The following is a 218,753-nucleotide window of genomic DNA, read 5'->3' on the forward strand; positions in this document are numbered from 1 at the left end:
ACAAGGTTTTTGACAGTCGGACAAACAGAGAAACAAAGTGATCCTACATTATGTAAATTGGTGGGGTTGGTGGGAGAAAGGAGGGGAAAGGGGAGGGGCCATTCATGCCAGCTGCATCAGGACTTATGCAGGATCAGCAGCGACGACTTAAAATGTGTGCCAGACTGGGATTGTAACTCGGGATCTTCTGTTTAGTCACTGCACCACCTGCACACAGTGTTTATCGCAATTGCACGGACTTCCTCGGCACGCCTCTCGGCCCATCTCATTCCCACCTAACGCCACCTGTGTGCAGTCCCAGCCCATATCCTCCATGCCTGTTACTTTGAGATTCCCACAGGAGATCGGACGTAATTTTGCATCCCCACTGAAAGTAGTAGAGTCAATGCGTATCGAGGCAATATCACCAGTTAATTCTTTTCTCATTCGAATATAACAGGTTTTAGTGTTCTGTACCTCAATCGGTAAAAAGGGAACCCAATAGGGTCAACTGTATGAATACGTGGTGTCCGTTTATTGGACATGTCCGAAAGAACAGACACTCCGTGTTCATATAGTTGATCCTATAAGGGTTCTGTTTTTACCGACTGAGGTAAAGGACCATAAAACGTGTTTATTTTCGAATGGAAAAATAATTAAATGATCATTTTGTGCCGAAGCAGCAAATGTATATGTCACAAGCGGCGAAATTTGCACCCACTATCTGAAGTTTTGAGAACTTTGAGTGTCGGTGCGACTCTCTGGCAACGCGCCCTTTCTTCTGCTTACAGAAAACCAGCAATGAGCGATCGCTACAGCCTCATCCCTGCGACGCGGGAGCAAATGAAGACCATCAGGAAAAAACTGGGGACAGACGAAGAGGACATCAAGAGGACCATATCGTCTGTACGAGACTGGCTCAGGATGCAGCCGCATCTGCCCGACGAGATAGGTCAGTCAGCTTTGTGACCATTCTACTGTACTCTTCTAAGATCCCCAGAGTATAATTCTGAGTTAAGATTTGATTGCTTAAACTATTATACCGCTCTTCAATTTTGAACATATCGTCTCCAAACATTGCTGTTACAATAGTGTGGTGACTGGGCTTATATGAACGGGATCTGTCGTACGAGACTGCTACAGCAATTTTTACTAAGTATAGCACAGAGTAATGACAAGTTATAGAGGCACGGGTTTTTCGGCCAAATACCAGATGGGTTGTTGATGGGACATTGAGGAAGCCAGTTGGGAACATTCTGGGGCAGATTTTCAGTTCTAGAATTTACCTTGCAAACAAGAAAATCCTCTGGGGAACCTTGTGACAGACTCGAATGCTCCACTCGCGCGTGGGGTTTCGATAAACGGAGTATAGCCCAATGTCGGGATGGTTTCCAGCACTAACACTGCATGCGTGCTGATCCTAAGCGTTAGCGGTTTCTCCATGACATCAAGCAGTTGTAAATTTAGAAGCGAAGTGCTCTTTCTGAAGACAGTAATAAGCATAGAAGAGTAAATAAGAGGTGAAACTGCAGCTCCTGCAGTAAATGTCGTCTCTGAGGCAGAAGCCACTGTAAATACGACTGCAGTGCAAAATGACTGTAAGAACGAATGTCGTTTTTTGAAACTGGTGTGGACGGCGGGAAAATAAACGAACGGATGTTGAGATCATATACCTCTGATGTTTTTGTTAAACTTGTTAAGATGTTCCAGAAATTCAACTATTCGTTCCTTTTCTTTATTGGTTTCATCTGCCTGTCCCATATGGGGAGGTGGCAGGGGATAGGGGGCTGTCAGTGATATTGTCAATCGGCTCTTCAGCCAAATGGATATGTAGTACTCACAAAGACGAAAATGAAATAAATTTAAGATGACACAGTTTGAAACGCCCTGCCAAACCCGCAGGACGGGACAGGTAGTTGGAATTGTGGAAAGGGGCCAAAATGAGCGACTGTCAGTTACACTCAAACACATATAACTTTATTTCTTTGACCAAACGTTACAGTACAAATTCTTGAACTTGGTTATCGGCTGAATACGCCTCCGTATCTTCTGCCTTAAGGGCACAACCACTTTAATTTAAAAGGAACGGCTAAAAGCCATTAACTCAACATTCAGACGCCAAAAAGAATATTTAGAAGTCAGAAGGCCACACGTTAAATCACTTCTATAATTTGACTGATGGCCCAAAACTCCAAGACTTAAAAAGGAACAACCTTAATTTAAAGACGGCTGAAGGCCGATGATTTAAGATTCAAGTTTAAAATTAAATAAAAACAACACAAGGCAGAAGGCCTTATCTTCAATTAGGCTGAAGGCTCCAAACAGTCTGATGCTCGAAAGACAAGGGTCCTTAATTTAAAATCAGCTGAAAGCCCCAAGACTTAAAATTCAAGGTAATATAAATTTAGACAACAAAGCCTTACCTTAAATTAGGCTGAAGGCCCCTATCAATCTAACACTTGACAACCAAGGAACTTTAATTTTAAAGTGGCTGAAGGCCCATGACTTAAAATGCAACTAAAATAATTTTTAGTAGGTAGAAGGCCCAAGGCTTTATCTTTAAACAATATTTTAATCAGGCTGAAGGCCCAAACAATCTAACACTTGAAAAGCAAGGAACTTTAATTTTTAAGTGGCTGAAGGCCCATGACTTAAAACACCACTAAAAACCATCGGCTATGAGCCATACAAATACACACAACAGACCATAAGAAAAGGAAGTGCAGCTAACGGCGCTCAGAAGTTTCGGGGGTCGACCAGCGCTTGAAATACTAACATTCACTTAGGTGAGACAGAGAGCCGGCCCAACCATTCTCGATCCAACGACAACCCAACCAACAGGCAGTGAACGGACCCACTGACAAGGTATCTTGCGACCCACTCGACCAGCGCACAACTGGGAGTTCAATGCAAAGCGTAAAAGGCATGGACGCCCACAACCAAGCGTACATTAAGCTGTTGAACTACACACCATGCTGGACAGCGACAACACGGTGAGGAAAGGACACTGCCTAAATTTACGTCAACGGCCAGGTCAGGTAACGGGAACATTAATGGGCACAAGGCAGAAAATTCCGCTGGTGCGCTATGCACTATGGCTCTGAGCACTATGGGACTTAACATCTGTGGTCATCAGTCCCCTAGAACTTAGAACTACTTAAACCTAACCAACGTAAGGATGTCACACACATCCATGCCCGAGGCAGGATTCGAACCTGCGACCGTAGCAGTCGCGTGGTTCCGGACTGAAGCGCGTAGAACCGCTCGGCCACCGCGGCCGGCCCGCTGGTGCACTTCGATTGCAAATAACCAAATACAGTTACACTGACAACTGGAACACGCACATTGTTGCTTATGGGAATGTCCCAACAGCCAACAACGAGAAAGAAACGGCACAATCTGAACAGTCTTGACTTGCTGGTAAATTAAATCCAAATTCAACTTTACTGTCCTGGGTCGGTGAGCCACGGACCTCCTAACAATGGGAAGAGCGCCACACACTCTGACACTGCATTGAGACCGCCAGCGGGCCCGGCCAAACCACGCCCCGCGGAGATTTCCTCGCTGCTCCACACCAACCGACCGAATGCCACACATCAGCACGGAGACAGCACTAAAATAACTGAGCAGTGACATCACAAGCTACATTCAGTTTCACAAACACTTGCACGAAGGACTAGGCAATACTAACGGCAGCGAGTATGCAATAACAAGGACGAATCACGAGTCGGCACATGCAGGCAACCCATAAGCGATCGCCGGCCAACATACACGTGGTCCGACAAGACGACCGACCGACGACCAGCCGAGGTGTTCCGCACTCAAGTGAGATGCATCGGCAACCGTCGCGCGAGTCATGGCTGTCCGGACCTCACTTCGGCCGCGCCCCGACTGAACTTCTGCCGCGTCCTAAGTCAAACTCTGCCAGGTCCGAACTGCACTCCTGGCGCCTTCCAACTCACTGGCAGATCCGAACTAACTACCGAACACAGGACAACCGAGAAGTAATAGCAGTCAGCAAAGATAATACGCCACGGCTTATATCGATAAGCGCCGCTGCTGCCGCTCACGGGCAGGCAAGGCGGCAACTCAGTGACGCCAGTAATTGACATTAACATAACGACGTGGTAGTACGGTAAAAACAGGGTGACAAATGATATATGGCACGAACACGAGCCACGCACGGCTCACAGTTAAAAGTGATTTTAAAATTTGTTAAGAATGAAAGATAAAACAAAAGAATGGCAATGCATTTAGTGGTGTCCACCGCCATTAGACCTCCGCTCCATTACGCGCTGTCGAGAACCGCATCGTTGGCCGCCACTTCCCAATGCGCGGTCCGCAGGCCGCCGTCGTGCGCGCTCTCTTCAAGCCACAGCAGGTTGCCGACCAGAACACACAGCGACTGGCCGCCGAGAATGTACACTCTTTGACATAAAACTTGACCGGCGGCCGATCGCGACATGGGACAATAAAACTGGCCAACTCGCTAATTCTCTAAGTCCGCTCATCTGCACAATCTGGCAACACTGCAGACTGCGGCACTTCCTGGAGGAAAACTTGTCCCATGATGGAGAAACTATAGGCTGATTGCACCTGTGGTCTAGCGGTAGCGTGCGTTGTTTCTGTTCATAATGTCAGTGGATCGAGAGCAGCTGGCATAATATATTTTTATAGCCTCTTCTGCCTGAATACTGAACACGTGAATGTAATAGTAGCGCAGATTCAATCTATTTCGCTTTCTGACACACCGATATCAAAATTTTGTCCAGTAACCATTTTGCGGCAGATTTCCTGCAGACTGTCCTCCTCTGGACGCCGTAATCGGCAAAGCTCCGGGATCCACTTGCTGGCTACCGGCAGTGGCCGTGGCGACAGCTGCGGCGTTGCACTCCCCCGTTCTTTATCGAAAGCGCCTGCTACCGCTCATCGCTTCTGATGATTTAAAACGCTTTATTATTAAATGTTGCTCCACAGATAATTTCTACGATTTCCATTCACACTCAAAAGAACGGAGACAGACGCCGTGATTAGTGAACGGGTATTATATTACATTAATCGGTGAGAGCGGAGTATGGCCCGAAATTAAGTTTATAGACTGGGACGAAATTAAACCACGTCATTACATTCGATCAATTAATAACTGCTTCATACCTCGTTTCTTTTCCTTTCAAAGTCAATTATTTGTGCAACTTTTGGCCAATATTCGGATGTTTTCGTCAAGCCAGAGTGAGCGTCTGTGGTGTAAAGTGTATTACAGTCTTGTTTCATTCCTTATGGTAAGTCTATGTGATAAATTGTGTGAATACCTTGCAACGCATGCTCTGTAGCAGTGCAGGAACACTGCACATTTGGTGTTCCATATATGGTTTCATGAACTATTTAACGTTGATCGGAAGTGATATATGACGAACAAAGCTCAAATTCGTATCGTTGACAGTCAATTTGAATCTTTTCAGGAACCATTTTACAGTGAAGCATCTTGGCATTCGGAAAGCAGACATCCATGATATTAACATAATTTACTAAGTTGAAATTGCACGAAGATTGATGTGTAAAGGCATTGTTCAGATTTCGTATAAGGAATTTTTACTAGCAGTTTGCAACTCCATTAATTAAAATTTAAAAGTTGTACTCAGCAGCTTTCATCGAGATTGGAACTGCAATCTCATATAGCCCAAGCATCGCAGCACACAAGGGAACCATTTTTTTTTTTTTTTTTCCCCCACTGAGCTAACGACACACTGCCGGCAACAAGCCCACGATAGTCATTGCGATATTGCCTGAGCCTCAAAACGCAACCTTAAACCCACAAACAGGTGTTATGTATGTGAAGAACGCCGTTCTTGGAGTCCAGAAATTAAATACACTTTATAGGTGTCTCATCTTACAGTGAATTATATCGTATGAGTCTTCGATGTGGAAAACGAATGTCAAGTGAATTTAGCGAAGTAATGCCGGGCTACACCCGGAAGTAAATGCTCTATCACAGTGTTGACAAATACTTGCTACGACGGTGCCAATTCTCGCCTCTCTTACGAGGCAGCTGTTCAGCGAAATGCTTGCCGTGATTCTCCGATACGGTTCTTCAGAGGGGAGACGCGCGTGCACGTTCGGTTTTCCTGCGGCGTTCTCCCCTGACAGTTTCTGACGTCGCCTTGTGGGCTATGTATACATTTGAGGCTTTCAATCATCATTAATCCAGAATGATACACGCTTCACCCTCCGGCGTGGAAGAAGGCTGTTGACGCTGACATATCATTTCAACGTTGGGAAAGCAAAACGGATGGTTCAGTGTTCCTCATTCAGCGTAAAGCATGTGAGATAATTATCCGTAACGTTCGTAATCACCTCAAAATTCAATCGAAGTAAAAATACATCGGAAGCGTATTTGAACGGAATATAATGTAAGATATTAAACGCTTTGCTCCTCGATGTCGAATGTATCCACGTGCAATCTTTTGCAGCAACATATAGAATGTCATGATTACCACGACAATGAAGAAATATGTTGGTAGGGATGGAAGCAAGAAGAGACTCAGTCAACAAATATTCGATTCCTCATGGCATTCATTTCATTTGACACGTAAGAAGAGGTAAAACGGGATATTACTTTCGTTAACGCGAAAGATATACCAGACATATGGATAACGAGAAAGTATGCGTCTTCATACGTTTCCTCCTTGAAATCTGTATGCTCTATTATATACTAAGTAGCTTGATTATTGTGTCCGTAATGTTACGCTCTTGTTTGGCCCTTAAAGATGAACAGGTTCCAAATGCGTGTCTCTGCATGAAAGTAGTTGTTTGAACCCTTCCTGTATTGTTTGTGTTTTTTGCTTGGAATTCATGAAGCAGACCACTGTGCCTTCTCCCCTCGAGGGTTAGGTCTCAAAACTAAACCGTTTTTTATCCAATGGCATAATTTATTCAGACAACATCAGCACAAGACTATCAAACAAAGTCATCCATTTACAGTTGCAACACTCTAACCAGCAGCTGACCGAAGGGTAATCCACGGTCATGGTCCGAAATTAGCAGCTCTCTGCTACTGTGGCAAAGTCCGTACTACATTTTCGATTCCGCAGCACCTGTTTATCTGGTAACGCTGTGTTAAAACAACAGGAATAGTTGCAGAGTTGTGCCAGCATATCTGTCCTCCATTGTCAACTTTATGTATCTCTTTTCTCCTGTAGCGTTGATCACGAGAAGTAGAAGTAAATGAGTGTATTCTGCATAACGTAACATTCAGTATTCCCTTCTTTCATAGCCACTCTTCATGTGCATCGATAGCAAATAGGGATGTGAAAACTCTTGCGAGTGAGAGAATGACAATAATAATCGTAACAAGAACAAGCAAATGATGAATGAAGTTTATTGCAATGCAGAACGAGAATGGCTGTGAAAATAAAAATCTATAAAAATAGGTTGATCATTGAGTTGGCACAATGCAAAATCTTCTTAGCATTTTGTTACTGAATTTAGTTCTGGATGTTTGCAGAAAAAAAGGAAAAGTCGGTATTTCTCGCTAGTGTAATATAATGTGAACCTTAGAACACGACTCAAGCAGGTCTCCAAGTAGCTACCAAGGCAGTGCTGCAGTCTGTTCCCTGACACTGCTCTGATGACGGTTAATGCAGATAGTTCCGATTATGAAATACAAAACGTATTGCAGGTTACTTGTTAGGATCGTAACATTAAATTTGCGATGTAGATGGCACATGAACGTGACGACTATCCAGATTACTTATCAATATAAAAAGACAATATTAATTGAATGGAGCAGGATTAATCAACATGAATTTTGAAATTGGGTTACTGACCGCACAGGTGCTAAACGTCGTCAAGAGTATACCAAGTCCCAATCGCACTAACAGTATGAAGCTCGCGGCTTTCACATTGCTATCTGCACCCTACTCCAGAGAGCCCTCGGAGGAGCTGCACTAAGTTCCCGATGTAATGGAAGACCTTCAAACCGATAACAGATCACATATTGAAAAATACAAGCGAATTCTCTTGCAGCTTAAGCTTATTGTAACTAATCTAAAATGATTGGAGAGCAACATTGTCCTATTCAAAAAAAGTAAAATGTTACACACTGTTGACGTCAAACGGACATTATATACGTCCCGTCTTGTGTCCTACTCATCTATAATATCCGGTGTACTATCAAAATGATTATATATAATGGATGCTAATGTAATGCATCGATACCAGATGGTGGGTTCACAACACTATTGATGCGAAAATAAAAAATCAGTTCGCAAAAGCGCAGCTGTACTTTTTCGTACGTTTTCACCTCCAGATCTACCACAGATAATGTATACTGACAAACTTAGTCATTGTCCCTGTAGTTTTTTCCCTCTTGTTTCAGACCAAGTTGATTAAAAAAAGTACAAATTCGTGACTCTTACAGATGCTTCGAATCTGTTCAGCAATTTTGTCAGTAATATTGATGTGACTTAAGATCAGTTAGGTCTACGATCATGGCAACCTCTGCGAACATGTTAGGACACACTTACATGTGACAGGTATCACCTGATTTAAAATTTACTGAAAGGAATTGATACATCGTTTGCAGCAAACCTGGAACAGCTTTCGGAGGCAACTACCATTTTATAAAGTCACTACAACTACGCTGCCAAGGAATTCCAGCATAAACACTCTCATTGCCACAATCGCGGCTGCAGTATATAACTGATAAACTCGCAAAATGAAAGATGAGACAAGGGGTAGCTTCTGCATGAAATGACCTTGTATTCACAAAATATTCAGAATATTTCATAGAGAAGACAAGAAAACGTCAGGCGAATTTAGCAGAATAAATCTGTCCCACAGCTGCAAATCATTGTTATGCCTACAGGATTGCCAAGTGATGCCTACAACGTTGCAGTCAGGACCACGCTGACAGCAAGAAGAACGTGTTTTCGTAGCCTGAATATTTCATGATAGGATCCAGACATCCAATCTGTCGCGAGAGATCCTGCTCTCCAAATTTTTGGCCATGTGCCTACAATTTAGTAATAACCCTCTGATGGCTATTCCCATTGATGTGATTCGGATGACGAGAAAGCCCTGCTATGTGTTATCTATATGTTTACTGAAAGCAAGCGACATTACATAATAGCAGGAAGCCTGTCATATACTTTCAGATAATGTTTCCTGAACCTCAGACATATATCATTTTAGCATCCTTACCCCATCAAAAAGGATTTCTTGTTATTGCATTTGACATACAAGTTACAACTGAAGGCCTCAGGTGTCTTGCTTCCCACATAGCAAACAATGGTTACCACTCTCACTGTCGCATGTCATACCCTAATTCCTTCAGCATCATCTGGTTTAGTTTCGACTACAGTTCGTTATCCTTAGAAATATGTCCATATTTCAAAAAGTATAAGTATCATCTCTATGTAATGTTCACTGCGGGGTTACTCAAGAAGCTTTTCGAATAGAAGCGAAAATCGCTTAGCGGATGAGAACTTTATTTCGTGGTACACCTCAGAACGAAAGAAACAAAATAACAGGAAGAGCAGCAGGCTCTTCATACTGAGCGTGGGCACTGTCAACGCAGCGCCCTTAATTTGGCCATATTCCTCCGAATTTACTTCCCGATAACCCAAAGGCGCTGTCACTACAAAAATATCAGCATATTCACACAGGAATTACTATCCACATGTAATTGCTAGAATACCTTGCTACGTCAGGTATCAGGTATGTGTTATCAGACGCTCGATCTGAGCTGTTAATTTTTATTGAATCAACCTGCTGTGTTAAGGAAATTGATCAGAGTAACTGAATGAGTTTATTATTTTGGTATAATGTATGAAAACCCACTTTTCCCACTTATCGTATCCTAAATATACGTCGACTGGGTTGAGAGGACGGCCGGCGAGGCCGTGCGGTTCTAGGCGCTTCAGTCTGGAACCGCGTGACCGCTACGGTCGCAGGTTCGAATCCTGCCTCGGGCATGGATGTGTGTGATGTCCTTAGGTTAGTTAGGTGTAAGTAGTTCTAGGTTCTAGGGGACTGGTGACCTGAGAAGTTACGTCCCATAGTGCTCAGAGCCATTTGAACTATTTGTGAGTGCTCGGAACCATTAGTTTATAAGTAGGAATGTGTTGATTTACCATAATTTTTTAGTAATGGTCAATTTCAATTCATGATTTTGGTTAGTTTGTATCAAAATCTGATCTGGAAGTGCAGGAACATATTAACTCGTGGCTTCAACTAATCGAGCTGCCACGAGAAATTCATGGTAGAAAGTAATGTTCTTAATTTTGATCTGAAAAAATTAATTTTCAAAGAAGCCATTTGTAGCTTGCATGTGTTTCAGTTTGTATTTTGACGGGTTTCTGAAATTCATGGATGAAGGAAAGGTTGCTAATTTAATATGAAAGAATAAGAAGTCACGTTTTGTGAAATGAGTCAGTAGAAATTTACGTGTGAAGCTGATTTTTAGAACAACAGGATTTGAAAGATACGTGGGAATGAGTGAGACCGGTTTCCTGAATTAAATAAAGGGGAACCAGCATAACAGTAATTCGTGTAGCCATGCTATGCAATCTATACACGAACTGTAAGTATTGTGAAAAGTTCTGTGTGTGTATTTATGTATCTTTTGGAAGGGAGGTTTTGGATGGTATATTATTTAATGGTCTCGAGATATTATTAGGAAATCAGTCTAAGTAACTTGTGGAGGTTTTTTTTTTTTTCAGTTGGAATAACGTGCCGCGCACGAATATGAGCGGAACGTAAATTTCAGAATCGCGACCGCGCGAACTTTCCAACCACGCGAGACTTAGTTAACATCGAGGCACATCGATAAGTGAGAGGTGTTTTTGGGATGAGACAGTGATTGAAGAAGTTACAGAATTTTTCTAGAACTAGTCCGCGTTGAGATACGATCATTGCTTTGTCCAATGGTAATAAGAGTGATAGTGTGTGGCTGTGACATTATGAATCAAGCATTGTGGGCTATCCTTCGTTCCTTCCCGTAGGTGAGACAATGGTTATCTTCGTAAGAAACCATAGGAAGTAGAAATATCTTTATATGAGCTGTTACAAGATCATCTGTTAGGGAATTTAATCCTGTATGTTACTGGTAATACCGTTATTATGTTTTGAGAGATGAAAGTAAGACAGAATGAAACAAAATAGATTGTAGAACGGAGGAGGAGTTGTTATGCAGGTCCAGTTACGATTCCGGTTACTTACGCTTTTTCTTTAAACACCGTCAGGTGATTAACAGTGTACCAAATTTGGGGTTAATACTACAAAATCAAACATTTATCCGTTGTGCATACATTTGTTTATTTATTTCCTTGAGTAAAGAATTTAATTAGTAGTTGCTATGTGGAAGAATCACGCAGTGACACATTTAATGAGAATACACAGGGACCATTTAGCTTTAGTAGGTTTCCGGAACACTTTAGGACCACGCAACTGGTTTGACCTTTATTTTTCTTTCAGTACCCTACCCATCCTCCCTCGTTTTCTATAATTGCTCGAAGGCGTCTGGGAAGTGATAAGGCTAAATTCCTCGAGAGGTTGAGATGATCGTTGATCTCCCACCATGTATTCTCTATATTTTCCCACAGAGTTTCCGAATTCCTTGACCCAGGTGGTAACGACCTCGTAACCTCCGCCCACATATTTTCAACGGGGTTGAGGTCTGGTGATTTTGGCACGAAAGGAAGAAGTTTTATTCTCTGCTGATCTTGGAACCAGTTCTGGACTGCTAGGCTATTATGAATCGGGCTATGATCCTGTAAAGAAATGATCATCCATTAATTTCGAAATTCAGTACTTCTAATACTATGAATACTTAATTTCCATACTGTGAAAAAATTCGACAACTGCAATGGCTGTGTAGTCTAAGCTACAGGTCTATAAATCATTCGGAGGATTCCACAGTCCAAAATACTTTGCTGATAGCTGTTGACAAAAACCTATGCTGACAAGGGGAGGGTGCTGGGACGGAGATCAGGATACAGAGCGAATGGTAATACAGTTTAAGGCGCCAGTTATAACACACAGGTAGGCCTTCTTTCGGAATATGGTTCAAATGGCTCTGAGCACTATGGGACTTAATATCTGAGGTCATCAGTCCCCTAGAACTTAGAACTACTTAAACCTAACGAACCTAAGGACACCACACACATCCATGCCCGAGGCAGGATTCGAACCTGCGACCGTAGCAGTCGCGCGGTTCCAGACTGAAGCGCCTAGAACCGCGAGACCACTCCTATGCTTTGGTAATGATGAGGTCGAGTGTAGGTTGTTCAATACAGTGCAGCAGTCTGTTGAACTGATAGACTCGTTGCATGGTTGTAAAGCTAATCTGCTTCGCTTATTCAAAACGATTGATTGCCTTCACTATAGAATTCTTTCTTCTGTACATCCACTGTCAAAGATATATAGAAGAAAAAAATCTGTTTTATAGTGAGATATTCTCTACGGACTTTACACGTGCTCGTTCGCTCAATGTGTTGCATTTACGGAAGGCGGCCGTGGCCGCTGACGTCACCTGTTCACACCTCGTGCCAACGCGGCCCCGCGCTCGGAGTAAACGCCTGCAGTTGAGGTAAATGGCTGATTTCAGAAATGTTAATAAAATAATCTTCCCTTCATATTAGTGAAAACTAAATATCACTACGAGTACGTATCTTTATGTAATGCTCATTGCTCAAGAACAATTCGTGTATGCAACGTTGCTGTTATGACTAAGATCAAGAAATCTGCAAATCGTAACCCAATTCATATATTTGCATGCACCTACGGAATATTAAACATGAAAACAGTTTGTTTCTTTGTCATATAATTTTTAATCAAGGCAATGCGGGCAGTTGCCAGCTGATATCAAAACTGAATGTAAAGGATGAATAATGAAAAAGATATACAAGAAACAAATCTCGAACCCATGAACAACTGTGTACTATCCTGGAAACGTGCTGATCCGGCTATCACACAATTTCAAAGGATGAGAAAACCATCCTGTCCACTTTTCGGGGACGATATTTCCTGACAGAAAGCACACTAGGGTGAGCGGCTTTAGGTTGAGACACAAGGAACCTCAAACTACGTCACCAGTACGTTCACTCTCCGATTCCTAGCCCCGTCACCACGCACTTCCAATGTCAAAGTGGCTGGCAGAAACCAGCGCGAACGACCTGGGATTTGGTGATACAGGCCTCGTCTCTCCTGTTTGACAGATGTGTTATCATTCACCCATGCCAGGAGGTGAGGAAATGCACTTACGAAGACGTTGAACACATTTTAATTTTACATGTGGACTTTACTGCGCAGTTATATTCTAAGTTACGAGAAGTGACCTGGAGAAAAAGAGTGTATACCTTGGGGGAAATGTTATAGATCATGACTGTAATGTTAGTAAAGTACTGTAAAGTATATTTTATCTCATGCTTAACTTTAAGAGAAAAATCAGTCAAGGCAGTCAACAGTGAAAAGTACAGCATGCCTCCAAGAAACGTACGAATATCGTACTATTTTAATAAATGGAAATATAGATCGGTTTATTGGGGCAGGCCAATTCGGGAACAAAGTAAGAACAACCAAATCAGTTACAGGTTCGTATGTGCTGCTAGTTAAAAGAGAAGAAATGGACCGATAAAGAAATAATGCCTTCATTGATTTAGGAATGGTTCGAAATGGAAGGTATAATTTTACTATTATAAAAAACTGGCCTGGATTGAGTTGATTAGCTCAATAATCAATACAAATGGAATAAAATGGGAATATGACGTCTGGAAATGAGTAAGCGAGGACGTCCTTTGTCTACATATCTGCTTCGAATATAGGGTATTAAAAACAAGAAATCCATATTTCGAGAGCTGATAGGATGGACAGAAATAAGACAAACATATTCAGTAAACAAGAGCAATGAGTCTGAAATGATTATCTTAAGAGCAATGAGCACTTCCTCACCTTTACCACTGTGAAAAACATCTGTCTTTCTACTTAAAACACTTTTCTTGTACAGAAGAAGTGCGTGTAGCTCTTACGATATGCAGTTTGTCTTGTTTTAGTCCATACTACCGACTCGCAAAGTATGGAAAACCACTTTCCTTAACACCGTGTATATATATTACAGAAGCAATACAAACAACGGAACAGTTAACATTAAAAGTTAAATTCAATTGTGAAAAGATACGCTGCATCACATTTGTTAACAATTTCCTAATCATTCCAGATTTAGAAACAAAATGAACAACATTTTGCAGGTATTACCCGAAAATCGAGAAGATAATAACACTGGAATGTAAGAACAACCACCAATGGTAATGGCAATGAGAAAAAGTAATAAACATAGGAACACAGCAATAAAAACTGATGGCATTAAAAGTATAGCACTTCAGCCACGCCAGGACCAGAATGAGAGAGAAATAGATGCTTAACAAAAGTAAAGCGAATAAAAGTGCTAGCAAACCATTTATGTTTACGAATAATATTCTTTCAAGTAAACATACAAGTGATAGAAACATAGAAACACACTGCAAAATGGACGATGTGGAGTACTCTTTTCTTTGGAAGTGAAAGACTGAATCTGAAAAAATAAAGTATAATCCGCCTACAGGTAACAGGATACTGAATGTTGTGGAAAATGACCAAAACAAGGTAGACGGAGATAGAAACGAATCGCAGAGTCGTGTAAGAAGTAACTGTGGAGAGAAGCCTAAGAAGAGAAAAGGTAAGTAGGAAAATTTATGTATATCAGTTTTTTATACACGGCGTCTTCCTTACACATACAATTATCGAACGAGGCACTAAGAAAGAGACTAAGATGATGCCCGGGAAAGCTATATTTCACGGCCATCAATATCAAAGCAAGGTGGAGATATCAAAATTATACGTCGGACAAAGTAGATTAGTCGCTTCGATAAGAAGTAGAGCCTATCAAAGTAATGAATAAATCGTAGGAGAAACCGGAAATACTCTTAATTGTTCCACACGTCCACTGTTCACACCTGCAGAAGATATATTTCACCGCCTGGGTACAGCATTTCAGCACTCGGCTTCATAATGGCATTCAGTATGTTAATGTAGGCCTCTCCGTTGAGAATTCCTTCTATTCTCCAGAGAGGACCTGCCCCATGAGCCGAAATATAGCCCCATACAGCTACAGAAAACCGTCCACTTCTTTGTCTTTCGTTAATATACATTGGCTGGAAGCGTTGTCCTCGTGGGCGGTATACCTAACGCAAAAAACATTTGCGTGTTAATGCAAATATTCACAAATTCAGGGGTTACAATTACTTATCAGATGAGGGATGAACTACTAAAATCATGATATAGGGAACTGTTTATATTTATTATTTTGTGCTTACTACAAATGTAATGTCACTAACAGCATAAACTAATAACTTTATAGAGAAAATTTCGTGTCTCACCTGAACAGGGGCGTCGCTACAGGAAGAAAACATTTTTTCATCTGAAAAGATGACTCTGCTCCAGTCAAAGTCGATATGTTGTGCGGCAAAAGCCATGCGGTCAATCCTCTGATAGTCGGTCAATGACTGCTTTACAGCAGCTCTCCGACAATATAATCCGGCGTCTTTCAGTCTCCTCGCAACAGTCTTTCCGCTGCCGGGAAACTGAGATAGCTCTTTCAGGCCACGGCAACTGAGGAATGGATTAGCACGTATATTCTCCAAAACACGATGATCATCTGCTGCAGTAGACACACGGCGCCGGCCACTTCCTCTTTTCCGCCCTATATAGCCCCTTTCCTGGTAGTCTTTCCACCAGCGTCTAGCTGTTCTTGCCGGTACTCCACACTTTTCTCCAGCTTCTGATGCCGAGTAGTTGCCATGCTCAATCAGTGCAACCACGCGCACCCTACTCTCTCGATTCCACTGCGACTGCATTGCGACTGTCGCCCTTGTGACGTTACCATGCGTTTTATAGAGAGAACCATTTACAATTCAGTGGAGAAACAACGACTGACAAAATAAAAGAATATCTTTTTTCAGTTATCTGACACACAAAAATATAAACTTCGTTAAAATGCTTTGTCGTTTCTTTCTTAACAGTGATTCTTGACAATCATTAGGCAAAATATTAAACGATGCTGTTGTTCATTTAAGTCAGCCCACAAATAAGCAATGAAAGATAAATTAAGGTTTCTGTCCCACTTATAATATCCATGTAATCTATTTGACTTATTACTTGAGTAACATGTTGAAAAAACACTGCGCCCTCTTGACACTGCCACTCGCAGCATGTGACGTCATGAGCAGTGGGCCCAGACACGTGGTGTTTGTGTTGACGAAACAGGAACGCTGCTGCAGCCACCGTGGTGTGAAAATAGCAGTCGGTCTTGACCATGATCACATCACTCGACTACCCAGAAACTGACTCCCATTCTCAAATCCAACGAAACTAGTGAAATCTGCGTTACGCGACTTTTCATCATGACAAAAACACCCTTCCCATACGCTACCAGACTCGAAAGCATTCAGTAAATGAATTTTTCGAAATATATATAAATCACTTCTGTATCTTGTGACGTAAAACATGGGCATTGATACTGCCCACAGTGCTGCTGCCAGCAGGCCCTTCTTCAGAAGTGGTCTTTTGTATTTTCGAATCGCTGCTCAATTTGATGCTCTAAAGCAAGCCAGAGCTTTATGGGTGTCTAACTTACGGTGTGACTAACACACGATATAACGCTTTGGGAATTATCTGAGGCCGGAAACAATGAAAAAATGTGCGTCATCAAGGAATGGGCTGAAATTAAAATCAGTGATGGTCGCAAGCGAAACGTTACCTAACGTGACCAGGTATTCTATCAATTACACGTCGGAAGGAGCTCCCATATGAGTACACTGATGCTTTTGTATCAAGATCACATTTTGTTCTATCAGGAACTAAATTCGATTGAAACTGGTCCAACTTCACGGCACTACATCAAACCCTCCGGACGCTCGCTATGGTCAACTTGCTCCTCTTAATATTATTTTGTTTCACTCGGTCTGGAGTGTGCTGCAAATTGAAAGGCTCGTTCAGCGGTTCTGAGCACTTTTATAAGCACAATTTTTTGATTGCATCACGGTAAACATTGCATGTAGATGTTATTTCTCTTTCCTTGATGTATAGCCTTTAATAAAAGGGTAATGAGCAGCAGTAAAATTACGTAAGGCTATGCAGAATGTATTAGGTCAGGAAATGAGACGGTGGTAGTCGTAGGCGTGGTTTCCCATGTGGGCAGCAAAATAACTGCTGCGCAGAAGTAAGAAGGATATGAAATGTTGTCTGGAAATAGAAACAATAGCTTTATTGAAAAATAAAATCTGCTACATCCAAAAATGAATTCAAATATCAAGGCGTATACTCCGAAAGTATTTCTCTCCGTTTCTGCTGTTATTTGATGATGTAGGTAAGCACGAACAGTGGTAATACATGGGCTTTAACCATGATACGAGTCACAGACGTGGGAATATTAATCAAAGGGTTAACAATTAGGTTTTCTGCTCTTTTTAGACATGTAGGCATACCGCCATACCTGTCATTCGGACTGCAATGCATCCGCATCCGTTCGTGAAGAATTCCTGCTAAGGAAACGGAATCTTCTTGCCACTAACGTAGTCAAGGACTCACAACGTCGTACACCTTTGTTGGCAACTGTGTTAGTATGAGAATGATTTGCGGTTGTGGGGCTACATTGTATCTGCTACATCCATTTAATATTTTCTTGTCATCTCGATCAAATATTGTCAATAATTATCACAGAAGGAGTGGTTTTGAGTTAGGAAACGTATTTCAGTTCAAAATGGTCGCTTCATGCGAAAGGTGGTCGTACTCTTCATGTTTCACGTTGGGAGCTGTATACGTCAGCTACGATTATGGTAAGGGCAGTATTTACTACTGTGCGAACAAGGCACTGCTGCAGTAAAGTGCTCAAATTGTGTAACCATAGCTGCTTTTTTTTTCATTAGTTCCAGTTGTTCTGCAGAAGCTTGATCTTATCAATTCCTTCCGCTAGTGCTCTTTTTTAAGTTCTAATGACTAAAGGACCAAACTGCTAGGGTCAACAGTCCCTAGACGTAGAAACTACTTACACTAACTTTAACTTATTCGAAGGACAACACACACATTCATGCCCGGGGGAGGACCCGAACCTCCGGCAGAAGCGGCCGTGAAATCTGTGACACGTCGCACTCGACCGCGCGGCCACACCGCGCGGCAACTACTATTCTAAAGGTCAAAACTGAGAGACTATTCTTAGCCCTCCGTATCGTATGTGTTTCGAAAACCCCTCAGGATTTGCGACAGTAGTATTCCTCATCATCTCGGTGTCAAACAAGACGGTAACAGTCACTGAAGCAATACACGAGGTTATTATTGATGTGCCCGCAGCTCGTGGTCGTGCGGTAGCGTTCTCGCTACCCGCGCCCGGGTTCCCGGGTTCGATTCCCGGCGGGGTCAGGGATTTTCTCTGCCTCGTGATGGCTGGGTGTTGTGTGATGTCCTTAGGTTAGTTAGGTTTAAGTAGTTCTAAGTTCTAGGGGACTGATGACCTTAGAAGTTAAGTCCCATAGTGCTCAGAGCCATTTGAACCATTTGAACTATTTAACACAAAATGACATTAAAAATTTAAGTTATTCACAAGCAGCTAGTTGAGAATATGTATTAACATTAAATGACACGACGAACCGTCTTGTTCTGCATTTGGATTCAAACCCAGCTCATGCAGACTAAGCAAAGATTTCGTGACTGACGGACACTAACAGTCATTCCTGATTAAGCATACAGAGAGTGATATACCTCGATTTTAGACAGTATCAGTTAGCAAATATCAACTTTAAATTGCATAACGCAAACATTTTTAACAGACACGAATTTCTACCCAGCATCTATTGTCCCTGTTAACGAACGACGAGACATGTTAAATATTGCTTCTTCACAAGTAACTTACTTGAAATGCCGTGAGGTAAAGCTGTGTGTTGGACACGGATTCGAACCCGGAACCTAATCGGATTGCTATCGAAGCACAGTCAAATGTGACATATCGGAATTTTGCGGCAGTAGCTAGATGTTTTAACTGAAATGACGAGACGAAACATTAATTTTTTCCTTCCCAGGACTCCAACCCGGCACCTATCGCTGTTATATTCTAGAGAAAACGAACGTTAAATATAGGTTTGTTGCACCAGCAGTGACATGTGAGCATGTTTGAATTGAAATAATATGACGAAGAGTTCAGCGATCACTGGGAATAGAGCCCCACACATATCGTTGTTGACTACACACAAAGAGAAGTCAGCTACCGAATTTTTCTCCACCAGCTGCTCAGAATAGCATCTTGAACTTACAGTCATCTCGCAAATAGTTCTGTGTCTCACTGGGAGTTAAAAACGTCAGATATCGTTAGTGTTGACAGCGAATGAAAATACATTAAAAATCAAAATTATTATCCACCAGCAGATAGGTGTTCTCATGATAGAGCTTGATAATACATAATTAAATCTTTAGTGCCGGCCAGGATTCGATCCCATTCACACGTAATATGTGAAGGTGTTGAGGAATCAGCAGTTTTGGACAAACAACAAATTGTAGCCGAGCTGTATTGCCACGAAGGGATCAAATTCCGCGTTAAGGGCGGTCTGAGTTGCATTCCCAGTTCAGAACCAATTTTATCGACATACAGAAGCTCAAATAAAAGATGGAATAAGTGTCCTGTGACCATACATAGCGTTTGTGTCGTCACTTGAAATAAATAACTAGTATAAGAAAGGTTACTGGTGATAGAGTTTCTACATGTCGCCACTCCAGACTTTATTGTGGTTCAACCTACCGTCTACTTGGTAAAGAAGGAATATCATCTTTAATGTGAATTTTCAGACCACGCAGCCATTATATCTCCTTCACTTGGTGTAGCCAGGAGAGAATGGAATCTGTCTCTCCCTATCTAAAATCATTGACAGAAGTGGGAATCGAACCCAGACCATAGGTATAACAACCTACCATCCATCCAACAGACCACGAAATCCCCTTCTCTGCGAGTCATTTTTCTATCGTAACGCAGTTGCGCCACACTGGATGAGAATTCTGACACACAGGCTCCATGTAGTAATTTGCAGCATGTTCAGTAAATTCATTTACCTGGTTGACGGAATCACCATGAACTAGCTGCCTCGGCTACCCAGTGCATACGTTCGACTATTTTGTAATCACAGAAATAAAATCACGTAACTGCCACCTACACACAACTGCCAACAGTGTAGGATGCAGAAGTTTAAATAGGAAGTGTTCCTTTCCACTTGAGCTATTCTATTGCGCTATTTGTTACTAGAAAACGTCGCTCAGTCCAAAAGAAAAGCTGTAACTGTTTGTCTCTCAGAAGTCAAGACCTGGCCATATGCATAATCTCACAGTGCTGTGGAATCAAAAAGTTCTGGAGGAATAGTTGCCGAGCTCTGGAGCTGTTGTAGCTACGTGTCAGCTTGTAGCATAGATAAGATGTCGCGAGTTCGAATACATTCAGTGCCACATTTAATAAAACGCAATTCTGCTCTCTGCTGAAGTTATCAATCTAATGGAACTTTGAACTTAATTCCCTTCACTTCTCAACCCAAAGTAGTCGCATGTGGAAAAAGGACTAACTACTGTGACATTTTGTTCTGTTCAGGTTTAATAGACAGCAGGCAGCAGATGCATCTCGAAGATGTGTAGGGAGAGCGCATCGTGCCATAATATGTCAGAAAAGTATTTTCTACGTTAGCTGTCGTGTGGTAGTGATATTTTATTCTTCTTCAAACTTTGACAGCTTTAACTCAGAACAAGTTTTCTACATGCATGTAATCAATAAACTGCATGTGCATTGTCAGACTGTCGTAGGTAACATCAGAGAATTCGCATATATCGTTGATGATTAATTTCTCTCTCATGTTTACTATTGTTTTAACAACACTAAAGGAAACCTTACGAAAATTGTGCACTGTATTATAAGAAATGAAATAAAACTAACCATGATAACCTTACGACGAAAGTATCTGTACACAAGCATGCCTCTATCGACACGAATTAGTAAAATACTACTCACTTAGATTTTGATTGGGTCTGTGTTTAATTGGTATGCTGTGTCATACTCAAGAGGTATGCAAATGTGGCATTTCATAAATATAGTTATGTATTCCTAGAAACCCAAAATTCGCTTGTCAGCAGTGGAAAGAGGCGTTACCTGTTGTGCAGCATTGTAAGTTTTTCAACATTGCACTATGAGCTGAAAGCGTTTTCTTGCGATTTCCTTATTGATGTTTGATCTGACTGCTTGTAGCTCTTTCACAGAAGGGATAAAAACGTTACAGTCAGTGAGACTGGAACTGCGAACCGTAACAGACGCTGTTTCACAGGTCAGCACGTTACCACAGAGCTGGCGAGGAGGTATGGCTCTCAGCTTCCTATTTCGAGGGCAATAGTAACTAGAACTCGTAAACCGCTATTTAAAGGTCGAGATCAGTTGCGATTTCCACCTTCAACGACTTTCCTGGGCTGAAAACCGTAAATTTTCAATCATTTGTTACCCTTCAAGCGATAATAACTCAGATTATTCAATGGAAATGACAGGTAAAATCAAGTGAACTTTGAGGCTTAATTCCGTACACACCAGGAAGTAACTCGTCGATCACAGAGCTGCCAAACATACGTTGCCTTGTTGCTAAATCTCAGTTACAGTACCAGCAGGAAGAAGACGAACCGATGTGATCCTACAGCGGTCTGGGAAGTGACCATAGCTGGTGTCTCCAAGTCGCGGCTGCTACGGCCTGGAATACGTAATGCGTCTGATTCGCTTTCTGTAACTAGGTTTAGGGCCTGGAGCGTAGTTACTAATAATACTCAGAACTGACTGCAAACTGAGCATCATAACTCAGTAACTCTCATTGTTGTTTTTATATTTCTTTCGTAAGTGTACTCAAAACTAAGATAGTCATTCACAGGCGTTTTCGTGCCTCGCCGATAGTCGAGCACAACAAACAAATAAAAAAAAAAAGAATGTGTGTGTGTGTGTGTGAGAGAGAGAGAGAGAGAGAGAGAGAGAGAGAGAGAGAGAGAGAGAGAGAGAGGGGGGGGGGGGGGAAATAAAAATCATGGTATTTAAAGAAATTTTTCATTAAAATGACACGTTCCACATCATTACGAAATGTCGTATTCATGATCTATTGAACAAGAGGTAATCTAATGTAATCTAATCTAATCTAATCTAATCACATCATATTGATGATTGGCCATGAAGAGTCATGAATTACCGAAAGTTTTGCCAATACCAGTAACCAAATCTAAACTTGAAAATAAAAGACGACAATTTTTGTAATAAACCGTGACTCCTATCAAGACCCTTTCGTCCCTGTTATCTAACCACGAAAGATGTCTGATATACCTCCATTCTGAAGTAACAAAGTGTGCATGCATTTAAAGATGAAGTGCATGATGTGAAGTTCTGTGACGGAGATACGAACCCAACACGTAATCCGATTGTTAACTAAGAAAAATCAAATGTTACGTATCGGCTTTTCTTACGAGCCGCTAGGTGTCTGAATCTAAAATAAGGATACAAACTTTTGTGCCTAAGCGACAATCGAACTGCACACCTATCGTGCATCCACGAATATAGCGTAAGTATCAGTTGCTTACTCATGAACAGTAAGATGTGTGCGTGTTTGACCAGAAATAACGACACCTGTTGCGATTGTTGGCAACACATGAACAGACATTGAAATTGCGCGTTAATTTTCACTAGCAGGTCGGTGTGCACTTGATAAAGCTAGAAATGAAATTATGAATATTTTTGTACTGGATCAGGTTTCAGACCCACATACTTACCTTTGGAGACCTAGAGGAGATTGCAGTCTTGGGAAAAGGAACGAAATGACTGAACTATACTGTTCCGAGAGATTCAGATCCTCGAAAGAGGAGATACGAATTCGAATCACAGTCCAGCACCAAATTTTTAAACGTCTCTAGTTCAATCAAGAACAAGTAAAATAAGAGCCCTGTCCCTTTAAATGGCTATCGGTTCATTAAATTAAATAAAATTTGCTAATGTAAGTAAGCTTACTGGCGACTGTATTTCTGTTTACCATGATTTCCGCTGTGTCATTTCCCAACGTAAACCGGCTCTGCCCAGTCGGTAATGAAGGAACGTGATGTTTAATGCGGATTCTGGATTATAACGTCTTTCTCTTGAGGTTACCAGAGGTAAAATAAATATGTTTGTGCCTCTTAAAAGTAAATGCCTGAACCCACTCATTGCACCTGTGATAGCTCGTTCCACCAGACCATTGTGGTCACATTACCCAGCCCCAGGAGTGTGCTGTAACGGATGATGTGCTTAGCTTACAAAATTAGTCACGGTGGAAAAAATGCGAGTCTATTAAATGGTCAAGTAGAAGCAAGCTTCTGACGCAGAGATTATGCTATTCTCATGTCAGCAGGATGTAAAGACTCTTCTAGGCATCATAGGCTGGATGTGAAGCCATTTTGATTTTTCACAAATTCAGCAAATTTCGTAGTTCTAGAAAATCCACTGTGAAGTGTGAAGTTGCCGGATAATTCGATTATTACTGTTATTATTAATATCATTTTATTCATACCGCTGCTGGAACACGACCGTAGTCTTGAGGTAAAACGCGAGACCAGCTAATATGACGTCTGGCGACCGAAAGCACATATCGACAAAATTTTTATCGCCCCTTTCCTCTCGGTGCTGAAGCTATGAGTGTAATACAAGCGAATCTACAATATCATATTAGCTGGTCTCGCGTTTTACCTCACGACTACGGTCGTAGTCAAGAGTAATGTACTAAGACTGGAGTCAAGACTTCCTCTGGGAAGTGCCGCAGTCTACATGTTGCCAGATCGAGCATATTGCCAGACATAGAATTCTGAGAGGAGCATGACTGTATTGTCCACCTTACGTGAACGACTCGGCGGTCAATTTTTTGGTCTGAGACTGTATCTACAACACATATTGTACGCTTAAGACCCAGAAGAATTTAAAACAAAATGTATTTTTTAAGAGAGCAACGTTAACCATACCGTTCGAAGTATTCATAGTATTGTATACGTCTGTGTAAACGCCTTCCAATGACCACTCAAGAAAGACAAGGATACACAGTCTAGCTTCAATATTATAAATACGCCTCAGTTTGTGGATGGACTCAGACTTAGGTTGATAATAATTTTGAAAATTTAGCAGCCCTGTACCCATTGGTTTTCAACCAATGGTTCCCACAGCTACAGGGATACTACTTGTGATACCTCTTAGACAGAATACTTAAGCAGTGTTATCAGACGAAAAGATCAACCTGACACAAACTGTGGGAAGTTTGTTTTACAACTTTCGTACCTGGATATTCAGCTTTTTCCTATTTGACATATCTGTGAACGTTGCTGCTTAAGACAATTTAAGCAGAAACTAAATTCCCTCAGCTTCGACAATGTTTAAAGAAATCGTCTTATCGGCACTAAATCGTGGTTTGTGAATTGTTTACCGGCCGTACTCTTCCGTATTTTGCCGGTTGGAAGGCGAAAGCTTACTGACAAATTTCACACAGAAATTACTGTTACAGTGTAGTTATGGAGCCAAATGAGTGAATTGCGTATTTTCCGGTGAGAAAGAGCACTGGCAAACAGTCTTCGCTACATTAGGTTATTTAAACTGGTGTCACTCTGAGCTAGACTTTATGGTCAGCGACTAAGTGTAAGGTCAACGTTTCGGATGCGAGTTTGCGACTGCGAAATACTTTCCTACATTATAGAAGCGAATATTAAATTTGAACTAATATTGCGAAAATTTTGTACTTGGACAGCTTAGAATGAAAATACTTCTGTTTATTGCAAAGGGAAACAATAGATTTTCTAAAACACTGTCTGTCATACACTACTTGAAACAGGTCATGTCGACCACATCATGTGGAAGAACTAACAGCAACGTATATCGGAAGGCAGTAAGATCACTTGCCTTTTGGTTTGTCAGTACTCGATAGCCATTTCTAGGCGAAAGTAAATGAAGAAAGGCAGTGCGATTTTGTTACCACGTAACGTCTTCGTCAATTACTTTAGTTTCAATGTAATCTACGACTAATTGCTGGTGTTTGATATTAACATGAAAAGGATTCCGTAGACAGGGAAAGAAACTGTTCATGGGAAACTACTTCTATAGTGACCAAAAGGCATTAAATGATGTTCAAGCACTTGAGTTCCAGCAGCGGTATAATTAAAATGATATTAATAACAACAGTAATAATCGAATTATCCGGCAACTTCACACTTCACAGTGGATTTTCGCGAACTAAGAAATTTGCTGAATTTGTGAAAAATCAAAATGGCTTCACATCCTGCCTATGATGCCTAGAAGAGTCTTTACATCCTGCTGACTTGAGAATAGCATAATCTCTGTGTCAGAGGCTTGCTTCTACTTGACCATTTAATAGACTCGCATTTTTTCCACCGTGACTAATTTTGTAAGCTAAGCACATCATCCGTTACAGCACACTCCTGGGGCTGGGTAATGTGACCACAATGGTCTGGTGGAACGAGCTATCACAGGTGCAATGAGTGGGTTCAGGCATTTACTTTTAAGAGGCACAAACATATTTATTTTACCTCTGGTAACCTCAAGAGAAAGACGTTATAATCCAGAATCCGCATTAAACATCACGTTCCTTCATTACCGACTGGGCAGAGCCGGTTTACGTTGGGAAATGACACAGCGGAAATCATGGTAAACAGAAATACAGTCGCCAGTAAGCTTACTTACATTAGCAAATTTTATTTAATTTAATGAACCGATAGCCATTTAAAGGGACAGGGCTCTTATTTTACTTGTACTTGATTGAACTAGAGACGTTTAAAAATTTGGTGCTGGACTGTGATTCGAATTCGTATCTCCTCTTTCGAGGATCTGAATCTCTCGGAACAGTATAGTTCAGTCATTTCGTTCCTTTTCCCAAGACTGCAATCTTCTCTAGGTCTCCAAAGGTAAGTATGTGGGTCTGAAACCTGATCCAGTACAAAAATATTCATAATTTCATTTCTAGCTTTATCAAGTGCACACCGACCTGCTAGTGAAAATTAACGCGCAATTTCAATGTCTGTTCATGTGTTGCCAACAATCGCAACAGGTGTCGTTATTTCTGGTCAAACACGCACACATCTTACTGTTCATGAGTAAGCAACTGATACTTACGCTATATTCGTGGATGCACGATAGGTGTGCAGTTCGATTGTCGCTTAGGCACAAAAGTTTGTATCCTTATTTTAGATTCAGACACCTAGCGGCTCGTAAGAAAAGCCGATACGTAACATTTGATTTTTCTTAGTTAACAATCGGATTACGTGTTGGGTTCGTATCTCCGTCACAGAACTTCACATCATGCACTTCATCTTTAAATGCATGCACACTTTGTTACTTCAGAATGGAGGTATACCAGACATCTTTCGTGGTTAGATAACAGGGACGAAAGGGTCTTGATAGGAGTCACGGTTTATTACAAAAATTGTCGTCTTTTATTTTCAAGTTTAGATTTGGTTACTGGTATTGGCAAAACTTTCGGTAATTCATGACTCTTCATGGCTAATCATCAATATGATGTGATTAGATTAGATTAGATTACATTAGATTACCTCTTGTTCAATAGATCATGAATACGACATTTCGTAATGATGTGGAACGTGTCATTTTAATGAAAAAGTTCTTTAAATAGCATGATTCAATTTCTTTACAACAATTTTTTACACTCTCTCTCATTGCTTTTTATTTCCCTCCCTCTCTCTCTCTCTCTCTCTCTCTCTCTCTCTCTCTCTCTCTCTCTCTCTCTCCCACACACACACACACGCACACACAAACACACACACACACACATTCTTTTTTTTATTATTTGTTTGTTGTGCTCGACTATCGGCGAGGCACGAAAACGCCTGTGAATGACTTTCTCAGTTTTGAGTACACTTACGAAAGAAATATAAAAACAACAATGAGAGTTACTGATTTATGATGCTCAGTTTGCAGTCAGTTCTGAGTATTATTAGTAACTACGCTCCAGGCCCTAAACCTAGTTACAGAAAGCGAATCAGACGCATTACGTATTCCAGGCCGTAGCAGCCGCGACTTGGAGACACCAGCTATGGTCACTTCCCAGACCGCTGTGGGATCACATCGGTTCGTCTTCTTCCTGCTGGTAGTGTAACTGAGATTTGGCAACAAGGCAACGTATGTTTGGCAACTCTGTGATCGACGAGTTACTTCCTGGTGTGCACGGAATTAAGCCTCAAAGTTCACTTGATTTTACCTGTCATTTCCATTGAATAATCTGAGTTATTATCGCTTGAAGGGTAACAAAAGATTGAAAATTTACGGTTTTCAGCCCAGGAAAGTCGTTGCAGGTGGAAATCGCAACTAATCTCGACCTTTAAATAGCGGTTTACGAGTTCTAGTTACTATTGCCCTCGAAATAGGAAGCTGAGAGCCATACCTCCTCGCCAGCTCTGTGGTAACGTGCTGACCTGTGAAACAGCGTCTGTTACGGTTCGCAGTTCCAGTCTCACTGACTGTAACGTTTTTATCCCTTCTGTGAAAGAGCTACAAGCAGTCAGATCAAACATCAATAAGGAAATCGCAAGAAAACGCTTTCAGCTCATAGTGCAATGTTGAAAAACTTACAATGCTGCACAACAGGTAACGCCTCTTTCCGCTGCTGACAAGCGAATTTTGGGTTTCTAGGAATACGTAACTATATTTATGAAATGCCACATTTGCATACCTCTTGAGTATGACACAGCATACCAATTAAACACAGACCCAATCAAAATCTAAGTGAGTAGTATTTTACTAATTCGTGTCGATAGAGGCATGCTTGTGTACAGATACTTTCGTCGTAAGGTTATCATGGTTAGTTTTATTTCATTTCTTATAATACGGTGCACAATTTTCGTAAGGTTTCCTTTAGTGTTGTTAAAACAATAGTAAACATGAGAGAGAAATTAATCATCAACGATATATGCGAATTCTCTGATGTTACCTACGACAGTCTGACAATGCACATGCAGTTTATTGATTACATGCATGTAGAAAACTTGTTCTGAGTTAAAGCTGTCAAAGTTTGAAGAAGAATAAAATATCACTACCACACGACAGCTAATGTAGAAAATACTTTTCTGACATATTATGGCACGATGCGCTCTCCCTACACATCTTCGAGATGCATCTGCTGCCTGCTGTCTATTAAACCTGAACAGAACAAAATGTCACAGTAGTTAGTCCTTTTTCCACATGCGACTACTTTGGGTTGAGAAGTGAAGGGAATTAAGTTCAAAGTTCCATTAGATTGATAACTTCAGCAGAGAGCAGAATTGCGTTTTATTAAATGTGGCACTGAATGTATTCGAACTCGCGACATCTTATCTATGCTACAAGCTGACACGTAGCTACAACAGCTCCAGAGCTCGGCAACTATTCCTCCAGAACTTTTTGATTCCACAGCACTGTGAGATTATGCATATGGCCAGGTCTTGACTTCTGAGAGACAAACAGTTACAGCTTTTCTTTTGGACTGAGCGACGTTTTCTAGTAACAAATAGCGCAATAGAATAGCTCAAGTGGAAAGGAACACTTCCTATTTAAACTTCTGCATCCTACACTGTTGACAGTTGTGTGTAGGTGGCAGTTACGTGATTTTATTTCTGTGATTACAAAATAGTCGAATGTATGCACTGGGTAGCCGAGGCAGCTAGTTCATGGTGATTCGGTCAACCAGGTAAATGAATTTACTGAACATGCTGCAAATTACTACAGGGAGCCTGTGTGTCAGAGTTCTCATCCAGTGTGGCGCAACTGCGTTACGATAGAAAAATGACTCGCAGAGAAGGGGATTTCGTGGTCTGTTGGACGGATGGTAGGTTGTTATACCTATGGTCTGGGTTCGATTCCCACTTCTGTCAATGATTTTAGATAGGGAGAGACAGATTCCATTCTCTCCTGGCTACACCAAGTGAAGGAGATATAATGGCTGCGTGGTCTGAAAATTCACATTAAAGATGATATTCCTTCTTTACCAAGTAGACGGTAGGTTGAACCACAATAAAGTCTGGAGTGGCGACATGTAGAAACTCTATCACCAGTAACCTTTCTTATACTAGTTATTTATTTCAAGTGACGACACAAACGCTATGTATGGTCACAGGACACTTATTCCATCTTTTATTTGAGCTTCTGTATGTCGATAAAATTGGTTCTGAACTGGGAATGCAACTCAGACCGCCCTTAACGCGGAATTTGATCCCTTCGTGGCAATACAGCTCGGCTACAATTTGTTGTTTGTCCAAAACTGCTGATTCCTCAACACCTTCACATATTACGCGTGAATGGGATCGAATACTGGCCCGGCACTAAAGATTTAATTATGTATTATCAAGCTCTATCATGAGAACACCTATCTGCTGGTGGATAATAATTTTGATTTTTAATGTATTTTCATTCGCTGTCAACACTAACGATATCTGACGTTTTTAACTCCCAGTGAGACACAGAACTATTTGCGAGATGACTGTAAGTTCAAGATGCTATTCTGAGCAGCTGGTGGAGAAAAATTCGGTAGCTGACTTCTCTTTGTGTGTAGTCAACAACGATATGTGTGGGGCTCTATTCCCAGTGAGCGCTGAACTCTTCGTCATATTATTTCAGTTCAAACATGCTCACATGTCACTGCTGGTGCAACAAACCCATATTTAACGTTCGTTTTCTCTAGAATATAACAGCGATAGGTGCCGGGTTGGAGTCCTGGGAAGGAAAAAATTAATGTTTCGTCTCGTCATTTCAGTTAAAACATCTAGCTACTGCCGCAAAATTCCGATATGTCACATTTGACTGTGCTTCGATAGCAATCCGATTAGGTTCCGGGTTCGAATCCGTGTCCAACACACAGCTTTACCTCACGGCATTTCAAGTAAGTTACTTGTGAAGAAGCAATATTTAACATGTCTCGTCGTTCGTTAACAGGGACAATAGATGCTGGGTAGAAATTCGTGTCTGTTAAAAATGTTTGCTTTATGCAATTTAAAGTTGATATTTGCTAAGGAAACGTATGAAGACGCAGACTTCCTCGTTATCAATATGTGCGGCATGTCTTTCGTGTTAACGAAAGTAAATTCCCGCTTTACCTCTTCTTACGTGTCAAATGAAATGTATGCCATGAGGAATGGAATATTTGTTGACTGCGTCCTTTCTTGCTTCCATCCTCACCAACATATTTCTTCATTCTCGTGGTAATCATGACATTCTATGTGTATGCTGCAAAAGATTGCAAGTGGACAAATTCGACATCGAGGTGCAAAGCGTTTGGTATCTTACATTATATTCAATTCGAATAAGCTTCCGGTGTATTTTTACTTCGTTTGTATTTTTAGATGATTATGAACGTTACGGAAATTTATCTCACATGCTTTATGTTGAATGAGAAACAGTGAATGATCCGTTTTGCTTTCCCTACGTTGAAATGATATAATGTCGGCGTCAACAGCCTTCTTCCACGCCGGAAGCTGAAACTTGTATCATTCTGGATTAATGATAATTGAGTGTCTCATATGTATCCATAGCCCACAAGGCGACGTCAGAAACCATCAGGGGAGAACGCCGCATAAAAACCAAACGTGCGCGCGCGTCTCCACTCTGAAGAACCGTATCGGAGAATCACGGCAAGCATTTCGCTGAAGAGCTGCCTCGTCAGAGAGCCGAGAAATGGCAGCATCGTAGCAAGTATTTGTCAACACTCTGATAGTGCATTTACTTCCGGGTGTAGGTCGGCGTTACCTCGCTAAATTCACTTGACATTCGTTTCCCACATCGAAGACTCGTACGATATAATCCACTGCAAGATGACACAATTAGAAAGTATATTTAATTTCTGGACTCCAAGAACGGCGTTCTTCACATAAGTAACACCTGTTTGTGTGTGCATTCGGGAGGACGACGGTGCAATCCCGCACCCGGCCATCCTGATTTAGGTTTTCAATGATTTCCCTAAATCGCTTCAGGCAAATGCCGGGATGGTTCCTTAGGAAGGCCGATTTCCTTCCCCATCCTTCCCTAATCCGAGCTTGTGCTCCGTCTCTAATGACATCGTTGTCGACGGGACGTTAAAACAGTAATCTCCACCTCCTCTGTGTGTTTAAGGTTGCGTTTTGAGGCTCAGGCAACATCGCAGTGACTATAGTCCGCCTCTGGCCGCCAGTGTGTCGTTAGTTCAGAGGTTCCCTTGTGCTTTGCAGTGCTTGTACTATAAGACATAGCAGTTCGAATCACGGTAGAAGCCGCTGACTACAACCTTTTACTTTCCATTTTAATTAATGGAGTTGCAAACTGCTAGTAAAAATTTCTTATGCGAAATCTGAAGAATGCCTTTAAACATGAACCTTCGTCCGATTTCGACTTAGTAAATTAAGTTAATATCATGGACTTCTGCTTTGCAAATTCCAAGGTGGTTCACTGTAAAATAGGTCCTGAAAAGATTCAAACCGACTTTCAACGATATAAATTTGAGCTTTGTTCGTCATATAGGTCTAACATGTCAGAAGGTTGTTTATGAAGCGCACATTTTCATTAATATAGTTCCCTTCTTCTAAATTTTTGCAATAGCATTTAACTGTAGACGTTTTCTAACACCGGCGTTAGCAATTCCTTTCCGTTCTCTGAAACCTTCAAAACGACAAATTTTTCTGGTTTAAATCTGATGACCTTAACTATCACTTCCGATCAACAATAAATACTTCATGAACCCATACATGGAACTCCAAATGTGCAGTGTTCCTGCACTGCTACAGAGCATGCATTGTAAGGTATTCACACAGTTTATCGCATAGACTTACCATAAGAAATGAAACAAGATCTGTAATACACTTTACACCACAGACGCTCACTCTGGCTTGACGAAAACATCCAAACATTGACCAAAAGTTGCACAAATAATTGAGTTTGAAAGGAAAAGAAACGAGGTATGAAGCATTTATAAATTCATCGAATGTAGTGAGGTGATTTAATTTCGTCCCAGTCTATAAAATTAATTTCGGGCCATACTCAGCTCTTGCCGATTAATGTAATATAATACCCGCCTACTAATCAGGGCGTCTGTCTCCGTTGCTTTTGAGCGTGAATGGAAATCGTAGAAATTTTCTGTGGAGCAACATTTAATAATAAAGCGTTTTAAATCATCAAAAGCGATGAGCGGTAGCAGGCGCTTTCGATAAAGAACGGGGGAGTGCAGCGCCGCTGCTGTCGCCACGGCCGCTGCCAGTAGCCAGCAAATGGATCCCGGAGCTTTGCCGATTACGGCGTCCAGAGGAGGACAGTCTGCAGGAAATCTGCCGCAAAATGGTTACTGGACAAAATTTTGATATCGGTGTGTCAGAAAGCGAAATAGATTGAATCTGCGCTACTATTACATTCACGTGTTCAGTATTCAGGCAGAAGAGGCTATAAAAATATTTTATGCCAGCTGCTCTCCATCCACTGACATTATGAACAGAAACAACGCACGCTACCGCTAGACCACAGGTGCAATCAGCCTATAGTTTCTCCATCATGGGACAAGTTTTCCTCCAGGAAGTGCCGCAGTCTGCAGTGTTGCCAGATTGTGCAGATGAGCGGACTTAGAGAATTAGCGAGTTGGCCAGTTTTATTGTCCCATGTCGCGATCGGCGCGGACTTAGCCTCTGAAGCGGCCGGCCGCCGGTCAAGTTTTATGTCAAAGAGTGTACAGCGACCCCAGCCGCCGACTCTATTAGCTACGGAGCCTTATTTAACGCCACCACCGACGTCTACAAGGCAGTTCTCATCGTGCTACGTTCTGTCCACAACTCGGAATAGCAACGCTGCGGTGGCTGTTTCGTCTCTCGGAATGGTGTACCTGCTGCTCATGTTGACTTGGCTGCTCTCTGAACTTAGAAACTGGTTGCCATAATGAAACTTGGTCTTCCACGTTCACTGGGCTTGCTGGTCCTTCACATTTGATGTTTTTCTCTGTGCGCCATTGAAGTTTCGAACGTACTGGCAAATAGCAGAGCCGTAGTACAGTGTCAAAATGGCGTCTACATACGACTCACTCTACAAGCGGTGTGCAGATATTCTAATTCTTGCGTGCAGAAAAAGTACCGTCGTGAACATCCACAAACGTTTGTGTCCAGTGTATGGCGATGCTGCAGTTGATAGGAGTACAGTTAGGTGATGACTAAAGAAAGTTACAGCGCCAGGAAATGCAGAAACAGAGCTCCATGATCAGCCACGTTTGGGACGTCCTGTCACAGCCACTGCTCCAGGCATGCTGAATCGAGCGGATACCACTGTTCGTACCGACCGGCACATCACAACTTGACAATTGGCACCACAGCTGCCGGTCAGCATTGGAGGCGCGTCAGCAAAGATCGAGACTCTCGGATATTCATAGAGGTGCTCACCCTACAGTCCAGACTTTGCAGCTTTGGACTTCCATCTCAGTGGGTCGCTTAATTCTTTCAGGGGCAGTGGTTATCAATGTTAACCACACATTTTTTTACCCTTTGAAGGGCAAGAATTTTTTTAAAAATGAAAACACGTGATTTGTCAAAAATATAAAACTTCTTAACAAACAAAACAATTTATTTAATTACAGTTTTACAATATTTTGCTTACTTTTTTAGTTACAGTCAATTAAATTGTGGTTACCTCTGCTAACCATCACCTATTTATTTGCTGAGAATTTTTGAGAGGTTAAATTTTGAACAGTTTTCTTAGGAGATTATTTACACAAACAACTCAAAAGTACATCATTATTGAGAATGAAATGTTTGAAAGCAAGTTTTGCCTTTTCGTAGACAAAGAGGCACATTACATGAAGAACACATCCACACTGTTCTAACAGGAACAGCATGTGTGATGCATACTGCACATCTTCTTGATGTGGCCTGTTTTGGCTGATGTGCACTACCTTCCAGTTTTGATTTGTTTATCCACGTGTGGTTTATGTTTAAGGAGAGTTACGCTCTTCCCTTTTTGACTTAGGCCACTGCGATTGGCAATTGCCTTGGCAAGCAGTCCCTCGTACCCTTTCCTTCGGAAGTCTTTATTCGTGAATTGTTCCATTTCAATTTCTTTCTGTATGATAAACGCATTCACTACACATATATCAATAAAGTGGAAAAAAGCCTATGCCACCATTGTTTACTTTTGCGCTCACAACCATAGTCTCCTTTTAGACGATCAAAATTGTCGACAAAATTCATGCTCCTGTTACAGTCACTCAATACACGGGCACATGCCACTACAGTAGCTGATCCATCTATTTTCTTACGATTTACACTTTTGGTGTCACTAGGATCATGCATAGTAGAGATCAAATTCACAGCTCCATCCACTTGTAAAATGCTACACCATGATTGCTGACTTTGTTGTCAAAGCCCCCTCGTTTCATATTTTTATCTTCCTTCAGTTTTGGGAGGAATTTACGTGTAGGGTTCACAGTTCCAACTGCAAATGTTTTCTGGACTTTTAGTAGGACAAAAATTATCCATGAAAACAATATGACTCTTGCCATGAAGATCTTCACATAAATCTGTTACTACCCGTGCACCCAGTACCAGTTCAGACTTCTCTGTAGCTGATCTTCCAGTACAAACTTGGAACTTCAAATTATATGCAGATTTATCACACAGCATCCATATTTTATAGCCTCTTTTCACAGGATTGTCCCTCATGTATTGCTTTATTCAGCTTCTGCCTTTAAATTTCACCATTGATTCATCAATTGCTACTTTTTGATGAGGCTGATAGCACTGTGAAAACCTTTTATTTAACATTTCACCATTTTAAAAAGCTTTTCAAAATTGGCCTGTCCCCTTTTAGGCATCGTAGAGTTGTCATTTGAATGGTTGTGACTGAGGAGAAAACTGAATCGTTTTACAGTCATCAAGTCACATATTCAGGGCTATTACAAATGATTGAAGCGATTTCATAAATTCACTGTAGCTCCATTCATTGACATATGGTCACGACACACTACAGATACGTAGAAAAACTCATAAAGTTTTGTTCGGCTGAAGCCGCACTTCAGGTTTCTGCCGCCAGAGCGCTCGAGAGCGCAGTGAGACAAAATGGCGACAGGAGCCGAGAAAGCGAATGTCGTGCTTGAAATTCACTCACATCAGTCAGTCATAACAGTGCAACGACACTTAAGGACGAAGTTCGACAAAGATCCACCAACTGCTAACTCCATTCGGCGATGGTATGCGCAGTTTAAAGCTTCTGGATGCCTCTGTAAGGGGAAATCAACGGGTCGGCCTGCAGTGAGCGAAGAAACGGTTGTACGCGTGCGGGCAAGTTTCACGCGTAGCCCGCGAAAGTCGACGAATAAAGCAAGCAGGGAGCTAAACGTACCACAGCCGACGGTTTGGAAAATCTTACGGAAAAGGCTAAAGCAGAAGCCTTACCGTTTACAATTGCTACAAGCCCTGACACCCGATGACAAAGTCAAACGCTTTGAATTTTCGGCGCGGTTGCAACAGCTCATGGAAGAGGATGCGTTCAGTGCGAAACTTCTTTTCAGTGATGAAGCAACATTTTTTCTTAATGGTGAAGTGAACAGACACAATGTGCGAATCCGGGCGGTAGAGAATCCTCACGCATTCGTGCAGCAAATTCGCAATTCACCAAAAGTTAACGTGTTTTGTGCAATCTCACGGTTGAAAGTTTACGGCCCCTTTTTCTTCTGCAAAAAAAAAAACGTTACAGGACACGTTTATCTGGACAGGCTGGAAAATTGGCTCATGCCACAACTGGAGACCGACAGCGCGGACTTCATCTTTCAACAGGATGGTGCCCCACCGCACTTCCATCATGATGTTCGGCATTTCTTAAACAGGAGATTGGAAAACCGATGGATCGGTCGTGGTGGAGATCATGATCAGCAATTCATGTCATGGCCTCCACGCTCTCCCGACTCTGTGGGGTTATGTGAAAGATTCAGTGTTTAAACCTCCTCTACCGAGAAACGTGCCAGAACTGCGAGCTCGCATCAACGATGCTTTCGAACTCATTGATGGGGACATGCTGCGCCGAGTGTGGGAGGAACTTGACTATCGGCTTGATGTCTGCCGAATCACTAAAGGGGCACATATCGAACATTTGTGAATGCCTAAAAAAACTTTTTGAGTTTTTGTATGTGTGTGCAAAGCATTGTGAAAATATCTCAAATAATAAAGTTATTGTAGAGCTGTGAAATCGCTTCAATCATATATGACTCATTTAAATCTGGAGATGAAGACCAATAATCTCGATAACTTCGTAATTTTTTGACACTCAGAAATAAATTGATGCCTCAGAAAACCCTTATCTCATCTTCAGTAGTGGGGATGAAAGGCTTTCGTTTTTGCGTGGCGCACAGATTGGTGTGAAATGTAATATGTTTTACCATTTCTTCCAAGTTTGTTCTGATTTCCACAATGTCACCTTTCTGCCTGTTTGTCTTATAGATTTCTACATGGGGCGTTGGCCTGGCTTACCTTGCTCATTGCTCGCTGCAGAAGAATTTGAGACAATGCTACATTTTTCCATAATACATTTACACTGTGTGACAGCGGTGTGTAGAACTGAAATGTGGAACCACTGTACGTCTAGAGTGAAAGAAACTGGAAGTACCTGAAGTGCGCTGGTATCGAAGAAAGTCATAAACGAAGTGAAGCAGTTAAGTATGAAATGAATAAATACTAAATCGAATAAGTGTTGTATTCAGCTAATGTTCTTGGCGTCAGACATACATGTGACAGCAAGAGAGCTCATTACCACCGAAAGTTCTTGTTATTTTTGGCTTGCTTATTAGCAGCTGCTGTTCAGCTTCGTTACACTGAGGCGACAAAAGCTATTAGATTGCGATATGCACGTATGAAGACGGCGGTAGTATCGCGTACACAAAGTATAAAACGGTAGTGCGTTGGCGAAGCCGTCAATTGTGCTCATGTGATTCATGGGAAAAGGTTTCCGACCGCACGACTGGAGTTAGCAAACTTTGAAAGCGGAATGGTAGTTGGAACTACACTACTGGAAATTGAAATAAGAACACCGTGAATTCATTGTCCCAGGAAGGGGAAACTTTATTGACACATTCCTGGGGTCAGATACATCACATGATCACACTGACAGAACCTCAGGCACATAGACACAGGCAACAGAGCATGCACAATGTCGGCACTAGTACAGTGTATATCCACCTTTCGCAGCAATGCAGGCTGCTATTCTCCCATGGAGACGATCGTAGAGATGCTGGATGTAGTCCTGTGGAACGGCTTGCCATGCCATTTCCACCTGGCGCCTCAGTTGGACCAGCGTTCGTGCTGGACGTGCAGACCGCGTGAGACGACGCTTCATCCAGTCCCAAACATGCTCAATGGGGGACAGATCCGGAGATCTTGCTGGCCAGGGTAGTTGACTTACACCTTCTAGAGCACGTTGGGTGGCACGGGATACATGCGGACGTGCATTGTCCTGTTGGAACAGCAAGTTCCCTTGCCAGTCTAGGAATGGTAGAACGATGGGTTCGATGACGGTTTGGATGTACCGTGCACTATTCAGTGTCCCCTCGACGATCACCAGTGGTGTACGTCCAGTGTAGGAGATCGCTCCCCACACCATGATGCCGGGTGTTGGCCCTGTGTGCCTCGGTCGTATGCAGTCCTGATTGTGGCGCTCACCTGCACGGCGCCAAACACGCATACGACCATCATTGGCACCAAGGCAGAAGCGACTCTCATCGCTGAAGACGACACGTCTCCATTCGTCCCTCCATTCACGCCTGTCGCGACACCACTGGAGGTGGGCTGCACGATGTTGGGGCGTGAGCGGAAGACGGCCTAACGGTGTGCGGGACCGTAGCCCAGCTTCATGGAGACGGTTGCGAATGGTCCTCGCCGATACCCCAGGACCAACAGTGTCCCTAATTTGCTGGGAAGTGGCGGTGCGGCCCCTACGGCACTGCGTAGGATCCTACGGTCTTGGCGTGCATCCGTGCATCGCTGCGGTTCGGTCCCAGGTCGACGGGCACGTGCACCTTCCGCCGACCACTGGCGACAACATCGATGTACTGTGGAGACCTCACGCCCCACGTGTTGAGCAATTCGGCGGTACGTCCACCCGGCCTCCCGCATGCCCACTATACGCCCTCGCTCAAAGTCCGTCAACTGCACATACGGTTCACGTCCACGCTGTCGCGGCATGCTACCAGTGTTAAAGACTGCGATGGAGCTCCGATGCCACGGCAAACTGCCTGACACTGACGGCGGCGGTGCACAAATGCTGCGCAGCTAGCGCCATTCGACGGCCAACACCGCGGTTCCTGGTGTGTCCGCTGTGCCGTGCGTGTGATCATTGCTTGTACAGCCCTCTAGCAGTGTCCGGAGCAAGTATGGTGGGTCTGACACATCGGTGTCAATGTGTTCTTTTTTCCATTTCCAGGAGTGTAGATGCATGGGACATTCCACTTCGGAAATCGTTAGGGAATTCAGTATTCCGAGATCCACGGTGTCAAGAGTGTGGCCGAAAATACCAAATTTCAGTCAAATACTTCTCGGACGGACAACTCAGTGGCCGGCGGTCTTTACTTAACGACTGAGAACAGTGGCGTTTGCGTAGAGTCATGAGTATTAACAGAGAAGTAACACTGAGTGATATAATCGCAGAAATGAATGAGGAACGTACGAGGAACGTATCTGTTAGGATAATGTAGCGAACGTTGTCGTTAATGGTCCGTGGCAACAGACGATCGACCCTGGTGCCTTTCCTCACTGTACGACATCACCTGCAGCGCCTCTCCTGAACTCGTGAATATGTCAGTTGCACCCTATACGAGCGAAAAACCGTGTCGTGGTCAGATGAGTGCCGATTTCAGTTAGAAAGAGCTGATGGTAGGGTTCGAGTCTGGTGCAGACCACACGAAAACATGGTCCCTTGCTGTCAACAAGACAATGTGCAAGCTGATGATTGATGGTGTGGACTGTGTTTCCTTGGAGTGGACTGTGTCGTCTGGTCTGTCTCAACCAATCATTGACTGTAAATTGTTGTGTTTGGTTATCAGCACACCATTTTCAGCCATTCATGGACTTCTCGCACCCCAACGACGGTGGAATTTATATGGATGACAATCCGCCTTGTCATCGGGCCACAACTGTTCGTGGTTGGTTTGAAGAACTTTCTGGACAGTTCGAGCGAATAGTTTGGCCATCCATGGGACATTTATGGGACACAATCGAGATTTTCGTCCCTGCACAGAATCCACCCCTGTTAACACTTACGCTATTACAGAGGGCTCTAGAAGCAGCGTGGCTCAGTACTCCTGCAGGGGACTTACAACTACCTGTTGAGTCCATGCCAGGTCGAGTCGCCGCACTACGCTGGGAAAAAGGAGCTCCGACACGATATTAGGAGGTATCGTATGACCTTCGTCACCTCAGTGTACATTTAGCCAATATCTATGGCCAAATCATGATTAGCAACGATTTGCAGTAATTTATTTGTAGAAGCTTTGTAATACGTAAATTTAGTATGGAGATTGTGCATTCACTGTTCACTTGCTCTGATCTGTCTCGAACTCTGTCCTAGTCCTGAATTTAGTGAACGAGAACTATGATAATGTGTAGAAAGTGCAGTTTGGATTTTCTTGTTGGTGCCTGTAGTTGAGTCCGACGCTGTCTTGATATGAGCCGTGTGCCAGCTTATATCCGCATTTGATGAACGGATGTGCACTTGGAAACTGTGTGATGTAAGACGGAAGCATGAAATAGGTATCATTGCCCTATGCGCCTTCTGTTGCATCCTATCCTTAACTCAAATGCTCCTGAGTACTAGCCAGCTCGTCACTCTTCCATGTATAGCCATGTTCCTTATCTTCTGGACGATACAGCAATAACTGAGGACGGAAGACTATGTAAGACACTAACCAAGAGATGGCACTTGTTAGTGGAGTGTCCAGGAACAGTTAACAGTCGCTGAATGGAGAAGTAGAAGATCAGAATTAGTAGAGACAGACAAACTGTAGAGCACAAGCTCAATAAAGTAATGCGATAGAAGTGAAAAAATTAGCAAACGATAGGAAAAGATGGAGTACAGCAACAAACCAAGTGAAACATTGAAAACTTAATTACAATCCACCTTCAATTTATAGCTGTTGTTTTTGTGATTACTGAGAAATTCTGTGTAATAACGCACGTGTACATTTGTTACAGAAGACGAACGCATCGAGCGGATGTACATAAACTGAAAGTGCAGCATAGAGAGGGTTAAGAAAGGATTGGACGCCTACTTCTCGCTTAAGACCAGGCATCCAGAGATGATGATGAACCGTGACCCAAGGGGACCCGACGTTGTGAACACCATTGAGCACGTGTAAGTACCTATGAAACCCATCATAAAGTTGTGTGTCCTCTTTTCAAATACTGAACACTCTTTTGCAACTAAATCTAAAGGTGAGGAATAAAACTGCAAATGTGTGAGCGAGTGTAGCAGGATATCATTCTGTACTACTTGTACGCCGAAGAAAAAGAAACAGTTTTTTCTTTTCTGAAGAATTCAGCGAAATCTAATCAGTTGTGGCCTCATCATAGAGATTCAATGCCGAACCCAATATGCCACGGCTCAGAGATACGCAAGTAATTTTTAACGTTGAAAGCTGCCGAATTATGACTCTCTGTAGTACTTAAATGAAACTAATTTTCCTGTAATTTTAGAAAGAAAATTATAAGCATATTTCGAGAAAATAACATGTGTGGAACTTGATCAATTAGTGACACGATAACAGTGACGCAAATTACTGACATTCCATCTGGAGAAAAGGTCTGCCGATACAGTTCTTATGGTTATTTTCATGAGTGCCATGTCAAGTGCTCAACATTTTGATCTTGGTCACTGCTACATTCAATTCCTGGCAGACAAAACTGCACACTGAACTTCATCTGCACTTATCACGTCATAGGCCTTCCTGATACGGTATTTCTTGGGTTGAGAATTCCTCAGTGTTTTCTTTGATACCTGAATTTAGACAGAAGGGTGGAATCGACTGACTGAGTATGAGTTACCAGTACAACATTTATACATTTCTTGGTAAAATGGATAAATATAATCACACAGCCAAAGATTTGACTTGACCAGATTAACTGGATACAAACACCAGGTTCACAAACGCAATGTCTCAAATCTTAAATATTAATAAGGCAAGAAATTGTTAATAAAGACCCACATTAAATAAAATTTAAATGAATTTTAGCAAAATAATTAGGGCCTCTTCAGAACAATCAATTACACTCACTGGAGTCATAAACAGAATATTTCCAAAGTGAAATTTTAACAACAGAAACAAATTATTAATGGGAGATTCAGATTGAATAAAATTTAAATTAATTTACATCGTAACTGAAACAGCCTAAGAAAACGAATAGGTCCAAGGAAACTTCAGAGATACATTCAGTCTAAAAGATCAAATTCCACCATAAATACTTTAACAATTAAGAACACTATTTTCCCTTTTACAGGAAAACGGACGTTTGTCGTTTGAAAACTGCCATAAACATACACCTTCTCGTACGACCCTCAGTCACATTCGCACATAAATGGCGCAAGAAAGTACCACAGAAACTAACCTGAAACATTTCCTAAACAAACAGAAAGCAACTATCTATTATTCCATCGAAGACACAAGTTAACCATGGTAGACACGACCATTTTAAAACATCGTTACAAGGTCTAGAAAACCGACTGTTCGACTGTTGGCATACAGTCGGTAGGAAACCTGTATCCTACACAGCAAACACAATACACTGTGGGCAGCGACTTCACATCATCAGTTTCTAACCTCTTCTAGGGACGCACTGTCTGTGGGTGGTTGTCAGAAAATGTGGTTTTAGTAAATACCAGATTACGGTACGGTACATGTTAGTGTATAATGCTGCATGGCACAGACAGCTATATACACGTCACGGACATAGTATAAATCCGTATGTCAGATACCCAAGGAACCTCAACACATTCCAGCCAGTATCCGTAAGCCACAGGTTCCAGCGACTCAAGTCTGTTCATCTCAGTAGGCCCACAATAGATGCCGTCCGTGCTGGCGATCTCACACAGACACGCCCCCTCTCGACTTGCGCCAGACTTCTACTGGTGGCCCACCAGCACCGTCAACACTCATGGCGTCTCTCACAGGCCACTCTGTCAGTCTTCTGCACCGACAGATGAACGCCTCCTCCGCCAGACACTCACGCCACGCTAGCCTTGGCGAACAAGGTCGTCGGATATCATCACAATTAATGAAATTTGCAGCATTGTGGACAATGCCCTCAAACCAGCTCGGGATTTTGACGATCTAACGCACCAATTGAACAGAATTTGGCACAACACCCCTCAAGAGGACATCCACCCACTCTGTCAATCACTTCCAAGACGAATAACTGCTTGCATAAGGCCCAGAGATGGAGCAATACCTTACCCACTTGCTCAATTTGTCAAACTCTCCCTCTTGAATAAATCATCCAAATTTTCTGAAGATGTAATCATTCGTTTTGTCCGTATATGTACACCACATGTACCGATTTCCGTCCCGTTTTGATCATTCTTTTGTGGTGTATCCCTTTATTTTATTCTATTTTCGTCTTGAAATGAATTTCTCTTCAAAAGTCATCGTGCCTCATTAACCACTGAGCTGAATTTTTTAGAAACATCTTCCACTGTAAATAGTTCTTTTTTACAGTTTTGAAAAGGTGATTTAGTAATCATGTACTTGACGAAATAACACCATTTTTACACACAAATATGTAACAAGAAATAATTATTAACAAGCATTTAGGGAAGGCGTCGTCTGCATTATTGTAATGTCACCATGTAAATATGCAACAAATTATTTAAAGCAATAGTTCTCACAAAACACAAAAATCGCCCTTCTTTTCACTTAAATGGCTTCATATCATTTATATAATCCACAGTTTTTTTTGCTTATTTGGTAAATATAACAACCATGATTATAGGTATTTTATATTCCAGTTGTAATGTGACCTAGTAACATCCTTTCTAACACTAATGATCCCATCAGTACAGCCCACCACATTTTAACTATGTGCATCCATGCATTTAAAATGTAAAACAGATTTTGGCGTTTTTCATCCGCTATTAACATTTTATAGTCAGCAATCACATTATATTTAGTACTTCATACAAACAATTCTTATAATTTTTCTTATACAAAGATTATGTTGACCATCACGAAGTTGTCAACCAAAATTCAAATACTACCAGTAGTTCAGCCCCACTGCCTACACTTCATGAAAATCATCAGCGTAACCACAGACCACATTATTCTACATCAACATGTAGCCAAATTTCACATTAGTCATTTCCCAGGATCATGTACAGTATACCATCACAAAAAAATACAATACATTACAGAAGAGAGTACAAATAGTCCCTGATACATCATCAACCTGTCATCATCACATAAAACGCAGAAGTACAGATTAGTTCACAAAACCTCATCTTAATATAAGCGTCACATATTCGCGATAAGCGTCACATAAATCCATAAATACACCCCATATAGAAGAATGCTCTAATGTATTCTACATACCTCATTCATGGTAACATATCATGTATTTTGAGCCAAGAAATATATTTTACGTCGTAACTGATCTTTCAAACACATTATTTAACTTTTAGTTTGCATAATTTGTTTATTATTTTCGTTTTAACAAATACCATTCCCCACTGAACCTTTCTCTCACAACGATATCATAACAGTGATGAAGCTGACAAAGCTTGTAAAAATCTAACATTTCCATTTTCGTAGACGTTTTGTTTTGCTAACACCAGCTGACTATAAACACATAAAACAGTCCTACTTCCCCTTATGTAAAAATCCCAATTTATTTTTCATAATGCATGAAAGATACCCGAAATGGTAGTAATTTAAATCTATTTATCCACAACTAATACAACATAGCATACCATAGTTTAAGTAATCCAATAAAGAAATTATTTTCTTATTTCCACTTTTGGTTCACATAAATATGTTAACACTTCAGATACAGCGAAAAGTTTCAAAAAGATAAATAATAATGTATCACATGTAAGAGGTTTCCCAGCAGAAACAGTAACAAATGTTATATGTTCCAGTCCTCAAATGGTTTGTCGTTTCCGTTTAATTAGTTGGAAATGTGAGATCATAAGAAGGCTACATAACTACATTATTGTCTCTTACGATAGTAAAAGGAAGACAGATTGACAAAAAAATGGTTCAAATGGCTCTGAGCACTATGGGACTCAACATCTTAGGTCGTAAGTCCCCTAGAACTTAGAACTACTTAAACCTAACTAACCTAAGGACATCACACACACCCATGCCCGAGGTAGGATTCGAACCTGCGACCGTAGCAGTCCCGCGGTTCCCGACTGCAGCGCCAGAACCGCTAGACCACCGCGGCCGGCGACAGATTGACAGTAGGAATAATTCTGCAAGGATCAAATGATGGGTAGGAAAAAAATGCAGTATATAAAGCTGAAATTATTGAAGTAATACAGCAAGAAAATTTAAGCCTTGGACCTGTTACATACATATCATGAATAAGGTTTGTGATCTTCTGGGAATATTACTGCTACAATTCCTCAACGTTTGTCTCTTTGTCTCCATCTAATTCAGGTTTTGTTTCCGTTTCAATCAGAAGCCCCAGTTTCACCACCTCTGTGCTCACTGCAAGCACAACATGCAGCCAAGAAAAATGTCTAAACTGTCTCTGAGCTGAATTTTTTGTTAAAGGGTAATAAAGCACGTACTAGCAACACTGACCTATCCACATTCAAGTTTGCAACTTTGTTGACCCATCACTGAAGCTAACATTTTCATGGGAATCTCTCACAGATAAAATTTTATTATTGAAATTCTTGAGTAACGTGAAAGTACAGTTATGTATATCATACACTCTTTTTCAATAAGTACGTCTGCTATGATTTCACATCTGCTGTCGAATACTGTTTTCCTAAAACTTCTATAAGCAGATACTGCAGCTTTTCTACTTTGTGAAAAGGGTAGGTCAGTGTTTGGTAGGGCTGTGTTAACACTAGATTCTTGCATAAGATCACTACTGCTTTCTATAACTGAATGTTCTCCTTTAACAACTAGGCTGATTTTGCTGTTAGTAACATTTACTCTGTTATCCAGTAACTTGATTGCTTATTTGTTCATTGTTTATCTTCATGATAGATTCTACGTCTCCTATTCTTGAAACTAAATTATCATCATTGAATTTTATTTCCGACCTCAATAGGTCATTGCTACATTTCATTTGGTCACTATTATATTTCATACCTATCTGCGTATCTCCCTGTTTTCCTAAGATGTCTTAGTTCAGCACACTGATCAGGTTTTCTATCAGCTTACACATCTTTTGAAATGTAAAAAATTAGCTGACACACCTCTATAACCCCTCCCTCCCCCCTGCTTTACTTTCTACTTCATTATTGTTGTTCATTTTAGATATATCTAAAAGCACAATACGCCACAAAATACCAAGATTAAGGTTTTTGGAGTACTTAGCTTCTCTCTTCCTCTGAATTCACATGTTAAAATAATGTGATTGTTCCTATACCTTCACTTACTCATGGTGTTTGTATGAGTAGTTGTTATTCTCTGAACAAAGTGCCCACCATAGCCTTTTCCTCTGCAATCTTTCTTATTGACTTAACATGTGGATTTTTTGTAGTACTGTTATGAAAAAATTACATTATCTATTGAGCAAAAAAGTCTATAAATCCTGGCTTCAGCACCCACCTGAAAAGATTTTCCTTAATTCTCAACATCTCAGATATTTATTTTTAATGGTATTTCTTATATGTAACCCACTTCATACGCAATGTTTTTAGACAAAGTTCAAGAGAGGAAGCTTGACAAAAACTGTTAATTATTCACTTAATTTGCCAATAGCATCAGTGACAGTCTTAATACAATCAATTTGGCCCTAGGTTGTTGAAATGATACAGCAGAAGGTTAATGACATGTTTTTAGATTATGATGTTTTATTTTCACTTAAAATTAATCAATACACAGTCACATACACTGTTTAAAATCAAAAGGCAATTATAAACTCTGAATGCACATAAAAGTTATGAACAGATCCACTGCCCTTCTCACCACAACAAGTCAAAAGATCTTCACATCATGTTCACTCTCACTTATGTGTAACGAGGCAAACGCAATCTGCACCAAGCAAGAATAGTATATATCTCGATGATAGTTCTGGAAGTTTCCAGAAAGATCTACAGTTCAAATTACTATCCACATAACTTTCGTTTTTCAGTTTTATAATATTTCTAGTTTAAAGCTTATATTAGCCAAATGTAAATTCTTTTAGAGATTACTATGTAAAAACAGTATTGTATAAATCGAGTAAATATTACCAGAGCTATTCCCATTATGTTTAGTTGATACCTTATCATGTACTGATTGTATATCAGTATTAATCTAAATATATACAGTTGTCTTGAATGACTTCATATGACTTTCCAAAATATGAACGAGTGTTAATATTTTCTTTTAAATGCTGTTAGTAGCATTTATTGGAAAACTAATTTTTATGGTACAATATTGTACCATAAGGAACTATAGTATATAAATGGAAAAATACGTAAGTGGCAAAGATTTGCCTGAGTACTAGAAAACGTCATAAACAGAACAGAGGACAGAGGACATTCTCGGTTAACATTAACACCACTTTTGATGAACATCCTCCCACTCTCCTATATAATACAGTGCAACTATTGCCGCTGATGTCTGAAAAACCACCGGAGGATGTGAAACAACCACTGTTACAGTAATTTCGGAATGCTATTTGATATGCCGAATCCGATGTTTCACTTCTCAAAACGGAACAATTCAGATTCTAATGCCGTCTGACAGTGACTAGAGAAACAGAAAGTCAAAGGTGATGGTCATATTGCTACAAACGTTCATCACGATTGCCTTCAGCAGCAGTTCTTTTCATAATTCCTGAAGGTACTTTGTTATTTAGTCAAAATATATTAAAAAACCTTGGTATAAGCATATACGTTGGATCGTGAAGCGTGATCCATGTTTCATAATCTATAAACAGCCAGCAAAGCTTCCGTTTGCGTCCTCCCCTGTCCGACAGGCTATTTATGTAATTGACGAACACGAAACTTCTATGGGACATTTCTGGTATCACCTTTATCTATGATGAACTGTGGCTGTCCATAACAACGTACTGGTCTCTACCACTTAAAAAATCTTCGAGACAGTTGCATGTTTATATATGTATTAGGTATTCTAGGAACAATACATAGCGTCAATAAAATCTTCTCGGTTCACAAGTCGCATCACTTAATAAGCAGAACACCGTGGCGGTCGTGGCAGTCAGTGATCTTGACTACTAATGATGACAGAGACAGCTATCGAAAGGTAGAGTGTTTTATTCGAAGTGATGTGGCTTGCAAGCCAAGAATATTTTGTTGAAGCATGCCACCACAAAAGACTCTAAGGACAAACATATAGTGTGGTGCAGTGTCGAATGTTTTCCGGAAATCTAGGAATGTAAAATTTGCAAGTTGGACTCTTCTGTGGCTTGCACGATATAAATTGGCCTTCTAAATTCTTTCCGATTTATGGGTTTCTTTTTAGGGAACTCTATGAATATGAGCTTATAATACGCAACATTAGATCTGGGTTAAGGATGTTGGTCCACAATTTTGTGCATCTGCTCTTTTGTTCATCTGATACAAAGTGAAACCAACGACAAAATTTCGGAGTTTGTTCAGGGATATTTTCTGAGTGGTTCGGTATAAGGGACCCACGGTATTGGTAAAAAGTAATAATGTAATTACGAGTTATTAGGTTTGTTATCGCAGTTATCATTGTTTTTGTGAAAATATCTTCACAAGAGTTAAAAAGCTGTAACATGCCAACAGCAAAACATACAACATTATGTACTGAGTAATGCAACAACCGTCAGATCATTGTGTCGCTCTTCCATTGCATTCAGTTAAACATACACACCCAGCTCTTCATCAGCTATCACTAAAATGTACAACCAACACTGCCAGTAAAATAAACTCTGGACAGAGCCGACCAGTACTGGATGTAACATCACCCTGAGGGGGAAGAGTGAAGTGGACATTACTATTGCCAGTAGTAAAATACCGAAAGTGAACGGAATGAGTTTATATTCAAAAAAGACGCAGATCACGTACTGCTGACATTTGCGCTCTTTTCTAGTTATTTTCAGTGCAGTGCAGGCACAAAGATAAATGGGGGTGAGAAATCAAACGAAGTGCAATTACTCTCTAACGAGCCACCGGAGATCAAGAATTTCTTATGCCTCAGTACTCCAAAAATATCTCTAAGCAACCTCAAGAATTTGTCGTTGGCTTTCGGGAACCACTTTGTACAGGGCGTGGCAAATAAAGGTGACCCACAGAACAGAGTTCTAGAGTAGTAAGAAACACAGCAGAGAAAAGGAAATACAATACTAACCTGACTATAGTAGGTGTTGAAACTGACCACCATTCATCGCTTGGCCCTTTTGGGTCCTGATCAGCAATTTGCTGAAGGCGGATCGAAGCTGGATTGTTGGAACTGCTGCAGTCTCATCCGAAATATTCCGCTGCAGTTCTTGAAGACAATGAGGGTTGTTGCGATAAATCTTAGACTTGAGGGCTCCCCACACACAGTAATCGCACACTGACAGATCTGGTGCCCTGGGTGGACAGCTAGGGCCGCGACCAGACACTCCTCTGGTAATAACTCTGTCAGGCGTCACGATTGTGTAAACGTGCTCCGTGGTTGGTCCGGCTGTACGGGCAGTTGCTCCAGTCTGTTGGAAGATACGGTCGATCTTTTCCACCTCCGTTAATGCTGCCAAAAATTCACGGCCAATCGTATCGACTCGTCTGGGACACTTTCATTTGCCCCACCCTGAATAAATGAATGCATAAAGTGACTGAGTGTTCCTCCCACCTCTTCTGTTTTCATGCGGTTTGCTAAGTTTCCTTTGCTTTTCCTCCGATGTTTGTGATCTGCGTTCTCCAAAATTTAGCATCTTTTCATCAGTGAAAATGTTTTTATCACAATCTCAGCAAACTCAACTACGACAGTACAAAAATCGAGTAACAGTACGCATTCACAACGTCAAAACGCGACGGGAGGTACAATAAAACACTAATATTTGTGATTGATCATGATATTTATTGCAATTTCACGCGGTATTTCGCAAGAGTGCGCGTTAGAAATGTGTGAGCGCGTCGTTGACTGTCGGATACGCGAGGTACTCAGGTAAAGTGCTTGTTTAAGGCACCTAACTGTAAGTTTTGTTTCCAGTGCAGACAGTAGGTTACGTACAACTGGTGTTCCTCTGAGATTTTGAGAATAATCTCTCGCTGTTGTGTTTACAATGTGCCGACAGCAAGCTGGTGACGATGCCTCGCCTCACGGAGCAGCTCTACCGGGTGCACATCTTCGGAGACGCCGACCCGGACCCCGTGTGGGTCTCGTGGCCAAATTACGGAAAAATCGTCTCCATAAACCTCGACATGATGTTATTCAATGACTACTCGCTCGGAGACATCGTCATCGTGGAACTGAAGAACCTGACTGCTGGACACGCCCTCCGGACCGATATCAATATCATACGCGCTATTGAATTTGGCTACAAGGTAGGTTCTTTCAAAATGTTGTTCCACACACAATGTACACACGTCTGAAATATTACATTCCTTGGAATATATACTACTCAAGTAAAACTTTGTCTGTACGTGTAATTTGCCCATAAGAAGGCTAGAAGAGCAGCGTTACCCTACACAATTCTGTATCAGTTGCTAGCATTTCCTCGTATCAAAATTACAGCTGTGGACATATGCTGGAATTTGAGACAGGAATTTCTCCCAGATTTCCTTCTCTGGCGTGCACATAAATGAGAATTACAGAATAATCATGTAGATGTAGATATAGATAACTTTGTATTAAACATTCTTGGTTTCCTTGAGGCAGCAGACCTGAGTAATATCTTAAGCTTTTTGACGATTATAGTAATTGGCTAACTTTATATTTGAACAACTTGTAAAGTGCAAATGTTCATGTGAGTCGGCTACATACCAGGGTAACAACGTCACAATCATCTTCAATACACTATATCATCAAGATGACAGCGGTGGGAAATACAAAAAAGAAAGCTAATGGAAATGACCGAGTTGTTTTAATAGGATATTCGAATACAATTCACTCGCAAAAATTTCCAAAACTCGAAATTAGTTCACATGTTTCAGCAACCATTATGTCGCCATGCTCAAAAGTCTAAGTTATATTCTAAAATATGTAAGGATATTGACACAATTGCAATATTTCCATGTGAGAAATGCAATAGCTTAACCTAATTTTGCTTAAATTGGCGTTATTTGATTATTTATCAGATATATGTGAAGATATTGACTATAGTGGTGTAACTTGGCATTTCTGATCTAATTCATAGATCAACCAGCAATTGTGAATGTTCAGTTTTCGACCCTTGTACCATACTTAATGTAACACACTAGAGACTGTCAAATCAATTATTTCTGCATTTGAATTGTTCTATAAGACATAAAGTTCACCAGTACTACACTGTTCCACCGTCTAAAAATACGTAACTATCACCAGAATAGTGAAAAAGGGTGTACATTAAAAAAAAATTAGCAGTACGACAGTATTTCCATATCAAAATGTAGGACCCATGCACCTAGAGTTCCATACAGACTTAATTATGTAGACAGATAGTTTATTCATCAGGGCATGCAGCTTTACTGTATGGTTAAATGATGATGGCGTGCTCTTGGGTAAAATATTCCGGAGGTAAAATAGTCCCCCATGCAGATCTCCAGGCGGGGACTACTCAAGAGGACGTCGTTATCAGGAGAAAGAAAACTGGCGTTCTACGGATCGGAGCGTGGAATATCAGATCCCTTAATCGGGCAGGTAGGTTAGAAAATTTAAAAAGGGAAATGGATAGGTTAAAGTTAGATATAGTGGGAATTTGTGAAGTTCGGTGGCAGGAGGAATAAGACTTTTGGTCAGGTGAATAAAGATTATAAATACAATATCAAATAGGGGTAATGCAGGAGAAGGTTTAATAAAGAATAAAAAAATAGGAGTGTGAGTAAGCTACTACAAACAGCATAGTGAAGGCATTATTGTCGTCAAGATAGATACGAAATAGTCATGGGTGACTGGAATTCGAGAATAGGAAAAGGGAGAGAAGGAAACATAGTAGGTGAATATGGATTGGGGGAAAGAAATGAAAGAGGAAGCCGTCTGGTAGAATTTTGCACAGAGCCGAACTTAATCATAGTGAACACTTGGTTCAAGAATCATAAAAGAAGGTTGTATACGTGGAAGAATCCTGGAAATACTAGAAGGTATCTGAGATTATATAATGGTAAGACAGAGATTTAGGATCCAGGTGTTAATTCGTAAGACATTTCCAGCGGCAGATGTGGACTCTGACCACAATCTATTGGTTATGAACTGTAGATTAAAACGGAAGAAACTGCAAAAAGGTGGGATTTTAAGGAGATGGGACCTGGATAAACTGACTAAACCAGAGGTTGTAGAGAGTTTCAGGGAGAGCACAAGGGAACAATTGAAAGAAATGGGGGGAAAAATACAGTAGAAGAAGAATGGGTAGCACTGAGGGATGAAGTAGTGAAGGCAGCAGAGGATCAAGTAGGTAAAAACACGAGGGCTAGTAGAAATCCTTGGGTAACAGAATATATATTGAATTTAATTGATGAAAGGGGAAAATATAAAAATGCAGTAAATGAAGCAGGTAAAAAGGAATACAAACGTCTCAAAACTGAGATCGACAGGAAGTGCAAAATGGCTTAGCATGGATGGCTAGAGGACAAATGTAAGGATGTTGAGGCTTATCTCACTAGGGGTAAAATAGATACTGCCTACAGGAAAATTTAAGAGACCTTTCGAGAACAGAGCACCAGTTGTCTGAATATCAAGAGCTCAGATGGAAACCCTGTTCTAAACAAAGAAGGGAAAGTAGAAAGGTGGAAGGAGTATATAGAAGCTCTATACAAGGGCGACGTGCTTGAGGACAATATTCTGGAAATGGAAGAGAATGTAGATGAGGATGAAATGGGAAATACAATACTGCGTGAAGAGTTTGACAGAGCACTGAAAGACCTGAGTCGAAACAAGGCCCCGGGAGTAGACAACATTCCATTAGAACTACTGACGGCCTTGGGAGAACCAGTCCTGACAAAACTCTACCATCTGGTGAGCAAGATGTATGAGACAGGCGAAATACCCTCAGACTTCAAGAAGAATATAATGATTCCAATCCCAAAGACAGCAGGTGTTGACAGATGTGAAAGTCACCGAACAATCAGTTTAATAAGCCACAGCTGCAAAATACTAACGCGAATTCTTTACAGACCAATGGAAAAACTAGTAGATGCCAACGCTGGGGAAGGTCAGTTTGGATTCCGTAGAAATATTGGAACACGTGAGGCAATACTGACCCTACGACTTAGCTTAGAAGAAAGATTAAGGAAAGGCAGACCTACGTTTATAGCATTTGTAGACTTAGAGAAAGCTTTCGACAATGTTGACTGGAAAACTCTCTTTCAAATTCTAAAGGTGACAGGGCTAAAATACAGGGAGCGAAAGGCTATTTACAATTTGTACAGAAACCAGATGGCAGTTATAAGAGTCGAGGGGCATGAAAGGGGAGCAGTGGTTAGGAAGGGAGTGACACAGGGGTTTAGCCTCTCCCCGATGTTATTCAATCTGTGTATTGAGCAAGCAGTAAAGGAAATAAAAGAAAAGTTCGGAGTAGGTATTAAAATCCATGGAGAAGAAATAAAAACTTTGAGGTTCGCCGTTGACATTGATTTTCTGTCAGAGACAGCAAAGGACTTGGAAGAGCAGTTGAACGGAATGGACAGAGTCTTGAGAGGAGGGTATAAGATGAACATCAACAAAATCAAAACGAGGATAATGGAATGTAGTCGAATTAAGTCGGGTGATGCTGAGGGAATTAGATTAGGAAATGAGACACTTCAAGTAGTAAAGGAGTTTTGCTATTTGGGGAGCAAAATAACTGATGATGGTCGAAGTAGAGAGGATATAAAATGTAGACTGGCAATGGCAAGGAAAGCGTTTCTGAAGAAGAGAAATTTGTTAGCATCGAGTATAGATGTGTCAGAAAGTCGTTTCTGAAAGTATTTGTATGTAGTGTAGCCATGTATTGAAGTGAAACATGGACGATAAATAGTTTGTACAAGAAGAGAATAGAAGCTTTCGAAATGTGGTGCTGAAGATTAGATGGGTAGATCACGTAACTAATGAGGAGGTATTGAATAGAATTGGGGAGAAGAGGAATTTGTGGCACAACTTGACAAGAAGAAGGGACCGGTTGGTAGGACATGTTTTGAGGCATCAAGGGATCACAAATTTAGCATTGGAGGGCAGCGTGGAGGGTAAAAATCGTAGAGGGAGACCAAGAGATGAATACACTAAGCAGATTCAGAAGGATGTAGGTTGCAGTAAGTACTGGGAGATGAAGAAGCTTGCACAGGATAGAGTAGCATGGAGAGCTGCATCAAACCAGTCTCAAGACTGAAGACCACAACAACAACAGAATCGAGATTATCGACAATTTTTGCCTGTTATCCATATCGATACAGACGAGATAAATGTCTACCTATTTCCGACAAAAGGGGTCTTAACGAAAGGACAGATACAGTCGGACAACAAATGACAAAAATATATTTTTCCGTGTGATATAATTACTAATTAACAATTTACGGATTTATTTCTTTACTCCTACTACCAAACCTTAGTTCTTGCAAAATTTCATGTTCAACAGGAAATACATTCTTGGTTATGATGAGTGCATTTGCGAGTCTAAAATATGTAACATAAATGGTCGTATCTTTTGAATGCATTGACTCAGAACTTTGCATTACACCGCCAAGGGTCTACAGATCTCAGTATGAGAAATAAATCTCAATGTGACATGTCAGTCTGTTACTGATAAAAAAAGGGCTCTTAACAGACGGAAGGACAGGCATAACAACTGACAAAATATTTTTCCGTATGTTAGAATTATAAATTAACAATTTTCGGATTTTTTCCTTTATTTGTACTGTGGAACCTTGCTTTTCCCCAAATTTCATTATTCTACCCAACAGAGAAGTACACCATAGGTTTTAATGTGTGAGTTTGTATCAAAACATATGGCGTATATGGCATATCTTTGATCGCAGTAACTTAGGTAATACCGTGATATGTAGCAAATTTCAACTTGATACATCTACCCATTCCTGAGGGAACAGGTTTTTAACAGACAGACAGATGAAAAATTGATCCTATAAGGGATCTGTTTTAACTGATAGTTAGGAAGCCTAAAAATATGTGAGCTTCATCCCAACTACACAAATAAATGCTGTTCATCTGTCTCTCTCTCTCTCTCTCTGTCTCTCTCTCTCTCTCTCTGTCTCTGTCTCTGTCTCTCACACATACACAAGCACACACGCATTATTAATTCAAAGTCATCCACAGAAAAAAGATATTCCAAGCGTTACAAAGTCATTCAAACACACACACACACATATGCTTACACACAAATATCCATCAAAACTGACGCCTGAGTCATAATTGTGAGCTCTCACATTAATTGTTCCGTGCTATTTTCTTATTTAAAATGTTACAAAACACATAAGAATAAAAATAACATCATAAGCAAGTAGCTGACACTCCACTTTTAGACCTAAATGAGGCAGTGTACTGGAATAAACGTGACAAAATCTGTAACTTAAAGAAACAAATGCTAGCTAAAATACTATGTAAATTACACTAGCCAGAAACAAATAGGCAGTCTGAATTACTGCCAGCTACTGGTCTGAATTACTGCCAGCTACTGGAAGAAAGCAATTAATGTGATCCTAGGCCTATATGAATAAAAATAAACCTGACCAACCGTGATAGCAGGGAGGGGTGGGGCGGGGGGAGGGGGGGGGGGGAGGAATAAGATAATAACATACACACAGTACATGTCAAGTATTTAAATGCCGCTTTCAAATTTCAAGTGTCCATCAGGCATGCTAATATTGCTTATTGTTATGTTGGTCTAGGCACACTGAAGATTATGTACAAAAACAAACTTTTGAGGAAAGCAGTAACATTTATCGACTGTCAAGGCTCTTTAAAACGACATCTTCATAATCAGCCACTAGATACTATGCAAAGTTAATCATACTACACCGAATGCAAATTTTAATTTATTTGCTACAATATGAACAGTGATCAAATTTTATATAAAAATGGTGGTGTATGGGGTACTCTATTACAGTTTAGCTGTAATAGGACCAATATTTTACATTTTTGCTGAAACGCATCGATGTATAGGGCTGTTTGTTATAATTCTGCTGTAACATTATGACATATGGGGCAGTATTTTTATTAAGTTTCTTTTGTTACTTGTCTTTGAGAAAATGAGTAGTTGACCCTAAGTAGCTAACGCCGCTAGCAGCGGATGCCCCAAGTTTGTAACACCTCATTTGCTGATACCCCCAGTAACTGGCACGACTGACACCTACTGCAGTTACTGGCATTAGAATACTGTTTTGCAGTCCACTAGCTAACACTAACTACACATGCACACTGTCACCCACTGGTGTTGCAATACAATTTTAACATCATTGCTGTTCTAACCTGTAAACCGATGATAATTGCCTCACGTGTAAACTGACTGTCAATACCCCACCCTATAAACTGATAATTATAGCCCCCTCTCGTAGATTGACAACATACAGGGTAATTAGCTATAATTTTGCTATGACGTGGCGAGGTATGGGGTGATTGGTTGTATTTTTGTTATAAGATGCTTCTATGTTTTACACTTTTGCTGAAACATGTTGATGTATGGACAAATTTTTTACAGTTTTCTTGTAAAATGCTGTGAAGTAACATTGTGATGCATGAGGCAGTTTGTTACACTTTTGCTGTAACATGGGGCTATTTCCTACACTTTTGCTGTAACATAGCGAATTTTGTTGCATTTATGTGATAACAAGGGGCAATTTGTTACAATTTTGAGATAACATAGTGACGTTAGGGGCAAGTGGCATGAAGTTCAGCAGCAGAAAATGACAAAGGTTTTGTACTGATAGATAAAGTCAGTATTCTAGCAAGTAGACACTATAATGTTTAGCTGAGTCTCATATCGGTTGGAGCTGAAATAATACGACTTTTTGACAGTATAACTACTGTGTCTCAGAGCAATAGCACAATTTCTTAACAAGGCGATTCAGTCTCCAACTATTGACGCTGCTACTGAAGTTGAAGTCTGTAATGGTACTTGAATTACGTAACCGTTACGGTACCTCACCTCAACCTCTCGATACCAGCAATATTCTACAGTGTTTCTGTAAAATAGTTAACATATTTCAGTGACAACATTCAGATTTGATTTCATTAATGTAGAGGTACTTCGATACATCGATATGTATATATTGCAATGATATTATTCTTATGTGTTTTCTTTCTTTTGTCACTATGATCTTTGACGTACTTGTAACTCTGATTTTTGGGCGCGTAAGCGGTTATTAAAGAGACAAGCTTTGGTCGTCATGTTAAAAAGACGCAAATTGTAGTCAGTTTATGAAATGTGAACTTTAACAGTGAGGAAGATATTTTCAAGTATGTTTTATATTGTGAAGTGATATTTCGGAACGAGTTACGTGATATTGCAACAAAAGTAATAAAAAAGAAGTGTAACTTAAATTCGGAGGGCTGATTAGTTTTTTTACATCACCATTGTCCTAACTTTCAAAAGTTTAATCTTCAAGAATGGTTTATGAAACACATCTATAAAACTTTTGAATATCGCAGAATAACACCTAGGCTTCTTTTCATCCGAGCTTGGACTCATCACTACCTAGATTTTCGACGATTGAGCCATGAGTTCACAGCGAGACCAGCGTGGGAAACACGAAAAGATGAGTGCGTAGTTTATCCATTATTTGAAGAAATGACTTTATTAAGTGTGCTCCAATGACACCTGCCACGTAATATAACTTTGTTGTTGCCCGAAAGTGCAATATTTAGCAGCGTGAGCAACACTACAATCATAATTAATTTTTGACATTTCTTGTGGTAGGATTGTTAGAAGTCTTACTTAAAGAAATGAACTACCACTACAGAAAAACTATGATCTTAATCTATGGGTCTGGATCCATCCTAGGTTGCAGATTGAACCTCGGTTGGGTAAAATGACAGTAATGTGAAACATCTTTTCTGCTCTGATGCACTAGCAACCAGGGCTTCCAACAGCTCCACCTTCACAGAATTTTTTGTTACTGGTATGGACAATCACCATTTGACGTATTAACAAAAGCATTTGCTAGAGGTAAACATTCTGATCATATTGCCATGTTAAATACATTTTAAGCATGGGAAGATGAATGGATGCATGGTGCACTATCACAAACTGCTTCTTGTGAGCTTAAGATAGCGTCAGTACAAACGTCAGAGGAATAGCATTATTTAGTTTAGTAACTCCAGTCAACAAGTGCACCAGTGTGACTATGTGTGTCCTGTAATGTTAAACAACAAATTTTTATATATTCAGTTTTGATAAATTTAAGACTGAATTAAGCTCGTTGACTAACCGCTAAGTTGTATCAGTAGTGCTAAGAAGCTGTTTCTGTTTTGGTAAGTAATACAGACAACTTGTATGTAGAAGTATTTAATTTTTAGGGTCCACTGTGCTTTCAAAATATGGTAGGGATATCGAACTTTGGTCATCATTAGCTGTTGCCTAACCTCTAAGTTTTGCCGATAGCACAAATATTCGAGCCGTGTGTTTTTTGTCTTAATGTTACAGAACAATTACGTTATGAACTAGCGCCATGTGTACGAGATTTCGATCATCCACCTCCGTTTTATTCCACCTCTTCCCATGTTTCTGACTCGCACCAGCAGTGTCTTTAGTTATGTTTGCATCTTGAATTCCGAGCGTTATGATCGTATAATTGTGTGTCACGGTAATATGCAGTTTAAGTGTTACAGTTGCTTTACAGCTTTATGCTTAAATATTTAATCGACGTACTGTGTCGAGCAGAACACCACTGACGCTTTATTCAAACGTTACATGATATATTTTCCTACTCGTCTGAATGAACTTACATTTTTCTGCATTTAGAGCAAGCTACCACACGTCACACCAACTACAAAATCTACCCAAGTCATCTTGTGTCTTCCAACAGTTACTTAAAGACGACACCGTGCCGTATATCAGAGCGTCACCAGCAAACAGCCAGAAATTGCTGTTTATCAGCTCATTTGTGTATATAAAGATTAAGTGGGTTTCCATCAGACTTCCCTGGGGCACTCCTGACGATAACCTTGTCTCTGATAAACACTCGTCATCGAGGACAACATACTGGGTACATTTACTTACGAAGTTTTAGAGCCAGTCACGTAACTGTGAGCCTGAGCCACATGCTGGGAACTTCGTTTACAGCATGCAGTGATGCACCCTGTTAAACGCTTTCCGGAAATCCGGGAATATGAAATCTATCTGTTGCCCTCCATCCCTGATTTTTAGGATATCACATGAGAAAAGGGCAAGTTGAGTTTTGCGTGAACTACGCTTTCCAAATCCATGCTGATTTGTGAGCAATAGTTTGTCTCCCTATAGGGAACTCTTCTGTAACCGAGAAACTTAGTACACCTGAACTCAGAATATGTTCAAGAGCTCTGCAACAAACAGATGTTAAGGATACAGGTCTGTAATTATGTGGGTCCGTTCCTTTACCCGTTTTGTATACGGGAGTCACCTGCAATTTTTCCCATTTGCTTGGGACTTTGCAAAGAGCGAGAGACTTGCGATAAATGGAAACCAAGTAAAGGATCAGTGCTGCGACATACTTCCTTTAAAACCGAACTAGAATTCCTTACAGATGGCGACTTGTTTGTTTACAACTCTTTCTTTTGCTTCTCTACGCCAGGGACGTCTATTACTACTATTACGTCATTCATACTGGAGTCTGTAGGACAGTCAAACAACGGTATGTTTGTACGATCCCCCCCTCATGAGTGGTTTCTTAAACGTGAAATTTAAAACTTCAACTTTCCTCTTACTGTCTTCTGTTGTCACACTTCCTACTAAAATGTGCCTGTCATCACCTGCTCGTTCTTCTTTGAACCGGGAGTGCAACAGCCTCCTCAGAATTCTCCAGCTTTTATTTTCAAGTCATGGTAGGCCTTTTCCAACCTTAATCCACTTATTAGGCACATAGTTCTCCAGAGCACGATTTACATTCCGTTTAAGCTTGGCCCATAATGACCATTTTGGAAGTAATTGGAGTCTTGTCTAAGTGGGATGCTAACAATTGCTTATCTACTCTTTCTGGCATAAATCGCTCCTAGCGTTCTTGTTGGATTAGAAACTTTAGTAACCATCGTTATGAAGATGACATCAAAGTAATTGATTCTTGTCTCTGTAATAATACTGTCGATAAGGGCAGGCCTCTTTGTAGCTATAAGGTCTAAAATACACTCCTGGAAATTGAAATAAGAACACCGTGAATTCATTGTCCCAGGAAGGGGAAACTTTATTGACACATTCCTGGGGTCAGATACATCACATGATCACACTGACAGAACCAGAGGCACATAGACACAGGCAACAGAGCATGCACAATGTCGGCACTAGTACAGTGTATATCCACCTTTCGCAGCAATGCAGGCTGCTATTCTCCCATGGAGACGATCGTAGAGATGCTGGATGTAGTCCTGTGGAACGGCTTGCCATGCCATTTCCACCTGGCGCCTCAGCTGGACCAGCGTTTGTGCTGGACGTGCAGACCGCGTGAGACGATGCTTCATCCAGTCCCAAACATGCTCAATGGGGGACAGATCCAGAGATCTTGCTGGCCAGGGTAGTTGACTTAGACCTTCTAGAGCACGTTGGGTGGCACGGGATACATGCGGACGTGCATTGTCCTGTTGGAACAGCAAGTTCCCTTGCCGGTCTGGGAATGGTAGAACGATGGGTTCGATGACGGTTTGGATGTACCGTGCACTATTCAGTGTCCCCTCGACGATCACCAGTGGTGTACGGCCAGTGTAGGAGATCGCTCCCCACACCGTGATGCCGGGTGTTGGCCCTGTGTGCCTCGGTCGTATGCAGTCCTGATTGTGGCGCTCACCTGCACGGCGCCAAACACGCATACGACCATCATTGGCACCAAGGCAGAAACGACTCTCATTGCTGAAGACGACACGTCTCCATTCGTCCCTCCATTCACGCCTGTCGCGACACCACTGGAGGCGGGCTGCACGATGTTGGGGCGTGAGCGGAAGACGGCCTAACGGTGTGCGGGACCGTAGCCCAGCTTCATGGAGACGGTTGCGAATGGTCCTCGCCGATACCCCAGGAGCAACAGTGTCCTTAATTTGCTGGGAAGTGGCGGTGCGGTCCCCTACGGCACTGCGTAGGATCCTACGGTCTTGGCGTGCATCCGTGCGTCGCTGCGGTCCGGTCCCAGGTCGACGGCCACGTGCACCTTCCGCCGACCACTGGCGACAACATCGATGTACTGTGGAGACCTCACGCCCCACGTGTTGAGCAATTCGGCGGTACGTCCACCCGGCCTCCCGCATGCCCACTATACGCCCTCGCTCAAAGTCCGTCAGCTGCACATACGGTTCACGTCCACGCTGTCGCGGCATGCTACCAGTGTTAAAGACTGCGATGGAGCTCCGTATGCCACGGCAAACTGGCTGACACTGACGGCGGCGGTGCACAAATGCTGCGCAGCTAGCGCCATTCGGCGGCCAACACCGCGGTTCCTGGTGTGTCCGCTGTGCCGTGCGTGTGATCATTGCTTGTACAGCCCTCTCGCAGTGTCCGGAGCAAGTATGGTGGGTCTGACACACCGGTGTCAATGTGTTCTTTTTTCCATTTCCAGGAGTGTATTTCCATTGCATGTGGACTGTACAACTAGTTGCTCAAGACAGTTTCCGGAAAATTTGTTCAAATGTACTTCACAAAACTGTCTCCCTGCACCATCTGCAATGAATCCATAGACATCAGAAACTATACATTGTAAGTAGGCTGTTTAGGTTTTTTTATTGGTAACGCCACCTCTGTATGAAAATCACTGGCTGTGCTGTGTGCAGTCTGTGGCTGCTTTGCATTGTTGTAATACTCGCCATTGTAGTGTTAGGCAGCTGGCTGTGAACAGCGCGTAGCGTTGCGCAGTTGGAGGTGAGCCGCCAGCAGTGGTGGATGTGGGGAGAGAGATGGCGGAGTTTTGAAATTTGTCATGAACTGCTATATTTATATATGATGATATCAAGGTAAATACATTGTTTGTTCTCTATTAATATCTTTCATTTGCTAACTATCCCTATCAGTAGTTAGTGCCTTCCATAGTTTGAATCTTTTATTTAGTTGGCAGTAGTGGCGCTCGCTGTATTGCAGTAGCTTGAGCAGCGAAGATTTTTGTGAGGTAAGTGATTTGTGAAAGGTATAGTTTAATGTTAGTCAGGGCCATTCTTTTGTAGGGAATTTTGAAAGTCAGATTGCGTTGCGCTAACAAAATATTGTGTGTCAGTTTAAGGACAGTCTTGTATAATTGTTCAAAGGGGACGTTTCATATGTCGACCCTTAGCCGAGGATACCTCACTGGAATCTTCTGATTTTTCTTGTAGTTTGTGTAATTAGTGTAGATTTTGTTTATTACTAGCGCGTAACTGTAGAGAGAATCTCCTTTGTAGTTGCAGTCTTTCATTGTTGTACAGTAAAACAGGTGTGGCATGCATGTAGATTTGCACCAAGTATTTCGCAGCTGCAATTAACTAGATATTATTTTCAGTGCTATGTTAATGTGTTCCCCTATTTTTGCTCTTCAAATTGTGTTCTTCTGTGTTGTCGTGTGAAATACTGTGACAATAATGGCGTGTGAAAAACGTAACACTAGGCTCCAAAGTAAACTGAGAAATAATAGTGACGACAAGCGTGGCTTATCAGCACCACTGTGTAGTGAATTAACAGACGTTCCAAGTAGTAATTTGGTAACTGTGCATAGGGAAATGGAGCGGGCGGTAAATAATGGTGTAGACAGTGAAACAGGTAGTGAACAGGGAAGCATTATCGATCGATCGGTCGGCAACAGCTCGCCTCAGGAATCCGAAATGACAGGACACAATTTTACAAATACTGTAGATTCAGGTTTTGCGTCCTCACCGTTTTCTCAAATAAGTCAAGACACATTTTCAGCTTGTCAAAATGTGAATGTTGCCGGTGCAAATGCACTGCCGAAAAGAGTAGAGGAACAGATTCCAGACACTAATGCATTGTTATTACAACTAATGCAACAAATGGAACAAAATCAGAGACAAACACAGCAAAAGCTGCAAAAGGTAGACACAATGGAACAAAATCTTAAAAAGTTAGACACAATGGAACAAAACCTTCAAAAGTTAGACTCATTGGAGCAAACTATTGAACAAACACGTGAGGATTTAACTACTGAGTTACATAACATTGAATCGAAATGTCAAAAAGTCTGTAATGACGTAAAAACACAAATTTGTGAGCATTTTCAACCTATTTTTTCGCGGCATGAAAATGCATTACAGAATCACGAAGCAGCCATAAAATAACTGCAAGCCATTGTTCATGAAAATCATGAGACCTTGTGGGCTAAAATTGACTCAGTTGCATCTACCGATTCGGTTACGCAACTTGCAATAACTCAGGAAAACTTAAAGGACACAGTAGATTCGATTTCAACACAAATGGACACTCTGAAACTTGGTTCAGAAAAACACACTGAGGAAATGTGTTCACTATCGGAGAAAGTAGCCGAACTTTCGGATCAGGTCACTAACTTATCTACAAAGGTAGATGATGATCTGAATGACACAACACCTGTAGCCTTCACGGACACTGAAGAGTATGAACAAATTAGAAAATTCAAACAAAATCAAAATCAAATCAATACACAGTACAAAAGAGAAATCTGGGAAGTGCAAGATCAGTTGGCACAAGTAGTACAAGAATTACGTATTTCAGAGGATACTCGCGCCCCAATACGGGAAGAGGGACACAGAAATACGGAACAGCCACAAAATAATAACACAGGGCATTTCGGAAGTTATGAAAGAAATTGGCAATCTGCACCGAATTTTGATATGGAACCGCCGACACGACGTAACAATGACCGATATGCGACTCGCCGACATGATGATTTTGACTATAAGCTGTTCATTACTACACGTAAATTCAAAACATTTAAGAATTCTGGCAACGACATTCATCCGCAAGCATGGCTCCATCAATTCTCTCATTGTTTTCCTCCCAACTGGTCGTTAGAACACAGATTGGAATTTATGTGTGGCTACTTGGAGAATGAACCAGCTGTGAGAATGCGATCGGTAATTCACGATTGCCACAGTGAAGGAGAGTTTTACCATGCCTTCCTCTCAGCATATTGGTCTCAAGCCACACAAGACCGAGTAAAACATAGCATCATAATGATGAAACGTTTCGAACAATCTGAATTTTCCAGTCTTATGAAATATTTTGAAGACATGTTGCATAAGAATCAATATCTTTCAAACCCATACAGCCCCTCAGAACTCATCCGCATTTGCTTAATCAAACTGCCTGAACATTTACGACATATTATTTTAGCAGGACGTTGCAAAGACGACATTGAAGCTTTTCAGGGACTGTTACAAGAATTAGAAATTGACACAGACAGTCGCGGGATGCGAAAACAGGAAAACAATCACTACAGGTCACATCCGTCACAATTCCGTGACGACAGAAATAATAACTGGACCCGACAAGCCTATTCTTACAACGTAAATCGTGACCAAAACAGACACCACCCGTATGACTACCGTTGGCAGAGCAGTAATAATTACAGGGAAAGATCACCTCTCCGCGGTAATGACTATCACAGAGACTATTAGAGAAACAGGCAATATGGGAACCAAAATAATTATTATCAAGGGAGACAGAATAACTTCAGATGCAACGGTCCAGCGCGCAGTTACGATTCAGGGAGAAATTCTCCACCACTTAACCGACAAGAATGAAACTACAGGAACTACCGACATGACGACAGACGATATATTCGTAACGACAGACCTGAATTGCATCAGAACTGGCGGGATTCAAACAGGGCAGGGCCCTCTCGTCACGGTGGATTTGTAGAAGTTAGGTCTCCAAATCCCAATAACGGCGCTCGCCAACAAAGAGACAGACAATGACTCGCACAGCAGGCAGCCGCGTGTGCCCGCTGGCTCCGAGAAAAATAACATAAGACGCTAGCCTGGAGAAAAATTTTAGCATTCTTTACCGATGTATACAACATGATAATTGCTTTGAAGTTGAAACTCTGTGCACTAGGAAGAGTAAAGGTTTACACCACATTTCACATGTAAAACCGTTTATTGAAAGATAATCTGCTTTTTAACTTAGTCTTTGCCATAAAATTTTTCGCTTCACATTACTAATATGCATTGTCAGACTTAGAATCTGTCAACATACAACAATGTTTGAAGTTAAATATCCAATCAAGAACCAAGAGAACTTACTTAAACAGAAATGACGAATGCATTGTTATAGTGACCAGACGTCACAGTGTTATTGTGTGTGTACATTCTTGCTTGTTAGTTGCACGATTATGGAACGACTATAAGGCTTACATACTTAGAACATTTACCAGTACTGCTAATGAGATTTTAATGCAACATTTTGGTTTACTTGAAAATATATTCTGGATTTAAAGTACTTTCAGTGAGATACCAGATGGCACAGTGGTTAGTTTATGTGACAGCTACACGATTTTATCACGACGCTACTAATGAGTGACAATTTACAATGTTGCTTTTGCAGTGTTTCTGTTTTATATCTGCACAGTTTTTCTGAATTCTTCCGGAAAGTAAAACATGTTTTAGTAGTAACTTTTGTGGTACAGCATCAATGAGATTGTCTTTCCGTAGCACAACAATACGTTACAGCACAGTACTTTCTTCATCACGGCAATAAGCGTAATAACTAAGATATCTATACATAAAGCATTTCACTTTTGTTTATCGTGAGGTAAGTACGTTGACTTCTGCAGAACTTGGCTTTCGGAGGACGATAAGTACGACACTTCCACAGAATTATCTTATAGCAAGACGCACATTTAGCGTTACAGGACACGCATTTGAGAGATTTTGTACTTAAGCCATTTATTTTTCAAGATTTTTGAATTACAAAGAAAGTTTTCCGTGATATATTTCATTCTATTGCTGTAATCTGTAACACCTGAGGGTATAATTACATTAATCCTCAGGGGGGTATACGCCTACTTTGTGTACCATGTGTTTGGCAACCACAAGGAACCCTAGCTAATATGGTATTTGCTTATACAACTTTACACATCGGTACCATATTTCTCTAGCACACAAATTACACAGCTATCTGATCATTTAACTGAGAGATAAACATGTTTTTTACTACATCAGTGACAGATGTTTACGCAATTACACAGTTGGATACTTCACACTTATGAAATTGTATTTTGTCTGTACTTTGTGAAATGCTCATATTTTTTCGGAACCATTGTGATACTATGAGAGCTTTGAATGATGTATTTGGTATGGATTCATGATTTTTAAAGTACGTTTGAGGCAGATGACACTTTTGACATGAGCAGAGAATTTTTTTAATTATTGGAGGAAGCTACGACGATTTTGAGATTTGACTGAGGTGTTATGATGTTATTTTTACGACGACGATGTGTATTATGTTGCTGAGGTATGTTTACGATTAATAGGCTGAGGCTATATAAGTTATTTGATTATGCTTCATATTTATAATGACGAAATATTGACGAGTGTCGATGGATACGTATATGTGTAATAAGGTAAGGAGTAATGAATAGTGGGTAGGGACTCTTGACTTGTGAAAAAGGATGTTGGAAACCAAGAATCGTACTTTAAGAGTTATGAAATGTGTGTAAATGCGTGAATGTATCACAATGCCGGCGAAAATTTTTTGGACAACGTTATATTCATAGGATTTTCTTTCTACAGATTTGCAACGCTAATTCTTGACCTGTGAAATATTTTTATGTGAGACTGTCACTGTAGCGGAAACTGGTGTCGTAAATATTTCCGTAAGAAAGTTAAGTGACCACCTGCACGTAATGCGCCGTGGGCACGCAGCTGTGTCAAACACCTGGAGAACAAGCCATTAGGGCGTGCCTTTCCGGAAGCACAGGTAGAAAAAAAAAGAAAATGACAGGCCTTTATCCTCGCCATTGGCATTCCTTTAGAGAAAATATTGCAAATGCGACACCCTCATTACTTCCATTAACCTTGCTATTGACATTCCTTTGTAGAAAGCATCGCAAATATTACACGCTCATTACCTGAAAACATATGATTACTCGTACTTTGTGCTAATTACTGCAATGCTTATGAATTGATGGGAAATATTCGTACATCTGCACACCTGATTATGACAAGTGTCTTTCTATGAGAGTTGAGAGCTACTGACTTACGAAATGCCACATGACTATTGAATGATATTTTTATGCTTTGCTTTTCGTAGTTGCTTATTTCACTTGATATCTGGTTTCCAGCTGTGTTGCAGCATTGCTTTTATAAAATAAAATGCATTTGCTAATGTGAACACTTTCTGTCAACAGATCTATTAAATAATTATTTTATGATCCACATTCTTTAAAAAAGGAGCACTTGGAAAGGAAAGAACAATAAGAAGGAACTAGTAACAGTAACACATAATTTTCTTTTCAAGTACATGGTAATATTTTTTTTACAATAAGTTGTTGTGGTGCACCACTTTAATTACATAGATATTAAGATGTAAATATACATTTCCCTTATCTGCATTGTTGTTTTTACTGTAATATTTTTTCTGCTTGAGCTTTGTCATGTATAGATATAAGTTTTATATTTTTTATATTTTTTATATTTGCTGCTGCTGTTTGCCAGGCAAAGTGCTACTGAATTTTAAATTGTGTTACTCTGTTAAGCTAATTTTACTACTGACTTATTTTTCTTGCTACTGTACATTGGCTCATGTTAGTTGTAATGTTGCATTGCTTGGTAATTTATATTTACTGTAGCTTGCTTTGCAATTTTTCATTTTTTTTTTTGCATTGCTGTTTGTGTTAATTTGTTATGTGCTGCTGCATTGCCTCGTCCCTTAGTTTAGTATCTGAGCTCAGTAGATTTAAGTTAGCTTAAGAGGAGACCATATAAGAAACTAACTATTATAAATTTATAAGAAATGCATTGAGAAGCTATCAGAAAATGGTCTGGCAAAATAAAAAGGATACTGTACAGTGGAGAAAAACTATTATTGACAGAGGATGTGAACAGAATACAGAAAGCAGAGAGAAAAACTATTTTTGACAGAGGATGTGAACGAAATACAGAAGGCAGGCTTAGATAGGACTTTTGGGAATAATGATGAATGAAGGGAGATCTCCAAGAAGCAAAGAAAGTTTTGTTTGCAAAATACTGCAATGAAACAAACCCTGTCCTTTCCTTTTGTGTTATCCCACTATGTGTTTGGGTACCCTTGTGTATATATGTTCTTCCTGTCTTTATATGTTTATCTCATCAGATTTTTGTTGTAGAATTTTTCTCATACTCAGCTACATGAACTATGATGAGGAATACTGTTATCCTCAAATATAATTTGCGTTAATAATATGTTATTTACTTTGTAAAGATGTTAGACATTATTAATTCTGTTTTGTTTTAATGCTCATGTGTAAAGTTGATGTTTCAAAAGTTATTCTGATCTTTTATGTATTTACTTATGTCATAATTCCTGTAACATTGATGTATATGTTTATTTCTATTCTTTTGTAAAGCCCCTATTACTACAAACGTTATCTGTATTATCATGTTTTTAATGATGTGTTTTGTACCTTTGTTATTGTATTCTTATGTTATAAAATTGTAATTGTCACCAGTTCATGATATTATTAACTTGTTAGTGTAACAACTATAACGGCTTCTGACATCAAATGTAACAATTGTGTTACTAAATGTGACACTTCTGTCACTCAATGTAACTGTGTTTTCTCTTTTGATGCTGTCAATTGTCACGGTGAGCATTCTAAAGCATTCTGTCAGGGTGAAAATATTAAATAAATTAACTTTTCTCTCTTACAACATGTGGGCAGGGTGGGTTCTCCCTTGGCTCGGGTATGAGGTCGAATGAAACATCATTCTTACATAAGTTAACTTTTATTGAAAGTTTCGTACAACTGTATCTTACTGGGACGTTCTGGTTCGGAGAGCGGCAGCCGTGTCGTTTGCGTAGCCTTCTGCTGCGACAGCGGCGGCGGCGGCGGCGTCTGATTACGCGTAGCGGTGTGTATCTCGTGTCGCCGTCTCGCCCAGCTGACCGGAGACGCGCAGCGCGAGGTGGCCCGTTTAATTATTGCGAGCGACGTCGTGCATCGGATGGTGATACCTTGAATGTGGCGTCCCAGTGTTTCTCTTCTCTAAGCGGCCGCGTGTGTTGTGCGTCGACCAGCGGAGCGGCGCGGCGGTGGAAGGCCAGTTTCCCGAACTCGAACCACGGACTCCCGCTTGCCAGTCTTCGGCTGTCAGGTCTTCATCCCAGCTCACAGGTAACTACTGATGTGAGGCCGTCTCCTTCCCGTCCTCACGAGTCACCCAGGTATGTAAAAACCAGACTTCTAATACCTTTTAACTTCTGTCTTCTGGCGCCGCGGCTGCTGCTTGCTATTCCATTACAGCGGCGGACTTGGTGCGTCTGTGCATGATGCAGTCTCTTCTTGCATGACGGTCTTCAGCACCGAAACTGACTGAAAACTACTGCTACTCTTCTTTTCTTCCTTCGTCTCTCGTCTTCGTCTCCGTCTGTCTTCATCTGTCTTCCTCTCGGGCCCACCGCGTCTCGCGTATCTATTCACTTCAGTTCACTGGGGGTGAACGACTTCACGGCCATTGCCTCTTCTGTCACGTTGAAAAGCTTCTCGAAGAATCTTCTTGACCTCGGTCATTGGCTCTTGGAATGCAGGCGGGGGCCTCTGATCGCATGTGACGACTGAGAAACACGTGAGCCGGTCATTGCTTCTTCCGTCACGTTGAAAGGCTTCTCGAAGAATCTTCTTAACGTCGGTCATTGGCTCTTGGAATGTAGGCGAGGGCCTTTGCTCATGCGACAACTTAGAAACACGTGAGCCGGTCGGGCGATGCCCTGACGGCTGAATCGACAGCGCCCGCTTATGTGGAACTCGCTGACTCCACGGTCATTGTTTCTTCTGTTCTGCCCGCTGAATGCCAGTATGTAACTCTCTAAACTAAACCAAGTTTTCCATTTATATTCTAATTTCTTAGTTCACTTTGATTTCACTAATTTATTTACTTAATTAACACTCAACATTCCTCCACCCTTCGGAGAAATTCGCCCTCGAATTTACCACTCAACATTCCTCCACTCTTCACACGGAAAAAGCACAAGCACTGAAAACTCTCGACTTAGAAGATTGCACACGCTTCACATTAAGTATGTGGAAAATACTTTATCACTTTACAAAAGCACTGTACGGTCATGAATCACATAGTTCTTACATAAATGGTTGTAATAAGTGTAACAAATCTTGATGACAATGAATAAACTAAAAACAGATTTTGCACTTAGAAAATTACATAGCAACAGCTGTTTAATCTACCCTATACTAATGCAAGAATATCTATTCTACAGTATTGTTTATTTTAACAAGAGACTGTTTAATAAAGAATGAAGTACAATAAACAAAATTAATACACTAATGCTCAAAAGTAACTGCTGAAGTACACCAGTTAAGAGTGTTGTATCCAGTTTACAGGGATTTGATGAAGTGGTATATTATTATTTGGCTTATTTTGTCGTCTTAAATAACAGGAAACTGTACAAAGCAGAAACACCAACACAAAGGTTCCAGATATACCCGTTCCTAGCATTATAATTTTAGTTTTGTGTTCACCTTTTAATTTTAAGACATGTTGCATCATAACATTGGCATCAATTTTGCCTTGCTGTGAGTTTATGAACATATCTAATGACTTCAGAAGGGAACTGTCAAGGGAGTAATTGAGGTAGGATAGGGTTTATGTAGGAAATGCTTGCATGGCGTTTTCTGAAAAAAGCAAACAACATGGTTATGAACCTACCAACCTAGTAAAAACAAAAACAAAGAAAAGAAGGAATACATTGTTAACTACAAGATCTACATGTTTCTACGTTCAACTTTTCTTTCTTAAAAAATAAACCATTATAATTTATTAATTATTTACATTTGTATACTGTCCACAGTCTACTGAGATTCCACTAGGACATTCGCACTCTTGGTCGAAGATTGTATGGTGCCATGTCTGTATGTTGTGCTGGCGTGGCCACTCTTTTTCCTTGTCGGGTACTTCCTCCACCCTTCGGAAAAGCAGACACTATTGTTGAAGGAATTACATCTGGAGCGCCCTTAAAAGGTTTTAAACGACTTGCATGGACAATGGTAGTTCGGGTGGGCAGTTGTAATTTAACGTTGACTGGTGACGTGATCTCAATAATTTGATAAGGACCTCTGTAGTTTGTTACAAATTTCTTCGTTTTTCCTTTCGCTATGTAAGGAGTTGAAAGCATAACCCACTGACCGATTTTGTAATTTGGATATTTAGCTTGGGTATTACCTAATCTTTCCTGTCGTTCCAAAGCCTTTGTATTAGATTTTTGAACCTTTTTCCATACATCCTTCATCATTCGACTGAAATCTCTTACTGTTTCTCCGACTTTTCCGTTTTTCTGCCTGATTACATCAAAAGGGGACGGCATTTTTTTCCCATAGACCACTTCATAAGGTGACATGCCAGTTGCTTCATGCGTTTTGGCGTTGTATACCGACACGATTATTGGTAAATACGTATCCCAATTAGAATGTTGTTCGTTAATATAATAACTAAGCATCTTGCCAATTGTCCGATGAACTCTTTCTGTGCGCCCGTTGCACTGAGGGTGTAACGGAGTTGTGCGTAATTTGCGTATTTTTAGTAAGTGGCATAGCTGTTTCATTAATTCAGACATAAAATTAAATCCCTGATCTGTGATAATAGCTTCAGGTACTCCAAATTTAAGTATCCAGTTGTTAACTAAAGCTTGGGCAACTGTATTTGCTTGCTGATCTGGGAGACTCACCATAGCTAGATAGCGTGAAAAGTGATCGATAATTGTAAGGACATACTTATTACCAGCAGGTGTTTTATGAAATGGCCCGTAGAGATCGACTCCGCAGATTTGAAATGGACATGAAGCCTCGGAGAGCCTCTGGAAGGGTATTTTTGAACGAGAAAGTTCAGCTCGTTGTGCGCACGCAATGCAATTACGAACGTACTGCGCAACATCCTGCTTTCTGGTTTGCCACCAAAATCGTTCTGCTACTCGTCTTTCGGTTGTCCGCTGTCCACCGTGTCCTGCAAGGATATGATCGTGGGCCTCTGCCATTATTTCTTGTCTAAGGTGTTGGGGAACAACAATTCGCGGTCCAAGTTTTGTTTTACGGCATAATACACCATCTTCAAAGCAAAATTGTTTTTGAGTTGCGTATTTTTTACATTCTGTATCCTCATCTTGTGCCTTTCTCCAGTCCTCAGTATCTCGGCCTGTTGCTTCCAAAAGTGCTATTTTCCGACTTAGGCAATCTGCATTCGTGTGTTTTTTGCCTGGTTTATGGATAACTTCGAAATCCATTTCGGAAAGACATAGGGCCCAACGGGTAAGACGACTAGATGGATCCTTTAATCCAAGCAACCATTTTAAAGCTGCGTGGTCTGTAATGACCTTGAATTTTCTACCATACAAGTAGCACTTAAAGTATTTGATACCATAAATAACACTTAACAATTCTTTCTCCGTTGTGGAATAATTTCTTTCTGCCGTTGTTAGTTGTCTCGAAGCATAGGCTATAGGGTGTTCCGTGCCATTAATATTCTGACTCAAAACAACTCCTACAGAATGACCACTTGCGTCACAGGATAAAATAAATTCTTTATTATAATCTGGATAGGCTAATACAGGACTGTGTGTTAACTTATCTTTAAGGGTTTGAAATGCAGATTCACAATCTTCAGACCAATGAAATTTTGCACCCTTTTTCAATAATTGGGTTAAGGGTCGGGCAATTTCAGCAAAATTTTGAACATATTTTCGGTAATACGATGCGAGACCAATGAAACTTTGTACCTCCTTAACGCGTTGTGGTGTTGGGAAGTCCTTAACTGCCGAAATTAATCGGGGATCTGTTTTAATTCCTTTTTCACTAATGACATGCCCTAGGTATGTAACCTCTGTCAATGCAAAACTACATTTTTCCATATTTAATGTTAATTTAGCTTTTCTAAGTCTCTGAAAAACATTACGCAGACGCACAGCATGTTCATTAATGTCTCTGGAGAATACAATAATATCGTCTAGATATACACAACATTGCTGAGTTTTGAGTCCTCGCAATACTCCATCGAGTAGTCTTTGAAAAGTTGCTGGTGCATTTTTCAAACCGAAAGGCATTCTTTTAAATTGCCAGTGGCCTCCAGGGGTAGAAAACGCTGTTTTATGCCTATCTTCAGGAGCAACTTCCAATTGATGATATCCACTACGTAGATCGATTGTTGAAAAGTATTTACTGTTACCCAAACTGTCAATGATATCTGTAATGTTTGGAAGAGGATAAACATCTGAGATAGTTTGTTTGTTAAGGTGTCTGTAGTCACAACAAAATCTGTATCGTTTCGTACCGTCGGGAGACTTCTTTGGAATAATTACAATATTTGAATTATAAGGCGAATCCATCTTTTAGATGCTGTTCTATAAATTCATCCAGTACTGGCTGTAAGTGATGCGCAACTCTATAAGGCTTCCTATAAACTGGGGGGCTATTTCCTGTTGGGATCCTATGCTGTGTGATGTCTGTTGCTGGCAATGCACCTTCTGCATTAAATAAATCTTGGAACTCAACTAAAACTGCTTCTATCGTGTCTCTATCCTTTCCTTTCAAATGCTCAATTTTCTGGCGCAATGCGGTTTTATAGGCGTCTGGTTTCTGACCATCATTAATATCTGACCAAATGAAATCTTCTTCTTCAAAAGTACTGACTGTAGCTACTAATATTCCCTTATGCAACTCTTTGTCCTCCACTCCGAAATTGTCAATATGTACCGGTACTTTTCTTTCTCCCTCAACGTCTTGAACCCGTACAACACTCCTACGTACAAAACAATGTGATACATCTAATTCCTCATTTTCCTCTAAAGGCTCTATTAGACACACTGTATCTGTAGGTACTTCGTGGTCAACGGTCATCCAGAGAAGTTTTCCTGAGCCAGATGGTATCTGATCCCGCGAATCAACCTTCAAGGACGTTGCACGCAGTATAGCTGATTTCGCCTTCCGGTTGGGGAAATCTTGCGGCAGAGGGCCCTTTGCAGCGGTGTCACCTAGCTGAAACACTATTCCGCTAAGTTCTACAGTTTGCTGTCTGAGGTCGATTTTAGCGTGATGTTTATTCAGGAAATCCAACCCTAGGATCGCGTCGTACCCGTCAGTTACCTTTGTTACCACTTCTACATCTTCCTGAAATTGTACACCGTGAATATAGAAAATCAGTGATGTACATCCTAATGACTTCACTGTACCTCCTCCTACTCCACTCAATCTATACCTTGGAGGGTCATATTTCTTTTCTCCAATACATTTATTACTTACTATTGATACGTTTGCGCCTGTATCCACCAGTATCCTTGCCTCTTTATCCTGTATGGTAGCAGATAACCAGCATTCCGCCTTCACATTCGCCTTAATGGCATGAAATTTTATTGGGAACGCCTGGCGGCGGCTCCGACATTCCCGTTTGAGTTTAACTGATTTCTATTTCCAAAAACTTTCTTAGACCTGCATTCCTTGAATGTGTGACCTATTCTTTGACAATTAGTGCATTGAGGTTGTCTGCAGTTTTTTGCTATATGTCCGTGTCGATCGCACCTAAAACATCGTACTCCTGCTGAAAATATATTTCTCTTCTCCTTGTATCTGGTGGCAATGTCAATTTCTTCAAAAGCTGTCGCCACAGATACAGCTTCTGCTAAATTTTTAGGAAACTCTGCCCTGACACGACGGGACGTTTCAGGAGGTAACGCACGTAAAAATGTATCCAGAGCTCTATCTTCTGCCTCTTGTAAAATAACTTTATTTGCTTCATCACTAGTTGTCAACTGATAGGTGTTAATATTAACTTTCCTAATCCTATCTACAAAACTTTCTAACGACTCGTTTTGCCTCTGAGTGATAGTGTTTAACTGTTCCCTATAAAATCTACAGCTGTTCTGTTTTTGAAAACGTTTAAGCAATCCTTTCTTCAATTCCTCAAATGTTGGAGCCTTCCGTAATTCTTCATGGTATAAGACGTGTGCTTTAGCCTCTCCTGTCAATCTTAACTTTGTCATTTGTAAGAGCTGTTCATCTGACCATGATCCTAACTTTGCAGCTGCTACTAAATCATCAAAAAAGGCTGTTATGTCCTCGCCAGGTTTACCTGAAAAAGGAGTTACTAAGGCTGCTGCTGAGGAATCTAGGGTGGGAGGGATTGAACTGGTTTGCCTAACACCACACAACTGCTTAAATAATGCATTATTATCATTTTTAAGCTGTGCTATTTGATTAACTAAGCTCTGCATAGCTTCCGCAGTAGAAACCGCTTGTGGTGCTGACTCTGACTTTGTACGATCTCGTGTCATCATTTTACAAACTATTAGTTACACAATCTTACAACCTGAATTAAAAAGATGTTTAAATATTTTCGACAAACTCTTAAAATCATGAGAGAAAATTCACTTCTAAATAAAGAAAATATTAGGACTGTTCTGCAAACCTCTATCCTTTCACACATTAAACAATACTAACTGGGGACCTTTAGTGACTGTTATTCACACCTCATATTGAGCCAAGGGTTTTTTCTCTGACACCAATTGTAACAACTATAACGGCTTCTGACATCAAATGTAACAATTGTGTTACTAAATGTGACACTTCTGTCACTCAATGTAACTGTGTTTTCTCTTTTGATGCTGTCAATTGTCAGGGTGAGCATTCTAAAGCATTCTGTCAGGGTGAAAATATTAAATAAATTAACTTTTCTCTCTTACAACATGTGGGCAGGGTGGGTTCTCCCTTGGCTCGGGTATGAGGTCGAATGAAACATCATTCTTACATAAGTTAACTTTTATTGAAAGTTTCGTACAACTGTATCTTACTGGGACGTTCTGGTTCGGAGAGCGGCAGCCGTGTCGTTTGCGTAGCCTTCTGCTGCGACAGCGGCGGCGGCGGCGTGTATCTCGTGTCGCCGTCTCGCCCAGCTGACCGGAGACGCGCAGCGCGAGGTGGCCCGTTTAATTATTGCGAGCGACGTCGTGCATCGGATGGTGATACCTTGAATGTGGCGTCCCAGTGTTTCTCTTCTCTAAGCGGCCGCGTGTGTTGTGCGTCGACCAGCGGAGCGGCGCGGCGGTGGAAGGCCAGTGTCCCGAACTCGAACCACGGACTCCCGCTTGCCAGTCTTCGGCTGTCAGGTCTTCATCCCAGCTCACAGGTAACTACTGATGTGAGGCCGTCTCCTTCCCGTCCTCACGAGTCACCCAGGTATGTAAAAACCAGACTTCTAATACCTTTTAACTTCTGTCTTCTGGCGCCGCGGCTGCTGCTTGCTATTCCATTACAGCGGCGGACTTGGTGCGTCTGTGCATGATGCAGTCTCTTCTTGCATGACGGCCTTCAGCACCGAAACTGACTGAAAACTACTGCTACTCTTCTTTTCTTCCTTCGTCTCTCGTCTTCGTCTCCGTCTGTCTTCATCTGTCTTCCTCTCGGGCCCACCGCGTCTCGCGTATTTATTCACTTCAGTTCACTGGGGGTGAACGACTTCACGGCCATTGCCTCTTCTGTCACGTTGAAAAGCTTCTCGAAGAATCTTCTTGACCTCGGTCATTGGCTCTTGGAATGTAGGCGGGGGCCTCTGATCGCATGTGACGACTGAGAAACACGTGAGCCGGTCATTGCTTCTTCCGTCACGTTGAAAGGCTTCTCGAAGAATCTTCTTAACGTCGGTCATTGGCTCTTGGAATGTAGGCGAGGGCCTTTGCTCATGCGACAACTTAGAAACACGTGAGCCGGTCGGGCGATGCCCTGACGGCTGAATCGACAGCGCCCGCTTATGTGGAACTCGCTGACTCCACGGTCATTGTTTCTTCTGTTCTGCCCGCTGAATGCCAGTATGTAACTCTCTAAACTAAACCAAGTTTTCCATTTATATTCTAATTTCTTAGTTCACTTTGATTTCACTAATTTATTTACTTAATTAATTTCACTGCACACGTTTCTGTTGGTCATAGTATATGGAAAATATGTGAGAAGTAGGGACTGATAGTGTTTGCACGTGTGTTAATGATTCAGCAAGGGACTGGATAACAGCATTGCTGGTTCTAAGGACAATTTCAAAAACTTTGTGAGTGCACAAGTGGTGGTTTATGGACTTGCTATATTATCCGCAAGACTCTTCAACGGTGATTGTGCACCTGCACAGTCACAACAGATGGCGGCTGGCTATCTCTCCAAGGACTACAGTGGGTCTGCATCTTTGATGACCCACCAGTACCATTATCTGTACAAGGACTACAGTGGGTCTGCATCTATGATGACCCACCATGCCATTATTTCTACAAGGACTGCAGTGGGTCTGCACCTCTGGTGGCCCACCAATACCGTAATCTCTACCAGGACTACAGTGGGTCTGTTCTGTGATGACCTACCTACCAATACTCTTCAAAATTTCGACTGACTCTGCTGTGGGTTTGCTCTGTTGTGGCCCATTACCTGTCTGCATGTCGAGAGTCAGCACTGTCTTTCCATTGGAAGGACAACACTACTTCTTCAAGACTGCATGGAAATCCACTACTTCCGTGTGCATTTTCTTTTACTGCTCAGACTTTGAGAAAAACACTGCTATTCTCCTGTTATGTACGATTAGGACTGTCTTTATGGACTGTGAGACAATTTTAGCTTTTGACCAACATTGTATCAATAAGTGTGTGCATTTGATTTCTTTGTTATTGTAATTATGAAAAAATTTTTCAAATCTGTATTGGCCACTGCCCAATCCAATTTGTAAAATTTTTTGTGGGGAGCATGGGGGCTATGTAAGTAGGCTGTTTAGGTTTTTTTATTGGTAACGCCACCTCTGTATGAAAATCACTGGCTGTGCTGTGTGCAGTCTGTGGCTGCTTTGCATTGTTGTAATACTCGCCATTGTAGTGTTAGGCAGCTGGCTGTGAACAGCGCGTAGCGTTGCGCAGTTGGAGGTGAGCCGCCAGCAGTGGTGGATGTGGGGAGAGAGATGGCGGAGTTTTGAAATTTGTCATGAACTGCTATATTTATATATGATGATATCAAGGTAAATACATTGTTTGTTCTCTATTAATATCTTTCATTTGCTAACTATCCCTATCAGTAGTTAGTGCCTTCCATAGTTTGAATCTTTTATTTAGCTGGCAGTAGTGGCGCTCGCTGTATTGCAGTAGCTTGAGCAGCGAAGATTTTTGTGAGGTAAGTGATTTGTGAAAGGTATAGTTTAATGTTAGTCAGGGCCATTCTTTTGTAGGGAATTTTGAAAGTCAGATTGCGTTGCGCTAACAAAATATTGTGTGTCAGTTTAAGGACAGTCTTGTATAATTGTTCAAAGGGGACGTTTCAACATGGTAGTACAAAGTCGCTTCGTACTAATTTACATGACCTGGATATTCACGCTCTATGCCGGACGGGTTGGCCGAGCGGTTCTAGGCGCTTCAGTATGGAACCGCGCGACCGCTACGGCCGCAGGTTCGAATCCTACCTCGGGCATCGGTGTGTGTGATGTCCTTAGGTTAGTTAGGTTTAAGTGGTTCTAGGGGACTGATGACCTCAGATATTAAGTCCCACAGTGCTCAGAGCCATTTTTTTACGCTCTATTGAGCGCGGACTTCCTTTGACTCCCTCTGAAACTGATACGGCGGAGGCGGGTGGCCAGTAATAACATTCGATAATTAACGTAAGTTCACATAGGCATGATACTCGCGTCCAGACAATTTCGTACAGAGTCAATATCGACCTTCATAACCACATTTCGGCTAGCTGCAATTAACGCTCTCTCGCCTATGGTGTCTAATCTGTCTCTTCTATATACATTCCATGCTGCGCTAAATATTTCGGAGTTCAGTACATGGGATTTCAGTCACCTCTCTGTTCTGAGAACAAGTTGAGCGTGACAACTTCCCTGGAGGGCAGTTAATTTTGGAACTTTTTACGAATACTTCTACTCTGTACTGTTAAAATTGTGACCGTCTAAGGGTCTTTACACTGTATGAGGCCGTATTTACCTCTCTGCACATTGACTGGCGGGTGTTCGTTACAGGATTTCAAACTCCTGCCGAGCGTAAAAAAAAAAAAAAAAAAAAAAAAAAAACATGGTCACAGTAGTGCATCTATGCTCTATCGAGCGGTGTCCTGCAGTTCTCCACCCTTTAACACAAGTCTAAAAATCTACTCACAAGAGCGTCACAAAATTGGTGGAACCTTCGGTTGAGACCTTTCACTTGGCTCAAACCACAGGACCCCGATCGACTGTGGGAACAATGCTTGCACCTGACACACAGGCCCAGCACTCTTCATCACTTTTACCAGACACCTGTAGGAACTGAAGATGGCGTCATGACCCAAGCGACAGGCGCCATTGCTGACGACATGAGCCACGACCTGCAGCCCTGATGGCCGCAGGCAGCGCCTCCTCCAAGTCTCATTGTCAGACGAGGCTCTCAGACGGACATACCGAGCATACACTGGACTTCTTTCCAGCCCTCAACGCTACTTGCCTAAGGGGCTCCATCTACATCTACATCCATACTCAGCAAGCCACCTGACGGTGTGTGGCGGAGGGTACCTTGAGTACCTCTATCGGTTCTCCCTTCTATTCCAGTCTCTTATTGTTCGTGGAAAGAAGGATTGTCGGTATGCTTCTGTGTGGACTCTAATCTCTCTGATTTTGTCCTCATGGTCTCTTCGCGAGATATACGTAGGAGGGAGCAATATACTGCTTGACTCTTCAGTGAAGGTATGTTCTCGAAACTTTAACAAAAGCCCGTACCGAGCTACTGAGCGTCTCTCCTGCGGAGTCTTCCACTGGAGTTTATCTATCATCTTCGTAACGCTTTCGCGATTACTAAATGATCCCGTAACGAAGCGCGCTGCTCTCCGTTGGATCTTCTGTATCTCTTCTATCAACCCTATCTGCTACGGATCCCACACTGCTGAGCAGTATTCAAGCAGTGGGCGAACAAGCGTACTGAAACCTACTTCCTTTGTTTTCGGATTTCATTTCCTTAGGATCCTTCCAATGAATCTCAGTCTGGCATCTGCTTTACCAACGATCAACTTTATATGATCATTCCATTTTAAATCACTCCTAATGCGTACTCCCGGATAATTTATGGAATTAACTGCTTCCAGTTACTGACCTGCTACTTTGTAGCTAAATGATAAGGGATCTATCTTTCTATGTATTCGCAGCACATTACACTTGTCTACATTGAGATTCAATTGTCATTCCCTGCACCATGCGTCAATTCGCTGCAGATCCTCCTGCATTTCAGCACAATTTTCCATTGTTACAACCTCTCGATACACCACAGCATCATCTGCAAAAAGCCTCAGTGAACTTCCGATGTCATCCACAAGGTCATTTATGTATATTGTGAATAGCAACGGTCCTACGACACTCCCCTGCAGCACACCTGAAATCACTCTTACTTCGGAAGACTTCTCTCCATTGAGAACGACATGCTGCGTTCTGTTATCTAGGAACTCTTCAATGCAATCACGCTATTGGTCTGAGAGTCCATATGCTCTTACTTTGTTCACTAAACGACTGTGGGGAACTGTATCGAACGCCTTGCGGAAGTCAAGGAACACGGCACCTACCTGGGAACCCGTGTCTATGGCCCTCTGAGTATCATGGACGAATAGCGCGAGCTGAGTTTCACACGACCGTCTTTTTTGAAACCCATGCTGATTCCTACAGAGTAGATTTCTAGTCTCCATAACGCGCCTAACACTGGCGCTTTCGATAGCTGGCAAAACGCTCCTCCTGTGTGGCTACTTGAACCCTGTTAAAGGGTGCAACGACTAGGCCAGACGACCAGCCTCCTCACTGACTCTCCTTAATAAAATTATGCTCGCACATTACGTTTGTCACTGGCTATGTTGTGTATTTTAGATCCCATATTTTGCAGCATTTCATTTAATAGTTATAATATTATGTTTAGCAGTTTGCATTTAACGGAGGCCTTGCCACTATAGGTTGCAACTGGTAATGCTGCTGCCGTCCCCAAAACCTTGCTTCTGTACATAGCCTCCAGCACGCCTACTCCAAATGAAGTTAACATGTCTCATGGACAGCTTAAACACGAAAATTACGTTGTGACACTTGACGTGGACATTGTTTGTGTTGTTGTAATCTTTATCCTCCCCAGCATGGTTTGTCTTCAAGTTTCTTTCGCACAGCATACATTAACTGCATTCTTCCCGTAGCTTCAGTACATGTAATTCAGACTGTCATTTGTTTGTGTGCTTGCCTACTTTGTTTAGTATTGGAGCCAACAGTTTGTTCTGGTACGCTGCCGTGTGTAGGCCTGAAAATAGAATTTAAGCTACCTGCTTGGGACGTTATTTTTAGCCAAAGTCTTCAGTAGCAATTTAAATGTGGAATTAGAATGGGAAGAACTTAATGTGAGAAAAATGTCGAATCAAAATAACTTTGAGCTATCTAAATTTCCAGTTGTCATTTTATTTGAGCAACCAGTTTCAGCGCTACATTACGCCGTCTTCAGGCTCACTGACCGACGTGTAGGAAGACTCCTTCCTCTGGTCCAGTCATAGTAGGGGCCAGCATTTAGTGGTTGGTATCCGTAGATATTCGACACAGTGAACACTTCGACCATCACCTGCCGACAGAGATCGCTCAGGCTGCCTGAAGATGGCGTATCGTAGCGCCGAAACCGGTTGCACAAGTAAAATAACGAGTGGAAATTTAGACGGCTGAAAGGTGTTTTGTTTTGAAATTTTTTATTGAACAACCAAGGTTCCGCAACCATCTGTATAAAGATAGACTTACAGAGACTTAATCTGTGATCCATAGATTTGTTTTAGGTGTCAGTCAGTTTCGACAAATATGTGTGTGTGTATGTGTGTGTGTGCGTTTGTGGGTGGGTGGGTATGGGTGGGTGGATCATTGGATGGGCAAATAAGTTTCTGAAACTTGACATGAAAGTTACATTTTTGTGCTGCCGGCTTATCTTTGTGAACATTTTAGACTTTGAATTAAAACTGACATTTGACAAATATTATTTATTTTTTAGAACAATTTATATGTGAAACTATTTAATTTGATGGTCACATTTTTTCATTACGTATCTCTTCATGTGACTGATGAGGTTAAAATATTTATGGAGTTTACGATGGATGTATCGTAATGATTTGATCTGTTGCACTGATCACAAGACTAGCACATTAGCAGCTCCTTGTAAACGTTATGAGGCGTAAAAGAGATAGATTGCTGTGGTCATTCAGGAGGCAACAGGGAGTCATACTGTAGCCACATTATAATAATGACGAGCTCTAACCTGGATATGAAGGAGTCGATGTATGTCTGTATTGCTGCTGGCCCTGTGAACGTATCTTATAACTGAAAGTGACTACCAGCAATAGTTCAAAAACAGAGTAGTGACTGTATTAGTAAATGTCAACATGGAAGGATAGATATGGTTATTGTACTTCTCAATGGATACTCACATCTGAAGTTTTGACACATAATTGCATATTATGGTCGCATTCCAATTGGTGCTGCAGTTTTCACTGGTGGAGAGTGTGTTACTTCGATAAACCTTTCAGACATCCTCCACCTGACTTTGCATTTTTAAACGATAGCATTAATTTGTTACATGCTGTAGTCTTTTCCTAAAAAGTCAGAAGCTACTCCGGTAAATTTTTCCAAACGTGGAAACGTGTTCCAAGGTACAACATAGTCATGTACCTAGAACATACATTTGATTGGAATTTCAAAGCACTGCTATCGACAAAATCTTGTCAGTACTGTTTTACTAGTCTATGCGTTACTTTATTACTCATAATCAGTAATAATCGGTAAGTTAAACCAAATTAAGCGGAGATCTTATCAAAAACTAATTATCAGTTGAAGCGATTTCGAAGCAGAAGCTGCTGGAAACTAACACAAACTTCAATTTTCAAGATAGGAAAATAGTTAAGACGTCAAAGAAACCCCATGCATTTACTTGTATAGCGTGTTCCATGGTAAGAAAAACCGTCTTCTGTTTGAAGCTACAAGGTGACGCAGAATCAGCGACGTATGGCTTCAATTTACATATGTTATATAAATAGTTCTAAAAATATATTGTATTTTACTCACTGTAGAGTAGCATACATGAAGAATTAACTACATATTCGAAATAACCTAAAAACACTATACAGCACTCGTAGAACACGAAATATTTACAAATGCTGCACAGTACACAACCGTATGTCTAACAACAAAAACTGGAAAATGACAGGAACTTCTTATGGTCTTCTCATGTGCACTCCTTCATATAATTCAGTCGCTTCACCAAAGTACTTACCACAGCACATTGTGTGTTCCTGTACACACTATCGTCCAGGTACAACACTCTCCCATAATGTGCACAAGCGAACCTCCAATGTGGCTCAGAACTTCTGACTGTTGGAGTTAAACCTTGACAGACCTTTCGGTTGACATAGGTAACTGTCGCTCATGCTCACCTCCATCGTGCTATTTGCATATGATCCGAAATAATAGGTGTTTCTATCATTTATTAAACTGAATTTGACATATAAAGACAGTGAACTATGTCTGCTTTCCAGTAGAAAAACATTATTTAATGCTAAGTAGAAAGTTTGTGTTTCTGCTACTTCGTCAACAAAGGCAATAATCGCTAAAATTACAGCAACTTAGCTGGAAACTTCGTCCAGGAGCTCACTCACAATAGGAATATCAAACGCAGCACTTACGATATATAATGGAATATTTTTTTCTCGATTCCGTTTTAATTGCTTTTTTTAATTATGCACCATTACATGTTTCTGTTCTAGCCATTACCAGAACTACATTAAAGTCACATGCCCACAGTATGGTTATACATATGAATTTGAGGAGACAAAGTGTATCAACAGTTATTTAAGTGGGTGTGATGATGGTTTAAGACGAAACCAGTTAATGTATAGAATTTGAAATAAATAAGAAAGTAAAAAGTTAACAAGATAGAAAAATTACACAACTGGTAACAGTGATTGTGGACTTTTCTAATGACTTCATGTCATTATATACACGTAAAGTACACATGTGAAGTGTATACTGAGATGCCCTAAAATGAAAAAACACACCAAGACTAACACTAGGGCCTACCAGGTGTGACCACAGATATGTGAGTAGCCCAAAGACTTTTTAAGTAGTAGAACCCAGTATGTTGCCCTCGAAGGCGAGAGTTCATCAGAGACGAGAGTTTCGTCTGTATTGCCACAGGGAAGTGTGATACGACTGCTATTGTTCCCTGTGTACATAAATGATTTGACGGACTGAGTGGGCAGCAATGTGCTGGTGTTTGCTGATGATGCCGTGGTGTACGGTAGGGTGTTGAAACTGAGTGACTATAGGAAGATGCAAGACGCCCTAGACAGGATTTCCAGTTGGTATGATGAATGGCAGCTAGCCCTAAATGTGGAAAAACGTAAGTTAATGCGAATGAGTACGAAGATAAAACCTGTAATGTTCGGATACAAAGTTACCAGTGCCGTGCTTGACAGTGTAAAACCGTTTAAATATCTGGGCTTAACGTTGCTAAGCGATATGAGGTGGGACATGCATTTGGGAACTGTGGTAGGGAAGCCGAATGGTCGACTTCGATTTACTGGGAGAATTTTAGGAAAGAGTGGTTCATCTGTAAAGGAGACCGCATATAGGACGCTGGTGTGACCTATTCCTGAGTACAGCTCGAGTGTTTCGGATCCATACCAGGTCGAACTGAAGGAAGACATCGAAGCAATTCAGAGACAGGCGGCTAGATTTGTTACCGGTAGGTTCGAACAACACGAAAGTGTTATCGGAGATGCTTCGGGAATACAAATGGGAATTACTGGAGGGAAGGCGACAGTCTTTTCGAGAAACTCTATCGAAAAAGTATAGAGAACCGGCATTTGAAGCTGACTGCCGAACGATTCTACTGCCGCCAACAAACATTGCACGTAAGGACCAAGAAGGTATGAAACCATAAATTAGGTATCATACGGAGGCAATTAGACAATCGTTTTTCCCTCGCTCTATTTGCTAGTGGAACAGGAAAAAATGTGACAAGTAGTGACACAGAGTACCATCCGCTACACACGGTACGGTGGCTTGCGAAGTATCTATGCAGATGTAGATTAGCTATTTCGGCATAGATTATAGCTACACCTAGCCCCAAGCCTATTTCGCAATAGCACATACCACTTACACACTGACATTTATTCAACTATAAGAACAAAAAACGTAAATTAGTTACAAAATACGAAGTGTATACACTTTATTCAACATGTAAACGTCACTACAATTATTCTGATTTAGGTTATTACATCAATGGCGAGGATGTGGGGCAGACGAATAGCGAAATTATGCAAGACAGGCTGTAGTATCGGAACATCGATGCTGTCTCTGACCTCTTGAATGGCTGTTTTCAGCAATAGTTTTGGAGTTATTGCTGTGCACCTTGTCTTTAATATAGTCCCAAAAAAGGAGGGCATGTGTTCAGATCCGAAGAATATGGCGGCCAATAGAAGCCCATGCCAGTGGCCTCTGGGTACCCCAGAACCAGAACGCAGTCCCCAAAGTGCTCCTCCAAAATATCAAACACTCCTATTTCGAAGGGGTCTAGCTTCGTCTTGCATGAACCACATCATATCAAAATCAGGGCCACTTTGAATAATGGCGTGAAATCGTCTTCCCAGACTTTCACGTACCGTTTGATAGTCCCCGTGCCATCAAGGACCATCACTCGGATTATTCCGTGACTGGACATTGCGTACCAGACAGTCACTGGTTGAGGGTGAAGAGACTACTCGATCGCGAAATTCAGATTCTCCGTCCCCCAAATGTGCCAATTTTGCCTATTGACGAACCCATCCAAATGAAAGTGGACCTCGTAGCTAAACCAAACCATACATGTGCATACTAATTCCCATCATGCCCCATGCCCATCCTTGCAGTTTGAACGTCCCAACACAAACTGTTCAGAAGTTATGACGCTTTTATTTCACATAGTTCAATAATCGTCACCCTGCGTGTATCTTAATAATTGTTTATAATAGTACAAAGACATAACAGTTCAGTGAAGATATATTGCAAAACATCCACAAGTTTTACAGCAACTGTAAAGTCTGTTGGCTGGAATAGTTGAAACAGATCGTTGTGAATTGTCCTAAGATTTATACTTGCGTTACTGCAGTTTTTACTGTTTCATTTACATTTATCCCTTGTATCTTAACATCTGTCAAATGTGAGTGAACATGCAGCGTACTGCAGTATTCAACAACATTGACTTAACTTGGGTACCTGATTGCCTGCCAGAGTGGCCGAGCGGTTAAAGGCGCTACAGTCTGGAACCGCACGACCGCTACGGTCGCAGGTTCGTATCCTGCCTCGGGCATGGATGGATGTGATGTCCTTAGGTTAGTTAGGTTTAAGTAGTTCTAAGTTCTAGGGGACTTATGACCACAGCAGTTGAGTTCCATAGTGCTCAGAGCCATTTGAACCATTTTGGGTACCTGATTGTGCTTCTCTTTTCCAGACTGCCTATTGCCGGAGTTTGAAAGCACTGCATTTGGTAAATGCTGACAAAGTAATTGATTTTACAATGAAAATTTTGAGCTCAGCTCTCTCCAAAAAGTTGCAGAAGAGGGTAAGAAAAAATTCGTTACTCGACTTTTCATTTTGTTATATAGTGCTCTTACTCCTATAAATCAGTGAAAATCATATAATAGGTGTAGGATATTTCTGTAGGTTCTGGCTCTCTTCCCATTTTCTAGCTCACTCATTCGTTGCGTCTGTTCGTTCACTATAAAATGGAAACTTACCCATAACCTACAGAAATATCCTTCAATAATCCACTTTTCATGTCTAACTCAGTTAATTTTATCTAAATTACTTAGAAAAATTAATAAAAATGAATATTTTTTCGTACCAAGTTCACCAGTTTTCAAAATAATTAATTTTTACATACAAGAGGTTAATGTAGGAAAATAAAATATAATACTTTTCTATAAAAGGTGAACATTAGGAAATAATTAGGAAATAATAAGAAATTAAGGCCTATATTTGATACTGCTAGACTTCTTTCGGCCAGAAATGTCCTTTTTGTCATTGCTAGTCTGCTTTTAATGTCATCTTCGCTTCGCCCATCACTAGTTATTTTACTGCCTAGGTAGCAGAATTCCTTAACTTCATCTTCTTTGTGACCATCAATCCCGATGTTAAGTTTCTCACTGCTCTCATTTCTTCTACTTCTCATCACTTTCGTCTTCTTTCGATTTGCTCTCAGTCCATATTCTTTACTCATTAGATTGTTCATTCAATTCAGCAGGTCATGTAATTCTTCTTCACTTTCACTTACTATAGCAACGTTATCAACGAATCGTATCATTGATGTCCTTCCACCTTGGATTTTAATTTCATCCCTGAACCTTTCTTTTATTTCCGTCATTGCTTCTTCGATGTACAGATTGAAGAGTACGGGCAAAGTATACATCCCTGTCTTACACACTTTTTAATCAGAGCACTTCGTTCTTGGTCGTCCACTCTTATTATTCCGTCTTGGCTGTTGTACATATTTTATATTACCCGTATCTCTCTGTAGCTTACTCCTATTTTTCTCAGAATTTCGAACATCTTACACGGTTTTACATTGTCGAACGCTTTTTCCAGCTCGACAAATCCTATGAGCGTGTCATGATTTTTCTTTAGTCTTGCTTACATTATCAACCGCAACGCCAGAATTGCCTCTCTCGTGCCCTTTACCTTTTCTAAGGCCAAACTTATCTTCGTCTAACACGTCGTCAATTTCCTCTTCCAATATTCTGTATATTATTTTTGTCAGCAACTTGGATTCATAAGCTGTCAAGCTGATTGTGCGATAGTTCTCGCACTTGCCAGCTTTTGCATTCTTCGGAACTGTGTGGATAATATTTTTCCGAAAGTCAGATGGTTTATCGCCAGACTCATACATTCTACACTCCAACCTGATTAGACGTCTTGTTGTGACTTCCCACAATGATTGTAGAAATTCTGATGTATCAGTAATGTTATCTACCCTTCCGCCGTATTAATCGTGAGTCCTCCAAAGCTATTTTAAATTCTGATTCAAACACTGGATCCCCTATCTGTTCTAAATCGTCTCCCGTTTCTTCTTCTATCACATCAGACATATCTTGCCCCCTCATAGAGGCTTTCAATGTATTCTTTCGACCTATCCGGTCTCTCCTCTGCATTTAATAGTGGAATTCCCGTCCCACTCTTAATGTTATCACTCTTGCTTTTAATGTCACCGACGGTTGTTTTGACTTTCCTGTATGCTGAGTCCGCCATTCCGACAATCACTTGTTTTTCTATTGCTTCACATTTATCATGTAGTCATTTAGTCTTAGCTTCCCTGCACTTCCTATTTATTTCATTCCTCAGCGACTTGTATTTCTGAATTCATGAGTTTCCCAGAACATATTTGTACTTCCTCCTTTCATCGATCAACTGAAGTATTTCTTCTGTCACCCATGATTTCTTCACAGTTACCTTCTTTGTACCTATGTTTTCCTTCCCGACTTCCGTGATGGCCCTTTTTAGAGATGTCCATTCCTCTTCAACTGTACTGACTACCGAGGTGTTCCTTACTGTTGTATCTATATGCTTAGAGAACTTTAAGCTATCTCGTCATCCCATAGTACTTCTGTATCCCACTTATTTGCGTATTCATTCTTCCTGACTAATGACTTAAACTTCAGCCTACACTTCATCGCTACTACATTGTGATCTGAGTCTATTCTGCTTCTGGGTACGCCTTACAATCCAGTATCGGACCCCGGAATCTCTGTCTGACCATGATGTAATATAACTGAAATCTTCCTGTATCACCCGGCCTTTTCCAAGTAAAGTTCCTCCTCTTGTGATTCCTGAACAGAATATTCACTACTACCAGCTGAAAATGATTACACTCTATTAGTCTTTCTCTTCTCTCATTCCTTGCCCCAAGCCCATATTCTTCTACTCCTTCCCCTACAGCTGCATTCCAGTCCCCCATGACTATTAGATTTTCATCTTGCTTTACTTACTGTGACACCCTTTCAATAACCTCCTATACTTTCTCTATCTCTTCATCTTCACCTTGCGACGTCGGCGTGTATACCTGAAGTATCATTGTCGATACTGGTTTGCTGTCGATTCTGATAACCCTATCACTAAACTGTTCACAGCAACACACCCTCAACCCTACCTTTCTGGTCATAACGAATCCTTCTCCCGTTACACCATTTTCTGCAGCTATTGATATTACCCTACACTATCTGACCAGGATCCTTGTGTTCGTTCCATTCCGCTTCACTGACACCTAGTACTAATTAATGTGGAAACGACGCATCGTATGGAATTTTTTCTTAACGATTCTCAGCACAAGCTAGATTGCAGCACCTTTACCTTTTTTTCAGACAGTTTCTCACTACCCTGAATACAGTTAAGCAGTCATTTTCGTTCCGATTGTCAATGGAATAGGAAGAAAACGCTAACGCGTAGTACGGTGGGAAGGACCTTCTGATGTGCACTCCACAGAATTGTGCAAAGTATGGACGTTGATATAAATGTAAGTACAGGATGGGGGTTTCGTCACTAGACCATGTAACAGGAAATGTTGCCCTGCTTCAGACACACGTCCATCTGTCAGGATGAAAGACGCTGTTTGACCACGTGGCAAAGGAATATCTGCCGGATGAACTAGGAGGCACAGCCGGTCCTATCGACAAACTTGCCCGTAAGTATGCGCCGACATGCAAATACACACTTTTTCACACTCGTTTCACAAACGTTTTATAAATGGGGATAAACTGATACAGCTATGCTACTTTTAGAGCTCTTATATAATGATCGATACATTTGTCGTCTTTGGTTGTAATTTTTTGTTCAGCAGGAGGAAGATGCATCGAAATGAACATGTCTCAGTGCATGCATAACTCGACATCTCTCGTATTTTTTGAGTTTGTACTATATTTACGCCTAAATAATTCCTTTACGGTTTGTCACGTCTGAAATAACGGCCGTGTTGAAATACTTTATGTGTATTTTAAGGGTTTTAATAGATCTAATGTTAACAGTCATAGCTTAATTATGTTTTAACCATTTTTATAAGCGTGGGTTTATCTTCCAATGGTATGCTCGTTACAACCCTACTCCTATAAATAGAATGTGCTTTTTGTCATGGATAACAAGTGACTTTATTCATTTGAGTGTTCTTGCGAAAACTACACTCTGCTTTAAAAATGTGTGTATATAATTTCTTGTTCTTCTCCTAACACAATTCTGCAATGCAAGTGTTAAACTTCTCAACTGCAGAACTTGCTTAGACCACCTCGTCAAACTTACATCACTTCGTATCAGAAGATCGTAGTAATACCATAAACAAAGTACCTAATATCACCATCATACCTCACCAAACGGCATGCTTCAGCAAAAGATGCGTCTTTGACAGTCTCGTAATGTGTTATGGTTGTGTACTTACGCAGACGCCGCCATGAAGGTAAAAACAGAAGTGAGATGGCGCTATTGACTTACGCTGTACGTTGTTTTGGAGCCAAAGTGGGCGGGACCTGCCGCCATCTTCGCTAGCCAAAAACATTGGCAAACCGCTGTTTGCAATTACTCTGTCGTGTGTACGCATCAGCAGTTTCAAACGGTAAAAATTACAGTGCTTACAATAATAATATAATGTCAAGAAGGTAATTCGGAACGTTTTTCTCCTAATGAACACGTATTTGCTCTAGTAATACAACACATATGGCTATGTTACTGGAGCTTGTTTTTTGTTGAAATATTTCGAATTTCCGAGAAGAGAAGGAAGTGATGTCAAAAGCATATTTTCGTAATCGACTTAATTCCACGTTTGCTGTATTTGTATCGATAGTAAATGAACCTGGAACCCCGAAATTAGGACTTGTTTTTTAACTGGTACTGCTTCTTGTTCGTTAATTTTCGGCCTTAAACTCGTACGCACTGCAGTTTTAATGTTCACGTTTGCGAAAAAACTTACCAACGTGTTCTTTGCTATACCGTTAATGTGTGCGATAAGGAAAGAGGCTAGGCATGCTGTAGTATCCTGTACATATCAGAAAAGAGAATGATTAAGAAATGTCAAAGAAACAGAACTGCATAGAAGTATACCTCCACGCAGCAGTACTCCAAAAGAGGACTGACAAGTATAGTATAGGTAGTCCCGTTAGTAGATCTGTTGTATCTTCTAACTGTTCCTTGATCCGCCTTCCCCATATTATTTTCTAAGTGTGATTTCCAGTTTAACTTGCTCGTAATTATAATTAGTTGTAGTAGTCGTAGTAGCTTTATTCATCTGTAGATCTCTTTTTACAAGGATATAGGACATGTCAAAGTATTTACAAGTTTAGATCAATTTAAAATAAGCTAATTTGTATACACATATATTTACAGATTTCTAGTTAGACATCTTCATTAGATTTACTCCTGGTATACAATACTTTTTTCTACAAATAACTTATTAAAATAATGTAATGCCACACCGTTCACTCATATCTCACTATCAGTGACTGCACACACTACACACACATTGTTTCATAGCACTTCACTCATTTCACACACACACACACACACACACACACACACACACACACACACACACACACAGATTGGTGATCTCTGGGCTATTTTCTGTACAACTTCCCATTTGCTATCCTGAAAAACTAAGTCAGCATCCGACCATAATGAATGAGATGTTGAGTTCAGAAAGAGGAAGAGGTTTTAGAATTGTGCTATGCATACCTTGGGGGTAAGTATTTCTAGAAAGGAAAAAAAACATTAAGTGAAGGTGTTGTGTGGAATTCTGGATGTTTTATAACAATTATTATTATTATTATTATTATTATTATTATTTGCACAACATTTTTACCGAACCCCTACTCTCTTTTATCTAAGAATCCTTCAATGTATAAAATGTGTTGCATAACGGGTACTTTTTAGCCGCCTTTTAAATAAGTGTATTTTAGCAATTTCTTTAATCTCTTTTTGGTAATTTATTGTACAGTTTTATTCCTTGGTAGAAAATGCTGTTTTGAGTTTTATGTGTATTTTTTCTTGGTAAATGTAAGTTGAGTCCATCTCTTGCTGCATGATTATGGACAGAGCTGTTTGTGCAGTAATTACCAATGTTATTTTTTATGTGTATAACTGACTGGTAAATGTATTCACATGGAGCAGTTAAAATCCCCAGTGTTTTGAACAGATCTTTATAATGAGCTCAACTAGTATTTTTGGTTATTATTGTTATGGCTGTTTTCTGGAGTTTGAAAATTGTGTTGATGTTTTGTGCGTTTTTCCCCCAAAAAGAATGCCATAGCTAAGAATTGAGTGTGCATATGAATAATGCATAACTAAAAGACACTGAATGTTACACACTGACGATAGGATTCTAAGGTCATAACAAGCTGATGACATTCTGTTTGCAAGTACCTTTGTATGTTCACATCACATCAACTGAGAATCAATATTCGTTCCTAGAAATTTTTTATTTGTTACACAGTCTATAGATGTGCCCTCTATATTTAATACAACATTGACATTTTTCCTCTTCAAACTGAAATCATGGCTTTTTTTATGTTCAATGTCACTTTATTGCTTATTGACCAATCATAAACTTCCTTGACTATTCCATTTGCTTCCTCGGCAAGTAGTTCTTTTGTTTTCTCAGTGACTATAATATTGCTGTCATCAGCGAAGAGAATGTTTTCACCATGAGTATCACTAGTGGGAAAGTCATTGATGTATATCAGGAATAATATTGGTCCAAATGTGCTACCTTGTGGGACCTCTATGTTAATGTATTTTGGTTCTGATAAGTGTTTTACTAAATGTTTGGATCTATTTGAAGTATGTGTTACCTCTGCTCTTTGTACCCTATCTGCTAGGTATGATCGAATCTAGTCATTAGCTACCTCTTTTATTCCTAATGCTTCTAATTTATTTAACAGAATCTTGTGGTCGACTGTATCAAACGCCCTTAGAAAGATCCAAAAATATTCCTGTGACACACTCATCTTTATCAAGAGCATCAAGCACAAATTTTGTGAATTTTACTATGGGTGACTCCGTATTTTTGCCACTTCGAAACCCAAACTGTGATTCGCTTAAAAGATTGTATTTATTCGGGTAAGTCATTAACCTGTCTTTCATAATTGCTTCTACTAGTTTTGAGAATGCTGACAGCAGGGAAATGGGCCGGTAATTTTCTATGTCTTCTGCATTACCTTTCTTAAGCAAAGGTGCAACTCTTGCCTGTTTTAACTGCTCTGGAAATGTCCCTAATGTGAGGGAGTCATTTATTATTTATGTTAAGGCGCCTTGTATAATCCCTATGCATTGTTTCAGTACACACATTGCCTACTGACGCCTTTTTTTCTAGTTTTTGAACAGTTTTATTGACTTCATTCTCTGTGGTTGGAAGTAACATCATTGTACTTAGGTGTTACATTTGTTTTGGGCAATTTTTGTTGTAAGTTCTCTATAACACATGAGAAATGCTCGTTTACATAGTTTTCTAGGTATTGTGGATCATTTACTACCTTATCCTCATCCCTTAACAGTATGTTATTCTGCGACTGTTTGTCTCTACCTGTTCCCTTTTCTATAACATCCCAGACTGATTACTTGATGTATAGTCGAATTTGACTGATTTACCGTATAACCGAAGTTTAACGGATTCCTTTTAGCACTCATGTGGATGACCTCAAACTTTTCATTATTTAGGTTCAGTTGCCAATTTTCGCACCATACTATTTAGAACTACTTAGAACTTTATAATTTCGTCTGTATTAAATGGCATGGTCTGTGTAAGTGTGTGCTGTGTAGTCCGAACTCACTAGATCACACAACTTGCTATTCCAACCACTTGACCTTACGCACCACATGTACTTTGTTATAGATACATACAGTTCAGCTGCCGAAAACTAAGTGACAAATAAACAGACACACATAGGGGATAGGCAAAATAATGTGAACACCTGTACTTACTTGCCGGCCTCTGTGGCCGAGCGGTTCCAGGCCCTTCAGTCCGGAACCAAGCTGCTGCTACCGTCGCAGGTTCGAATTCAGCCTCGGGCATGGATGTGTGTGATGTCCTTAGGTTAGTTAGGTTTAAGTAGTTCTAAGTTCTAGGGGACTGATGACCTCAGCTGTTAAGTCCCAAACTGCTTAGAGCCATTTCGCCCATTTTTTGTTCTTACTTGGGAATGGTTTATTAATAAGGAGCTGGACCCCCATTTGTCCGTTATACAGCTGCGATTCTTCTTGTAATACTAGCTTATAATGACTGTACAGTCTCCAGTGGAATATTCTGCCACCCTTCAATCGCAACCTTTTCTAACTCCTGCAGAGACGAGGAAAGCTGAAATCTGCTCCAGAGTCTCCGCTCCAATACCGCCCACAAGGGTTGGATAATATTCAAGTACGGGTACTGTGCTGGCCAGGGAAGACGCTGCTGTTCAGTTTCATGCTCTTCATACCACGATTGTATTGTCCTGACTGTGTGAATGAGTGCATTTTCGTCCGGAAATATGACATCATTGTTGGGGAACAACATTTAAATCATTGGATGCACTTAATCACCTAAAATGTTGACATAATCGTTGGCTGTAACACGACCTTGAGGATGCATCATCAGAATACCATGATATGGCTGCTGACACCACAACACTTCCACCTCCATGCTTAACCGTTGGAATCAAGCAATCAGGATTGTGGGCTACTTTTGGCGACCTCCAGACGTAAACCCGGCCCAATGTTGGAGACAACGAAAACGTTGATTCGTCGGACCATATGATGTGTTTCCACTGGTCAGCCGTACAGGACTTACGCTAATGACACAATGTTTAACGCTTCTTTGCGTTGGTTGTCTTCCCTAAGAGTTTCGGTATAGCAGCTCGTCCATCACTATTCGCTTTAAGGAGTTCTCGGCGGACAGTGTTGATAGGTACGGGCTCTTGAAGATGGCTATTGAGTTGTGCACTAACTGTAACCGCCGTAGTTTTGTGTTTTGACACAATTCGTGTTAGCGTACGACGATCTCTGTCATTTAGTACTGATTTGCGCTCACTATTACATTCACACGACGCTGTCTTTCCATTTTTTATGTAGTCTGTCATGACTGTTGCACTTGAAACGCTGAATGTGGGCTGTCTTGGTTACTGACGCTCCAGCTTATCGGGCCCCCACCCTGTAACTCTGTTAGGTCTTTCATTGCACGTCGCCTTCGCCCTCTGAATGCGAATACGAAGTGTGAACTACTCGTAAACAACCTGCACTGATGCCTAGTCCGTACTGAACATGCACAGTCCAGCGCGACCCGTGCCTTACCTGCGTTTCTGACCGACAAACACAACCATCCAATTACTACCACTGTTCTCACTATTTTGCCTATCCCTGTATATCCGCCCGTACGTCGGTAAAGAGAGAGAGAGATAGTGTAAGTCATCTAGCACAGTGAGAGATGCCTGGCGAGAGTTCTTGATCATTTCTGTTAATTTCACTGTGTGTATTTGCCGAAACTTGATTATATGGTAATCGTAAAACACCCCTTTTTGCCACTTTTTTCAGCACATTAGATATGAAAATCGTGACTTGTACATTCTGAATACCAATGCTGTTTGATAAACAAGTCATAACAAAAGTCACTGTAGGCTGTTGCACTGGAAAGAACAATCACCGTACAGTGGGGATTGTGGCAGGTCAGAGGCTCTGCCAGACAATGACGATCCTGTACCCTCGTTCTGTCGTTCATTCGTCTCGCCAAAACATCATAGATAACTAGGGTTGCCAGGTTTTCAAACTCAAAATAGGGATATTTTGGTATTATTTCCGAAATAGTCCCATCGTGGCAATATCGGCAGGTTTAATCTTTAGGAGGCCGTTATGAACAACGGTATACGAAAGTAGACACAGACAATGAGTGTGTCCCGAAACGTTTACCTACTGGAACTCCTTTTGCAAACAGTTTGAATATTAAATAGTATTCGTTATTGAACACGGTACATAAAATATTTAATTAAATTAACTGTTACAGCATTTTAGCACTATTCATATTTGCTCCAGTATTTAGTTACAGCAACTTTTACAACTAAAGCAACTAATTACTCTTTGCTAAAACATTTTATTAAAACAACATTCCTAAAATCATAGCCCTATAAATATTAACCATTTGATCTGCACTCATTAAAAATTGTTACATTATTTTTTACATGTTTGAGAAGCTCTTGACATGAAAAGTTCAAATTTGTAACTTTTGTAATTCAAACGATCCTGTCGGAGCAACGTCTGCAGCTGAGCATTATACCAGAGGTTGAAAATAAGGCTACAGTTGTAAGTTTCTTTTATTTATAACATTGTCGATATCAGGTTCTTATACAAATAGCTCTGAGCACTATGGAACTTAACTTCTGAGGTCATCAGTCCCCTAGAACTTAGAACTACTTAAACCTAACTAACCTAAGCACATCACACATCCGTGCCCGAGGCAGGATTCGAACCTGCGACCGTAACGGTCCCGCGGTTCCAGACTGTAGCGCCTAGAACCGCTGGGCCCCTCCAGCCGGCGATATCATACACCCACCTTCAGGTGTCATGCTGAAAATAGCAAGAGATGCCTATTGTACGCCATACATGTATATTTCCTAACTAGTCAGTGTTTTCCGCCATTACTTTTCTGGTTCTTAATTAGTCGTAACGAATGTACGGCATATGCCTGTTTCCTATTGTGAGGTCTACAAGGTCCACGCAGTTCATTTTATCCCCTTTTAATAGAAGTTTGCATTTTTTTCTTATCCTATGATTATGATGCATTATTGTGCTGCGTCATTATCTGTGCTCTGACTAATTTAAAATTTACCCATCTTTCATGATGTAAAATTCGTCTCAGGTCTTATCTTATGTAAGCCTCGATTAGTTGTCGACTTTTAGTTAGGAGGTTTTAAATTGAACCAACTTTTAATGTGTCCTTTTCGTGATATTGCTGCTAACTATTAACTGGCGTAATTGTTTCTGACGTTGTGGACTGTAAGGTTTCATTACTTTCCCTTTTGGTCAGTAGCGAAATGCTTGTAAATAGGAATGGCACATATGTATGTTCTTTTAACTGATACAATGGCGGGTTGTTCCACGTCACCAAAATGGCTCTGAGCACTATGGGACTTAACTTCTGAGGTCATCAGTCCCCTAGAACTTAGAACTACTTAAACCTAACAAGCCTAAGGACATCCCACACATCCATGCCCGAGGCAGAATTCCAACCTGCGACCGTAGCGGTCCCGCGCTTCCAAACTATAGCGCCTAGAACCGCTCGGTCCACGACACCACATACGTATCTCAACTAACTTAAAAACTTGCATGCCACACGTGTAAAGGGAAACTTTTCATTGCGTTTTACGGTTTATACATAAATTTTACGTCGCCAGCTTCCACTCAGTTTTACTACAGTTCTGTACTGCCCCGTTCAACATTTTCCTTTACCACGCATAATGCACTTTTAACGTTTTTCATGTAACTTTCAAAATAATGCTTCCTTTTTTCATTTTTCATTTTAAATGGAAATCACTAATTCAAACTGTGAGCGGCAGGGCTAGTGGCCCCGCGTTCTTCTTCCCCTCAACAGATGGCAGTACTTTTGCCACTCTGGTTTACCAGTTTGCTTCGTCCTTCGTGTCCGCTACTCCATGCTCAGCGCTCGCTAGTAGCACACCTCGTCTTGTACATGTCCACCGCGGCGCTCGGAGTCACAGCATCAAGTGTAGGCGCCCTGGTGTTCTTTGCATATTTCTTTATCCAGGCAGTCGTCTGTAGCACTGTCTGGTGCCATTTTGGCATACACTTAGGTTTTACAGCACCTAGCCCGACCGGCTGTTTATACTTTTTGTGGAATCTTTTTTTTTTTTTTGTTTTTCATGTGTATTGCTCCGTATAAAAATTATGTCCTGTCTCTTGCTGTTTTCAGTACGACACCTGAAAATGGGCGTATAAGAGCCAGAAACCGGCTGTGTTCTCAATAAAAGAACCTTACACCTATAGCGGTATTTTCAATCTCTGGTTTTGTAATTCAGCCTTAATAAGTACGTAAAGCATATGTTACCAATTTTCATCACTAGATGGCGTGACACCTCATGTCCACATCGTAGTATAGCCGGCGCACGCGCCGCCCAGTCTGATGCCACCTGTTTCAGTATACACAAGCAGCCCTTAGCGGCACCCTTTAATTTTTAATTAGAAATGACAGTAAGACTTTTACGTACGATGTTTTATTATGTGACGTGCCCTTTTTGGCGTTAAAATTGCATGACGAAAGCTGCTATGCTCAACTTCTTACGTATGTAAGTACAACCTCATGTACGAATATTTATTATTACTGTCTTGTATTTTTCTTATTCATGACTAACTTTGTATCCTCCTTATTTAGGTAATATAAATTCTGATGAAGAATTCCTTAGTTTATGAGTCGAAACCATGGTCAATTCGACTACAAAATCCATTGCAACCAGTGGGCTCTCTTTACTATAAAAAATATGTTCACGGTTGCTGCACACAACTATGTTTAAAGTTGATAATAAGTTCAACAAAAATTCTGTTTCTTACAGCAGTCCATTTGGTAGTCATCAACAAAAACATCCTTTCAGCCGGCCGGTGTGGCCGTGCGGTTCTAGGCGCTTCAGTCTGGAACCGCGTGACCGCTGCGGTCGCAGGTTCGAATCCTGCCTCGGGCATGGATATGTGTGACGTCCTTAGGTTGGTTAGGTTTAGGTAGTTCTAAGTTCTAGGGGACTGATGACCACAGATGTTAAGTCCCATAGTGCTCAGAGCCATTTCTTTCCATCTTTTCAGTATGGGCATTGGTTCCTGGGATGCTCGTTACAAAACTCAAAATTATTTTCAAATTTGGCACATTGATTCCTTTGTTATAATTGTTACATTCTACCAACATACAAAATTACAGCTTCTTCCGTGGTTGATGCATACTGCAAACATTCTCTTACCCCCCCACATGCTATGCTGAATTTCCTTCTGCACAAAGCAGTGTTTTCCAGCGTTTTTGAATACGCGACACCTGTCCAAGTATAAAAATCTGGCGATTCCCAGAATCGTAATAAAACCATGTCATTCATTTCACAGGCAAAATATTTAAGTTTCTTTTTACTGATAACACACTAATCGAGATGCCAAGCGCACTGTGCGGGGTAGTGGCAGCGCCCTGTGAGCAGTGATACACGAGTGTATCCTTTGTCGCGTGGAGGCATGGGGGCGGGAAGTGGTCAGCGGTGGCATAGGCGCGCATTTTCGCTCCTTTCAGTCAGTTGTGCGTGGTACACGTAGTAGTGGCGGATGCGAATCAAATTCGAAAAAAAAAACACTTTAACGACAGTTATTTCAAGTACGGTGTTATTGTCATGAACAATAAATGTCAAGGAGTTATTAGCGGCGAAGTATTGTCCCATGAGAATTAAAGTTTATGCGTCATCTCCCAACCAAACATTTTAAGGAAACTGATAAATCGTGGGTTTTTCTTCGATAGTAAACTTAAAATAGTATTGTTATTGGTTCGTTAACAATAATATTATGTGACTGATGATCTACTTAGCCGCATACAAATGCCAAGGATCTTATTTTGCCAGTAGCCCTGGATATGGTTGAAATTATATTCGGTAAAAAAGCTAAAAAGCATCCCGCTTTCTGATAATACCATCAAACGCAGAATAAACGATATGGCGGAGACATTCGAGAACAATTAGTCTCAAAATCAAAGAAGAGCCAAAATTTTTCTTTGCAGTTCGCTGAACCTACTGATATTTCAGTCAGGGCGCAATGTATGGTATTTGTGCGATTCGAAGCAGACGAAAGTATCATGGAAGATATTTTATTTTGCAAAGCACTTACTCCAAATACGACTAGCCAGTGTTTGCACGACATTTTTTTTTTTTTTGGAAAGCAATCGAAACTATAAGATCTATTGGACAAAATATATCGCCATTTCTACTGATGGTGCTGAAGTTACGAATGCCAATAAAAATGGGCTCGTTGCGAAATTGAAATCAGCAATGCCATGTGATTCGCGGACAAACTGCTTTCTTCATTGACAAGCACTGGCAGGTACGGTTTTACCTTCCGATTTAAATCACGTGCTTAAAGAGGTGACCGAAGTTTTGAACTCAGCGCTGCAAATTCGACTGCTTAGAATCTTTTGTGGAGACATGGGTTCGCTGCATCAAAACCTCCTTTATCACCAGACGTCAGGTGGCTTTCCACAGAAAAGGTAATGACGCTCGTTCTGGAAATAAAATCTGAGTTGTTAATGTTCATTCAAGATCCTAAGTCTGGGTATGCGAATTATTTTTGTGACCTTGTTTGCTATTAAAATCAGCATTTCTCGCTGATCCTTTAACCACCTAAATATTTCAAATAAAAGCCTCAAAAGGAGAGAAGGAAACATTATAACGGCCACGGATAAATGAAATGATACATCGCAGAACTTCGTTTGTGGTCAACGTCTTTACAATAGATGATGTATTAGTGTTACCCTTCCCTTCAGAAAATTGTCTAAAAGTGCAATGGACCACTCGGTGCCAGTAAGTAATCACATGTCTTGCATGGTACAGAGTTTGCATAATTTGGAAGAGGAACTATTAAGTTAGTTTCCAGAACTGAACTATGAAGCTGGCAAACGTCATAGATGGATAATTGTCTTTTGGGTGAAGAGAAAAGAAGAATATTCACGACTGGCAAGGAAAGCTTTGAAATTATTAGTACCGTTCGCCTCTTCCTACCTGCGTGGATTGGTGTTCTCTTCAATGGTCAACACAAAAACTAAGAAGATAAATAGGCTTCAATCAGAAAACGATTTGGTTATTGGTGTCTTAAAAGCAGAACCGCTATTTGACAAGCTGTTTGTAAATAACCTGTTACGGCCTCCTCATTGAAGAATCTGTTGTAATATTATTGTAGTGTAGTGTACGACCTACAGCCCTTTCCCTTTACCTGCCTAAGTGGCACCAATGGCAGGTAGCTCTGGTGTCAGCCTGCGATTAAAAACTGTTAGAAACAATGTCCGAGAAGTATAAAGTATGATTTTAAATAGTTCAAGTGAGAGACGCTGCTCATTCATCATTAAATAAAGCACTGTGTATTTGCTCATAACAGCTGAAATGTAAAATTATTGTGTCTGACTTTACTCTTGATGGTGTGGCTTATGCTCCGCGGGTAAGAAACGACCATGAGATAACAGAAAATGTTGAAGAATAAATAGCCTAATGTTTATATCATTATTATAGAGTCCAGCCACATTTAATGTGACCACCTATTACAAACCTCAATGAGCACCTCTTGCAGACCAGACGGCTGCGACATATGTGAGAATACGATCACCTAGGTTCTGGAAGATACCTACAGGGATATGGAGCCATGCCAACTCCAGCACCGTGGCGAGTTGCGAGTTGAACTAGGCTGGACGGTCGAGGATCCATGGCGCGAACATCCCGAGTCCCACAGACCGTCGACTGTGGTAAATTAGTGAGTTTCATGGCCAGGAGGGTATGGTAAACTCAGCCTGGTTCTTTTCGAACTACGCACGTACACTGCGAGCAATATGACTTGTTGCATTGTCATACTAGTAGATGCCAACGCGCAGAGGAAAAAACAAAGTGAATGTAGGGGTGGACAGACACATATTTGTGTCGAACCACTGTGCCTTCCAGAATGATAAGGTCACCCAGGGAAGGCAACGATTGTTTCGTATAGCGAATAATGCCAGCTAAGCGAGGTCCAGCTGTATAGTCAGTTTGTAAAGGAGTAGGTCTGTTTTCGGATTTCTCAAAGTTATGTACTGGATCTTGTTCATTTAGCTGTCTATCGGTTAGTGAAAAGACTTTTCAGTTTTGGGTTTATTCATCGTTAATAGTCTTTCATTCTGTTCAATTCACAATTAATGTTAACAAGGAATAACGTACCTTTAATAAAAATAAAATTTACTTTTCCGAGATCTACATTTCTGTACTGGTATTCAGACATGCACTGGGCTGGTTGTTTTACTTACGTTCATTCAATTTCAAAAGAAGACAACATTTCTTTTTAATTAATTGCTATAATATTTGGGATATGTTACTATAAATTATGTATTTTAGTAGGCTTCTAGACGATGTTTTTCAACTCTTGTATAAAGCACTATCAAGCTAACAATGATTCACTTCACGAAAATCACATTTGTCAACATGAAAGAAATGAGAAATGAACGAGATGACAAGCAACGACAGTTTTGTGGCAATCCCGATCAATCCGCAGTGCTACGAAAATACGAGGGTCGTTCAAGAGTCACAATTTGGTGACAATATACATCAACATGTCTTGTCCATGTCCTACTTTTCTACGTAGTCTCCATCATGTTCTATGGCCGTGCGCCAACGTTGTGGAAGAGCATGTATTCCCAGCTGGTAAAAGCCCATTTCCTGTAGGCGTAACCATGTCTTCACTGCGTGACTGACAGAATCTTTAAGCGGCCCAAAGAGGTCGAAGTCCAAGGGTGCCAGGTCTGGACTGTAGGGTGAATGAGGCAGTGATGGGCAGCCCAATTTGACGATGTGTTCCAAGGTTCTCAGAGTTGTGTGTGGGGGTGAATTATCTTGTTGGAGCAAGTTGCTGCTGGATTCTTGTCCGATCGTACGTCGGAAACGGTTTTTGAGTTCAATCAGACCCTTCACGTAGGGGCGCTGATGACCATGCAGTTGAGCGCCCCACAAACCAAACATCAAGAGTCTTCACGTATGTCTCAATATTGATGGTTGACCCCCCTGGCATCACATCCAGGAGAATGATGCCATTACAGTCCCAGAAGACTGTCACCATGACTTTTCCGGGTGAGGGGTTGCCTTGAATATCATTTTTAGTGGTGAATGAGGATGATGCCACTCCATGGACTGCCTTTTTGTGTCCGGCTCAAAGTGGTGCACCCAGCTTTCGTACCCCGTAACAATCCATGACAGAAAGGCCTATTCGTCGGTCTCAAAACGCTCCAACAATTCACATGAAATGGCCTTTCTTTGAATCTTGTGCTCCGCTGTGAGCATACGTGGTACCCGTCGTGAGCACCTCTTCGAATATCATCTTCGATCATTGCAGACGCGCTTCCAATGCTGACCGACAACTGTAGAGCCAACTGTCGAGTTGTAATGCGCCGGTCGGCACGAATAACGGCATCTGCACGTTTCAGCATGTCTGGAGCGGTAGCTGTGACAGGAGGTCCTGAGTGTGTCTGAGCATGGAGCACTGTTGCGGCGTTTCCTGAGGCTTGTAAAGACATTGCTTTCCCCGAAAGTCGATACTATTTTTTTCCTTTTGTGCGTTACCTTGTCATAGTACCTATGTATCATTTATTTCAACTATTCTTTATTTGTTAATACGTCACATTGTTTCTTCATTCATTTATCTACTGTTTTATATTTTATATTGAACGAATATGAATGTTCTGGTTCTATATGCTTTCTAAATCTTTGGTTATGCTAGCAGAAGTACTGAGTCAGAGAGAGAGCGAACGACTATCAATAGAGAGCGTGCGAGTTGTTGTGGTATCGTGGTCGGCTCGCGGGAGAAAAACGTTGAAAAGTTCGGCGTGAAAGACGTTGATACGCGGAGGAACAATTAATTAAAGTACGTCCGCTGTGTTAACAGGAGATCGTGCATTATTAAGTGAACAGTAAAACCTGAAAAGTATATCGAGTGTTTGCGGTGGCGATTTTACAAACTGTGTGAACTTGTGACAGTTAGCCATGAATCAGACACCATTGTCGTGTGGAGACACTAACTGTGAAAGTGGAACAAAGCAAAATGCTAAGTAAAAGAACAGTGCTGTGATTTGATCAAGAAACATTTATTATATCGTCCAAACTGTCTTAAAGACGACGACGTAAATTGAACTGATGTTTAACGGACTGTTATAGTGATGAACACATGTGACTTTTTCCTGTGACAACAAGTTGAAAGAACTCTGCGAAGTATTCTCATTAATCGGATATATATCGTAAGTACTAAAGACATTGCATAATTTAAGCCTACCCGCACCGTGTGATTAATAAACTTTAAATACTTAAACGTCGCGCGCGTAACGACAACGTACATATTGGAACTATTATTATCGCGCCAGTGCTGCCAGCTGATTCGACTACAACGGAGACGTGGACCACCGCCGTATATTAATAAAACAGGAGCATCCACCATTATCTTCACGCCACGAACCATGATTCACTTCACACATCGTCCGCGCGGACCACCGCTGACGTCAACGCACTGCCTGCAGCAACAGTTAAGACATTAATAGAAAATTATTACGCTCTCTCTCATTTCAAAATTAAAGACAATTGCAGTTAAAATAACTATTTTAAAAATACTGTCACAATATCTCAATTTTGTTTAGTTCAAATAAATATTCTTTCCACTATTTCGTCTTGTTGACAGTGTTGAAAACCCGCCAAATTAAAGTTCAATTAATAATTTTCTTTCAAAATTCTTCTCAGACATTTTGCTGCTCATTATAATTTGATTTTAACGTTTGTTTGTAACTCCTTTCGGAGGGAGTACATATTTTATTTTTTGTGTAGTAAAAGTTAGCCACCATAAAATTACGTATATTACCAGCTGATGTTGTCCGCCATTACTGCTTGCAAATTGCACGTATTTTCTCATTGGCTGTCAGCTTCAAAACAAAATTACGTATTTCGTGGGCATCTAGCAGATGCGCGATGTCTACGTAGGCCCCTACAATAATTTGCTTTTACTTTTGCAGGCTTACTGGAACTATATTGACTTTAATTGTTCATTTGGCCCCATTAACGTTTTTTATCGCATCTATATAATAATTGCACTGAATTACCTAATTTATTTTTTTATTACGTAAACATTGGCATACCACATTGAGATTAAAACTGACGTCTTATTGGCCTCACATAAGATTCTGCAAGAAGACTATGCCAATTTTTTTTTCTTTCGTCCATGACTAACAGGGGTAACCAGATTCCTTGTATAGGTCATTTTTTATTATATTAAAGGTTTTTTTAAAGTAGAGAATCAGTTTCTTTACAGGTGGCGACCGTTTAGTGACAGGACAGTATTGTTTCAATGCTGTCTTGTCGAATTTTTGCAGTCTTCTGGTACGAGTTCAGAGTTTGATAGAGTAGTTTTGTGTTTTGCTTGGGTTAACTGTATTTAACTGCCGGCCGAAGTGGCCGTGCGGTTCTGGCGCTGCAGTCTGGTACCGCGAGACCGCTACGGTCGCAGGTTCGAATCCTGCCTCGGGCATGGATGTGTGTGATGTCCTTAGGTTAGTTAGGTTTAACTAGTTCTAAGTTCTAGGGGACTAATGACCTCAGCAGTTGAGTCCCATAGTGCTCAGAGCCATTTGAACCATTTGTATTTAACTTTGTGGGCAATATGACGATCAAAGGGCAAGAAAGAGTAGCTAGCTTTCAGATGTGGGAAGATAACGAAAATGAGGAAAAAGACACGGAATTTGTTAGGGAAATAGTATATATGGGGACAGCCATTAAATTAGAATCGGGTGTCAAAAGAGAAGTAGATTAGAAGGGAGGAGTAGAAACTATGTTAGCATTTCTGTTAACGAATATGAAGGATATGGAAAAGGGACTGGGTGACAAGATAGAAGCTGTTAGCTAATAAATATGTGAAGAAATTAAAAGGCTAGATGAAAGGTTTGAAAAACGTCTGAAGGGATTTAAACAGGAATTGGAAGATGGATTGGAAAAGAAAATTTTGTATTTTAAGTCAGACGTTAATAAAGATTTTGAGAAGTTTGAAGATGATGTTAAAGATACTTTGAAAGAGACAGTGTTTGAGTTAAATAAGAATCAGGAGTAATTTGAAAACAGTATAAAGGAAAGTGTAGAAGGCTTGGATAAAAACATTAAAGCCCAAGCTACCGAATATATGAAAGGGAAGGAGGAAATTAAAGATTATTGCAAAGGAATTTTCCGTGAATGTAGACAAAAGACTAAGACAGAAGTGGAAGATGTTAAAGAGACCACTTCTAAGATTGAGAATAGAGTAGGGAGTTTAGAAAAGACGGTACAGTATAAGCAGTTTACTGTATCGCCAATAGTGGTGCAGATAAAGGATGGGAGTAGTTTCGACAATATAAATTTTGATCCTAATGGAGACGTTAATAGTTTGAAGGATCAGTTTACTACAGATTGGACAGAAAAAGATAAGCTAAGGAGGGCAAGTGCTTGGTAAAGGGATAAGGTTTAGATTGGGAAGCTGATGCACCAGAAAAACATAAAACATGTGAGGATTTTGTGTCAGCGTTTTTGAAAGAGTCCTGGTCGAAAGAAAAACAAAGTGATGTCATAGAAGCTTTTAAGAAGGCCCCATGGTATGATAGGAGGAGTAGGGAGAATATGAGAGAATATTGTGAGAAGTGGATCAGTAAACTGAAACATTTGGACAGCCCATGGAGTGACAAAGACACTATAGAAGTATTGATAGGGAAGTTGCCTCCTAATAGAAGATGTGGGTTGATAAGAAATGTTAATACTATTAAAGATTTTCTGAGCAGAGTGAGGGATGTAGATAGGTGGCAAGTGGGCTGTTCATTTAATGAAAACAGGCATGTAGATTGTCATCATGAGAATCAGGATAGAATAGGAAGAGTGAACCAAGTAAATGTTAGAGGTGGAGGAAGAGGCCGAGGAAATTTCAGAGGAAATAGCCGAGGTTACCAGACAGTAGGGGGGTCACTAGAGGGAAATGGAACCCCACTACAGTGATGGGCCGTGCTGGGGTGGGCCATAGGTTAGGGCCTATTCAATTTTCAAATCACCATGGTAATGCAAGGGATACAGTGATGTGTAATAGTATTAGTAATGATTATGGTGATAGGGTGTGTAGCCATCGTGGTCCGGTGATTGAAGAAATTGGACCTGAAGTTAGTGGTGAAGCTGCTAAGGAATTAGGGGACCCGTGTATGGAAAGACTTTCCCAGATGTATGAGTGAGTTGAAGAATATGAAGAGCAGCCAAAGAGAGTGATAAAGGAACAGAAGATATTGCAAAATGCTGGTGATAATAGTGAAGGGGAGGAGAGAAAGAAAGTAGTGAAAAGGGTGTTTTCCACGAATATGATGCTTTAAGAAAAGATGTTAAGCTAGGAGAAGGTTCAGTTTCTGAGGTCAATGGGGAAGTGATGAATACGCATGCTTTGAACCATAAAGAGAGAGTAATTAATGAGGAAGAAGTTAATGTTTTTATTATTCATAGAAATGTAGTAATAGCATCTGATGATAAGGAGGAAGTAGGTGTTTGTGCTTTTCAGAAATGTCTAGAAGGGAATAAAAGTTCAAAGCTGAATTGTGATGACTCGGTTCATAGTGAAATTGAGCAGGATTTGTTATGTGAAGAAAGTAGTGATGGGGATGATAGGATTAAGCAACCTTTTGTGAGAATTGGAATGTATGGTGGGGAAGAAATAGCTCTTTTGGATACAAGTAGTGAAATTAGTGCTATTGCTGAAAGTTTATTTAATAACATAAAGGAGCATAATGAAGTGATGAATGTACCAGTAGTAGGTTTGAAGATAGTGGGTGCTACGGGGAAATTAAACAAGGTTATTAAACATCAAATAATTCTGGAATTTGAGATTGGGGACATAGGTCTAGTACATAATTTTTTTTCATACCTGGGTTAACACTGAATATTATATTGGGCATGGATTGGTTGACAGAGTGCAAAGCAGAGATAAATTGTGGGGAAAGTTTAGATAATTTTGAGTGTGATGGATCAAGGACCACTTATTGGGGCATTTGAAAGTGAAATGATGCCTGTAGGGACTAGTTTTGCTGATGTTATACTGAACTTGGATTATAGAAGTGAGGAGGATACAAATGGACTTATAGACACATTGGAGAACCAAATGTCTAAAGTTGAAGGGTTAGATGAATGCCAGAAAGAAGAACTGAAAGAAGTTTTGTGGGTAAATAGAGAAGTTTTTTCTGACAAACTGGGAAGAGTAAAGAATTTTGAATGTAAGTTGGATATCAAACCGCATGAACCTTTTTCGAAAAAACTTTACTCCATACCGTTTGCACAGAGGGAAGCGGTGAATAAAGATTGGGAGGATGTTGGATTGTGGTGTCATAAAGCGAGGAAAGAGTGAATATAATTCACCTTTGGTCGTTGTGGGCTAGAAAGATGGTAGTGTGAGACTAGTTATTGATGCCAGAATGTTAAATGAAGTGGTAAGGAGAGAATCTGATAGGCCAGAAAGTATGGAGGGGATGTTACAGAGGTATAACAAAGTAAATTATCTTAGTAGTCACGATCTGATCTCCGGATACTGGTAGGTGCCACTTGCCAATGAATATAGGAAGTATATAGCATTTTTATTAAACAGGAAGTGTTATCAGTACACTGTTATCCCATTAGGACTGAATATTAGTGTATGTGTTTTTATACGAGTCCTTGATCAAGTATTAGGACCAGAGTTGAGTTCAAAACTAACAATATCTGTGGATGACCTATTAGTTGCCACTGAGTCATGGGAAGAACATTGATGTTCATTAAATGAGTCGTTTCAAGCCTTAAGGAAAGGGGCATGACCCTGAGACTCAAAAAGTGTGAGTTTGTTCGCAAGGAGATAAAGTTTTGGGTAGAATTCTGTCAACTACTGGTATTAAAGTCGATCCAGACAAAATGAAAGCAATTAAAGAGTGTCCATCCCTGAGGAATAGAAAAGAGTTGAAATCATTTTTGGGTATGTGTAAATTTTACCATAATTTTGTGTCAGGGCAAGTTTTTAACAACCCATGTTTGAATAAGTTATTGAGTCCTAAAGTGAGCTATGTTTGGACAGAAGAATGTCAGAAAGCCTTTAATGAACTTAAGGAAGCTTTGAAAGAGGGAAAGATTTTACACCATCCTGATCTTAGTAAACCATTTTGTTTGGGGACTGATTAGAGTGGGTATGGTATTGGAGTGGAATTGTTTCAAAATTTTGGGGATGAGGAAAATGAAGATCATAGGACCATAGCCTTTGCAAGTAGGTCATTGACCAGGTATGAGAGAAATTACACTGTGAGTGAGTGTGAAGCATTGGCAATAGTTTGGGGATTTCAAAAGTTCAGAGATTACCTATGGGGAAAAAAAACTATTATATATAGTGATCACAGAACCCTTATATTTTTCAGAAAGTTTCGGCTGGTACATAGACAGTTAACAAGACTGACTTCGTTCTTACAACAGTTTCCTTTTGAGATAAAGTATGTTAAAGATACACAGAACAAAACTGTAGATGCTTTATCCAAGTTACCGTTGAGTGAAGGTAATTAGGTAGGGTACGATGTGGATGAAGAACATGTAAAATTATTTACATAAAAGGTGTTCAAGGGGAAAAGAAAATTGAAGGGATTTGTAAAAACATGAGAAGGTGCCAGAATCGGGACGAAATATGGAAGACGGTGAAACGTGAGTTGGAAATGAAGGACAGTAACAGTAAATTGCCAAATTATTACAAAATTCATGATGGTGTATTGTTTAGGCGAACTGATGAAAATTCGGATGACTGGAAGTGTGTTGGCCTTGGGAACATATAGATGAGATAATATATTATGTACATTTGAATTCTGGGCATGTAGGTGTTAGGAAGTGTGTACATAAATTAAGGGAAAGTGCGTCATTTGACAACATGGCAAGGAGAGTGAACAAGCGAATCAAAACCTGTGACAAATGTCAGAGCAAAAGCTACAAATCAAACATGTAAGCTTCTTGTTCAAAATACTAAACCAAATGATGCGATGGAACTGTTATCTGTGGATCTTTATGGTGCATTACCGAAGTCTAAGGGAGGTTTTGTGTACATTTTTGTAGTCTTAGAAGTATTTTCTAAATTTATAAAACTCTATCCACTACGTAAAGCTACTGGGAAACCCATTTTGAGCAAATTGGAAGGTGATTATTTTGTGAAGTTTGGGAAATCTAAGGCTATATTGTCTGACACTGGGTCACAGTTTGCATGTAAGAAGTGGAAAGAAGGTCTTACTAATCAGGGAATTACAGTAATTTACACTTCAACATATCACCCACAGGGAAACCCCATAGAACGTTATATGAGGGAGATTGGCAGATTCTACCATACCTATTGTAGCAGTAACCACAGTTCTTGGGGAGATATAGTAGGAAATATTGAAGAGGTTATGAATACTATTGTTCATGATGTAACACGGTTTACTCCTCAGGAGATTATGAAAGGTGAGAGACAGAAAAGTTTGGAGAAGGGAAAATTATCTTTCTCTACTAAGGAGAAATTGAGTTGGTACAAAAAGAAGAAAAGAGTAAGAGAGCTGGTGAGAAGAAACTGTTGGAAAGAAAGAAAAGGCATGATGACAAAGTAAAAGGTGTTGAATTAAAAAAGGGGATTTTGCTTTAGTTAAGACATATAAGAAGTCTAAAGAAATAAATAGTGAGAATTCTAAATTCTTTGATGTGTACAAAGGTCCATTTGAGGTGGCTGGTATACCCCACCCAAATGCATTTTATCTGGTTTATCCAAAATCTAAAAAGTTTGCTCTTAAAAATATAGTAGATTTAAAGCATTATAGTGTAAGGAATCTGAAACCTTAATTGGGTATTTGGTTGGTAAATAATTTTATGAGAAGCAAAATATGACATATAACTACTGAACAGGGTCAAATGTTAATGTGATGGTAAGACAATAAACTTTATGTATACATATGTTAGCCCTTGAAATTTTAAATAGTGACCATATTGTGACAAATTAATCAATTCGCTTCGGACGCAGGTTCGAATCCTGCCTCGGGCATGGATGTGTGTGATGTCCTTAGGTTAGTTCGGTAAAAGTAGTTCTAAGTTCTAGGGGACTGCTGACCTCAGAAGTTAAGTCCCATAGTGCTCAGAGCCATTTGAACCATTAATCAATTTATGTCAAAGAACACAGACAATATGATGTGGTAATCTGCAATTTTGCAAATTATATTGAATGATATGACACACAGTTAGGGAATACTCACACCAAACGATGAGACATATATATATATATATATATATATATATATATATATATATATATATGGAATTCATATTTGACAGGCAATATATACCATACTTATTTTGTATCTGTGGCAGTGTGGGTAAATAAAAAATGAGAGAGAGAGCAAGCTTTAAAAAAACAATAACATAATGGCAAGACTTTATATGGGGAAATATGAACGCGTATGTGTATATATTGAGGTTCATAGTGTATAACTGTAGGTATATACAGGGTGAGTCACCTAACATTACCGCTAGATGTATTTCGTAAACCACATCAAATACTGACGAATCGATTCCACAGACCGAACGTGAGGAGAGGGGCTAGTGTAATTGTTTAACACAAACCATACAAAAATGCACGGAAGTATGTTTTTTTAACACAAACCTACGTTTTTTTAAATGGAAACCCGTTAGTTTTGTTAGTGCATCTGAACATATAAACAAATATGTAATCAGTGCCGTTTGTTGCATTGTAAAATGTTAATTACATCCGGAGATATTGTAACCTGAAGTTGACGCTTGAGTACCACTCCTCCGCTGTTCGATCGTGTGTATCGGAGAGCATCGAATTACGTAGGGATCCAAAGGGAACGGTGATGGACCTTAGGTACAGAAGAGACTGGAACAGCACATTACGTCCACATGCTAACACCTTTTTATTGGTCTATTTCACTGACGCACATGTACATTACCATGAGAGGTGAGGTACACGTACACACGTGGTTTCCGTTTTCAATTACGGAGTGGAATAGAGTGTGTCCCGACATGTCAGGCCAATAGATGTTCAATGTGGTGGCCATCATTTGCTGCACACAATTGCAATCTCTGGCGTAATGAAAGTCGTACACGCCGCAGTACATCTGGTGTAATGTCGCCGCAGGCTGCCACAATACGTTGTTTCATATCCTCTGGGGTTGTAGGCACACCTCGGTACACATTCTCCTTTAACGTACCCCACAGAAAGAAGTCCAGAGGTGTAAGATAGGGAGCACGGGCTGGGAAATTTATGCGTCCTCCACGTCCTATGAAACGCCCGTCGAACATCCTGTCAAGGGTCAGCCTAGTGTTAATTGCGGAATGTGCAGGTGCACCATCATGCTGATACCACATACGTCGACGCGTTTCCAGTGGGACATTTTCGAGCAACGTTGGCAGATCATTCCGTAGAAAGGCGATGTATGTTGCAGCTGTTTGGGCCCCTGGAATGAAGTGAGGACCAATGAGGTGGTCGCCAATGATTCCGCACCATACATTTACAGTCCACGGTTGCTGTCGCTCTACCTGTCTGAGCCAGCAAGGATTGTCCACGGACCAGTAATGCATGTTCCGTAGATTCACTGCCCCGTGGTTTGTGAAACCCGCTTCATCGGTAAACAGGTAGAACTGCAACGCATTTTCTGTTAATGCCCATTGACAGAATTGCACTCGATGATTAAAGTCATCACCATGTAATTGCTGATGTATCGACACATGAAACGGGTGAAAGCAGTGACGATGCAGTATGCGCATGACACTACTTTGACTCAGTCCACCGGCTCTCGCAATGCCCCGTGTATTCATGTGTGGGTTTATGGCAACAGCAGCTAACACACCAACTGCACCCGCTTCTCCCGTGACGGGCCTGTTACGGACCTGTTTGCGTGCTACGACCATACCTGTTGCATACAGTTGGCGGTAGATGTTTTGCAATGTGCGGCATGTTGGATGCTCTCTGTCCGGGTACCGTTCTGCATACACCCTGCAGGCTTCAGCTGCATTTTGTCGACACTCGCCATAGATGAGTATCATCTCCGCCTTTTCAGAGTTCGAATACACCATGGTCACAGTTCCTACAACACTACACTATCACAGACGTCTGGTAACACGGTGTACTACAGTTGGTCTGCGTGCGGAGACAAATGCAGAATAACAATAGCAGCAAGCGCTACATGCGGACACTGCGACAGCTAGACCAAACCACAACAGTGCATCTTCAACTTTTGTGGTCCTGTCCTCCTCAGTTGCGCGTAATACTACGGTATATTGATAATTTTCACTTATGGACCGATACAAAGAACATATCAGATGTTGGAAGTATTAAACAAACCATTCCACATTTGCAGAGCATTTAAAACACTACAACCATCATCCTACAAACATGGAACAAGATATGAAAATAATGAGAATAAGCAACCATGACAAACATCTTATACAAATGCAAGAAAACTTCCACATCCAGAAAGCAATAGCAAAAAATAAACATGTGATAAAATTGTGAACAGTAAAACCTGAAAAGTATATCGAGTGTTTGCGGTGGCGATTTTACAAACTGTGTGAACTTGTGACAGTTAGCCATGAATCAGACACCATTGTCGTGTGGAGACACTAACTGTGAAAGTGGAACAAAGCAAAATGTTAAGTAAAAGAACAGTGCTGTGATTTGATCAAGAAACATTTATTATATCGTCCAAACTGTCTTAAAGACGACGACGTAAATTGAACTGATGTTTAACGGACTGTTATAGTGATGAACACATGTGACTTTTTCCTGTGACAACACGGTGAAATTACTCTGCGAAGTATTGGCATAAACCGGATATATATCGTAAATACTAAAGACATTGCATAATTCAAGCCTACCTGCACCACGTGATTCATAAACTTTTAATACTTAAACGTCGCGCGCGTAACGACAACGTACATATTGGAACTATTATTATCGCGCCAGTGCTGCCAGCTGATTCGACTACAACGGAGACGTGGACCACCGCCGTAACTGGAATACTAATGAAACAGGAGGATCCATCATTATCTTCACGCCACGAACCATGATTCACTTCACACATCGTCCGCGTGGACCACCGCTGACGTCATCGCACTGCCTGCAGCAACAGTTAAGACATTAAAAGAAAATTATTACGCTCTCTCTCATTTCAAAATTAAAGACAATTGCAGTTAAATTAACTATTTTAAAAATACTGTCACAATATCTCAATTTTGTTTAGTTCAAATAAATATTCTTTCCATTATTTCGTCTTGTTGACAGTGTTGAAAACCCGCCAAATTAATGTTCAATTAATTATTTTCTTTCAAAATTCTTCTCAGACATTTTGCTGCTCATTATAATTTGATTTTAATGTTTGTAACTTCTTTTGGAGGGAGTACATATTTTATTTTTTGTGTAGTAAAAGTTAGCCACCATAAAATTACGTATATTACCAGCTGATGCTGTCCTCCATTACTGCTTGGAAACTGCACGTATTTTCTCATTGGCTGTCAGCTTCAAAACAAAATTACGTATTTCGTGGGCATCTAGCAGATGCGCGATGTCTACGTAGGCCCCTACAATAATTTGCTTTTACTTTTGCAGATTTACTGGAACTATATTGACTTTAATTGTTCATTTGGCCCCGTTAATGTGATTTATCGCATCTGCATAATAATTGCACCGAATTACCAATTTTTTTATAACATAAACATTGGCATACCATATTGAGATTAAAATTGACGTGTTATTGGCCTCACATGTGTTTCTACACGTTCTGACAAAGACTATGCCAATTCAAACTTGTTAAGGCTTTCGTGACCACTTGTTGAGAAACTGCCAATTGGCATCTGTCTCGGGTTCTTCGACCGACGTTCATCTAATGATTTTTCTGACGTTTCGCCAGCACGAGTGGCTGGCATTGTCAAAGCTTCACCCTCCATTGCCGGTGGTGAACTGGAGCCGAGCTCGCGGCCGCAGACTGTATGTACCTGGCGCGCCAACGTCCGAGGGCTTCTCCGCGGTCATTTCCGGTGCGGTTCTCCTCTTGCTACCTGCGACGGTCGTTATCTGCAGTACGGGAAGCCTGGATCCGTTTACCTTGAGGCTTTCCTCTTTCTTGTTGAAGCTGTTCGCGTGTTTTTGAATTTCTACAGCTTCTCTGAACAAGCGCGTGTGATGGTGCTTCTCTACAGCCAGAACTTCCGTGTCGGCGAATTTTATTACGTGGTCGGTCTCATTCAGTGCGTGCTCTGCCACGGCCGATTTCTCCACCTGCCCCAACCTGCAATGTCGCTTATGCTCTTTGATCCTGGTGTTAATGGATCGTCCAGTGATTCCGACATAAACTTTTCCGCATGTGCATGGTATACGGTATATTCCCGACATTACAAGTGGGTCTCTTTTCTCCTTCGCCGATCTAAGACACTCTTTGATCTTCCTTGTCGGTTTGGAAATCGTCTTTACGCCATGTTTGCGCAATATACGGCCGATTCTGTCCGTCACTCTGGGAATGTATGGCAGAAAGGCCGTATCCGACATTTTAGAGAAGCTGTAGAAATACAAAAACACGGGAACAGTTTGAACAAGAAAGAGGAAAGCCTTAAGGTAAACGGATCCTGGCTTCCCGTACTGCAGCGAACGACCGTCGCAGGTAGCAAGAGGAGAACCGCACCGGAAATGACCGCGGAGAAGCCCTCGGACGTTGGCGCGCCAGGTACATATAGTCTGCGGCCGCGAGCTCGGCTCCAGTTCACCACCAGCAATGGAGGGTGAAGCTTTGACAATGCCAGCCACTAGTGCTGGCGAAACGTCAGAAAAATCATTAGATGAACTTCGGCCGAAGAACCCGAGACAGATGCCAATAGGCAGTTTCTCACTATGCCAATTTTTTTTTCTCTCGTCCTTGACTAACAGGGGTAAACAGATTCCTTGTATAGGTCATGTTTTAGTATATAACAGGTTTTTTTTTAGAAGTAGAGATCCAGTTTCTTTACAGGCTGTAACCTTTACCGACCCCCGACGGTACTACGAACTGCAGCATCGCCATACACTGCACAGAAACGTTTATGGATGTTCACCACGGTTTCTTTTGCTGCAGACAAGAATTCAATAACAGCCCGTTTCTTGTAACGTGAGCCGCCTGCAGAGGCCTTTTGACGCCGTACTACGGCTCTGACATCTGCCAGAGCAGTTAGAACCTTCTCCGGCCACAGAACAAACATCAAATGTGAAACACCAACAAGGACGTTTGTCTATGTATACTAGTGGCTTAAAAAAAATAAAAATAAAAATAAAAAGTCTCGTAGAAATTACGTCAACGCACAATTTGAGGTGAGCTCAAACGTCTTAGATACGCTCAGTAGAAATTGCTATATTTCGTGCCTTCTTTTACTGTTGCCGCTCCTAGGGACCTATTGTCCGGTTCGAAGCGCGGTTACTGAAATGCATTCGAGCAGCCGTGGTGTGAAGCCCTGCATGTGGGCTGTGAGTGTGTTGTTGCAGCTATTTTGTATCACATTTCAACACGGGCGTCTTTGAAATGCATTTCAACGAATTGTTCTAGTTCTGTGTCATATTTTACCACAACAGTTGACGGGCACAAGGGCTACGTAAGTTGTCAGTACTGCATAAGATTCTGCCCCTCCACCGCCGTACCGCCCGGGGATTAATATGGTCTCTGCGCTCTCCCAGCGAACTTATTCCGTAAAAGAACTCGCGAATACAGTCCGTACAGCACTTAGTGGCCCTTGCTACCCTGCTGCCATGTCGGAGTTGTCGAAGTTTCGATAAGTATTGTGTCACTTCTCACCGCTGCAAGCCTTCGCGTATATTAAATTAATGTTCGTTACTATAGATAAGTGCCACATCTGAAGGTGAGCGACTTAACAATGTGCTTTCACTGCGTTTCTGTCATAACAGATGATCATATCGTAACAACAGTCATGCTGGAAATTCTCGTAGTATCATTTAAAGCGATTAAATTGGAGACATTCCAGAGGCCTCGACACCCCGAGCAAGCCTTTGCAACGCCCTTGCGAGTCGCGACTCACAGATTGTAAAACACTGCGATAAAAAACAAATAGGTTGTCATATTTTACTGATCCCACCGAAAAATAAGATTTTTACCAGTGGGGAAAATACATGCACATATACTGATACGTCTTTTTTGGTCGTGTCTTCAAAGGATCCTCGTCGTCACTTAACCTATCCATAGGTAAATAGGTGTTCGAATAGAATATAAACTGCACACACAACAGAGGTCGAGCTGCCCGTGTACATGCTACCGACGCAGAAGCCTAAAGTTTCGTCTCGGAAGCTTCAAACTTGCCAACGTGAAAAAGAGAGAATTCAAATTTGATAAAATGGAAATGTCGATTGTTGATTTGGGAACGACAATCTGAGTGATTTGGAGATTTTAACATAAATAAAAAAATAAACTTTATAAAAGTTGAGGAAAACATTATCATTCACGCAAAATAAGGGAAATGGGTGGAATGCGGTGAAACCTTTAGGATACGGGAAACCTATAGAAAATACGGGAGGCAGGAGAAACTAGGGGTGAAATATGGGAGATCCAGTAAAGTTCGCGAGATCTGGAGTCCTATAAATAACACTTGCACACAAAATAACAATACTTATTACAGGTGACGACCTTAACTGTGTTGACAGGAATGAGGACATAGCTCAACGTGTAGTGGTGGTGACAAATGGAAGAGCACAGCGTCCAGTCATTCTTTCACCCCGCAGCCTGTGCGAATGGAGCACAACTCACGCTCGACGCACGCGAGCGAGTAACAGCTGCGCGTTCCCGCGGCCGTAGAAATCGTTGTGCACATACGGCGACATCACAGTGATAATTGCGCAACAATATTGGACTGGAAGCCAACCAGTATGCACGTAGGCAGAAGAAAAGAGGCAGTGTTTCTTTTTTCGTTTATGAATGCAATAAGAAACGGAACAGAAGGTTTTGAACTCACCCGATGGTTAGTTCACTGCTTCCTAAGGGAGCGTTCGTCTCACTATTAAGGGATGACGATAGTAAGTATTTTCGATTGAATGTATGCTAGTTTGATGCATTAACAGTAAAAACACAGCTGTAACGTCAACTGTTCATTTTTTACAGGTATCTGGGTAGGAGATGCACTCTATGTGATCTGAATATTCAATGCATAGTCTGTCACACAACGCTGTGTCAAACAGTAAAGAAGGTTTTGAAGCTTTGAGGGTCTTGCAAAGAGAGATTATTCAGAAATTCACAGATGAAAGAAGACTGAAAAATGCCAGGGTATTTAAGAAGCATGCTACTTGATCTGGGCAATGGAATCAGACCAGCGCAAGTAAGAAGACATCTTTTCGCTGATTACTGTATAGACCATTGTGACAAAGTACAATGGCAAGGAAAATGTATCGAAGTCTGATCGGTAACAGTCATGGTGAGCAATGGATCAGTTTATTCCCGTGATGTGTGCGGCTCCGTCGTTTCACACGCACTGCTGAAGCGCGCGAGAAAAGTACGCTGGGAAACCGCGATATTAATCGCTCGTTTGCGTGGAGAGTAAAACCGTCCTCACACGGGGCGAGGTAGCTAGCGTTGACGAGGACGCGGATGGAACATCCGGACTCATGAGAGACAGCGCCGACGACACACGGGACGAGCTGGCTTACGAGATTTGCGCTCTCAGCACTCTCCAGCGACCGTTGTCGGCTCTATTTTGCTCGCGAACCACACAGTTGCTTCACGAAAACGGATCCGCGTAAGATAGCTGCGGCAGTCACGTTAGCGACTGTCGAGCAAGAGCGGAGAAAATCGCGAAGAAGATTTTGGCCTCGTCCATGGCTTGAACAGCAAATTAGTGGTAGAGGAATGCTACGTACCGCTGTCCAACGATCTCAGGTACGTACTAGTAGACGTTATTCGTTAACTCAATTGAAATTTCATCCCATTTTCGGTTTTAAATTGAATATAGTTGCTGTGTACTCTCTATGTCAGTTTGCGCATGCATGAGATCCGTATACTCGAAATTGCATTGCCTTTGTAAACGTTTGATTCTAATGGAACAGGAGATGTTTTCGAAGTCATCATTGGAAAAGTCATTTGCCAGCAAGACACAAACTGACACATTTCACATAGCCAGAGATAGGTATATGTATTTTACAGAAAGTTTCATAATAGCAGAAACTTCGGGCAAATTTTTCAGAATGTAATTTTCACTCTGCAGTGGAGTGTGCGCTGATATGAAACTTGCTGGCAGATTAAAGCTGCGTGCCGGACCGATACTCGAACTCAGGACCTTTGCCTTTCGCGGGCAAGTGCTCTTCCAACTGAGTTACCCAAGCACGACTCTCGCCCTGTCCTCACAGCCTCACTTCTGCCACTATCTCGTCTCCTATCTTCCAAACTTTACAGAAGCTCTACTGCGAACCTTGTAGAACTAGCAAGGTTCGTAGGAGAGCTTCTGTAAAGTTTGGAAGGTAGGAGACGAAGTATTGGCGGAAGTAAAGCTGTGAGGAAGGGGCGTGAGTCGTGCTTGGGTAGCTCAGTTGGTAGAGCACTTGCCTGCGAAAGGCAAAGGTCCCGAGTTCGAGTCTCGGTTCGGCACACAGTTTTAATCTGCTAGGAAGTTTCATGTAATTTTTGTTTACTTTCTGGCATAGACTGGCAGTCACATTAAGATTTCTGGCCACTGGGGACATTCCAGTCGTTGGTTTTTGCAACAGCAACTGCAGCAAATACATTATTCGTAACAAATAACGTCGACTTTGAGGTAACGCTTCTATTAAATGAATAAGAAAAATCCAGAATCTTTCAGAAAACAAAATATGAAAAAACCTTACTATGAGGTGGGCACGCTAGCGCGAGAGCTCACGACGCCACCAAGTGCGCTATAACGTCACATATGAACTGGCTCTCGGCATCTGGCATAAAATGTCATTATCTGATATTTAACATGCAAATTATACCAATAAATGGCGATTTTTAGAGGTCGTCATTGTGCCATAGCACTCAAACGGTATGCATTGGTTGCAGACAACTCATAACACTAAAAACATTATCAAATACAGAAAGCCTTCACATATACATGTAGTTTCCTGTCATTTTATTATAACAAATGCTAGATAAAACTACGCATTTTGAGGGATCCTTAAGTTTCTGATTCTTTGAAACAACTAATAATCGTGTCACATATTCTATGAGAAACAAAACCAAATAAATGCTATTTAACTTGTGACGTAAAACGATGTCGCATCTCATTGACCACGTTCCTCTCTACGGGGCAGAAAGCTGACGAGCCAGATTCTTTATTTCGCTCTCCGCAGTGTAGTGGAACGTGGAATTCCACGCAGTGACGTCACCAGCTCTTCGACTACATGCCTCTTGATGCCCCGTGAGAGGACGGCATTAGTGAGCGCCGCGTAGTCAGACGCACCGAGCATATGGACACGGTAGCGAACTAAAAGATATCAATGCTTTACTCATGAGTAGTGCTGCAAGAAATCGTACTCGCAGGAGTACCGAAGAAACAGCTCCGATATCCTAAAATATCCGTATACTTTTTTTGACAAAACGATTAGAGTAGATACAAACTCATCTTTGTTCTCAAATCTACCTGTAATAGGGACCAATAGATCTTTTCACAAGTTTGAATATAGTAACAGAACTGTTAAATGAAGTAATTATTTGTTAAATGCTACAATTTGTAAAAAATACTGTTTAGATCGATATTCTAGGGGTTATAAACACGACCCTCCTCACACACACATTTTTCGACTGATGATGCAGTTTTTTGTTTTGGAAAGTACTATAAAATGATCCAATTTATGGTAGAAAGGCTTGACTCACGCCCAGAAAACAGCCCATAATTCCCAAATCTATAAGAGGACTACGATTTAACCAGTGTCACCCAAAAACGCGTGTGCCACACACACTGCTCACATCTCTCTTTCCCCCCTCTCCATCTCTCCATCTGCACCTCACCCCTATGTCCATCTCCTTTCCCCCACTCTCTGTCCTTCTCGTACTCCCCATCTCTCTGTACATCTTCTCCTCCCCGTCCATCTGCTCCTCTCCACTCTACCTGTCGGTCTCTTCCCCTCCGCTCTCTATGTCCATCCTCTTTCCTGCGCTCTCTATGCCCACCTCCTCTCCATCATTATGTCCATCTCCTCCGCTCCTCTCCCCTCTCACTGTCCATCCCTCTTTCTCTGTCCATATCCTCCACTTCTCTATCAATCTACTCCTCTCTCTCTCTCTCTCTCTCTCTCCATTTCCTTCTCCCCAGTCCCTCTGTCCATCTGTCCATTTCCTGCGCTCTCCTGCCCTATCTTTGGCCATCTCCACACCCACTCTTTGTTCATCTCCTCCACCTCTCTCTCTGTGTCAGTCTTCTCCTTCCCCAGTGTACGTCTCTGTATCTCCTCCAGACGCCATGCTTCCCCATTTCTGGCCTTCTCCTCCCCCCTCTCTCTTTGTCCACTTCCTCCTCATCTCTCTCTCCGTCTGCCTCTTCAGCCCCCCCTCTCTCTCCATATCCTATGGCACCCCACTATCACCACCACCTTCACCCCAGTGGAAAGTGGTTCTTATCCTCACAGTATATCTCCCCACACAATGAGTGGTACGTGTACCACGTTTGGTTGGAATCAATCCAGCAGTTTAGGAGGAGATTTGGAGCAAACCACATCCATTTTTATAATAGTGGGTGTTTCAAAATGACAGTAAAACTTTCATCATGTATATTGGGAAAAAGAAGGAACAGGTAGAAAGGTGCAGTTTGTCGCATATTGTTGACATACACCTTAAGCTGTAGTAGTCATTTAACAGATTTCAGTGTGCACGACATCTGTAACATTGGGTGCAGTGCATCCTTCCATAGCTGTTATTAGTGGCAACCACTGACGAATTAATGGAGTAGCCTGTGATGTAGCCCAGAGATTAGGTAGAAGCTATCAAAGATAATAATTAAATGAAAAAATTGGTAGATGCGGTATAGCTGTTGGTTTAAAGATGTATAATGCTGTGGTTGTGTAGCAAAGAATTTACATTTTTACAGCAGAGTATAAAACCAAACAGTTTACATAACAGAAAGTTAGCAAACAGAAGACTGATTAGGATACATGTTAATATCAAACTGAGCCATAAAGATTATTCCAGTTTAAGCATTCATTTAATGACAACAGGAACTGATTAAACTACTTGTGAATGTTGCTCAGTTCTGCTGTTAACAATTTTTGTTCTTATGTATTTTCTGTTTAATTTAACAGTCTCAGTCCATACAACATAGTCCATAATGTTTGTAATCGACATGTGTGTCTCCTGGTAGAACTTGATTTTTAAACCCTAGTAGCATGAGGGCAGATTCACTGGATAAGGAAACGGTCACATCGCTACTAACAACAGCTGTAAAGTGTTGTGACACACACTGCGCAAAGTTGAATGTAAGATACATGAACATCCGACTTTTCCTACGAAACCAACGCCGGTTCGTCAGAATGGGCCGATATGACCCCTCACTTTTGTACCATATTTTTATGTTCCCACAGACTTCCAGTTGGTTTCTAAGTTTAAACTACTTAATACCTTGTGAATATTGATGTCTGCCTGTATTGGAAGATCCATAGGACGGTAATCAGCTTTACACGTGCCAAGTCTACCACTCACAGCAATGGAAAAGTAGTGGTATGTACAAAGCCAATCACAACATGCTTGGCACTCAGTCACCTTGCGTATTGCGACCACATTACATATTTTCCTGCAACGTAACTACATCTTTGCTGTGCAGAAGGACTATTCGAAAGGTCTTTGTAAAAATTCAGTATCTGAGACTTCCTCCGTCACGTTATCGACATATCATACAAGGCAAGTTTTCACTACCGGTATTTCTGTCTTTGGTGAATTCTGTTTATATGGTTATTATGTTATGGTTAATGACATAATTCTTGGCCAAAAGTTTCGTCTTTCAGTGCTGGAGGCATTATCAGAGCCTGTAAAGACTCAGATATCACTATAGGCTCAAACACGCTCAGGTAACTGACACGTGTCCACGCAACTTTCGGTTCGTGACGTCATGAAACCTCTGCATCAGTTGGCGGAGTCGCATCGGCGTATGCTACGGAGCTATTAGTGGAGAGGAATTGTCGCTGTTTGATTTCTTTAGCACCAAGGTTCACAACATGTGTAAATCCAGTCCTCCTTCTTTACTATTAAAACTGTTTCTGTGCTTCTGACATTCTGTGGCGCCTCTGTACATTACAGAATAGTAATAAGTGGATCTTAATTAAACCATAGCATCGGAGAAACGAATGTTGTGGATATTTAATTGCAGAGCACACGATCTGCTAGTAACGATTTACCCGTAGTTCCTAGAAGACACTTGCTCTTGTGTTCCATAGGCCTGGTGTTAATGTTTCTTTCTTGCCGTTCTTAACTACATTTGACCGCATGTGCTAAGGCTGTTTTATAGGGCATGGAAAAACATTTTGACCAAAAACATTAAACGAAGAAATCTGAGAATAGGAACTAGGGGCGCAGTGAAAATGGCGGTCACTTTGAACATTTGCTGCAACATACGTATGTTCATTAAGAGATGGGATGGCTGCGTATAAGAGCAATCATTTTTCATTTACTTTGACCTTTTCAAGACATATTGAGACATCAGACACGGATATGTGATTGTTTTCATGTCTAAAGAAGTGCTGTGTAATACAGCAGGTAAGTACAGAGATCAAAAAGTCAGTATAAATTTGAAAACTTAATAAACCACGGAATAATGTAGATAGAGAGGTAAAAATTGACACACGTGTTTGGAATGACATGGGGTTTTATTAAAACAAAAAAAAGTATTGCTAGACGCGTGAAAGATCTCTTGCTCGCGTCGTTTGGTGATGATCGTGTGCTCAGCCGCCACTTTCGTCATACATGGCCTCCCAGGTCCCCAGACCTCAGTCCGTGCGATTATTGGCTTTGGGGTTACCTGAAGTCGCAAGTGTATCGTGATCGACCGACATCTCTAGGGATGCTGAAAGACATCATCCGACGCCAATGCCTCACCATAACTCCGGACATGCTTTACAGTGCTGCTCTCAACATTATTCCTCGATTACAGCTATTGTCGAGGAATGATGGTGGACATATTGAGCATTTCCTGTAAAGAACATTATCTTTGCTTTGCCTTACTTTGTTATGCTAATTATTGCTATTCTGATCAGATGAAGCGCCATCTGTCGTACATTTTTTGAACGTTTGTATTTTTTTTTTTTTTTGGTTCTAATAAAACCCCATGTCATTCCAAGCTTGTGTGTCAATTTGTACCTCTCTATCTACATTATTCCGTGATTTGCTCAGTTTTCAAATTTATACTGACTTTTTGATCACCCGGTACATCTATCTGATGATTTAAGTTGTCTTGTTCCGGTCGTGAGGACTGGCGAGTCGAAATATTTCGTGTACATTTTCTGTGTATTCCATTTCATTTTGATTAAAGATACCCATATATCAGATTTAAATAACGCTGCTGTAGCGACGAAAATTTGCGGCTGCGACCCCCTAGTTCCTATACTCACATTCGTTTGTTTCATGCGGTCTTTCTGCCCCACACTTTTGGTAAAATTGCTATCCTCTCTCTGTATATTCCTGTTCTGGCAAGTGACGTGCGTATATCCTTTGCAGTGCTCAAATTAGAGTTAGATTGAACTGTGCTGATGCCATCTGTGATAGTTTCCACGAACGGGAGGAAAGCTTTCATTTTAGTTATTCCTTTTTTTCTCTAGAAATTCCGAATGTTGCTGACCTAGTTTAAGTTTGTACTGGTATATGAATCTTTATAGCCTCAGACGTTTTCAGCGCTGGAAGACGAAACGCTAGGCAGAGAAATATACCTTTCACAACAGCCTAATATCCACAAAACGAAAATCACTGAAGATGGAGATGCATTCGTGTAGCAATGGCCAATAGGAATAATTTCTAGAGACTGAAAAATTAAGTGTACTTTCTTATTTCAGATGAATTCATCAGGAGGGCGGAGATGAAGCGAGACTGGTTCCTGGAGCAGGACCGCTACACCTCGGACGAGAGCAAGAGGCCCCCAGACAACAACTACGCCGACGATTTGTTCGGAGTGGCGGGCTCCTTCAAGAAGCTCTCAGTAGACTGACGCCGTCACAGTTCATTTTGTAGATCCTGTCACTTGTGGACAGTAAACTGTGATACACAGGGTGAACTGAGAATCCACCAACGAAATTTCAGAATTTGTTATGTGATAATTTCTGAGTATTTTGGTATAACAGACCCATGGCCTTCGATGGTTCGTTAGAGAGTAACAACAATTCTTTTCGTGGTTTCTTATTGAGGTCTGCAGTCGAAAACTGGTTTGGTACAGAGCCAAATGCTAGTCTATCCTCTGCACAAACTCCTTCACCTCTCCATATGTACAGCACCGGACGTCCCTCTGTGGATATCTTAGTTCAACCGATCCCTTCTTTTAGTCGAATTGTGCCCTTTCATTAATTATTCGACCTACCCATCTAATGTATAGCATTCTTTTTAGCACCACATTTAAAACAGTTCTATTCTCTTATTAATTGAACATTTAATCGTCCACGTTACGCTTCAGTTCAATGCTACACTCCAGACAAATACCTTCAGAAAAAAGCCTAAAATATTTATCATTATCGTTAGCAAATTTCTATTTTTCACAAATGGTTATTTTTTCAGGTGCCAGTTCGCATTTTATGATCTTCCTAATTCGGCCATCATCATTTATTTTTCTACTCAATCAGAAAAACGCATCTACTACAGCCAGTGACTTACTTTCTAATCTACTTCCCCCTGCTTGCCAGATTCAGTTCCCTGAACTTTATGTCTCGATCCCAGTTTCTCCTTAATTTTCTTTACTGCCACAATGTCCAGACTGAATTCCGTCTGTGATAGGTGACAGCCGTCCTAAACTACTACTTTTCCTTTGTGCCTTTCAAGCCTTGCAACTCCAGTCAATTCTCTGTACAAGCTCTGGATCTCACTACTTGCATTCTTTTCCTCCCACCTTCACAGTTTCCCAAACCCAAACGGATCTTTCTCAAAGTCGAACTCTACCAATTTTTTGATACTTCTGCAAATTGTTCGTGCCAGCATTTTGTAACCATTTTATTATACAGATGGCTCTCTAATATTCACACCTCACAGCACCTACCTTCTCTGAAACAGAAACAATCACTGTCTTCTTGTTCTCTCACCCCCCCCCCCTTTCTGCTTTGTATTTGAATTGAACTGGAAATCTCTATAACTAACAACCAGAGAGCACGGCTCCCTTATACAAAAATACTTAGGAAATGTCTTTGATCATCGTCTGAAATTTTGTCAGCAGTTCGGGTTCATCCAGATAAGTAATACGCGTGCCCTTCTACAGGTACAAGGTCTACGGGACCTCCACTATCTCACTGCGTGAATCTGTATTTTTATTCATTCTAGTTGTAAAACAAACGTAAGTGTAAAAATTAAAATGTTAATTTATGTGACTTGTGATTTATGCCTTTTTGGCTACTCATCTATTTTTCCATCGTATGGATTGCATGCAATCCTTATTGCGTATTCAGCGACTGGATAGCCGTTAATGACATTTTTGGAAAAGGAGCATCACAAAGGTGGGTCGAAGGAAATGAACAGTCCACAATCCAGAAAAATTTTTGCAGTTGCTAAGAGCTTGTCTTCAAAATTCAGTGTACTCCCGTTTTTCATGATGTTCCATGAACTAACCTTTAAGCTGTGTTGCATGTTGAAATACAGTTACTTCATTTATCAAATGATTTTATGAAACCTATATTAGGAGAATAGTTTCAGATCATCTTGTTCAACATGCCAAGGGTTCTATAAGAGACAGAAGCAACCTTCAAGATTTCTAACATCCGAAACTGTGGTTTTTATCTCTTCCAAAAGTTCTCTCAAACAGGACTCCACGCCTTGATACATATTTTTGGCAATAGTTACGCCTGACAAGAGCATAGTAACAGCTGGAAAATTAGAAAAACTTTTTGCTTAGAGTTCATTTACACACAACTGCAGTTTACCTTCAGATGCAAGTATTTTATCAGTCCTTTGCTCAATTATATTACTTGGATCTCGTAATTCCATATCCGGTTTGGTTCTATTTTTGTGTAATATAAGACAAAAAAACTGTAATAGCCCATCATTATTAGTTATGAAGATCACTATGATTTTAACTGCGTTGTAAAAGAGTTTCACATTTCAGATTTCAAACATTTATAGCAATTTTCCATTGCTTAGCCATCTTACAGCAGAATGCAGGACCACATCACCGCAAAAAGTTTGCCGTTCCTCCACGGGTTCTTAGATTTTCTGTTTTTAAGTTCACGTGTACTAGTTAAATTTATAACACTTAGGGAAGTTTCACATCATCCTTGAGTTTGTTATTTGAAATACGACATTAAGTCAAATTTTCCTGATGCAGTAAGCAGTGAACGGAGCATAAATTTCGAAAATTCCATTCCATTCAACGTTACCAAACCACTTTTTATGCCTGTCATTGATACACCGACATTAAGTTGCTCTTAGGTAGGCCATTTTCCCTCCATTATCTTTAGTAGCATCTATAAAATTACAGTCTTTTGTGTGATCTCTCATGGTTACATCTGATAAGAAATCATCGCCTAATATCTCATCATTTGTGAGCAATGCATAAAAAACTAAAACTGAGCCATAAAAGCTATATTGAATTGGAATCACACGAAAAAATATTTGAATATTTTTACTTTATTACTCATTCCCTCAAGCATACATTTTTAAATATCTTCTATGCGGTGGTGACAGGAAGCTACCGAAAAGATAAGTTTTCTTATTTCAGACAATATTTGTTTACTGCTTGAGAAACTTTGAAACAGAATTTGAGAAACAATTACCAACATTGCTTCACTGATTCAGCGTCAGTGAAAGGTTTGAAAATTTGTGGAATAATTTTAAGTTCTACATAGGCTGCTTACATGACAGCCTCATTGTGCTCAACTGCTACTGACATTAAGTCTGATTTTAGATCAGCAGTATTTCTCTTTCATTAATTTGAGTACAAATAAATATAAATTAACTATGATTACTTGCGTAGTGCCGAAACAAGTCGTATGTCTTTCGTCTCACAACCAGTTCCTGTCGTATTAAGCAAATAGCAGTAACATTTTCGTGTCCACGTATAAAACGAAATTCTTTCTCCAATTTTTTTTGTTGATCATACACTGGACGTTTTTATTCTAATGGAGATAATGACAACACAAACGAGTGCAAATACGCTTCTAACACGAAGAACGCTCAGGAGGATCGAAACTTACCGCAAGATTGACCCTGTTTGGCATGATAAAGCTGAGGGATTGCGGCGGTTGCGTCGCCGTTCTTTGCGTATTCCTTGTGCCCATCTCACATCTAATGACACACTCCGCAATTCCTTCTCTACATGAACACCTACAACCCTCAGGTCAATAACAATAGGTGACGAAAGCGAGAACTGGGGTTAATTGTTGCAGTACCACAGAAGAATTCAAAAACAGTGCGAGTACGAATTGAGTGTCATTGTTTGCTAATTGCGTGGCGAGTTCTGTTTGGGCATGAAATATTACAACATCGGCCACGAGAACGACAGGAAAATTATCGTATGTTTAGTGGGTACTGACAAAAATGATGCCCCAAGGGAGAATGTGTTACATACGTTTACTTATATTTAAATAAATGAAAATCGTTAACTCGCAAACTAATTCTTTTACTAGCCAAATTTAATCGCCAGTCGCCAGAAAGTTAAAGCTAGCTAGTACTTAAAAAAGTAAAACACAAAGAAATAGCCAAGCGTGTGAAAAACCGCCGTATCTAGCAATCCTGTCGCAACAGATTGTGTGTCGGGAAGATGGCAACTATGCGGAACTCGGAAGCAAGATTGCAAGATATGATTGGTCAGTCAGATACCAGACAATTCCTGCTCTTAACTGTCAAGTGCAAGGTATTTGCAATCACATTATTTATTGCTCGTTTATTGAGATTTTTCTCCAACATAACAAATACCCACAAATTATTATCTCTGTTACGTAAGATCTTAATTTACCTCCTCAGGATGTCCCTCCAGGTGTTTTAGTCTTGTATATCCTCTCCCTCCGCGCCTGTTCTTCTCATTGCTAATTGTACATTTTGGAGCCAGGTGATCACAGAGTGTCCTCTTCTTTCCCTCCGGTTCCCATTCCAGGACCATTTTCGGTATTCTGGCTTCCTCCATTCTTCTTACATGCCCATACCATTGTAACTTCCTTCTGTTCATCGTGTCATGTATTTTTTCTCTTACTTCCATTCGCTTTATAATTAGTCGTTCCTTACTTCTCTTCTCTAGAGATTCTTGCTGTTCTCCAGAGGTCCGTTTCCACTGCTTGCAGTCTTTTTACGTGTTTCAGATTAATAGTCCATTTCCCTATTGCATACGTAACTATGTACTCTAGTATCGATTTACATATGATTCTATTCGTTCGGATCATTACATTTCTGCTCCATAGGATGGAATTGAGCATCTCAGGTACCTTCCCTCCACTGCTAAATCTTTCATTAATTTCTACCTCTGATTTCGACACCATGTCTAAAACGGATCCCAAATTATAGAAAGTTTGACCTTCTTAATTCTCTTTACGTATAAGTCATCTGGATAATGAGTGAAGTATTCTGTTTTCTGATAATTAATCTTCAATCCCCAGTTTCTGTATTCCATTGCTAACATTACGTATATAATTTGCATCCTCCCTATCTTTTCCTACATCTACTTGATCATCAACAAATAGCAAAGTTATGTAAATAAACTCCGTCTTTAATTTCTGTCCCCACCCCATTGCATTTGCGAGTCCATGTCTTAAGACTTACGTCTATATAAATTTTAAATATTGTTGGTGACGTGGGGCAGCCTTCTAACAGACCCTTGTAATCACATTACAATCGCAATAAACAACTACAACTTGTTGGGTAAATTTCTTTGTCTGTAGTAAGCCATTTAAGCTGAAATAAAAACCTCAACTGCACAAGTCTTTGTTTCTATAATTTGAATGGTGCTCGCAAACTCCGCTTCTACCATTACACTAGTCAGCAAAATTTAAGTTTTTTAATGTTCAAATAACTACGATGAGTGATTTCCATTGATTTTTGTGATGATTTCAAGTAATTTTTTAGAAATTTTCCATCAGCCACAATTTGTGAGTAATCACATTTGTTGCAGTTATATATTTAAATAAATGTAAAATCATAGCTAAAATAAATTTTACCCGACTAAAATGTACGTGAAGTAGATTTTCGACCGTACTTTGCTCCAGGAACATCTCTCTTGAGGTCGCCACCATATTCGAAGCCCCTTTGTGGTGTTTCTCCACTTCAGCGGTGTCTTGATGGAAACGCTCGTCATGTTCGTTGCTGAAAGTGTTAAGGTTCTCAAGGAAGAAATCAATTAACTTACTGACTACTCCTCTGTAATGTTCAGATCTGTGGTTTCCTAAAAGGTTTATGACAACGCCTTTGAGAACAAGGCGATTCTTGCAAATTTGACAGACTTTCAAGCTGTGAATCTTTCGTAAGTTCCCTAATTTGAGGGACAACAAATATTTCCTATTTTAATTTCGCTTCACTGATCTTTGAGAACCTGATTTGTAGTAAGAGAAATGCTCTCCCGTCACGACTCACTAATTGAAAAATACATAGTATGATATCTAATGGAAGCAATAACATTTTTTCGGCGCTTATAAGAACTCATGAACAACATTTGCCTCTCCTGAATTGAAGGACTCTCTCTTTGGCCACTTCCCATTAATATAATTGCAGCTATCCTTGCTATCCCACATGCACAATAAGCATTAAAAAGACGTATATCGAAGTTGCAATCCAAGTAGAAAAGCTATCGCGTTAAAATCTGCACATATCTGTCATGAATAATCATCATATCGGATACGGATAGCAAGATATGCATGTTTGTGTAACTTTCCTTGATACCAACCGCAGGAGCTATAGAAGTGGATGGAAACTTATTTCCATTATGGAGCAAGACTACATTTATGTCGATTTTGGAAAAGTCAATGAACAAACGCCAATCTTCAGGTTCACGTTCATAGCGCAGTGACTCCTACAAAGAATAAACATTGTTACACAAAACTAGGTCTTCCTTTCCATAAATAAATGTTCAAACTATTTTTGGCGTTGAAGAAAAGAACTTGCCTTGGTGGCATCCTGCAGGATGTTGCTGCCCTTCAGTCTCAAAACAAGTAACTCTGCTTTACGTTTAGGTAACCCAAGATCAACAACCAAGTTACTTAGATCCTCCTGAGTTAGAAAGTGGTGTTCATTGGTAGGAATTCCTTCCACGAAATGTGTGTAATTCACCAATGTCATCAAAACTTCCAAAATCTTCATTCACATTTTTGCCATATGGTGGAGTTGAGATGGGGTGGCCTGGTTCAAGCGGCACCGTTCGAATTTCTGATTCTGAAGACGAATATTTAACAGTATGTATGGAATTTGAACTGATTCCAGATATATTTGCCAAACAGAATCACCAATCTGCTACACGATCCTTAGGTTCCTGCCATATTATAAGAACTGCACAATGTCTTTTTAACCAGTCAGTTAATAATGTTACACATTTGGCACAATAGGTTTCTGGAACCCAAAACTTATTTTGGTGTATTTTATTGTCAAAATAACACTCGTTCACTCTTTTAATTCTAGGAGTAAACTTTCGCATCTGCTCTTTTAAACTGAATTCGTTTACACATTTGTGAGACATGTTCTTTTTTCTAAACACAATACTTACAGTATTAGCTGACACAATGCTTGTCAGTTCACAGCTGAAGAACACCGAGGAACAGCTTCCTTCATTACATAAATGTCCTACTGCTCGAACAACTAATCCAACTTAGCAGGCCACTTGTTATCTGTAACAGAGACTCTTCCGTCTCTATTGTTGGGGCAAATCTTGACTGTACAGTAAAGATCATAATGAAAGGAAAAGTGCATTGTTGAACATTGTTGTCATTCTTGAAAGCACAGATAGCAATCGCCTATGGTAAATATTTCAATTGTTGTTGTAATTAGATGAAACTGTTTTAATCACTGCATCTTCCATTCTACGTTAAAAACGTAAAAGCATTTAATTTTTTAATATTACATGCACTTGGTGAGTGATGGAACATTTCTGACTTCCTTTTTGGATTTTGCATATGAAAATACGTGAGAATCAATTGAAATGATATATTTAACATTTTCGTTGTTCTCACATGTTACTGATCACTTTCGTTATCAATACTATTATTCTATGGTAGGGTTGTCAAGCAGCCCTAAAGTACTAGTCGTAAGGAAAAAAGTGCACAAAATAACATGGTCGGTAGATGTTCAATGGGCAGGCCAAGTGTGGGGAAGGGCTGTAGTGATGGGGTTGGAGGTACTTGCTGCAGTGGAAATGCCGAGGACTAGAGGGGAAGTGCTATTCTAAACGAAGCCTATAGTGGAATTTTTTGTAAATATTAAGAGGAGCCCCTCCAAGCTCAGACTTAAGGGCTACTGTCACCTGCGGTTTGGTTAGAACCTAAAGAGAATTCCGCTGTAGCAAAACCAGCGACGTATTTTCACCTGGCTTGTTAACCATTTGCAACTTTCAGAGCAGCATGATGGATGGCGGATTTTGAGAGAAAGCTATATTTCTCTTGTTGCTGTGTTAAGATTTGCTTCTTTTACCAAAACACTGTGCTGTTTACACAATATCCTTGACTCCATTGAAATGTTATAATAATAAACCATTTCGTTAATCTCAATCTTTCATAATTATATGAAATAACTTTTCATTTATAAGTAACCATTTTTCAATAAAACGTAAACTTTCTTTCCTATGTAAATAAAAATTAGTTATCTTTGTTTGTATTGCAGATTATTACCTGAAAAATACTATTGCTTCTCTTGAATTTCTCTGATCTTTGATCTTATCACTATTCCAGTCTTTTATATAATTGGGCTTTCGATTAACTTTATTTCGAAAATATATATTCAAGATATTAGTCTGCTTAGAGACATTTAGGTTTTTTGTTTTATTTTTTTGCTACATTTCCGCTTAGTGTGGTATGGAATAGAGAATTAACGGTTGTAAACTGAAGAAGTAATTATCCGACTTGTCATTTACCCCCAAACTATTACTTAGGACGACCTTTCACTTTAATATAGACAACAGATTAAGTGCACCCAGCGAGATCTCCGGAATTTGGTATATTACGACGCTCAAGCAGAAGTCACACAATATATCCTAACCAAATATCGCCAAGTCACTATTCCTCAGTGCTTGCGTACACCTATACAACCACAATAATGCAATGCAACGCTGCTACAACTTAGTGTGTGCCACAATCCTGAATCACAAAATAACTAAACAACTTCGCGTGAACACTTCTCTTCATTTGCACCAACCAACGGAAAACCTCACAGAAGTATTGAAGCACGGTTCGCCTGCAAACGCTAGCTATTAAGCAGCACAACGCATCATCAATCACAAACAGTAGAAACTAATCTCACTCTTCAATCTATCGGAGCTTTTCCTCTACCTGGCGAAATAACCATTTTCTACAGAAGCCGACAATCTTCTCAAAATATCTTTCTAAACGTCGTAGAACTGCTTTCAACACACTTGAGCTCTATCCCCATTGCAGACTAAGTCACGAATCGTACGTATGAGTCGATCTCAACACACTCTTGAGATAATCTTTCTCAAGGCTCACTATGGAACATTACTCGGATACTATTTTTTAAACTCTGAAAGGACACGCCACGAACCATTCTCTGCGAACAAACATGTCATGCTAATTCTCTCTTTAACAATAAAGGCTTTTTCTTAGCAGTCGCCGGCAAACGTTCGTAGTGGCCAGCTGCATCATAGTTGTTATCTTTGCCGCACGCCGCGATTCAGCAGTCGGCTCGGCGTCGCAAATTCGCTGACTTGACAGGACACAGCTTTTCTCGACCATCAGGTGTCGCATATATATATATAAACTTGTCTAGCTTGAAGGGGGAAATCAGATGGCGCTATGGTTGGCCCGCTAGATGGCGCTGCCATAGGTCAAACGGATATCAACTGCGTTTTTTTTTTTAAATAGGAATCCACATTTTTTATTACATATTCGTGTAGTACGTAAAGAAATGTGAATGTTTTAGTTGGATCACTTTTTCAGTTTGTGATAGATGGCGCTGTATTAGTCAAAACATATGGCTCACAGTTTTAGACGAAAAGTTGGTAACAGGTCGGTCTTCTTTAAATTGAAATACAGAACGTAGGTACGTTTGAACATTTTATTTCGGTTGTTCCAATGTGATACATGTACCTTTGTGAACTTACCATTTCTGAGAACCCACCCTGTTACAGCATGATTACCTGTAAATACCACATTAATGCAAGAAATGCTCAAAATGATGTCCGTCAACCTCAATACATTTGGGAATACGTTTAATGACAGTGCTCTCAACAGCGAGTAGTTCCCCTTCCGTAATGTTCGCACATGCATTGACAATGCGCTGAAGCATATTGTCAGGCGTTGTCGGTGGATCACTATGGCAAATACCCTTCAACTTTCCCCACAGAAAGAAATCCGGGGACGTCACATCCGGTGAACTTGCGGGCCATGGTACGGTGCTTCGACGACCAATCCACCTGTCATGAAATGTGCTATTCAATACCGCTTCAACCGCACCCGAACTATATGCCGGACATCCATCATGTTGGAAGTACATCGCCATTGTGTCATGCAGTGAAACATCTCGTAGTAACATCGGTAGAACATTACGTACGAAATCATCATACATTGCACCATTTAGATTGCCATCGATAAAATGGGAGCCAATTATCGTTCCTCCCATAATGGCGCATCATAGATTAATCCGCCAAGGTCGCTGATGTTCCACTTGTCGCAGCCATAGTAGATTTTCTGTTGCCCAATAGTGCATATTATTCCGGTTTACGTTACCGCTGGTATTGAATGACGCTTCGACGCTGAATAGAACGTGTGCAAAAAATCTGTCATCGTCTCGTAATTTCTCTTGTGCCCAGTGGCAGATCTGTACACGACGTTCCAAGTCATCGCCATGCAACTCCTGGTGCATAGAAATATGGTACGGGTGCAATCAATGTTGATGTAGCATTCTCAACACCGACGTTTTTGAGATTCCCGATTCTCGCGCAGTTTGTCTGCTACTGATGTGCGGATTAGCCGCGACAGCAGCTAAAACACCTACTTGGGCATCGTCATTTGTTGCAGATCGTGGTTGACGTTTCACATGTGGCTGAACAGTTCCAGTTTCCTTAAATAACGTAACTATCCGTCGATCGGTCCGGATAGTTGGATGTTGTCGTCCAGGATACCGAGCAGCGTACATAGCACGCGCCCGTTGGGCATTTTGATCACAATAGCCATACATGAACACGATATCTACCTTTTCCGCAATTGATAAACGGTCCATTTTAACACGGGTAATGTCTCACGAAGCAAATACCGTCCGCACTGGCGGAATATTACGTGATACCAGGTACTTATACGTTTCTGAATAATACAGCGCCATCTATCACAAAGCGAAAAAAGTGGTCCAACTAAAACATTCATATATCTTTACATACTACACGAATATGTAATAAAAAAGGGGGGATTCCTATTTTAATAAACGCAGCGGGCCAACCATAGCACCATCAGGTTTCCCCCTTCAAGCTAGACGAGTTTCATTCTTTGTAGTTTTTCCGTTTGATGCTTATTTCGTGAGATATTTGGCCCGGTCACTATCAATGGACCACCCTATATAGAAAATTATACAAACAGCTTACCAAACTCTTCATTCTCCTAGCAGTTAAAAATTGATACTAAGTTGAGGTGATACAAACAAGTGCTGCGCTTTTTCTCGGGCTGAAGTCGGTTTGGTGCATGACATGGCCCAGCGCTTCCGACGAAAATTGGTGACAGCGCATCGGCCACCGTACCCCTGCACCGATTCTACATCTCAGCTCCATTCACAAAACTTCATGTTGATACAGGTTGCGGCCAACCTCTAGAATGCAACAGTTGTGACACCACAGCTGCCTGCAAAGCGTTGTTTGTTCCACAATGTCAGTGAATCACTTTGATTAATAATAGTATTTGTACTTATATTTAAATGCATTATGGAACATGACACTCCATCATAATAGTTTGATAAATGATTTACCAGTTACCGTTTAGTCGCAGCGTTGTCTTACAACAGCCTTAATTAGCTTAAAGTTATTTGTTACGTTTAAGTACCGTATTTGAAGAGGATCGCCTTTGTAATGTGCAATGGCTAATTCGTATTGCTTCGGTGCCAAAATTTATTCCATAGCAGCTGATCGGAGAGATCTGTATCTTGTCAGTACTGGAAGGCAGACAACAAAACATTCCACAACCTGACGTAAGCAGTTAAATTTACTTAGCTCGAGGCCGAATTCACCAACGTCAACTACAGTTAAACACATCTCGAGACATTAATACTTGAGCAAGTATTTTTGTTTGTTACTGGGCAGGAAAACTGCACTCTTAAGAAGCTCTTAAGGTTATTTGACACTTGGACTGTCTTCCTTGTCGAACTGAGGCCAATAGCCACACTAGAGACAGTATTACGCGGCATTAACGCGATGTCAGCTGTGACTGACTGATTTCTGTGTCTGATACACTTCTTTGAAAGTTGACAATGAGCAGTTCCCGTGAGGGACGATTAAAAACAAGGCCGTTCAGTCCAGAGTCAGTTTGCCTGAGAGGCAAAATCGCCGTCAGCTTTGAGGCAATCATCCAAGCGACATATCAGGTTGCAGATAGCAGTTTGGTAAAGCACAGTGTGCTTCTGCGTAAGAACTTCGTCAGTCCCTTTTTAAGGGACTGAAGGAGTGATAATCACGCGGCGAGAGATCAGAACTATAGGGCGAGTGCTTGTCTCTCTGCTGAGTTGACGTAACATCTACATTACGACATTTGCGATATCTGAACGTGCGTTATCAAAATGCAGCAGCACCCAGCACTGAACTTGATACACCAATCCAGAACGATTGTTTTCGGCAGACATGGGGTCCCATTCACATTCTTCGTTCTTCAATGGATGTCTATCACTGTTTTTCTTCGGCAGCCAACAAAAGAATAACAGCATGTTTGGCCCATCTAGACGCATTTGATAATAACGTCACCATAGTCCACGTTTCCGCATTTGCTGCAAGCACTTTGGAAAGACGCGAATGCTACACTAACCCGTTGCCTGAATGTCGGTGCTGCGCTACGTTGCATATACGCTGCAGCAGCTCTCTCAAATGGAAACTCTTTGATCGCTCCATATACGTCAGTACAATAACGAGAGAGACACTTTTTGTACAACATAAGAATATCTCGTTTTGTTTGATTTATGGAGGAAGTGTGTCTGTGTTGACGGCAAACAAATTGAAGAATCATCCGAATGCCTGCATGCAAACACGTTCGTCTTTCTGCTTCAATTCACAGACCTTCTTCTTACTTCAACGAACATCTTTTGCATGCGTCATCGTCGTATGTGACTAGATTATGGTGCCCGCAAAGATCATCTTAAACCGTTATGAAAATTGGTTCTGCTTCATCTATTTTTGTGGATACGGAATTCTAGATCACTGTCAGATCATGCGTAATCCATCTGTTGCTGTACTGGCCTATCTATATGGTCTAAAAGAGTTGCGTGATTTATGTTTACTTCCTTACAGATATCACGTTCCACAGCTGAATGTGAGCTGTAATGCCTGAAACAAAATGTTCCACGATCTATGCTATCATAAAGAGGCTGCGAGACGAGTCCCGCGGGCGTTTATACAAAACCAAAGAAAATCATTGAAAATTAACTGATCGGGATCTACTGGACTAATATGAGGTTGAAAGTAAAATTTTCGTCATCATGATTGGAGATGAGAGATGGTGTTACCACCGCAGGTCAGAATCCATAAGACGGTTCATGGTGTGGGGACATCTGAATTCTCCACCAAAGAAGGAATTCGAAACACACGAGGTGCCCCTGTGGAAACACAGTTGACAGTAGAAAATAATTTTATTTAAATTCAATAAATGCGTTCCGTGGCTCAGCGAGGCAGCGATGCCTCCCTGTGTCTGCGACGTGCGCGGGTGTATGGTCGGTAGCTTCGGCCCTGAGTGCCGAGCAAGCGCCCTGGGTAGGTGACGTCACGCCCGTGATGGGCTGGCAGCCTTTGGAGGCCACTGCCGTAGACGTCAGCTGCGCGTTGCTTCCTCGGCAGCCCATCGCTCCACACGTCACCTCGGCGGCGCCCATACGCAGCTGTGCGGTGGGTACGAGTCAGAGCCCTCTAGCAGCTGTCGAACGAACGTGGCGCTGAGGCACCAGGTCAGACTGGGAACTCATCAGCTCAGCAGGCACGGATGTCATATCAGCGTGGCTATGGCATCAGGTCCCGTGAAGAACGTACTACTGGCGGCAGGCGCAGCCTGGTCTCGAACCCGTGGCTAGTGCTGGTAATGCCCAGTCGTCTCGCTTCCAGCGTTCCTCTGGCGTCAAAATGGCACTGCTGGTCTCCAGCGTCGGGAAATGCCCCTATCTCAAACTTCACACTCGTTTATATGCTTCTGTAGCGCATTTGTTTCGCTAAAACCCGGCACCAACTTTCATCGCTGATAAAAGCGTGTGGTGACGCCAATGTCTCTTGAGCAACACCTACCAAGGCCGCTGGCCGTACACTCCCTGGAAATTCTAACACACTCTTTTTATCAGGTTCCAGCTAAAGATGTTACATTAACGTACTCGTAGATTACGAGTCAGTGTTAGTCTCTGTGAAATGCTTGGAGTGTGTACTTATCTTGTTGGTTTCGATGAGTTTTTTTCATCAATTCGATGTTAATTGGAGTGCATAATATTAATTGCTTCACTGCAGAAATCCCAGGAGACCACGTCAAAAGCCGATAATATTAAATAATTTGCACCAACACATAGACGGCATTTTATGTTAATGTTTATGTTGTTCCAGAACATTTTCTACAATGTTCAACTCAAAGAAACTGAAAACAACTGCCACTCTACTGCCTCTCCCGAGCTCTTGGGCTCACTGCTTATATAGTTTCTTCACAGGTACAAGTTTTTGAAAGTACTTTTCAACGAAGTCACATTAACTGAGTTACAATTAAAATACCTGGTTTCATAAGAGATTATATTTACAATTTTGATGATAATAAGTGACTGGTTATAACAAATGTGATTTCTAAAATTGCTTTTCAAATTTAATATCGAAATTGAGCGTGACTAACAATATTTGGTACAAAATAAGTAATATCTCGTTAATTACAACGGTAATTTTCTTGCTAACCTATTTTCGAGTATTTTACGTAATACAGATACAGATATTGAAATTCAGTAATGTAGTTTCGACCAAATTATACAAATAACAGTTTGTTTATGACAGAAGGTTCTTGAACGGGTAATTACAGAATTAATTACAATGAATTCGATTTGAGTTTTTATAGAAACACAATACCTTGAGAGTGAAGATAACTTTCAGTGTATCAGTTAGCCACAAATCTACCAAAACATTAATTTTGACGTTTTATGAAATAATCGATTTTTTGCAATTAATTTCTCAGTTAATGACTGAACTGATTTTAACACTAATATTTCTATGTCAATATTGTTTGATAGTTTCACAAATTAGCGGCACGGGGTAGCCGCGCGGTCTAGGGCGCCTTGTCACGGTCCGCGCGGCTCCCACCGTCAGAAGTTCGAGTACTCCCTCGGGCATGGGTGTGTGTGTTGTTCTTATCGTAAGTTACTTTAAGTCAGATTAAGTAGTACGTAAGCTTAGGGACCGATGACCTCAGCACTTTGGTCCCACAAGACCTAACCACAAATTTAAAAAAAAATACAACTACACAAATGAAATAATTATTTTTTCTGTAAACTTTGTAAAATTGATGATTGCAATAACATACTTTTCTACCAATTAAAGATTCCTGTTAACTGTATTTCAATGAGTTGTAGTTGACTTAATGGGTGTGCCACATTTTACAGATCTCGCGTAAAATGGTACTTGATACAATATGGAGAACTAAAAGTTGTATTTTAACACTTGCCATACAGTGAAATGTGTATCTTATAATACATAATACTTTAGTACCGAATACTTCATATAAGGATCCGTACAGTATGTCCTACCACACAAAGGAGCCATGTACATCGACCGTCCGAGCTGTGGCAGACCCGATGGAACACGGCAGGTTGGCTGGCATTCCTCCTGACTATTAGCTTCACTAAGTTCCATTGCTGTCGGCCGTACCTGCATTTCTTGTCACTGGACTTGTTAACCTGGGCGTTGTGCACACATCCTGTAAATGAAAGATCCTCTTTGTAGTCTCAGATCTTTGAGGAATTCACCAGTCAAATCCACGAATAGAAACACATAACTCCTTTTCCTTCTTATTTCTTTTTGCTTTTTATTTTTAGTTTTTCGTTTCTCATCCTGATAAGAAGTCCTTATCCACGACTGAATTTTAAAGAATGGCCTTCGGCTGCGCGTCTGAGGTACGTCTTTTGAGGTGTCATAGAGGTCTGTACCTCATTTTCGAAATATCGAAATACTTGTAAGCTCAACGAACGCCGCTGAAACGTTTAGTAAGATCATTCACATTAGATTTGTAACTTCACAGTTCTTCCAATACAATAACACAGCAGAGCAGTTGATTTTATTTCTTTAGAATGTTAATGCTAAATCATCAGAATGTGTTAATATAGTCCTTCAAAGCATTTGACAGTGTTATTGTTATTATTATTATTATTCTATAAGATTCACGTCTGATTTTGTAATTTACCCTATGTGTGCTAGGGAAGGCTGGTAAGAGCGCAGGCAAGGACAGAAATTTTTTTAGCTTAAATTTTTTACTGGCCGAAAATGGTCCTTAAAGAGTCTAATTTTAAGATTTATTCATATAAATGGTGCCGTGATTTTCTGCATGGGTCTGGCGCAACTGAGCAACCAATGTAGTAGTCAACGGAATAGAGCTTCTGTTGGTTTCGGATAATATCACTGAGGGCATTGGAATAACTACAATACTGTCTTTTCTTATGGAAAACGATCAGAAAGTACGTGCTTGTATCGCGTCTGCTTAACTCGTCATAGTACGAAGGAAAACGCGAGTGCCTGACAATGACAAACAAACGTATTTATACGGTAGAAAAGGTTAGATAAATAATCCCAATAGCGCAAAAAACGCTTAGATTGGTAAGTGGAAGACAATTAATCGACATAAGTTCATTAAAATGAGATAGTCACAACATAGGAGAAAAAGAGGCCAACTCTACGAAGATTCAAGGTTTGTTCAATTTCAGCATTAAGAAAGACAAGTTCAAATTTTAAGCGCTTGATTTTTCAAAACATTGTTTCTCAAGTTAGCAAGAGTTATAACTCATGAAATATACTTCCAATTACATTAAACGTTTTTGTAATTTGAGAGTCGGCGATTTTTCTAATATAGTAAGTAGGATTTTTTGGTGTATTTTAATTTCGATTTTTGGTGCACGCTGTGCAAAACATTGATTATTATTTCAGAGTGCTGCCATTCTGTAAAAAATCATTTTCTTAAATACCCCCACGTACAACCTTAGAAAATATCATCAGTTTCAATTAACTTTTTGAAATTTTGTTCTAGGTTCAGAGCCCACACCATCCGCCATCGCACTCCACGAAGGCCTTTCGTCGAAGTTGTGTTGCGTCCTCTGGGTGCAAGTTATTTATTTACAAAATACGTAATACATAATACTATCTGAAGGGTGTGCAATAGAGGTCTAAAGTCAGTACTGTTATGTGTTTGTTATTTTAAAGAAAAAAAGAGTTATTAGTATCCGTCCCAAAGAGGAGCGTCACCCAGGTCTACACCCTAAAATTTGCCGCCGGTCTTACACAAAATTATGTGGACTTCGAAGTTGAAACAGGATGTACGAAAACAACTTATAGTGTGATTAAATTAGTTTGATAAATATTAATATAGTGGGTTATATGTCTACTTCTTTCTGTTTGATCTGCAAAGTTGAATTCTTTATATCATTAATGTAATCAGTAACAATTAACATCAGTTAGGTTGCTTAACTCTGCAAATACGCTGACGACTATAGACCACTTGCGTGCTCTTCTCTCTGATGGCGCAATCGAACTCTTTATCCAGGGAAATGGACACATATCGTCTTTCTCTGTGGAAGAGAAGACATAAGAAGGTACACAGAGATGTACATTAGATCCGTATTTGCGACTGTAAGTTATCTCAGATCAACGTTACTCTTTGAGTTTTTAACATTTTATAAAAAAACGACATAATTTGTACGAACGATTGAAGGCTGAGAGCAGACGAGATGTTACACCATCTGATGACAGAGCGAAGGGCACAGACATCTCACGATGGACAGAGTGTGGTTCTTTCGGATGTCTGGGACACCACACCAGCTGTCAGCTCAGATCGCTACAAGACGACGCTGAGCTGGCTGTAAGATTCAGCTTGTAATACAGCCCCACGACAGTTTGGCGACCAAAGAATTCGTTGTCAAATTTTGCTGGACTGTCCTTCAAAATCCACGGCGCAGTCCTGATTTAGCGGAATCAGCCTTCTGTCTCTTTGAACCTGCGGAATATGGACTACGATCTGAACATTTTACTGACTCAGATACTGTCATAAGATAGTGGCTATCATCAGGTTTTCGCGAGAGAGGCATGCAGAGCCTTGTCAATGATTGGTAGAAGTACATAGAGAAATGGTAGTGACTGCGAAAAACTGAAAGAACGTACCAGAGATCTTGCTCTATTTAACCGTGTTCCTGCTCTTTCTGCACATGTTGTACTTTCAACGAAAATAAATGGGGGAGAGCATTACTTTCGCAGTGTCCCTCGTAGTAATGATCATTTTGACGTTCATTACTTCAATGAGGGTAAACTATCACGGCAGTTTTTTCCTCAGGTTGGCTTCAGAGCAAAAGGAAACGAAGAAGGCTTAACAGTACACCTTTAACAAGGTCCTCAGCTATTCCACACGCTGACAACGATCACTATCATAACTGAGAAGATCACAAAAATCTGAAAATCGCGTTCCGCTCCCACGACGTCGACGTGAAGCCCAGAAAAGTAAAGCAGCAGAGGGAAACCGGTGAAGCAACATGGAGGGGCGCAATTATCTAATCGTGACCTTGCCGCCATCTCCTCGTCTAGACGGTGTTTACTGAGGCTCCACCACCAATCCGGGACGCAATCTGATCGCGGCCATCACGCGACGACGCTGATCGAAGGAACTCTGCCTGGTAAACGCCCTCTGCTTGTATCACCAACACATTGTGTCACATGTACACACGTACACATATATACACTGGCAGAAAGAATCGTAAGTCCAAAATTTGATTGATGTATAGTAGAATGAGAAACGTAATTTTTGGAACAAACTTGTCTGGGTATCATATTCAACTAACTAACAGTATTAAATATGTTATTGTAAGTGCGAGGTAATCCATCGCTAATGTCAAGTGCTGGCTACAACCGCTCTTTTAATTGAGAACAGTATCGTTAGGCTTATTCTCATGAAAGGGAGAGGTGATCGATAATATCGAAAATAACTAATAGCACTGAAAAAGTTTTTATTAAAATTATCGATATATGATCTTTCATCAGAATAACGCCCGCAGCACGGTAGCGTTTCAGGGAAATCAAAGAGGGTTCAAAGCGGCTACTTTTGTTTCTAAATTCTACTATATAAACCACGTGGGTATTGTTAGCTCTCTTGTCTTGTTTTCTGCGCTGTGAATAAGTCCACGTAACTGCAGCGTGCGATATAGCTGGCATTTCCGTTTGGTATGCCTTGGAAGGGATCAGGGCATTTTTGTTGAACTGCAAGAAAAGTGACTATAGTTAATTTATACGGGAAAAACTTACGTTGAAACCTATACTGAGGTCTAGGTAGAGCTTCGCCGTAAAGTCACGGGCTAAGATTACTTGAGGAATTGTGTGCGCGAGAGAAAGTGGCACTCAGTATTAAACTCTATTACATGCTGAATAACCGATAACAGGATCTGTGGACTATACGAAGGGACGTTAAATTAAATATAAGAACGGAATTACACACTTAGCTTTCTGAAAGCAAAAGCGCACGAAGTTTGAATGACTGTTGGTTGGTTGGTTTGTGGGATTAAAGGGACCAGACTGCTACGGTCATCGGTCCTATGTTCGAAAACTGGAAAACACCCAAACAGAGTAAAAAAACGGATAATGGACACAACAGACGACACAGGACAAGAAAGACTCAGTCAAAGAACAGACAAAACGAATTAAAATCACACAGAGTGTGCCAGTGGTTGGCCGACCATAGAGACAAAGAAGGAAAAGCCAACCACTGAGAACACATTACAAATTCAAACAAAACCGTAGGTCAAAGGCCAGACTCGACACAAAATATAGACAAATCCTTAGGTCACGTGATAAAAGCCCCCTGTCCGAATAAAACGCGAAAGTAAGTCTGCCATGGCAGAGTCATATGTTAAAAGGGCAGGGAGCGTATCAGGCAGCACTAACGTCTGCCTGAGCACAGCTAAAAGGCGACACTCCAACAAAATGTGGACCGCAGACAAAACGGAGCCGCAGCGACAAAGAGGGGGGTCCTCACGGCGTAATAAGTGGCCGTGCGTCAGCCGAGTGTGCCCCCAATGCGCAGCCGGCAGAGGACTACAGACTCCTTGCGAGAGACCCGCATGGATGACCGCCACACAGTCGTCGTCGCCTTGATAGGACGGAGTTTGTTTGGCACGGGCAGGCTGCGCCATTCAGTGCCCCATAAATCGAAAATTTTGCGGCGTAAGATTACCCGCAAATCAGTCGCCGGGAGGCCAATCTCCAGAGATGGTTTACTGGTGGCCTCTTTCGCCAGGCGGTCAACATTTTCATTGCCAGGTATCCCAAAATGGCCAGGGGTCCACATCAAGACCACACATCGGCCGCAACGGGCAAGAGTATGCAGGGACTCCTGGACAGCCATCACCAGACGAGAACGAGGGAAACACTGGTCGATAGCTCGTAAACTGCTTAGGGAGTCGCTACAGATAACGAAGGACTCACCTGAGCAGGAGCGGATATACTCTAGGGCAGGAAAGATGGCGACCAGTTCAGCAGTAAAAACGCTGCACCCAACTGGCAATGAATGTTGTTCATAGTGGTCCCCTAAAGTCAGAGCATAACCGACACAACCAGCAACCATCGAACCGTCAGTGTAAACAACGCCAGAGGCCAGATACGTGGCCAGGATGGAACAAAAGCGGCGGCGGAAGGCCTCCGGAGGGACTGAGTCCTTCGGGCCCTGTGCCAAGTCGAGCCAAAGGCAAGAGCGAGGAACACACCATGGGGGTGTATGCAAAGGGGCCCAGAAAGGAGGTGGAACAGGGAAAACCCCAAGCCCGGATAGAAGCTCTTTGACGTGGACCGCGATCGTACAACCTGATCGGGACCGACGTTCTGGCAAATGGACGACCGATGGCGGGAACAGAAGACGGTAATTTGGATGCCCGTGCAAGCTAAAAAAATGGACAGCATAAGCGGCCAGTAAACGTTGGCGCCGTAACTGCAGTGGAGGGACACCTGCCTCCGCAAGTTAGCTGTTCACAGGGCTGGTCCGGAAAGCACCAATGACAAGGCGTATCCCGCTGTGAAGGAGTGGGTCCAGCACCCGCAACGCCGAATGGGATGCTGAACCATAAGCCAGGCTCCCATAATCCAGACGAGACTGGATTAACGCCTGGTAGAGCCGTAAGAGGGTAGATCGGTCGGCACTCCAGCTGGTGTGGCTCAAGCATCGCAGAGCATTTAGATGCCGCCAACACATCTGTTTAAGCTGCATCAAAAACCACTCCCAAAAACCTATGTGTCTCCACCACAGCAAGAAGTTCGTCGTCAGGATAAAGCCGCGGCTCCGGGTGAACAGTGCGTCGCCGGCAGAAATGTATAACACAGGTCTTGGCTGCCTAAACTGGAACCCATGAGCTACAGCCCAAGACTGCGCCTTGCGGATAGCGCCCTGCAGCTGACGTTCAGCAGCAGCAATGCCAATAGAGCTATAGTAAAGGCAGAAGTCGTCAGCATACAAGGACGCTGAGACAGACGTTTACGAAATTCAGTTTTCATCTTTTTGAAGATATGTTGTATGTAAATGTAATGTTTGTGAAGTAAGTAAACAGCTCTTTGTGGATTAGTTCTTTCACGAAAAGTTAGCCGGGCCTCCAAAGTACTGCTCCTTATATAATAGCCCTAGTCCTTAGGTGACGACTGCTGACAACCTCAGCTACCTAACAGTTGTGATACTATTGTAGCGTGGCAAAGCCGTGTATTACGTGTTTCAGACTATGTTGTATGAGGCGAATTGAGTGCAATGAAGTTCGATTATTCCGTTTTATAACTTTATCTAACAGTGAGTCATCGATAACGGCAACTTTAGTATACTCAATATTCCTTGTACACCTATAAAACGTAATCTTAAGCGTGAAAGAGATTAAGTAGACCGAGAGTGTATTACACCAAAAATATCGCCAAAAGCATAAGTGATGGGAAACCAGTGAAGGTGTTTGGTTAATTAATGATTCACGAAATATAATGGAAAATGAAAATTACATGAAGTTAAATTTACAGTTCTTCAAATGCAATAAAACAGGAGAGTGGAAAAATCTTTTCTGCATGAATGTGTCATGGATATATGTGTGTACGTTTTGTTGTGGCTATGATGGTCACTTCGACTGGTCGTTGGTATTTGGTGAGGTGAACGGTTTATTCTTGTTGAAATCAATTCAAGCAGCACGTGAAAACAAAACACAGCGTATCTAAATCAGATATGAAAAAACTGTATGGGCTGCTTGAGTAAATCCTGGAATTTTCCTTTGCTTCCACATCTACAAGTTTATCTTGCAGCCGGCAACAAAACGTTACTGTAGCTGAAGAAGTACGTCAAGTATCATACTGTAAAACAATTTCTTCTACAACAGTGTAGACTGTATTGTAAAAGTGAGGAAAATTATTTGTGTTAATTCATGTACAGCTTCGACCAAAATGAAAGCTCCAGTTACAGAGGTTATGGGGCTATATGCCATTCAAAATACAATAGATGCTCTAAACACATAGTGTTTATTTTACTGCTTACAAACTAAGGCTTCTAACAGGATGAAACATAAAACTGTTTAAATTATCAGTACAAAATTTTTCTGCCAAAATTCATTGAAAATAATTTGACAGATATTTGTGAAAGTAATGATGAGTCAGCAGATGGCATGTTACCATCAAATCAAACGCCAATGGAAAAATAGAAACTATCTTATCATAATGTATCTGGATTAACTGCTGACAATACAAATGCTAATTTTTGGAGCTAACCGTTCTCTATTTCTAAATATGACAAATGTTCTGTCAGATTTGCTTAAGGGAAAGTGTCATGAACACACAGCGCATATCATGTGACATAGAGACTACAATTTTTAAAATTTTTGCTCATATTTCCCACTCTGCCGTAAAAAGAGACTTAAAAACAATTATAAAATTAGTGGGCAAAGTCTTTCATGAACTGAAACGTCATTTTGGACCAAGATTGCTCTTTCCTTTATCTTGCACACATACAATATTATTAATTTGAACAATGAAAAATCCAGCATGGAAGGTAACAATATTACCAAAAGGAAAGTTGCCACTTACCGTACAGCAGAGATGATGATTCGCAAAAATACTGTCAAAAATAAAGCTTTCGACCCGTAAGGCCTTCATCAATAATTGATGACACACACACACACACACACACACACACACACACACACACACACACACACAAGCTCACACAAACGGAACTCACACACACAGATAACTGCAGTTTCAGGCACCTGTAGTCACACTGCGAGCAGCAGCGCTAGTGCGTGATGCTAATGGTTACTGAGTGAGGGTGAGGAGGAGGCTAGGGTGGGGAGGGGGAGAGATGGTAGGGTAGGGGTGGTGGACAATGCAGCAATGCAGTACTACTGAGAAGCACGTAGGGACGAGATGGAGAGACGATATAGCAGCTATGTGTAATTTGGGGGCTAAACGGGGGGCAGGGGAGAGGTGGGGAGGGGGTGATTGTAACAGAAAAGGAGAGGAGTAAAAAGACTGTATGTGAAAGTGGAGTGAGGTCTGAATAGTGCTAGAATGGGAACAGAGAAGCTGAATGGGTGAGAACAATGACTAACGAATGTGGGGTATACTGCAGGGAAATTTCCCCGCCTGTGCAATTCAGAAAAGCTAGCATTCGTGGGAAGGATCTACATAGCACAGGCTGTGAATCAGTCATTGAAATTAAGGATGACATGTTTGGCAGAGTTCTTAGCAACTGGGTGGTCCACTTGTTTCTTGGTCAAGGTTTGTCAGTGGCCATTGATGCAGACAGACTGCTTGTTGGTTGTCATGCCCACATAGAACATGGCACAGTGGTTGCAGCTCAGCTTGTACATCACATGACTACTTTCACAGGTAGCCATGCCTTTGATGGAATAGGTGATGTCTGTAACCATACTGGAGTAGGTGATGGTGGGAGCATGTATGGGACAGGTCGAAAGTTTATGGGTCAAAAGCTTTATTTTTGTCAGTCTTTTTGTTGTGCCTATCTACGACTCACCATCTCCGATATATAGTGAATGGCAGCTTTCCTTTTCATATTATTACTAAAATATTAATTCGGAAAGATATCAGAAGTTATTTTGTAAGCTTAGGAGAAAATTATTCAACGAACTCGCAAAAGTTATTGATGCCTAACACTGACCAAACTTACTTGAAATTTACTTGCATTTTCGTAAAAATATTTTAAATTTGCTTAGCAAAACTGTAAAATGCCTGGAAAAGAACTGCATAACAATTCTTGATATGTATAATATCACTAATAATCTTTAAAATGGGCTAAGAAAAAAGAAACAAGGTGTCACCTTTAGATATAAACAGGTAAATAATAAAACTGTTGTCTTCAGCTGAGCTGGCTAATAAAATTCACGGAAATTTTTTACTATTTGTTTACATAGCTTTAAACTAAATAGTTTGATTTCAGTGACACAAACCTGTTATTTACACTAAGCAATACAAATTTAAAACCAATGTTGGGTTTGACCATTATGTTAACATAGTTGAAAATTTTAAGCTGCAAAGAACTCAGGTTAAAGAGTGCTGATGTTTATGGGGAAATTGTATAATTCATTATATGATCAAATATTTACTTCTGAAGGTTTTGGAAAATTTTCCACTGCACAGAGATGGCAACAAATATTTAACATGACAAATGACTGTTTAACAAATTTATGTAAATCCATTCCATTTGTGTTGTCGACACCCACTGCGTCAGTGTTCACGGTGAGTTATTTTTCTGTGATGATGTTATTTTGATGGACAAAAGAAACAAAGGGCCTCTGAATCTGATAAAGATGCATTACTTATTTATTTTAACTTAAATATGGACTGAGAAGATGCTTTTTAGCTATGACACTTATTTTTTTTAATATTCCTAAAAGTGGTAAAACATATTTTAAACTCAATTATTAAGCAAAATAAATAGCACTTTATTTTGATCTAACGTTCCATATACTTTATTTGCTCAAGAAAAAGGTGGTAACCCTTATCGCAATGCACTGCAACAAGTACAATGTACACTGTAGAGTAGTATGCATGCTATTGAAGGATAGTGAGGGTATGACCAGATGCTAGAGCTAGACTCTAGCCCATTGGTCACCAAACTCTTTTGCACAAGAGCCAGTACGGAAAGTGAGAGGTGGCACCTCAGGCCACATATGTTGCGATTTTATTATTAACTGATAACCTACAGAAGTTAGTATGTTTTGAGGCCCCAATACAGAAGTTGTAGTAAAAACGCTCAAGCAGTGATAGATAAAAGTTGCCACCACTTGGAACACTTCACGTCGATTTTTCTCTGTTTCAGACTGCTGAGTACATCATAGACCCCAAATTTGTGACCCTATAATTCCTGACAAACTGTTGTTGTGTTGTCTTTGTTAGAGGATGATTAAATGGTTGATAACAATAGTTGTATTTAAATGCTCTTATGTAATATGTGTCGTTATAATAAATGTTTATTAAATGTTTTGAACGTTTTTACTTCTACTCTTTGAATTGCACTGCAACAGTATTAGTTGAATTTCATATCCTTGCTACAAATGTGTACCACATATGAAGATGACCATCTCTATAATGCACATTCACAAATACATGTCATCTCCATTTGAAATTTATTCCATAGCAGTTGACTGGTATGAGTTACCAGCACTGGACAGCAGACAAGAGAACATTCCTCTGTCAGCCTTCCACCCCTCCCCTCGCCACTTTCACCACCAAGCAACGACAAATCTATGTGCCCCTGCACCCAGACCGAGCGGGGTGGCGCAGTGGTTAGACACTGGACTCGAATTCGGGAGGACGACGGTTCAATCCCGCGTCCGGCCATCCTGATTTAAGTTTTCCGTGATTTCCCTAAATCACTCCAGGCAAATGCCGGGATGGTTCCTCTGAAAGGGCACGGCCGACTTCCTTCCCAATCCTTTCCTAATCCGATGAGACCGATGACCACGTTGTCTGGTCTCCTTCCCCAAACCAACCAACTCACCTGCACCCAGCTTCATCCCTGAAGGGACTGGCCAACTTTTCCAGTGCCAATTGCAATTTCTCTAATGTATTTTTGATTCGACGAAGGAATCAGCTACAGTCAACAGTTGCAGATTGTAAGTATTTATTCTTCACACATTTTAGACATAAAGATACGTGTGCTATCCTTCTTCAGTAGCTATTAAGGGTAAACGCCTGTTACAAATGAAATGTATTCGAAACTGGTAAAGAAAAACTATTTACCATTCACAGCTGCTGGGTGTACCTGACGCCTACATAAAATAAAATTATTGTACAATTTATGACAATGAGCAGCCATATTTATAATGAAATCCTCCATCATAGAGAATGAGAGTATAAAACTGGCACACTCCAGCGACAATTAGATTTCGTGGGACATATTCATGGCAGTCGTGTGTTTGTGCTGACTGGAACAATCATCTTGATATTAGGGGTCAATGACTGGATTCACCATTAACTCAATTCTACAAAATGACTGGCACCATTTTTCGTAGTGTGGAAAATAACATACAGAGCCGCTGATCAGTTTTTGATAACCTAAAAGAGAGAATACAGTGAGCCCGTCTAATTTATCCCAGTTCACCTATCTCTGTGAAAATAAAGTCTACCTGTTGTGCATAATATTCATGTTGCCTGAAAGGTGCACATGAAACATGAAGAGAAAGGAAGGCAGTCAGTAATTCGATAATTTTGAGTCACTGTCAAAACATAGTCTGGGATCAGTGTATTTTGTCCCTGAAGTTGATTTCAAAGTACTTTTCTGTAAGATGAGACAGATGTAATATTAAAAATATGTTATATTACTCAAACGACTACATAAATTCCATTCTAATGCGATTAATCTCGACCATTCAAATGGGAAAAAAGCCTGAACGCTTCTTGATTTCCGACACATTTCACATGCCAAAGGCTTTGTAAGGGACCTACAGTGTTGTTTTTGAATCGGGATTTTTATTCATTCTAATGGCAAAGCAACTAAGTACAAAAATGAAGCTTTTAGTTAATGTGACATGTAATGTGCTTTTTTCCCTATCTCGTCTATATCTGCATTACAACATTTATTTTTAAAATAGTTAAATTTTCAAAACGAAGCTTCACAAAGATAATTCAAAGAAAATAGTTTTAAAACAAACTGTGCACAGTCTCTTACTTTTCTTGATTTTCTGTAAATTTAGCATTAAGCCATGTATCATGTTGAAGATCGATTATTCCACTTATGAAATGAGTTTTATATAATACAAATAGGCAGAATAATTTCAGATCATCATGCCCCACATGTCAAGGAGTCATGAAACAGCATTGAATATTTCCAACATCTGCTAATACGTTTATTATTTCTTCTCAAATGTTCAAATAGGACCCCATGTCCTGATAAATACTTTTGGCTATAGTTAAGTTCTATTAGAGCATAGTAACAGTTGGGAAACTACACACGTCTTTCCCTTCAAGTTCATACATATACAACTCCAGTCTGGCTTCTAATTGAAGTATTTTATTAGCCATTTACCCAGATTTTTGTTTGGTCCTTGCAATTCCAAGCAAAGTTTGTCGAATTTTTGTGTAATATCAGTAAAAAAAACTATCACTGTCCAGTTCAACATAATTTTTACTGCTTGGTTGTAACACAAAAATATTCTCTGATTTCACAATGACAAACAGTTACAGCACTTTTCCTTTGCTTAGTCATCTGAAAGCAATATGTGGGGCAACATAGGTAACAAGCTTGGAAGTTAATTAAAATTTCGATAGTAAGTTAACATGCACAAAAGGCATTTATAATGCTTATGACGGTTTTCAAAACAGCCATCAATTTGTTATTTGCAGTTTGACATGTCACAATTCCTTCATGCAGTAAGCAGTAAATAGAGAGTAAATTTGGTAAATTACGTTCCTCTTAATTAGTGTAATTCAACCATGGTTTATATCCATCACTGAAGGACAGCCATCTGCATACTGTGGCGGTTCCTATCATTTGATGGTCTAAAACCAATTAAAATCTGAGCCCCTACAAATTAAATTAAACTATGCCACAAGCCCATATTATGGATGGCATCAACAATCATTGACACATTAATTAAACTGTGTGGAGTCCATATCAGGAGTCTGGCCACAGGGCTCACTTGTCCTGATAATGTGTATCGCAGGCCACACAGACTACCCCAATGTCAACTTACCCTGAACCATAATTGATGTCACTCAAAAATATATTTACTACAAGTCTCTCAGTCACAAAAACCAATTACAAGTGCATCCTTCATAGTAGAAGTATGTTGCCTGATGGCTAGCACTATTTTAATTCATATTAATTTTTATATGAGAGATTATATCCTGTTAGTATTACAGTAACGGTCCTTCCCCAAACTGTTCTACCGTCATAGAAAATAAAATACATGTAATTTTTGTGAAATGATTGTAAAATGATGCGCAAAATGTCACATCTTAAAGGACATTTTGTACTGATTACAAAACAAATCTTAAGTTTTGAGAGTCTATAACATTACCAAAATTACAGAGAGTTAAAGTTTATGGTTAATATTTTATTAGTAATAATTCACCAGATACACTTAGGTTACAGTTTTATATGATGTTTTTTTGCTGTCCATCAGTGATTAACTGAGCATTACTTTTCAAAATGATCTTCCATTGAATTTTGATATTGCATCATAATCTCTATTGTTGACACAGTTTTTGAATTAGTCAAAGGGCTTGATGCCCCATGAAACCTATTACCTTAACAGGATCTTAGTTGTTATGGATCCTCAGTTCACAGTAGCAAAAAAAGAAGTGCTACATTCAAAATATGGACTTCGCACATTAATCCTAAAATATTATTTCAGGATAGTGGTGTCCATGAAATCAACAAGTGACTGCCACTGTAATGCTGCTTGTATAAATATTTTCAAGGGGTAGGGAGCTGGTTATGGAGTGAAAAGATAGTGCAACCACGAAATAAAGTTTTTCTAACCATCATTTTGTTATTAAAGAAAAATAAAATCTCTACAATGAGAAATCACAATTAGATCCAATACTTGAAATTGTAACCTCCCCACAAAAATTTTAGAAGGAATGTAATGACAATACTTAACAGAAATGGGAGCCAAACGTAACCTCCCTAGCAATTAAATTTAATGACAATAAAAGTGAGAATCGCAATCTGACTCAAGTATAAGTTTTTCATAAAGAAATTAAAGTCCATTCAGTGATAAGAAAATTCAATTAAACCTAAATATCGGTCTTTGGCCCTGTGTAAAACAATCAGAGTTAAAGTCTTACCTCAGAACAAATGGATGTCACATTTCTGCTCTTATCTTTCTGCACGGCTTGGAGGAACTGCATTGCAAATAATAATATTCTCTTTTTTTGTGATTTTAGTGAAATTTTTCTTCAAAAGAAGTGGAATGAAATGGGAAGTGCAACGAAATCTTTAGTTCAATAAAAAATTAAATTTTTGAAAAATGCTTTTGAAATAAAAATTATTATTGGGGAACTTGTTGGAGAATAATTACAGTAAATAAAATTTTTCATTACCTAATGATTATATTAATTAACAGCATACCTTATTCACCATCTTGACCAGTGTTGCCGACCGCCTACATCACACAACCGCACTGGGCTGCTACTACTGACCGACCGCTCCGCATGACGACCACTAGCGCACTGAACGCGACGACTACTGACAGAGTACTCCTCTCAACTAGACAGAGCTACAGACTCGCAACGACTACCGACAGACTGAGAACCGCTCGCAACACTCGCGCGGTCAAGCGCATACTCTTTGGTCACAGATGCTACAATGCCTCGCCATCGCTGCTGCGTTATGTACGTGTTTCATAACCCTCCACTGGGGGGGCAAAAATTTGGCAGCGATGGTGAGTCATTTGGACTTGCCAATCGCGGCAAAATTTTTAATTAACTAATAAACTTCTACAATTTACAGAATAATTAGATGTAGTACATAAAGTAAATGTTGTGCACACGCACTAAGTACAAGATATATCAGACAAAGACAAAATGTGAGTACAAAACATAGTAACAAATCAGAAAAATGTATATACAAATTATTTGACAGATAACAAAGTGCACAGGCACTGAAAAAATTCTTTAGCATATTCAGAACAAATAAACAGACTGGCAAAAAATATTATGTTGACAAGTGACATGAGTGCACATGCACTGCAGTTGAGAACATATCAGTAATTGATGAAATGTATGTACAATTAGTAACAAATGGCATAAGTGCATTCGCATTAAAGTATTGAATATACAGAATAGTAGAAAACATATTGAAAAATGAGATAAGTGTACAGGCACTGAAGTTCAGTAGAAAACATATTAACACCTAACAGAAGTGCACATGCACTGTAGTTCAGAACATATCATAAAAATAAAAATGTATATACAGTATAAAAGACAAGAGTGTACATATACTGTACTTCAGAACAAATCGAAAAAATGTCTTTAGCATTTTCGCAATAAATAAACATAATGACAAAAAATCATGTCCAAAGTGCACACGCACTGGAGAAATGTCTTTAGCATTTTCACAACAAATAAACATAATGGCAAAAAAAATCATGTCGACCAGTGCCACAAGTGTACTCGCATTGGAATTCAACAAATCGAAATTTTTTTTTTTTTTTATGTGACAAGAATCAGGATAAGAAAGGGAAGGATTGCATCATGGTTGTAGCACTTTAGATTGCACACAGCTGCTCTGAAAGTCCATATCTTTCCACAGAAGTACCACACCAAGTGACACGACTTGAAGTTCTTTTCCCATCAGAATTTATCAGTGTAGCCAAGACACTGAACTGTCGTAGTAATGTTCCATGTTTTCATTTTGGCAGTACATTAGGTACACCAAACAGTGGGACCATAATAATGTCTTCATCGCTCATGGTGGTGGACAGCATGTCGTGTCAACACCACACTCTTACAAGGCACACCAACGTAGAATTAGTGCAAAACCAAATATAGTGCTCCATGATCACTAGGATAAACAGGACAAAGGGACATTGCAATAATTCAGGGTAGTCAGCTTATGAGGTGAAGGACATCAAGTCACATAATATTGACAATTAGAGACTTAATTAGTTTGTGGCATTCATAGCCCAGTTATTGAACATTTCTGTACCAAGTATGTAGTATTACAGAAAAATGTTCATTAATTGTTTAACATGGAATCAGTAGCCTTCTTTTCCTGGTTACAAAGCATTATTAAATAATCGCATTCTTTTCAGTTACAGAGTGTAATTAAGAATCATTAACCTTCTCCTAATTACAGTTAATTAATCATTTGTCATTCCAATAATAATCATTAGCCTTTTCCTAATTACAGTTAATTAATCATTTGTCGTTAATTAATCATTTGTCTAATTACAGTTAATTAATCATTTGTCGTTAATTAATCATTTGTCATTCCAATAGTAAGAATTATTAGTCTTCTCCTAATTACAAAGCATTATTAAACAGTACCATAGTTAATTAATTATGTGTCATTCCAATCTATTAAGAATCACTAGCTGGCATCATGGGTAATCGTATTACAATAAACAGTGGCGGTCCTTGGCCAGTTACAAAGTATATTTAGTATGACAGAATAATGTTCATCATAAGTCTTAGTTGAAAAGGAGAGTCAATTATTGGCCTAGCATTAACATAATACATTGAGTGATACAAATTATTGGCACTCATTGGCCATTAACCAAAACATGAAAACTCAACATGGGAAAAAAAGGGCTAATTAATGGCATAATTAATAACAATTCTTCAAGTGACATTAATTATTGGCACTCAGTGGCCAGCAAGTATTGAATAGAATCATCATTCAGTATTATTCCGATCATTACGAAGTCATTATTAAAAATCAGTTAATTACAGTCATAGCATTAATAATCATGGGCATTATAAGTAGTCTCATTACAATAAACAGTGTTTCTCCTTCAGTAGTATTCAGATCATTACAAAGTCATTATTAAAATCAGTTAATTAGTCATAGCATTAATAATCATGGGCATTATAAGTAGTCTCATTACAATAAACAGTGTTTCTCCTTCAGTAGTATTCAGATCATTACAAAGTCATTATTAAAATCAGTTATTACAGTCAAAGCATTAATAATCACAGGCATTATAAGTAGTCTCATTACAATAAACAGTGGCAGTTATTAGCCAGTGACAAAGCATTATTTTAAATATATACGTTTTTTGTTTGTCTCATTAAGAGGACATTACTCAAGTGACATACTATTCAGAGCTAATCAGTACTATTCAGAATTTTCATAAACTAGTATCACTACTTGGGACCGTTAATACATTTTTTTTTTTTATTTGTTAGCAATGCATTGCGTTGGGATCGATAATTAATTGCTGAGGCATAACACTTTTTGCTTTTGACCTATTGCTGCCAATGACGATAGGTAACGTCATTCGTCATGAGTCAGCTGCAGCAAAGTTATGCAACAAGGCAGTATGTGTGATCACATTTATAAATGATAAACACAAATGGGTAAAAAAAAAATAAAAATGCAAGTACTAGAACAGGTATAATAACTAACAGGTTTAGTAAGTATCATGAAAAGCTTCTCCTGAAAAAAAATACAAAATGTATTATTGACCTGAAAGAAGAAACGCACACTATGCTGAAAAGTAGTGAACTTCGAATTAACAGGCAGTGAAGTGTGTATAAAAATGTGTTCCATAGCTGTCCTTTCCAAAACTTTCCATCATCCTACTAAGCAATGTAACACCTGCTGTCAAAACAAACTGCAACAAATACTTAAATAACTACATAGCATAAATACATAACTTCAACATTATCCTCATCTGTAAAGAAAAAACTTCATTATCCATCACTTCATTATCCACATTACCATAACTTCATTATCATCATCACCTGTCATCTGCAAAAAATCACTTCATTACTCATTATACAACTATTCCTTATCTCTAGCATATTTCATCACTAAAACTAAGATGTGTAGTTCTCTCTGACAGCCTGCATCAATCACCTTGTATTCTGAAAGAAAAAATTAGTTAAGACTGCTATTCTGTGATGAGTATAGTATATTCTTGTTAATGCTTGTTAATCCTGATCCATTTACTCTTCCCATAAAGTTATTGCATCTTCTTTCGTTTATTTCGTAGGTGAAATTCCCATTTCTGTTGAATTTATTTCTTACACGCATCATTTCTTTCTGAAATTCATGAACAAAGATTAATGTCCTGCATTTAAATCATATACCCACTAAATAATGACTGGTTTATGGTAACATACTTAAGCATACAGCATATCATGACAGAAAACGTAATATGTTAAAGACGTTGACAGTGTTCAGATGCAAAATGTACACAGAATAATACGATGCAGCAGCAAAAAATGTAAAACAGTCACGATCTTGAGATGTCATAAAGCAAAAAACGTCAAAGTCAACTGGTGTGTGTTATATCCTAACTATTTCACAGTGCATACTAACAAAACTGGAATACAATCGTACATAAAAAGACAAATGTGACGTTCGTTGTGTTCAGCTTGTATGTAGTGTAGTTAATCGAGGGGAGAATTAAAGACTTTAATAAAAAAATGTAATGAAATTAACATGTCATTAGCTAATATTGCATAATTAGTCATAAAATACGTAAGTTCGTCAGGAAAAAATATGCACGGTCTGATGTGTAACGACAAGAAAAGCGACCTGCTAACCTTACCTTGCCGGGCACTTGCCAAGAAAAAATACGATAATCATCAGTAATTAGTCAGGTGAAATAATTGCATTAGTAAATGGCATCATAGTGTGTTGAATCATACAGTGGTTTCACTCAATAAACGGTTTAATGTTTGAGATATGGTGATTGCCTTTCGATTTTCTGGTTCTCAAAGTTTCGACGTGTACAACATTGGGGTGAGGGATGCTGCGAATCCGATATGGACCTGCGTATAGAAGTTCAAATTTACTGCACTTACCTTTTAATTTGCTGGATAAATAGTGTGTACGTACTAGTATCTTCTGTCCAACGTGAAAGTCGCGGCGTGTACAAACCTGTTTTTGCTGTCTTCTCCGGCGCTCTGCGGCACGTTTGATGTTGTTCAGCGCAATGTTAATTATTTCGTGGTGTCGTAATCGACGAGATGTAGGAAATGTTATTAATTCTTTAATTTTGTTAGGTGGTTCTGCATTTTTCAGTATAACAGACGGAGATAGCATAGTGGATTCATTTGGAATGGAATTAATTACATCTTGGAATGAGAATATGTGTGTGTCCCAATCAATATGTCTTTTGTGGCAGTATATTCGGCACAGCTTACCAATTTCTTTCATTAATCTTTCACAGGGGTTCGAAGAAGCGTGGTACTTGGATATATAGATCGGAGAAATGTTTCTGGCTCGTAACATGCGTGTCCATACGGTACTACGAAATTGAGATCCATTGTCAGAAATTACTTTCATTACATGCCCTACATGAGATAGAAAATGTTTTACAAATGCTTTCGAAACAGTTTTAGCAGTAGCTTTGCGTAGCGGAGTGAAAGTAACAAATTTTGAAGTGAGCTCAACAGCGACAAAAATGTAGCAAAAACCTCTGTTAGTTCTCGGAATCGGACCAAAAATATCTACTGCGGCCATATGTCTTAATTTAACAGGCATAATGGGATATAATGGAGGAATATGTGAAGTGGTGTCTGATTTAGCTTTCTGGCAAATTTTACAAGACGCTAAAACTCGTCGTATACGTTTCTCCATGTTGGTAAAATAACAGTTCTGTCTCAGTATAAGAAAACATTTTCGTGCTCCGTAATGTGCGTAACTTAAATGTGTGTACCAGATTAATTTGTTAACCAGTTCGTCAGGAATGCATAATAACCAATTGTTGCTGTCAGGATGAGAGCGGCGAAACAGAATGTCATTGCGTACAGTGTAGTGGTTTCTAAACGTAACATTATTCTTATCTTGCCAAAGCTGTTTAATTTCTTTCCACACGTTGTCTTTATTTTGTTCTTGTGCTATGTCCTGTAATGACGATGAAATAAAATTTTCAAATGCAACTTGCTGAATGTACATGACACTGAAATTTGTTTTGCAGAAGTTGGTTGCTACGTCTTGCTGATTGTTGCCGAGAGAACGCGATAGTGCGTCTGCTATAACATTTTGCTTGCCGGGAATGTGAACTATTGTAAAATTAAATTCCTGTAAATATAGTTTCCATCTACTTAATCTATCGTGAGTAAATTTAGCTGAAAGCAAAAATTGTATCGCTCTGTGGTCTGTGTAAACAGTGGTATGTCTGCCATAAAGAAAGTGCCGAAATCTCGTGAAAGCCCATACAACACATAATGTTTCCAATTCTGTAACGGAGTAATTTCGTTCAGCAGGTGACAAAATGCGGCTTGCAAATGCGATGTTTTTAATTACTATTGAACCATCTTCTTCAATTTCCTGGAAAATATGTACGCCTAAAGCGGTGTTGGAACTGTCGGTGGCAATGGAAAAATTTCTGGTAAGATCTGGGTGCGATAAAAGTGGTGCATTCAACAGAGCATGTTTCAGGTTCATAAATTCAGAATGTGCTTGCTTATCCCAAGACCAAATAGTTTTTTTACCTGTTAATTGGCACAATCTGGGTGTGTCTAAAGCAGAGTGATGAATAAATTTACGAAAAAAGTTAATTAAGCCCAAAAAACTGCGTAATTGCTTCTTCGTCGTAGGAACAGTAATGTCACGTAGAGCTTGAAGTTTTTCCGGATCAGGTGCAATGCCTTCTGCTGAAATCACGTGTCCAAGAAATTTTATAGAAGTTTTGCCAAAATGCGATTTACTGAGGTTAACTGTGAGTCCTTGTGCATGGAAAGTTTGCAACAGTTGTTCAAGAATCAGGTTGTGTTCACACCAGTTAGCTTCTGCGATAAGAATGTCGTCTACATACGTCGTAATTCTGTCTTTAAGGTCTGTCGGATGGCGTCAAAATTAATAACATTTTCGTGAACAAAATTCTGCGTGTCAAAAGCAATGTTTGCGTTACTGTAATCTGTGCTGTATCTGGCTAAAATCCATCGCACGTGCCATTATTTACGGGAGAATGCTGTGGCACATCCACTATATGAACCGTTCTGTTATTTCTTACTGACGTATCACGCTATCGATGACACCTATTGTCTGTCTCATTCATGATTATCCGTTGTTGCTGATGTTGTTGCTGCTAAAAAGATCGACTGTTATTAGATGTACGCTGAAAATTGTGCTCGTTATTTTTACGTCTGTCATGATAGTAATTTCTATACGGCGCATTGCGATACGAGTTGAAATAGTGTGTTGGCTGTACGTGGTTATTTCTTTGCTGCCATGCGTTACTATTTGTTGGAGCTGGGACTATACGTGCACGCGGCGAAACATTAAAGTTCGGTTGACCTTGTGGACTACATTGTTGGTTAGGTACGCCAAGCGGCTGACTTTCATACTATTGTGGTGAAAAACATCTATTGTTACAAAAATGTGGTTGCGACTGCCGAAAATTTTGTACATACTGATGATTATGATTTTATCTGTAATTAAAATTACGGCGGTAGTTGTCATTACGGGAGTGCCTACTGAAAATTGTCACATTCGGTAGAAATTTGTCATATCAGGTTTTCATTACTCGTTTCTTAATACTAGGTAGAGCAATAGTTAAAGAGCAGTTTGGATAGATATAAAGGATAGTAGAAGAGAAGGCAGCAGTGCAGAAAACTAAAGATGAAACAGCACTACTACAGCTCGGGGCCCTATGCTCGCTACGGCACATATTCATTAAAGCGTAATGAATCCCCTGAGGTCTATTACGCACTGCAAATAAATTTTAGTTTTTGCGTTACAGGCAATAGCGGTAAAAATTCAAAAGCAAATAGTTGTATCCATGTTAATTCAAATTTCTGCATTATAGGCAATGCTGTTGTAAATACAAAAATAAATTGTCGTATACAGTGCAAAGCGTGTACCTGTACGCTGTCATTATTAAATTCTTTACATTTCCTTACAAATGCAAACTGCTTATTATCAACGTTCTCGTCATTGAATTTGAGAACACGTTCGGGTTTGTGTGTGAATCTGTTCGTCTGTGTCATTTCGGATTTCAAGTTGCGTAGCTTTTCATATTTTAAGTCGCGTGGCTTTTCGGATTTTAATTCGCGTAGTCTCTGTAAATTATTCACATTATACACGCTGCGTGAGTCAGACAAATGTTCGCAACGTGGCGGGTTCTGTGACATATTGGTGACTGAAATAATTGTTAATTCTGTTACTTTAATACTTTCGTCAATTTGGTTGTTCTGACGTTCACTTTTATTAACAATTTCCGTATTCTGAGTGTGTGAAACTTCCACTGACTCTAAATTAACTTCGTCGCGAATTTGTACTGCGTTTTTAGGGCATTCTTCAGTGACTGCATTAATTTCGTGTATCAGTGATTCTGTTGTGCCTACACGTGTACTACTTAATTCTTGTGCAACAGTGCCAACTTCTTTATTACTGTTATTAGCACAAGCCTTAGTATCCTCACGTAATTGTATTTTAGTGTCCTGACATTGTATGGTAACAGCTGTAATCTGCTCACTAATTTGTTTGTTCTGTTCTTTAAGGTCGTCATGTTTTTCGTTTGTGAGTTCGAAACTTTTATCAATTGTTTCTCTAAGTTGTTTGGAATGGTTGTCTAATTTTTTATTAAGTTGTTCGAAATAATTATTCATCATTTCCTTCCGCTGTTTGTACTGTTCACTAAGTTGTTTGAGATCTTCGGCATAATTGTCTAGTTTTTCGTTCTGTTGTTTGTTATCTTCCCTAAGTTGTCTAAAATTTTCATCATTATTTTCTAGTCTTTTACTATTTTGTAGCAATATTGCCATAATTTGACCCAATGTAACATTATCTACTCCATTCTCTGTACTATTTGACGATGTATTTGCAATTGTCGCGTTTTGTGTGACCATTTGGTCATTCTTTGGTTCACAAAAGGCTTTCCCTGTCAAATGTACACTCTCATTCACTATTTCGGAATTAAAGAACTCCGGCGTACTTTGTGTACCTTGTTCATTTTCATTAAAAAAATTTGTCTGTACGTTACTTGAATTTTCCAAATCGGGTGTGTTAAGCTCGGCAGCGCTCATTACAATAGAGCGTCCCGCGTCATCAATTGTCGTCAAATTAACAGACGAGACAATTGAGTTCGTTTGTTCATCATTAATGTAAAAGTCATCATTAGTGGTTGGAATGCACTGATTGTTAGTGAACGCAGGATTGTCATCATTACACTGCGTGTCACATGTCCTATCGGTAAAGTTGTTTGAATCGGTAGTTTCGTTCGTAATACCTCGCGATACACTATTCACAGTCTTTCGCGGCATTTTTACAATAGTCACAATATTCACAAAACAATAAGCACAATGCAAAAACAACACACAAATACAACAGAGCAAAGAACTGACGTTGACCTGTAGAAAGAAAGTCACAAAATTAGTAAAAGCGTAGCGCCAAATCCTAATTATATCTAAGCAAATAAGAGCAGATATCTGACTGTTGTTCACAAGACTCTCAACGAAATTCGATCCTGGACTGGGTGTCGCCAAGTGTAACCTCCCCACCGTAATTTAAAAGGAAATGAAAATACTTAATACAAATGGGAGCCGAGTGTAACCTCCCCACAAAGATTTTAAAGACAGAATTATATAGAAATGGTAATGGACATTGCGCTAAGCGTAACCTACCCACAATGAAATGTACTGACAATAACAATTAAACAAAAATTAGCAATCTGACTCAAATATAAATTCTTCACAAAAAAATTAAAGTCCATTCAGTGATAAGAAAATTCAATTAAACCGAAATATCGGTCTTTGGCCCTGTGTAAAACAATCAGAGTTAAAGTCTTACCTCAGAACAAATGGATGTCACATTTCTGCTCTTATCTTTCTGCACGGCTTGGAGGAACTGCATTGCAAATAATAATATTCTCTTTTTTTGTGATTTTAGTGAAATTTTTCTTCAAAAGAAGTGGAATGAAATGGGAAGTGCAACGAAATCTTTAGTTCAATAAAAAATTAAATTTTTGAAAAATGCTTTTGAAATAAAAATTATTATTGGGGAACTTGTTGGAGAATAATTACAATAAATAAAATTTTTCATTACCTAATGATTATATTAATTAACAGCATACCTTATTCACCATCTTGACCAGTGTTGCCGACCGCCTACATCACACAACCGCACTGGGCTGCTACTACTGACCGACCGCTCCGCATGACGACCACTAGCGCACTGAACGCGACGACTACTGACAGAGTACTCCTCTCAACTAGACAGAGCTACAGACTCGCAACGACTACCGACAGACTGAGAACCGCTCGCAACACTCGCGCGGTCAAGCGCATACTCTCTGGTCACAGATGCTACAATGCCTCGCCATCGCTGCTGCGTTACATACGTGTTTCAAAATGCATGTAAGTAATGTGATAATTAAGAAACAAGATTCAGTCCTTGAGATGCATATAAGTAAAATGATAATTAAGAAACAACGTAGATTGTACCACATATGAGGGTCCATTCAAGAACCTATCAATGACCAAACAACTGTTAATCGTCCTGCAGCAATATTCGTTAACAGAAAAATTCAGGAAATGAATTGACTATACTTAGCAATTGCGAAACTGGCCTAAGACCAAGTAAAAGCTATGTTTTATCGGTAAATCATTATAATTTCCAGCTACATGTAGGTACAAGGTAAGCAGTTAACAACCTTACATATCAAGACAAGGAAGGCAGATAAAACAAGAAACGTTCAAGTGGGCAATCTTCCAGACCGGACTTCTGTTACGAGTGAAAGAGCTCGAAGAGGACGTTTTCTACCAATGTACCGAGGAATGTAACAAAACAAGCAGAAAACAAATACAAAATGATGCCCTACGCCACTTCAATGATACCAACACATATTCGTCTCACTGCATCGAAAACAAGGAACAGAAAGATGTATTGACAGACCAGTACAAGAAACGCAAAAAGGCACAACACCTGTCCACTGTTCACTAGGTCAAAACACATCATTAAAATAACATGCAGAATATAAGTCAAGCAAATGCAGATTGTACATAAAGCCTATACATTTTACATATGGTGGCAACACGCACAACACAGACACACAGGGAAATAGTCACAAAAAGATACTCAGTTGCCAAATAACCTCGAGATAGGAAAACAACATTCAGAAAACAGAGATACTGAAAGTCCAATGCTAAATGCAAATAACCGACCCAATAATACAGTTAAAAATACTTCACTCACCCACAATTCCCAGTGTACACGAACAAAAGGGGAAGACAAATGTCATAATGTTTCGCAGGACACACACAGAAACCCCAGACAACACAATAATAACGTAATTGATTATGGTAATCTTGAGAACAGCTTCCGCATACGTAGGTTAGAAAACAGGGACATTTTCCAGACTGGTCTGTGTATGGCGATACGCCTCAATCACTCGGCAGGGGAAAATATATATTTTCCTACAACAGAGTAGACCGATACAGCTATGTTTAGGACAGAGAACCTGCCAACAGACCATCGTGAGCTCTGCAGACTCTTAGAACAAGCATGTGCTCGAAGAGATGAAGATTTAACAGTAGTAAAGTTTATCAGGACTTCATCAGGGAGCATGGAAGCGTTTATTACGACCCTAAAGAGAAAACATCTAAGTGATATGCCTTTACTACATACCCCCCCCCTCCCCAAAATTGTGAAGGTCTTACAACTAAACTGCAATCGGAATACTTTGGTTGGAATGGAACTGGGTAAACTTCCGAACGAAATACAGGCTGATATAATCTGTCTCCAAGAGCCAGATATGGGAGCGGGAGCCTTCCCGGTCTTCCCGAACCTATCATAACATTACCAGGACATAAAATTCCAAGGCTGCAATCGTAATAGCGAACATAAATTACACAGCCTTAAAAATAATACAACTCTGTTCTGAACATGTAGCCACAGCCGGAATTACGCATGGGTGAGACTCTTGGATTATCATATCATTGTATGCATATTATTCATATGACTTAGGGCATTTTGCTGACCAAATAGGATATATAACACAATTTTCTAGGAACAAAAGGTTGCTCACACTTAGTGACATCAATGCATGGGCGACCACGGCACGCAGGCAGAACAGACAATAGGGAATGAGTCATAGTTGACAAAATGAATGAATGCAGTCTCTTCGTTGTAAACAAAGCTGGACAAACACCTACATACTGCAACAATGCGGGTGGATCAAGCAATATTGACATCTAAATCCGATTGCGCCACTGTGAGTATGTGTGATTTGTCCTCAGTTCCGTTCGGTGGCGCCACACTGCAACAAATGGCGGCTGCCTCTGTGGTAGCGTCGTCATTGAAGGTGGTTGTCCTCTGGCGGCTGTGTCGCATCCCACTTGGAAGGAGGTTGCTCTACGCCTCCGCTTCCGTCCCTTCGGAGAGGGTTGCCTCCTGGTGTGTCCTTCTGTGTAAGACAATGGCAACGAGTCACGATGTTCCAGCACAAAGGTCGCCGATGGCACAATAAACGAGTCTCCTGCCATGCTATCGTCATGTATCGCGTCATCAGTCGACGGGGGCGGTGTCATCGGAGTTGAACCTGTAGCATGTAGAACGGGTGTGTCGTCATCGCCCTGTATTGTCGGATGGGAATGGCGACTCAACAGTGGATATCGGCTGTCGTGGTAAAGTGGTAGCGGTCGTGAGGGCTGATACATAAGTCACAGGAAGCAGCGTCGGTAGTTCGAATGGAAGTTCGAAAAGTCTGATTGTGCGACGCCCCATATCAGAATAATCGACGTCCACAGTTCCCACATTGCCATCAGCATGGCAGAAACAGAGGCCCGATTTCGTCTCCCGAAAGATCAGTTCACATGTTGCGTTGTTGATGATCTTGACATATATCATGCCACTCACAATGGACAAGTGAATGCCACGAATGTCGGTCGCCGGGATTTTTGCCTCTTCTCCTAGGAATCGTTCGACTTCAGGCGCTTTGGGTCATGCAAATTCGTTAGGGAAAGTAAATTTGAGGGTCGATTTTCAGTATTGGTCCGTCATGGTGATCTATATGCCGAGTACGGAACGCGCGAAACGGCCGAGTACGATGTAAACAACATGAACGCTCGCTCCGCGGCAGGAACACAAACAGCGCGTCCTCATTGCAGCACTGCTAAAGGCGAACTAACCCAGTAAGCTACCAGGGGCGGACATTATTAGGTAATAACCTTGTATCTGCACTGTTCGATAGCCAATGAGAGGTGATGACATGTTCTTTGCTGTAGCGAGGAAAAAAAGGAAACTCCTTATATAGTTAGGCAACCATATTAGCGGAGGAAACCACGCATAATTTTCTCTGAGACACGAGTTTTCCGTTATAACAAGGGAAACTACCCATCACACACCCTCAGCTTAAATGGTAAGCCCGTAAAACTGAAAACTAATCAAGCATGAAAACAGGAAGAAAGTGTGATGAAGCGTGAAAGAAGGGAAAGTAGGAACAATGAACGGTCCAAGCACAAGTGCAACAGTGAGCGAACGCCCGCGGAGAGCTACAGCGTTGTAGTTTAGTCGTCACGGTACTGGACTGCTAGGTGGACGAGATGGGTTCAAAATGCGTTTGTCCCTTTTATTTTACTCTTTTTACAACATTATGAACTGTCCTTCCGGTCACTGAAATGTTTGTCCTCTTTCTGTAGCCCTGGTAGGTGCCATACAATACATTCATTATAGAAATGAGTCGTGATAAGAATACATTATCGTCGCAATACAATGAGATGAGTAGTTAGAGCAGCGAGATACCACATACGCGTCTCACAGAAATGAAAACTACAAAAACGGGTGTAAACTATTCTAGATCAAAACGTCCAAAACGGAACGGAACTTCCAAAACGTTAAAGACATTTGTCTTGACAGAGTACAGTGAAAACTGTGCGATTGTGAAACTTTTGCATTCATTTCTTGCAGCACATGTGACAAGCAATTATGTTTTCATCATTTCCTTCGGAGTGATCACATTCACATTCATACGAACACCTAAATCGGGCAAAGAGTCATATCTCACCCACTCACCAGGCGCACAAGTTAGATGCGTCGACAAGAGATTCCTATCCTACGATACACGTATTGTCATAAAGCTTTATATGACACACCAGACGTGTTTTCTGGTGAAAGATTCGGTTGACTTGCCGCCTTGTCGGCAAACGTTTGCAGTTCCCATTAGAAAGCCACTTCTTTTCGGTTGCTAATAGAGTAGTTGCGCAGAATCACGTTTCATGGTAGGTCTCTTCCTTACTCCACGTTTTTTCAAACGGACTTTACACCACGACACAGACGCAAATTTGAATACAGTGAAACAAAGAAAAAGAAAAACAAAGTATGCTGGGACAATAAAGCTTCCAACACGGCTCGCCTGCCTTACACTCTAATAACGTAATCCGTTAACCACGACGCCGTATCTCTTCCACACTGCTCTATGTTGCACTTCTGCTTGGACCGCTCACTGTTTCTATTTTGCACTTCCCTTATACGCTGACGATTTGCTTTTAGAGATTCCTTCGATATTCAAGTCAAACACCTGCAAAGTTGTACCTTTGTCAAACCATTGTGGTCGTGAGAAGGATGATTTAATATTAAATTTGTAGGGAATATGTTTTCTGTGTCGCAGTACCAATTGAGAGGATATGCTTGTGATTCGCTCTTGCCCAAGGGACGCCGCAGTGTGAATATGGGATTCAGCACACCCTCCACTGAGGCTTCTTCCTTTACTCGCAGTAATAATTGGATAATTGGGACAACAAACTGAATAAGTCATAAATATAGGACACAGCATCTCCGAGGTAGCAGCGAAGTGGGGATTTTCCCGTACGATCATTTCACGATTTTACCGTGAATATCAGGTATCCAGTAAAACATCAAATCTCCAACATCGAAGCGGCAGAAAAAAGATCCTACAAGAACGGGAGCAACAACGATTGAAGAGAATCGTTCAAAGTGACAGAAGCGCAGCCCTTCCGCAAATTGCTGCAGATTTCACTGCTGGGTCATCAACAACTGCCAGCGTGAGAACCATTCAACGAAACACAATCGATGTGGGCTTTCGGGGCTGAAGGCCAAGTCGTGTGCCCTTGACGACTGCACGACACAAAGCTTTAGCCCTCGTCTGGGCCAGTCAAAATCGACATTGGGCTGTTGGTGACTGGAAACATGTTGCCTGGTTGGACGAGTCTCGTTTCAAATTGTATCGAGCAGACGGACGTGTACGGGTATGGAGACAACCTTATTAATCCATGGACCCTGCAAGTCAGCAGGGAATTGTTCCAGCTGGTGGAGGCTCAGTTATGGTGTGTGGCGTGTGCAGTTGGGATGATATGGGACCCCTGATATGTCTAGATACTACTCTCACAGGTGACACGTGCGTAAGCATTCTGTCTGATCACCTACATCCATTCATGTCCATTGTGCATTCCGATGGACGTGAGCAAGTCCAGCAAGACAATGCGACACCTCACACGTCCAGAATTGCTACACAATGGCTCCAGGAACACCCTTTTGAGTTTAAACACTTCCGATGGCCACCAACGTACCCAGGCATGAACATTATTGAGCACATCTGGGCTGCCTTGCAACGTGCTGTTCAGAACAGATCTCCACACCTTCCCACTCTTACGGATTTACGGACAGCCCTTCAGGATCTGAGGTGTCAATTCTTTCCAGCACTACTTCTGACATTAGTCAAGTCCACGCCACGTCGTGTTGCGGCACTTCTGCGTGCTCGCTGTGGCCCTACATCATATTGGGCAGGTGTACCAGTTTCTTTGGCTCTTTAGTGTACATCTTACTTTTTCAGCAATGATTTCACTATATTTTCAGAAGAGTAAGGCCTGAGCGAATTTCTCGATTATTGCTCTGTTTGTGTAGAAGTACTGTCAGCTGTTACGTCTCCAAATCCATAAAAGGGCGCCGAAAAATGATGGGAACATACTTATCAGCAGTGTGCGGTTCCTGATACTGTATAAAATATTATGCCGCTCATCAGCTGAACATAGCGTTCAGTAATCATGCAGCAGGCCTTTAAGTTCGGTGCAGCTGTCACATCTTAAAACTCAATGTTGTTTGTATTATCTTACAATCGAAGCCGCCTGCCGCAATGATAACGTTTCCAAGAACTAAGAAGTGCTATTTTCAGTTATCTTTTAAGTTTGAAACTATTGTGCTGTTACTCGTGATTTCTGAAAGGTGGGCAGCAAAATGTTACGACTACCGAAAAGAGCAGTAAAGCATATTTGCTTCGACAGTGGACTGATCGAAATCCTACTCTAACAACAACAGGTGGAAGTGTAGAACTATGCCAAGTACGTGGGATACACATAAGTTCTACTTTCGTATTTTCAGATTATTTTAAATGTCAGTCCGATTTTCGAGTTTGTAATTGTCGTTTTTATTCAACTAAAATAAATTCGCATTGCTCTTATACCACTGTTATAGGAACGCTGCGACAAAAAAATCCACATTACACAACATTTAGTCGGTACCTTTGACCGAGCGGTTCTAGGCGCTTCAGTCCGGAACCAAGCTGCTGCTACGGTCGCAGATTCTAAACGTGCCTCGGGCATGTATGTGTGTGATGTCCTTAGGTTACTTAGGTTTAAGTAGTTCTCATTCTAGGGGACTGATGATCTCAGATGTTAAGTCCCATAGTGCTTAGAGCCATTTGAACACAACATTTACAAATAGCTACTCATAGAAATGTTGTGAATAAAATTGGCTGCAAGATCTAAACGCATTTTCTGCAAGCAGATGTGGATATAGTGTCAATGATAATTTTCGAACGATATCTGCAATGCATTAGTTTCAGGCTTAAGTTAAATAATGCAGAATTTCGGTCGTTCCTGGAAAAAAATTTTCGATCGGAAAGTTCCTGATCAATCAACAATAAGGAAAAACTACCCTAGAAAAGTTTATAAGGACCTAAGTTTAAAAATTTATATAATGATATTAGTTTGTGTGTTAATTGTCCCTTCCCCCCATGATTTTGAGCTGTATACCAACATGTCAGTTATTTAAATCTTTTATACGTACTACAGAAAAATAGTTTTAAAATGGGAACGTAAGATCATGCACGTCCTATAGTGCCACGGAATTTGATTTAGCTTAGTTTACTATAAAAAAAAACGGCTCTGAGCACTATGCGACTTAACTTCTGAGGTCATCAGTCGCCTAGAACTTAGAACTAATTAAACCTAACTAACCTAAGGACATCACACACATCCATGCCCGAGGCAGGATTCGAACCTGCGACCGTAGCGGTCAGGCGGTGCCAGACTGAAGCGCCTAGAACCGCACGGCCACACCGGCCGGAGTTTACTATCAATACATACATTTTGTATAAGTTTTTAACCATGTTTCGCATAAAAGTGAGACCCCAGACTACACTCCTGGTCTTTGATAATTTTCAGTAATTACTTATTTTCAAGTAATACAAGAAATAAGAGACGGTATCGGCGACTCACGCTTGTGATAGATTACCTGTATATGATACAACCGACCTGTAAGGGAGATTTGTTGCCAACATCGTCGTGGGAAAAATGACGGAATCTGAACCAGGAATGCCACGTCTCATAGCCTCGAGGGTAGGAGAAGAAACAAACCGTTCAGTGAGTGATTGCTACTGTTGTTCGTGATTCACTATGTGTTATGTGGCCTGCTAGAAATAGTCACAGTTGCAGCAACATACATGATTAACGCTGCTAAAGCTTTGTAGGTATTTTATCCTGATGCAGTTCATATGGCTTCTTTAGCAATTGCTCATTAACGGTTGGCAGAGGAAATTCGAACGAATTTTCCAGAGGCAAATGCCTTAATTTTTTCTGTGAAAACAATGTTTGTGAAGGCGCCATCAAGAGTAAAATTGTTTACTTATATGATGCTGAACACTCATTTATCTCCAGAGCCAATCCTCGCGAGATGGGACTGAAGCATGTCTATATTACAACGACCATTTAGGACATATGAAAAAGGTGTTCGACGTGATAGACAAAAATAAATCAGCAAGTATCCCTGCTGCAGTTAGTGTTTGCAATGAGAAGAGCCTCCAGAGTAAATTTTTGTTTAGTAAGAGCTATTTTAGTAAGCTCCCAACCGTAATCACACGTTTGGAAGAAAAAGAGATGCCTCTATCTTCTGCCCTGCATCTGCCACTGGAGACATCCCAGGAGAAATAGGCTAGTGTCTTCGTAACACAACTCAAATACTGAAGTAAAGAAGGCAACTTTAACGTTTCTTCCGCAATGAATTAGGTGCTACAACGACAATCTGAAAAACAACTTAATGTTTGTCCTGTAAGTGACATAGCTTCTTTCTGCTACTGTCCTGTGACTTTGTGTGAACCAGATGTTTCACTTACGTTGTAAATAGACACACACACACACACACACACACATAGAATTATTTAATTTTAGGCATAGAAATAACAATTTTCAAATCATAATTTAAGCCTAAACAATTTATCTGTTTTAAGGTGTAAGTGGTTGCAGATGACAAACTGTGGAACAAACCAGTCACTGTAAAAACACAACACATCAGGAAAACCACACCATGTGGTAAGAAGATATGGATTCATTATTTATGTTCTTTTCTTTCAAATATCTGTAATTACGATTTAAAAACTAATAGTTGCATGTATACAAACAGTAAAGAACATTTTTTATCTTTAACAGATGATAAAAGCCCACTGAAGATGCTGCAACTGAAGTGACATGTTTGAGTTAAAAAACAAAAATTGTGTTTTGCTAAAGGCGGACCCTATCCAGAAACACACGTATTTTTAAAGCAAACACGGAAGAAGAAAAAAAAGGAGCTTCAACCCCAAGATGATTGTTCTTTACCAACTAGCAATCAAGTTATGTATGTGTCATGAAACCAATGTAATGATCTATCTTTATCTTGTTAACTCACAGAGTGAGAGTCCTTTTAAACGTTATGATCATAAAACACTTGACGACGTTATATCCACTATTTTCAGGCTTAAGCCCTCTTGTCAATCCACAAATGTAGTACTGGCCAGACAGAAATGAGGGAAAGACTGCCGACCCACTTTCTGATTGAGTTATTAGACAACATTTTGCCTTGAGCCAGCAAACGTTTGTTGATCTCACTGCCCCATTTTCAGGCTGAACAATGACAGAAAACAACATACTATCGACCACGCTCCTAAGATTATAGATGACTTCAGTATATTAAAGCAAAAAACATTCCCTCTTTCCTTTCTGCTCAAAATTCTTACTCAGTTGACAAGTCACTGTCCTGCTGCACGTTTCAGCAAAGACAGGAAATAAATAAAATGACTAACCTAAGACAAAGATTTCATATCCTCCACATATTTAACTAAGTCATTAATAAGAAAACACACGATATTAATATTAGAAAATATTGACGAAAATCCCCATGCACATTTTCAAAGGACCAGCTCTCGCGCAAGTTCGGTTACTGTTTAGCACGCCCTATGTTTGAGTAGCCACACGGCACTATGAAGTCACACACACACACACCATCTAGGGTAATCGTCGGGGAGGGCTTTCTTCCAAAGGAACTTGGAGGTAGCCTATTGCACTCTGCTGACTGTTTAACTCATGCTGTCTCCTTAGATTTATTGTTCCGTAGACGATTACTTTCTGCAAAATTGTGGTGACAGACTAGCTGTCCATTTGCAGTCAACACACTGTCGTAAACCAGTTCCACTTTTGTATTAGCCTTAGAGCAACTCAACTAGTGGAATGGGCTGGACTAACGGTACATCAGCTCCTGCAATACAAATAAAAATGTATGTACTAGACTGCATCTGCCCGTCTCTAAGTTGTTGACCTATTTTACCGTGCTCTGTCTACTTCCGAATTCTTTAAACAGGAATTTGCCATGGCTCACGGGCCTAAGTTCTGTGATGGACGGTTTTTTTCCCTGACACAGATGTATGTGCCTACCCTAAGCCGTCAAAAAAAAAATTAAAAAAAATGGTTCTGAGCACTATTGTACTTAACTTCTAAGGTCATCAGTCCCCTAGAACTTAGAACTACTTAAACCTAACTAACCTAAGGACATCACACACATCCATGCCCGAAGTAGGATTCGAACCTGCGACCGTAGCGGTCGCGCGGTTCCAGACTGTAGCGCCTAGAACCGCTCGGCCACCTGGCCGGCCGAACCGTCATGGATTACCAAAACGTAAGTTCATCATCACTACACACACACTTTACACAAATATCGGTTTATTTAACTGTCCCCTATTTCTAAATTCAAGGTCCGCTGTCTTTGCCTTCAAAGTTCTTACAGAGGTTTCCAAACTGGTGGGTGCGCCCCCCTGGGTGGGAGAGGGGCGGGGGCCGTGATGGTGTTGCAAGGGGGCCGCGGGTGGAGGAGTTAGCGGTATAAACCTAATATTTCTTTTTAATATCGATATTTTAATAAAAATGTATGTGCAGATATTAATGATAGATTATGGTGCTAAATGCAATCGTTTGGTGTCCCACTTCCCGCAATCCTATCTCAATAACCTATCCTAGAACATACAGCTTTTGGAGATCACGTTTAGAACGTCACACACAGAAACTATCAAAATTACGAAGGCGATATGCGTTAATCCTAATATATCAGATTTGTAAACAACTTACTTCTGACAATTGGAAAACAGAAAAGTCATGTATTAACTATTCTGTACACTTGACACATGAACTGAACGTAATCATGTTATAACTTTTACTCGTAGTAGGCTATGTTCATGAGAGTAATAATCACTTATACTGCGTAACTGCAAAAATGCCGTTTTATTACCCTGTCAACCCGCAGATCCCCATGTGATGTGATTACAGTTACTTTAACAGACTGTATTCGCTTCAAATGAACTGGCGGGTTCGTAATTTGGACGCCACGGTTATGCCCTTTGTCACCAGAAAAATGTGAAACATAACCCAGCTAGGTAGATAATGAAGTCCATTAGTGAGGCTATTCTTTCTTTCTTTCTTTTTTTTTTTTTTTTTTTGAACGGTCAGTACTACAGTTCTTTCATTCTTATTACTTATCTGACAAAACAGTTATTTTTCTGGTGCCTTTTTGAAATACGGCATAATTTCGTTTGAAATTAGTGAACGTTCTTTGCTGCGACAATGGCTTCTTTTGGTACGAGTACAGAGAGAACTGCTTGGCACTGGGCACAGTTTCCAGCGATGTGTGAGGTGTATCCATGACCTTATTTAATTACTGTGAAATTTGACAACCAATTCATTGATGTTATCTCAAAACTTATAACGTTTCGTTTATAAGTAACGAAAAGACAGGGGCACGAAAACGATTTTCGCATAAATCCCCAGGCTGCACTGCTCAGTACAGCACCGCTGAACAGGTAGCAAATTCTTAGGGTGGCTGTGGGCTGTTTCCGCCCTAATCCGGGAAAAGTCCCTTTCTCCCAGCAAGAGCCCTGCCCGGCCACCAGGTCGCAGACAGACAGTGCACTGACTACCTGCGCTCCGACTGGGCTTCCCCGTTCTTCACCCCACTCCTCACAGGCAGTCATCTGAGGTGCCGACATATGGCAGTAACTTTCCTTTATTTCAGTTGGTTGCTTGCAGTTGTTGACATATCTGATGTACTGGATTTTGCTGAAATCGCGTAGAATCTTTCACAGTCGTGCCTCAGTAAAATCAGTGTTAATGCAAAATTATACTGTTAACTTCTTGTTTTCTTTTTACTTCACCATGAGTGTCGTAAAAAACGTAAATATAATGATGATTATATCAAATACGGTTTTGCTTCTATACAAAAAAATGGTGTTGACCAGCCGCAATGTGTTATTTGCTATGAGGTATTGAGCAATGATTCCATGAGACCTTCTCGTCTGGAACGCCATTTGTGGGCAAAGCATGGTGCATTGAAAGAGAAGCCGAAGGAAATTTTTGCTGCAAAATGAAATAATTTGAAACGGATGAAGTTGGACACTGCTGGATCCTTCGCTCAGACATCAGAAAAGGTACTGGAAGCCTCGTATGAGTTATCGCTACTTATTTCAAGGACCAAGAAAAGTCATATTATCGGAGAGACACTAGTCAAACTCTGTTTGTTGAAAGCTGATGATATTGTTGTTGGGTCAGAAAGTAAACAAAACTTTTCACAAATACCGATTTCTACTGTGAAGCGTCGGATTGATGATATGGCCGAAGACATATAAAATCAATTAGTTACGGCCGTCAAACAATCGCAGTTTTTCGCAATACAGTTAGACGAGAGTACCGACGTTGCGAACTGTTGCCAACTGCTAGCTTTCGTTCGCTATATAGAAAATGAAGCAATTAAGGAAGAGTTGCTGTTTTCTACAGAGTTAAAGACAACTTCAAAAGCAATTCATATAATGGTAGCCGTCTCTGAATTCTTTTGTAAAAATGAGTTATCATGGCAGAAACTGATAGGCGTATGCCATCAATACTTGGATGTCGCTCAGGATTCGTGCAGATGGTCAGAGAAAAAAACCCTACTGTTACTGCTATCCACTGTGCAATACACCGTCAAGCATTAGCAGCTAAGACACTTCCAAAGGAACTCAATGATGCCTTGAAATGGTGTATCAAAATCGTGAATCATATTAAAAAGAGTGTGTTAAATTCCAGGTTATCTACGGTTCTCTGTGAAGACTTGGGAGCACAGTATAAAACACTTTTATTTCATACAGAAGTACGCTGGCTCTCAAAAGGAAATATGCTAGGAAGATTATTTGAACTTCGAGACGAAGTGATGCAGTTTTTGGAAAATAACAAACAAACTGAATTGTATGTGGAATTTAGAATGCCCGGGGTTCATGTTGTATTGGCTTATCTGTCAGATATTTTCGAATCTTTAAACGCATTGAATTTGAAATTACAAGGTGGAGAGTCAAACATAATTTTTCATCGGGATGCCATCAAAGCGTTTACTGATAAGTTGCAACTATGGAAACGTAAAATTTTAGCCTGCAATTATTCCTGCTTTCCCAGATTGTTTGGAATCCTGGAGGAAGCCCGATTTCACAACGATTTTAAGGATACTGATACTATGAGTAAAATATCGAACCATTTGCAGCACCTCATTGATGAATTCGAGCGATACTTCCCTAACAGTTGTGATGATAAAATTTATTATAGGTTAGCGACGGATCCACTTCACGTTGACTTGGATGTGTTGCCAGACAGACTACAAGAGGAAGACTTAGAAATTAAAAATGATTCAGCAGCCAAGCATGACTTTGAGAAGATGGATAAGCCTTTATTTTGGGTGAAATATCTCACGGTGTATCCCAGGACAGCAGAACAAGCACTGAAACTGTATTTACCATTTTCAAGCACTTATTTGTGCGAAAGAGCATTTGCAGCGGCAGTGGTGATAAAAAAATAAGCTTAGAAGCAAAGTCAGTATTGCCAATGATTTACGTTGCGCAATTTCGACTATTCAGCCAAGAATTCAAAATCTTGTAAAAAATATGCAAGCTCATCCTTCACATTGATTTATTTGTTTGTTTCTTGCCATATGTGTGTGGAAATAATATTTTTATAATAAATACGTCACATTATAAGAGAACTTGTTATTTTTCTCCTAACTATCCTTACATGTAGGTAATACTGTAAAATTATAAAAAACTATTTCGAAGAAACAATATAAAATAAACATAGTGAATCTGATTTAAATATAAATGCTGCATGTGATACTTATGGATTCTGACGTTACATGTGGTATGTTATTTCAACTAATAATAGTATTTCTTCTGGATGAAGACACAGCGAAAGTTTATCCTGGATATGGCAAGCGAAGAGTAGTCCTATAATCGTATACTGGTGAAGAAATGGTGTGCAGCAAGGGAATGTAATCAAGGTAAGGAAGTTGTTTTATTCATATTTTTTAAAGTTCTGTGTAGTCTGCAAAATTATTTCGTAAAACTTATTTTTATTTTTTGTCTGGTTCTGAGAACTGGGCTTTTGTCGCCGTTCGGTAACTGTCGTCGTCGACATAAATACCAACCTATGCGCAATGACAATGGGGAGTGCTATAGGCGTACAAATCAGTGATGTTCGTTAACACCGTGACTGACTATTTTTGATAATGAGTGAAAGTAATAAGCTACTCTCAACTTAAAATAATGGCCCGCATCCACTAATTTGCAAAGGTCGCAAATATTTTGCCTTCTTTACCAAGGACTTTCTTTACTTTAGGAGTGGCTTATAATCACTAGACTAGACTGATGACGTAATAACTGCGACTCGATGCATTAACAGCCCACCATGTTACATGACGTCACCATCACAAATTTTTCAATATTTGCTTGATAATTAATAAAAATCTCAATATTTTTAGGGGGGGGGGGGCACGGAAGTTTTCTTTTCGGCTGAAGGGGGGCGTGACAAACAAAAGTTTGAGAACCTCCGTTCTACAGCGTGTTCTCCCTATGCTCAGTGTTCTCGCATCTAACAAGGGTTATCAATGAGGCTAGCATCCCTTAGTAGTTTGTCCTTTATCCCTTGACTTTTGCAAAAGCCACAGTGCTCACCGTAACCAACTAACAGGTTCAGTATCGCTAATAGCCACTGCCAAAGTCGCCACATCCCGTGTCCTGGTGGAGCGACACTACAGCCTCCGTCCGACAAGGTGTCTCGTAGCAATAACAACAGGGGTCTCCTTTGTAGTGGAAAGAGTTAAGCCGCTCTGACCGGCCGTGACCTCGCCCTAGGTAGCTGCACCACGTGCCACAGCTCGGGGCCGTGCGTCAGCGCGCGCCGCCTCATCCGCTGTCGCCTTTCAGTCGCCATCACTGCCGCTTTGTGGGGGGGGGGGGGGGGTAGTGCCAGACTCCATTCACAAGCCCAGGCCTGCCGCTCGCGGGCACGGGATCAACTGTTTGACAGGGACAGGTGGTCCCGTGTCATTGCCGTCCGGAGCCAACCGGTTACCCTTTGCTGTTCGCCGTCAACTTGCAACATTTAAATAAGTTGTTACTCCCTTAACTTTGGTGGTCCTCAGTTACTCTTAGGGGTCTTCTGTTCCTCTTGTTTGTACCAAGAACGATTTTCACTTAATCTACTGTACATCGAAACTGAATTATCTATGAATTTCGCCAGAGCTTTACAATTAATGACGAATAGTTAACAAAAAATAGAAAAATCCTAAATCGCTATATATTACACGTTCGCTTGCAAACACAGGTCTTAAAAATGTCCATTCTCATCTGTGAGGCACAAGGTCTTTTAAGTTCTGAATAACAATTGAATAAAGAAAATACGTCTCTAGAAGTCTTTACAATATTGGAGACATCCTACAATAACTAGCCTATTTCTTATTTTAAAAGGTATTCGATTGCCCATAAATCAGCAAATTATGGAATAAACTACAACAGTTGTCTTGGGTTGTGAGAATCGGTACGCAATTAACTACACCCCCACCACTATCTACATCTCCATGTCCTACTATTCTACATGCTTGCTATCTCATAGATTATCTGGTCTAGGTTACATGCTGGTTACCCAAAACATTTCCAAATCACAGTATGGTCTTACTATCACCCTTTCCTCTAATCCTCTTCCAAAACAGGTTAGATGTCTCATTATTGTTCCTATATTACACACAGCAATCAAATCAGGTGACATATCTGCTCACCCATGATATCTGCTCACCTGGATAACACACCATCAAATGACAAGTAGACAATTACACAGTACAAGAGAAAAATATACAAAATCGAAACTAATTGGAACGACACCACCTGGAGTTATTACCATTTGGATCACCCTCTTGCATTATCCAAATCGGACATTTTGCTCTTCGTTCTCTCTAGCTGAGTTCGTTAAGGAAACCACTATGGCGTTGCTCACTTAAAAGCTCATAGACATATGATACTTCTGCTTTAATTATTACACCAGTTCTTGTTATTTGCCATTCATCTCAATCTATGGTCAACAGCATCTCGTCCTATTTAGTGCCTTTTATTCCCTGTGAGCAGAAAATCAAGCACAGATACCGCGCATCACATACATCTAGTTTAAAACTAAGGGTCCACTTTACATCTTCTTAGTCTACAAGTATCATCTTTCATTAAATAAATGTCATTCATGACTATAACCAGTACTCCGTTCTGTTACCTCCATGGGCGTCCTATTTAGTTAGTCCTGCCTTGATTCCTCTGAATGGCTTACCTACAGGATCCTTAACTTTCCTCCGTGTGATTTTCCTTGCTGTGGTCTGTCATGCACTCTTTATAGTGTTCAGCTCTCCCTCGGGGCCTATCAAAGTCATCACTGCCTAAGTCAGTAACACTTCATAGCGCTGCGTCTCTGCACACCACTATAACACAAATACAACTCGCAAAATTCGGTGCCTTTAGCAACCGACAACCGGTCCCGTCGCACCTTCATTGTACATTCCGATAGGTTTACCTTTCCTAGTGTAATTTGTTCTTGTTTCCCTTCCAGAGCAAATCACGACCATAACGTACGGATATCTTCCTTCGACACTCTTTATTACAATTCATACCTAATAGATGACCAGGCAAAGACAGCAAAGAGTACCAAACCCCTTTACACATTATGTTGTAGGGTACTCTTTTCATATAAAGATAATCAATTCCCCTGTTTACAAAAGAAGACACTTCTGCCCTTAATTCTTACCTCATCCATTTATCAGTTATCTGATGCAAACCCATAGGCCTACGAGACCTGATCGTTCTTAACGTGTTCTGACAAGCGACACGCCTCGCCCGAAAGGGTCCAGAAAAGACATCGAAAAATCTTCTGCTAATGAACAACTGAACAACTCTCTTTTCGACAAACTATGAGTTTTAACGAGAACTTTATCTCCTATTTCAAAGGTTAATTGTCTTTTACGTCTCCTACTTTGCTCTTTCCATTTGAAATTACATGACGGCCCAGCCGAATCTGAAGAAAACGGTTTGGTACCTTCCGTGAATCCCACGTAGTTGTTCCCCTATCTCTGTCGATCTTAAATGCCGCGTTTTCTCGCGTATTACCTCCTCTACTGTTTTCTCGCTATCCCGATCTCCTTAGAAAAAATGGTTCGAATGGCTCTGAGCACTATGGGACTTAACTTCTGAGGTCATCAGTCCCCTAGAACTTAGAACTACTTTTACCGAACTAACCTAAGGACATCACACACATCCATGCCCGAGGCAGGATTCGAACCTGCGACCGTAGCGGTGGCGCGGTTCCAGACCTTAGCGCCTAGAGCCGCTCGGCCAGCCCGGCCGGCTACCTCCTTCCTCTGTACCTAGCATGCATTGGCACACCTCAGCGTCATCACACTCGCCGATCACGCGTATACCAAGGGACGAACATCCCGCTCCTTCTTCTGTGTGTCCCTCATCGGAAACAACACTCATTCCGGTTTCGTGGTAGCGCAACTGGACACACATACCATCAAAATCTAGAACGGTCTTATAATGTCTTAGAAAGTCCAGGCCAAGCACTGCCTCAACCGCTAGTGACGGCACTATGAGGAACACGGCTGTAAGTTCGTACGACTGACAAGTAAAATCAATGTACACCTGCTGCTTCGTCTCTACACTTTTATTCCCTACGGCACCATGCGCTCTTGTTTCCTGCAAGGGAAGCGTCGGCCATCGACTCTTCACACTACACCGTGTGAACCCATCTTCTCTAATCACCGATGCTTCGCTTCCTGAGTCAAGTAGACAGGGAACAGTGACTTCGTTAATTATTATGCTGACTGTGGGGCATTTGACTGAGTTTACTTGTGTTCTTTCCTCTAGAAACAGGTCCCGTATGTCTTCGTGTTCCAAGCAGATTGCGTTGGCATCGTAAGCTTCATCACCCTGCGTCACCGCTGTGCTTGCCCTTATGACTGATAGTCGTGCGTCCCTACTTTCATTAGACAGGGTGTCCGAAATGACTTTCCCTGATTACATAAATTGATAACTCAGGCTAGAAGTAAGATACAAATATGAAACTGGTGTCTAATTGTTTACAAACTATCAAAGTTTTTCTCATACATCAGTAAACTTCCACTTGAGCACCCTTGGTAGCACGTAGCACATCTAGGTGATATTCAGTTTCCGTCCACACATTAGCCAACATCACTGGAGGAATCGATTCAACGACTGTGGTTATCCGCTGCCGCAGGGTTTCAAGATCTGGTACACGTGTTCGGTAGTCCTCGTCCTTGACATAACCCCATAAAAAGAAGTCTAATGGGGTTACGTCAGGAGAGCGTGGAGGCCAAACCGTTAACCATTAACGACCAATCCATCGCCCAGGAAAGGTCACATCGAGATAGTTGTAGTGTCGCGGAATAGTAAAAAGTTGGAAACGTGGAATATTGTCAAAGTTTCGTGGCCTATGCCGAGAGCCAGAGGCAGTAGGTTAGCCAAGAGGTAGGAGGATTGCACATATATCGGAATGTGTCGTCACGCAGGGGCAGTGGCCTTGTTACACACAACAGGCGAGAGAGAATTGCTTAGCACGCGGGTTTGTGTTGGACGGAGACTTTCGTAGAGTGCAAGACAGAGGTATAGCGTCAGCTGTTACCGCATTTCACAACTTCGCATAAGTCTGCCGTAACAACACGTAACTCTGTCGCAAGAACACCTAAGGGGCGAGTACGACAGAGGAATCAGCAGTATAAGTGGAACGAATGCGTTCATTACAAACAAGCATGACGTGAGGACGTCGCTCGTGCTTCCTTTAAATACGCCAGGTTTGTTAGCAACAACGCACTCGCAGTTAGACTTGGAGTTAGATGTGTACTGGGTCGCTGCGTAGCGCTCAGCTCGGTGATCGACATGTTAATCTTTGTTAAGGAGATGTTGCAGTAAGGGCGGCCCATCCAGCAGCAGACGTGAGGGGACAGTACCAGCTCTGGCCTTCTCTGCTGCCTCTGTCAATCATCAACCCAGGATTAGCAGACATTGTGGCAGACTCGCTCGCCGCGAATGCTGGCCACATCAGTGAGCCGTCGTCGAGATCGTGAGGGGCCTAGGTCCTGTGCATCCGCCGTCACAACCGGGTGAGCCGACGACAGTGGGGGACTGCAGCCCGTTCCGCCCGTCCACCGTGGACGAGCCACCAGGAGGAGCAGGGAAGAAGACGGGGTGGGACAGAGTACACTCTGCACTACGAGAACGCCTCTCGTGTCGAGAGCGCCGGGGCTCCAACCCGGAGCGTGCAACATAATACCATTATCAGGCCGGCGCCGATCTTCCCTAAAGCGTCTCCAACCTCTATCATTGCTCCGTGGGCTCCAAGGCCTAGGCCCACGGCTGTCATTACCACGAGCATCATCGTTATTGCGACCAAACTGAGACCTCCAATTCTGGTTGCGCCTCTGTCCGTGATTCCCGTCATGATTACCTTCGAACCTAACTACATTCTGCTGCTCAATTACATTTCTTTCAGTGCCTAATTCTTGCAACAGGTTCTGAAAACCCCTAACGTCATCCATACCTCTTCCCACAATTGTAATATCTTTGCGCAGTTTATTCGGAAGCTTAGTCAAATTCTGTTACGTTCCTTGGGATCGTGTGGTGCATCGAGAAACTGATTACTTTTCACAAGTTCTTTGTAAAATTCCACAGGGTGCTTGTATGCACTTTCAGCGTAGTTTTCTCGCATCAAGATGCCTAACTTTACTCGTTCTTACATGCTCCGCGACCAGAACTCGTTGAAGAAAGCCCTTTTAAAATCCTCGTACGTTCGACAGTCTTGAAGCATTATTTGTATTCGGGTTGCCGCTTCACCTCTCAGGTGACTGCACGCAAATTTTATTCTGAATTCGTCTCCCCATGAGCGAGGTAACGAGTGTTCAAACTGGTTTAACCACATTGAGGGCGCTATGTCGTGATTTGTCTGAGAAAAGAGAGTACGATTGTACAGAGACAAAGTGTCTCCCGCGTACTTCCTCGTCACTATCGTAATTCGTACCACTGTTCACAGTGCGTACAGGTGGCGCCGAATTTCCTCTCAGATTACAGAGCCTCGCTTCGAAGTCACGATATTCCTCGTCTTCTCCACGCCTGCACTTACCGCTGGTGCTTTCCTCTCTTCTAACCGTGTTACTAATAGTGGCACTGCCCTCTGCGCTTTCGTTTTCCTGCAGCTTATTATGCAAGTCAGCTACCAGATCCCGATTTCATTTGCTAATGTCTGCTTCGACCCTTTTAAACTGCAGCAGTGATTGCAGTTCTTCGGATTCCGCAACTGCTGCTGTCTGTGTCCTGTCCGAGTCTACCTCATTCGTTAGCGTGATCTTCTCTACCGCATTCGGTAGGGCGCCCACTATTTGAATCGTTCAGCTCATCACTTAATGCTTTATTTGAATCGTTCAGTTTATCACTTAATGCTTTCTCTGAATCTTTCCGGTTATCACTTAATGCTTTGTTTGAATTGTTCAAGTTATCAAATGCCCTCTTGTGCTCAGCGGCTTGCCGCTTCGCGAACTGAAGAATGCTTGCTAGAAACGGACTCTCCATGCTCATGCTTCCCGTGCTCGTCAAGACAGTTGGAAGTGGTTCTTCAGCAGTTTCGTTTCTCGTACCCTCGTCAATGCTGCCTCCATATCCATTATACTTTTAGTGCACACCCAGGTAATAATCTGACTCATTACCTATCTGTACAGTTATACCCACTGTTTCCTACCCCTTACACAGTATGCAAGCACAGGTTGTAATTAACCTGCACTGTGCAGATGACAGAATGCGCACTGGTGGATGGTCTTTTAATTATAAGTGTGAGAAACATATATTTTTATAAATGAAAGTTTGCAGTAGTTCACTTTACAATGATTATGTGAAAATCAATATTTAATTGAGGGTGACGCTAAAAATGTAATTGAGCAGAATAAAACTTTAATTTTGTCACATGTGTTGTGAGTACTGTTGTCACTGCATTTCATTTAACACAGAGTCTCTACTAACTAAGAGTGAATGTGGCACTTTCAGCTTCGTTCCATCTTTAACAGCAATTGGTACATTTACTCCAGTAAGATCGTTCATTATTTATACAAATATGCATCATTAGTTGATTACCGAATATATCAATTCTAGCGTGTACCAGCTGTGAAACATGAAACACTTTAAACACCTGGAACACAGAACTGACATACACTCACTCACTACTCACATTATGAAAGAAATTAGATCAATTACAATGATCAAATAGATAATTATTCTAATAAAAATGTCATAGTTGAGAGAGACTGGCTTCACAAAGTGAGAACTTAACTTTACATAATAACTTTCTGAGAGCGTGTTCACTGATGGCACTCGTAAAAAAGTAAATCCGTAGTTACTGTAGTGAGCATTTTAATTGCCTCTGTTGTTAATGCTATGCAATTTCCCACAGCTGTAGTCAATAAAATATTCATAATATCTCATAATCCACGTAGGCTGCTATTTCTTTCGCGTGATTAACCAGTTACCATTCACATGTTACCTTATGATGTCCGTTTCATGGTTGTAAAAGCTGTCTTTCGAATACTTCCAGAAACAGAGCCAAACACGTCCCATCACGACGGCGCAACAGCTTCCAAATAATCTTCGATAGCAAAAATAGCATTTTGACGCACTTTATCTGAGGTTTAGTCCACGTCTACTCACAAACGTGTGCACTCCTAAACATCACAAAGGAGACTCCTTACAAAAACTGTTATTAAAACACTTTTTTCTCCAACGGTATATGCCCTAATAGATGTAATGATCATTTCCCTACATCTGTAACTCTCTCGTTGAAATGAAATGAAATGATCGTATGGCATTTGTTGGCCGGGATAGTCCCTTCAGGGTTCGGCCGCCGCATTGCAAGTCTTTTTAGCTGACGCCATTTCGGCGACTTGCATGTTAATGATGATGAAAGTGATGATGAAGGGCACACAACACCCAGTCCCCTGCCGGGAATCGAACCCGGGCCCCCTTCGGTGGTAAGCAGTAATGCTACCGCTGCACTACGGAGGCGAAACTCTCTCGTTAATTACATGCATATTTTGCCTATACCATTTAATTGTTTGTCTTATATACGTCATAATTTAAGTACTAAACATCTCAGTCATCAACACATATAATTTGAAACCCATAGATTATTAGTTAATTATGTTCAATGGTAGGCGCTAGGTGTTAGCACCTTACAGCACAGTATAATTTCAGTCTGCCACACTCTGTTAATTCTCACTACTGCCGCTAGACGTAGTAAGCTTTCATACAACAAATTGGCGTACTGGTGTCTCCATCATCAGAGATGCATAAGCAAGTGGTAAATGTAGCCAATGTACAAAAGGAAAATTGTTTCGAAAAATTTATGTAGATGGCAATATATGTGTATCGTTACAAATTTTGCTTCTTACCTGAGTTATCTATCACATAACTTCGTATTATTCACGATATAACAGTGCCAGTATTCACAATTTGGACAGGAACTAGTGCCTTGTTCTTCTGAAAAGAAAAACAGGCCTAGTAGTAGCTAATTAAATCGGTCGTCACCCAGAAGGCGCAAAAAATTGAAAACGAGATTTTGTATTTGCATTCACAACCATTAACAGCATATTTCTCGAAACATCAACTTCAGTGATAAAATGAAGCAGGCAACTACAATTATATTCCTCCACTTTTTTTCCTCACATTATTGAACATATGCAAAGAGAAATGACATGATGGCGGCCTTAACCGTGTAGCTTTCCGTAAATTTTACAAGATCCTGAAATTCAAATTAACCATCCACTATGAAAAGTCGATAATTCCGATAACTGAAAAACGTTTTTGTGCAAGAAATTAAATAACCAATTTCTTTGCGGACTGTAGACATATCATTCACACTTCTAATCTTTCACATTATCACTACTGCGCAAACAATTATACCGCCTGTAATTTCTCTTTGATCAACAATTTGACTTTGGAAAATAACTTGTGGCAAACGAAATGATAAGCTTTCATGGAACACTAACACATGTCATTATAAATCATGCGACTGTATTGTTAAGAAATAAATAGCAAAAATTTTCTTAATTGACTCTCTTGTTACAGTTCTAACGATAAAAGAAAAGGACATTCCTGACTTAACTTAACCATTGACATTTGAGTGAACAGTTAATATTTTAGAGTGCTGCTTACCATATTGCTTTCTGTGACCACAATGCCTGCTAGACTTGAGGCATGAGCAATTACAACATAAATTTAGCCTCGATATATCGTGCAACAGAGGCAGTTACCTGAATGCTACGGTAAAAACACCACACTGACGCTTAAATCACACATTGAGCAAAACTTTACTGCGCTAAATTAACTTTTTGCTCTGCGCACTAGCCATCGACTGCACTGCTCCACTGTCTACATGCAACTGCCTACATCCCCTGTATTTGTGTTTGAAGGCGACACATACATTAATGAGAAAGTCGTTCCCTCAGGAACAGATCGGTCATTGAAAAAAATATTAACAATGAAAAAAATTTCATGTAAAACAGTTTCAAGAAAGAATACTGCATAAATGGTAACTGTTAATCTGTTGTTTCATAACTGTTGTTGTTGTTGTTGTGGTCTTCAGTCCCGAGACTGGTTTGCTGCAGCTCTCCATGCTACTCTATCCTGTGCAAGCTTTCCTCACCTCCCAGTACGTGCTGCAGCCTACATCCTTCTGAATCTGCTTAGTGTATTCATCTCTTGGTCTCCCTCTACGATTTTTACCCTCCACGCTGCCCTCCAATACTAAATTGGTGATCCCTTGATGCCTCAGAACATGTCCTACCAACCGATCCCTTCTTCTAGTAAGTTGTGCCACAAACTCCTCTACTCCCCAGTTCTATTCAATACGTCCTCATTTGTTATGTGATCTACCCATGTAATCTTCAGCATTCTTCTGTAGCACCGTATTTCGTAAGTTTCTATTCTCTTCTTGTCCAAACTATTTATCGACCATGTTTCACTTCCATACATGGCAACACTCCATACAAATACTTTCAGAAATGACTTCCTGACACTTCAATCTCTACTCGATGTTAACAAATTTCTCTTCTTCAAAAACGCTTTCCTTACCATTGCCAGTCTCTATTTTATATCCTCTATACTTCGACCATCATCAGTTATTTTGCTCCCCAAATAGCAAAACTCCTTTACTTCTTTAAGTGTCTCATTTCCTAATCTAATTCCCTCAGCATCACCCGACTTAATTCGACTACATTCCATTATCCTTGTTTTACTTTTGTTGATGTTCATCTTATATCCTCCTTTCAAGACACTGTCCATTCCGTTAAACTGCTCTTCCAAGTCCTTTGCTGTCTCTGACAGAATTACAATGTCATCGGCGAACCTGAAAGTTTTTATTTATTCTCCATGGATTTTAATACCTACCTCGAACTTTTCTTTTGTTTCCTTTACTGCTTGCACAATATACAGATTGAATAACATCGAGGAGAGGCTACAACTCTGTCTCCCTCCCTTCCCAACCATTGCTTCCATTTCATGTCCCTCGACTCTTATAACTGGTTTCTGTACAAATTGTAAATAGCCTTTCGCTCCCTGTATTTTACCCCTGCCACCTTCACAATTTGAAAGAGAGTATTTCAATTAACATTGTCAAAAGCTTTCTCTAAGTCTACAAATGCTAGAAACGTAGGTTTGCCATTTCTTAATCTAGCTTGTAAAATAAGTCGTACGGTCAGTATTGCCTCACGTGTTCCCATATTTCTACGGAATCCAAACTGATCTTCCCCCAGGTCGCCTTCTACCAGTTTTTCCATTCGTCTGTGAATAATTCGCGCTAGTATTTTGCAGCCGTGACTTATTAAACTGATAGTTCGGTAATTTTTACATCTGTCAACGCCTGCCTTCTTTGGGATTGGAATTATTATATTCTTCTTGAAGTCTGAGGGTATTTCGCCTGTCTCACACATTTTGCTCACCAGATGGTAGAGTTTTGTCAGGACTGGCTGTCGCAAGGCTGTCAGTAGTTCTGATGGAATGTTGTCTACTCCCGGGGCCTTGTTTCGACTCAGGTCTTTCAGTGCTCTGTCAAACTCTTCACGCAGTATCATATCTCCCATTTCATCTTCATCTAGATCCTCTTCCATTTCCATAATATTGCCCTCAAGTACATCGCCCTTGTATAGGCCCTCTACATACTCCTTCCACCTTTCTTCTTTCCCTTCTTTGCTTAGAACTGGGTTTCCATCTGAGCTCTTGATATTCGTACAGGTGGTTCTCTTTTCTCCAAAGGTCTCTTTAATTTTCCCATAGGCAGTATTTATCTTAGCCCTAGTGAGATAAGCCCCTACATCCATACATTTGTCCTCTAGCCATGCCTGCTTAACCATTTTGCACTTCCTTTCGATCTCATTTTTGAGACGTTTGTATTCCTTCTTGCCTGCTTCATTTACTGCATTTTTACATTTTCTCCTTTCGTCAATCAAATTCAATATTTCTTCTGTTACCCAAGGATTTCTACCAGCCCTCGTCTTTTTACCTACTTGATCCTCTGCTGCCTTCACTACCTTATCCCTCAAAGCTACCCATTCTTCTTCTACTAGTTTCATAACTAAGGTATATAAAAATACGAAATTACATTATAGTGACAAACTACGTATTGCTGTTACGTACAAGAGAGTAGCAGGGTCGTATTATGGTGGTCAGAGGTTTGCAGATGTATATTGACCCCTAAGAAGGGAATTTGATGCCAAGAGCTGTGGCTGATAGACTGGGGTAGATTTCAGCATGGTGGTTTGGGCTAGTAAGAGGGATCTTGCAGAAACTTTCTTCGAGGATATAGGGGGGGCGGAGGGAGAGGAGCGGCGTCTGGTAAGGCCTCCTGTGACCAGCAGAACCAACTGCTGCCACCGCCTGTGGAGAAGTGCAATCCTGCTTGAAGCGCTCATAGCATCCACCCAACTGTATCAACTTTGGCGATCATTTTGAGATCGGGTGCAGATATTAAAAAGCATAAAAGCACACAGTACCTAAAGTTTCCTACCGTTTTAGAAGTCTAGTGTCCCTTAGTGGCCAGAAAGGAAACATTAGCATAGCTACCTTACACTGTTTGCTGAGAACTGTGACCACTATTTCAATGAACTCTGAAAGTAACACCTTCAAGCAGTAAGCAGAGTCAACCAGTTTTTATTTCTATTATTTCCATGTATGTCTTAAATAGGTTGCAATTCTTAACTGAGATTACAATTATTTGTTGTGAGTTAACTTCCTAGATGTCGTATCAATCATCTCTGGCTAGTTCTTTCAGTTTTTGCTACTTTTATTTTATGTTATGTTATTTAAATTTATTAGTTATTTATTCCACTTTTGTATTATATTTTTATCTCCTTTCGTCATATTCTAAATTGTTTAGAATATTTCATATTTATTTCGGAATGTACTTGTATAGCAGCATCCTACACTGCTTTTTGGGTAGTATCCATTGGGATACGGTTGGGGAAGCCCTTCCCCCAGTCAGGAAGCAACAAGATCACAGTCAACATCTGAAACAACAGATGGTTCATCTCTGTGTGTTCGCCTCGCTGGGTTCTAAACAAGCTATCTCTGCTATTGTTCCATCCATTAGGTTGGTTAAAAATAAAATAAGCGTTGAAAACGGCGTAGAAAGAGATGAAAACTATAATACTTGACCGAAACTCATCACAGTATGTGTGAAGAAAGAAATGTGGTCAACTTAGAAATGTTCTCAATAGTATCCTGTCCATGCAAACCATTGCTGACAGTTATTGTCAAACATTTTTTTCTATCCTTTTGGTGTAAATTTACATCTACATGATTACTCTGCAGTTCACTTGTAAGTGCCTGGCAGAGGATTCGTTGAACCACCTTCAAGCTATTTCTCTACCAGCGTACTGTCAAAGAGCACCCGGGAAAAATGAAGACTTAAATCTTTCTGAACGGGATCTGATATCTTTTATTTTATCATGACGATTGTTCCTCCCTATGCAGGTGGGCAGTAACAATTTTCGCATTCGGAGGAGAAAGTTCTGATTTAAATTTCATGAGAAGATCCTGTCATAACGAAAAAAGCCTCTCTTTTGATAACTCCTGTCCCAATTAATGTACCATATACGTGGCATTCTCTTCGCTATTTCACTATAGTCCAAAACGAGATGCCTTTGTATTGAACATTTTCTTTGTTCTCTATCAGTATTATCTGATGCAAACACCCACCACACGGCAGCCCTCCAAAAGAGTACGGACAAGCATAGTGTAGGCAGCGTCTTTAGTAGTACTACTGCATTTTCTGCCAATAAATCCCAGTCTCTGGTTCTATTCCACGCAACATTATCTATGTAATCGTTCCAAGTTATTCGTAATTGTAATCCCTAAGTATTTAGTTCAGTTCACAGCATTTAGATTTGTGCGATTTATCATGTAACAGAAATTTAGAGGATTTCTTTTAGTGCTCATGTACGTGACTTCACACTTTTCACTATTTAGAATGAATTGACATTTCTTTGGACCGTACAGATATCTTGACTAAATCATTTTGCAATTGGTTTTGATCATCTGATGATTTTACAGTACGGTAAAAGACATCATCATCGGCAAACTGTCGAATAGGACTGATCAGATTATCTCCTAAATAATGTACATAGATCAGCAAAAACTACCTAATATATGCCATTGTACCAATTTTGAGTTTACTGAAAGTGTGACTTCTGAAATTTTGTCGGTGTATTTCTTCTTCCAGTAATTTTTGGGTTTGCAGCCGGATCCCATCAACATTCTGCCATGGTATTTTGGACGTTTCTGGGTCGAAATATCGTGGCAGAATGTTGACGGATCCGGCTGCAAAACCCGAAAATTACTGGAAAAAATATACTGAAAGTGTTTGTAATGTCTTATTCAGCTCTCTAGTGAACATCCTAAATTCATAGTTGGTAGTTATAATATAATTATCAAGGGAAGGACATTTTCTAATAATCCATAAAGTACACCAAACTGAGAACATACCTCAGATATGCTCAGCTGAAAACTGATAATTGTCTTTCTATGTAACTGACAAAATTTTGTAAATATATTGCAACATATTCCCTAGGTTGAAGTGCAAATTGTTTGATACACGAATGAAGTAGGTAGTTCAGAGAATTTAAAAAGAGGAATAGATAAGTTTAAATTAGAGATAGAGAGAATCAGTGATGTGTGGTGCCAGGAAAAATAACATTTATAGGGGACTACGTGGTTATCAACACAGACTCAAACAGGAGTAATACAGTAATAGAGTCTTCATAGGTAAGAAATCAGCAATCCAGAGGAACTACTATGAGCAGCACAGTGAAAGCATCATCATTACCAAGATACACAGAAAACTAAGACCCACGACAGTAGTATATGCCTACTAGCCTTCTAAAGGATGGAGGGATTGAAGAAATTTGTGACGAGACTCGTCAAGAGGGACGGAAAGTTAACTACAATGTGTGACTAGAACTCTATAGTAGGAAAAGGAAATTAGGGAAAAGTAGTAAAAGACCATGGATTTGGGTAAAGAAATGAAAAGGGAAGCTGCCTGGTAGAATTTTGCAAGGAGTACAGTTTAATCATGGCAATCACCTGGTTTAAGAATCATGAAAGGTCAAGCTATGAGCCATTCTTCCAGCAAGTGAAACAGTATTGTTATTGTATTCGCGTTTTTATGCACAGTATGTGGTTCCTATGTGGCTCTCTTCATGACACTCTCATCTTTTGCCTTCACTAGTATCTGTAGAGATTCTATGTATATACGATGTTCCCCTGTTGCTCCTGTAATGGTGTTAATTTTCCATTTTCTGCTAATGAAAACGTCTCAGCGAAAGTTTGGAAGGTGTTTGCATTTCTTTTAACTGTCTTAAAATTAACTGTCTTTTCTCGGATGTCTCTTCTTTATAATCAATATGTCCTTCTTCTTCTTCTTCCTCTTCTTCTCCTCGTCCTTGTTCTTCAACCTCGCTTTGTCCCATTCATCTATGAGAATAGCACTGTTACTTGGGTTGAAGCAAAGTTAGTAATATTGGGTGACCGGATGCTCTTCCAGGTACCACCTTTGCTATGGGACAGGATTCGTACATACCATTAGTCTACGTTGTAACCTCCCCGCAAGAAATTTGAAAGTCAGTATAAGTGAAATTGTAACCTCCCAGCAAGAATATGAAAGTCAATGTTAAGTGAAATGTTGTCTTCCCACAAAACTGCATAATAAAAATGAACCAAGCGTAACCTGCTTGCAACAGTAAAGAATAATAATGGCCCAAATGTAAAGTCGCCACAAAATTAATGTTAAGATGATTGCTCATAAAACCCACAATAATATTAATTAAATAATGATCTGTGAACTGAATGTAACATCTCAACAGCAATAATTAAACCTGATAAATCTTATAAGGGCAGCTGCGCTGACCTTCGGCCCTGTGAGATAATTAAACCTGATAAATTCTTACTTCAGTAAAACTGCATCTATATCTGCTCTTATTTTTCGGCACAGCACCGTGCAATGCTGGCCCATAATTAATTTTGATTCTTGGAGGGAATGCATAGGAAGTATTATTTAAGTTGAAATGAATCTTTTTCTTTAAAACAGTTACTTTATAAGAAAATTATTATTGGGGCAATTCTTGAACAAATTAATTACAATTAACATATGTTATCAGCTGAGCGCAATGCTGCTTCATTACCTTCGATAACAATATACCTCGTCCTGAATCGTGACCAGAGATGCAATGAGAGCACGCCGCCGACCCATGCCGACGCCCGCTCAGTACAACCGTCCACTCGCTACAACTACTGCCGACTGACTGCTACTGCAGACAGAGTGCCACTCGCAACTGAACACTCGCGCGGTCAAGCGCAGACTAGCAACGATAAGTAACTCTCTGGTCAGAGATTCTGTCATGCCTCGCCATCGCTGGTAATGAATACATTGAATACATACGTGTTTCATAACCCTCCACTGGGGGGGGGGGGGGGGGTCCAAAAATTTGGCAGCGATGGTGAGTCATTTGGACTTGCCATGAGCAACAAATTTTTTCTTAGCTGACTAACTTTACAATCACAAAATATAAGTATATAGCTGTAGAACATGAAGTAAATATAGTGCACATGCACCGAATACACAACATATCAGACAATGACAAAAAATATATATACGATGAGTACAGAACATATCAGCAAATCACAAAAAATGTATATACAAATCATATTGAGAAATGACAAAAGTGCACACGCACTGAAGTAGTGAACATATCAGGAAATCGCAAATGTATAGGCAACGAGTACAAATCATATTGAGAAATGACAAAAGTGCACACTCATTGAAGTTCAGTACAAAACATATTAACAGATGGCAGAAGTGCACACACACTGTAGTTCAGAACATATTAAGTAAAGACAAAATACACTCCTGGAAATTGAAATAAGAACACCGTGAATTCATTGTCCCAGGAAGGGGAAACTTTATTGACACATTCCTGGGGTCAGATACATCACATGATCACACTGACAGAACCACAGGCACATAGACACAGGCAACAGAGCATGCACAATGTCGGCACTAGTACAGTGTATATCCACCTTTCGCAGCAATGCAGGCTGCTATTCTCCCATGGAGACGATCGTAGAGATGCTGGATGTAGTCCTGTGGAACGGCTTGCCATGCCATTTCCACCTGGCGCCTCAGTTGGACCAGCGTTCGTGCTGGACGTGCAGACCGCGTGAGACGACGCTTCATCCAGTCCCAAACATGCTCAATGGGGGACAGATCCGGAGATCTTGCTGGCCAGGGTAGTTGACTTACACCTTCTAAAGCACGTTGGGTGGCACGGGATACATGCGGACGTGCATTGTCCTGTTGGAACAGCAAGTTCCCTTGCCGGTCTAGGAATGGTAGAACGATGGGTTCGATGACGGTTTGGATGTACCGTGCACTATTCAGTGTCCCCTCGACGATCACCAGTGGTGTACGGCCAGTGTAGGAGATCGCTCCCCACACCATGATGCCGGGTGTTGGCCCTGTGTGCCTCGGTCGTATGCAGTCCTGATTGTGGCGCTCACCTGCACGGCGCCAAACACGCATACGACCATCACTGGCACCAAGGCAGAAGCGACTCTCATCGCTGAAGACGACACGTCTCCATTCGTCCCTCCATTCACGCCTGTCGCGACACCACTGGAGGCGAGCTGCACGATGTTGGAGCGTGAGCGGAAGACGGCCTAACGGTGTGCGGGACCGTAGCCCAGCTTCATGGAGACGGTTGCGAATGGTCCTCGCCGATACCCCAGGAGCAACAGTGTCCCTAATTTGCTGGGAAGTGGCGGTGCGGTCCCCTACGGCACTGCGTAGGATCCTACGGTCTTGGCGTGCATCCGTGCGTCGCTGCGGTCCGGTCCCTGGTCGACGGGCACGTGCACCTTCCGCCGACCACTGGCGACAACATCGATGTACTGTGGAGACCTCACGCCTCACGTGTTGAGCAATTCGGCGGTACGTCCACCCGGCCTCCCGCATGCCCACTATACGCCCTCGCTCAAAGTCCGTCAACTGCACATACGGTTCACGTCCACGCTGTCGCGGCATGCTACCAGTGTTAAAGACAGCGATGGAGCTCCGTATGCCACGGCAAACTGGCTGACACTGACGGCGGCGGTGCACAAATGCTGCGCAGCTAGCGCCATTCGACGGCCAACACCGCGGTTCCTGGTGTGTCCGCTGTGCCGTGCGTGTGATCATTGCTTGTACAGCCCTCTCGCAGTGTCCGGAGCAAGTATGGTGGGTCTGACACACCGGTGTCAATGTGTTCTTTTTTCCATTTCCAGGAGTGTATATATACAATGAGTACAGAACATATTCACAAATGGCAAAAGTGCGCATGCACTGTAGTTGAGACCAAATCACAAAAATGCATATGCAATGAGTAGAAATCATGTTTACAAATGACAAAAGTGCACATGCACTGTAATTCAGAACATATTTGCAAATCACAAAAATGTATAGGCCATAAATACAAGTCATGATAACAAAAATGATTCTTTTTTTTTACTATGTCACAAGAATTAGGATAGGAAAGGGAAGGATTGCATCATGGTTGTAGCACTTTAGGTTGCACGCAGCTGCACTGAAAGTCCATATCTTTCTACAGAAGCACAACACCAAGTGAGACAATCTGAAGCTCTTTTTCCAGAAGTATTAATCAGCGTAGCCAAGACACTGAAATGTCGTAGTAATATTCCATGTTATCTTTTTGGTGGTACATTAAGTACACCAACCAGTGGGACCATAATAACATCTCCATCGCTCAAGGTGGTGGACAGCATGTCGTGTCAACACCACGTTCTTGTAAAGTAGACCAACGTAGAATAGTGCAAAAACCAAATATAGTGCTCCATGATCATGAGGATAGACAGGACAAATGGATATTGCAGTAATTTCTGGTAATTAGGTCAGAAGATGAAGGACATTAAGTCACATAGTAGTCTGAATTAAGAATTACACTAGTAATGGGTGGCACTCATCGCCCAGTTACTGAACATTTCTGTACCATGTATGTAGTATTACAGAATAATGTTCATAAAATTAACTTAATATAGTAATTATTGGCATCATGGGTAATCTTATTACAATAAACAGTGGTATTCATTGGCCAGTTACAAAGCATCATTTTTTTGTATTATTAAGAAGTCATTATTGAAAATGGGTTAATTATTGGCATAGCATTTATACATAATTATTCTAATTATAGTAATCATAGGCATCATAGGTAATCTTATTACAATAAACAGTGGCTTTGCCGGCCGAAGTGGCCGTGCGGTTAAAGGCGCTGCAGTCTGGAACCGCAAGACCGCTACGGTCGCAGGTTCGAATCCTGCCTCGGGCATGGATGTTTGTGATGTCCTTAGGTTAGTTAGGTTTAACTAGTTCTAAGTTCTAGGGGACTAATGACCTCAGAAGTTGAGTCCCATAGTGCTCAGAGCCATTTGAACCATTTTTAGCCAAACAGTGGCTTTCATTAGCCAGTTACAAAACATCAGAAGTCGTCATTCAAAACATAAGCTAATGAATGGCATAGTATTAACATAATTCACTTAATTATAGTAATTATTGGCATCATGGGTAATCTTATTACTATAAACAGTGGCATTCATTGGCCAGTTACAAAGCATCATTTTTTTGTGTTATTAAGAAGTCATTATTGAAAATGAGTTAATTATGGGCATAGCATTTATACATAATTAGTTTAATGATAGTAATCATGGGCATCATAGGTAATCTTATTACAATAAACAGTGGCATTCATTGGCCAGTTACAAAGCATTTTTCCTTTTGTATTATTCAGAAGTCATAAATGAAGTGACATACTATTCAGAGCTGATCAGTATTATTCAGAATTCTCTTAAACTAGTAGCATTATTTGGGACTGGTAATTACTTTGTTTACTTTTGAGTTATTGCTGCAAATGAAGATGTGTAACGTCATTCGTCATGTGTCAGCTGTAGCAAGGTTATGAAACAAGGCAATATATGTGATCACATTTATAAATGATAGACACAACTGGGTAAAAAAAATGCAAGTACTAGTACAGGTTTAATAAGTAACAGGTTTAGTAAGTATCATGAAAAGCTTCTCCTGGAAAAAATACAAAATGGATTATTGAGCTGAAAGAAGATACGCATACTATGCTGAAAAGTAGTGAACTTCGAATTAACAGGTAGTGAAATGTGTATAAAAATATGTGTTCTCTAGCTGTCCTTTCCAAAACCTTCAGTCAACATACCATACGATATAAAACATACTGTCAAAACGAACTGCAACAAATACTTAAATAACTACATAGCATTTCTTAACTAACAGCAAATATATAAACTTCATCATCATTTTCATCTGCAAAGAAAAACTTCATTATCCGTATCATCATAACTCCATTATTATCATCACCTGTAAAGAAAAACTTCATTATCCATAGTAGCATATTCTTCATCATTATTCATCATCATTCATTATCATCTGCAAAAAAATCACTTCATTATTCATTAAACAACTCTTCCTTATTTCTACCATATTTCATCATTAAAACAAAGATGTGAAGTTCTGTCTGACAGCCTGCATCAGTCACTTCGTATTCTGAAAGAAAAAATTAGTTAAGACTGCTATTCTACGATGTCTATAGTATATTCTTGTTAATGCTTGTTAATTCTGATCCATTTACTCTTCATCACGAAGTATTGCATTCTCTTTCGTTCATTCCGAAGGTGAAATTCCCATTTCTGTTTAATTTATTTCGCTTACACGTCATTTCTTTCGAAAATGATGAACAAAGATTAATGTCTTGCATTTAAATCATATACCCATTCGATAAAAACTGGTTTATAGTAACATAATTGAGCATACAGCATAGCAGACAGAAAACGTAATATGTCAAAAAACATAGACAGTGTTCAGATGCAAAAATGGACACAGAACATCACACAGCAGCAGCAAAAAAGTAAAACAGTCACGGTGTTGAGATATCATAGGGCAAAAATGTCAAAGTCAACTGGTGTGTGTTGTATCTGAACTATTTCATAGTGCATACAAACAAATCAGGAAAACAATCATACATACATGAAAAATATGCGCGGTCTGATATATAACGACAATAAGAGCGACCTGCTAACCTTACCTTGCCGGTCACTTGCCAAGAAAAAATACGACAATCATCAGTAAGTAGTCACATAAATATAATTGCATAAGTGGTCATAAAATGTGTAAGTTCATCTGGAAAAATATGCACGGTCTGATGTGTAACGACAAGAAAAGCGACCTGCTAACGTTACCTTGTCGGACACTTGCCAAGAAAAAATACGACAATCATCAGTAAGTGTTCATGTGAATATAATTGCATAAGTGGTCATAAAAAATTAGGAAATGGCATTACAGTTTGATAAATCATAAAGTATCTTCATTCAATAAAAGGTTTGACGTTCGACACGTGATGGTTTCCTTTCGATTTTCTGGTTCTCAAAGTTTCGACGTGTGCAACATTAGGGTGAGGAATGCTGCGAATCCGATATGGACCTGCGTATAGAAGTTCAAATTTACTGCACCTACCTTTTATTTTGTTGGATAAATAGTGTGTACGTACTAATATCTTCTGTCCAATGTGGAAGTCACGGCGTGTACAAACCTGTTTTTGCTGTCTTCTCCGGCGCTCTGCGGCATGTCTGATGTTGTTCAGCGCAATGTCAATTATTTAATGGTGTCGTAGTCGACGAGATGTAGGAAATGTTACTAATTCTTTAATTTTGTTATGTGGTTCAACATTTTTCAGTATAACAGACGGAGATAGCATAGTGGATTCATTTGGTATGGAATTAATTACATCTTGGAATGAGAGTATGTGTGTGTCCCAATCAATATGTCTTTTATGGCAGTATACTATACACAGTTTACCAATTTCTTTCATTAATCGGTCACAAGGTTTCGAAGAAGCATGGTTCCTGGATATATAGATCGGAGAAATGTTTCTAGCTCGTAACATACGTGTCCATATAGCAGATCGAAATTGTGGTCCATTGTCAGAAATTACTTTCAACACATGCCCTACATGAAATAGAAAATGTTTTACAAATACTTTCGAAACAGTTTTAGCAGTAGCTTTGCGTAACGGAGTGAAGGTAACAAATTTTTAAGTGAGTTCAACAGCGACAAAGATGTAGCAAAAACCTCTGTTAGTTCTGGGAATCGGACCAAAAATGTTTACAGAGCCCATGTGTCTTAATTTAACAGGTACAATGGGATATAATGGAGGAATATGTGACGTCGTATCTGATTTAGCTTTCTGACAGATTTTACATGACGCTAAAACTCGTCGAATACGCTTCTCCATGTTCGTAAAATAACAGTTCTGTCTCAGTATAAGAAAACATTTTCTAGCTCCGTAATGTGCATAACTTAAATGAGTATACCAGATTAATTTGTTAACAAGTTCATCAGGAATGCATAATAACCAATTGTTGTTGTCAGTATGAGAGCGGCGAAACAGAATGTCATTGCGTACAGTGTAATGGTTTCTAATCGTAACATTATTCCTATCTTGCCAAACGTGTTTAATTTCTTTCCACGCGTTGTCTTTACTCTGCTCTTGTGCTATGTCTTGTAATGACGACGAAATGAAGTTTTCAAATGCAACTTGTTGAATGTACATCACGCTGAAATTTGCTTTGCAGAAGTTGGTTGCGATGTCTTGCTGATTGTTGCCGAGAGAACGAGATAGTGCGTCTGCTACAACATTTTGTGTGCCGGGAATGTGAACAGTTGTAAAATTAAATTCCTGTAGATAAAGTTTCCATCTGCTTAATCTGTCGTGTGTCAATTTAGCCGAAAGTAAAAATTGTATCGCTCTGTGGTCTGTGTAAACGGTGGTATTACAATTAACATATGTTATTATCTGAGCGCAATGCTGCTTCATTACCTTCGATAACAATATACCTCGTCCTGAATCATGACCAGAGATGCAATGAGAGCACGCCGCCGACGCATGCCGACGCCCGCTCAGTACAACCGTCCACTCGCTACAACTACTGCCGACTGACTGCTACTGCAGACAGAGTGCCACTCGCAACTGAACACTCGCGCAGTCAAGCGCAGACTAGCAACGATAAGTAACTCTCTGGTCAGAGATTCTGTCATGCCTCGCCATCGCTGGTAATGAATGCATTGAATACATACGTGTTTCAACGTCAAGAGTAAATCACATGTTCAAGTGATAGATTGTTCTTTAAATCTCTGTACACCGTGTCCCTGAGGTAGAATGTGGGAAACCAATCAGTATTTGTGTTGTGGGATATGAGAAACCCTCTAAAACCTCGTCAATGGTGGCCGAGCAACTGGCTCGTCACAATACCTCAGTCACTACTCTTGATGAACTGTGGTATCGTGTTGAAGCTGCATGGGCATCCAAGCTCTGTTTGACTCAATGCCCAGGCGTGTCAAGGCCGTTATTACGGCCAGAGGTCGTTGTTCTGGGTACTGATTTCTCAGGATCTATGCACCCAAATTGCGTGAAAATGTAATCAGATGTCAGTTCTAGTATAATACAGGGTGGTCCCGAATTCATGGTACAAACTTTAATGGTAGGTGCAGGACATTGTAACAAGGATATATTGTATAGGAATGTATAGTCCCAGGTGACGCGGTGAGGCGTAAACAGGGGAAATAACGGCCGAAAGGAAAACGAAAGATTTTATTGAAATCGTTGTTGACAAGTGTCATGTTTACAGTAAGTGTTCAAAATTGCGTCCACCATGAGCGATACATGCTTGACAGCGTCGGTGCAGCGATTGGCGTACACGTTCAAAGATGCCTGGTATTTCACGCACACCTGCAGCAGCTACAGATATGCGAGCAACGAGATCCTCATCTGAGTCAACTGGAGTCTCATAAACAAGACTCTTAAGATGTCCCCATAAAAAGTAATCGAGGCAAGAGAAATCAGGAGATCGGGGTGGCCAAGGGACTGGTCCACCACGCCCAATCCATCTAGCACCAAACGTGGCATTCAGGTAATTCCGTACAGCAGTGCTGAAGTGTGCTGGCGCTCCATCGTGCTGAAACCACATGCGGTTACGAATGGCGAGCGGAACATCTTGCAGCAGTTCTGGTAACACTTCTTGCAGAAAAATAAGATAGCTTTCGCCACAGAGTCGCGTGGGTAGTAAGTATGGCCCAATCAAAAAGTCGTTCACAATACCAGCCCACACATTAATACCGAAACGTTGTTGATACGCATGTGGACGCGTTGCATGTGGATTATCTGTTGCCCACACATGGGAATTGTGCGCATTAAAGACACCCTCGCGTGAAAATGTCGCTTCATCTGTAAATAGCACATGACCTACGAAATCCGGCTGCAACGCACATTGCTGCAACAACCACTGGCAGAAGCTCACGCGAAGAGGATAATCTGCCGGATTCAATGCTTGTACTTTTTGAAAATGGAAGGGGTGTAAGCGATTTTCATTTAACACTCTGCATACAGTCTGATGACTCACATGTACGTCACGCGCAACAGTTCTTGTGCTTGACTCGGGTCTATCAGCCACTATGTTCAAGACGCGTTCTTCCAGTCTTGGAGTGCGTACAGCTCTTAATCGACCAGCGTCATGTCTGTTGACGTCGAACGTACCTGTTTCACAAAGTTGACGATGTAACCGTTGAAAAATTCTATGATCCGGCATTCGTCGATTAGGATACTCCGCGCGATACATTCGTAACGCAGCTCTGGCGTTACCATTTGCACGGCCGTACATGTAATGCATGTCTGCTTTTTCTGCATACGTAAAGTCACCCATCGTCTACGGCAGCACAATTGTGAATGGCGCTTGTCCCTACTGCGATACATCATGTTCATCTACTGCCCTCTACCGGCAGTGACACCAACCGATCACTCCATTTCTCTTTCCCCTGTTTACGCCTCACCGCGTCACCTGCGACTATACATTCCTATACAATAAATCCTTGTTACAATGTCCTGTACCTACCATTAAAGTTTGTACCATGAATTCGGGACCACCCTGTATATTTGTTCGATGAATACCCGTTTATCATCTGCATTTCTTCTTCGTGTAGCAATTTTAATGGCCAGTAGTGTATATTTAAGAAAATTAGTTTCAACAGTCTTTGCTGTCATCTTTAGCCCTTAAGAACCTTTTTGCTGTAAACCATGTCTATTTTACGCTGAACCTTACGCAAAAGACGTGAAGTGGATAAAACTCAGCACATTATAAAAGTATGTCATCGCTAAAATATTTAAAAACATAAAGCACCTGTCCGCAGCTCGTGGTCGTGCGGTAGCGTTCTCGCTTCCCGCGCCCGGGTTCCTGGGTTCGATTCCCGGCGGGGTCAGGGATTTTCTCTGCCTCGTGATGACTGGGTGTTGTGTGATGTCCTTAGGTTAGTTAGGTTTAAGTAGTTCTAAGTTCTAGGGGAATGATGACAATAGATGTTAAGTCCCATAGTGCTCGGAGCCATTTGAACCATAAAGCACCTTGTCCAAAAGGCCATGTCCATATACATATTGCTCACAGATGCTTGTTACACAATACAAACACGGTACACAACAGCATACCTGTTTACATGTTACATACGTTGGACACATTCTAAACAATTGGAACCCACAAAAGAAAAAAAGCTGTTCCACGGTTGCTCCAGAGGCAAGGAGAACGCAGATCTGTTCTGCAGTGCCATTCGTATGAGGAGTCGATTTTCTCGGGGGTTGGTCTGGGTGGTGCGACCTGACCCATCTCGTCGTGTTCAGTGAACCACTCCGTACGCATCTGTTGCACGGTCGAAATACTTCCTCCCACACGAGCAGCAGTGTGATGGATGCATCACATTCATTTTATAATGAGCTCCCTTTCAAATTCAGTGATTTGACAGGACATTTCACGCATAAGTCTGCTAGGCATCATGCACGTCTGCTCAAGTCACTCTAATCCATTACCATCCGTTTATAGAGACAACGAGAGCCACAAGCATACCGAGCGGGGTGGCGCAGTGGTTAGACACTGGACTCGCATTCGGGAGGACGGCGGTTCAATCCCGCGTCCGGCCATCCTGATTTAGGGTTTCCGTGATTTCCCTAAACCACTCCAGGCAAATGCCAGGATGGTTCCTCTGAAAGGGCACGGCCGACTTCCTTCCCAATCCTTCCCTAATCCGATGAGACCGATGACCACGCTGTCTGGTCTCCTTCCTCAAACCAACCAACCAACCAACCAACCACAAGCATATTTTACCGGTAGTTGGTGTTGCGCCGCGATGTCGAAGTTGACTTCGAACTCGCGTGCCGACATGGTTCATATGCTAATCATTTCTGCAAAATGTACTGACGTACATTTCCTGTGAATATGAACGTCCTGTCTCTAGTTGATAAAGATGTTCTGCTTTTTTCTGAACATGAGCGTATCATAGGTAATATATATATCTATCATGCGCCGGCCGGGGAAGCCGAGCGGTTCTAGGCGCTACAGTCTGGAACCGCGCTACCGCTACGGTTTCAGGTTCGAATCCTGCCTCGGGCATGGATGTGTGTCATGTCCTTAGGTTAGTTAGGTTTAAGTAGTTGTAAGTTCTAGGGGACTGATGACATCAGAAGTTGAGTCCCATAGGGCTCAGAGCCATTTGAACCATTTATCTATCATGCGAACGACTCCTCATAAATACAGAAAGTGCATTACACAAATTACCCTTCATCAGATGCAACAGTTGTAGCTCGATGTCTAGGTATTGCTAACAAGTGATACTAATTAGACACAATTGTTTCTGGTATTCTAAGGTAATTCCATCGCTGTCCCACTGGACGACAAGTCTAATAATAAGATATAGCGTTCATGCACCAAATGAGATTTTTAAAAACATTTTGATCACAAGTAGAGTATACATCATCATATGAATAAAAGTATATACACTCCTGGAAATGGAAAAAAGAACACATTGACACCGGTGTGTCAGACCCACCATACTTGCTCCGGACACTGCGAGAGGGCTGTACAAGCAATGATCACACGCACGGCACAGCGGACACACCAGGAACCGCGGTGTTGGCCGTCGAATGGCGTTAGCTGCGCAGCATTTGTGCACCGCCGCCGTCAGTGTCAGCCAGTTTGCCGTGGCATACGGAGCTCCATCGCAGTCTTTAACACTGGTAGCACGCCGCGACAGCGTGGACGTGAACCGTATATGCAGTTGACGGACTTTGGGCGAGGGCGCATAGTGGGCATGCGGGAGGCCGGGTGGACGTACCGCCGAATTGCTCAACACGTGGGGCGTGAGGTCTCCACAGTACATCGATGTTGTCGCCAGTGGTCGGCGGAAGGTGCACGTGCCCGTCGACCTGGGACCGGACCGCAGCGACGCACGGATGCACGCCAAGACCGTAGGATCCTACGCAGTGCCGTAGGGGACCGCACCGCCACTTCCCAGCAAATTAGGGACACTGTTGCTCCTGGGGTATCGGCGAGGACCATTCGCAACCGTCTCCATGAAGCTGGGCTACGGTCCCGCACACCGTTAGGCCGTCTTCCGCTCACGCCCCAACATCGTGCAGCCCGCCTCCAGTGGTGTCGCGACAGGCGTGAATGGAGGGACGAATGGAGACGTGTCGTCTTCAGCGATGAGAGTCTCTTCTGCCTTGGTGCCAATGATGGTCGTATGCGTGTTTGGCGCTGTGCAGGTGAGCGCCACAATCAGGACTGCATACGACCGAGGCACACAGGGCCAACACCCGGCATCATGGTGTGGGGAGCGATCTCCTACACTGGCCGTACACCACTGGTGATCGTCGAGGGGACACTGAATAGTGCACGGTACATCCAAACCGTCATGGAACCCATCGTTCTACCATTCCTAGACCGGCAAGGGAACTTGCTGTTCCAACAGGACAATGCACGTCCGCATGTATCCCGTGCCACCCAACGTGCTCTAGAAGGTGAAAGTCAACTACCCTGGCCAGCAAGATCTCCGGATCTGTCCCCCATTGAGCATGTTTGGGACTGGATCAAGCATTCGTCTCACGCGGTCTGCACGTCCAGCACGAACGCTGGTCCAACTGAGGCGCCAGGTGGAAATGGCATGGCAAGCCGTTCCACAGGACTACATCCAGCATCTCTACGATCGTCTCCATGGGAGAATAGCAGCCTGCATTGCTGCGAAAGGTGGATATACACTGTACTAGTGCCGACATTGTGCATGCTCTGTTGCCTGTGTCTATGTGCCTGTGGTTCTGTCAGTGTGATCATGTGATGTATCTGACCCCAGGAATGTGTCAATAAAGTTTCCCCTTCCTGGGACAATGAATTCACGGTGTTCTTATTTCAATTTCCAGGAGTGTAAATAGAGAAGTTGTGCTGTACTATTCACCCTTCATTATATATAAAACTTTTAGGTCGGTGGAAAGGTATCGCCAACTGAACTACACAAATTACTCCTGCTTAGATAGAAACGTCGTTTCTCTATGCCTACGAATCGTTGACGTTGAAACCAACTGGCAGCTATTGTTTCTAGTACTCTAATGTGATTAAACTACTGTCCCACTGGACCAACATGTCTAATAGTAAAAATATTACATTCATGCATATAGTTTCCCAATTATAGAAATCTAAGCTTCAATCTGTTACACTGCGATGCGAGTACATTAACAGCTTATATTACGCCTCACAGTTTCGGTTGAAAAAATGCGGAATTTGCAGTGGGACATCGTGGTATATTCCCGCTTCAGCCCCTATACTTCATGGAGTTAACTGTGATAGGCAGCAACGCCATAGGTAGAATTAAAAATGGCGTCTGTAGTGGAGGTGCCTTCCAACCAGAGAGCTGTCACTGAACGTCATTTGGCAGAAAACCGGAGCATCAGAGATAACCATAAGAATGTCTAGGGAGACCTGGCAGGGGACAAAACCACGGTGAGTCATTGGGCGAGGCAAGAAGGTCGCACAAACGTGTTCCATCTCCAGCATGCCGACCGGCCGCACACAGCTGTACCTTGTGCAATGTTGGAACGTGCGGACACCCTTAGTCGAAGCGATCGACGGATCAAAATGAAACACCTCGCTGCTCAACTGTACATCTCAGTTGGTAGTTGTGCCGTGTGCTCCTGCGATTTGATTGTTCCGGTGTAGTGTTTTCGATCTCTTTCGATTTGCTTTGCCGTGCGCGGTTTGGTGCGTCCTCTGGGATTCCGTGCGGGAAGCCGAAAGGGAGTCTCTGGCAGAGAGAGGCGAGCGGGACTGGGCGGAGCGACGCCGGAAGATCGCGGAAGTCGCGTCGGCAAGTGGCGTGAGTGTGGCAGTGGCATTGGGGCCGGCCGAGCAGCCGAACTGGAGGTGCTGCAGTCACTCGCTGTCGTTCCTTCTGTTTACGAATTCAACCTTCCTCACGCTGTGGCTACGGGTTGGTGTTATTCTGGCCATTACCTTATTAGCGGCATTTGGTTAATATTGTTACAGGTGAGCCGTTAGTTTGGTGCATCTTCATCTGGTGGAGTTACAGCGAGACTTCTTTCTGTCGTATTCTGGCTTGCGCTGCTGAGCAGTGAGTGTTCCCACGTCGCATGTCGAAATACTGACTTGTGCCCTGGTTGATTTACGTATGAACTGGAGTGCCTATGTGGGCGTGTTTGCTCAAATTGTTGATGAAGTGTTTCACAATACCCATACTTGAGTGTCTTTAAATTGCATTTCAGTTTGTTACTGAACTTATGTCAGTTAAGGGACGCCCAAATTGTCACGCTAGTCTAGTAAAGTTTAAGTCTACTGTGAAACCACTGTTTACCTGTTGGGTTAAAATTAATTCAATCTTAACCACAGCCAGGAATAATAATTCATGGCTAATTGTAAGTGCAGTGTGTGTTTGTTTTCTGTCCTTTTCTCTTACTCACTACTGTTGAGTGTTAAACTGTTTTGGAAACCCCTTTGACGTCACTTCACGGTATGGTTTTAAAAAGAGTTCTGTGGGCACTGTTGTTAACGGCTCCTGTTGCAACGCGGTTCCTGGCCCACACATCTGTCGCACGCCAGGGGTTTACTGCCAACCGCCAACAGTGCGGTAACTTGTTATCAGTCCTTTTCGAATCACCGTCTGGCCTACGACTATTGATGGATTGCTGTAGTAAAATTCAAATGGAGGCACTGTCTTGTTAACTTGTCTGAACTGAATGTGCTTGCCTTGTAAAACAGTTCATTACTGATTCTGAGTAGTTTAAGTAGTGGTAGGGCACTCGTTGTTCTGGACCACACTGTACTTGGAATTAATTGCATTGTCTTGGTAACGCAAGTGCCATTGTGGGTAATATTTACCATTTAACTATATGAGTTGGTTCTGTGAATCATTGTGGCACACAAGGTCACGTAAGACAGTGCTGTAGTGGGCAGATATTGCTATACGTCTGTGATATTATTTCCTGCAAGCCATTTTGACCATTAGGTTATGTAAGGCTTAAATACAGTGACCAGTTTGGTAATTTTCTGTGTTTCGTAATGCCGGCCGCGGTGGTCTAGTGGTTCTAGGCGCGCAGTCCGGAACCGCGGGACTGCTACGGTCGCAGATTCGAATCCTGCCTCGGGCATGGATGTGTGTGATGTCCTTAGGTTAGTTAGGTTTAAGTAGTTCTAAGTTCTAGGGGACTGATGACCACAGAAGTTAAGTCCCAAAGTGCTCAGAGCCGTTTGAACCATTTCTTTGTGTTTCGTAATAACGTTTTACAAGCATTAAAATTTTGGGAAAGGTTTAAATCTCATATCTGCAGATTGTTTGATGTTAGATAACTTGTTGATGATTCATGTGAAATCAGCTGATGTACATTTAAATTGAACAAGTTATATGTCAATATGTTGTTACCAGTACCTTGCATGAATTTTCTTGCGTAATGAATTAAATTTTTTATTCTATCCTCAATTTGTTGCTCAGGCTTCCACTCCAGCATCCCTGTATCCCGCTCCCATCCATATCAGTAGTGCTGAAACACTGTTCCACGATTTCGGGTACTCGGAGGTGTGTGACCACTGGGTTCCTCACCACCTAACAGAAGACCATAAAGACCAACGTAGGACCATCTGAGCGGAATTGCTGGCGCGTTAGGAAATTGACAGCCTCAATTTTTTGTCGAACGTCGTCACAGACGATGAAACAAAGGTTCATCACTCCGCGCCGGAAACAAAACGACAATCCATGGAGCGGCACACCACCATCTCTCCTCTGAAGAAAAAGTTCAGAGCTGCACCCTCAGCCGGTAGAGTCACAGAGACCGTCTTCTGGGACTCTGCAGGGGTTACTCTGTCCCTCCCTCATGGTGCAACACTGACTCTGAAGTGTATTGCGCTACCTTCAGGAAACTGAAGTAACAACTTCAAATGTATTGTGCTACCTTCCCGAATGTCCCTTGCAGCAGTTCAAAAAATTCCAAGCAATATAGGCACGCGCCGCATGCCGTCACGAAAGCCTAGATCACGTAAGAAACGTGATCTGGGATACAGCGTTGCCAGTTCCGTGACATGGACAGGTCAGTTAGCAGTGTAGCGTCGCCTGCGACATCTGTTGACCGACGGGAAAACTATTTTTACGGTTGCCTGTTCTTACGTGATCTGGGACGAAAGCATGAACTGAATGACCAATGAGCAGCATTAATGGAAGCTTAGAACACAATTAGCCGATTTTTCTGCCTTAGTTCGCTCAAAAATTTTGCTTGTCTCCCCCTCCCCTTCATGGCCACATTGACACGCCCCGAAAGTATTTATCCGCCGAAACTGGGAAAGGGACTTTCAATTAAAGTGTCTCCCCCGTACGAGAATATACGTAATGCATGAACGTGAGCAGGTTGTAGACACGTGGTTGACTACACACGGAAGTCTGGGTCTGGCTGTGAGTCGTGCCCGGATAGCCTATTGGGAAGGCGACCGCTCGCGATTAGCGAGTAATCGAGCTACGCGTGCCGGTCCGGCAAAAATGTTCATTATCGCCATTCCATTATAAAGCTGATGGTTATCCATATTCGGAACAGCGAATACATTTCATGAATTTCATAATGGCTGTAGTCACAGCAGCACCTGTATTTTCGGTCATGCACGCTTGTCTGAACGAACTTTGCATCGCACTTCTGACCAACACAGAGACTGCAATACCGCAAAAGTATTGGCCTGGCATCGTTAAGAGATATATTCACAAAATCTAAGTTTAAATGATGCTAAGATTAATGACAGTGGTCACAAGTAGCCGGCCTTTCTTGCCAACATCAGGGGTCGATATCTTTCTTTAGCATCGGAGTACGTCGTTCAGACTTCAGTATCGATATTGAAACTGCGAGTTTTAAATTTCCAACACAGATATTTTTCAAAATATCGATATCATCGACGATCCCTCATCCCTAACATAGGCGTCCTCAAGGGGAAGGGGAGGGAGGAGGGGGAGAGAGGGGGTACCTGCCGCGCCCCACTTAGAATCTGGATCGCACTACATAACCTCAGTTTGTTTGCTTGTCATCAGGATGTTCACTGTAAATGATAGCTTTTAATTGGCATTGCTGCCTCTTCGGCGCTCTTTTTCAGCTATGGCGGACATTTAAAGAACACTGCCCAAATATAGTCCCCAATTTTTTCAGGGGAACATGCGACTTGCTACCAGCTGTGCACTCCGTTTGACATGACTGCACGACAACATATCAAACCGAGGAGACAAAGTTCGTATTCATTCAGTCCTAGGTTGTCAAAGAGACAGTTCTGTCGTCAACATGTCGACGTATCTGGAAAATTTCTGGCATTCTTCTTGTCGAATGGTGGCCCTGGGTTACATTTCACCCAAACAATCGTAAAAAAAATTGCTTTCAGAATACATTTTGTTAAATTTTTCTATGACAGTCAATATTAAAATACCGAAGTCATGAAAAAAAACGAAATAAAGCCATTTACCATGATCAGTTGTGAGATTTTTTGTAGGCAAGAAACATGGTATCAATGTCGAATAAGCATTGTTTTATAAGTTTATTTCCTGTTCCCCACTTACAGGAGTATGAAATAGAAAAATTTTTTGCTGGTTGTTTTTATTTTAGAGTTTTGGTTTCAGTATTATCCTAATGTAATTTATGTATGAATAAAAATATATTTTGCAGATAAGTTTGAACTGTATTTCGTAGCTTGGATTTAATAATATTAAAAAAAAGGCACTTCGCAGATACTAATGAAATTAGCTTACCATTTAGGTACGAAAGTAGTCTTATCTTCTGAAACGTATTGACTGTATGATTGTCAAATTACCTACTTAGAGCACGATACTTTCTCAGACCCACGATTCATTAACAAATAAGGGTAAGTTCTGAATCTTGCCCTTCTCGGAAAAATTTCTGCGGACGTTCATGATCGCTGTGTGGACGCTCATGATCCCTGCTGTGGAGAGCAAAAGCCAACAGTTACGCTGTAACTGACGCTTTCCCCACAGATTCGCAGCAGAACTAACTCTTTCATATCACCTCCCCCTACTAACGAAAGGAGATATGTGTCACTGTCTTTCTAAAAACTAATTCAATAATTCAGCTACTTTTCTTACGCTGTAATGTATGTTCTTAGACGTACCGAACGATAACAATCTTTTTCAATGCGACTTCAGTGAATGAACGTGCTTGCTTGACTGATGGTGTGATTTTACAATGACCATGATAAATCACGATAACGTAAGTTTTAGTTACAAAGTTAAGATATAATCTCACCACACGTAGGAGAATCAGATATTTTAGCGCTTTCTTTTTTTCTTTTCATCAGTCGTCTAATCAGTTTGATGAGGCCCGCCACGAATTCCTCTCCTTTGTCCACCTCTTCATTTTAGAGTAGCACTTATGCCCAATGTCCTCAATTATTTGTTGGGTGTATTTCAACCTCTGTCTTCATCTCTAGAGCTCCCTCTAGTACCGTCCAAGTTATTCCCTAATGTAACAGATGTTCTATCATCCTATCCCTTGTTTGCCTCATATTTCTATCCTCGCCGATTCTGTGCAGAAACTCTTCATACCTTATGTTATCAGTCCACCTAATTTTCAACATACTTATATAGCATCACATGTTAAACGCTTCGATTCTCCTGTGTTACGATGCTCCCACAGTTCATGATTCACTACCAAAAATGCTGCGCTCCAGCGTACATTCACAGTAATTTCTTTCACAAGTTAACGCCAATTTTTCATATCAGTATAATTATTTAGACGAAAATGACCTCTATGCCTGTGCTAGTCTGCTTTTTGTGTCCTCTTTGCTGTACCCATCATACGTTATTTTGTTTCTAAGGCAACAGAATTCCTCCATTTCGTCTTGTTCGTGCTCCCCAATTTCAAATTTTAATTTTATCACTAATTTCATCTCGGATACTCCCCATCACTTTCGTCTCTCTTCGGTTTACTCTCACTCCACATCCTGGGCTCAGAAGACGGTTCACGTGGTACAATTTATCCTGTAATTCTTTCTCGCATCCAATAAGGACGTTGATATTCTTTCACCACGAATTGTAATCCCACTAATCAACCTATCTGTTATTTTCATCACTACTTCTTGGATTTACAAACTGAACGGCGGGGGAGAAAGACTCCATCCACGTCTTACATCCTTTTTAATCTGATCACATTGTTATTGGTCTTCCATACGTATTGTCCTTCTTGTTACCTATCTTTCCGTACAGCTTACACCTATTTTTTTGAGAGTTTAGAACAAGTTGCACCATTCTGAATTGTCGAACGCTTTTTCTAGATCGACAAATGCTATGAAGTAGTCTTGATTTTTTTCTTAATTCTTGCTTCCATTATCGGGCACAACGTCAGGACTGCTTACCCAAAGCCAAACCGACCGTCATGTAGCACACCCTCGATTTCATTTTAGGGAATACATATTTCAAAATATAGTGAGCAACATTGGTATGCGAAAAATAGCGCGGAATAAAAAATATGGGTTCTCTTTTAGCCTGTGAAAAGTATTGCACTTACTGAGAAAACTATCTCCTCTTACAGATGTGGCAAACGCTCATTTACATAAAAATGTTTTTACAGCAAGATGATCAGACAAACCAATATGTAGCTACCAGATCCGCCACATAGCCGGAAAGTGAGGAAACTCAACAGTGAGCGTGATTCAGAATACCTCGCCGTACAGCAGAAATCGTAACTCGTGAAACACTGCCACTTAGTACGTACTGAAACGTAACTGCAGGCGCCGGTATTTGCGGCGGACCGAGGCGAAACGGTCGGAAAACTCATGGAGAGAGTAGGCCGGCGTAGGGAACGCCTGTGGACATAACGGTGCACCGCCTGTCACCTTAGACGAGTGTAACATAGGCGTAAGCACCAAGGTGAGCTCCAAGGCTAACAGGCGGTTGCCTTCAGGCGTGTCAACGTCCACTCTGCACAATAAGCTTCAGTGCTACCAGTCACGATTTTCTTCTTATCTACGTTTCGCACGACGCATTTAGGAATAAGTTTCCCATTTCTAAACGCGTTTTTCCGGTATTATTCAATTTATTCGTTATGTTTCTGACGTGTGAGAAGCTACATTGTTCTGTTTCCTTTACTGTAATACATAAACAAGCGCAATTTTGTAATAAATGGCCAATCTTCATATGCAGTTAATGGCGAATTTCGAAAAAAAAAATTCTACTTACGTTTCCCGTGTAGTCCAAATTCGCCATTAACTATGTATGAAGGGCTGATTTCAAAAATGACCTATGGCACTTTTTGACTGATATGAGAAAAAACACAAAAAGCTATCCCATCTTCTGGCTATTGTACCAAACAAGTAGAGCATTTTTGAGGAGTGGATTATAGGACACACTCTTCCATGATCATTGCAACGTCTTTCAAGGAGAAAAAGAATTTGACGAGTTGGGTACCTTTCAACACTCAAGCCATAATTTCTTACTTCTGTGCCACAATAAATCACAGTCTTTTGTTCTACTGAGGATCAAAAGATATTTTAACTTTCACTAAATCATAACTGTCAGTCATCGGAATCATAATTTTCACCAGACATGTGAACGATTGCAGAATTTCTTCATACAAGTCAAAATACTCTTGTGGAATACGGCAGTACAGCTTCAGAATGTCATCCAGCTTGGTTTTTTAATGGGTAGGTGACCGGATGGGTAGGCTTGCAGTAATGAAAGGTTCACTGGTGATGTTTTGTGAAGTATAAACGTGTGGCAGGAGTTCAGGGTACTGATTGCTTCTGATACTTGCACAACACTTTTCAACTCACTGCAGTACTCAAAATAAAACTTGGATATGTTGAAATATTTCTGAATGAGCAGCATTCTTGGTATTGGGTGAGGTCACTGCTAGTTATAGCAAATTAGCCAGAAGCTTTTAAAATAAAGAATCAAGCAACTCTCAACCACCATACAGTTTTTCGAGCCGTCTTGGTCACAGAGACTGCAGATATCATTCACTGCGTAAACACGATCCTTTCTTCGTGTTGGCCACGTTGTTATACTAGACTTCCACTCGCGAGAAAAGAACGACTAATCTCAGAGGGGAAAAACTGCTTAACTGTCTTGAATCCTACATTGTCTGTCAGAGCTAACCACAAACACAACACGGAGTGATTTTTCTTTTGCCCTAGACAGTTGTCTGTAAAAATGTGAAGCTCCTAGATATGAGGTAGAACACTGTCACCCCTCGCGATAAGCGAAAAATCTGGGTTCGAGCCCCGACCCAGCACAAATTTTCCTTGTTGTCGTTCCATTCGACAGCTGATGGTTGTCATTACTCGCAACTGCGAATACATTTAATGTATTTCATAACGGCTGTAGTCACTGCAGTGCCTCTTCCTTTGGACATTCATGCATGTCTAAAGTTAGTTTATAAAATTGGTTCAAATGCCTCTGAGCACTATGGGACTTAACAGCAGAGGTCATCAGTCCCCTAGAACTTAGAACTACATAAACCTAACTGACCTAAGGACAACACACACATCCATACCAGAGGCAGGATTCGAACCTGCGACCGTAGCGGTCGCGCGGCTCCAGACTGAAGCGCCTAGAACCGCTCGGCCACACCGGCCGGCGGAAGTTTACATTGTAATCAGAATAACACAGGCACTGCAATGTCGTATCGAACACCTCTATCTTTCCGAACAAGCTCTGATTTCCCCTACGTTATCATGATGATCGTTTCTCCCTATGTAGATTGGCGCCGACAAAATATTTTCGAAATCCGGGAACAAAGTTGGAGATCGAAAAGCAGCACGTTATATTTGTAACTTCTTTCTTTGAGTATGGTTTCTTCTTTTCGTGTTCGGTTTTTGTATATTTCACATACATAAATCATCCCCTGTAGATGTAAATCTATACGTTTTTGGAGGCCAACGAACAGTGAATCAAAGATAACTGCTCTGTCCAACATCAACACCCTGTTCATAGCATTTTTTTCAGCACCTGTAAGAAAACCCCCAGGGGTATGCTTTCGTTAGTCAAATCCTATAAATGAATAATTATGTCTGTTCAGAGATGTAACGTGTACTGTTAACTACTAGTCTAATCCTATAAATGAATAATTACGTCTGCTCAGAAACGTAACGTATACTGTTAACTACACATACTTGCAAGGTAAACGGGTCATTCTCCCTCTTTTCCCAACACCACCATGGACAATGTATTCTTCGCCTCCGACATGAGCTGTTTAATCATTGTTGTTGTTGTTGTGGTCTCCAGTCCTGAGACTGGTTTGATGCAGCTCTCCATGCTACTCTATCCTGTGCAAGCTTCTTCATTTCCCAGTACTTACTGCACCCTACATTCTTCTGATTCTGCTTAGTGTATTCATCTCTTGGTCTCCCTCTACGATTTTTACCCTCCACGCTGCCCTCCAGTACTAAATTGGTGATCCCTTGATGCCTCAGAACGTGTCCTACCAACCGGTCCCTTCTTCTTGTCAAGTTGTGCCACAAACTCCTCTTCTCCCCTACTCTATTCAATACCTCCTCATTAGTTACGTGATCTACCCATATAATCTTCAGCATTCTTCTGTAGCACCACATTTCGAAAGCTTCTATTCTCTTCTTGTCTAAACTATTTATCGTCCATGTTTCACTTCCATACATGGCTACACTCCATACAAATACTTTCAGAAACGACTTCCTGACACTTGAATCTATACTCGATGTTAACAAATTCCTCTTCTTCAGAAACGCTTTCCTTGCCATTGCCAGTCTACATTTTATATCCTCTATACTTCGATCATCATCAGTTATTTTGCTCCCCAAATAGCAAAACTCCTTTACTACTTTAAGTGTCTCATTTCCTAATCTAATTCCCTCACCATCACCCGACTTAATTCGACTACATTCCATTATCCTCGATTTGCTTCTGTTGATGTTCATCTTATATCCTCCTTTCAAGACACTGCCCATTCCCTTCAACTGCTCTTCCAAGTCCTTTGCTGCCTCTGACAGAATTACAATGTCATCGGCGAACCTGAAAGGTTTTATTTCTTCTCCATGGATTTTAATACCTACTCCGAACTTTTCTTTTGTTTCCTTTACTGCTTGCTCAATACACAGATTGAATAACATCGGGGATAGGCTAAACCCCTGTCTCACTCCCTTCCTAACCACTGCTTCCCTTTCATACCCATCGACTCTTATAACTGCCATCTGGTTTCTGTACAAATTGTAAATAGCCTTTCGCTCCCTGTATTTTACCCCTGCCACCTTTAGAATTTGAAATAAAGTATTCCAGTCAACATTGTCAAAAGCTTTCTCTAAGTCTACAAATGCTAGAAACGTAGGTTTGCCTTTCCTTAATCTTTCTTCTAAGATAAGGCGTAAGGTCAGTAGTGCCTCACGTGTTCCAACATTTCTACGAAATCCAAACTGATCTTTCCCGAGGTCGGCTTCTACCAGTTTTTCCAATCGTCTGTAAAGAATTCGCGTTAGTATTTTGCAGCTGTGACTTATTAAACTGATAGTTCGGTAATTTTTACATCTGTCAACTCCTGCTGTCTTTGGGATTGGAATTATTATATTCTTCTTGAAGTCTAAGAGGATTTCGCCTGTCTCATACATCTTGCTCACCAGATGGTAGAGTTTTGTCATGACTGGCTCTCCCAAGGCCGTCAGTAGTTCTAATGGAATGTTGTCTACTCCCGGGGCCTTGTTCCGACTTAGGTCTTTCAGTGCTCTGTCAGACTCTTCACGCAGTATCGTATCTCCCATTTCATCTTCATCTACATCCTCTTCCATTTCCATAATATTGTCCTCAAATACATCGCCCTTGTATAGACCCTCTACATACTCCTTCCACCTTTCTGCTTTCCCTTCTTTGCTTAGAACTGGGTTTCCATCTGAGCTCTTGATATTCATACAAGTGGTTCTCTTTTCTCCAAAGGTCTCTTTAATTTTCCTGTAGGCAGTATCTATCATACCCCTAGTGGGATAAGCCTCTACATCCTTACATTTGTCCTCTAGCCATTCCTGCTTAGCAGTTTTGCACTGCCTGTCGATCTCATTTTTGAGACGTTTGTATTCCTTTTTGCCTGTTTCATTTACTGCATTTTTATATTTTCTCCTTTCATCAATTAAATTCAATATTTCTTCTGTTACCCAAGGATTACTACTAGCCCTCGTCTTTTTACCTACTTGATCCTCTGCCGCCTTCACTACTTCATCCCTCAGAGCTGCCCATTCTTCTTCTACTGTATTTCTTTTCCCCATTCCTGTCAATTGTTTCCTTATGCTCTCCCTGAAACTCTCTAAACCTCTGGTTTAGTCAGTTTATCCAGGTCCCATCTCCTTAAAATTCCACCTTTTTGCAGTTTCTTCTTTTAATCTACAGTTGGCAAAACTTATAGGTGACAGCATAGGTGGGGGTGGTGGGATCACTCATGGGAAAATTCCGGTAGTTGTGGGTGTTAGAGCTGTACCTTTTTTAGATTGAAGTCAGCTGATAGGTATTCCTGCTTAAGGGAAGTCTCTCTAACAAAGAAACCACTTTCTACAAAGCTTGGGTATCCGATTAATGAGGGAATTAGTATATTTCATCAAAATATACAAGGTATTAGAGATAAAGTTAGTGAACTGCTTATAGATGGTGACTCTGAAATTATTGGTATATCTGAACACTTCTTAAATAAGGAGATCATTCAGAGGCTTCCTTTACCAGGATACAGGTTGGCTGGCAGCTTTTCTAGGAGCTCTTTGCGGTGTGGGGGAGTAGCCATGTATGTGAAAAACGGTATCCCATTTGAGTCAATTGATGTTTCAAAGTACTGCACTGAAAAAGTGTTTGAATGTTGTGCAGGTGTGGTTAAATTTAGTGGAGCTAAACTTCTTACTGTTGTTATTTATAGATCCGCAGACTCCGATTTCACGACATTTTTGCTAAAGCTAGAGGAGGTTCTTGGTTCACTTTATAGGAAATACAAAAAGTTAGTTATATGTGGTGACTTCAATATTAATTGTATAAGTGATTGTGAAAGGAAAAGGATGCTGGTAGACCTCCTTAATTCATATAATCTTATTCAAACCGTATTCTTTCCAACGAGAGTGCAAGGGAACAGTAGAACAACCATAGACAATATTTTTGTTCATTCGTCATTATTAGAAGGGCATTCTGTTAGCAAAAAGGTGAATGGCCTTTCAGATCATGATGCACAAATTTTAAGTCTAAAAGATTTTTGTGCTGCAACACATGTTAAATATAGTTACCAACTTTTTAGGAAAGCTGATCCAGTTGCTGTACAGACTTTTGTAAACCTTATCAAGGAACAAGAGTGGCAAGATGTTTATAGTGCTGACACAGTAGACGATAAATATAATGCTTTCCTCAAGACTTTTCTCGTGCTCTTTGAAAGTTGCTTTCCGTTAGAACGTTCAAAACAGGGTACTAGCACAAACAGGCAGCCTGGGTGGCTGACTAAAGGGGTAAGAATATCTTGTAGAACAAAGTGGCAATTATATCAAAACGTTAGAAACAGTCAAAATCTAAATGCAGCAGCCCATTACAAACAGTATTATAAGGTGCTTAAAAAAGTTATTAGGAAGGCAAAAAGTATGTGGTATGCAGATAGAATAGCTAAGTCTCAGGATAAAATTAAAACCATATGGTCAGTCGTAAAGGAAGTGGCTGGTCTGCAGAGACAGGTCGAGAATATAGAATCAGTGCGTAGTGGGGATGTCCGTGTTACTGATAAGTCGCATATATGTACAGTACTTAATAATCACTTTGTGAATATAGCAGGTGAACTAAATAGAAACCTAGTCCCAACAGGGAATCATATAGCGCTCTTAGAAAAAAGTGTTCCGAGACTGTTACCTGAAATGCTCCTCCATGATACTGACAAGAGGGAGATTGAGTTAATAATTAAATCACTAAAGACCAAGAACTCTCATGGATATGACGGAGTATCTAGCAGAATACTGAAGTATTGTTCCACGTATGTTAGCTCAGTACTTAGCCATATCTGTAACTTTTCCTTTAGGAGTGGTCGTTTTCCTGACCGATTAAAGTACTCGGTAGTGAAGCCACTTTATAAAAAGGGAGACAGGGATAATGTTGACAATTATAGACCTATTTCTATGCCATCGGTGTTTGCTAAAGTTAACGAGAGGGTTGTATATACAAGGTTACTGCAGCATTTAAATTCACGTAATTTGCTGTCAAATGTACAGTTTGGCTTTAGAAACGGCTTAACAACTGAAAATGCTATAGTCTCTTTTCTCTGTGAGGTTTTGGACGGATTAAATAAAAGGTTGCGAACGTTAGGTGTTTTCTTTGATTTAACGAAGGCTTTTGACTGTGTTGACCACAAAATATTACTGCAGAAGTTGGAACATTATGGAGTAAGGGGAGTAGCTTACAATTGGTTCGCCTCCTACTTTAAGAACAGAAAGCAGAAGGTAATCCTCCGCAATATTGAGAGTGGTAATGATGTTCAGTCCCAATTGGGCACTGTTAAATGGGGTGTTCCCCAAGGGTCGGTGCTGGGGCCACTGCTGTTTCTTATTTATGTAAATGATATGCCTTCTAGTATTACAGGTGATTCAAAAATATTTCTGTTTGCTGATGACACCACCTTGGTAGTGAAGGATCTTGTGTGTAATATTGAAACATTATCAAATAATGTAGTTCATGATATAAGTTCGTGGCTTGTGGAAAA

At 40.8% G+C, this 218,753-nt stretch overlaps 1 protein-coding gene across 2 annotated transcripts; it reads left to right on the forward strand.

Annotated features, from left to right (window-relative positions):
- Window positions 1-860: 860 nt before the first annotated feature.
- Window positions 861-125,859, forward strand: LOC124797883. 2 transcript variants are annotated; one of them, XM_047260980.1, is made up of 7 exons: window positions 861-931; window positions 36,493-36,703; window positions 40,234-40,393; window positions 49,459-49,708; window positions 86,080-86,190; window positions 89,196-89,301; window positions 124,386-125,859. In XM_047260980.1, the coding sequence occupies exons 3-6, from the start codon at window positions 40,338-40,340 to the stop codon at window positions 89,217-89,219; spliced, it is 441 nt and encodes a 146-aa protein (XP_047116936.1). In that variant the 5' UTR covers window positions 861-931; window positions 36,493-36,703; window positions 40,234-40,337; the 3' UTR covers window positions 89,220-89,301; window positions 124,386-125,859. The 2 variants fall into 2 exon arrangements, with proteins under 2 accessions (XP_047116936.1, XP_047116937.1); XM_047260981.1 differs by lacking the exons at window positions 861-931; window positions 36,493-36,703 and having other exon boundaries at window positions 38,577-40,393.
- The last annotated feature ends 92,894 nt before the right edge of the window (window positions 125,860-218,753 follow it).

Source organism: Schistocerca piceifrons, chromosome 5, assembly GCF_021461385.2.
Source record: "Schistocerca piceifrons isolate TAMUIC-IGC-003096 chromosome 5, iqSchPice1.1, whole genome shotgun sequence".
Lineage (NCBI taxonomy): Eukaryota > Metazoa > Arthropoda > Insecta > Orthoptera > Acrididae > Schistocerca > Schistocerca piceifrons.

Excerpts from the sequence above, each read along its gene's own strand:
- LOC124797883 (XM_047260980.1), top strand. The coding sequence starts at position 40,338 with ATGATGATGAACCGTGACCCAAGGGGACCCGACGTTGTGAACACCATT. Across the intron at positions 40,394-49,458 it reads GTGAACACCATTGAGCACGT|CAAGCTGGTGACGATGCCTC; the intron begins GTAAGTACCTAT and ends ATGTGCCGACAG. Across the intron at positions 49,709-86,079 it reads CTATTGAATTTGGCTACAAG|ACTGCCTATTGCCGGAGTTT; the intron begins GTAGGTTCTTTC and ends TCTCTTTTCCAG.